The sequence below is a fragment of the Leuresthes tenuis genome, unplaced genomic scaffold, assembly GCF_036924035.1.
Source record: "Leuresthes tenuis unplaced genomic scaffold, fLeuTen1.0.hap1 SCAF_21, whole genome shotgun sequence".
In the NCBI taxonomy this organism is placed as follows: domain Eukaryota; kingdom Metazoa; phylum Chordata; class Actinopteri; order Atheriniformes; family Atherinopsidae; genus Leuresthes; species Leuresthes tenuis.
Genome location: NW_027325375.1, coordinates 25,464,216 through 25,709,529, shown reverse-complemented (window position 1 = coordinate 25,709,529; position 245,314 = coordinate 25,464,216). Strand labels below are relative to the sequence as shown.

The 245,314-nt window shown below is 38.9% G+C and overlaps 6 protein-coding genes across 10 annotated transcripts in view; 5 read left to right on the top strand and 1 right to left on the bottom strand.

The window, feature by feature from the left end:
- The first annotated feature begins 47,009 nt into the window (after window positions 1–47,009).
- Window positions 47,010–143,822, top strand: gabra3 (gamma-aminobutyric acid type A receptor subunit alpha3). Its single transcript, XM_072375433.1, has 10 exons — window positions 47,010–47,355; window positions 81,001–81,107; window positions 100,413–100,534; window positions 105,563–105,630; window positions 120,213–120,433; window positions 124,143–124,225; window positions 125,387–125,530; window positions 130,083–130,235; window positions 133,009–133,214; window positions 139,249–143,822. Exons 2-10 carry the CDS (start codon window positions 81,022–81,024, stop codon window positions 139,567–139,569), a joined length of 1,404 nt encoding a protein of 467 aa, XP_072231534.1. The 5' UTR covers window positions 47,010–47,355; window positions 81,001–81,021; the 3' UTR covers window positions 139,570–143,822.
- A 15,062-nt stretch (window positions 143,823–158,884) lies between these two features.
- LOC140279802 (transmembrane protein 164) lies at window positions 158,885–176,293 on the top strand. Its single transcript, XM_072374989.1, has 6 exons — window positions 158,885–159,724; window positions 168,862–168,911; window positions 171,048–171,114; window positions 172,205–172,283; window positions 173,874–173,974; window positions 174,804–176,293. Exons 1-6 carry the CDS (start codon window positions 159,287–159,289, stop codon window positions 175,008–175,010), a joined length of 942 nt encoding a protein of 313 aa, XP_072231090.1. The 5' UTR covers window positions 158,885–159,286; the 3' UTR covers window positions 175,011–176,293.
- Window positions 176,294–181,282: 4,989 nt separating this feature from the next.
- Window positions 181,283–195,641, bottom strand: ammecr1 (AMMECR nuclear protein 1). Of its 4 annotated transcripts, none has more exons than XR_011909397.1 (7): window positions 194,006–195,641; window positions 190,242–190,352; window positions 188,704–188,818; window positions 188,204–188,294; window positions 187,999–188,095; window positions 186,085–186,165; window positions 185,726–185,817 (listed from the first exon to the last, which is right to left on the bottom strand). XR_011909397.1 is itself a non-coding variant. In XM_072375592.1 (6 exons), the coding sequence occupies exons 1-6, from the start codon at window positions 194,482–194,484 to the stop codon at window positions 185,703–185,705; spliced, it is 1,008 nt and encodes a 335-aa protein (XP_072231693.1). In that variant the 5' UTR covers window positions 194,485–195,637; the 3' UTR covers window positions 181,283–185,702. The 4 variants fall into 4 exon arrangements, 1 of the variants encoding a protein (XP_072231693.1); XR_011909399.1 differs by having other exon boundaries at window positions 186,085–186,159; XR_011909398.1 differs by lacking the exon at window positions 185,726–185,817 and adding an exon at window positions 185,841–185,986.
- A 4,149-nt stretch (window positions 195,642–199,790) lies between these two features.
- Window positions 199,791–213,059, top strand: kif4 (kinesin family member 4). 2 transcript variants are annotated; one of them, XM_072374949.1, is made up of 31 exons: window positions 199,791–200,010; window positions 201,102–201,246; window positions 201,367–201,481; window positions 201,635–201,825; window positions 201,997–202,086; window positions 202,228–202,394; window positions 202,872–202,966; window positions 203,270–203,389; window positions 203,708–203,883; window positions 204,006–204,067; window positions 204,174–204,306; window positions 204,553–204,611; window positions 205,082–205,187; window positions 205,346–205,444; window positions 205,575–205,751; window positions 205,853–205,956; window positions 206,090–206,234; window positions 206,655–206,765; window positions 206,884–206,967; window positions 207,058–207,171; window positions 207,358–207,513; window positions 207,600–207,697; window positions 208,946–209,075; window positions 209,190–209,360; window positions 209,435–209,551; window positions 209,655–209,732; window positions 210,266–210,367; window positions 210,577–210,741; window positions 211,003–211,128; window positions 211,588–211,704; window positions 211,949–213,059. In XM_072374949.1, exons 2-31 carry the CDS (start codon window positions 201,124–201,126, stop codon window positions 212,156–212,158), a joined length of 3,741 nt encoding a protein of 1,246 aa, XP_072231050.1. In that variant the 5' UTR covers window positions 199,791–200,010; window positions 201,102–201,123; the 3' UTR covers window positions 212,159–213,059. The 2 variants fall into 2 exon arrangements, with proteins under 2 accessions (XP_072231050.1, XP_072231049.1); XM_072374948.1 differs by having other exon boundaries at window positions 199,791–200,014.
- Window positions 213,060–223,747: 10,688 nt separating this feature from the next.
- Window positions 223,748–232,073, top strand: adssl (adenylosuccinate synthase, like). The gene is made up of 13 exons (XM_072374833.1): window positions 223,748–224,018; window positions 224,595–224,697; window positions 225,151–225,219; window positions 226,143–226,193; window positions 226,274–226,340; window positions 226,437–226,544; window positions 228,077–228,158; window positions 228,378–228,504; window positions 228,596–228,750; window positions 229,304–229,428; window positions 229,543–229,640; window positions 231,004–231,153; window positions 231,260–232,073. The coding sequence occupies exons 1-13, from the start codon at window positions 223,785–223,787 to the stop codon at window positions 231,310–231,312; spliced, it is 1,422 nt and encodes a 473-aa protein (XP_072230934.1). The 5' UTR covers window positions 223,748–223,784; the 3' UTR covers window positions 231,313–232,073.
- An 8,846-nt stretch (window positions 232,074–240,919) lies between these two features.
- kcnk4b (potassium channel, subfamily K, member 4b) overlaps window positions 240,920–245,314 on the top strand; it is a 10,463-nt gene continuing 6,068 nt past the window's right edge. The window contains exons 1-2 of the mRNA XM_072374730.1: window positions 240,920–241,111; window positions 241,386–241,662. Of these exons, the coding sequence (XP_072230831.1) occupies window positions 240,954–241,111; window positions 241,386–241,662 (435 nt within the window). The 5' untranslated portion in view covers window positions 240,920–240,953. The remainder of the gene's footprint in view (window positions 241,112–241,385; window positions 241,663–245,314) is intronic.

The following is a 245,314-nucleotide window of genomic DNA, read 5'->3' as shown; positions in this document are numbered from 1 at the left end:
TTCGAAGGCTATGCGCAAAGGCTCATTTAAAGGAGTAGACCCAGCGCTGTCACCACTGTGGTGTCAGTGGGACAAAAGCAGACAGCGACTGATGTACCATAGAGCCATTGCTGTTTAGATGTGGGGGGGCATATTTACAATAAAGCATGGAAGAGAAATGTGGCGCATCATGGAAATAACGCTACTTTTGCCTCATCAACATGGTTAGGGCCACGAGCATTGTGTTACAGTTCAGTAAGTCTAAAACAGATTTATCAATGATATGTATTATAATTTTAAATGTTCTGTCGTCATGAGTAATAAGAAAAAAAATGAGAAGGTAGCAAAGATGGGAAATAAAACTTTGGTTACATCTTGTGGCGATGTTTTCTGAATTGGATCATATGTTACCCTTTCTTAAATGTCATAAACAAGCCTATAGTTTTAGCTATGGAGGACAGAGGGTGTCCTAACTTACAATCACAAGACATACATAATGTGGAGGTTTAAAAAAGGTGGCATTGCAATTACATACTGCATGTCAAAGGGTAACACCAAGACTGACGTGACCTGACAGCCAAGAGTGGACAAATAACCGAGCATGGTCTGCAGCACAGTTAGATTGGCTTTAACTGTTGTTACTTGTTGCTTCCACAATAGAAAGCAATCTTAGGAAACATCTTTGATGTCAGCAAAAATGTAAAGTAACCTATCCAATTTGGCAAACTGGGTGAGAAAGTTTTTGATGTAAAAACTGTAAAAATAAAAAAAAAAAAAAAAAAAGAATCCGTGGAAGACACCTGAAATGTGTAAAAAGAGACTTCTAAGCAACTTAAGGACACCATCCCCACTGTGAAACACGGTGGTAGCAGCATCACATTGTTGTGATGTTCTTTATCATCAGGGGCCAGTAAATTGCTCATGGAAAGATGGATGATGATACAAGAAAGTTCAATGGGGAAACCTGCTTCTTCCAGGAAATTGTGAATGTGATGGCGTGTTACTGATATAAATGACTTACAGCAGGTCATGGAATGTCCAAGTCAGGGAATTTTTGTACTCTCAAGTTTTCTGTTTGTTGTGGTTCAATTGCAAATGTTTTGCACCTTCAAAGTGGTAGGAATAATGTACTGCTTAAATGACACAAACCCCACAAAGGGACAAGTTTACTGTTAGTTATTTTACTAATAACTCAGTGATATTAGATACTCTCAGTGTGATCAAATCTATAAGGAAAGAAAAGCCTGAATCAGTATTTGTCCTCACATAAAAAAAAACAAGGATCAGTGAATGAATTTACCATTAAACATGTATTTCCAAAATCTACATCAGTTGCATAATTTTTTTGCAGAGTTACATTAAAAAGTCTTGAATATATCCAAAACATCTTTTACTTTCTAGGTGCTCGTGAGACCAATACATCGGTTTTTACAAACATTATATGATGATGATTTAGAGTCAGTGGGAAGAGTAGGGTAGTGGTTCAGACAATTATCAACATTGATATATAAAGACAACACTGTCTCACACAAAAATGGGAAATTGATTTGGTCCATTGGGCAGAAATTAGCAATTTTGCGATAAATTATAAAAAAAAATAGTCAAATTTATTACTCTTTCTAGGCTAAAAAGTCTTTCTATGACCACATGTGACTTTTTAAACCGAAGAAGGCATTTGTAAATACGTTATCATCTCATGCAAAACATACTAATGTTTACAATCAGAGTAAACTGTCATGGATGCTCAAAAATGGTAAAGTTATTCCTTTTTCTAGGCTCAATATTTGCAAATTGTAACATTTTTCATTACAAAAAACAATGCAACTTTTTACTATAGCCAGTCTCACTAATAACAGTGCTCACATTCACAGTATTTTTAGTTCTCTTATGCTCAGTTGTTTAGGGTTAGGCACAAGAGAGATGACCTTTAAGTTTAGATATAAAAAAAATATATTTATTTAAAAAAACACTCAAATAATGTCAAAGGCACTCAAAGGCAAACCAATTAGCCTTAAATATGAATCACTACCTGGTTAGAGGTTTGCACCATGTGTTCTGAATGCATCATAATCTCATTTTCGGTGCCTTTATTGTGACTCCATTAACTGAACAAATACATTTCTTAAACATTTTCTTGACTTGGTTGATTCACAATATAGGTTATGGAAAAGTGAGTGCTGCTTTTCCACATTAAGCTGAGTGAGAGATTGGGTTCAGCACACTAATTTACAAACATTTAGTACATAAAAAATCATCTTGTAGTCTGTGAGAGATATACTTCAGTTTACTTTGTGTATTTTTCTCTGTGTGTGTGTAGATGCAAGACAGTAGTAATTGTGTGTAGGATCCTTGCTGAAAAAGCAGACTTGTATTCTATGGAGGAGGTCGATCTCCCATAGGTTATGCTGTGGAGCCACGGCAGAGATGTGGCAATATGTAACGGAGTGTAATATGGAGTTGGGACATGTGTGACAGTATGCAATGAATCCTGTCAGTCTGCTCATGCTCAGTCTACTCTCTTCTATAGCCAGTCTCACTAATAACAGTGCTCACATTCACAGTATTCCCAGATTACTGAAATTAATTGTAAGTGGTATCAACAACAAGGAAATCCAAGTCCCCAAGAAATGCATCTGCAATTTTCCTTTTTTTTCCCATTAATTTAATTTTTCTTTCGCAGCATTCACATGTTGCATAACACATGTGAGTTACTGGGTCACCCTTGCTCCTCCGATATAAATAGTATCACATGGTTAATGCATTGGTGCCCTCCAGTCCCTCGTGTTTCCTCCTGCTGTTTATATCTATCAAACAGCCTAATCGACCCAGAGTAACAGATGATATTTTTAACTGACATGTTTAGTGATGTCTCAGCTTGCTTTGTCCTTTCTTCACACGGCTTCATTATCGGTCTGTGACATTAGTGACTGTGTGTGTGACTTAATGATAGTTCATTTAACATTAATGTGTGGTGGGATTTTGTGAACTCCCCTTGAAAGAACACAATCAGAGCTTTTTGTGAAAGATTTAAGCTTAATTTACTGCAGTCTAGTAACATATTTGATCAGTCTCGCTGTAAAATAAACTGGTTTAAGGAAACAGGCTTTGCAGTTGATCAGAATATCTGTGTGGTTCAAATCTGAACTGGAACCCCTGTGTCTTCACTATATTGTGTTGAACAGCTAGCCTTTATGAAGGACTGACGTGACCTCACCAGAGCTAAAAAACTACAACAAACAGGCTGAGAGTGGCCTTTAAAGCTCGACAGGTGATTTCAAGTATCTCAGATATGCACAAGTCAAATGGAGCTTAGCTGACCTCATGACTCACGACCTAATTAAGAATGACTCGAACAGCTCGAACAGCCCTCCAACAGCCCTGAAGACTCTGAGTCAAGCCACAGCATGTGGCCTATGTAAGCAGTGTTTTGTTTTGCCACTGAATGTATATGCTAAATAATTTTACTGTGATTTTCTAAGGTTCAACTGCAGTGTTTCCCACTTTGATTTTATAGACAGGTCAAAGCAGCATTTTGAGAGCACACCCCCACAGAGGGCCTTAAAGCTTTGAGAAAATGAAGGTTTAACTCCAGTGTGCATCATGGCCCTCACTCACTGCAGTGATAAGTTCGGAGGCTTTGAAAACACTCGGCACACAGCTCTGGAGCGCTACCTTGAAGTAGGCTACCAGGCAATTGTTGCTATGCTACTGCAGAAAGCCCAATGAAAGTGCAGTGTGTTGCCCATTGAGGCTGAACCGCACCACAATGTTCCAGATACTTGTGAGGAGCCCCGTTTATACCTGAACCTTAAATGGCACACAAGACTGAACATGAAAATGCATACGAATGCACAGGTTACTGCAGGAATTAAAACACTACAGACATGTAAAAAAAGAAGAAAATGGATGTCTATGGGATGTCAGATGAATATCCTGCTATTTACAACCTTAGATTGGTATGAATGACTTTTTTTTGTGGTTATTAAACCTGTTAAAAAAAATATGACAGTCATTCACCTTCCACTCATGTCCAGTTGTTAATTTCTGATGTTAGATTAGCTCAGAGCAATGTATCAATGTTCCAGGATAATTGGAAATTACTGAACATGCCCTGATTGACAATAGACAGGAAAGAAGTGGCGCTTGAAGGAAATCGGGAAAAATGCAATATGTATATTTTAAAGAGAAACAAATCTAATATAAGATGCATGTCCTCAAGGGTCTGAATAACACTAATCAAACAAAGCAAGGGGCAGAAGTGTCAAGCTGCCCTCTTTAAATAATTTTCACTGCAGGCTTTTGTGCAGTTTCATGTAATGCAGAATTTACATGAAGCCAGCAGCTTCACACACTCTCTACCTGTTCAGAGAAAACTACAGGCTCGCCACCATGCAGGCAGCACACAACTAGATGACCTGAAATGCTCATCTGTCGTCCGCATCAAAGAGTCACATGACTCGCAGGCTCCAAAATTAGAATTGGTGAGACACAACACTTGATGCCAAATAGCTATTGATGGACGACACACACTTATAAGACTTTGTAATTCTGTCCCTTGCCTCATCTGTGTCCCTTTGCAACTCTCAGCACATTTAAAGAATGGTCCACATTTAACCAGACCTTTAAGCCCTGTATTGATATTTTTAGAATTAAAAATTAATTGTTTTTGCAGGTCTGACATGGGGTTAATCCTCTCAGTGGTTTATCAATATCAAGACAGCATGTCTGTGACTCACACATCATCCAACAATGTCCTTAGTTCGTATTAAAGTTAGCCTTCTGTCTCTCTTGAGAGTGATTGTGAGTAAGCATGCTTGTTCGTCTTGTTTGAGTTTGGAGATGCTGTCTGCATGTGTATTTTGATATTGTTTTTTATATCATCTGTACTTCATGTATCTTTTATATTACACCACCTTTCAGCTAGTTGAATTTCAGAATGCAATTGATTTATGTTTTATCAAGCACAGCCTTCCTATTTCTCCCTGTGACGATGGCTTAAAGCTGTGAGGAGAAGGTATCATTCTGTTTTTTCAGGCAAAAGAGAAAGCCGTGCAATGCTCTTATTTGCATTCAAAGTGTCTTCACTTCAATTTTTTTTCAAATATAAATGTCAAAGGCTGAAACAACAGCCTTCTGTTGTCCTTATGATATGGAAACAATGGATGTCGACACCAACACAATCATGGATTCACCACTGTATTCCAAAAATATGTGCTTCAGAAATAGAAGCTTTTTTTAGCCCTGTAGTATCCCTTCCTCTTTCACTCTTCTACGTGGGATTTCTGCATGGAACTCCTACGAGAAAGGGTTAACGAATTCCTCACACAGATAGATATTGCCATGGAAACAGCTGCGTGACTGCTTGCTGCTTGTATACACACAGGAGGGGGAAAAAAAACAATGGTGCCAACGGTGTTTTAAAATTCCACGAGCAGAGGCTTTCCAGTGCACACAGACACATTTAAGTTTTTAACACGGAGCGCACAGCCACAAAGAATGTGGAGGAGCAACATTTCATCCTCAGCCCTGTCTTCCTCGCTCTCGCCGTCTTTCAAATTCCAAGAAATGTGATTGACTTTGGAGATATATATTCAGTAGCCATGGAGTTAATGCGTTAGATATGACGTCTGGATGTGGTACTGTAGAGGGGAAAAATACTCTGCTCTGTCATTTCCTCCGCAGTAACAAAGTACAAGCATTCACATGCAGATTCAAACACACACAATTTCAGCAGAGAATTATTAATTCACATTATGAAATAGACCTTAGGCAATGTTTCTAGCAGTTGAGCTGAAAACGAAGGGATGGACTAAAAAATTGACCAAAACTATGCATAGCCACACTCACTATGCAGAAAACTATTTTTCATGTTAAATCATAAACTCCTGTTTTCAAAATAGGTGGTACAGCACACTGTGTGCTGGTGGGACAACCCAATCCATGTCAGCATAAAGCATGTTCTTTTGGTGCCATTAGCTATCCTCCCGATAGTGAGTCAATAGTCTCTGCCCAAATGGACTTTTATGCTTGAGTCTGCAAATATGGCTCTATAGGTTGGTTTCTGCTGCATTCACAGCTGGCACTTAGCTGCTGAAGCAAAATACCTGTATTTAGATTCATAAATATTTTGCAATGAAAAGCTTTTAAGTCCTTAGCGAAGAGTTAGAATAGTGATGTAAGGTGCTGAAGGTGCAGCAGGCACAGTGCGTCCGTCACCAAACAAACAAACAGAGAGGATGAATAAATATGGACAAGAAGTGACATCAAAAACACAGTTTTGTGGGGCTTGTTTTGTGACTTGCTGAAATCTGCAGAATGTGCCTTTCTGCTCATTTAAGACTAAAAGGTTCTCAAGCCCTTGATATGTTTGTTGCTTTTTTTCTCCTCCAATGAGAAGGAAGAGCAGGGAATTCTCTTAGGATCTGAACCACATTCCAGCAGCATGTGTCCTGTCCACTACTCGGAATGTCGAGTGTGTAGTAAGCTTCATGTTTGAATTTTTTTGAAAAATACACTGTATTGCAGGTAGAAAATACTTGTTTTAAGACTCGATGCAAAAGAGAAAATTTGCCGTAAACTAGTAATAAAAGTTTCAATAAACCAGCAATCTCCTGCCTGAGACTGTCTAATTGCATATTAAAAACTAACACAAATGAGACATGGAGTTGAATTTTAAAAGGTAAGATGGGCACAGTCACGCCATTTGTTCTCACTTGAAACTGCAAAATAACCTATCCCCTTGTCACACAGCAGAACAAAATGTGGTCAAGTATAATTACACAGCTGTAAGCAGCTCATAACTGTAAAACTGTTTTTTAAGCAATTCCTTTTGGGATTCAAATGCCCACTGGGAGTTTTTAATTGATGACAGAGCTCACAGCTGCCAGGAGTTACGAGATTAGGTGACTATCATAGCTTATCTCATGGACACAGAAAAGTAAGTCATAAACCAAATGAGTGGGAGGTTCTGTGACTTTGTACAGCAGGTACATGAAAATATATCATCTTATTTGCTAAATGAGCCGTGAACAGACAATTTTGTCTCTTTTTTTTTTAATAGTTAAACATTGCACAGTTTATATAGTGCCAGCCAGGCATACCATTACATTGTTGGCATTTTTAGCCTAAAATCTTTTATACTTTTTATACCTTTAGCAAATAAACCTACCCAATGCAGTTTGTCAAATGTATGCATTATACATATAGAAAAAAGAAATCTAAGGGCACAACCATCAGGGAAAATTTAAGAATGGAACGGGTTTATTGCCAGTGACTGCAAAAATTACATATGGGTGCATATGTGCCCGAGTGTGTAATTTTCCCACTGTTTCCACACTTTAAAAGGCAAACCACCACCTGGAACAAGCTTCCTCTCCATTTTCTGGGTAACCAGAGTGAAGACACCACCACCGTCCTGAAAAAAATGTACTCAGTGGTCAATTTAGCCCTATTAAAAACTGACATGGGGGTGTCATGCTGCCAGGCTTTCACTGTTGTAACTGGCTCTCTAGAAAACTTAAAGCTTCAGTCAGGGGTGATATTGAATATCACTGGTAACCAATGTGGTCGGAGGGGTGCAAAGGTTGCTTTCGGGTTTGCTAGACAACCTGCACAAACATTTTTTTGCTGCAAATAATGCAAGAGAAGATGCTGTCAGAGCTGTAGCTTGTGAGCTGCCGCATTGCTACCTTTAAATATAACACTCAAAAAGTATATTTAGCCCAGACACCATCTGAAACACAAAGACAAGCACAGATCACACTCATCACTCATCGCATTTTTAGCCAAAAAAAAAAGGAACAAAAAATCATTTTTGGACAGGATTTTTCTTAGTGATAAATACCAACAGATGCAAACGTGAAAATAACTTTCTGCATTTACTGCATCACTAACTGCATGAATATGGATTCCCATGGCAACATGATGCATACAGTCCTATTTAGTCTTCCAGTGTAAAGCCGCACTTGTTGAATTGTATGCACTACCACACAGCTTCACAGGCGTGAAAATATAACATATTGCCTCAGCTGAGAACCTACATAACTTTTATCAGTTGTTCATTGAAGTTATGGTCAAAAGAGTTAAATAATTATGTCCATAGATTAAATGATGAACAAGTGTAATTGATTTAATATTGTATTCATGATAAATTGAAGGCCAAAATTTAATTTTCTCAAAAGAAACAATATGCTATACAGTTTTAAGATGAACATTGGATTAATATTGATTTACAGTCAGTTATGGCTGAAAATCTGAAGTTTTTCTGTTTTTTTCCCATGAATTATAAAAAATAGTTTTCAATCTATTTTCAGTATCAGGCCTCAGCGTGGACTCGATATGAAAAATTTAAATGTTTAAGTCTGATTTTAATGTCTATAATCATCAGGAAAATACTCCAGGAAATGGTGATGCTTCCTGTAGCAGATTTAAATCCAAAGTCAACAAATACTCCTCCAGAGCCAATTATGTTTAGCATCAGTTGTCATGGTGATCTAAACCAGGTTTACCAGGTTAGTACTACAATGAGGAATCTCAGAGTTATTTTTGACCAGGATTTTTCCTTTGACTCATATGAAACAGGTTTCTAGGGCTGGCTTTTTCACCTTTGTAATATTGTCAAAATTAGGAACATCATGTCTCAGAGTGATAAAAAAAAATAGTCCATACATTTGTTACTTCAAGATTGGACTACTGTAATTATTTATTATTGGGCTGTCTCAAAAGTTCTCTGAAAAGCCTCCAACTGATCCAAAATGCTGCAGCCAGAGCTCTGATGAGAACTAGCAGGAGAGATCATATTTCTCCAGTTTCAGCTTCTCTTCATTGGCTCCCTGTTAAATTCAGAATAGAATTTAAAGTTCTCTTCACATATAAAGCTGTTAATGACCGAGCTCCATCATATCTTAAAGATCTCCTTGTTAGATATTTTCCCAACAGAGCTCTCAAACTGCAGGTTTACTTGTGGTTTCGAGAGATTATAAAAGTAGAACTGGAGTCAGAGCCTTCAGTTATCAGGCCCCTCTCTGTGAAACCAGCTACCAGTATGCATCTGGGAAGCAGGCACCCTCTCTGCTAAGTTTGATGCCACTGTCAGATCTGTGTGACTATTGGGAAACTACACTGAAAGGCTTGTTTGCTGTGCTTAGCATGAATACTGGATGCTAAATTATTCTGGTTTTGTTCAGGGATTAAACCATACACTGTAAGACTGATTAGTTAACATGTAATATTTACAGAACAATGTTTATAACAAAAGGGAAGCTAAGAAGTCACTGCTCCTAATTTGACTTTGACTTTTGACTAGAAATCAGTAAACATGGTTCCTAAACTTGTATGTTGATCCTGCATGTTTTATTCTCTGCTCTCTGTATGAGCAGAGTAACTGTATGTCTCAGTCCAGACGGCTGAGTAGGGAGGATATTTGGCTCCTTGTTAGTGACTCTTTTTCTGTTTATTCACACTGAAAACAAAACAAAGAATATATAATTCAGCATATCCAACATAAAGTGCTTGCCCTTGAATCAGCAGCTATAACTGTTTCCTTAACTGTGTAAAGTGTTTAGTATTGAAGATGTTGGACTGACTCTGTCATTATATAAGGAAATTAAAATTTGCAAAGCTTTATAAGTTGCTGTGCCTTTCTCACTCTTTCAGTAGGCATGGTTTCTCAACAAGTCAAGTCACAAGTATCTTTTTGTCACAATTACTGAAAAATAACTACAGTTTAGATATATAACGCAACCTAATCTCAATGTAAAACATTTAATATGTAACCTTGTAGCTTCACAATCCAAGAAACTGTGAGACTACAATATTTCAAAAGGCTATCGTTTTGTGGAAAAAAGTGTCCATCCTCACAGCCGCTCCTGCTCATAGGGCATTTTTGTCCCAGTCAATAGAATTGCCTATTGACATAAGCCTCAATGCCATCATGCTGCAACAGTAGTAGAAATGCTGTCAGTAGCTTGACAGGAGCTGTGTCTTTGTAGAAAACTGAGTGAAGGAAATGTTAGTTGTACATTTTTTAGCTTTACTGTGAAATTGCAAAGTATTGTGTCATGGAGCATCATAAGTATGCTCATACTTCAAACCATTGCATGAAGTCCCATTGTCAGAATTTCTAATGATAACTCAGACATTTTGAGAAGATACAATATGACAAGAAATCACTTTCTCTGCAAGAGAGTGTAGATTTGGATATCCGAAGCGAGTATGAACTCAAAAACTTTGAAGAAACACTTGTCATTCGTACTGCCATGCAGTGGTGGAGCTAAGAAGTGGCCAAGAGTATTGATGTAATATATATGTTCACACTGCAAAAATTCATGGCATAAATTGGAGGGACAATACATTTGTCATCTATTTCTCTTTGATTTGCTAATCTTGCGTGGTCAGTGATTTTTGGCTGAACCTCGGTTAATGTTTAATATTGTGAGTAATTACAGAACAATGTTGCTTTTGTACAATGTCATTAAAGGTCCACTGTGTAGGATGTAGTTGTAATTGAAGAATCTGCCATCTGCATGTTTTTGCAACATCTCACAAAATCATACTCACTTCTCCTTAATGTACTTCTGTTTTCAGATAAGATTATTACAGTGATATTAGTAAAGTGTGTATGATTCAGTTTTAGCCACTGATGTACAGACAGGAAAGTACTTCAGGCAAATTTTGAGAGCTTTGGAAAAAAGCCTGCATGTCAATGAGCAATGCCTACTGGAGTTTCACATTTTAAATGTAGAATCTCATGACTTTCAGTGGCAGTTCAGAAAGTTTATCATTAGAATATTCTCCTAATTTCATTGGATGAGCCAATGGTTATATGAATATGTAAAGAATCTATACACCTATGTACCACAAAGTAAAAGTAGTGATAAGACATGAGGTTCTGTGCCATCGCCAACAAAATGTTCTGGCTTTGCCACCGCTGTTATGTCACAAATCCAGCTAAGCGTGGAATGATCCATCTTCCCATCTTTATATCCACCCACAACTTCAAATCATGCTGTATTTGCTCTATGTTAGAAGTGGGAAATTAAACTCGCACTCTTCCTTCTCATCGGCAGCTATCTATAGCTATGAACTATCCAGTTCATATAACTAATAAATGAACTCCTAAGGCTTCATCAATATGTCAAATAACGTTTTATTTTCCCTCTAGGAAGCCTGACTTCTTCTGGTCGTTAATTTATTTATCTATTTGTTTGTCTGCTTTTTCCAGAGAGAATTTGGAAATTCTGCATGCCATTTGTAACTGAATGCAGCACAAATTAATCTGATCACTTCCAACATGTTCTAAACGTTATCCTCTCAAAACTGAGTGATAATATAATATGTCAGTTGAAGAGGCAGCTGGTTTTCACACAAGTTCAGCATTTCTAACTGTGGTGTGGGGATTTATCAACCTGGGATAATTCAACAACATATCTTGCTACAAGATTGTGTCTGAAAGATGAATCAGTAACTCCTGTCTGTGGCAGAATTTGACCAAAAAATGGCCTGTCAAATATATTTGGCTTGTGTAGTTTGAGGTGTGCTAGTGTGAGCTCCCAGGCTAGCTACTGCATGCTCTCTCATACAGTTATAATGTGCTTCAAGATTTTCTGACAAGAGGGCGGAGAGGAGTTGCTTAGTTCTCCCCTTAAAATAGTCTGCCATGAACAGAGCTGTAAATTTGGAAAAAGGGGCTTTCTCCTTGTACTGTTTTGACTAAAGCCTGACACAGACATTTCATTAAGACCTCAGGAAATTGTGTTAACTTTTAAGCTTAAATATGTCTTAGAATTGTTAGAGTGATGAAAGTGTGATGATTGGATAATGTAGAGTGAATCATAACTAGATCACGTTGTGCTTTTTAATGAATATCTGGTCTTGCCAGTCAGTTTTTTTGTTTTCGGGTTCTACATCTAGAAAAAGGTGAAGAAAGCAGAAGAGAAGAAGTCAAGTTCCAGTAAACAGTAAGCATCAGAGAGGAAATCTCTGCATCTGGTGAGTTGTGTTGATTCACTGGAGCTGATCAATAATTCTATCAACCCAGCCCAGATATATTATGATCATCTTGTGCAATGGGGCAGTAAAATCTTACTTATTACCCCTTTACAGTAATGTGCAGCAGTTATTTATTGCACATATTATTTCCCCTGATCTTGGCTTTTGAATCAGCTCCAGTTTTACACTGAACTTGAACCCTACATATGAGGACCACTCTTATATGAAGTATTTCCAAATCCTAAAATGAATGCAAGTTGTATTTTTCAACGCAAATGTATTTTCCCGATTAAAAAGACTGAATAACACAGTAACAATTTTCTAGCAAAATGTTATGCTACTGAAACTGATGGCTCATGTATCTGGAGAGCAAAGTGCTGTCCTCTTATTATTTCAAATTGGGTCTAACAGACGTCATCAGTACATTTACTGTATGAAGGACATCTCTATTAGATTTGTGTATCAACATTGTTTTGTAAATGTAATACTGACACTATTTAATGCCACTTTACAAATGACAATTCATGAACAGAGCATTATAGCTTGTCTGGATTAATCTTGTCCACTGCATGTGAGATTGATGGTTCTCACAGAGGAGCTCATGAGGCAAATGTGCACAGAAATGGATCATCTAAAACATTTAAAGTGTACATCTGTAAGTTCATTGTTATGTCGCTGCCCATTCTGGCCATTGGGAGAAAAAACTATCTGGGCCTAAGGGGGTATTATTAGTCACCACCCAATTGCCAGTATGATGTGCCATTTTGCGTTTTTTGAAAACCGTATTTGCAATAACATGTAAACCAGTGAGACATGCACAATGTGTCCTTTAGATGCTTTTAAGATATTTGAACATGTGGAAGGCAGTTTATTTTAGGATGTTGGAGAGGTCTGAGCCCTGTAGAACAATTGTTTTAGACCCTGGGGTTGGATCTCCCAAAAGTTCCGTGAGGCCATATTCGTTTTTTAAATTCTGTCTCACTTACTGTCTGGTTGGATTTAAGCACTAAAATCCCTCATTTTAAGTTTAAATATGTTCAAGTGTGAGGTAAAATTGCAGAGCACTAGAATAAGACAAGAGAGGAATAAGAACAAGTTTCTTCACTTCAGAGGCGAGATTGTGTAAATATGTAATTAAGGAAACATGCAACAGTTTATTTAGAGACATCGTTTCAGCTTAACCACCAAGAGGAGATGATGAAGAAGAAAAAAAAACAGAAACTTTCCTCTGTCATGTCCTGAGGTGCCAGTGATTGCTTTTTTTTTTGTGAAACATTTATTTTCAACATTGAAACTAGAATTATAATGAAATGGTTAAAACTGTAAAAAAATAACACTGCTTTTTTCTTTTTTTTTGCTGCATAAATTTAATAAAGATGTTGATTCATGTCCTGGACTAGAGGACAGTAATGTACAGCACATGTCATGGTTCAGGCAATGTTTTTAGACACAACTGCATGCTGACCTTCAAACCCTTGCCTAAACCCATACAGCCAATCATAGCTAATCTGTCAACGTGTGCATTTCTGTCAACACATCCTCATTTACATTTACACTTCCTGTAAAACCGTCCATGTTTCAAAAGCTGCATTAAAACTGTACCTACACACTAAACCAGCTGAAATGTCACTGAGGTTCTGTAGCAGAGAAAGGAAATGTCCCTTTGATCCAAACAATGGAACACATGACACATATTCTTTTGACATGCTGTCCAACTCTACCAATATATAAATTACCACCTAGCTGTCCTGAAAATGTAATTTCTTGCATCGCTTCAGTTTTTTTGCAGGTTTAATTATTATTGTGATGAGTGATACTGACATTAATTTCCCACAGTATAACCTCAGCCTACATATGGTGTCATTTGGCACGTCTGGTTCACTTGAACAGATGGTTTGAACATGACAAAATGCGCCTTCTTTAGTTGCAGTTACTTCTACTCCAACTCAAGCCGTAACAGTAACTTTTTAGCTACAGCAGCTTGACGGAGTTTACAGTGGCTACACACTAAAGAATGGGTCAAAACGATCTGTTTTAGCCACTTCATACCAGACTTACTACTGTATGTTATGTTCCTATCTGACCTGTGCAAAGGGTTGGATACCGGAAAGGGACACCATGTTCTGTTTGGTCAATAAAATCCAGAGCGTGTGCATGCAAACATTTTTAACGGATTAGAGTCCTCGATACAAGCAGTGGGGCACTTTGGCGAATGGATTATTTCTACAATAATGACTGACAATGACCAACTCTCAGTCAGTATGATTACAAAGCAGTAAAAGAAAAACCACTATTGACTTAGGATCGCAAACCTCTCTAGTGTAGCTTTAAAAGGATATTTCTCAAACCTCATCAGTGTAACAGCGGTTTGAGCAAACCAAATCCAAACTGTAAATAAGACTAAAAAACAACTTTGTAATGATAAGTCAGTGATACTGATGTTATTGAACCTGCTCTAAAAAAAATTCTCACCTTTGAGGCTACCAAAGCTGTTGCGACAGAAATGGAGCACAATGAATGCTACATATGTTTTAGACCTAGTGGTACTGGGTGGCCTCTTTTGTGAATCTGTCATGCTTGGAAACCTATGAAAATTGGCATTTATTGCATTTCCTTTACAAATACAGCCAGACTCAGTACACAGAGCTATAGTGGCAAAGATTTGTGAAATAGAAGCTGTGACCGCTGGAACAATGTGCTGTTCAAGGTCATTTTAATCTAAAATGATAATGTGGTGACCTGAGCTGGCTTGTCAGGAGAGCAAGCCAAAATGTAAGGCATGCTCTGCTATCGTGAGTTATTCTATGTTGTTCATTATGTTTACAGTTCATTTCCTAATGCTGTGTTCTACTATCCTTCATGTTGAATCAACAAAGCTGAGGCATCATAAATTCAGTCGGTTGCGAATTGCTACAAAATCAGATTATGGAAAAAATGTATTGTAAGAACTATGCAGAGATTATGTTTTATTTGTTAACGCTGGTGGTGAAAACTAGAAATATAGATTAACTCAGTTTAGTGGTTAGATTTGACTCTGTATATAACTCAGGCTGATGAACCACTATCCAAAAGGTAATGACTTAATCTAATAATGTTTAATTTGATCATCACATCTGGAGAGCCAACAGATTAAGTCTTTCTGAAAAATATCTGTACACTGAAATGTTAAAATGGGTAGTCTTTGAAGTATCTGAACCTGTGTTCATCCTCTCATGCCTGTAAACTGTCTGTGTATATGAAATGCATCATTATTGCCAAGTGGTGCCATGTGAGCCAGTATCTTAGATAAGGTTGTAGGCCGCTGTGATGTATCACATTATGTTGTATTTCTCCCATATTTCAGCCATAGTTTATCCACCTACTTTAAAAAAAAAAAACTGTCAAAAAGCCTGTTGTATGGTTTCCCCTGAGGCCCACTGTCACCGTCATCTATTCTCCTGGCTGAGGTGTTTATAGAGTCCAGACATATCCATACCATACACAGTCATAGAAGTTTTAATACACAAAACCTGCCCTCTCAACAGTGAATCAATAACTGCATTAAATGTCTCAGTCTTTCACTGCTTGCCCTCATACAAAAATTCTAATGAAACAAAGTGGTTGCTGACAATACTTCTGAAAATTCAAAACTACAATGGCCTCCCTACTGTAGAAAAGGCAGAGTTATTACCATTAAGTTTAAAGACGCCATTAAGAAAAATAGAAGTCACAACCAGTGTTTATAATCTTTTCACTAGACATCATTAATTTATCATTACTCAAGCAAGCACTCCAAGCAGTGACTGGATGGCTTCCATATAACTCAGATCACTGTGTAAAACTAACCACTAAAGTGCATCACCTGGCTCATCAAATCACAACTCAAGTGTCCGGCTTCACCACTAAATCTATCAGGGCATAATTGGATGATAGAACTGCAGTGAAACAACTGAGATCAGCATTGTCTGGCCATTCAACACCATGTTAACTATGCAAAGCTTTAAAAGAACTTTCATGTTCAGCACCCAGATACACCAGTTCAGTGGTAGTGGCACTTTGGCACTTTATTATACATTTATTTTTTTAGTTACTTTCTGTGTCTCTTGATCTACATAGATAATGAATGGGAGGCTGTCAGTGGGCAGTTATTGTGCTGGCTGAGAGTATTTGGCATCCTCAGAGATATTGGGAATCTGTGACATATCGTTACTGTTAGGAAGTGCAAACTCCAGGAGAGGAATTCAAGCATCTGTTACATGATCTTGCATGTGTGACGACGTTTGGCTTTGAAATGCAGGAGAAGTTGAAATACTAGGACTCAGAACTTTGGTGCTCTCCATTATTTTTATACATCGGAAGTCACAGCCATTTTTGTCATGAGCAACTATCAGCAGCCATTATTTCAGCCTCATTGGTCACACCGATGAGATGAAATCAATACATGGACACACTGGCTTAGGGAGAGGCTGCATTTCAACCATGCCTCCTCTTCATCATTCAGTATCATCACCAGCGATAATATACTTAATGATTTTCATATTGTTTTACAAACTCATATACTGAATATTTACAGATTAATCGTGTAAACTGATTCAAAAATTATTAAAACATTGACTTTTATGTTCTAGTATGTTTTAGCAGTAAGCATTGAAAATGACTTGGATTGTTTTTTCTGTCATTCTCACTGTCGGTTCAGATGTCAGATGTCAGTGGAGACAACTCATTATAAATGATTATCTACATTGGTCCATTACACAACACAAAAGGCCTCAAAAAATTTACAAATGTTACATTTCCTCTTGTCAGACCTGCATGAAACAGGTCCTGTTGCACTACTGGTGACATTTCTACTCCTGTCAAGATGCAATGGCAATAATGTTTGTGTGGTTATGATGTCAACCTCGGACTCTGCACATAGTTTTATACCCACAGCCCTCAAGTGAGAAATTGCAAGTTCCGTCTTGCACTAAATTTGCAACAGTCCTTTCTTCCATCATGTCATGTGACACTGCCCCTCACAAAACAACAAGTTTGAGCCCTGGATTGTGAAACTATTGCATTTTGACCTATGGACAAACGTACCTACATGGAGTGTACCCCAGCCTATCCGTGACCCTCAACAGAAAGGAGCGGGTATAGAAGATGGATGTTTGAGTAGCATATAGAATAATAATTTCTTGACAAGTAATTCATTTTGACATGCAAAACAAGTTGAAAATGTTACAGCCAAAACAAACAAAGCTCGATCCAAAATTTAAAATGTATCCATGATATAAGAAAAAATAAGCAAAAGGGTTGCCAGGATATGCATGATAGCAAAAAAACAAACAAAAACAAGATACAATGAAGTTTTTGTTTGTTTCTATTTTCTGTTGTGCCAGCATAAGACCAGTTTCCCACTAAAGACAAAAACCTCAGTTTTGTTTTGGGGACACAAATTTTGCTAAACTGATCTCTACGGGTTTTCTGGAATTTGTCATAGAGACACAGCAGAATGTCATCTGCATTGTGCACAAAATGTACTGCACAAAATAACAGTACATTTGAAAGTGCAATTTGATGGTGCTTTGTGGCTTTGTCAGTGCAGGTGAAAACCTGCCCTCTACTAAATGCATGTTGTGACAATCCTTCAACCCAATGACACAGACAAACCAATGTATCAGTACCAGAAGCTTTAAAAGGGTATGCTATGATATCTTTAGAAAATATAAATTTTATTTGCTCTTTCTTTGGTTCTGTTTGCATGACTTTGGATGCAGTGCATCATTTTGAAATGTTTTATTTTCTTTTAATGAAAAAGGTACCCATGCAATACAAAGAAATAAACAAAGAAAAAGAAAACCAATGGATGATTGCTTTTCTCGCTGCTTTTACTGTCAGCACCATGGTAGGTTGGCTGAGCAGGTATTTCCAGTTTCATACTATAGATAGAGTCACAGCCAGGAGCATCCATCAACAGACAGAAGCTAATGCACTGGCCACCAGGGATCTCCTTTGATGCAGCCTGAGGTTAAAAGCATTTCTTAAGTACACTGTACTCTGTGGCTTCAATGACATTTCCAACAGCATCAGAATAGGCGCTCACAAGTATGTTCTCATAAGTGTGGAATTTGTTAAATGTTTGACATTCAGTTTCATTCATACTAACCTTCCACGTGTCACCTATTTTTCACCACATTTGTGTAAACTTTGTTGTGGCCATACTGATCCAAATCTCAGAGTCCCAACAGGGACAGCTGCGGAGCCCACGCTAGGGGAATGGAGGTGTTAGCATATACGCTTACGTGTGTGTGTCTCTGTCTGAATGGATGTGTGTGTTTATGTGTTTACAGCCATGGGACCTGAGCCAACTCAAAGCAGCTGTGCTTCTCTTCCTGAGAGGTGGCCTCACGTAGAGGGGAACAAATTTATCAGGAATAAGCAGCACTTTAGTTCTATATGTATGTTGATCATAATTCAAACAAAGAAAAAAATGTTAGACATCATCTTAACCTTAGTATTTGAATGCATTACATGATTAAACTCATGTAATGAATGCAGTGAGCCTACATCTGATTCAATTGGCTATCACAAGATTTATGTTGTAATTAAGCAAATGATGCATATACTATAATCACAGTCAATATTACAAATAAGAGCATGACTGACTGACTTGTTTCCTCCATCTCTGAGATGGTCATTGCTGAATTAAGCTCACTTGAGGCCTGATTATGCATTCTTCCGTAATGCAGCCTTTAGTGGCCACTAATTTAGGAACAGAGTCTTCCCCAGGGCTTCTTTCTGATTTGCTTGGTACTGTATATATGGACTCCCATATAGATGATTCAACTTGTAGTCCAAAGACACAGGGCTATGGACCCATGGGCAGGTGCTGCTGGGTCAGGCTTTGGACCTCCATATTTCTCCTGGCAATCCATGTTTTCACACTAAACCAACCCAGAGTGCAGCGGCCATTACTGCGGGCAAGACAAGCCCTTCTCTCACGGTGTCAAACCAAATGTAAACTAATATGTCAACCTAAATGTGCATAGCTCAGTATTCTGCATGTCAAAGGGACCTGAGGGGAGAAATTCATATACTGTACACTACCAAGCAAAGACGAAGCCAGAGCCAACATAGGCCCTGGAAAGAAAACAGATGTGCAAGAAGCACAGATTTGGAGAAAATTATTAAATACAGATAGAGAATTATTTTAGTAACCACACTGGCTGTGATTTGACAACAATACTAATGTCCACATGACAAATGTGTGTAAAAATTATTCATTCACATTTAATTAGTTGTGATATTTCCTATCAAAATATTGTATTTAAAGACTTTTGTGGCCTAGTTTTCTATTTTTTCAATTTTTTTAAGATGTGTGAAGTAGGGCCAGCATCACCTGTCCCTTGGGTATCCTACAGTTGTTTGTGTGTGAAGATCAAGTGTAGGTGTGTTAAATGTGGCACATTTGTGCTCTCTGATCTCATCTGACAGAGCAGAAAAAAAATGTTGGTGACAAAACAGTGCTGATTTGTGCAGATGTGAACCGTCCTGGGGGAGCACCTCTGTGGACGCTCCTCATTGATTTCCCAACTGAGAGCAACTGTGGAACCAGAAGTCTGACCTCAGAGCCCTTCTTGTAATATCAACCCTTTTAGGAGAATGGGATGGACACAGTGAACAAGAAACTATATGGTAAGTGCAATATCACTCACCATGTGAAGAGCAGTTATCAACTTACGCAAGACATTTCTGAGCCTGGTATAGTGCTACTCTGATAGGTAGATGTAACTGTAATATATAATGCCTGACATCCTGTGGTTAGTCCTGTAGTGCTACCAAAAAGCTACTGGTTTTCGTTCTGTTAAAGAGAAAAAGCAGCCACAACATCATCCATCCCACGCTGTCTGCCTGAAGTGTCATGCAACCATCTCCCTGTAAATTCATCATGACATCACAACAGAGGGATTGCAAGTAAAACCAGTGCATAAAAGGAGCAATACATATCATTTTAATTTGGAATTACCGTCAGTTCTCAATGCCGTGTTGTTCAATCGATCAGTGGTTTAAGATCAAGATCAAATCATTGTCCTTTCTTTGTTTAAAATCAAATAGTAGTTTATGGGTTTGCAAAAATGATATATCACAAAGTTAAGTTGCATTTTCACCATTCAGCAAAACTGATAACTTTCTTTAGAATAAGCCACATGCAGAGAAAAAAAATGTGATGCGTAACCAGTTTTTAAAAAAGTGATACATTTAATAAATGTAGCAAGTGCAGATACTTTTATCATCATTTTTGCTTAAAATGTATTTTGTTGTTTGGAAAAAAGAAAGTAAACTGCTGACATGCCCTCTTGTCCTGCCCCTGTATGGGCTTTTGTACAATCAGAACCTCAAAGGCTGGATTGATTTATAAATCTACCTCCTCCTGCCCAGAGGTATTGATAGACTACTCGTCCCACTGCATCTCACAGCCAGTATTGACCACACTGTATTTCAGGATGGGGGCCTGTGACCTCAGATACTGTTGTGGATTGCCTGACTGTCACTACCTTCACGTCAATGGTCAATTACAGCCCTTATCCATCCCTATAATACCTACATAAGATTCTTTCTTCTACTGTTCAGATGGAGCACTCTGTCTGATTAGTGGTTTTCTCTTAGGACTGATACTTTCTCTTCAACTGAATGTAAACTTACTTGTGAATGATGACGCAAGTTGTTTTACATCATGATAGAGAATATTTTTGATTGTGGCACCAGAACAGCTGTTGTACATACCGTGTACAATTCTTGCAAAATTCTGTCAGAAATTTATATTAATTGTCTCGCAGTGTGACTGTGGCTCAAGGTGGAGGGGTCATCCACCAGTGAGAAGGTTTACTGGTTCAATCTCCAGCTTTGTGATACATGCATAGAAGTAGACGTGACTGTTTCTAAAAGCTACGGCTACTGAACAACCAACAACTTTAGTGAGGGGAAACGAATGGAATGGATGGAGGAAAAAAAGCAGTGAAATGAGTGTTCTCCAGCTGTTATCTCCACACCAGAGAGGACATAGCATGGAAAATCAACATTAGTGCATCACAGATTACAGTTTGGTAGGTTCGACCAGTCCCAACTTCATTGCTGTAGGTCTATATCATGAGGTGTAGACTGCAATAAGCTATGTATGCTACAGGAAGTAAAATATAACTGACTTTAAGTGTTTTGTACTCAAAAGCACACCAACTTAACTGAATGAGACATTCTGAATTAAATTTCTCTCTGACTGATCAAGGTATATGATGACATCAAATGAAAGTAATGTATGCAAACATTTAAAGAGTGAAAATTGGTTAAAACATCTGCATTTATGCCACTGTTTCAGTCTTTTTATGTTGTCTGACATCAGAGGCTTAAAAATATGGAAATTAGAAGAAAAGTAGTGTAGGAGAGACACAAACAGATGGTAATGTTCACCAAATCAGCCACAACTGTGGCAATAATTTTCCATTATTGTTGAGACATGACTATAAAGAATGGAAGCAATCCACTGGGCCCTCAGCTCCTTACAAGCCAGCAGTGCAGGAAATTTTGCTTATGTAGCCAACAAAAGAAAGTCCATCTTGTTCTTATTAAGACATTTTAGAGTTAGCAGAAATGGATGTAGCAAGGAAATAACAATGCCAGACAGCTAGACAGCTGCTGATCTGAAATTTAGGAGCTCCACTGACTTTAACTGTCCCACCTTGAACAGGCAGCTTGAAAAAAAAGCTAAAGACTTGGATGGCTGGAAAAAGGAAAGAAATGAGGGGATGGTCCTTTCTTATAAATTGTTGTTCACTAGACACTCCAGGGACACATAATTATGTCCCTAAGCAATGAAGAAATGCATGTTCCATTATAATCAACACCTATAATCTGTGTTATATATGTGCACTCTAAACACATGTAAATATGCCTATTTATACATCCCTGTGTGTTTACATGTGTTGGTGTGTGTGTGTATGTATTTTTCATAAAGAAACCTGCGTGAAATATTGTAGGTTTGGCCATCAGTGCCTGCATGTCTGCTTGTGTTGGCATGTGTGGGACAGCTCTGGAAGCGTGACAGGTGAAGCTATCGCCTGGCCCCGCTGGGTCCACCTGCTCCATCACTGTCAGGTGACACAGAGGGGGCCGACTGTTGCCATAGGGAACAGGCCAACAAGTGAAATAATTTCTTATAGGGGCAATAAGGAGGACCATGGGTGAGCACTTAGCTCCTCAGGGCTATTGGCACCTGCCAACGCTTGTGACTGGCACGAAAGGAAACACATAATTAACATCATTACCTCACGTGGCATTGTTAGTCTCTGGGCCAGCATATTCTTTTATCCTTTACTGGTGAGCAGGCTGTATTAAATATGAGGATGTGCATCAGTCTGCTGTTCGCCTCCATGGTATATTTCTGTCTCATCCTCATGTTTCATTTGAGCGCCTCCTTTGGAGCCCCCACCCCCTTCATGTTCATACCATTATAGCTCCTATGACTGTCTCTACTTCTCTCTGTGTATTTTCTGTGCACCTCATGCCAGTGAGCACAGACGCTTACACTGACAGCATATGTTTGCGCTTGCCTGGCCACGTGACCTGAAGGAATCCCGCAAGTGGAGCTGAATGCATGTTCTGCTTTTCAAAAAGTCACTGCGTTACAATGGTTTGGAATATTTTGATGAAGAGATGACTGATAGATAGGACATTTGTGATGGAATAAAGATGGTACTGGTTTGTTTGTGCTGCCTAATTTAGTGGACCCAATGACAGGAATTCAAATGCCCTCGTGAATTTACATATTTTTCTAAAAAGTAAAATGCAGGGTAATAATTTGAGATATTCAAAAATATAATCAGCTACTGTCAAAACGGATATGGGAGCCCATATCAAATTATTTTGTCATCATCATATTTCTAGGTACATAAAGTAGATCAAAACATACAGAAGGGAACGCAAGAGCCGTAGATTTGTACTGTGTTATATCAAGAACTATGACAATAGTACAGTCTACTTTTCAGAAGTGGGTGCTGTACTGCAGTTTTTGACTGAGGAAGGGGCCAGCAAATTTGCATTTCTCAGCAAGACTCAGTAAAAGGGGGAAAAAAATGGGGAAACCCCCATGAATCGAACAAAGCCCACAGAGATTTTCAGGTTCATGAAAGTAGGCCTCACAGTGGTAGCAAGTCGAATGACATCCAAACCGTGTCTCAAGAGTGAGGTGTGGGTTAGTGCAGAATTACTCTCCAACAGCACGCCCATTGGCTCAGAGAGGAAAAGACAGCTCAATCCAGTCCTGGGGGGAGGGGGCTGGTGAGAGGTGGACAAGTGTGGAGAGATGAGGATCCAGGGGAGGAAGCATGCAAGAAATAAGACCACCATTGAGCATCTGGAGAGGAAGTGCTCTAATATACAGACCTAAACAAATCTGATAACAAGATGAGAGCACTGAAAGTATAGAACACAGAAGAAAAGGCTGTATTAGACAATGAAGGCTTGCAATATAGTTGCCATGGAGATGAGCAAGTCTCCCAAGCCTCGTCATTTCTCTGACTCCTCCCGTGAACGCTGGGATAAAAATAGACATGGGCAGAGAACAAAGAGCTATTCAAAAAGAAAAAGACAAGAGGAATTAAAAAGAAAGGTTGTGGTAAAAGTGGGACGTGTGTTTAGAAGTGCATGTGTGTTTCCGTTATCTGTGTGTCTTTGATTGGTGGGTGAAATGGTGAGAAGCCACCATGCAACCATTTTTCAAATGGTGGAGCAGAGTGTCTGATGAATATAGCCTGCTTGTCTGAGTAAGAAAATCCCATCATTACCATGTGGCATTATTAAAGTAACAGAATGACAAGGAGCCACTGGCTTTGTCTTTACTTGCCACAACAAATACATACACGCATCAGGATGATGAGGGTGATTATCATGTACTGCTTTATGATGCACGTTGTGTGTGCATTATATATTTGGAGTTTTATTATTTTACTCATTATTTTTCCTTATCTTTTTATCAATCTGAGTACCTTACACTGTATTACACCTGACATGCTTTTCAGTTTTATTCTATACCACTGCCGAGTATGCGGCATGAATGCTAGAATTGTGACAAAATAAAGTATACTTCAAGCAGACTAAAATCCATATTAAAAAGCATCGACTTTTGAATGCATGCTACCCTCTGAAAATGCAGTGCACCATGGAAATGGAGTAGCTGCTCACAGCTGGAAAACAAATTATAGGTGGAAGTTAAATCCTCAGGAAGAAAATCTGTTAAATCTTAAGGAAAACTCTCCAGTGCCTTTATGTAAGTTTAATTAGCTGTTGCAGTGTGATTTGCATCCAACACCACTTGTACTGCATCATTTCCAGTTAGTAAAAATAGTTAAAGTCATTGACATTTATGTAAACAAAGAAATAAAACTGTATTAGTATTATTTAAACTAGATAGTAACATAACCACAATTTCAAAGAAGTTGGAACACTGTACAATAGAAATAAGACTGAATGAAATTATTTGGAACTAGAAGATACTGTATCAAATACTGACAGTGAGACATTTAACTGTTCCCTGAATATTGTAGCTCATCCTGAATTTGAGGTTATCGAGATTTTTCTTAATCAACTTAAGCCTTAAGTAGTCTGCAGTGACTGTGCAGATATCAAATTAGTGTATTTCTACTGTATGTTTAGACTTCTATGGTACTTTGAGTGCTTCATGAAAGCACCTTGGACAACACAGTATCACCGTCATAGAGATGATATATCAAAGGGGGATATGAGAACTGAAACAGTCTGGAAAACTCTCAATAAGAGAGGACAGCCAGATCTCAAGGTACAAAATAAATTGGAACTCAAATATATGAAGTGTTTGTCTTGTACCTGACTGAAGAGGCGAGCCTGTGGACTCATTTATACGTTTGTATGGATCAAACATGCAGCTTTGTGCATGCAGATTTTGTGTTCACTAGTAAGCCACTAAAACAACAAACCCAAAAGGAAAGTAGGTTTACTTTACTGACTCAGGAGAGAAGATATTCCAGAGAGACAGCCAAAGAGTGGCAGCTGGCCCAGGCAAGCAGGACAACTGCTAATGGGACACTCCATCTGCTGTTTTTTTTTTCTGCCCACTTCCTATCCCAATACCAAGCTCTGGGCTTCTGGGATATTTCCTAAGCCTTCCTGCTGTTGGGCATCTCATCATATCATGACACTATTTACACCAAAATCCACAATGACGTTGAATTGTTTGACACTGCAGTTTTGTAGTGCATGAAATCAAACACGATATGAGCTCATTTGTATTTGGCAGTGTGAGATTACAAAACCACAACTCAAGCTAATATACACAGTATTAAATAGCTACACCTACGCAAAATTATCAAGCCAATAGCACCAACATTTAAATGAGTAACTTAATTTCTTCTTTTTTTAAAAAAGAAGAGAAAGAAAATGAATTACACATTGAACAAATAAATCTTTATCTCTAGAATCATTTCCCATCCTAGATGTGGTATGGCCTTCCCAACAATATCCTATTACCGTAATTTGATGCTCAAGCTGATAACTTGTGAGGATTTCACTTTTCCATTTCCATTAAGAAGTACGGACATTGTCACCCTGGCATCTCTCTAATTTACAAAGTGCAACACATCACTCTCCCCCTTAGCATATATAATAACCTCTTTTCTCTTGTGCTGGATTTACAGCCACCATCAGTCAGATGTCGGCGCACCAGAAAGCAGAGTTATGATGATTACGTCGACGTTGAGGCCCCAGCACTTCCTCATTCCTTCATGCTCCTGCCTGTATGAGCAACACATGGATCAAACCTGCCTTTGCAGCACCATCTGGTGACCACTGCTGTAATTCAGGGAGCCCTCTCAAAGATGAATGAGGTAAAAAAGAAAAAGAAAGAAATTCAAGTCCTACTCATTTTTTCCTCCTTCTCGTAATACCACTCTGATCCTCTGGATGGTGTCTCTATACTGTGTCCTTCCTCTTCAGAGCTGTTTGGGGGTGTTTGGGGGTGAGGGGTTATAACATGCACACATAGAGTCATTATGTGATTTCTGATACTTTCTAATTCATTATTGGTGCTGTTGGTCTTCAGACTGACAGAAATGTACAGCCCCTGTTATTATCGCACCAAACTGTGTGGAGTTAACTCTGCCTGAAGACATAAATGAGGACAGGTTGTGAGAAACTATTTCAAAATGGAGACTTACTACTTCAAGAAAACAACTTAGTACTTGCAAATAATGATAAACTTGTAGGCACTAGTATCTCCAAAGATGATATGTTATCTCACATTAGGGATTTAGTATTTAAGATTATGACAAATGTTTTTTTAGTATCATTTGGGTTTGGAAAGCTTTTGTTTTTCTGTGGTAAATCTCTTCTAGTTTCTTATTTTTCTGAGATAGCTAGTCATTATTTTGATGTGTTACCTCATTGTTTGAGAGTTTTTCATTGTTTGTCACAACATTGTTATTCTTTATATTGAATCATTATTCAGTTTAAGACTGTAATACACTAAATGTTTTGTTGAGAGGACCAAGTTTTTGAGTTTTGAGATGCTTACTCATTGTTCTGAGATGGTTATGGGATACCTTTCCTATAACTTTAAATTAATTGAATTTCAAGAATAAAACTCTCTAAATAACATTTATTTTTAAAAGCAACAAAAGTGTGAGACACCCTGACCTCTGCAATGTCTGTAAAAACAGCTTTATTCCTTCACTGCTGTGTGTCAGCTGACATTATCGTTAATGATCACATCCTTAAAGTAAGATTAATAGCATAAAAAAGAGTGAAGTTTGTTTAAAGAAGCAACTTAAAGTTCGTTCAAGTATTCTGTTGACTGAGGAGGCAAAGGCTATAATCAATGAGCTGAATTAAGTTGAGTTCTTCCTGTGAAAGTGGTATCAATGTCTCTGTCAGCATTTTGTTTGTACATTAATCATGTATACGAGCAAGTGTACTTCCTCTGTGTGAAGACTTTGCCCTTTTCTTCCCGTATCAGACTTTGGCAGATTTTCCACCACATTGAAAATTAGCGCTGTTTGGCTCACCACAATAACACAGGAATAACACAAAACCCTAAAATAAAAAGAATAATAGGTTTAAAGATTTTTGATCTTGCTAGAAACCAAAAACTAATCCAAGTTTCCTTTGAAAAAGATCACAAAATATAACTGACTGATTAAAAAGAACTGAACAGAAATTTTTATTTGGGTTAATTTGGACAATATCTGAATAATATAGTGAATGAATGAGATGGTTAACCTCTACAATAGTGCAAACCATCATCGGGCATAGCTGAATCCCTAAAACCACACCTAAAAAGGGCCAGTATGATCAAGGAAGAGCCGGTATCACACACTTTTGACATTCCTGCTGACATTTATATTCTCCAAAAACATGGATTTATGGAGTTTACAGTTTGGTTGTTTTTTTCATTTAGATCCATTTTATCCATAATATTGAATTGCCAAAGTGGCATGCTGGTCTAGTTGACACTCCTAAAACGTCACAGGGTTTGAACCTGCTGGTGAGTTGGGCCCTTTCTGTGTTTGCATGTTTTGCAAGTGTCTATGAGAGTTAGCCACAGATGCTCTAAATTCAGAGCAAAGACATGCTTGTTTAATTGGTGATGCTTGTTTGCTTGTGATGGACTGAGAATCTGTCAAGAGTGTGCCCCTGCCTCTCATTCAGTGTCAGCTGTGATAGACTGTATACTATGTTGAGTCTGTGCAGGATAAAGCAGATATAATTGATAGAGATTAATTCCTGCAACAGTCACCAATCAATTTAGAAATGCCACGGCAACAGGTGTGACAGTATTGAGGAGATTCAGACCTGTGAAATACCATCTGACTTGGGTCAAAAATGTAAATTTACAGAAATACTACAAAGAATACACAAATCTACATTGTCTTACATTAACAGTGTGACAGAGTGTTGTTCAGAGGATGCTGAAGAACCTGGGTATAAGCAAAATATTTAATTTATTCTAAAACTTAAAGTATAACATAGGAGAAAATTAAACTTCAGCGTAAGTAATGATAGTAACTCAGAAATTCGTGTCAAGCTGGGTTCAAAGAAAACATAAATTCACAGTTTTAAACTATTCTTTGTCTTGTGGAGATGTGGAGATCAATGATGATTATTTTAGAGCCAGGGAGCCGGGATGCTGTTGAGGACAGTCTATAACTTAAACTGTGGGACAGGTACACAAACAGAAGCAGGATTACACATTTGGTTTCAGGCTCTTGCTCTTTACAGTTTATCATAACTGCAAAAAAAATTAAATAAAAAACAGCCTAATTACCACTTGCAGAATTACATTTTATGGTAAAGTGTTAGACTAAATAAATACCACAGTTCAAGATTCACAAGCACTCTCTCATCTTGGAGAATGTCACTATTCACATAACATCTCTCCCAGCGTACAGTGCAAAAAGGCACCTCAGGGCTTCTCTCATCATTTCATTTCTTTGGGGCTTTTATGTATGAGGAAGTTTTTAGAAATGGGTACAAGCTACATACATAAAGTAAACCCATGCAAACACTTCTGCTGCCATCTTCTGCTTCTTCACATCTCTGCCTCATGTGTGATGAAAGCCTGTCCTCTCCACCTTTTGGTATTCCCAGCGGCAGTCTCAGTTTGTCATATCGGTTATGATGGCAAGTCACCAAGAGTGCACTCTGTGCTTGCTCTCTTTATGAAGGACACACACCATTAAAAATCAGCACATAAACCTGTCAGTCTCTGGAGACCTGTTCCTGGTGGAGGATTCATTATTCGTGGCACTTTTTGCACCATAAGACTTGGGCGGGATTCTGTATTTTGTCCCGTTATACTGCATATGGCACTCCAATCAGCTAAAGCGCGGAAAGTGATTTACATTCACTGTCAGTACTCCTCTCTTGTATCACTGCTCCAGACATGGCCAAGGTCACTTTGTGCTCAAATCCAATAGATTGTCTGTCCAGTCCTTCTTAAGAGACATTGGTTGTTACCAATAAAGACTACCCCCCACACCCACCTTCTTTTCCTCTTTTTCTCATTTTGTCTATGATGAACATGTTTCACCATTACAAACTCTGTATGATGAGCCAAATATGAAACAGCTCATAAAACAGTTACCAGGTTTTACTTCTATTATTTCTATCTAAATTAATATCTACTATGTTTCCTCTAATTATCTATTTTATCCCAGTCTAATGCAATGCATTGATGTTTAATTGCTCAGAAACTAGTCACAAATCAGACCACTGCATCCCAAATAGAAGCTGAATCTGCTGGAAGAAATAACATGAGTAATGCAAAGAATTATATAATCCAGAATTGAAGTCCAGTGAGAGCAGATAGACAGCAATTTTCTGGTGTTAGACCAGTCCATTTTGCCTTAGATCATTCTAATTTAGTTTATCTTATTCCAGTTGTTCAGTGTCTGATATCTTGAACCCTCAACGACTATTTACTGTGTTCTTATAAATCTTTCCATGTGTTTGTTAATGATTGTTACCAAATCATTAACAAACTGGTCAATACAAACAGATGAATCCCCAATATTGAAATATCATTCAATAAAAGAATGGTACGTTTTTTCAATAATTTAATCTTCATCTATGCACATCATTTGAAGATACTGCTGTGTTCAGCAATTCTTTCATGCTATAGGATCTTATCAGATTTCTAAAACTTTGATAACTTCCTGATTTAAGTTTTTTTTCATCCTTCAGACAGAAAAATCTCTTGTAGAATAATCATGACCGATAGTTTAGTAAACAACACTGCTGGTCTGAATGTGCAACAAAACACAAAAATAGGGATCTTTAATCTCCTGTAAACCTAACAAAAGTGAGTCCAATGTTTTATTATTGAAAGAGAGACTCAGCCAGAGTCAAAAGAGGATGAAAAAAACAAATCTTTCTGCTGTTTTTCTTTGTAATACCATTTACCTTGGCGATCAGATGTTTCACAAAATACCTTAATGATTATGGTTTGACCCTGGAAGCTGCTTTAGACTCATTGTTTGGCCTATTTACAAGTTAACTGGAAGTGACATTTAGTATCCAAGGAACATCTTTGTGACTTTTGGTTGCATTCAAAAGAAGACTTCTACGGATTTAGATGTTCATATATGTGAAGACGCCCAAACTTTTACACAAATTTTCAGTTTAGGTTATAAAAGTATTCATGAATTTTGAAATCGACTGATACAGTAAAATTTCCTTTTTAACTTCAGATCAGCTAAGTCTCTCCATGGAACTGTTGATTCTGCGGTTTCTTACATATATATAAAAAATGTGGATAAAATGTGGACTACTGGCGTAACAGAGGAAATGCACTCCAGTCTTCTGGCTCAAAAATGTTCTCTTTATTCCAACATGGCTTAATTCCTATCTGAACACTGTCAGTCTTTATTTGACGTGACTGACACAGACAAGAAAGATGATGGTAAAAGAACATTATATATGACATTGCATTGCCTCAGGCTTTGTGTTGCAGGAAAAGCACATTATTTTTTACATATATCGGTAGGTTTTCGGGTTTTAATGCTTTGTATCTTAATTATCTTCACTTCCTCTTTTATTTTAAAGATGCTTATATGCTGTCTTTTTTATTCGCTTCCTGGATGTGTTTGCTTCACACCCATGTCATACTTATTTCATCACTGCCCGCCTGCTTTCAGTCGTCATCAGCCAGTGTATATCATTTTCAGGTTGCTTTGTTGTGTGACAGCTCGGATTTCTTACTCATGTTGCCCAAATTTCCTATCCTGCATTGGTATTGGGGTTTTTTGCCTGCCTCCTGTGTTTTTTGTTTAAATAATGTATCAGCTATCAAAGTTTATAAAAATCTTGATGTCTGATGCTGAGGTCTTCGGTGCCTTGACTTGTGTGACTAGCAGTTTATACCCGAACATTATTCATATGACAAAAAGAAGAATAAAAAGCAGTGAATCCTTATGTTTTGGACACTGGAATCCGTAAATGTGGATAGTTTTGCTTGGAAATTATGAAGATTTTTTTTAAGGAAAAAAGCTCCATAACTAATACTGAAATGACCATAGTACACTAGAGCAAAAATTGCCATGTCTCATGCTCTGCAAAACAATCAGGATGCAGCAAATAACAGTACTTTTTCTGTAGTTGACTTATGGCTTTGATCTATACCAATGTTGACAATTTTTTAAATCTGTACCTGTGCATTGTACAAACTGTCGAACACTTTGTCAAAGTATTACTGAACATATCAGCACTGAGCACAGCATGTCCTTCACTGATGGTGAAAAACTGGAAGGAAGACAGATGAAAAAGATTTCCAAATATTCTTTCCGTAATTCATTTTGGATGTTAGGTGCTAAAAATAAAACAATTACTGTGGCTATAGGAAGTGATTTCCCGGTGTATTCAAATAACAAGGCAGCAAACCCAGACTGCCACCACAGACTAATGTGTAGCGATAGAAAAGTCTCCTTGTGAACAGGACAAGCCAATCAACCTGAGTGGACACAGTACAATGACAAGTGAGAGCTTTGCAGTGCGGAAGAAGAAAAACTCATTCTCCCTTTACACACTGTGTAGATCGCAAAAGGAAAAAAAGGCAGTCGGTCATGTAAAAATAAAATATCAGCATAATAAAGGAATAGAAAACAAGTACAATACTAGAAATAGAGAAAATGGAGGCAAAGGGAGGGCGCGCACACACACACACACACACACACACACAAATACCTTCCTTTTTGCAGGGCTCCCCATCACAGCTTAGTATTAAAGCTGCTTCAGCACATGATTAAATTATCGTGTGTGTTGGGTTCCTGTGAGATCATTGCGGACCGCGATACTGTAATAAAGAGCCAAAAAGAAACAGGATGAAGAAACATATGAGGAAGAGGAAGAGCTTCTGTACTGTAGGGTGAGAAGAGAAAAATAGGCCAAGGCTAATCCCCAACTATAGAGCTCAGCATATGATTAGTGGGTTCCTGGGGTAATTGCAAAACCAAGTAAAATATCAGTAAGTCAAACATTGTATTATTTTCCTGGTTTAATCTTCATAACTTCATGTTTCTAACATGAACAAACCTGCACATTTTGAACTGTGGTAAAATCTATGGCTTACACAAAATGTTTCACACTGATAAGGGATCATTTTAGTGAGTAATTACTTACTTAATTAGTAAAAGCCTGTCAAAGCCTTATTCTTCCACTAAGATATGACATTACTTGTTAGAATGTGGACAAATATATGTCAATATCAAATTATATTGTAAATTAAAACAGCAAGCTGTATACTTCTTTTAGTAGTGGCAGTGTCTGGAATCTTTGTAGCCATGGCTCAGTGGATATCAATGATTGAACAGAAATATTTCACCACACAGTGGATTGTCATGGATATCTTTAGCAGCAGCAGGAGGTGAAGGTTTTCAATTATCCAGGGTAATTGAGTAAGTAAGTAAAGTAAATGGATTCTGATTCTGATTGACTTTTGTAGCATTAGATTACAATTCCTGATGGATCACCTCTCTCTTAAATGCACAAGAAGAGAATCTGTAAAAACAGCTTTGTTTTATGTTTTTGGATTTGTTTTCCCACAAAATCAAGTTAATCTACTGCCAACTTCACAAAGGTGCTGAAACTAGATAAGTAGAAATATCTAACATGTATTCTTACAGTAGTTTCTTTAAAGCTGCTGGGAGACTCATACACGCTCAACTGTGTCTGATCCAACCTTGTGATATAAACTATGGGAGGTTTGCTGTTTTTGTATTTTTCTTTCTTTTTTTCTAATGAAAACACACTTTACAGTGATCGTGTTGCAGTTACAAGACGCGGCAATGAGTAGCCCCCAACATGCCTTATCAAGTCGTGCTCGCTGTTCCTGTGAAAACACCAGACCATGGTGGGACTTCAGATTACAGAGTCAGAGCTCAATCATTCAGCAGAGCTTACTGGGAGGCAGAAGTCATGATGTAAATATTTCACAACCTCCTTATCAACCTTGCACACCACATCAGAGTGCAGTCTTCCCCTTCACTTTCATCAAGTTTTGGGTTCTTCTTCTGACCATACCAGTGCTTGATTTCAGCTGGTGGGAGCAAACTTTCAGGAATAAATAGCTGAATGTACCGTCGGTCTAACATCAGGAAAAGCACAGAACGAGAAGTCGGAGTCAAACACCCTGGGGTCTCAATTCAGTAGATGTAAGGTTGCGATCAGGCGCATCAGGAATCAAAACAGCGGAGATGTATTTTCTGAATCTGGGAACTTGTGAAAAGAGGCTTAAATGTTTTGGTCATGAGTACAGTAGCTGCGTGTTGCACTAATTGCAGAGGGTTGGAGTGAATCTGGCTGAGTGGAGTACAGGGTAAGTTCAAGTAATCTCAAAAAGAGCAGATGAAAGCGAGGATAGCTTTCTTCAGGTCATAAAAGGATAATAAAGGAGAGAGAAAGTCTGAACCACACTCATTACTTTATCTGTGAAAGGCAAGATTGGAATTTAGTTTCCCGGTGGCTTAGTTCACTAAAGCATATGGCATGAAAGCAGCATCCCTGAGTCAGGACCAGTCTAAAAGTGCTAGCCTCCTTTCTCTCCTAGTCCAATCTACCTGCGACTTGGACAGCAAATGGATCTAAAACATTACCAGATTTTTCAAAATAATACAGCATAAGGATTCATGTAAAAATGTTTGAGGTCGGGTGGTTCAAAGTTTTGGACATTTGGCAAAAATATATGTAAAACACTGGAGAGTTGTGCTTTGTCCAGAAAACATGCTGCAAAGCTAAAGGAACACACAAACAAATACATTATATTCACCAACAGCAGGTTCAGGTAAGAGGAAGACAGAATGAAGAAATACAGCAAGCTTCTGTTTTTTTTTACCACTGTCTCCAGTTATCATCTAATATAACCGGAAGTTTCAGTTAATCAGAACCACACACATGTAATATAAATGTGCACAGGGCTGAACAGACTGCCTTCAAGGAAAATATGTTCTTTCAAATGCTCTTCAAAGAAAATGAGGCAAGGCCTTTGGTTGAAAAAAACATATTTCGTTGCATCAATTTTCTTTTTCTTAATACTGAAAGATGGAACAGAGTGACCCAACCACCATACTAGGGTTAACATGTGCTTCCAAAACTACATTACTGTAGGTCAAAGCAACACTCAGCGGCCCTGCAGGTATGAGCACTTTCCGCCAAGAGAAATACACACACTCCATCAAAATTTATTTCCTCCTGCACGAGCCGGGCTGCTGTCGGTGGTAAGATCCATGACAGGCTCACACAATTTATGCCATTTCTGCACCTGCTCTGCTCTGGAAGGTGAGAGTATCCGTGTTGTCGGATGAAATGCATTGTGACATGACAGCTCTTACTCTGAACAAAAGTAAGATGACGTTGAGAATACACTACAAAACAGTGATTCTATCTCACCCATTACGTTTATCTTTCACTTGACATATTTAATCCAGTAGTTAACAGGAATCATATCTGAGAATACTATACTACCTCTGTTAGAAACCCTCCCTTACCAAAGTCCTGTTTGAAAGAATGTGATTTGAATGCCTAACCCTAACTATTCACAGGTAAGAGTTCAGCTGAAAAAAGTGGGGAATCATACAGTGATAGTTATAAGCATTGTGCAGGATGAGTTTTACACAAGCGTGTCACAAACCAGGAAAAAGATTAGATGGAAAAAATGAAGGCAGGTGTTATTCATGTATTCTGTCTACTGTCTCTGATATTTTATTTTCATGTCACCTTTCCTCTCTCCCACATATTTAGCTGCTCATTTCCTGTCTGAGATGGCCAAGACGCTGAACTGGAGGCTTCAAAACAGAGGTCCTGAAACCAGTGAATGCTGCTACTAGCGGCTACGTTCATCTCTTGATCTTTGTTTGCGACAAATGACCCCATGGAAACTAGAAATTTGTACTTCTTGTTTTCTTGTCTTTATTTGTTGTCAGTAGCAACATAACTGATAGGGCACATTTTCATGACTGACATGAAAAGAGACTTTATAAAAGAAGGAACAGGATTATAAGATGGCAGTGGGCTCTGGTGAAACTGCAGAAGATCAGGGGATCACTTACAGTACAACAGCTTCTTCTTCTGGGGTTCCTGCGCAGCGTGTCTGTGCAATAAAAAAGTTTTTGATTTATTTTAGTCTGACAGCTTAGTGACCATTACCACCTGATTATCATTTCTGTAATTGGAGCCTGTCAACTGTCAGCCTCTAGTGTAAAAATAAAAGGGTGGTTGCTAACAAGGTAAGCAGTAAATTTGATTTAGATTGGCAGCCGAGTTGAGCTACTGCCCAAAACAGTGGCCAACTGTGGGAGGTTTTTGGCATCTAGCAAGAGCCACTGCCACTATTTCATTTTCTGATGAGGAAGAAACAGAAAAACTTTCACCTTAGATAAAAACTGTAGGACTGTAGGCCATCTGCCACTTTTTGTCTTGAGCCAGTCCACATTTCTTCATATTTTCTTTCAATGAGACAATAGTGTCTTGTAATATTTCAAGCTAGTCCTGCTAAATAGTTCTCCAGGCTTTCTCCACATTCTTTCGCTGAACATTAGTTTGGTTTTTTCTCTCATTTTGCAGTCCAGTCCTTGAACCTGATTAGTTTCAGAAGAATGTTTTTTGGGTTTTTTTTGTGGTTCTTTAAGCAATTTAAAGCAGACTTAGGAATCATTCAAGCATAAAAAGCACCTAACTCAAGAGATGAAAATAGGACTGTCTACACACGGTTGTCAAGAAACCATTCTGAAGGAAGGGAAACAGGGAGAAAAGGTTGAACAATGAGTGATGAATCCTCTCTAGAATCCAGACCTTAACATTATTGAAGCGGTGTGAGATCATCTTCACAGAGAGCTAAACAAAGGGCAGCCAATAGCCATAACAGAGCTTTGAAATGTCTGTCAAGAAGCCTGAAGAACTATTTCCGAAGACTTCTTAAAGAAATGAGAGGAAAGCAAGCTGGTCTAAGAAGGATTGAAAAAATGTTGTGTTAAAGAATAAAGGTGGTCAGACCAAAAATTGACTTTCAAGCTTAATCAGAATTGCACATGCCAGTTTTTTGCCTCATATGCTGTATTCACATATCCTCATATACGGTATTCACTTCAGTTAATCACTTCAACTATTTCCTGTTTCTTCGGCAATATGAAACAAAATGAGGGGGAAGACTTACACAGTACTGTGTATGAGCACGACATGCTGCTCTTTTTCAGTGTATGTTGGAGACCAGTCTTGACTGCGTCAGTGCAGACCACAGAGAAAATTCGCCAGTCTGATACCTCTAGGGTAGAATGTTACTCATCTCCTCCTGCCCACATATTTTCCAAGAAAATGAAATCATTAGCGGTGGTTGTCTCAGAGGTGCAAGTCTGCATTCCTCACCTTGACATTAGCTCCGTGGTCCCTGTGGTAGAGGTTTACATTAATGGAAAACTGCCTTGCTACCTTACTCATTCCCTGTGCTCAGGGTAAACTGGGCTTATTTTGTTCAATCTGAAATGTGGTATTTGTAATAGTGTCCAGAGGTGGGATGCAGCAGCCACCTCATTATCAAAATCTTCATTTATCAAATTCAGCAGACTGCAAATTCTTAAATGTCAGGCCATGCGCACAGTAACAGCTGAGCAAGAGTGAAAAACTTAGCATTGTTTCCTGGTAATTGTCCCTTGTGGGAGTATATAAAGAGAAATAATGGTTCTGTTGTTCTTTGCTGGATCTGGACGGTGTAATTAGCTACAAGCTCTCTGAAAACAGAGCTTCTCCATGCTGTGAAGCATTGTATCAGAGAAAATCAAACACTGTAATCCTCTAAAACAAAAGCACTTATATCAGACAACAATCTGTTGTCCAGCAACAACATGAGTCTTTGAATAATTTAGTAGGCTAGCTTTTTTTTTGCTTCCCCATTGCTTTTCAGACACAGAAATCTCAATAACAGAGGTAGAACCATTGTGATACAAAAATAGTGAAGCTAAATCTATAAAACAAAATCTGAAGCTTGATGTTCAGGTCATTCTGATGTGGGTTTTTAGCTGTTGTTTGTTTTTGTTAAAGAATCTTAATTGCTTGCTTGTGTTAGATAAAAAGACGGATAATCAACCTGAAGCCACCTAATTCTGCTTCACTAAAACACTGAGAAACAGCAATCCTGGCTTCATCTAAAAATAAGTAACTTACTTGTTTAATCCATTTATATACTGGAGTTGTCTGTTAGGTTAACTTTCTGCAACATAGTGATTCTATGTAAATGTTTTCCTTTGGCGTATAGTGTTGTGTTAGTCTGTCTTTAGTATTGCAGTAAATCCTCGAACTGCCAGGTTTGTCACTGACATGATTAGCTAATTAATTGAAAATTGATTTGAAAAAAAAAAAGATAACAGATTTATCATCATTCAAAAACAACATTTGATGATCATACTGAGGATTTTTAGTGTTTAAATGAACTTGGTTGGTTTCTTTGGTTTATGCTGTATCGGATATTTTTCACAGATTTCCATATATTACATAAATGGCTGTTCAAGCAATAATCAATGACGTTAATTTTTTCTTTGTACAAACAGAATTCTGTTTTCTTCTTCAAAATGTTTTTATAATTAAACAATCAAAAGAAAAAACAAGTTAAAGCATAAAAAAAATAGTTGTTGTTTTTTTTGCCTATGTTTGCCAAGACAGACAGGAAATAAGGGCTGGAGACAGGTGTGGGAAAATGCAGGAAGGGAGCCACAGCTGATGATATTTGCACTACTGTGTCAGGCCATGTAAAATAATCATTTAGCCTGACAACCACTAATCTCAAGTACAGTTCTACTTTCTGTCCAGATAAAAAAAAAACAGGATGACAAAGACCTACCATGGCGTTGCTTTTGCTGATTTATTACGCTTCACTGGAGGTCTCGTCATGGCTGCACAACGTCATACAGGCTATTATCGGACCTTTGTACACTTCTGTGACAAAACGTAAACAAAAGACATTCTAAAACCAACAGTTGTTTGTCTTATCTTATGCATCTGTGTAATGTTGACCAAATTGATTGTCATTTGCTGATGTGCTTTGAGTTGTGTATCTGAATCAGAGCTTAAAGAACACAAATTTCTCCGGGCACAGCTAACTTATGTCAGACACTTTGATAAGCGAAACACATTGAGGCCTCTGAAGACCAAAGGTGGGTGCACACATAAGGCCTATATTGGTTCATTGATCCTAGAGAGAAACCCAGCGTTGAAGAGATAATAGCTTCAGACGCTTTCATTATAGTTTCTCCTCCAGTCATTGCAAAGGTCATAACCCCTCTTGTCAGCCTCTTTCTGCCATGAAGTGGATCAATCCCAGTCAGCACATATGATGTATTGACAGGCAGATAATGGGATACTGTCAGTCATTTCATACTGTCATCCAAATAACTTTTTTCCTTAATTTCTGACAGCGTCAATTTACAATGTTACCTAAACAGAACAAGCATCAACTTCAAGCTGCTCCCTTGAACAGAGATGATAGTTCAGATACAAATGGCCTGTTTGGATTCTCTGTAATTATGCATATTATTTACCTCATTCTCCTGAACTGCATATCATACATTTCTCTAACACATATATCCTTTCAGATGATTTTTACAACTTTGGGTTCCTGATACAGTAAAGTTGTTTCTCTTCCACTGCAGCCAGTTTCTGCCCTTTTTTTTAAAATGATCATTTGCCTATGAAGGTGTCTGTAGCCGTTGACTAACGCTCTGGCCATGTTTTCTTCCAAACTTTAAATTGTTCAGTGTTGGCTTCAGGCTTCAGATGCTCAGAGAATTCCTCAAAATATTTTGCTTCCAGATGCCTGATCCAAGGCTCGAGTTCTCCAACATGAACAGAAAGCTGAATGATGGACCTGTGTGGAAGGTTATGTCTTAGAAGCTGATGCACAACAGCTAGCTGATTTCTGTATGCTTGCAGCCCCCCTTCCCCTGTGTGCAGACTATTACTTCATCTGCTCAGTAATTCCTTCTTAATTGCCTTCCTACCTAAAATTATATATGTTGTCTCTCGTAATACATCAATCATTTATTTATGTTGGTTTACTTTGAATTACTATTTATGCACTGCAGAAAATGCCCATGATGCCTGTGCCATTTATATCATCAGAAAGATGAGCTCTACATGCTCTTTGAATACATCACAAACTCTCCTGATTCTCTCCTCCTTTTAGAGCCTTTTTTCTTCTTTTTCTGAATGAATCACTGCTTTCTGCTGAACATGACAAACACTGTATACAAAATAGGATTTGCTAAAAGGTCTTGCTAAATGATTATTTTTAGATTAATCTTTGCTTACTACTGCGGTAGTAGTACAATTGATTGCAAGGAAGAAACTTTACTCTTTAAAAAGCACATTTTAAATTGATGAAATATAGTTTGGTGTGTTGAAAGCTGCTGCAGTATGTTATGATCGGTTCTGCACATTTGTTCACACCCAAAACAAGGATCTAAAGTTGTCATGCTGGTATGACTGCTACAAAGAAATACTCCTGAACAAAAGTTATTCTTTTGGATATTCTCCAACCCCAACATTTTTGAAAGAATATCCTGCTTCATAAAATCCACATCCACAACTGTAAACTCTTTGAGGCCTTTAGAGCTGACGGCTGGCAGGTTCTTTTTTCAGTGATGCTACATATAGCTCAAATCTCCGGAGTGTGTCTGAAAACATGCATTCGAGAGTCTGTGTGAAGATTTCCCGGGTTCTGATGAAGAATCAAACCTTTTTTAAACGAAATTTTAAAAACACTCAAGCTCACAAGACAAAATGCAAGGAAATCCTCTCCCTATAGCCTGATATTACCTGCACAGTCAAAGAGGATGTGTAGACAAAACATACAAAATACATTTAGACATACCAGACATCTTATGTAACCGGCCTTACAGCCAACACGCAGGCTGGTACGACGCTTTTCTTGACAGATTTCTTCACAGGACTTTGAATGCTGCATCTCATCCCTTTAACGTGCAACTTCCCACTTTAATCTGTGTTACAAAGACAAAAAGGCCTCTTAGAAAAAATGAACATGAATGAATTTAAAATCTTTTAAACATCCAACTATAATCACGTTAGTAGAATAAGAGGAATATGTTTCGCAATTCTCACTTGGTTTAAAAAGGGGCATTTATAATATAGCTCCTATTCCAAGATTATTACAATTTTATGAGCACTGTCAATTGTATTCATCATTGTTTCATTATTACCATTGCATTCTTACAGAACCGAGATTGTGCTGGATTCCTTTCCTTAAATATTAACATTAAATGTGCATTATTCATAATGTCATTATTCTATTTAGCTTCAGCTGCTAAAATCTAGAGGAAGCAGCTGAGATGGAAATAGTGTCTTCAAAAACCACAGCGTTCTACATTCATGAAGTTACCCCCGTGGTACATTGTCAAGTTTTCCAGTAGGACATGTGAGAAAGTTTGTTATGAAAGTGTTTTATGATGCTTTCCAGGAATTATAATATGATGTTTTCAATGAAACAACTGGTTTTAGAAAATATTAACAGATTATAATTAATGCATTATCTCAGTCTGTGTCAGTTTTTATTCAGTCAGAAATTGATTTAAAAGATTTTTGATGTGCAGTTAATCTAGTATTTTTTCAATCCTGTTGTTCACACTCAGCTATTGTTTGTGCAATGTGTCATAGCAATGTGACCATTTGAAATATTGATCAGTGGTGACCAGCCGTGTGACATCTAAAATAGTGAAGACATTTATCCTTTTTTGCAATTTTTGTGATACCTTTATTGAATCACCTGAAACCTGCTTGGGAAAAGGTGTCCTTTCAATAAACATGCAAGCTCGCAATGTATGCACTTGCACTTGTTAGTTTTCAGGTATTTTGTTAATATAAAGGGGTCCTGGGCTGCACCGGGGTCCAATTCCTGGGTTAGCACCACCTCACCACACAGCAGGAGGGTTCCTTATTCAAATCCCAACTGGGACCTTTCTTTGTGGAGTTTGCATGTTTCTCTCTGGGTCCTCCAGCTTCTTCCTACTACCCAAAACATTCATGTCAGTTTAATTGGTGACACTAAATTGCCCCTAGGAGTGAGTGTGAATTGGACAGTTGTTTGTCTCATCCGTCTCTGTGACGAACTGGTGACCTCTCCAGGGTGTGCCCTGCCTCTTGCCCAATGACAGCTGGGATCGGCTTTAGTCCCGCCCCCGGAGTTGGATTAAGTGGGTATAGAAAATGGATAGATGGATGGATGGATGGATGGATGGATAAAGGGTTCCTGATTGGCAGCCAAAACAAAATGAATATGTGGGAATTACTCTACTGCCAGGATAGAAGTTGCTTTAGATGTAGAAGTGCCAAGACTCAGCCATTTGATTTCTTTCCTTTTAGCCTTTTTCCAACAGTGAACATTCAAACCCCTCTGAAAGTGTTGTTGCATTCCTCAGCAGCTGGTGGAATTTAAGAAGCTTCAAATGAAAGTGAATTTCTACTTGACAGGGAAATCAATAAACTGTTTAGTATTCTGATGAATACGAAGATGGAACAGTAATCATTATTTATATATTTCATGCAGTTTTTGATTTAATTGTTTCTCTTACTGATAGCTTAGAAAAATATATATATGGTTGTTTATTGTTACTATAAAGTTATCTAAAAGTATCTGATAACATAATGTGACAACTGAAGGATGATTCTGTCTGCCAAATGATTGTAACCCTGCATTTAAAGTCTGATTCCATCAATACATGGAAACATGTTGGACAATAGTTGCTTGCTAACATTTTAACTGAGAGATAATGAGAACTATATTGACAATTTTTAGAGTTGGACTCTTAAACATTTATCTATCAATTCTCTGTTCAGGATTTTTAGGACTGGCCACTTTGTCCTTTTTTGGTTTTTATCTCTTTTGGGGGTGGGGTTGAATTACAACTATAATAAAAGGCTGAGAGCTTTAACAATATATAAAAACATATCAACAATTAGTAATGTTTTGGTTTTATCAGCTAAGACCAAATCACAATACTATCTTAAGTAAAATGTCAACACAAAATCAATATTTCATTCTATTAACATCATTATTGTCAGTAGTGATGCCATTATACTGCAACACCACTACTTCAAAACACAGAGCAGTTTTCCTCTTTTACTCAGTCCTTCCAGTCAGCTGTTAACGTTGTTTGATTAAAACAAAGTCATTCTCTTTACAAGTTTATCTGTTTCTGTCATCAGAAAACATAATGAGTCTAAAAGACTGACAGAAATATTAAGAGTACACGTTACCTGATTTTACATGTGAATGTCATTAAAAGGAAAGTAATGATCTCAGAAACAGAATTATGTCACATAATATGCTGCTTGAACAGATACTGACATGAATTTCAAAGGTTTATGTACTGCCCAGTATAGATTTTTCTATTTCTACACATTTTTTTAGACTTCTCCTGTCTTGTGTTGACTTTGTCCAAAAGGGGATTGAAAGTCAATTTAAATGAGCACAAATTTAAAAAGAATAAAAAAGATCAGTTTCAACAATTGAAATGTTGTTTTTATACTATTTTGAAGTACTTTTTTTGCAGTCTGCTCATGATAATGCAGAAGTACCAAATCAAGTGAAATTCATTCTTTAATTATTGTAGTCTTAGGTATATTTATGTATCTTATGAATGGCTACGAGTCAAAAACCTTACTATATAAGACTGCGTATTTCTTTGTGAAATAAACAGCAAAGAAACCCCATTGGGGAAACAAAGTCAGTCTGATCAAATAGCTCAGCTGTGCAATCTCCAGAGGCCTATTTCTGAGAGCAAATGTAAACTTCTGTTCTGTGCTCCACAGTCAAAGAGGCTACAACACACACCACTGAGACAAACAGCACTCACATGATCTCATGAGGCTAGTTGTGTGTGTACACACACACACATATATATATATATATATATATATATATATATATATATATATATGGGGATGATGATGCGCAGTGGTTTTATTTAATTTGTTAGCCTTAAATCCAGCTACCGAATGAATAAGGACCTGAATTCTGAGAAAATGCAATGAGCTTCAATTACAAGGTGATGGAATGTAAAATCGGTCATGCACAAAGTGCCAAGAACCAGGATTGAGAAGCACTACTGTGGAGCGGTGTGTTTTAGCTAAGAGCGCCTCTTGTCCTTGGAGCAGCCACACATCTTGTGTGGAAAATGCCAGAGTCCCATCTGGGATTATTTTGAGTTAAATGGTCTGAATTCAGATTGCTGCTGAATCTTTAAGGGGATTCCATTTGTGCCGCATGAAATCACATTGTAACCATAGACTCATTATACTTTCAAACATCACCCCTGCTCAGATTTTTAACTAAATTAAACAAAATAAAACTGCATACTTTATGTTTAAAAAATGTCCTTACACGGTAACTGAACTTCATCGGCAGTCCAGGAGGTACTGACACATTTGCATAGGTTGTAGCTGTTGATAGGTGTAAAGTAAAGTATGTCACTGGATTATCTTACCTGCTATCTGACTGCTATCTGTATATAACATTAACAATCTTGGGTTGTTTAGGCAAACATTGGCAAGGAATCCAATAGACAGGAAAACAGAAAGTGTACAGATGGTGTAAGAGCTTGTTAACAATCTACAATGTTTTTCAATTAATTGTAGCCTTGACAGTGATTTGTGTTGCTGGATTTTAATGTGATGATCTCATCACTTCGTCTGTAAACTGTTACCACTTCTAAAGCATCATGAAGCCATTAAATGTTATGTTTGTCCCCCTGGCAAACATTCACATTTCAGTCAGAAACATTACAGTTGTGGAGTGGAAATGTTTGTGCAGTTGTTTTAGGCAACGTACTTTAGATTCTGCTCTTAATGGCGCACCCTGTCAGTCTTCATGCAGCTCAAGATCAAATCAGCCTTGTAGTCTAAACAGCAGCACCCTGCACAAGCACATGTATGACTGGGAATGTGGAATAGGCACCATTTTGAGGGATGAGTCGAATGGATCAAGCAAAACAGGAAGCAGCTGTGAAGAGGACAAACAATTAGCGGTGGGCAGAGCTACTTGATGACAAAGGAAGAGCTGACAGATTCAATAAAGGGCATAGTAGTAAATTTATCTCATCACATAGAATTATGGACGGTTGTTAGACCTCCTAAGCAGCTATGTAGAGCTTTAAGAACATAAGATGCTGCTCTATCATAAAAGTAATTGCATAAAAAAAGTTGACAGATCCTTTTGTATTTGTTTATAAAATCCTGACAACTCTTACACCTTTGGTACCTGTTGGTCAGACCTGGACTCATGTAAACCAATCACAGGGTAAACCACCTTCTGTTGATTTTCAATATACAGTAATGATTGTTGGAGAAAACACAGCGTAGAGGAATACAAAAAGCTGAAAAGGTCACGCTAATCAGGAGCAGAGAAAAGACAGCCAGATAAAAACAAAGCTGGCTGGATGCAACAATGAGATTGTTCAACAACGTGACATTCAGATGTGTGTGTTCACACTCTGGAGGCGCGGAGTGCAACCTTTCGGTCAGAGGCGCCTCTTGAGGCTAAAGTGTCTCACTGAGAGCGACCCCAGAAGTAGCAGTTATCAAGCGTTAAGAATTTCCCATTCACAGGCAAACTGAACAGGATTGTCCACTGTCACCTTTTGAGGGTCAAGTCTTTTTCTTGAATGGTGTGACTACAGGGATTACACACAGTGTGTGGACCAGAAACGTGCACTTTAGAACATTGCATATTTTCCTCTCATGACACAAAAATGGTCAAATCAATTTCTAAATGAATGGCAGTACTTTTTCTGCATACATTTATTTTCAAACCCATTTCCCACATGCTGGAACTAATTGAGAAAAGAACCTGTGACATACACGTACTTGAGTTTATAATTATTAGCTTGAGGTCATGATTATTCCAGTTTGGGGAATAATTGAAAGGAAGCTAAGTGTATGGCATTGGGTAACTGCAGAAAGCCGGGAAATGGCACATTGTGTCTGATTTATTTCATCACTCGTGAGGAAATTAAATAAATGAAGCAGATGTAAAATGTCATGCTTTTAGCTGGTCATCTTTTTGAATAGTTGATTCTTTTATGCTGTTAGTTGACTCATAAAACAAATGAAGAAGAACAGAGAATCCTACACAGCAGGTGGCATTGATGACATAGACACCCTTGCAGGGAACCTTCAGCTTCTGGATGATTGATTTCCACCATAAACTTAAGCTCCTTAGATCTCAATCCGAGACTCAAACTGTCTCTTCTCCTCTCACACAGCTTCTTTTGCACAAATGGGCAGCACCTCTCCCTCTCTTCGCCCACAGGAGCTCACAGAAAATCAAGTTTATTAGCTTCTAATTACAATTAAGGTCTCACAAGGCCTCACAATGGAACAATAAATGAAAATGATAAATGAAAATGGCACCAACCCCTCAAACGTTACACCCTCAGTGAGAACAAGAAGACACTCTTTCGAGGGAACTTAATTAGAGACAAGATGCATGAAGCTTTACAGTGAACCTCACTGAGTGCAATCTCCGGACCTGGAAACACAATGTTGAATGGAGTGAAAGTTTCTGCATTAGATTCTATCATTATCATTATTATCATTATCATAATTATTATCATGGTTGTTTAAATTTATTGACCATCTATTTCAGCTGCACTTACTTTAACGTCACTTAAAGTGCAGACCTCTGAGATTATATGATCACTGAAGTCTCTTATTGCTCTGGCTGTAAAAGTATGTTACTTTTAAGTTACTTGACCACTAAAGTTAGAAATTAGAGCAAGTGAATCACATTGGAGATAAAAAAAATGATTTCATAAAGAAGTTCAGTTATTCAATCCTAACTTTTCTGTTTTTTTGTGTCACAGCTTGGATTTACACTGAAAGATAAGACACGTCTCCTTTGGCCAGTTTTTGTCAGAATGACAGATTGGCAACATCTGCAGTTAAAAGAGGATAACAGGGATCCACACAGAAAACAGAGTGGGAGTGGAAGAAATAGATTTAGATAAAGTTTTAGGTCTAGCAAAAAGATAGATGTACCTGTATATATGTACGACAGAAAAGTGAATCCATAAAGAATGAAACTGGATTAAACTTATTAACATGAAAGTTGCATTTGGTTTGCCTCATTTGTTTCTTTGACTGAGCTTTAACAAAATACTCAAAAGTCTATTTTTCTTAAAACAAATTTCAGAGACCAAGACATGATTTATGGCATTGCTACAAAACATCATCTTATTCACTTTCATTTTTCTTTAAACTAATTTGTTTTTGATTTGCAATCTTGCCTAAACCACATAAATGAAAAGGAACAACAATAAAAAAAGTTTGAAAGCAAACTTTGCTCTATGTATTTGTGCACAGTCATCAAGATTAACTTATTCTAAAAATTCTCCAAAATATTCACAAGCTGGTTGCTGCAGTTCACAAACTCGCGCACCTGTAACCTGGCAGCTCATTCACATCAGTTTTGTCTTGACAGTTGTGACGTCTTTAATCGTGTACATTGCTGAGAACTAAATCAGGTCAGAGGCTGCTGCTCACACAAACACACCTGGGAGCTGGAACAGTGCAAACAGTCTTGTACTATTTGCTGCTGTGTGAGCATGGGTTAGAGGTGATGCACAAGGGCACTTTGGGCACATTTTAACTATATAGGTATAGATATCTCATATTTTCCTTCCTCTTTCCTGATTTTTGGCCAGCCCCTCCGATGGGACAACACAACCCCCAAGGTCACAGATTGGGGAGATAAGCTCCCATTTCCTACTGCAATGACTCGAATCAGATTACTTTATCACTGTCAGCGAAAGCTCTTAGGCTTGGCATCTCTGTAAGTCGTGGTTGAAGCTTGGGCACCTGCGTCAGAGCTCAGACAGCTGGATCCTGCTGAATAAGTGGACCCACGTACCCCTGTTTCTCGTATGAGAGGTTGTTCTGCACAAACGCACAAGGAGGAGGCAGCGTCCTCTCCAGTTGTGGGGAGCATCACTGACAAGCTGGTCGGTTAACAGTGAACCCTACTAAACGTCAACTACGTGTCCATGTGGGCATTTATCGCTGTGACAGATCAACGACTCTAAACCAGCCCTCGGGTTCAGGGTTTGCCCCTCCTGTCCAGCACCAATCTGGGATGGATAGAAGGAGGGGGCGGGAAGGTTAGTTTGAAGAGGGCAGAGCTTTGCGAGAGGACGCCGAATTATCCATTATTTCACAGCTGGAGGAAAAAGATCCATACCAAGTGGATAATAACAGTTAAGAGAGAAATCAGTCGGACTAAACGTCAGAACCTCATTAAGTCCAAGGAAACCAAGGCAAGAGCGAGAAGAAACAGCAAGAACGCAACCCTTAGTGCTACTGGTGAGATTCTTTATATGTTTTTAATGCTTGTCATTACTTGAGCTGTGTCTCACGTCGTGTGATTTGTTTGGTTTCGTTCATGTTGGTGTGTAGATAATGGCTGGAGATGTTTTCACTTGTGCTTAATGGCAATGTTTCATTCACATGCAACAACTGCTGGTTGTGTTGCTGCCGCAGCATAACTGACGGCTTAACAGGTCTCCCTTGCCGAAGTGATAATGATGCTGGTCTGAGGATGCGGCGCCGCATGCGTATCCCCGCTAGGATGAAGATTTCGCTTGGGAATTAAGTATTGTTTGGGCAGTGTTTGCAACGAACGCGCGGATTAGTTTTATAGGGATGCAGTTCTGACAGTGGTGCTGTTAAATGATTTATGTGGAGCTTGAGTCGACTTCTAGGACAGTCGTATGGCAACATAATGCGACACTAGGGCTCGGGCGATAATTGTTAGGCTACTTTCTGTAAATGGTCAATTAAGCGACGGGGCGCGTGACGTTCTTGTGAAAATAAAGCCTGATATAAAACCCGCAACTGCACTCTTACTCAAGTCTCTTGCTTTGACCCCGAGTGCTGGAGATCTAACCTGTAACGAGCAACCGCTACCTGTGATAAGACTGTTGAACAGAGGCTCACTTAACCTTGGAATAAACGAGAGGGTCTGGAGCTTTCTGCCTTTCCCCCTCCCCGACATTGCCATTAAAACGAACATAGCTGACGTTTATCTGTAGCCTCTAAGTTTAACTGACGAAAAAAGCAAATGAATCTATGATGACTCTTTTAAATTAAGACTTCTACTTGGGCGCGCGTTTTTCATGTGCGAAATTAGTCTCTTAATAATTTAAACTGTATTTCACTGAAACACATTATGAGGAGACAGGAGTCTGGCTCATTCTTTCTTGTAAAGCTGCTTTCCTCGACTTAAACCCCTCACGCCTCCTCTCTGTCTCTATCTCTGTGGCCATGCATGCTGGAGGCTGTAAAGTGTCACTGGACACATGCTGAAAAATGTCAAGCTGGAATAATGTTTCTGTAACATCAGACTCTGTAGTTTCAATAATTCATATCCTGAAGCATCTCCTAGACTGTAGAAGTGTTTGCAACCCCCCCTTAAAAAAAATAATGGAAAATTGGGTCAACACATTCGAGCAAAGAAGACCTTCGGCAACAGTTTTGTTTGTTTGTTGCCTAACTCAAGAGTCACACATATGGGCAACAAATAGTTTAAGTTAAAGACAAGTGCCGAATGGCATCTCCAACTGGGCTCCCATGCTTTTAATAACGATTATTTGTCTGTGTGCAGAGTGTGGCAAATTTCCCCTGGCTATTTTACGATATATCTGGTTCTGCATATCTTTAAAGCCATATATTCAAGATATGTTCAACCTCGAGGACTGAAAACTTTGCAAATCTGCAGATCCCTGAATGGCAACTTGAGGCTAATAAATCCACAAGTGTAAAAATCCCCCACTCTACAACAAACATGTTTTAAAGGCTCGTACAAAAATAGTTTTCCCGTCCACAACTACTTTACCCCTTCATGACGACAGTATGGTGGTGAATTTCTACATATCCTACCTGCTTAAATGATAATAAAATCTAAAGTTATATATTATAAAAGACTGGGATGCTTTGAGCAACAGGTGGGTGCCATTGCCTTTGCTCAGTGGATGTGAATAGCGTCGCAGGATTTTCAGTCAGATGGCTAAATGCCAATCCTTAGTCCATAAACTAATGGTTAATGCCAGGGTGGCTACATTCATCTTTTCATTTCAGTTTATGGTATGCACGGGTGAAGATGGAGATTCAGACACTTCAGAGGAAGAACTATGGCATTGCTCGAATTGTGGCTTTGTGTTTTCATGCTTTTCAACAGCCAGTGTCAGAGGCCATGCTCTCATCCTAATTACTGGAAATTATGCAGGTTAAGGGTTGTGAGATGACATCCATATTTTAGATTATTCCACTCCAAGCTATGCTGTCCTTTCCATGTCTGAGGTGCTATTCTTTTCTTTTTGAAGTTGATGTCCTCTTCAGGACATCGCACAGTTTTGTTTTTACCACACTTCTGAATGTGATGTAACGCGCAGCCGTATGTGGCTCCTCACAGCCAGCTCTCAGTCTGCATTATAAAAGGCTCATAATACGATGACTCTCTGGACTCGCCAGTGTGACCACAAATAAATGACTTTTCACAGCCAGTTTCTTCATCTGTTGAGACATAAGGAGCAAAGAAACACCCTCTCCACACACACACATACACACACACACAACACCCCTTTCTTCACATTAAATGGCTGTGTGGTGAAAGGGAAGAAAATTCTGATTTATTGTCCAGCAGGGGATGTGTCAGGCAGAGCAGATTTTGTTGAAGGAGGGAGTGTTATCTTATCCGAGAGCCACAGATGGATATGCTATGCTTTCATGATTTGGAGAACCTGCTACATCTGAAATGACGTGATTAGAGAATCTGTTTGTAATTGCAGTTCTTTGGACCCTGCATGCACATGCAGTCAAATAAGACGAGAGGCAAAGACAGAGGGAGATTGTTGCAGGAGTCTGCATTTGCATTATTGGTCCTCGACACAATGTGAGGCATGATGCAGTAAAATGCAAAAGAATCCCAAGTGCTAAATAAATGAGCATAATGTTACCCATTTTACACTAAACTGTTGGTGTTTCGTTGCTTTTTTTTGTTTTTTGAGAAGGCAAATATCCTGCCAATAAATGAACGTTTTCAACGTGTTTTTGGAATGACTCCATATGCTAGATAATAGGCTTACTCGTCACTCTGCTTCTGGTTCATGTTTACAATTAAAAAAAAGAAAAAAAAACATGAGGAAAAAAAAAGGCAGTCAGAACACGCATTGCCCTATAGAAAGGCTTGTTTTGGAGACCTCAGTATGAACCACCGCGCTGGTCAAGAAGACACTGGACGGAGGCATACAGCAACTGATGATGATAATGATAACAGCTGACAAGACTTAATTACGACAACCCTTACATATATTGAAGCCTCAACCACGATCACATCAGTCATAAACAACAATCTCTGAGGGGAAATTTACAGCTTAGCTCTGCAGTGTGACAGATGATGAGAAGTGAAACAAAGCAGGGCAATGAGAAGGCCATGCTGGGTTAGTGCAGACGGAGAAATGCAGATACACTTGCTTTGCTCATCTGGCAAAACCAAGCATGATTTGTAGGAATATGTGAAGAAACTGAATGTTTTAAGGCTGTGCAGTGCTTTAGTATTGCTTTTCAAAATAATAATTGCTTCAGAGAATGTTACTTCGCTCTCGTTCTCTATTATGGTGATGTCCCCTTGTTTCACCCCCCACCCCCCCCCCCCCCCAGATTAATCACATAAGCTCCATTCATGAAGGAATAATCTTACCTTCAGATGCTGATTTGTGAGCATTTCTGTGATTGTCACTGATCTAAATCTTGCACTTTTTTTCTGCCAGATCAGTAGTATGTTACTGTAAAATTCCGCTAACAAATTACTTGTATTTCTGTAGTCTGACTTGAAGAGAAGAATCCTGACAAGAACAATCACTTGTGAACGCACATCTCAGTTATTTGGAGGGAATATTACCTTTTTCAACAAGCATGAGCATCAAAAACGTTGTCTGTGGTATGATGAAAGACTTTCGGAGCTTTTGCTCAAGCTGCACAGTCTCTTTCAAATGGTTCTTTTTTCCATCATCAGTGTTCACGTTGGTCTTTTTTTTTCTATTCAGTTTTAGACTTTATGATGATGGTAAGATAGCTTTCTTCAGAGCAAACGATGAAAGAAATGGTCATATGTGCAACATTTTACTAGATTTAGCACATGCACCGCTTTTAAATGAAATCATGTACACTCATTATCCAGCGTTATCCAGCGTTTTTAGAAGCCATTGTCACAACATATAGCCCCTCAGGCTGTGTGGTTCTTTGAAAAGAAGGGAGTGAGGAATAGCAATCACGTAATCATGTTCTCAAAATAACAAATCAACTGCTTGACTTTTTTCAGCTTTAGATCCACTATAAAAATCTGCATGCTTCTACTGTATTTCCTGTTGGAATAAAACCATCCATATATTGATTTTATGGGTTGCTTTTTTTTCTATGAAACAAATCCAGAGTAAATCATATACCGCATGCCTTTCATACTGTCTGTGACCTTTTAAGATGAACAGTCAAAACCTCTCAAATGTCAGAACCTTCCAGGAGCCTAAAATTGTCATTTTAGGACCAGCTGTACAACAGAGACAGAATGTCTGCAGGTCATGAGACACTCCTAAAATGTCAGACATTCATGAACTGAAATGGTGTTGAAGATAAATGCTGTATTTGAAGCTGTAAAAGCTTTTAAAATGCTGCTTGTCTAGTGTAGAATTACCGCAGTCCTGTTCTGTTCTAGCAGGGAAAAGGAATTAAGAAGATATTAGATATGTCTTATGATTTAAGCTGGCAGATGACTAAAAGCTATCTGAGTCTGTCAGGCAAATACATTGAGTGGTCAGATTTTGTCCCTGATCCAAATAAACTGAGGAACATTGCTTGAAGATTATTTGCTAAGACAGCGGCTGCGCTTTAACCAAGTCAGGTGTATGGTACAAATTATTGTCACATCTGATGTTTGTAAAAAGAATGGTGGCAAAGTAATGATGTGTTTAGGGTGCAGGAGCATGGAAATAGACAATTAAAGCTTTACATGGCTGCATAACTTCCTGAATACAAATTCATGTTTCCATTTATGTCTCTTTGAAATGAACACCAATCAACAAATAGACATTACTCAGCTTGAACTGCCTTTAGCTATCTCAGTCACAGGTCTTCCTTGATTATACTCGTAGGTTTGGTGCTTTTGTTTTTCTCTGAGACACAGTGAGTAAAACACCAAACACGCTGCTGTTGTCTTAGTAACGTGATGTTTTTTGGCTAAAGAAAGTGTAGGTTATTTGAAAGTCCCGAAAGGCCTCTGCGAGAGAAGAGAAAGCTTCATCAGTCTTTTGTTTACCTTGTTAATGCACCTGAGAAACCTGGACCCCAAGGGTGTCACTATCTTAAAGTATTTCAACTTCACTGTTCTAGACACTGTGTCCGTCAAATAGACTACTGTGAGGGGCACAGCAGTTTTATTTTGTTGTTCGGTGACACCCTGGTGTTCCTGCACAGTACAATAAATAATATGACCCTGCTGTGTGTGGTTATGCCTTATCAGTGTGAAGCGAATAGCTGTAGACATCAGGAATATCCCCACAATTTCCAAGTCCTGGAAGGACATCTCCAACCACAGTAGAAAAATAGTAACGGCAAAATATTCAAACATGGGAGATCGAGGATAACTCTGAGAGTACAGTCTCATCTTCATAGACCACCCTGGAATTTGTGCTTTGAAGTAATTTTGGACAGCTCGCTATTATCTTCTGCAAAATATATAAGTGAAAATGACCTAAAGACATGTTATTTAACCTTTCTTTGCTTCAAGGGTTTGTATTGGCCTTAAGTCAACTCTTTGGCTTCATGAATTGTTGAATAGTGTTGGAAGCTGGGAAAGGTTCCTCTGCCCCTGCGACCCTGAATTGAATAAAACGGTTATAGAAAAGGGATGACTGGATAGATGTAGAAAGCAGTAGTAGTTTCTTAACCATTAGGGTCTGTATTAGCTTATAAGATTAATTTTGGCATTGGCTATATAGATGTATATTTGAACGCAACAGCAACAGAAGTTGTGAACTACTTGAGATGTATACCAAAATGAATAAGACCAAAGAGATGGGAAGGCTTTCAATGCCAACCAACAAGGAAAATGTTTGTTGTAGAGCTTTGATGTCAGCATATTTCGCCTCTACCGTAGTTTTAAGTTGTATGTTTTGTGAGACTATACAGCAATACATGCTGGTAACATGACTACATTTACAGATACCCCATATATCATGGCAAACAAAAGGCTTTCTGTCTAAGAGAGTGCTCTTCTGTTTCTCAGGCTTTTTTATTAGATGTCACCTCTCATCTCCTGTGTGTGAAAAAATACTAGGCACTCCATGAGGTCTTCTTTCTAACTAGCAGCATACCTGAGCTCTTTAAGTCCACTAAATGTATCGATACAAATCCCAATAAAAGTGTTGAGAATACAGCTGCAGGTCTTCAGAAAGCCACCTTCATTAGTAAAGCCTTTCTTGTTTTCTTATCTTTAGGAAAGCTGGGATGAGTTGCGTTACCTCTCTTGTTGCTTGTTGATTGGAAACTACAACCAAAAACTTATTTCTATCCAGCAAATGTAACCTTATAGAAACTGTACAGCTTTCTTCACTTACCGTGTAATTTAATGGTAGATCAAAAATAAAACACTTTGTGAATTCTGTAAAATAATTTTAAAAAGTATTTGATTTTAACAGTGAATTTTAGTCAGAAACGCTAATTATAGAGTGTTAAGACCTATACGTCCAGTTGGGATTGCTTTTAAGAAATTCTTAAAAATAATTAAGTATAATTTATGTTTTTGATAGTTATTTATTAAATCTCCATAACAATTGTTTATAATGACTCATGTAGATAGTAATGTGCAGGAGGAAGTTCAGTTTTGATAATATACATGTCATTATCACATTTTCATACAATCAGACTGCATACTGTTTTAGTACATAGCCTATACAGTAGACCATAATGAATTTTAAATCATTTTCAACGACCTCATGCAAAGAAACAACAGCTATTCTATTAATAACTTCTCCATAATTTTTTCATTTATCTATGTGTCATTATAAGCAGCCAAATGATTGGGGGGATTTAAATGTATGTAGCTTCTGGACGCTTTCATGCTGTCTCAACTCACACCTTATTATTCCAGGTAGAGGCATAGAGAAATTAATTTCACAGAAATTATTTTGTGTTTCTCCTGCATTATCATGCACAAACATAGTGTGAGTGTCATCCCAGCCTTTGAAATAAATCTTTTAAAAGTACAAGGAGATTTTGCAGTTTAAATAATGCCAATAATCGCCCTTTTCATCAACATTGATGGGATTTTTCAGCATTTGCTGGAAAAAAATTATTAGTCAAGGTTGGAGTCAATAAACGATGTGTAATAAAAGGCCTTAGATATTTGGTATCAATATGTTGTTTGGTTCATATGCTTTGAAGCTCTAATACCAAAAGCATGGTCATCTTTTGTTTTTCACCCTCACTTAAAAACTGCGTGGAGCCTTCTGTGTAAAAATTTCTGATTGCCATTAGGGAATCCTATATTCAGACATAGGTTGGTGCTTGGTAATTTGAAACGTAGAAAACACAAGTTACTCTTAAGGTTAATGCAGGCATCCAGCGATAAGATGCTAAAAAAAGAGATAGGAGTAAGATCGGTGTACTCCACGTAGCTTAATTGGATTATTGCTTACACCGAATATGACCTCATTGCGGTTAAAGAGATTTTAAAAAATGCTGTTTACATGACAGTGTGTTATTCAGAGTACGGTCTTAATCGGGTTGATATCACAATATTGCTGTGCAGGTAAACATAGCCACTGTATTTAAAAGCAAGTTGGATAAAGCCGATATTGCAGAATTAGAGTGGTCACAGTGAGCATTAAACAATTTACAAAGGGCACAAGTATATTTCCCATTACAACTGGTATTTGAACAAGAAAATGTATAAACACAATACACTGCCCCCATAGAATATCTTTTATATCTAAGGTATGGTACTAGCCTGCCAGAAGAGCTTTTATTGATAATAATACTGCATCCTGTATAAAACTATCTGCTAAAAAGGAGATACTAGTACATTGGAAATTCCAATAAAATATTCTTACAGAAGGGGGCTGAGGGGCATAGGAATACTGATTTAATTATGATTTAAAACTAAAACTAGGACCATGCAAATACTAATATTGAGCAGACAATGGTCACTGCTGTCACTAAAGTTTCATGATGCCATATCTATCCCTTTGTCTTTAATGAACTGATGTGCGATATGTACAAAACCAGCTCGCCCCATTAAATGCAGATCACTTTTTTCAGTAGCAGAATTGGTGCCATCCTCATGTGACTTCGGTGGACAGTCAGACCTTGGCCTTGTGCTGATACACATACATGCACAACATGAGGAGGTGGAGTGACAACTTTGTTTGACTCTGACACCCACCTTGAGCGAGCTTGACTTTATGCCAAGAATGTGAACACAGATCTGTTGGAGGACAGGGTGACTTGCTGCAGTGAAGCTGTCCTCCTGTAAAACTTGTCACAGGTTACCCTGAGAATAAATGTCACATGCATTTAACTGAAGGTCTGGCTTGTACTGCAAAGCTATGATACATTTTCTGTACAGTAACTAGATAATGTTGTTGTGTTTAAATAACCTTTACACGCATAGCCAAAAAATCTAATGAATTAATTCTGCATATCAGTCTAATCTTTATTACATACACTCAGGAGTCAAAACAATTTCTGCCTGAGATGATGCTGCTCTTCCCTGTACTTCTAAAACTGCTTGAAAAGACCTTGTTCTGTAGTACAAATCTCTGAAGGTTGGTATGTAGAATCTGACATTAAGAAGTTAAGCATCACTCTCTTTAAATCCTGTAAATTACAAGTTTGTGATAGAGTGGCTGCCCTTCAATCAGAAGGTCATTGGTTTGATCTCCAACTTCCCAAGTTTATATGTTGTATCCTTTGACAAGACGCTGACTGCCACAGTTACCACCCACGTGTTCTTTATTTGTAAGCTGCTTTGGGTAAAAGCATCAATTAACTTGATGTGATGTAATCATCTTTATCCCTGACTGTTGCCTCCATCAGGGTCGAGGTTTCTAGAAATGACTTCAGACATCTTTATCCTGAATCATTTGTTCCAGGTAAGTTCCATTCATTTGAAATCTGCTTCCAGATGGCAACAACAGACGTTTTTTGGCCAGTTTTATTTCCTGTTAACCTGTGGGTTCAAAGTGAGCATATGCCTTGCTGTATTGCGCATAGTTGTGCCAGCACCTCCCCCAAATGTCTCTGAGGAATCACTACCTTTACAAGTTAATGCTGCATTTCATGGCAAATGTTTTCTTTGCAGGTACTGTCTGGTTTGTAAGTTCTACAACAAAGCTGATGATGCTTTTCATATTCATGCTTTTACCACTCCCTGCTTGTTTATTACACCCTGCTTATTTATTACACCCTGCTTATTTATTACACCCTGCTCGTTGAGAATGCCACCAAGGTAAGTGAAGCTCTAGCACTTTCCAACATGATGGACGCTGCACTGCTTTCTTTGACCTTTAAGAGCTTGCTATGTGGATGTTAAAGATAGGAAGGCTTAGTCGATTGCAGTCATGCTGGTCTATTCCTTCATTTGAGACTGGGTGTGGGTGAACAGGGCCGTGTGCTCTGCAAAGTCAATGCTACCCATGGCCAGGGGTTTACCGGATGCTTTTCGATTTTGAGCTGCAGATGTTTTTTTTAACCCAGTGGATGGTCAGCAGAAACGGGAAAGGTTTCAATAGGCATCTTCACCATGTCTTTTCTTGGAAGGGCTGATTGACAGGTTATATTTCTTCCCCTCATGACAGAGCTCCAGACAGACAAAAAAGTTGCATGTGCAAGCATTTTTTGAGCGTACAAGTTAGAATTAAGGAAGCTGCTGTGTTAGCTAATATGAACTTTTTCTTTCTTCACTAGTAGTGCTGCTTTTTCTTGAACTGATTTATTTCAGCCATGTAGTGATGATTAAACATGGGCATACACAGGTGTTAAACAAGCCACCAAGCTTTATAAAACAGTTTATACAGATAGCTGATTATTCTAATATTCCTAAACAAAGGGTAGGCTGGTGGAGAGGGACAGCTAAGAGATCTCAACTCAGAAACAACTGGTGATGAGCATGGGCTTGGGGATGATTGCAGGTACAGGTAAAGAGAGACCAAAACTGTAAACTTGTTACAGAGTAAATGCAGCTTGAACTTGAAACTTTGAAGTCTTACAAAGACAGTAAGAAACAAAAGCTGCAGGAATTGTTGCATCACCTGAAATAATGAGCCTCTCTCCACTTCTTTGTTTTGGTTAAATTAAAGTAATCACTCAGCAGAAAAGGTTAGGGGCATGGCCAAATTAGTTTTAATGATAAATAATAGTAATTAAAATGTTCTAAAGTCAATCATAAATGCCCAACATTCAGATTTGAATGCACAAGACGAAGTATTTTATTAGTCAATGACAAAAGTTCATGTAGAGTATGCAGCAAAAGAGGCAAAAAGAGATAATGAGTTATGTGAGAATTGTCAAAAAAAAGCCCCCCCTCCTTCCATATCTAATTAAAAAGAGGACAGAGCATCTCTACACTGGACTCGATGTCAGCTTTTTGCACCCCTACTGACATGTTATGGCTTGCAGACTTCCTTAGCTCCTTTATTGTCCAGTTTGGTACGTTTGTGTAAATTGATGCTGGAAGAAAGGAAGAAAAAAAATCAATATTTTGTTGTCATGACAACCGTTGTAATGGTTTTGCTGGTATTTCAAGCATATACATTTGTCTTCATCCATTTTAAGGATGACTGTGGTTCAGGAGATTGAGCAGGTGATAAACTAATCAGAAGGTGATTGGCTCAATCCTTGACCCCACCAGCCCACCTGTCAAAGTGTCTTTAGTCAAAAAACTGAGCCGAACACAGTTATACTGTTGCCATGGCTACTCTGGTCAGTTAATATCCAGCTGGTAACTAAATCTATGTAATCTTGATTGATCTGCAGTAACTAGTCATTCAGCATGGTTACATTCACAGCTGAATCGAGCTTAGGTTACAGCTCGCCTATTTCATATAACTGGACTATTGGCCTTATAACGGTATACATTCACACAAAGGGAATCGAGTTATTAATGTCCAACGCCACAAACAAAAACTGATCAATGACAGTTAATCACTTCTTTAATTATTTTCCGCTAGTCGAGTAATTGAGTTTTCTTCTGGGATTGAGTTAACTAACAGAGATACAGTTGACATAAAGATAACTTGTTATTTTACTTTAAATACAATAAGAGCTCCACAGCAAATGTTAATGATTGTAAAACCAAAGATGGATAGCTTTGTCCTTTCTACTCCTCTTGCTAATAATGTCACAGCTATATTCTGACTTCAGCTAACTTTTCAGAATGGACGAACATGAAAGACCCATCAATAAACAGCAGCTTCACAATATCTTCATTGTTCTAGCTTCAATAGTTCCTTTAGGTATTAGATATTAAAGCAAAATTTTGGGATTGCATTGTCCTTACAATGTGTAAAACCGTGATCATATTCTGTGATATCTGAATATTGGTGTTTCTACAATGTGTATCTCAGCAGCACTTTGTTTATTATTTCTCTTTGGATTTTAGCGCTGTATGTTATATAATTTAAGCCCCAATATTCCCATGTGTGCATATATTCACATCAGAGGATGTGCAGTGTTAAGGAAGGTAAATTGATTAAAAAAATCTAACTTTTTGTTGTGCGATACAAACAGCACAACAAGTAAACAGTTTTCCCATATGTAGACAAATAGAATATTGCAGTATTAGTTTTTTTCAGTATTGAGCCCTAATTCATGAGTTTTAACTGATAATTGAGAAGAAGAATAAAGAATGAAAACATTATATTCTCTATAAGCAGTACAAATTGTGTGGGAGCATTAGCTTCTCTGGGTGAGAACAGACTATGATTTTTCCTTTCTATGATTGATACGAGAATAAATTAAAGCGTTGTTGACTTGGACTTGGAAACGATTATGGCACTCAGACTTCTAAACAAGTCAGATATCTTCACTCAAAATTGAGGATTTGATTAAAGTTGGATTTCCTGAAAGTTTCTATATGAAAAAAAATCTTACTTAAGTGAAAAGAAAAGTGTGTCTGGTTTTAAATTACATTCAATGTCAAACGAATTGAATAGAGAAAATCTAATTCATTCAGGCAACAATTGCTTTGACTGGCTGCCAAAAACCATCCTGAAATAACAGTAATCGTAACAGTTTATCATAAAGCAATGTTCTATATAGTTATAGGGATACTGAACTTCTTTTGAAGTGGGTTTAGTGATGTTCTTAGTCTATAGTTAGTGTTTTATCAGCCAGGGCTGTCACAGTTTGGTGAATCAGATGGTTTCCTGACAGGTGAGCTAAAGCTAAAAGCTACTTAGCAGTGGATAATGAGAAGAGGTCATTTTTCACCATCTAAAACAACTCAGACTTCAAAGGTTTTATAGCAATGAGAGCACTATATTGTGGAATATATATAAGGATGTATATCATTCTAAAACATAATATGACTCTAAAGCCATCAGGTCTGCCATCTGTTAAGCCTTTTGTGAATGTTGATATCAAGTCAATCAGCAAGTTCTCTCAAAGTTACAGCAATCAATTCACAGTTCAATTTTCCACCAAGCCAATTACTTTGTGCAAATCTATGGTGAAAACTGTTGTCAAAGCTTAAGATAGCGTAGTGACAAGGTGCAAGACAGTAATGATTTATCCTTCTGCAGATGTTATATTGTTTTTTTTAGTTACGATTTTCATTTAACTCACACATGCTCTTTTCTCTACAATTCCAGCCAGCCTTCTACATTTCACTGCCCCGACTTTAACTGAATTGCTTCCTGCATCATGTACACATAGGTATGTGTTGTATTTGAATAAAAGAAACAAAAAAAAGATATTTACTTCTGATTGCATCACAAAAAGAAAAAAAAACATATGAATATGTGAAGCAGGTCACATTTGCAAGCAGATACCCACTCAACAGCATGTGTCCAGACTGCTGGATTACTGGAGCTTATGAGCTCAACGCTTCATTCATGCTTGAAACAAAGTAGCGTGAACAATGCTCAGTTTAGACTTGCTCACCCCAGCTGCAGTCAGTCACACTTGTTGTAGTTGTGTTCATCACAGTCCCTGCTCTACCAGCAATCTCTACCAGAGTGATAACTTGCTACACCAGCAGTCAAAGCTGCCTTGATCACCAGAGTCACTCTCACCAGCAGCAGCCCACACAGACCCTCCAGAATTATGACTGTCACCGACATTCAGTCATGCTTTCCTCAGTTGGCCTACAGTAAGGACGTTCCAAGAAGCCAGATGCAAAGGCTGATGTTTTCAATGACGTGCCATGAACATAGTCAGAGTTGTATTCACCCTTTCTACATTCAGCATCACTCTTACCAGACACATGCTTACCTCAGCTATAGTCAGTCATGCTCACTGGAGTGCTGCACAGCCTGAGCAGCTGGCACTGTACAGTGCATGAGACCAAGCAACTACAGTTGAAGTCGCATTTGCCAGAGGCGTCCTTACAGCTGCCATCATTCACACTAAGTGGGGTCCAACTGGCCACACAAAAAGCCCAATAAACACCACATCCAGAGAGACCCAAAGCAGATTGTAGCTCTGTTCAGAGGCACATACCTCATTCCACTGGAGGAAAAGCTGATTATTATCTAGGAAAAAGAAACTTAGAGGTTATTGGGAAAGCTGCAGATTTATTCATGCACATGTGTTTGTGTGATTTGTTAACATTTGTGGATGAAATTTGAATGTCTACTGTCAATCTCTGTAGTGTCATGTGAAGTTAATGAAGCTTGTGGTTGTCCTGATTTGTGAGATCCACATTTGCAGAGCAAGGTCTTTTTTGATTCAGCACATCTGCTCCTGCCATAAATATAACTATGTCTTGAAAGCCTGATATACTCCAGGGAGAATCACTGATATTTTTGTGCGTTATAAAGGAACATGTGTGTCCCATTCCTGCCTAAAGCAGAGCCAGAGTCCACAGTTTATATATGAACCGTTAATTTAGTGTAACGTCAAATGACAGTGTTTGGTCAGTGCATAGAAATTTAAGATAACGCATACCAATTCCTCAGATGACTAAGTTAGGGTTAGGTGTATCCAATTGTGCTGATTCATCAGGCATCAGTGCAAATCTTATTACTGCTGGTTTACTTTATTTTCATTTAATGCATAATTAAAGGAAGACTGGTATGGTAGGAATGATTTTTTTTTTTTTTTAAAGTAAAATATTGGAAATCCTGAGAATTACTTGAAAGATTTCTACATCTCTTGAAAGACCTAATTTTAGCTTTACTGTAGCAACAGATCCTATTCAGTTCATTTCCAGAAATGGAACAAACTTGTTGCCTTTAAGATTACTCTCATTCATCACAAAGCTGCACCATGCATAGTTTATTATTTTATGATGCACTCTTGAGCCCTTACAATATATCCTTGTTTAGATGGGATGCTACAGCAAGAAGCCATATTTAATACAATTTTTTACTAAGTGGTAAAGACAAGCCTATGGAGCATCAAGGTGAGCCACTGCATGGATGTTTGATTTATGGCTCAAATTATTCTGTTGGGCCGGAATAGCATGTGTGTTGAACTCTACTGCTCTTTGTATGGCTATAACCACAGAGTGAAACCTTGCATTCCAATTACAGTCTGGTTATGTAGCTGTCATTCATGTTAATAATGACTATAGATTCTGTTTACAGTGAGTCTTAAACCTGTCTATACATACTTTGCTTGTTAGTGTGATCAATGGATGCTGATAAAGCAACTTCAAAGATGAACATTAACTGCGGTTTGCATGACTGAAGTTGTTTTTCTTTTGATAGTCAACATTTACCTTGAGGGCTACGCCAATATGTGATCGACCTGCGGATCTGAGGCAATATCCATCACATCTAACTTCAACTTTGTCACTATAAACTGTCGCCTAAGAGTTAGTTTCAACAAGATTAGAGTTGCTGATTGAAAAGAATATTAAAACTATGTAGAAAGATGTCACTACTTGATTGATCGCAGAATATAAGTTCACAGTCTTTGTGAGCCTATTATAACTTTAAAACATATTCACCCTTTAACTTTACAATATCAGTAAACTCATTTTGAATTGATAAGCAATATTCAGGTGATAAATAATTAAATCATAGAGACTGAGCTAATGAAAATCCATGTGATTTACAGCATATTTGATTATAGTTGTCATAGTACAATAAAAAACAGCCATGTGTTTTAATTTAGTCATGGTCGGAGAAAAAAAGAGGGACCAGACCCAAACACAGGACTTACAGGAGGAGGAGACTGAAGACGGGCAGCTGAAGAAAATTATGGCTTTACTCTAAATACACAAAGTAACATCAAGGGGGCTTGAAAGAAAAATCCCGTGAAGGGTTGAATGAGTATATATCAAAATTTCTAGCAGCTCATGTAATGTTACAGGATTTATTTGGAGATCATAAGGTTTTTAGAGATTTAAAAGAATGGTTGTAATCTTTTGGCTTGCTGGGGCCATAGAGGAAGTTGTAGAGGATGTCCAAAGTCACAGCCATAACACTTGGGCAAGGTTTCATGCCAGAAAACCCAATAGTTGTTGAGATATTCCAGACTAATAATAGAGAACACCCTACACGTTCAAGCACAAACCACTTTTGTTACGGTACTGATTAAAGTGGTATCTAGTCAGCATTTGTTCAGTCATTATTACATGGAAGTCCCACTGGAGAATAAACTGTCCATCTCATGCTAGTGCACTTAAATTATACTGAAAACCCAAGACTAGGAGGACAAAAAGTTGAGCAGATGTTTGCCCTGTGCCCTCCATTTATTTGTTACCCTGTCACACTGATGACTTTGAAGAACTGTCTCTCAGTCTTTTGAATGGGCTGCTACATCGAAATATTAATGCTGCTACATTTTTCATACCAAGTTAATGACCCAGAAAGCTGTGACTTAAATCACAGTTGACTAAGTTAATTGGCCAGTAATTAAATGGTGCTGGAGATGCACTTAGATTTTATTTTGTGGTGCAATTTAAGTAGCACTTTCGTAGCTTTTTGGAATAGATAGGTACTGGGTGCTGCTCAGTCCTTTACCAATTAGTAAAGCTCATCAATTGGCTGTGCGAAAGAAGGCTCAACGAGACCTCTGACAAAATGAAATATCTCCTATACAGTACATTAAAAAATGGTTCATTAGTAAGATATACATTTCACAGCAGCTTGGAAGAGCAGTTGGATGAAATATTTTACATACTGCCTGAAAACTCCAAGTGGCATGGATGGTTCACCTCATTAAAAAAACCAAACAGTGTGAAGGTTTAAATAGCTGCTGTTGCTCCTGGGCTCATCTGAAAATGTCTTGTTAGCAGTACACTTTATAGGAAAGGATCCATAAAAATGAGCAAGAATGCAAGGTACTGTACAAAGTGAGTCTGTGTTCATAGTTTATCACTTTCTGGCTTGAGGCCATTGGTCCTTTGAGGTACAAACTGGATGGAGCGGTGACTCTGTGTCAAACTGAGGACAACGGGTTTTTTTCTTGGTTGATTGATAGACAAACTCTCGATAAAGGACAGTTTGACCGAGTCATCACCATGAGTTTTAAAAGTTCAATATGACCGTTCTAGTGACAGCTGTTTGTAGCACCTCTGGTGTTGTGTGTGTGTGTGCGTCTGTGTGTGTGTGTGTGTGTGAATCTAGACATTGACTTTAATTTAACAAGTCAAGGACAGATCATCCCATCTATTTTAAGTTGCTATTCAGGAGAAATTTGCTTCTAAATTTGAGCGCAACAAAACTAAATAATCCTGTCACCAATGGGATGCTTAAGAAAATCAATCAAATGAGCAGTTTTATCATAAAACAATTACTGCCTGGTAAACAAGTGGAACATGCTGTTACATGAATAATGCAGGCACCCCAGGGCCAATAGAGGGGTGCATCATTGCCTCAAATGTCGCTCTTCAGGTGATAATTTAGACACCTGGCTTGGTTTTACCTCCTGTGAGTTCAGATCTTAACCCTCACTGTTCATTTGTACAGGCCTGCCCAAGCTCCCTGAGAGCTATGACTTATCTAATGCTGTATAGCAGGTCTACCCAATGTCATTTTATCTCAATTCATTTGTCCTTTCTCCAATGACAAAGACCTTGCAAGCTGTATCTATCACACACTTTGCTAAGCCACATTCATTTGTATTCCCATAGCATCATGACAGCAGTAGGTAGCTGTGCTGACCAACACAAGATGTGAGCTGTGTCAGCGTCACTATGAAGTGGTTGGCTAAACATGTCTCACTACGTTCAGCCTTTGTTTATGCTAAAACATCAATACAACTTAAGAAACTGTGTGTCATCTAATCTCTTACGTTTACCTAAAAAATGTGATTCCTTTTCTCAGATCAAGTGTCAAAGGGTTAAAGTCAAAGATGAAACAAGCAAACCCCAATGTAAATGTTGTAAATTTTGTAGAAAGGAAGAAAATGCAGCACGATGAAAAGGTTACATGAAAACATGGCTTGTGCTGTGTAAAACATCACAGGCCCTGATAAGAGTCTCTCCAGGCTAACAGAAATCTGCCATTAGTGCCGGGCCATTATACGCAGCCAGACTGCACTGTGGACTCTTCATCTCCCTTCACAATCCCCTCACTCTGGTGCCCACTTCTGATTGTCAGCCAGTTTGGATACCCCTCCTTATGGGCGCAGACTTTGTTCCAGCTGTAATCATAATCCATTTCGGAGATGCAGAACTTGTCTCGGTCTGAGCTGAAATATTAATTTCCCCTCTGTGTGGGTCCCTTCTAGTGACCATGCAATGCCATCGGCTTTGAGGAAATCTTGTCTTCTAAAGCCTTACACAAATGTTCTGTTTGACATCTATTTTCTTGGTTAACAGTTTATTTGCACTAGTGGTGCAAGACGAGCCATTGTTTTTTTTTAATAGCTTGTATCCATTCTTGCTTCTGCCAGTGTGCAAATGATAAGGATTTTTTATTTTGACTGAGAAAATAGTTTAAAGCATCTTTGTTCTTGTTCAGACATAGATCGGTATGGATGTGTTCAATGTATTTCTCACAGACGCCACTCGAAGGAAGTATTTCATGTTTAAAGTTAAGTTTAAATGATTAAGCCATCACACTATTTATCACATCTCATTGCCTCGTCTTTGGTAGGTAGTGACCTCTTTTGTGCTCATTGATGTTTTTGCACTTTTCTCTGAATAGATAATAATTTTGCTGAAACTGTATAAGCAGAGAATTCCTTCACATATTTTTTCTCTATCTAGATTTCTCCCACAGTTCCATGTATGGCATTTGCATTCTCAACAGTAGCATAAAATAAGACTTTTGTATTGCTCACTTGTGGTCTATTTATTTTCCTTGTATTATGTGATATGCTGCTCTCTGAAATGCTAATATAAAGTTTTATAAACTAAGCCATTAAGGAGCTTAATAAAGTTCAAAGTATAAAGAGCGAAAGCCTGCAGTCTCCATTGTTCAGGCGTTGAGCTGCAAACAGTTCAACAAGGCCTGAGGTAATACATGTGCACAGGTGGTGAGTGCTAGAAAAGGTATTGCTCCTCAACAGGAATCCTTGATGAACACTGACACATTTCACCCACGAGGTAGGTACCTTATCCCAGCTGCTTTCCAGTGTTTTTTAAATCATGGCTGCAGTGACTTTTACTCACATCTGCCATGGCATGTTTGTTATTGTAAAAGCCACAGGGATTTAAATTATTACTCTACTTATCTGATACAATCTCTTCCAGTAGTAGAATGAATTATAATACAGGTACAATTCTCATTACGGTCTCTTTTTACACGTGTGATTTCACCATGGACATTGGCACGTACATAGCTGAGGTTTTTTCGCAGCTGGAATCATTTCAAATTAACTCTGAACCACACATGGATGGAAAATGTTTTTTGAATATCAGTATGCTCTGTATGAAATATTGGCTTTCTAAGATGACCTGCGTCATTTCTTCAGCATGGTTTATGAAGCTCTGTTGGAACCACACTCCGGTCATTTCACTTTTGTCTACTTTGCAGCTTTGATAAATGGATATCAAATATTGAAGGTTCAGCAGTATCTGTAGAGAATTAGCCAGCTGTGCTCTGTGTGTACAAATATGTTCAACTGGGTTAGCATTATAGATCTTACCACACTTGCAAGTTGACAAGTAAGAAGTGTTGATGGCTTATTGAAATATTGGATCAAAGTGCTGAAAGCTTTTCCTCAATAATTCTTAAGTTATATTCTATGTCATATGCTCATATATGCACCAAATCTAGACACCATTCTAGTTTCTGTTGTTTACATTAATAAACACAGGAAGCAATGATTAGAAAATCTCACAAATCTCTTAAGCAAATATTTAATTGACAGTAAAACGTATCAAATGTTTAAAGTGAGACATTTGACTGTTTCATGAAAAACATTAGCTCGTCTTGAATTTTTAACAACAGTCTGCACACATCTGGGAACTGGGGAGACCAGTTGCAGCCCTTTTAGGAGAGGAATGTTGTCCCATTTTTGTCTGATATAGAATTCTGGCTGCTCAACAGTCCTGGGTCTTATTTGTCGTATTTTTCCTTTCATGATGTGGCAAATATTTTCCTTTGGTGAAACTGAAGGCCCTCCCTGAAAAAGACATCATCTGGATGGAAGCATATTTACTCTAAATCCTATTTACAACTTTCCCCATTGACGATACCTCTGCAGTTGAATTTGCCAGTTTTACAGGCACTAAGCAACACCATACCATCTGAGATGCAGGCTTTTGACCTGAGGTCCCTCTCCTTTTCAGTCTGGAGCATTAAAGGTTACCAAATGTATTTGTCTGACCAAAGAACAGTTTTGCACTTTGCCTCAGTCCATTTTTAATGAGCTTTGGTCCAGAGAAGATGATGACGTTTCTGGATCATGTTCAGATGTGGCTTCTTCTTTACATGATAGAGCTTTAAACTGCATTTATGGATGGGAAGCTGAACTGTGTTCACAGACAATGATTTCTGGAAATCATACTTCATGACATAATCATGCCTATAATGCAGTGCTGCCTGAAGGCCTGAAGATCAAGGCTATCCAATATTGAATTTCTGTCATGTCCCTTGCAATATGCCTACAGATTCTATTAATCTTTTGATGATATTATCTATTCTAGATGATGGAATATTCAAAGTCTTCTCAATTTCACAGAATATCATTCTGAAATATAGATGCAACGCAGATGTAGAAACATATAGCTGAAACTCTGCTCATCTATACTTCTGAGAGGCTCTGCCTCTCTAAGGTGCTCTTTTCATACCCAATCATGTTCCTGACCTAATTCCAATTAACCTAATTAGTTACTTCCAGCTGCTTCTTTTTAGTTCCACTTTTCCAGCTTTTTCTTGGCCATATCTCAGCTTTTTTTAGACATGTTGTTGCCATTATATTCAGATGAGCTAATAGTTCTAATGAAACAGTGAAATGTCTCACTCTAAACATTTAATTTGTTCTCTTTTCTATTGTGACTACATTATTCATCATTCATCTAGCATCTCAAAGTGTTTTTGATTAAAATTTGATTTAAATTTAGTTTTTACACAGCATCCCAACTATTTGGCTTGTACAAAAAAAAGAAACTCTTTCTTAACATCAAATGACAAATAAGCTGTGACACTTTTACTTTTAACCACTGTGGCCTCATTTTGGAAATATTTCTGTCTTCTCCTCTCTTTTGTTGCATAATATCTGTCTCTGTAAAAATAACTCTGTCAGGTTTTTTATGAAATAATTTATTTATGCTAATTATTGACTCCAGTGCATTTTAGGAGGTCACACAGTCTTCTGCTGCTTTTTATGTGCAGCCAGGTGGAGATCTTGGCAAAACTCACAGTAAGTCTGTAAAATGTAAAACAGTTTAATACGTTTTTTTATATAAATATATAAATGTTAAATCAAAGTGAATAAATTAATCAGGGAAAACAATAATTGTTATATATTTTGTCAGAAAAAAAATGCATTACCTCACTGTAAAGCAGACAGAAAATTTCCATAATCTTTATAACAGTCAAACGCTATTTTTTACATTTATGTCTTACGGTTGTTAACTGCTGAATTTAAGTATGCTTGTGCTTGTAACAAAAATATGCCGTAAACAGTCTCCGCCTTGATTTTACAAAACTCAAATGCACATACATTTGTGCTGAAAACGAAGACAACATCCAACATCTAATAGCCAACACTGCATTTTTGCATGTATTTCATGTGAAGAATGCAGTTATTGTAAAATGAATGTAGCCTACTTTTGTGTTGATAGGGGAAATATGCTGTAATAGTTAATAGCTTTTACCAAACTGTATTATTCACTTTGGTGTATAAGAGGCATTCGCAGACAGCTGGAAGATGATCACTCTACCAGCTGAGCCACAACTGCTGTAATTAGACCTGTAATTACATTGTTTAAGGCCCTAAACTTGTACTTTGGATAAGTGTCAATTAATGTCAGTTTTATCTAATGATTATCCTTTGGAATATTTAAGTTTATTCTATTTATGTTTTGTTTTTAAACCATATTTTCAAATAAAATAAAAAATTGACAGAATTAGCTTTTTTTCTAAGTTAAATACTGTTCTTAAGACTTCTTAAGATTATACTTTCTTTTATTCAATATTCATATTTCTATTTTAATTAGACAGTTCTTTGTTTCTAAATGGAAATGGTAATGCTGTCCATTAACGCAGAACTTGTGTGGGCTCCAGGCCAAATAATTTTTGCTATCTCAGAAAGCAAGTTTTGCATTTATTTTGTGTAAAGAATAGTTTGTAACTATGAATGAACATGATGCTGTGCTGATAAATATATATATATATGTAAATATTTATAGCTGACAACAACAAAGGTAATATTATGATAGGTCTACTATTTACATCATCAAGTAAAATTATTGAAGTTGTGAACACAAAAATATAAATAAAAATATGAATCTGTTGTCTGTTTGTCTATCTTTAATTACCATAAACAGAAAAGAACAGAAGGATTTTAAAAGCATCTTAAACCTGAGTGTTTTTCCCCTGCAGTCTCGATCATTGCATTGTTTGACAGCATTGCATCTGACTCCGATACTCTTGCGTCTGAAGAGCTCAGGACCAGTTTTGCTTTGAACAACAGCAGCACGTATACAATTTTTTCGATTTCAAGTGGGTATATTCTGAATTTGGAGGATTTTGCCTCAACCACAGCCCATCTTCAGTTACTGCGGTAAGAAATTTATTCAATTGTAACTGGATTTATTCAGTTTATCAAGAGTGTTGTGTTACAGACAGTGAAGATCACAAACAATGATGTTGCAATAGCTTTAGCTAATGTCTAGCATTAATGTTAGCCACATTATACTTTGAAAAAGGCTTGGTAATTAAGTAATTAAGTGGATATAACATAAGTGTGTTTAATTATTGAAGATGTATTTCTGTAACATGGATTATCAGTTCAGTCTGTGAAAGCATATGTTTTACATTGCAAACTGCATCGTAATGAACCCTGATGTATTTTTAAATGTGTAGAAACAAGTTGTAAGTGTGTTGTGTATTCTGGATATCCAGTTTTAAAGCCTCACTTCTATCGTCACCACAGTGGTACCACAACAGTTTCTCAGGATATGACCTTAATGGCATTAAAATGCACCATTTCGCTTTGTGAATGCCAGTGTGTGGGCACTAAAGCTTCGGTTGCACACTTAAAGGAACACATAGAAAAGGGACGACCTGTGGCTTGCCCAGTAAGAGGAGGCAAAAATGTATGTTCTCTGTAAAAGCTTAATTTTGTTTGGAAAATGTGATTTGTGGATCAACCAGATAGTCAGTCAGAGAATCCCACTACAAGTGCCACCATTAAGTTGGCTGCCAGTGTTTCAGATGCTGAAAACCATGTTGTGGATGGGCTCAATTTCAGTGACCTGTATCTCAGAAATGTCTGTTTTACATTAAACTACAGGGACAGCATCTTCATCCAGCATCTACCAGTCAAACCATTGTTGAAGAAACGCAGAATATACACGAATTGGGACAGACGTATACTTTGAATAAACTAAGCTCACTTTCTAAAGTGTCACGGTTCAGAGTGGATGCGAGGAAGGAGGAGCCAGGTGCAGACACTGAGCAGGAGCCAGGAGGTAACTTAAACTCGCACATTAACACATTACGCAGGAGTAGGAATAAGACTGACAGGGAAAACCCATGGGAACAATGACGAGGATCTGACCAAGAATGAAGACAACAGGGAGTTTAAATACTGTGGGGAGAGTGATTAGTGAACGATAGCAGCTGAGGACAACTGAACACAGGTGAAGGGAGTGGAGCTGGTGACCAGGCAGGAGGGAACTGAGGAAAAGGTGAGGAAATGACAAGACTGAAACTAGACAGAAAAAAAAAACACAAAATACAGAGATCGTGACAAAAAGATATATCCATTTCAGATGAAGATGTTGTAAAAATCTGTGACTCTAAAACAATCTGACTTGTTCTTAGCTTGTGACACAAGGCTAATGATAACTGCTTACTTCAGAAGCCAGTGCTTTAAAGATGTGTGCAAATATGTTGAGCCCAAAAGGTGGTTTTTGGGTAACGACAAGAACAGAACAGAGAGATTTGTCTATTACGGTCTTGTGCTAAATACTTCGAAGGGTATGCTGGAATCTGTTTTTTTGGCAAGGTCTCATGTCAATAAATCCTAACCATATTTCCAAAAACAAATGTTCTTAGTGACTGTGACAATCCAAGTTGTCTCAAGCTGGTTCTATATCAGGATGCATTTGAAGTAGTGAACCCACTTGGTTCTGCTAAAAAGAAGCACAAGTGTACTTCTCTCTACTCAACACCCCCAAATATCAACTTAAGACCTAAACAACATACTTACGCCATTTTCCAGGGCTTATCTTGAAATGTGGCCCTGTGGCTGTGGACTATGCGCTTTCAGAGCAAACATAGTTACTTCAAAAGATGTTCAAGGCATCTGCAAAATTTCAAAAAATCTGTGTTTGACTCTTTCAGAGAGACATCAGATGTTTCAGGCATTCCTTTCTGCTGGGTTAGTGAGTCTTCCAGCCTTCCAAAAAGAAGATGGCTCGCCGTTTTACTCAGTGCATTACAGTGAGCAAGTTAAAGAAACAGTCCTACATTTTGGCTTTACTGAAATTAATACAAAATTTCCTTTTGATGTGCGGTACAATGGGCTAACTTAGAGGAAGGGTCGGTTTGTTGTGAGTCATTTTAATTAAAGATGATTCTATGATGAGTTGATGATGTAGAATTTCTTTCACCACTTGTAAAAAAAGGACACTGGAAGATTAGAGTGCAGACTCATTAGTGAAATGACTGACATGTGACCATTATCATCTTACATGAAAAATGGATACCAGATTGTTCCACTGCAGTAGAACATCTTATCAGATGCTCTGACTTTAAGGAACAAACCATTTGCTTGTGTGTCTTTACAGATATGGCTGAATCACAGGTGCTAAAGAAGATAAGTGATGCAAAGGCTGGAGTCCTTTCGGACCTTCCTGATCAAGTTCTCAAGTTGGCTGAAGATACTTTAAAGGCACTTGGTGCTGCAACCACAGATGATTTAAAGTACATTATAGATTGAGACTGCCTGGCCCCAAAATGGTAAGTGTGAAACATCCCCACCACACCATGCCATGGCACTCTTATCTAATAAGGCTGCACAATAATCTTAGTTTTGCTGAGTCCAAGTGCCACATCATCATCATTTAAGCATGCTCTCTTTGTAAATGTTATGCTAAAAGAAAGCAATTTAAAAGATTTTAATCTTGAAACACAAAATGTCACAATAATTGAGATAATAATTTTTTACCATAGTGTGTAGACTTAATATCCCAAAAAGTATTATTAACCCAGTAGCAAAACATCATTTAAGGTTTTATGCTTTCACATCTCCTCTGTTGTACTTTTGCAGACTTCAACACCAAACTTGGTGTGTTCCTCTCCACAGGTTGCCCTTTCCTCTCCCTCTCCAGCCTCAATTTCTTCCTCGCCAGCATCATCCACCACTACCTCATCACCTTCAGGAGGCTGTACACCATTTGTGCCTAACTGGGTAGATAGTTTTGAGATACCATGGCAGAAGCTTACTAAAGAGTTAGTACAGAACTTGGAAAGACACAAAAGGCCAAGTGCACAACAGCATTGGTAAGGATCGCAGTGTGAATTTATGAAGATTTGTAAGAATCCAACCAAACACAACCCTACAGAGATAGCAAAAACAATGGTGACTGGGAACCCAAAGTGTCTTCAAGATGTGATTGATTGTGATGTTATTGGACTTGGATATCATTCCCTGGTGAAGCAACTTCAGTCAGGAATTGAAATTGTCAAACGACATGGCACACCAAAGATAAGAAATCGCAAGGCAGCATCAGATGACAACGATACAGGCGAAATACCTGCTGAACAAAAAGTGTTCAAGACGCATATGGCTGTATTAGCTGGGAGCCAAAACATTTGCCACTCTCAGACTGCGGAGAGTCAGCTCGAAAAAAAGAAGAAATGAGGAAGTTGTTTCAAGAGATTAACTCCAATACAGATTTTGTGAAAGAACTAGTCAAGCGCACCTATTACACACAGTGGAAAGGAAGGAAGGATGACAGCCCACCCCCAGGAACTGACTGCTGTGAATCTGATGTAGACCTTCCTTACCAATGCGGTCTGTTAAACTTCTTCAAACGTGTTGAGGAACACATACAAGTCCTGAATGCTCTTCTAAAGCTTCAATCTTTGCAGTTATAGAGATAGTGTTTATTTTGCTCCCCTAGGGGTGATTGCATTTGGATAATGGGAAAAAGCAACACTGAATGTGCACTGACATAATTTTGTTGCTAGAATTGTCAGAAGTGATTGTAAAGTGGATTTGTCTGGTACTTACTGCACTGGTTCTGTACAAATTCGAAGAGAACTTGTTACGATTTCTTTGATTATTTTCTCATTGAGGTAATTATTTGTGATATATTAAGTAAAAATTCAAACAATCGACCTCATGGATGCTGAATATATGTTGATAGTATATAGAATATATATGATAGTATGTTTGAGAATCTAAGGTGAATATTTTTGTGGTACATTTAGGAATTTGAAATTTTTTTTTACCGTAAAAGAAAAAAATGTTTAACAGTGAAATTCTGTCAACCACAGCTGCCAGTTTTTTTTACCATGAAAACATTTTTTAAACAGTGTAGTAAGTGAGAAACAGTTTTCTGTCAAGTGCAGCAGTAAAGATTTTATCAGGTCACTCCACCTTTAAAATCAATGGAGATTTAATTATTTTTTAGCTTTAACTAAACTGCATCATCAGGCTGTTTTTTCCATGGTTTTATTGCTCTTTTCAGCACCTGTGAACGACTTTCTCTAAAGCTTAGTCAGCCAAGAATTGGCAAGGCAGGTGACAGAATGCAGCGTTCCCTCTGGTCTGCATCACCAACAGAGGATTGTTGTCATGTGGTGACGTGTTCATAATGACTTCATTTTGCTCTCATTACATGTCTGTGAGGAACAAACCTAAATACTGACAAATTATCACCAGCAGTGGCTTTTTTGCCTGGCACCCCATTGAATTGATTATTTGGTAGATCTGATGATCATAAAATTGCACCTGACATAAGTCCCAGAGCAGAGAGGAAAACTGCCCCCTTCGCTTGCTAAATGATCCACTCGTGAGACACAGACCTGCTGCCAGATGAACTCACTCGGGCTGTTTTTAACTGCTTTGATTTATTTTTTTAATCTGTGGTGGGAAATGAAGCCTTTGTGTATTATTTGCTCTATCCTTTCCTAATTGTTGCAAAACACAAAAATAGGTGGGGATAAATAAAAAGGACTATACTACCTCTAGTCTTCAGAGTTTCTGCTTTATTCTTGCTGAATTTTCCAAAAGAAATGTGTGTTACCCCAACAGGTTTCAGTATATCTGAGTTGGAAACATTCTGACCCTTTTTAAATGCGTCTGACCATAGTTAACTAGTCGATGCTTAATCGTTGACTGTCTCCCCAAACCAAATGAGACAAGATTTGGGGCTATTTTTAGTGAATAGGCACTTGGATTACACAACTATAGAGCTGTGTCCTAAATTCAACAATTACTGCAGTTAACAGAGTTTCCTGGATGATGTGGAGGTCTCATCTGGAGAATTTAGGTTGTTATTTGAAATCCTGGACTGTGCAGTAGCTGCACCAATGGATTCTATTTGCATAACATGAGCTGGAGGATTTGAAAGCTTGAATTTCAGTTTGCTGATGCTGTTGCAACAAAATAGACAAGAAATCAAACACAGTGTTCCTCAGTTGACTTGGACCAGATACTTTATTCTACCACTTATCATCTGGGTTGTTTAGTAAATCTCTTGCCTGATGCCTTGGCATCAAATCAGCTTATTCACCTAATTTGCACTCCAGACACTTAATTTTGTTAATTCTGTTCTTTTTTTATTTTTACATATTCCTCTTTACAGGGGGAAGGAAAAAGACTGACAGCAGGATTGAAAACAAATGTTTGAAGAGAAAATGGAGCATGCTTTAGGTCTACTGTCACCTAAGGCAAGCTATTTTTAATTTGCCAACAAAAGCGGCATGTCTTTTTCTTCCCTCCCTTTGCATTCTCTGTTTCAAGCACAATCAGAGCGCGAGGGACCGCTGAGCCCCTCATTTGCATGACAGGTATTGGTTAATCAGGTGCAGTATACAGCAGCCTGTCATTTAATGTATGTTTGCCTTCTTTTTATCAGACGAATTTGCCGACACTTGGTGCAGTTTAATGTGCCGACTTGATGATTTTTCACAGCTGGAATTGAATAATTGAAGCTGGAATCCATCCTGCAGTTAATCAACTGAACAGAACAGAAATCTTATAGGGTGTGTGGAATTATTGTTTATGGATTATTGAATGAAAGAAAACAATCAGATCTTCTCTTTGCAGAAATACCTAGACTACAATAATCAAATTGTGGTGGCCCTCATCGGAAATGATCAGATGAAAGCCACTAGTCCAAAAGGTTTGCATGTTTGTTGACGTGGCTGTAATTAACAGGTGAAATGGAGATTATCTGGAAGCTTTATGTTTGTGCTACTTATGCACTTTTGGATATTCAACTCCATAATCACCTTATAAGTATGTTATGTCTGTTCTGAACCTTTTTGAATCCTAATTTTAACCACCTTAAAGCAGAGAAACGACACAGTTTTATGACTAAACTTCACGGATTTAGAAGCTCAAGTGTTTTCAGTATTTATTTGCCATTTAAATTTAGAGCCTTTAAAATTACACTTGTGCAATGGCAAGAAAGAAGGTGAATGACTTAAATAGATGTCAATATTTGTCAGGAAATTAGCAATACAATTTATAGACAGATATTATAGGATGTAGAAGAAAATCATCTCTTAGACACCACAGGAGATCTTGCAGTTTTTATAGGGGAACATAAAATCTTTAGTGGATAACCAAGTGGGATTACTTGAACAAAAACACACTTATTTAAATATACAAAGAGAAGAAAAGAGGAAACGAGGCCGGAAAAAAGATCAAGGCTCCCTGTTTACCAGCATTTGTTATGTAACACAAGATTGGCGGAATTTGACACACTGTGGGCCATGACTAGCCTTTGACCATGAAATCTGTTGAAAGTGACATGAGGGTTGAAACGCTGACAAGTAACATTTCTGCAGGAAGTACACTAAATTCTTCTGGATACATTTGCAGTTTTTCTGTTTATGCCACACCTCATGTAACCCAGTTTTGGGTGAATTCATGTGAAATAACACTTTTAATTCCAATTTAGATAGCATATCATGTGATAACCGGAAAATGTTAAAAGCAATTAACATATTCACAGCTGACTGACTGCAGATGTTTATCATAAAGCTCAGTCAGTGCAAGTGATGCAACATATTTTGTTTGCATATCATTTTTATGTGTATAACTCAAAACCGTCTGCCTACTGTCATCTTGAATTTTTTTCTACCTTGATTTATTCCTTCTTAACAACCCTTTGTTTATTGCAGTGTTACTGAACAAGAGTCAGAACTGTTTAAACTGAGAAGAGAAGGTTGGGCTAGTGCAAATACCCAATGGTCAGTACTGGATTGGAAGCAGGAGAGACCCAGTAGGAGGGATGACCTGATGTGATTGGTTGTTACAAGGCTGTGCAGTTGCCATGAGATATGAGACAAGTGCTGATGCAGGCTGCAGAAATCACAGCTGAAATAACAGTATAGCACCAACACTTATAATAAACCCCACTGATTCCCAATAGCTCCCACTCGTCTCCCACTCACTGGGTTAAATGTCTGGTCCTAGTCGTGGCCTCTTTGTAGGAAGCAGGCTATATTTTTCTGATCGAGCTGGCTAGTAAGTCAGCTCACTAAGAATTAGTTAAGGATTAGAGTTCGATAAACCGTGATTTGCTTGTTTTAATCGTGAAGCAGCTTGCTGTTGGTTGTTGATAACAATCACAGCTACTGTCAAATAAAAGCATCCAGGTTTGATTTCTGCACAATTTGAAGTAAACTTGATTTATGATCTGTCACTCCTGGAGTTTTGACAGCTGCTTAACGAGGTAACAACCAATCACTGCAGTGCGTCCTTTGCCCTCTTACAGAGTAGCTAAGTGCCACAAATTGTAGTGGTATAGAATCCCTCTAATTGATTAAAAAGGATATGTTATGTCAGAAGGGTTTTTCCATTTCTTTCAGTTTTTTTAGAACATGTGATGCACATTTCTCTTGTTCAAGTGTGTTGACGTGCGTCTGGACTTTATTTGTACTCACACAAACTTTGTGTACTCCCTCTGTACAGCATTCAATCAGTAGAAACACAAGAAAACAGCCACCTTCGTGTTTTTTGTTGTCCATCTCCGTCAGACATCATATACAGCTGACTGTTAGGGAGGGAGAGTGTTTGACTGCACCAATTCAGAGTAATTTCTGTAGTTTTTTCATACCACACGACAGTATGACAGACAACTTTGGTGGGTTTGAAACTGTGACATTTAGAAACCATGATATACCTTGACAACAGAAATAGGCTCATGACTCATATTTTTAGTAGGCCTGCAGCAAGAAATTATGATCTGACATGGGATCTTGAATTTTTTATTAAGAAATCTAGGGAATGTCACATGCAAATTGAGGTTACGACTTTGCCTCAAATCTTGGCTCAGATGCCAGTTGTTGCCTTATTGTGTGCATTTTGGATGTTCTCTCGATTTTTTGGGGGGTACTCTGGCTGCTTCCCATGATTCAAAAACACGCCTGCTAGGTTAATTGGCAATGAGGGTCGGTTTGAGTGTGAGCAAGCGTAGTTTTTCCCTTTTGTCACAGCATTGAGCCTGTTGTAGACTAGTTACATGTCCAAGATAAACCCTGCCTTTCGCCCTCTGCCAGCTGGGATAAGCTCCAGCGCCACAGAGTCCCGAATCAGATAAAACAGGTATAGAAAACGGGTTGCAAACTGACAAGAGACCTGCAGCATGTGAGAATATATGAAATAATTGGCTGTTGATTCTTTCTCACATTTGTTACTGCCAGTAATACAATAGATTAGTTACTACAGTTACTGATCTTTAAAAATGGTTTCATGACAGCTCAAACAGAAATGCAATGTAAAAGAATGGTCACCAGTTGCTGCAAAACTTTTTACTCCTCCTCTAATGACCAGTGTTCTACGAAAACAGAGAGATCACTGATTTCCCTCAGGAAGGCGTTTGATCATCTCTCTGTGTAGTGGCAATAAAGAGCAGCTGAATCTCAAACACACAATGAAAGCCTTTTAAGTATGACACAGCTGCAACACGTGTTGTGTGTACTCTCTTGGTTTCCTTTCTCTCATAGTTTTTAGGCTGCATTCAATATCGGGTACTCTGCCATGTCAGAGCTCATTTATTTTTAATGAGAGGTCATTTAATCCCAGTGAACTGCTGGACTGCTACCTCCTTCTAATAATTGCTTATAATTATTATGTGAGGAAAGCAGTTGCTATTCAACGACAAAAGAATACAAGTGGAAGGAAGCAAGATGTGTCTGTTCCTTAATTTTATGTCCTGTATGTATGATTAGTGTGCTTTTTAAAAAGAAAGTTCAGCATGCTATCCCTTATAGTTTACATAAGGTCAGCAGATAAACACATACACTGAATGTATGAATACGTAATGTGCAGCAATAATAGTATGTATGTGTATTTAGAGTCATTTGTTTTGGGGGCTTTTTCTCTGGTTATTTAATATTTAATGAATGCAGTCCGAGTCAGACAAATAATTAGGCCTATGTGTGAATAGTTCCATATACTTGTAGATATATGCATATGAATATAGTTATATCTAATCCAATGACTTCATGGAGCAGTTGAACAACATTGAATTGTACAACTCCTTTAACAACACAGCCAAAAATGAAAAGATTACCAAATCTACATGTGCCTCAATTCAAACATCTTCATGATGACTTTTTACAGTGTATGTCCACAAAATTCACAATTGAAACTAAAATAATAATTGCAAGATTAAAGACTTAGAAATGCAAAGCCATTAGTTTCATGTAGACAGGCTCTAAACCAGTAAAATTATTGCCTCATCCAAGGCTGAAATAATAAAATAAATTAGATCTTGGGCAGGGATGCAGAAGATATTGGTGGCTAATATATTACTGACTGATAGGCAAATAAATTAGATTATCTTTATTACTCTGATAGTGGAGTTTCTGCCACTAATAAAGTGCGATAATGTGCAACTTGGCTGTGGAAGAGGAACTCCACTTGAAACCTGAATATGAGGTTGATTTTTGCCCGTCCTCTGCTGTCTGTGTTACTGACTGTTGGCTTTAGCTCCTCACAAGTATTCACAGTGAACACACCAATTTAAGCAGAGGACAAGCTAGTGTGACAAATTCTTCAAATAAGGAAGGTATTACAAGCAATTTCTCAAACAGCTGCTGAAAACGTAGAACATTAATTTACAAAAAATACTGTAACTATACGTAATGTGGCATGATGCATGCTCTGATACTGCAAGAAGACAAACTGGCATTAAAATTACACATTACATTCATTCAGGGTTTTTTATTTCGTAAAAAAAAAAAACAGAACAACAAACAGAAAAAAACAAACACAAACCATCACTAACACCTAAAGAGAATAAAACAAGGTTGGATGAAAGTGATATTCAGTGATATTCAGTAATGAATCACCAGTCTGCAGAAGACTAGCGGATAGTGCTGGAACTTTAGTTTAGTTCAGTGAAAAATATAAAGGTTACAGCCTGAAGAAAACAAGCACATTTCCACAGTCATTGACAGTTTAATTTTTGGAAGAGATTTGGCGATGCTGGGGTCATTTTTTCAGGATTACTTTTCTTTAGGAAAGACATATCAACTCAATTCATGAAGAATATTATTTGGTGTCAGTGAAGTCCTGAAAGAATTCAAGCTGTCATAAAAGCCAGAAGAGCTGCAACAAAGTACTAACTGTAATGTATTTTTTTGGTTTGTGATCCCCACTTCTTTTGAAAATGCAAAAAATTACAAAAAACAATGTAGGCATGTGTCACAAAGCCAGAATGTTCAGCTTAACATCCTCTAAGTGAGGTGATTCCATTGTATATTAGACTAATGAAGTACTGTTAATAAAATAAACTTTGCCTGAAGGTGTCCTTAAGAAATCCATTTTGGTTTTTTTGTTTTCAGCAGGGTGCTTTTCAAATTCTGTGTTTTTCTCTTATACTTTGATGTGTTGATGTGGTCCAGGTAGAAAATTATTACAAACTGGCCTAAAATTAAATATATGTTCACCAAAAATGTTGTTAGAAATGTGAACATTAATATTATATTTGGAAAACAAGAAGAGCTTGAGAAGAGAATTTGCACCAAGGCTGAATTCTGGATTTTATTCTTTACCCATATTCCACCCGTCTACCCTGTTTCACTAGATTCACCGTGGTTTTCAACTAAATCTGACTGACAGACAGAAAGACATACAAAATGCAATTATCACATACGATCACCTCAGTTCTTATCTCACCAAGAAAATTACAATAAGACTAAAGTTGCTCCAAAATACCTCAGCAAATACTGTAATAAACCACCATGATTACTGACGAAAACTGTCGGTCCACTCCTCATTGATGTGTAGGGGAATGAAAACTGTTGTTTTTTCTCCTCTGTTGCTCTATCAGTAGGTTGCTGTTTCATAAACAATTTGCAAGTAGTTTGGCTTAACACACAAAGTGATGTATGAAAACAAATTAAAGGATTAGATCATCTGAGGATGGAGGAAGATATGGAAAAAGGGTCATTATAGGCAGACATTATGAAAACATTTATCTTTTCTGTATGACTTGTGGAGAACCAGTCTTACGGAGCTATTCGTTTGAGTGGGATGAAGAAAGTAAAGGCACAGCATTGTTGCTCCCCTGGTCAGACCACCTCCTTTAAGCTCAGACAAAATTTATGATTTTCCTAGAGTCACTTCAACTTGACAAACACCACATTGGACGCTAAGCATCTTTTGATTTGTGCAATTTAATAAAAAAAAAACTCACAATATTATGGGTATCTTCTGGTGTGAAATACACGATGAATGTCTTATGACCAAACTAACACCATCAATCATATATATGTGAAAATATAAACCACTGAGGGAAGACAGAGTGAATGAATTGAAAAATCAAGAGTGAATATTTGATTTGTTGATCACTTGATGTACTTCTTTATTTACCTGTTAAATGATAAGAATTTGTATTTTAATGTCAAGCCAGTTAAAGCTGTTTTCCAGTCAGAGTGACACTGCCTCCGTTTGCTTCTTATGTCTTCTTTGCAGGAGCCTCTTGTTTTAACCGAAATGGCTGCTCTACTTTGGAAAGCTAAATCACAGGATTTGGGTGTTTGGCTTCTCCTCCTGCTCCTCAACCTCCTTCATGAAGCCAGGTACAGCACAACGTCATCCTTTTCTCTCCACTCACACTACTTCTCACTGACTCTGTCTGTCCTGTTGATTTGTTTTGTATGATAACTACAATAATCAGGCTCCTGCTACAGTTCGCATGAAAATCTAACAAACACCATTAGAGACGAATGTTCTCAGCTGCAGGTTTAAGTTTATAATGGTGCAGGAAAAACCTTTAGCAATGAATAATCAAGAAGGGCTTTGTTTATCTTTGGCAAAAGATTCTGGACAGCTCTGTGACTTGCACATTTTTGGATGGGAATTGGAAATGGCAGTTAAGGCACCTTGTACTCTATGAGGGGAAAAACAGAAAACATGAAGATTAATCTCCCATCAATATGAAGCTAGTGTGCTCCTCTGTATGGGTCCAATTTTTACTGACTGGTGAAATAATTTGCATGTGCAGCTCACCAAAGCGATTATTGTTCATTCACAGCATTTTCCCTCCTGCATCCTGTGCACACATTTTTGATATGTGTTAAAGTCAGCAAAAAAAAATGAAAGAAAGAAATAAATAAAACTCTCCAGCATGTCTAGGAGTCATTTTAGTCACACTCCTTTGAATTTCAAATGAATAGATTGCAGAGAGTGCCATGTTAGCGTTGTTGATAAGGTAAGACGTTATGGCAGACATGACAGGGCGTAATTCACTTTTAAGATTTTTCACGCTAGAAAAGTCTCACTGAATCTGGAATAACGCAGGCCGTGGCAGGAAATCATGACACTGTGACGGGGATTAGCCCACTTCGCTTTGTCATTGTGCCACTTCGCTCTCCTTGCTTATTAGGAGCACACAGCTCTTGTAATTACAAATATTAAATAGATATATGAGGCCAGGAGCCGGTGCTGGCCAAACCTGGCAAGGGGTCCTTCTTTCACGGGAACATGTCTCCCAGCTTTACCGTTACATTAAAGCGTGTAGACACAGTGTAACAGGGTACAGTGAATGACTGACAGAGCTCGAACTGATATGTTTTGTCAGCCCAGATAGAGACTTTTAGTTCATCATCACTGCAGACAGAAAAGCTTTCAGTTATTCACATTTCTTTTTGTTAAACACAAAAAGAAACCTCAGGCAGAACTAGACTCATGCTTTGTACAAACAGTTATTTTGACAAACTGTTTTCCCTCTGTTGTTCAAGAAAAAAAAAATCACTAAACACCATCAACAAAAAATCTCTGCCGATAGAGAAATAAAAAAACACAGCCACAACAGGACAAGTTCCACACGTGACAGATAATTGTACTAGTGGTACATACTTGCCTCATTATTGTTCAAACCACTTGTCTTGACAATCGAAAGGCATTTGCTGTCATATGTAAGCTCCCTTCACCTGACCAACAGATGCTGCAACTTTCCTGACAGCAAAGATCTCGGAGTACAGGCAAAGCAGCTCACTCAAAAAGCAGAGACAACTGGCATCATTTTTGCAGGAGACAAAAAGATAATAATAATAATAAAATGCTCAGCCAGCCAGGGGCCATTGGAGGCAGGTTCAATTAGCTAGTTGTGGCAGATGCTCTGCCGTCCAGGGCGCACCAGACTTCCCATCCCCGATGCAGCTCTCCAACCCCCAAATACCAAACCACCACCCGCCACTATCTACAGGCCACGCTTAAGCTATGTTTGAATTTGTCATTGTTATTACCTTTTTTTGTCTGTCCTAAAATAGTGTGATGCATTAAAAGTGGCCCCAGTGTGCAGCCTGTGCACCGTACCGAGCAGGCATCCAGGTGGGAGCTCCAGCACAGAAACCCACCCAGCCAGAGGACACCCTGCCCGCTGTAACCCTCCCTGTTCTTTTTTTTTTTTTTTTTCTGTATGTGTTCATGCTACTGCGATGCATTAAAAAAGGCGTGGCATTGCTGCACGGGCCCAACTCCTGCAGTCCATCCTGTGGCTGTGTCTGGCTGTAGCCTATGGGTCTATAATAATATTAATTATGATTATATTACTAATAGTGATGATAATAATTAGGTGTGTTTTTCTCTTTTTCAAAACAGATTTATTAAAAATATATTTTTTAACATATATAATAGTATATTGCATTACATTTTTTGTAAATTATGCATTATAATAAAGAAACATTATTAATCTCAATAATACTAACATTAATTTTACTACTACAGTCATAACTACAATAATAATAATTAACAGTAAAACATTTCTAATAGCTTTGGGTAGTAAAACTTAACATTTAAGAGGTATTAGATCTAAGGAATAAATAAATAGAAGGATTCAGGTCTGTAGAAAATCTATGGAGACCAGGTGGCTCTTTAATTGCAAAAAGGACAGAGGTGCAGACATTTTCTATTGATATGCAGTATAAATGTTACTTTTTCCATTGTGTGATGTTAGCGTTGGTTATTGAGTCAATTTGATGAGCACTGTTTTCTTTGCAATAGTAAGAGCTAGGAGAGCAGTTTTATTTGATTCATTCAAATAGGCTGTTGACATGTCACCTCATCAACAAAGTGAGGGGGACAAAGGGAAAAAAAAGAGACTCTGGGACTTATTTTCAAAATTGCTGAACAGGTGAGCAGTGCCGTGTGGCATGAATATAATTATCAGGGGTGTTTCGTGCGCAGTTAGTGCAGATATCTAAATTGAATACCATTTGGAAAATCTTGCAAGCATATCCTGTTGCCATGGTAACAGAACACAGATCAACAAATACTGTGACATCAAACTAAGGACATTAATATGTATTGAAATGCTAAAAACCTCTGGTACCCTGTCCACACGACAAAACTATAAAGACAGTTTTTAGATAGATGAAGAGTCACTGTCAGGGTCAACAACAACATTCACATATGGAGGATGTGCAGAAAACATACAGAAAAAAATCTGCATCTGTCTAAATATTCACATTCCCATAGGGTCTGTACAGTCGGAGGTTGTATGGCCCTGAATGGATCCTTCAGGAACAGGAGTACTACACAAGCAAGTGTTTGAACAATAATGCCAACAGAGCTGGCTGCCTTAATGTACTTGGCCTTAATGTCACGGTTAGGTCAAATTGGATCCAGTTTGACCCAGTTTTTCAGTGCAAGTTACGCTTTCTGGTGTTCTGACGAATCTTGCCTAACTCTGCTAAGAATTAATTGAACTAACGTTGCTCCCCATTACTGAGAATTATTATAGGTACTGAGTTTTTATTGTTCAATTCTTTAAGAGCTGCAGGGCACATATCCACAGTCATGGCATGACAACCTTCAATTAACAAATTTAGTTCAAATGAAAATCTACTTTGTTCATTAGAGGAAACTTTCATGTTTTGTTTTTTTTATTTAACCTCTCCAGAAAAGTCAAACTCGCACTAAAAATGGAATTTGTAAGTCTTTATTAACTGTCCATCAAAAATCAGGAATTATCCTCCGACTGTGCACCTAGTAGCAGAATATCTGCATATCAGCAAAGCCGTTTCCCTCCGAGAGTTACCGTCTCCCTGATGCCCACTGATGCTATCTGCAGACTTGAAATCCGCTTTACCACAGTTGAGGCAGGAGAGTATTTTAACAGATTAAGGTATAACAGACAAATCCTCTATTTATGGGGTTCGTCATTCTTCACCAGATTTCCACATTCCTCCTACCTGCAAATATGTGGCTTAATTAAGCTTTCATCCCCTGGAATCCGTTTGTTTGAAATGAATGAGAGGCCTCTGTTGAGGTGAGGGACCATTAATCCTTCAGTTTTCCTCACTTGCAACCCCCTCCCTTCCTCTCACACAATCAACACTTAACAGCCATGGATAGTCAGCCCATCTTGTTGTCTGTTTTATTTGTTATCTATTGCCAAGCTTCTGCCTAACGTGGCAGATAATCAATAGTTATAAGCATGAGAGAGCCATATGTACGTTTTGCCAAATGATTGGCTCTGAAGTTACCCAGGCTCTCCTCGCTTTCTCAGCCCATCTTACATGAATTATTCACGGCAATGCAAGGAAGGGCATCACTTTGAGATGTGACCCAGTCGACAGACAACATTCTGTTTCAATAGTGTTGTTGAGGTTAATGTCTCACAGGTCTAGACAAGGGTAATGTATTCATGGCTGAGCCACTTGGCCGACTGAATGACCAGGAAAATAGTTTGTGGAGTCAAAGAAAACAAAGTGAAGGTCTGAGGGGATGAAATCAGAGCTTATCTGCCAGTTCTCTTATGTTTGATTACATTTATTCCACCAAGCTTTTTTGTACTTGCATTTCAGTGTTTTAATTTATAGCCTGAGGTCACAGGAGAAGGTTACAGTGTGCCTCAGTAAAACTGGATATGCATTAGTGCAGGGCAGGAAATCATACAACAGCTTCCTATGATCTAATACATTTGTCAGATAAATTTATCCCACAGTCACGGTTTACGGATTACTCATTTATCCTTGTGAAGTACAATCCATGACAGCTATTAACTTTGTAGAGTAAATATATACTAACTGCTGGGAATGATGCCCAGAACCTTAGTATAAAGAATAAAGGAAATAACCTTATTAATACAGAAATAACCATTTTTGCCGCTGGAATTCAAGCACTCTAAACACCCTAATCCTTGAGCCACAGATTGATTCAATTGTCACTTTACAACTTCACTGATCTACAGTACTTATCGCAAATCTTTAGCCAACGCTTGTTTCTCCATATATTGCCAGAAAATAGAAAACAGGTGAAATGATTTTTTTAAACAAGTACAAACATGAATTGAAATGGAGTATTTATTTAAGGGAAAAAACAGTTTCTTAGAATTCTAACAAACATGAGTTGCAATATTTGTTCTCCAATAGATGATCCCACACTGCTTCAGTAATGTTGAGGTCCAGGCTCTGGGGAGGATTCATCCCTCCATAAGACCTGTTGCCGCTGATTTTCAGTTCAGTTTTCAGTTTCAGATGCTGCTCGTTTTTTTTAGGCCAGCCACTTTAAAAACACACTGCACACCATGCTGAAATATTCAATTCACTTCAGTGACACAATAATGACTAATCTAATGAGTTAGGTTCCTTTCTTATGCTTGAATCATTCATAGTTCAAAGACAAACGATCCTCTGTAAACGGTCAGGTACAAGTACAGGACTGAAAGTTTCTGAAAAAGCAACCAAAGAAAAACCTTTAAAGGTCACAAGGAAGTCTGGCTCTTTTGAAGCAAAGTAGAAAGAAATGAGGGCTGGCTCAAGACTTTTGCACAGCACTGTATGTTCTAATTACTTTAGAGCTTCAGTCAATTTTATATTGCTATAGTGAGGATCTGATCGATGACTTTCTAAGTTCCAATTAGCAGAAATCCCCAGCAGGCATGAATTAAAGGGAGGCAGGAATGGATTACTCGGAAGCTGTCTGCACAGCTGCACACTGATTGCAGAAAACATGCAAATATTCATTTTATTTCATTTCTTTATTTTTTTTCTGCATGTGTGTGTCATGCTTTACAATGGTTCCTCAAGATATTACCAGTCCATGAAATGCTTGATTTAATTGATGTTTTTTGTTGTTTTCTTTGTTCGAACATAAGGTAGTGAGCAGTATCTGTGTATCCGGAAGGGACTCGTTTTCCATAAAAGCACTGCATGAAACACCATAATTTCAGTAAAACTCATGTTCTTCACCACCGGCAACATCCACCCCCGACTCCCTCTGAAGTGGAATCTGAGTTGTTTTAGCTATGGGCAAACAAGCCACGCAGATTAAGGTCCTTAAACCTAAGGCTTTGAAAATGTCATGCAGGCTAACACAAAAACTTGTGAACAAAAGGTCAACGGTGGCATTTATTTGAGTTCTTAGTTGTACAATTAAACAAGAAAGGACCTTTCTCTCTGATTTATAATAGCTGTAAATACTTATTTAATCAAGTTATATACTGTACATTTGACTTTTGTGTTGCTGTTGGCAAAACAAATTATGTATGAATCTAACTTCCCTGTAAACCTATTATTTTAGCTGTCTTTTCAAGCATATAAACCACCATGAAGATTCCTTCTGTTCCCAAATATTGAATCATAAAAAGAGGGATCAGACTTATTTTGCTGTCATCAAACAGAATTAATCAGGCTGCACTAAGTCTTTTTAATCACAGCTTGACCGCTCCTCTCACAGCTCCTCACAATGTTTGGTTATGAATTACTTATCTGAAGCACAGTAAAGGAAGATGAATGGGTGGCCGAGTTGGTTAAAGAGCATGTGGTAGAAAAATAGGTTGAAATGTTATTCCAAGCCTTCTAGAATAAGGCTTGGAATAATAAGCAGACACAAGAATAAAAAAAATCTTAAGAAAGCTTTTTTCTGGTTTTGGTTGGACTTTTTGTTTTTATGGTTAGGGTACAAAGTGGGCTGAGTGCTCACATACAACACACCACCTGTTTAACAGATCTAACAGAAGAAAATGCATGTTTAATTGTATATTTGAAGTAACATTTGGTAATGTTCAATTTTCCAAATATACGCTCTGAATAATTTAACTGCCCTGCCTGGTTAGTCAGGGGTACTTACATTTATTGACATCATAAGAACATGATGGCAGAGCTCAAGCGGTAAAATATTTATTCCCTTGCTTTCTAACAACATGCAAAACCTAATACAGCAGACTTATCTGGGAGCTTGTGCCATTTTTGTTCCACTGATGGGTGCAGTTCATTAATTAGCTACAGGCGACTCCTATCTTCTATCGATCACTTTTTAAATGACTTACAGCTTTGGGAGTTGGCAACAGTTTTGAGTCTACGTGAGAGGCTCAACATTTACATTGGAAAAGGAATTTAAGTTCTGGTTATTTCACTGAAAAATAGAGCAAATACTAATGGGTGATTGGAGTGTAGCAGTTAAATCACACCTCCTTCACAATTTCTGTTCTACCTTCACTTTTACGACATGAGATGTGTCCCAGGTGTCGATGTGTGCACTACTAGGTTGTTATATCAGTGTTGCCTGGAAGCTTTTAACAGCATCCCAGGTGTGGAATATGACACTTTTTTGTATCTAACAATCCATTCTGTCCCTGTCTTGGATTTTCTTGGCTCGCTCATTAATCGACTTTTGGTACCTGATACTTTCAGATGTGCACTTTTTCCCTACACGTATAGACATATAAAAAAAAAAACTTTAGTGGAAAAGCTGACAATTAGGAGGCATCAAAATGTTTCCAATGAGTCTTTAAGCTTGGCTGAGATGGTAAAGTTGTGGCAGTCAGCAACTACATCAGATCTGTAATCTCCATAAAGAAGACAGTAAAAGTCCTAAAATGATAATAAACCATGCAGATGTAAATTTATAATCCTTTTTCGAGTATAAGTTAATACCTGATTGCAAGAATTAGAGCCAACACCAGTACAGTGTATCTACATTTAAGGATTAATGGTAATTGCTAGAACTGGAGATAAACTTGATGGAAACCTCATCATCTCTGGTTCATTTAATGGACCAAACAAGCTTAAAGTTGAAGTGTTAGAAAAAAGTCGAGAGCAACACTATCATCAGATTTGTCTCTTGTGAAAATCAGCATCAAGAGCTTATCTTTTTCATTTCAACACTCATTTGGTTATTTTCATTTTAGATTTCATTGTAAAACATCCTGCAGATATATAACTGTGAATGAAAGGTTGCCTTAGTTTCATGATATGGCAGTGTGGTGGGCTGATTTGTCTGGCAGGTTGACATGGGCATGCTTTTACTACAGAGGCTATTTTAACAAGACCTGTATAAAAAATGTGAGCTACTAAATGTTTACAATGTACACATACCCCTTATTTATACATTTCAATGGCTTTAGTACAATAACCCCCCCCCCCTTCAAAAAAAAAGGAAAACAATGAAAGAACTCATCATGAAATGAGAGAGGGGATAAATAACATAACATAACAGAAATGGAAACGAATAAAAGGATAATGCTGTTGTTTAGGATGTGAGAAGGAAGAACTCCAATAATTTTCTGAGGGTTCACTGCTTAGCCAGACAGAGGCACAGTGCTTGGTTGTAAAATCTGCAAGAAAGTGTTGTATGTACTCCTTATGTGTGACTTGACCTAATCATGACAACCCATTCCTTGGTTAGAAATTACATGGGGTGTGTATGTCACATGCATCCAGGATTTATGTGTATTTCTGTTACAGTAAACTCAGCATGAACCTATCAGATGTGTTGGATTCTGTTTGTTCCCAATCCTCCAGCTGTGAAAACACCACCCTCATTGGAACATTGTAATTAGGTTTTGAATTTAAAAAAGGGGGTGAGTTGCCAAAATGATCAGCACTCGAGTTGCTTTTAATCTTGCTTCCCGGGGCTTTGTAGGAAATGATTTACCATTTGAAATAGTCTGGTGATCTTGTCTTCTGTGAAAAATGGCCGCATCTCTTAAGGAGTCACATTGTAAAGCACTCATGCTGCTGCATGGAGCATGCTTACACTTATAAATTATATCTCCAGCATTGCTGATGGCAGGTTTGTAATCCCTGTACATATCAGTGCTGCATGTGACACTGGGGGCCAGGGCTTTCTTCTGAATGTACCCGAGAAACTAGGCTGGTGTCACAAACATCGATGTGACACATTTCAGATGATGTCTTAACATCCAAGATCATTTGCTCCTGTTGCAGGGAGGGTCTCGTTCTACTCAGCACGGTGTTGTTCTTTCCTGTTTTATTTTATCATTATGACACTACTGTTTGAAATATATTTGTTATTCAAAATTAAATGTATCATTAATTCATTGCAATAACACATGCTGCTAATCATCACACTGACTTATCAAACCTGACTCTTCTGCTATGAATATCACGGCAGTGATACTGAGCAAAGCCAGCATAACTCTAATTCTATTCCAAAGCTCATTTCTATCAGATTTTTGTTTGTTTGAGTCTCAGCCTGTAGGACTGATCGGCTCTCATTTTGCAGTCCGAACAGGCACATGGAAGACATTTCTCAGCCCCATCTCCCCCCTCTCTTCTAACCTTGGTTGTCATGGCAGTGAATTAAAGCTGGTTAAGGATCGAGGACAACAAGAGAGGCCAACACTGTTTAATTCACAGATCAAGAAAAGCAAAGACTTTTATCGTGATGGACTGGGGATTGACGTTGTGTGGGGGATGAACACACAGGATCTGTGAGTGCACAGAATGAAAAAGAGGAGCACAGAGGCTGCATCAGTGTTTTCTTAACGAATGACTGAAACACGCAACAAATATTGCTGTGCATTTAAAAATGTGACATTTAAGTTGATTTATATTCTGTCATATTATAATATTTGTGTGATTTCTCAGTGGATGACAGAAATGTTATGCATGCACAATTTTTGTAACTTCAAACCAAAACTCCTGCAATAAGCTGAGACGGCAAAGTGCTACAAGCAATCATTAAGCCAGTCTCTGCAAACACTCATAGATGGGATATGGTTTCCTTAACATCATCGGGTTGTGTACAGGCTGCAAAACAGCAGTGCCTGAACAGATTGTGCCACAGCTTCTAATGGTAATCAATGGGAAAAGGAGGCCTCACGGAGGCCTTCACCTCTTGTTCTATCTGGAAACGTTAAACACATGTCGGGGAAGCACTGCTGGCTGACATTATTGCCGAACGACTATTGAAAATCTTCCCCCAAGTTAAAGTCGTCTTAGCAGTCCTCTGCTCAGAGCAAGAACTTCAATGTAAATTTCTTGGCTTTGTCTGAAACTAAAACGGTTTCATCTGTCTAATCCATGTAATAGTATAGAGCTCAGAGGAAATGTTCCCTGTAGACACATCATAACCTTACTTGGCATTTTCTACAAACACACACTGCGGCGTGTGCCCAGTGGAGGTGGTTTAAGCATTTGCTAAAATATCCCTCCGGTGCCTGCCTTCATAAGAGTGCCAGATATGTCAAACTGGAAAGACTGGAGCACAGCTGACAAGGGATGGATGAATGGATGGATTGACAAGTGTGTTTAACAGACTTAGACAGGTGAATTTTTAGTAATGCAGATATGATAATACTGAATGAAAAATGTAATAAATTGTAATAAACCATGATGAAGGGCTGCTCAATTATTCATTTATTTTAGATCATCATATGTTAACCATAAGCAAAAGGAGGATTTCCTTATTCTTATTCTTATTTCCTTATGTCTTTTTTTGTCAGTGAACTTCAAATCGGTAAAAAAAAAACAGTTATGTGGCCTTGTGGTGCAGCCATGTTACAACCTTATAACAAATATTGCACACTATTTATGGTTGATACACATCAGATTATTTGAAACCAACATTCTAACAGATTAATTTGTTTTCCCTTTTCATCAACTGAAAGTCACTTTTCTTTCACCTTCTGAGTTAATAACCTTACCTAACAACTCCAGAGGCGTGCCCTCGCTCCTTTCTGCCAACACAAGTAGTGAACATACTGTACTGACCATGAGAAGATGAGCGCGCTGCTGAAAAGCTTTTATAATACCAGACAAGCAACAGCAACATGGCACACCACACAATAATTGCTTTTGGACAGTTATATCATTTTCATAGTCATGGCAAGTCCAATTAATCATCTATATTGCATTCACATGTTATTACAGTAGACGTCTTGACAAATACTAAACCTAGGTGTCAAACACATAAATCAAAGTGGATGGCGGACATGAGATATTCTGTCCTAGAATTCTGTCCTATTGTTGATGGGAACATTCCTCTTGAATCAGCCACAGCAACTATGTGCTAACAGCTACCCAACCATTTACCCAACACCTTCCACTCCAGCTTCACTCCTGTGCATATTATCTGTTCAAAACAGGCAAATGGAGGACAGAATAATGAAGTACACAAAGAAAAATCAGTCACATTGTAAGGGCTGTGATTGATACAAGGCATCCTTTGGGAAGAGACAATATCCAACATAATGCACTGATGCATAGTATTATCGATATATTGTTGAAGTACTCTGTGAATGTGAGTGTGAGGAACTGGTGAGAGAGATTAGTTATGATGTAAAGGTTACCTAATGCATAAATTCAAGCTTCAAATTTACTACCTAATCAACAATGTGCTAATTAGATATTCCCTGTGCTGTGCCTTCTGCTCATTTGTGGGATTTAGATGATAGGAATATGAGACTGAGTATGTGTTACCTCATGTATAAGTAAACTATTCCCCCTATAACTGCAGCAAAGAACGATAAATCATTCCCAATATATTGTTTTCCTTAAAGCTCCAAGAAGAATCACTAATCTTATCTGTTTGATTCTAGAAGTGCTTCACCAGGCACTTTAGTGGAGGATGGATATCAGGATTCTACATCATTAAAGGCCTATAATGTCCCCCCAGATACTTGATGCTGATGCACTCTTAAAGGAGACATACGAAATAATTATTTTTACTTTTTCTGTTCTTGAGAGCAAAAATGTAAGTGTTTGAAGTCACAACCAAAAATCTTTGTTTTGAGCCCCCAGCTTGTGTCAGGTGTCAAGCTAAACCTGATTCCTCTGCCTCTGAGTCCCACCCTCTGGCATTCAGCCTGCAAGAACAATGAACCCAGCTTCAGATTAAAATGTTTAAAATTTATTTTTGCCATGTAGCACTAGCTACCGATAACAGCTTAGGTAATGAAATCCATGTACAAACAACCATAATGAGAGTTTATTACTTTTACTTTGTGAAAGACTAACGTTATAGTTACGGCATTACTTTTTTTAATGAAAGTTTTGCAGTTGAACACTTACAGTCTATAATTCGAACAACTCGCAGTTGTATGGATAATGTGTATGATTTCCAGCATTGCAACAACAAAGCACAACATTTCCTGTACTTGGTCCTCTGGTCACTCTGCTCTCAGGGCATTAACATTGCATGTCTAGTTTATTTGCATTTTTCTAATAAAGATGTAGGTGTCCAAGTACAAGTATTCAATGACGTGCATACATCTAAGTTGTTTAAAGGCAGTAATATATGATACGAATGCTCATTATGAGTTGTGCTGTGTACATCTCCTGCCTGGTCCATTACTAGTGATGAGAAAGCATTGTTTAATTAACTTACACTGAAAGAGTGCGAGACAATTTCTCTCACAGGATCAATAAAACAGCACAAAATATAGAGAGAGGGAGCTTGAGTGTTATTGGTGTGACAAGAGGTATAGGTTCATTATATTTGTGTTTATTGCAATAAATTGCACATCAGTGGCCCAGACTTTGAAAACAAGTAACACAGGTAAACACACCATATGATGTAAATTCAAGTCACTTGCTGTGGGTTTATTGTAACAGCAAACATACAAAAACTAACCGTTCACCAACGCCCTCTTGAAGCTGTGGTCAAATTTCTTTGGGAGCTCCTTCTAGTTCAGAGTTTGACTCTGGTTGTTTGGTTCTGTCAGAAACATTTACGCTCTGTTTAGCATGATAGGGAGAAGCTGGCAGTCTAAAGAAAGGCACTCCCCCAAAAAGAGGGGAATGAGTAGCTGCACGCTTCACTTCCAACCCTAACACAGGCTGGTGTAAGAAGTTTCGTTTCAATAAGGGTGAGAAGGCAGCTGTGGTGCTGAAGTGAAAAGATTATTCGACCAAAACATATCTCGGACATTTTAAAAAGACCTCAGGAAATTGTGTCAACTTGTTAAAAAAGAGACATGATATGTGTCCTTCCAGAAAGCGAGAAGGTAGTAAGGATGCTGAAATGTTTCCTGAAAAGTCCAGCTCAGGGTGCATGAACAGCAGCGCCCAAATGTTTGAGGTTAAAGTTTGTTTGGAGGATAAGTTGTTTTTCCTGGCATCATCCTTTGAAAGAGCGTTCCAACATTGTAGGCCTGCTGTTGTACACAGCCTCCTGTTGATTCACCAGAATGACCACATCTGTGCTGTGTGTTTAGACAGAAGCTAATCAGTTCCGGAAAACATCACATTTTCAGTGGTGACTCATACCGAGTGAGTGCAACTTAAATATCCTTCAAATTAAACCTCCACAAGTTCAACAACCATCTCACCTTTCTGACTTCCCTGTATAATAACACTACCTGAGGCCATTAGCTTACACGAGATTCATCCCACACTGTCTGAAGTATTTCCTGTACGTCCTGTTTTAAGTTGAAAAACATCCCATTAAGGATGTGATACCACACACCAGAGGTGTAGGTTGATTAGAGCTATGTTCACCATCTTAATTTATTTTTTTCTTCAGTTTTTGCTTTTTTTTCCAAATTAAGTTACTTGGTCATTTGGCACCTTCTGATACTATTTCAAAGCTCCTCTCTATAACTGAGAATGAAATGTTGATGCTGCTGAGATTTAATCAAACTGTTTGCTTGAAATATTCAACGCACAGGCAACAGGATAAAATAACTCGATAAAATCAAGATAGATTAGTACCTACATGAAACACATTTGCACACTGGACTTTAGTTTGTAATTACCCATCCTCACTCAGGTCCATTTCCCATCATTCTGACAGCTCATGACGCACCAAACAGCTCTCATGACTGCTCGCCTCTCTCCAGCTCACTCTGCACCTCCAGGTTGGCAGCTGTGTGCCGTGAGAGACCACCGCTACATCTCCCCTCTGTCCAAGCTTGCAATCCTTCACCTGTCAGACCAGTTCAGTTTTCTAACCTTTGATCAGCACCAGTCCACTCACTCAGTACGTGTCTGCTCTGCTAACCAAGCCCACCGGGCCCACTCACATTGTTTCCCTCCAGCCTACAAAGTCTGCTGAAAGCCTCCTGTGCTGCATGTCAGCCACACACATCGCTACTTCTACAGTAGGAAATGACCACTTAATCTTCTATATTATCCATGAATTCACCGGTGGAGCATGGACAGTGGATTTTTGCTGGTGTCGGCATCAAAACCTTTTGGTGGAAGCTCTGAAATATGAAGAGGTAAACTATAAAGAAATGGGATAACGTAGTTGAAATTCCTAATTTATGCTACAATGGGCTTTTCCGAAATGAAACTAAGAAATAATAAATTAAAGCCATAACTTTAATAGATCACAGCTAATTAAAGAACATTATTTTCAGAGGGTGATCTTCCATCTCAAAGTGTGTTTTCTTCAGAGGATATTAACTTTTCAAAAAGTTTGTTCACACAGTATTAGGTTGCATAATTGTGCTCCAGGACATAAATCCTTGACTTAGTTCTTCTCAACTCTAATAATGCCATTAGAGAATCTAGCTTAGAAGGTGTTTAATGTGTTCTGCCTTATACTATCTTCAAAGTTGTACTTTTAAATCTAGAATTAAAGCTTTTTATTTAATAGTTGGGCTTAAAGCATTTGAATATATACTGTAAGTATCACTGGAAATGTAAAACATTATTTCATGTGCACAAATGAGACTGATTTTTTCCTTCACTCGTCCTGTGAATCATTGGCTCTTTATGCCAGTTGATCCAAAATAGCAAACAGCGGCCTGATTAATCAGCTAACAGATTATTATTAGGTCCGATATGATATATGGTTGGTCAGTTTTTGTGCTGTTAAATGTCTGACTTTGGTCACTTTTTCTGAAACTGTGAGCCACAATTAGATAAAAAGTATGGAAAAGTCCCTGAAAGTTAGCTTGTTTCCTTTGGTGTTTGCCAGCACTGTGCCAAATATAATTTGTGTCATTTTGGCAGAATGTGTGGTATTGTGCAGCCAAGAAAACTATTTTTAATGATTAAACTATCATGGCACACCCCAGATTATTGTATTACTGACTAAAATTCAGTTTATTTCACAAATTAGTGTTCATATTTGTATACATACATAAATCTTTAAAACTCTGACTATTGGTAACATATGTGACCATGACTGAATTACTTCAAACAGCTTTAATTAACCATTTTTCTAGCGTACAATACACTGAGTCACTCTTAGAAGACCAAGGGTCAGATGTGTTAACCATGCATATGCCTCTCTCTACACAGATACAGATATTTATAAAGAATGAATGTGCGGTTAGAATATGCACACCGCATGCGTTCTTAAGACCTTGCATACATGTATTTCTATACGTCCATAACCTCCATATGAAGTGACTATGGGAAAAGAGGCTATATTATTCACCATATTATTCACCAAATCATAAAAAAGCGATTTTTATGATTTTGTTTCTCCTAATAATTTTTCACAATATAACCTTATTTACGGTAATCGTGGGTGCAGCTGTGCGTTGACTATTTTGGCAGTGGAAGACCTCTCTAATGAGACTTTAAAAAGAAAAATAATATTCTGACGTTATTCTGATTCTCGGGCATAAAGATTGTCTCATAGGTTTCCAAAGGGCTGTTTAAGAACCACTATCCATCTGTACATCTGTATTTCCCCCCCGTTCATCTCCACACAGGCTGTGCGTTCATCCGCTGCAGATAAAACAGGAGCTGCAAGTCTGCCGTGTCCCTGCTCTGATGTGTGAGCTGATGTACGTTTTGGCTGCTGGTTTATAATCCGAGCCATTTCTTTTTTTACCTCTGCAGGGTCCTTTGTTCTGTATTTACAGGGTTGAATGTATACTTTTTAATGCAGTAGTTTTCTTTTGGTTGTGGTGTTCTTTATGTTCTTTATATGCAAATGACAAATAAGGGGAGTGTCCTCATCTATTCATGACTTAAAATGTAAGTGGAAATCAGCTTTCTGCACATGCGTGTAGGTTCATAATCATTTTGACTTATAATGACACAGAACCATGACACGGAGTACACATGACTTTATAAATCTGGTAAAATATAGGTAAAGTATATGTACATTTCAGTCTTTGTGCCTTCACACCGTTGAAATCCTTAATTTACACACAGTCTAATGTATCTGGCTCCTAGACATCCACAGAGAAGTTTTGACTTATGTTCATTAAACCTCAGATTGAAGATGACAAGAACCAAACGACATATATGAAACGTATATACATGTGATGTGCTATATACAAATATTTCTAATAATTTTCCTCCACTTTACCAGCTTTACAAAAGTTAATGTCAGGGACCATGTAGCAGGAACCTGGAACTATATTAGTTTTAGCTAAATGTGTTAAAATAATCAAATTACACTTTCTAATCTTCAAACTGTTTTTCCTCAGTCAATCTGATGTGAACTGGAGCCTTTTAACCATTTTCTAGGGTAGCCTGACATAGAACCGTCAAACATCACTTATCTCATGATCAAATACTCACCATTCACTTTTAACATCATACTTCAGCTTCATAAAAGCTGCACAGAATAATGGAATCAGAAAGCCTGGCAGCTATTAATAATGGACATAATTTATATGCTAAGCCCATAACCAATAGCAATGTTTAATAATATATCATATTGGCATTACATTTAAATGAAAAAAGGGCCTTAGTGAAAGTTTGTGGATGTCTGTTCACCCATAGTATCAGTACCTGTCATGCATTTATCTTTCTTCCTGCTTTTGAATCTGCTTTAGGTAGTAATCAGACAGTTAATATGTAAACTTTTGGCAGAACTATAGATCAGTTTTTCTTTCTTCATGTGTGAATAGTTTAAAAATATAATGACTACTTTGTCCCTTCCTCATTTCATATGTATTTATGTGCTGGTTTTTAGGCCGTCTGAATAATGAAAAGGGCCTTGGAAGTGGAACTTGCAGCTGGCATGAGCATAAACTGAGTGCTTAAACAGAAATTATGACAAATTGTGAGGGAATGTCTCATTTCTTTGTCCACATAAGTGAATTTAAACAGCTTGCTCCTACTGGAAGAGTTTAGCATATGTGTGCAGTGTGTGTGCTCCATTAAAATCTGCAGATGTTACTCACCCCATAGGTGTTTTTTTAAGTGGATATTTTTGAGGGGGAACAGACGTTACTAGACTGGTTTCTCAGGGATAAAAGGTTTTTGCATTCATTTTTGAATACTATTGGGACGGTCTGAGATGCTTTTTGGATTCTTGTTTTTCTATATAGTTAATCTTAAGTGAGATATTACCTATTGTAGTTTGACTTGTACCATCCATTTCTAAATGTCTTTGTGTTTGGTGTTTTCAGCTTGTCTTAGCTGCTAACTCACTTGCTTGGCAATTTTTGATAAAAATCCAGAAATATCTTGTATATTTCTTTCAAATATTCATAAGTGCTCTGTTACAAATTAATTTTTAAGCATATCTTTGACAGAGTTTAATCATGTATCTAGGTATTCATTTGACAACCAGAAAATATCAAGCTGTGCCCTACTCAATGAGGTGCAAGTAGTCAGCTTAGTGTTAAAAGGCTCAATTTCAGAGGAGTGCACTTTAGAGCCACTGAACTGAATATTTCTGACAACATTTGGCTAATTAGTGGTACTGTATGCATGAGGTTGTCATCTTTGTACCATGAAGTTGCAGTCTTTGCTGATTTAGCCACATCCAAACATCCAAGTTACCATCTACAACACTCTTTTAGCCACTCCTTTAGTCAAAAATCCAACCTGATAAACTGATGCCTCTGCTGGCACTGCAGCCAAATAAAAAAAATTATCTTTAGAAGTCAATCAAAAATAATTGCCGACACAATCTGTACACTGTACAGGTGCGCAGTCTGTCGCCTGCAGCTTTTCTTCCAGCAGCTCACTCCAATGCGGTTAAAATGCTTCCCTCAATATCTCCAACGGATCTGAAATATGTCAGCAATGCCTGTTTTTTTAACATATCTTTAACAGTAGCAAACTGGTGTTTCCTTTTGCTCCTCTACAGTTAAAGACCTTCAGATGTTCCGTTTACAACAGCAATAGTTTAACGCAGCTCTGAAACAGTGTAAGGAATATAAATACTGAGCAGTCTGCGAGTCACTCATTGAGACACAGACTGGGTAACATGTGTGCCTAATTTCCCATGAATGGTGGACTGGAAAAAAAAAGACTAAATAAAGAAGATAAATTACTGAACTGAGTGACATATGGCTATGAACACACATGGATATGATTGGTTGTCATGTTGTTGGACCTTAAAATATTCAGATAGACTTTGATTTCAAAACAGTCTAAAATAATTTCCTCATAAATAACTTACTTGATTCATGGATGAATATTTAATCCTTCTGAATTCCCGGCTATCACAGTTAAGCAACTAGATATACAACAAAAGGTTTCTCAGTAGTACTTGGACAGCATAAAGTCTCAATAGTTACTTAGTGCACACCTTTAGCTTATGTTTTAGGACCTCACAAGTATTTATAGTCAGTTTATTGTGCACCATGAGAACCGTAATTATACAGTGGAGGTAATCAATGAAACTAGAAACCTGATGTTTAATTGTAACAATTTTTTCAATACCAACCTTTGTCCTGACATTTTCCACTTACAAGACAAATCCATGAGCCCAGATGCTTCAAACCTAAGTATTTTCTGGTCAGAGCAGACATTTCTATCACTTTAAAGATCACAAATTCATAATAATTCATTACAACTGCACAGGAGTCATAGAAGTTGTAACTTTCAACCAGTGAGTGTTTCATTGGATGTGGTTGTAGCTCACATGTATACTTACATTGTATTGATCTTGGACAGAAGCGATAGAGAGCTCTCGTAACAGAAAAGACAGATGTAGGATTTCCCTCAAGTATCATTTAAGGAAAAATCAGAGTACAATTCAAGCACAAACTTCCTTTTAGCTCCTTCCTTAGAGTGATGTGAGGCTGGGTCTGCCATAGCACAAAAGCGCTTGGAATAGTGGTTGACGAGGATATTACAGGTCACCTCCTATGGGCATTTTAGTTTAATTAAAGATGGTGCCCATTAACTCAGGGGTGCTTGCCTATATTATAGTGGCCTTTTCATCTCACCTCAGTATTGTTCGGCAGGAGATTTGGGTCCATGTAAATTAATAAGAGTGGCTGATAGCATATAATGAACTCTCAAACAAAACTCTGAGGATTTGCAATTTGAAAATTACTTAATTAGCAAAATTCTGTAAATATGGAGACACCAGACTGTAAAAACAGTAAAACAAAACAAACACAACTGGGTGAAATTATTCAAATATTGATTGAAGCCTGAGGCAGATCCTTGATGTTCTTAGTGAGGGATTTATCAAACAGGCTGTGGAAACTTGACCTAATACCCCCAACAGACACTGATCAAAATGGTCAAAATTCTACTCACAATTATTCAACATACCTAAATAATTAGATCTCAGTAGTTTGCACGAAGTTGTTAAATCATTAACATATTGATTTCTGTTGCCTCAAAATACAAACTTGTACTGACAGAACATAGATTAGTTGCTCTCAGGCTGAAAAAAAAACAGGCTTTCCCACCATTGTATACTGAAGTCAGTCTTACTGTGTCTCATATGAAACAACATGTCAGCCTTTTTCTTGCAGATAGTATTGTTTCTGTTTCTTGACTCCTCCTCTGTCTTTCCATCTCTACCTGCAGGGCAGTAGTTGGACATAGAGAGCCTCTGCCCGATGATAGCAAAGACAATATCACCATTTTCACCCGAATCTTGGACAGGCTGTTGGATGGATATGACAACAGGCTACGCCCTGGACTGGGAGGTAAAGCAACAGTATATGTTAGATAAATAACAGGCACCTACACAGAAAAAGATTACACCAAGGTGTTCACTGCATCATACTGCTCATACTGCGCCATCAGTCTTATGAAAACAAGCATACATGCGTATGAGGCATCATAAGGTGTCATATATATTTATGTCCCTTTATCCATGATGCCAGAAAACATTAATGTTTATTTAATACTCCTGTAAACAATATGAACACATAAAAGTGAAGTAAATGCAAATATACAGTGCAAGTTTAGCATTCAAATAGATGTAGTATTTTTAAATAGCTAAATACAGACATCTTTCAAACTTAGCTTTATTCAGTTTTACAGTAAAATTAAAAGTAAAAGTAGCAAAAATGTATTTGATTTTCAAAGTTAGGGACAAGTGAATGCATGTGCTATGAGAAGAACAGGAAGTAACAATGTGTCGGCAAGTGAATTTGACCTTCCTGTCAACAGAGTCGGCAGCTTGACACTTGACAAAGCTTATGAAGGTTATCAGGTTACAGAGGTACTTTAAAGTCTCCTACTTTAAATTGCTTCTGATCCAACATTAAATGTATAAACACATGTTTGGTTCAAACAGGACTCTTAATGGCCAATATGTTGTGCTCTTATCAATGCAATGGCAAATCAGTGGAGGTTAATATGTTTTAACCCTAACCCTAAAACATAGATCAGGTAGTAAACTGTGAAATATGTTCTTAGGAAATGTAGATGCATTGTAAGTGTTGTTGAATAGCCAACATTATATCAGTTTGGTTCTAAGACTTGGAGTGGACATTTTTATCTAAAGAGTTTCGATGTTCACAGCATTTTACATGTTGAACTGTATATGTATATCCAACATATGGTACAGTTTATAGATTTTAGAAGAGGAATTAATCTTAGGCTTAATCTTAGGCTTAATCTTAATTTTGTTTATTTATTTATTCGTTATTTTAGTTGTAGTTTTTGGCACTGATAAATATAAAAGGTCATTAACTGCTGCTAGTAGCTACTAGGCTTGGTTGTACTGATGGTGGACCAGCATGGATCATAATGGAGTCAGGTGTCTTTGTGCACCCCTGGTATAGAAATGTACCTTCCCCTGAGTGAAAGTCTTTGTTCAGTCCTGTCCAAATGGCAAATAAGCATAGATGTCAGTGAGAATCCCACTGATTGAGACCATTTTTCCCAAATATTTGTCCCTCCAAGGACAACATACTGCATAACAGCAGGCTCAACCACATGCTCAAGCAGGCTTTACTATTTCTCAGCCAGCCAACTGGAATGTCCATTTCTGCTCTGTTGCTTGTTGCTGGAACCGCGAGCATGCCCACCAGACTGTGTGGCAGATAACCTGGAGTCCGGGGCAGCAACCAGAAGGACAAACTGAACACACTCCTTTAATGTCATATTCGACATCTGTTCATATCTCTAAGGATATGGAAATGATGACCAATGACGCTCATTGACTGGATATGAAGAAACCAAACTGGTGTTTCCATCTTTCGCGCCTTGATTTTTCCATTTTTTTCCCCCTTCTTTTAAATTATTACCACTGAACAGCTAGAAATATAGCTAACACTGTTCTACTTCTTTGCTGTCTTACGGTTTACTTAAAGGTCAGCAGTGTCATTGTCTGAGAGGCTGACCATATGGTTTCATGCCCCATGCAGTGTCATTATCTGCTTGAATTTATGTAATAACATGTGTTTTAAGGCAGATTTTTAAAGGCTTAAACTGCATGACATTTCCATCTTTTAAGCATTATTTATGCTAATTTGGCAGAAAGGTGGTCACGTTGAATATCCTTTGTTGAAATTCAATTCATTTATTTCTTTATTCGTCAAAAATGTAAGGACGCGTTTTTAAGAGAACAGCTCACACACACTCTGTGTTGTAACTATAATGCCTGAGGCACCCAAAATATTGCACTGTTGCTCAGATGCAAGATGTGGTCTTTTTTCAAGTTAACAACCAACATTTCATTATCATTATGAGCTGTAGAATAGTCTAATATCAATCTTCAGCCGTTTGTCAAAATGAGCTAGACAAATTATTATTATTACTCTGTAAGAGTTGTTTCTCTAAGAGGATCATAGTCTGCTAATGCTTTAGATTAGCTTTAGCACAGAGCTCGCGTCTGTTGTCCAGTTCCATCCTTGGGCTGTCCCACTGAGAAACAGTCCTGTGGAACAGCTGCAGAGAGGGGACTGGACAGAAACTGGAAAATGCTATTTCATTTTATTTTTAGTAACATGTATTAGTTCTGGTCCATTCTCTAGGGTTTCGTTGTAAACAGAAACAGGGTAGTTCATTCTATTTCCCTGCCTCTATCCGCTATGCAAACTGCTGACTTTGTGTTGTGATAATCGCATATTTGCGAGAGCCATTTGTGTCACAGGAGTGATTAATGTGGAAGTGGATGTCTTCCCTCAGTGGAGCCCTTTGCCAAAGGATTAGAGACTTCACCTGTGGGTGGTCGCTTAGATCTAGGACACAGTTAGAGCTGAGGATCCATTCGCTTTTGGAGAAAAGCCTCATCTATCTCTCGTTGTTGCTCCACTGGGAGCAGCAGTTTGTCTCACCAGTGGTCCAAGAGCCGCTTTACACAATTGCCCTCGAGGAGTCAATCCAGCCCACGCTGAAGAGAGGATATTTTTTCACTACTTTCTTTTTGTGCCCTTTTTATGCAACATCAGAATCATTTATGCAGTGTTCAGAAGCAGTCTCTATCATGTAATGAATATCATATTTAAAAGTCCTGATTAGCTCGATTAATGAGCAATTTGATCATTGTTATATTAAGAAGAATCATCTATGAATCATTATGACAGGTTAAGCAATTATGGGGCTTGTATTGCAGGATGTGCAATGGTACATATAATTAAAACTAAACCAAGTACATTGGCTCTTGGAATATACAGAGCAGAAAAGCCTGGTAAACAGTTATGCTAGATTCACACGACAATAGACCTCATTTTGATTAATGTGATCATCATGTGTGCATGTGTGTATGGTAATAATCACATGTTGTGTAATGGCTGCAGCATTTATTTGAAAAAGAGCTAGTCCCTTTGCAATTGCTCAATGATTTTGGAGCAAACTCACAAAAATGAATTTGTGTCATAAGGGACATCCTCTAAAGGTTCAGACTTGGTTCTCGTCCAAAGCAGATTTTATGCATTGGTGGACAAAAGTAGCCTAAGCCAAACAAATGGTTGTTTTACTCAACAAACATCTTTCAAAAGAATCTTTTGTTGCTCACGGCAACATTTTGCCTGAATTTGAGGTCAGAGTAAAAACACTCCTGGACCAAGTTCTTGGGGATCTTGTTATTAATGCTTAGTAGCTCTGCTATACATTTTGGAAAATGTCTAATATTATCGTTCTAGCATTAAAGAAAGTGGAATGGACACTATTTAGAGCAAAAACAGACTGAATACATGTATAGCCAGTCAAGTATAGCCTGAAACAGGCATTTCAAAATATATCTGATATATTGATACGGTATGAACCTTTACGCTGAGCTGATCATTTAAAAGGTAAAAATAGAATAGACTCTGGCTTTTTTTGTTGTTAATTCAGTTGATTATTGTTTTATGCACATATATATGTATATAAAGAAATGGATTTATTGTTAAATCTGTTAAATCATTTCATTCTGTCCTTGACCTGAATCTTAAAATCAAGTTTTATAATTTTAAACTAGATACAATGAGTTGATGATACATGTACTTCATAACCACTTCCTAAAAAAAATTCAATACGGTAAATAACTTTATTTATGTCTTCAAACATTTATTCATGGCTTCAGATATGTCTGTATACCTGATTCATTACTATTATTCAGCTTTTGGGTCTAAAGCTGGGCTGCAACTCATTCTTTTACAATAAAGCCTAATAATTATTATTATCTCCCATATAGAAGTTACTCGACCAATAACAAGATATTAAGAGTGGCAATGAACCATATAAAAGCATTAAACTGCTTTTTTTTATATATATAAATCTGGTTCAATGTAATCACTTGATGTCATATTTGAATAAAAGGTCCATCTAATATCATGCTGTCACTCACAACCTTCCACCGAAGGTTCAGTGGGCACTTACCCTGAGAAACGAGGCACAACTTAACCATGCATACACATTGGCGTTACAATTTTCTGAAATATCAATACACGCGTTTGATAACTGACAAACAAAGATCACTCCATGAGACAAAGGGAGTAATTGTCAAGGTAACTTCCAACCACCTGAAGGCATCTCTTTAGGTTAGGTCAGAGTCCACCAACAGGAGAGCGCTAAACGTCAAAAGTATGCATCAGTAGTCAAAGGGGCTGTAGTAGCACAGAAGGAAGGGTGGTTGGCTGTAGGACCGTATAAACTTAGAAGTACTGTTTAAGTGTGTGTGCATGTGTGTCTATGTGAAGCACTTTGAGTGGTCAACAAGACTAGAAAAGCAAAATAGAAATGCTGTCCATTTACCACTCCCATGCCACAGCTAAAAGAAGAAGGCTACTGCCTTTGGAAAAGGAATGCAGCTGTCCTCATGCACTTTGCTAAAAATCATGTGGACAAACCAGAAGGCTGTGGAAGATGAGACTAAAATATAACCTGGTTTAAATTAAAGCATTTATATTTGGAAACAAAAAAGCTTTGCGGAGAGAAAAGCATTCCTTTTACCTCTGCTTACTATCAATGTTTAGTTTTAGTATTGTTTTTCTAAAATGGTTCAATTTGGTGGAGAAGTGGAGAGGGACTGGGAGTAACACTGCTGAATGAAAGATCTGATCTATCAACAAGCCAGTTTTGCACCATAATTTGAACCCCGTCAACATGAGCAAAAAACAACAGAAAACCAATTATGATACTTTGAAAGACATTGAAAAAAAGTGTTTATTTAATGGAGTCACCTGCAGAGGGGCTTTGATGAATCACTGTACTGACAACAAAGTTATGTTCTGATCTTGAAACTTCATAAAAACCTGTTTTTTTGTTGTTGTTTTTTTGTCCTTGTTGTCTGTTTTCAGAGAGTGTGACAGAAGTGAGGACAAACATCTACGTGACAAGTTTTGGGCCTGTGTCTGACACCGACATGGTGGGTATCCTTCTCTTTTCCATGCTTCTTTCACTGATCAGAACTGTGAAACATGAAATCAGCAATCTAATCCACGTCACTTGTACGAGCTTTATAATTATCATTGTGATGGCAGCTGCTGGCCATGAAAGTTTGTCCTGCGGCAGTTGATTAACTTCAGGAGGGGGAAAAACAACCATGATATTGTCTTTACTCGCAGGAAAATTTCCCACTTATAACTCTGTATTACATCAGCCAAAGCGTTTTGAATCAAGTTATTCAGAGTCAAAGTGCTTTCCTGTCAAGGAAGACTATTACAGAGCATTCCATCACAAGCCTTGGATGACATGCTTCATGCTTTGTCTCAGGACCTCATGCAGCAATTGACATATTTGATCATGCATCTCTAATACACCATCTTGAGCTCTCGGTGGTTTATGTGGCTCTGCGCTGAACTGGCCCGACAGCCTGTATGGGGTCTCATGAGACAGCTGTTTCTACAATGGCTTTACACCCGGCTTGTCTGGAGCAGCTCATCTTCATGCTGTCAGACTCAGACTTCACATAAGTCAACAAGGATTTCCTGAGGAAAATTGATAGTCAAAGCAATGTTATTTTGTCTTAATAATGGTATTTACCACATATGTTTTACTTTCCTTTAAATGCATGTGCTTCAGTAGAAAATATCCCCACATCCTTGTGCTGCAGAACCCAATGACTTCTCCTAATCTGCTGATTTACTGTGCAGATCTCATCTGTAAATAAGGAATTGTTGATCCTGAGAAATGGGGCATCAAGGTAAAGATTCTCTGGAGCATGGTGTTTCATATTTACACATTACCATGGCAACAAGGACATATTTTATTACAAATTGAAAATTTTGAAGGGACATGTGACCATTTCAAGATAACACTCAAAGTTTTTTTTAAATATAATTTAACAACATATATTATGCAAAAATATATGCACCCAGCTCCACACAAACCTCTGAGTTGCATGAAGCATTGCTACAACAGCTGTAGCTGTTACAAATTTTCAATACTACCATGTAAGGATGTGGAAACTTTGGCAACATAAGGGTAACAAAGAGTTTAAACAACAACTGTTTCCACTTTAGAGCAATATTTCTCAGCTTTTGACTTTCTTTGACATGATCATCCATCTCAAATGCACAATAGCTTAACATAACTGTGTGTACTTCTGCAGTACTTTTCCAAAACCTTTGAAATTTATTACCGTCCCTTCTTCCTTTTACTAAGAAATATGTTTGTTTGTTTTTTTTTGCCAGAATTCTCCCATGGCATATTTTTCAACCACATCACATTTAGTGGAAAAACTTTAAAACACATTTTTTACTACCTGCTCCACATCAATTGTAAGAGAACCTGCACACATTTGGTACTAGTGTGTATCCTGGAGCGGATAGTTTCAAATATTAGTTCTCCCACCTGGCATTCAGATGCCTCCTCAGGGACCATTTGTGATTAGGTCTCAATAACCCACTCTGTATGCAAATAAATTCAGCTGACCAATACTAACAATCCATGAACAAATACAATCAGTGACCTGAGCTGTATCCTTCAGACATTAAAACAGTTCAGATTCTGCTAAGCCACATTTATTGGAGAACTATTTACAAGCATTTTAATAAAAGCAGTTGTGTAACAGACTCGATATGAGAGAATGAGCATAAAATACATATTTGTTGTAAGACACACACTCAAACTTGTAATATCTTGAATTCCAACAGCATAAAGACTGTCAACTTCCTTCTGCCCACCTTGCTCTCAGCACAAGTGCTGTACATCAGTTAGCTCGCATGTAACTGCAAGCTGCAATCCATGTGAGGTGACTTGTGCTAAGCGTTTTAAAATTTGTTTACTACAACTGGTACAATGAACACTAACAATGCAAAAATTACACTATTGAGACAACTCGCCTATAAAGCCTTTTGTAGACCAGTGATCAATATTTTCTCATTAAAATGGTCCCGACAATCTGATTCAGTAAAGCTTTTAGCCCCAGAAAAAGTATAATTTTTATGTGATTTTTTTATTACACAGATTGCTGTTGCATTATTTCAGATTAGCTGACAGTTGTGCCTTTTCTTTATATTGCTTTTTACTGAATCTGTTATTTCTGGAAACCAGCAAAGTTGGTGATAACTCCTCTGCTTGCATTAAGTCAAGTCAGTTAATCAAGTCAGTCTTCAGTGTGACCCTGGACACATTTACGTTCAGAGCACTAAACAGATGTAGATAAATGACTTCTAGACAACATCTGATTGTAGCATGAGCAATTGGATCTGGTTTTGACATCAATCTGTTGTGTATTTAGTGTATGTAGTGCTGTCCACTTGTGATCAGTTCATCAGGACACATAATAATACTAATTGTTAACTGGGCCAGAGACTAGCTAGTGAAAACAGTGGTGGGTTTAGCAGCTCAAGAGCCAAACATTTCCATGAGGAGTTAGAGAAGAAAAAAAACAGAGCTAAAAGAAATTAATCCCTCATATAATTTCACTATGTAGACACAAACACTAATGGATTTCATCCAACAAAAAAAAAAAAAAGAAAACACTCAAAATAAGTCTTCATATAGAAAGAGAAATCATCCGTGCCCTCAGAACAGAAACCTGTATGAGCCCATCCCTGTCACTGTGAAGATAAAGTATGTGAAGCACAGTATTCTGGGTTAGCTCTGAGACAATGTGTTGGCTCCCTCACTTTATTATAATACTTCATCTTTTTGTAGACATTTCACCTTTGGGGTCCCTCAGAGCTCAGTTCTGGGTCTAGTCTTATTCTTTTTACATGCTCCACTTGGCAGGAGTATGAATAAACGGAAAATGGCACGGGACACAGAAACCTACTTGTAATGTTTGGAAAAGCTCTACAGATATTGAGGTCAGTGCATTTGTATTCTGTCTGTAAACAGAGGTGAAAACAGAAATCTGCTGCATACACACATACCTCTTTGTCTTGTAATCAGTGTCAGTACAGGCCAAGTTCTTGTCTGCTCCTGTATGTGGTCAAATAAGATTAACATATGAAATGTTTTGCATCTTTATATTGCCTATATTTCTGATCATCACCAGGGCAAAACTTAACTGCAAACACATTACAAAGATCAAGATGCTCATTCATGTAGTCATTGGAAATTTGAGCTGTTTGATTTAGTGACAACAGTGCATCAAACATTTGATGCCGTCTTCCTTCTCTACTCCAAGAATTCACTCCCACAAAGGTCATAAAAGTATCCTCACAAAAGGTAGAATTTAGTTCTCTTGTAAAGGATTACATGAATGAAAAGCCGGTCACAGATCAGCTCTTTGGGCAGCTGCGTCCTTTAAAGAGAGGAGAGGATGACAAGACAAGTCTGGTAATTATACAGTACATTGAGCAAATGTGAATGGCAGGCTGCACTAAAAAAGTAGGTCTTGACTGTGACTTAAATAATAAGAGGTTTGAAATTCAGTTAACAATGGTCTACAAAACAGTGGGCACTTTCTAAGGGTGAGTGTGTGGGAAGGAGTCTCGGTTTTCTTTCAGAGTTCACAGAATAAAGAGGACTGTCGCACATAGTGAGCAGGGAGCTGGACCCAATTTATTGATACATGTAGGGAAAATGCAAGGTGCTGAAGGGGCAAGTTATTTTGTAGTTGTGCATTTGGGCTTTGAAGACTCAAGTTCTGGTTCTCAGAGTCGATAAAAGCATATCTACAGTAGGTCGGGGTCCTGTGTTTATTTTCTGGATCATGAGTTTCCAGGCTACCAGACTGAATGTGTGTGGAATGGGACAGAGTATAAAGCACTGCATTGGACTGTTCTGGGAAACAAAACTGTGGGCCAGTTTTGTAGGTCTATTGAAAGACAGGAAATGGCAAATCCTTAAGGTATTTGAGAAGGTAAAGATATATGACTTCCTTCCTGCATAATACTGATTCGACATACATTCCTGTAGCCGCAGATTGTGCTGAGTGAAAATCGATTTCCAAGGTAGTCCCAAGCCCATGTGGCTATATTGATCATAGTAACATGATTGTCTATCATGCAGTGCCATTTGAAGGCTCAAAGGTAATGTACATCCAATAGGGAACATATTTCAGGCCAATTATTCTTTCTCTACTGCATACATATGAATATATATATTTATATATGTATGTATATATGATTCATAATCTGGTAACAATAAATCCCAGTGAAAATATATATTGACAGTTTTACTGGCCGGTTATACAAGATAAAAGTCATTAGATTCCATCTTCTGGGGCACAGAACTGTCTGTGCCAAATTTTAATGGTATTCCATCCGATAGTCTTTAAGATATTTCTTTCTGGCCCGAAGTACTCAACTGACTGACATTGTTATTCCAAGAGTCGTGCTGCTAGCATGGCTAAAAACGAAGCATCTAAATGCTCTGAGAGATTATTAAACCTGCGATGTTCCTAGACAGAGCACATTCACTACACTTGGCATGTCATACTTCTATGCTGTGTACATCCAGTGGTCCAATTACCCATCTCTGTAACATCAAGTGTCCCAGAAATGTCTGCTTCTCGTTCACCCCCAGGGGCCACTCGTTCAGCCTTCAACCATACTCCAATATGCTAGATCTGCCTTAGTGTTTCTTATCACAATAAGAGGGAAGCTAACTGCTTATGTTATACTCAAATACTGGGCTATACAAGTATGTATACAAATACAAGGGTTGCTGTTCAGCGCTGTGTCTGACCACAGAAAATGTCTATAGATTTTCACATCAAGACCCAGAATGTAGGTTACGAATTTGATGTTGATCTCTGGTAAGTGGGTGGACGTGTTTATCTACCTTAAGTCTTTCATTTCCGTCTTTCCTCTTCCCTCTCAGTGAGTCTGCGGACTCGCATCTCATTCGCATGCATGCAGTGTTGCGGCACATGTACCTGTTTTATGGTGGGATTTGACAGGCCGGTGCTGATGGGAAGCAATTCAGGTTGTCACATGTTCTAGGGCTGAAACTTGTTTTGACAAGACATCAGTGATGGTCTGATCTTCCTAGGACTTCATATTTTCTATGAGTAAACACCTCTGAGATATGAAATTTTCAGCCAACAGCTGCATGCTTAAAATTCAGAAAATTGATTGGTTCAAGGTCTTTACAAAGAAAATGGATGTTTGTGCTTCTAAAATTTGAAGGTGAACTCCTGGATTCAATATCAATCATGTTGCCCTTGTTCAAAGACCTGCAAGCCCAATTAAGTCCCTTTTTCATACAGCACACATAGAATTTAAAGCACCTTTCAGGAAAAACTATGTTCTTGAAATAGGGCTTCATTTTTTTTTTCCCCACTCATGATACAGGTCAACGTTTTCCCCCAGCGTCACAATATGATTCATGTGCAGGGCAGAAACAACTTGAAAGCCGCAGGTACAGAGCTTTTTGTGTTCCAAACCCCCTGTGTTTTTGAAAAATTGCATGCCAGTTGTAAGAGGATTTGAAAACTTCAGTAAACTAAGTCAGTGCGCTCAGTAGTATCTTTGAAGTCTAAGCTGAATGATAAGTCTCACCTTTGTTTTGGATAGATTCTGCTGCTCTCATAGGATGCCCAGCGGCCTTTTATTGCACCTTTTAAAGAAGCTGTTTGTAAGCTTTAGAGACATCAAGTGTCAAAGTTTCCAATTGCAATCAACCAAATACCACCGCCTCACCCTCATATTGCCACGAATGTAAGGAAAACTGCAAGGGTTGGTTTCTATTCACATTTGAACCAGTGCAGTTTCCTGAAATGCTGTACTTTATCTCTTTACTCTCCTCTGTAATCTTTTTCCTTACCCAAAATCCAAACGTCTCAAATTCAGCTTCACTTCAAAAGTCTGAAAACTCACAATAGTTTTTTTGTCTTGAAAAAGAATGAAAGTAATGACCCATGAAAATGACTGAAGAAATACGAGATTACAAATGAAGAAATTGTACATAGAAATACAATAGAAACTTTTTTAACTTCCTTCATGGTTATTTTGTGTAGAGTCTCACTCTTTATCTCAGTTTCTAATCTAATGGCTTTACTTTAGTCACCCAGATATACTGTCAGCTACGGAGATTTGGCATCCATAGATTCCATGTGGATGAGCAGTCAGACATATGTCGACTGCCTAAAGTTAGTTGCCCGTTAATAGTATAGAATTTGGTAGCATAACAAAGGAAAAATGTGGAAAATTGAGAAAAACCCACAGAAGAGTGTTTATACACTCACAACACAGCATGGTGAACCTAACAATGATATAACAATGCTTATATTCACACACTGGTTATAAAATCATAAATATAACTTTTCTGTGGGGTACCTTTAAGGATTTTGTTTATTTTAAACCAAACTTTCACTCTCAGATTACACAATATTTTTGCTGCAAGCCACAAGAAATGTATGCACTGCTAATTTAAAGACAAGTTCACGCCTAACTTTAGCTGAAGCACGGCTCATGAAACAAACAGCACAATGAACATGAAGCCATATCGCGTAGACTAACTGTGTTCAGCCCACTGATGATGGCGGAGATAGAAGGGTTAGTTTTTAAATATGGTTTTGTTGTTCATCCAATTGAGACTAGCATTTACAGATCGATTTATACTCAAACAGGTGTGTAACAGCTCATTGGGCTTCTCAAAGAGACACACCCAGTTGCACATACTGATAACTTTGAACGCTTCTATCTGACAAAAAGACAAATTTTTCTTTGTCAAAAGACGGATTCAAATCCCTTTGAAAGCCGACAGTTATTACCACAGCTGAGTCTGGCTCCTGCTGAAGAAACAGAGCCGCTACAGCCGAGTGGCGATCGCACTGAAAGAGGACAAAAGCATGACATTATCTTTATTCCGGATAAGCATCTCATCTGAATATCCTGGCCCAACTTAGATGAGCATTTATCTACTTGTGTCCTTCATAACCACACAAGCATGAAGTGGGATTTTCTCTCCTCACAAAAACAAAGAAATCGCAGGAATCAACGGAATGGTATGCCAAATACATGTTTTGAGTTTTTTTTTCTTTTTACCCCCCTTATTTAACACAATACACTAAAAAGAAAAACAAGGTTCGCCATCAAATTAGCCAGGTAAATGGCACCCACTGCTTAATGAGATTTAATAGGTGGTAAATCTGTTGCATTTAATCAGTTAATGGGAGACTTGTTGACTTGATTGATTCATATTTGATAACTGGCGCATTTAAAATAAGCCCTCTTGTTCTGATTATGGGCATTTTAAAAATACACCAAACTCAAGAAGAAGCATGTTTTTGATTGCACTGAATGCTCACACTGCTCCAATAATCGTACGTTTTAATTTTCAAACCCAGTTTGAAATGCTATCATGGAATCTTCCAAAGGAAAAAAAGAAGGCTGGATCTCACTGATTATTTTTGTAGCTTTTAATGGTGGAAACAAACTAGCATTTCAACACTACTGCACAAAGGGAGGCAAGCAGTAACAGTCATCCTGTAACAGGTGTGAATTAGCCAACTCTGTTACAAGCCTATTAGACAGCCATTACAAGGGTGGAACTTGGAACAATAAGCATCTAGATACGGCACTCAATTATCCTTCAGAGTTGCAATGATAGATGCAAATGCAACTACTTTGAAAAGTCATATCATTAGGACACGACCGACCATTAAGATCAATGGTATCTAGAAAAAAAATATACAGCAAAGAGCAAGATTCAACCTTTCTCAGACAAACACAATACAATCATCTTACTTAAGGCTTTAAAGATGATAAATTAACTTTTTTTTTGCTCAATAATTAAATCACAGGTCTTATTCCCAAGAAGATGTCATGTGTTTTGATCATGTATTTGTTCAATTAAATGTTTCTGTGAGCAGTGCGGCACAATGTAATTCTAAACATACTTGGATTGTATAGCTGCAGGAGCCTGTGAACTCTGGAGATAATTGAGGTTGGTATGGGATTCACAGCTCATTGCAAGTCTCACACAGGTTAGACTCCCAGCAGGGAAACGTGACTGGCACACGAGAAGCAAAGCAAGAGAGGATAATTCAGTGTCGGGGAGTGAGGAGGAGTTGTAATTAAAACATTGATCAAGTCTCTGACTGATGATTGCAATACCCAGGGAGTGAAATCCAGCAGAGTCATGCCCAACAGATATGCTCCCCTCAGGAGGGAATCTGTATCATTACCACACAATCAAATCCCCGTGTTACATCTGGCGTGCTGTCTACAGTCAAAAACAAGTCATCATATATCATACATACGTATCATTTCTGTGCAATACATTTGGTAAACAGATTCTTTGCTCAACAAAATGCCATTTGTAAAGGACATAAATCAAACCTGTCAAGTCAGTCAGCTGACCCAAATAGATAAAATTGAAGTCCCGCTCCAGCAGTTCCTAATAAGCACAGTTCCTAGCTCCTAATAGCTTATCTTTTTTCCTAAAAAAAAAGTTTCATTTTAAGTTTTAGCCATGAAAAAGCCACCTATGGGGGTTGCATTGCATTGGGTGTGACTCTCCAACTCCTCGTTCAGTGAATTTTTGAATATGCATATTTGCCCCTCGGCCACCTCTCATAGACTTTTTTGAGTGATGTTCCACAGACCCTGTGTGTTTACTCAAAGAAACTGTGGACACAGCCTAGAAATACAGCCAGTTTATGACCAGGCTCCAGGGAGCGATAGTGGGACCAAGAGAAAACATATTAGATGTAAAATTAACTTACCAAAGTGCTTTCTCACACTTATGGTGTCGTCCAGATGAGACTGTCAGTTTTCATTATAAGGTTAGTAGTCTAGTGGCGTCAAATTTGAGGGAAGAGTCACTTCCTGCTTCTCTTAAGGGAAAGTACAGGCCTGCCTTGCTTGAACACGATCAGCCAGAACTGGCGGTAGCAGCAGTCCACCTCAGCCAGCGAAGGGGAGTCTGCACTGGCATTTTGTGATAAAAAAAAAATAAATTTTAAAATAAAAAAGATGAAAAGACATTTACTTATGGGACATGCCAGCTCGTACTCGCAATGACTCCCAGATAAACAGTTGAAATGTGCCAAATTTGGGCCAAATATTTGTGTTTTTCTATTTTATGGGACATTACAATCTCCTCAAATAACTTAATCCACTGCTGCTGTAGTTCAGCATCTTTGGATAAGACATGAAGGCTTACAGAATCTGATTTCACAGTATCACAGTCACGAATAGAACATGCCACAGTTGCCATTTTAGCAACCAGAAAAAAAAAACACTGACTTGCTTCTCCATCTTGCATGTGCTAGCTTCTCCTAGAGCCTCTCCTAGCAAGTAGTCCGGAGTGGTTGCCACTGGCTCCTCCCCATCATCTACATAGAGTGTTAGGGCTGTCTGACCTCACCTTTCTAAATCTAAGGGTAGTGTTCTGCAGATTAAAATCCTATATCTTCAGCCATAGTGTTGATGGCTAATTTTAATTGTGATATGTCCTGTAACATATGGGAACAAAACAGCTTGTGAACACGTTAACCAGGTAAAAACATTTTTTCTTAGCAGAGGGGACTTAAAGTTGTAGCCAGTATCATTTAACAATAAGTTAGCATATGGAATTAATCCAAAACACTTGTTCTCAAATCTGCTTTTATAAAGTAAAGATTTGAAGTGTGTTTCTGGTTAAACTGACTCTCAGGTCAGATGACTGAGATAAGCTGCAGATTTAACATCCACATGTGCTGAGAATGAAGATATTAAAACTAAAATGTGAGGACATTTAAATGTTTCAAAATGAATTAACTCTTTAGAGATAAAAGGCAACATTAATATTACATCAGATAATAGATACAACCTTCCTGCCTTTACTGGGGAAAATCAGTCAAGGTTGTGTCCCCCCCCCTCCCTCAAGCAAGACTAATTTTACCAAAGTCTACTCTACATCCTACCTTAACTGCCACCTTATCAGTTTCCTTATTTCCTTCATTTTCATCATTCACGGCCCTGCCAGAACATCACTGCTTCTCTCCGCAGCAACACTCATTCGCATGTGTCACGGAACAGTGGTGAGAGGTAGGACCCAGATGCAGTTCTTTTGAAATTCAAAAAGGTTTATTCCAAAAAACACAAAAACAAGGAGCAAGGCAAAAAACAGAGGGCACAGCAGAGCCGGATTCAAAAGTACCAAATGTTAAAAACAAGACTATGGATAAATAATATGACTGCAGAACCGAGCCCATGAGCCAAGAACAAGCCTTAACTGTGGCATGAAGGGTAGTGAGGATTCCACAATGAACATGAGTGAATCAGGAAACTAAATACTGAGGAGGGTGATTAGTGAGTGAGTGCAGCTGAGGACAATGAAACAGGTGACATGAGTGAGACTAAGGGGGAAAAACATGACCAGAAACCTGAAAACATGAGAGACCTGAAACAAGATCATCAAAACATAAAACTGTGACAGCATGTGAGGAAAGGAAATATTTCTCTGTGTGTGATTTATGTGCGTGTGTTTTCATGTTATAATCTCTGCGTTCATCTGTTTGCAAAACACTGCAGTAAGAATCCCAACAGCTTTTACTGAAAGTGTTGAGTAATTGGGCTTGACGTGAAAACATTTGAGACATAATAAATTATGGCACTGTGATTTCTTCGTTATTATGAAATATGCACTAAAACAGATGTCTTGTCTCATTCTTTTAAGCTTATTAAGGTGTGTGCTGCACATGGCAAAAAAAAAACACCAGAAATATGCACGGCCTTCTAAATATACAAGAATGATTTCATGTGTTGTTTATATGCAATGATAAAGATGATGCTATTAACTAATCCGACCTGACTTTTTGATTTGGTGTGCTCTGAAACAGACAAAAACCCAACCTTGTACTTTATGTTAGTACATCATGACACTGCATATGGATGGTATGCCACTTCAGGCACATTCTGCTTGTCATTTCCACACATTTCACTGCATTAAACAACACACAAAAAAGGCTTAGAGTGGAATTTCAGGTCACAGGGTATTTTTTATTGGGACTATGCTGTAAGATGACACAAAAATTAACGTGTTGTAATTTGCAGCATGAGCTGCCGTGTTATTTATGTGCTATGTCATGAGAGCTGTCTCTGAAGCTTATGGCAGCACACTGGTCATATTTGTAGTGTATTTCTGTGGAAATGTAAGACATGTGCTGTACAGCTTATTTGCTATGTCGACTTCTAATCCATCCTGGGACTGTTTTGACAGTCACTCACTCTCTTCACATATTCAGCTTTCTAATGAAAAGGATGATGCCAAAAAGTAACCTATAGACATGAAACAGGGAAATGTACAGTATAACAGGCGTGAAAAGTCATTCTGGATTTGTGAACGTATTTTCAAAACGGAAAATAATGAGTGATTCAAACATGGATATTCTTAAAAGAGTGAATCCATTTATTAATCTCTGTGCTAGAAAGTAAATAAAAAAAGACATTTGAAAACTACTGTTGGACAGGAGCCTGATCTGTCTCCTCCGTCAAGGAGAAATCAATCACTTAGACCCTGGAGGAACACCAGCTGGCATCTGAACCAACTGTGCCATTTGGCCTTGTGAAGATTAACTATACTTTTCTTCATTCTTGCCCTTTCAATCATCAAATTAATGCCTTGTGCTTACAAGAGATTTCTGTCCAAAGGAAGAAAACAAATAATGGCTTCATTGTCTGTTTGTTCATTACTAGCATCTCATTAAAGAAACTAAAAAGTGCAGTGTAATTATGGTGATGAGGATTTAAATGGTGTTTCCATGCCAAGATAGAATGTTCTTTGTTGGAGTCTAGCTGTAAAGTTTTGGTCAAATATGCGCAGGCCTCAGAGTAATAAATCACCGTATAGTGTTTGTCCTGGTTTTCCATGTGTGAGGTCATCCTTCTTTCTTCCTCCCTGAAGAGTCTTTTGTTGTCTGTACTGGTGTCTAATTCATGACCAGACTGAAGGAGATGCAATGCATGTAAAAGATCGGTCTCCCCACAAATAGTATATCACACCTATAAATGCTTCAAAACTCATCAGCACAAATGCAACTAAGACCAGAACGAGAGTTTATATTACAGCAATTTCAAAGACTCTGCAATGGCTACCAGTCAGCAGAACTGATTGTGAGGTTCTTTTATCGATTTATAAAACTCTTTATGTTCCTGGTCCTGTCGTTTGTAATTATGGCCCATGTCTGGAAAGAGTGTTGATGTTTTTAAAAGCCCTTTTATTGTCTGGCTTTTACTTGAATTTCCATTATTTATTATTTTTCCACTTATTCATACATTTTGGTTGGTTTTACTTGTCGGTAAATGCATTGATTTCATTCTACTTTTAGTATGGTTTACGATTGACTTTATCTTTTATGTACTTATTTATTGAAAACAAATAAGTCCATAAAAAATTTTCTTACTTAAGTCTGATTGATTGATGTGGACGTGTAGCCTGGTCTCACAGTAAAAGGTGAAATAATCTTGAAACAAAACTTTGTGTTTGTACTGTCACACATAAAATAACAAATTAAATTAAATAAAGTTATTCAAAAGGTGATTTTGTCAGATGGTGATGCGGTTTTAAAATCAGGATTTTATTAGAGCAGAATTGCTTCAGCTGACACGTAGTCTTAATGGACCGTACAATTTTGATCAGACTAATATGTTTACATGTATTTTTATACTGCAGCTTTGGTCGGTAATTAATTGGGTTTTTCTTATTTATTTATATATTTTTTTCTAACAGTGTCATTTAATCTGTGTTCCTCAGTGTAGACATTTTCGTGTTTGAAGACATGAGTCAATAGTTTCCATTTATGGAGTTAAAATGGGTTGATGTTTGGCCATCTCAGAGATTACTGAGCTGAGACTACAATTAAATAACAAATAGACATCAACAGAAGTGGGAAAGGAAGATATGTGCCACATTCTTGCCTTTAATTGTCAGTGAAGCTTTCTGTGGGCTTTATTAAGTACAGATGCAGTGTATTTTATAGTCCTGTCAGTTTTCAGGCCATCATGAGGTCAATAACATCAATTAACAGACGTCCACGCAGCGTTGTTTGTAGGAGCCCTGTGGAGTGGAAGCTGTACACCTCTCCAGCTGAGCATGATTACTTCCTGTTCTTAAAGCCATTTAGAAATTGATTTATTAGATTTTCACCATGGGGATTTGCCACTTACAGATTACATGTGAGCAGTAGTGTAAAGAGGAAAAAGACAAAAGAGTAAATTAGAGAGAAACATGTATGTCGTGCTTTTATTGATTACTAACTGTGTGTACTGTTGCAAGAGGTAGAAACCACTTCCCTCTATCTTGTTCACTTAAAACAACTGCTCCGAGTTTACACCATGTCTGCACACAGCTGGTGAGGAAAAGCTGTTGCTAGGACACCCAAGTCCTATTTAATGAATAATGTGAAATAAATTTCTTTTGACCGGTTACTTCCTGCATTTGTTTTATTCTATTTAGTTTTTCCGTGATGGTGACAACAGCAGGAGACTTAGCTGCATGTTAATAAAACATGAATTTTCTAGCTGAAGCCCATTTATCCGTCCAGTGTTAGGTGTGAACACTGAATGTTGCATTATTAACAAAGAAGCAATTTCACAATATAAATAGCTTTTTAAAAAAGCTTAAGGTTCCACAACAGCTGAACTTGCTGCATATATTTGTGTGCACGTGTATCATGTTGGACGGAGGTTATGCTGGCCAATTTACATTCATGTCAAGCTATTTTTCTATTAAAGTAGTTTGTGATAATCAGATCTTAAAGGCAGGGAACAACTTTGTGTCAAGTTTTATATACAACTGCCACAAGTGATGACCCCACAACGTATAAATAGCTTTTATGTTTTTGTCAGTAATTTCACTGTAGTTTAATATTGTAAGAAAAAATCATTTGGGGAATAGTTTAATAGGAAATTCATGTTGTTGATGTCAGCATGAGCAAACCATTTGAGCGTCTGCAGATGCCCGTGTGGTTCCGTACATACTAATTTTTGGTTCAGCTGTGCCAACGTTTCCCATACACGGACACGTCATCGGTCTACAGCACACTGCAGAGTACTAGATAATGCAGACTGTCCTGCAAACTCTGTCATCAAAACAAGTGTCCTTGTTCTGTTCCTGGTCCTCTTTTACTAGCATGTTGTTTTTCTGAAGGAAGATTTATCCAGATGCATGTGTTGTCTGCACGCCTAGAGCTAGCAGTTACAGTTGTTTGGGCTGCACAGTCAGGCATGGTGGGCCCTCGCAGACTGGTGAGGATGTCTGAATTTACACCAAAAAGGCATCACAGCAGAGCAGATGCACATAGCATGAATTTCAGTTAAAGTTTTAATTCTGGGACACAGTCAGGACATGCATCGATCTGACTGATGCATCTAGCTGATAATGAGTCTCTTCCATTAAGCGACCCACATGTCCTTGTACACACATGCACGCACGCACAGACACAGACAAATTACCAGAGCCCTAAACCTGGCTCACCGAAATTGAATGCAGCCATCAATGTTATCAATATACCCGTGTTTTTCCTCCTTTGACACATCAGAATATCTGCCGTATGCACCACCATGGTCCAGCTTTGTAAACTGTTATCTGGTTAACCAGTTCTTCACACTGTCCTCCCTGTAGGAGTACACTATTGATGTCTTCTTCCGCCAGAGTTGGAGGGACGAGAGGCTTAAGTTTGACGGACCTATGCAGGTTCTACCACTCAACAACCTTCTGGCCAGTAAGATCTGGACTCCTGATACTTTCTTCCACAATGGAAAGAAATCTGTGGCCCACAATATGACGACTCCTAACAAACTGCTACGACTCGTCGACAACGGCACACTTCTCTACACAATGAGGTGAGACACTTGTGTAATTACTCTTCAGTCAAAACCACCGCTTAAGACTGGAAATATACTCCCTTGTGGATCTGCACATGGTCAGATGCAGACTCCAGGGACACATTGGTTTTTCCTAGGTAAACTATTTTATAGTCCACTTAGAGAATTCACTCCATTAATGCAAAGCAGATCAAAGGCTGCAGAGGTTTTACGTTGCCGTTGCATAATTTGAGCGCTTTTAGTATAGTGGTCTGCAAGCACAACAAATTAGTTGGGAGGGGAATGTCTGCATAGAGCCTCACATACACCCTCTGATGATGAATTTTTTCACATCCCAGTGGACCCTAAAGCATCAATGGATTCATAAAAAGTCTGCAGATTCTTGCAGCACATGTGAGTATGTACAGTTCAATGATGCTGTGGGATATAAGACCAGTGCTACTATGTAGATATTTAGCAGGTATAAAGTGTACTACATCATGCTCACCAACTTTGTTTAACACGTTATATCATGTACAACTTAAAGAGATTTAAGTTCTTACTTTTTAAAGTCTTTGAATGTTAATGTAAGTACGGGACAAATTAAAATAGATAGCAGTTTGATCGAATAATCATTTAAAAAAATGTTTTAAGCAAAATTACACAAATTCTAACTTCTGGCCATTCAAATCTGTTTAATTGGGGTTTTTCTGCCAATGAACAGGATGTTTGAAGGTTTTAGTCAAACTACTGGTCAAATTAGACATCTGAAGATTTCATGCTGGGCTCTGATAAATTGTATCGGCTGAATTTGACTATTTTGGGCCATTTTATACGATGAATTATAAGTGGAGAAAATAACCCAAAAGTGCACCGGATGGTTCCAGAGGTCAGAAGATTGACTTTAAGGTGGAAATGTGTTGTATGTCTATGTTACATTTCATAGCAGTCAATTCCAGAGTTGTTCCAACATTTTACTTACAAGTACAAATGTCATCTTCATGATGACTCTGGATGAAAAATGGATTAATAACAAAAAATGGTGCAGTGCTGATACAGATGGATTATGACTTGCAGCCAATCAGGCTTTCATATGCTTCACACAGAGACAACACAGTGAATAATATACTCACTTGATCAAAGAATTGCCACTGTGTGTATTTCATGCCTGAAGTACACTAAATTGCATCAGCTTCCCTCACAGTCATATAATACCATAATGTACATGGGCCAAAGCAGAAATCATTTATATAATCTCTTCTAAACATTGAATCTGTCAGTCAGCCTTCCCTGTCAGCCTTCCCTCTAGCTCGGCATCAGACCTATGAAATGGTCGGAAAAGGCATATCTTTATTATACTCATACAAAAAGTCAATATTGACTTTCAACTCTGAAAATGAAATGGTGAAAGAATTTCATTTTGTTGTCCCACATGAGCAGATCTGATGTGGAGGCAATTCTGTGTAGCAAAGACGGACATATTCTGATGCAGTATCATAAGTTGACAGAACCCAGTACACGAAGTATAATAAATCTTTGTCAGACAAAACCAAAAAGCCTTTTTTGGTGGTGTTTTTAGCTATCAGACTAAAAAATTCAACTAAAGGCACCATATTTTTTGCATTGCATTGAACTGAGGTTTATTTGCATTCAAACCTACAAATTTCTCTTTTGATAAGCTAATAAAATTATCCCAAGTATCAGTGTGTATCAGTCTAAAGAAGAAAGTGATAATTTCTATTGCTCACTGCACTGGTATAAATCTTTAGAATTTAAATCCATGTTACAGGAAGTTAAAGTGTGGAGTGCATCAACATGGCACATTGTTGATTGGCACTCCTCTCCAGACAGCTTTTTAAATCCACTTAATCAGCGCGTCCACAGCAGCTGAACTGACAAATGCTGTTAAGGCCTCCACTCTGCAGGACGGCATCATTACTTTGAACGGATGGAGCTGCTATTGTCTGCCAGGGCTGCTGCAGTCTTATTTCTGTGGGAGCATTTATCACTCACTGTCAGTTCACCTCAGTATAATTCAAACTCTGAATTCTACAGGAGCTCTGTTTTGATAGAGAATATCGAGAAATTAAATGTTCTTCACAAACACAGTAGCGTATGTTCTTCAAAACCTTTTGCAAGAATGAATAGATTTATTTATAGATAAATTAACTGGACTTGTCAGCGTAAGGATTTTAGATAATATTCAACAACATCGCAGTCCACCAGTCCAGTGATGCACAACTTTACACTCACTTCACCATCGCTATACAAACAAAATGATACAAGTGAAACATTATAACACAGTCTCACTCCAGCTATTATTAATCCACCTCTCATAGCCTTAAAATGACTTGGTTATGACTGTATAACTTTTTCTTCATTTGATGAATGGTAACTTATGAATATGCTAATTTGATATTACCCATACCCCATCAGCAGATGACATTGCTCGCCCTTTGTTTACTACACTGTGCCAGGTTTGATATTCAGTCGTACATGTTTGAACAAGGAAAGCAAGCTAAATTATGTCAAGCAAGTGGAACTATTAGTGACATATTCACTTTATCTCTCTCCTTTCTAGAATATTAGAAATGCACCACTCTCCCTCCTAGCTTGTTTGGCCAGCCCTGTGTACAGAGAGACTGCAGGAATCCTATGTTATTTTTTTCCTGCCTGTGTTTCTGTAATTATGTCAGTACAGCTTTGACGTAAGATGTACAGTATGTCATCAATTGCTGATTTTAAGTGCTGTGTGATATGCAGCAGTGCGATGCTCACATTTGATTTATATTGTATTGTGTTAATTTGTGCGGTTATTGAGCTACTTATCAATAATGAGACAGCACCAGAAAGCAGCCAAGAGGGAAGAAAGAAGAAAAAAGGGCAGCGGGATGTTGTAAAGGCAATACAAGGAGCTAATTAGAAACAATATGTTTGCCTGTAAAAGCCTGCTATGATGTTACTGATTTTTTTAGTGAGGCTACAATAAACTTCACTTGTTGAATGTTTAAGCAGCATTAAAAGCACTAAATGACCTTGCTCATTACATTAACAGTTTTATCATACTCTTTGTAGAATTTAGTTCACGTTACATAAGGCGCACAATAAATATAAGATCAAACAAGCAAGAAACTACTCGTGTATTGAGCAACAGTACATTCAGTTCTGTATACATGTTTTAAAGTTGAGAATTCCATGTAAACTACCTATATTTTCTTTGCTCATTTATTATTTACGATCCTAGTTGTTCAAATACATCAATGCTGAATTGATGCATGGACTATATTTGTAATTTATTTTAGATAATCCAATTTGTGTTCCAATAATGAGCAACAGAATTCACTGAAGGATGGTTTTATGGAACTCTGTAATGTTTGAACTCGAATATTGATGCATACTGAGCAGTCTCAGCCATGATGTGATCAACTGAATTAAACTCTGATGCTCTGTGTCAGTCAGATGATTTATCATAGTTCCAAAGGGTTAGGGTTAGCTCCTTTGCCCCTACAGAGATTAACCCACATAAACAGACCACATTTGGATTTATATAGAAACCGTCATGATCTAGTGATGCATGATGATGAAATTTGCCAAGGACCTTCACAGCATGTGTGACGATAAATTTTTGTCGATAAAAAAGCTCTCCATGATGTTTATGGAGACATTTGTCATGATGTGGTTGTAATGGCCGCCAGATCCATTTTGCAGCCTGACTGGTGAACTACTTTCTCTCTCCCTACCCCCTCAGGTTGACCATTCATGCAGAGTGCCCCATGCACCTGGAGGATTTCCCGATGGATGCACATGCCTGTCCTCTCAAGTTTGGAAGTTGTAAGTCATCCCAGATGGTCATTGCATAATAGAGTTTAATAGAAATTGTTCCTCATAGCTGTCAGGGACCTTTTCTTACTCCTTCCATTGAGAATTGTATTGTTCTCCATAATAGAGCTAAACAAAAGGTGTCTGGGCCATCATTAGCTACTATATTATCTGATATCAGATATCTATCATGTAGAACATATGTTGGTGTGTCCTTGGGCCAGATGCATAAAACTGTGTATAGATTTATGACTAGAACTGTGTATGCTGTGTAGTTATCGTGCTGATTTCCACTCTCATTTTTAGCCATGAAAGGTCCACATAATAGTATAATCTGCACGATAACTAAATAGATGTGATAATGAAAGCAATTGTAAAAAAACAGCAAAAGCAACTATTTTTACGTAATGCAAAGCTGAGACACTGATCAGTGTGGTAAAGAAAATTAATTCAGTTTTATTTGGCCTCAGTTCAGTAATCGAAAAACAGAAATAAAATGCTGAATGGAACACAATTAATTGAAGAGATTAAATCTAAGGTTGGCGCATAGGACCCTTTGGTCGTTCAAAAAAAAAAATAGACAAAAAGGTCAGATTACAAATGTGAAAATGTGTATTAGACACCGTCAGAGCTGCAGGGGGAGGACTTCTGCTTTATCTGCAACGGATAAACGCACAACCTGTACAGGACACAGTCTGGTGTTGAGATGATCAGAGGGAAGAGGGTTAGGGTTAGGGTTAGGGTTAGGGTTGTACAGATGGAGCAAGTTTGCTTTTTTCTTAAACATAGCAGGAAATACGGCAATCTTGAGCCACAACTACAGAACAATTGCTATATCTCTTTTTCAAGCATCATTAGCAAGGTCTTCCACAGCCGTTACACACCACCATGAGTCACAGTTGCATTTGTTTGTAGTAACCGCGATTGAATTAGAGTATTCTTTCACATTCAAGCTAAAGCTTGTTTTCAGTTTACAACATATCAACATCAGTCAGTTCTCTAAAGTAAAAATCATGTATTTTTTTATATAAAAGTGAGCCTGTAGCCAAAGCAGTAGGTTTTTAATGCTGTTTTTTGTTTTCTTTTTGTTTTATCCACTCAGTATTTATGTGTTGGAAAATTGAAAAAACACTAAATACTATTGCCTCATATTTTGATGTCCATGTTTCCCAGATGCTTACACAAATAATGAGGTGATCTACTTGTGGACCCAGGGAGATGAAAGATCTGTCGCTGTGGCAGAGGATGGCTCCAGACTGAACCAGTATGACTTACTGGGTCACGTTACTGGCAAAGAAACCATCAGCTCCAGCACAGGTACACCATACCCAAATTTCACCAAGACAGTAGCATAGAACACAGAATGCCAGGAATTAAATCAGATTGAGTTCAAGGTAAATGTTAGTCAGTGAGGCAAAGAGCACACCGCATTGAGCTTGCCTGCCTACAGCTTGTGCAGGCTGGTCAGTGAAGCAAAATTTCACACCAATTTCTATTTTAATGGACTGTACTGAAAGCAGTGAACAAAAATCAGTGTATCGTGGGGTTAAACTTCTACCTTTGCATTATACGTTTCAATAAAACTGTCCTCTTCATTTTCTATCAGCTTACCCTGCACTATTGTGTGCTTTCATATAATAGCTGTCTGCACTTTTCTGTTTTCTGGCAGTTCAGTTTTCTGGTTTTAAATTCAGCTTAGATTGTTTGGGTCCATCGAGAAAATTGTTATCAGTTTTCAGAGAAAATACTCAGCATATTTTCAAAAATAATATGAAGAGATGTGCAAGAGGTGAAAGAAGGTATTTTTCTTTCTTTTTGAGACTACAGCCCAAAGCCAAGTTTTTATCATTGAAAAATGATTGGAAATATCTTCCAGCCCAATCCTTTTAAGTACATGATCTTTTTATCTCCTCATTATTACTGGTGCAGTCTTTTTGTTTGTTACACACAGTTGCCTCTTGTGTTATTGGAACTTAAAGCTCATGGTAAAAATTCAACAAATACATGAAAAAACAAGGTGAAAGTTCAGCAGTTACATTCTGTCACGATTTGCATTTTTGTCATGTTTTATGTTCCTGTTTGGTCTTTAGTTTTTGCCATGTTGTGCCATTTTTTTTCCTCAGTCATTCTTGCCCTGCCATCAGCTTCACTCATGTCACCTGTGTTTCTTCCCTCAGCCGCATTCACTCACTAATCACCCTCTTCTGTATTTAGTCTCCAGGTTTGTTCATGTTCTTTGTCAGATCCTCACCGTCATTCATCTTCACCCAAGTCTCCATTGTTACCATCTTTGTTCATGTTAGGTTTTGTCAGGTTTTGCTTTGTCAGTTTTTTCATAGTCATAGTTAGGTTTTTGGTATTCCGGTCCTTCATCATCACCACTACGCCACACGTTCTTGACACATTCAACAACTTCACCAACATTATGACAACTGATGAGAAATGAAAAACATTAATTATGTCTTTACAATGACAAGGCAGAAAGTGAACATTCTGTCCTTGAAGTTGATGTGTTGAAAACGGGAAAAAAAAATTGTGTTTAAGGATTTGAGTGATGTTGACAAGGGCCAAATTGTGACAACTAGACAGCTGGATCAGAAGAATTGCCACAACTGCATCTCTTGTGGATATTCACTCTAAACTGGTCATTACCTACAAAAAGAAAGGCAAGTTTATTTGTAGAGCACAATTTGTACACAAGGCAATTCAAAGTGCTTTACAGCTACATAAAGTTACAAGAAGGCAAATAAAATAATTCCATAATTTATAAAACATAAAAAATAATCAATTAAATTAAAAGTGAAGAATGTAGATAAAATACTTTCAGTTGTAATATGCCCAGCTAAATAGAACTGTTTTCAGCCTGGATTTAAACATTATCAGAGTTGAGGCCAATCTTACATCTTGTGGAAGACTGTTCCAGATTTTAGGAGCATGAAACTGAAACACAGCCTCACCTTGTTTAGTCCTGACTCTGAGCACCAGCAGGAGACCCCTCCCTGAGGTTTTCAGAGTCCGAGCTGGTTCATATGGCTCTAACATGTCAGAGATGTACTTTGGTGATAGACCATGAAGAGACTTGTACACAAGCAGAGCTGTTTTAATGTCTATTCTCTCAGAGACAGGAAGCCGGTGCAGAGACCTGAACACTGGACTAATATGGTCGTATTTCCTGGTTCTAGACAGGATTCGAGCAGCAGCATTCTGGATGTCCTGCAGCTGTCTTACAGCCCGTTTAGAGCCCAGTGAGCAGGCCGTTGCAGTAGTCTAACTTGCTGCAGACAAACACACGGATTAGTCTTTCTAAGTCTAGTTTGGACACTATTCCTTTGATTCTGGCAATGTTTTTTAGATGGTAAAAAGCTGCCGATGTTATTGATTTAATGTGGCTGTTAAAGTTCAGATATGTGTCCAATATTACCCTGAGATTTCTAACCTGATTATTGGGATTTAGAGAGAGAGTCTCGAGGTGACTAATAACACTTTTTTTGTTTCTGTGGGCCACAGACAATGATTTCAGTTTTGTCTGAGTTTAGCTGGAGAAAATTGTTTTGCATCCACACACTGATCTGTTTGATGCAGTGACACAAAGTATCCACAGGCCCGTGTTCTCCTGCCATCAGTGACACGTAGATCTGAGTGTCATCTGCATAGTTGTGGTAGGACACATTATGGCTACGTATTAGCTGGCCTATTGGAAGCATGTACAGATTGAACAATAGGAGTCCCAGGAACCCCACAGGTCATAGCCATTTGGTCTGAGACACAGTTACCAATTTTAACAAAATATATCCTGTCCTCGAGATAGGACTTGAACCAGTTTAAAGCACTACCAGAGAAAGTGTTCCAAGGAATGAAAACTGTTGAATAAGCGACAGGATCATGCGCATTCAAGGCTGTCCCATGTTGTCTGAGACAGTAGAACTACTGTTGCTCAAAAGCTGAAATAAATGCTGGTCCTGGTAGAAAGGTGTCACAACACAGCACAGTGCACACAATTAATCACGTTTTTTTTTGTGCTATGCACCACCTACCTATACAGTGCTGCTAACCAAGCACATCCCTTCAGGAAAACTGTATTACATGGTGTCATTGGCCTCTTTCAGCAGGACAATTTGCCCTGCCACACTGCAATTATGGTTAAAGAATAGTTTGGGGAAGACTGTTGACTTTGCCTCAGTCCATTCAAGTATTTGTGTGGGTGTGCTGGACAAATAACTCTGATCCATGAAGGCTGCAGCACACAACTTACAGGACAAAAACGATCAGCTACTGATGGCTTGGTGCCACATACCACAGAATATCTTCAGAGGTGTCGTGGGAAAGGGGGTTCTACTCAATATTAAGCAGGTGGTCATATGGTTGTAGTTGATCAGTGTCTTCTAGCAATGACGATATTTACACCAACAACGTCTACATGAGCAGATATGTCAAGACTTTCCACTTGTATTGTATATTTAAGTTCAGCAACTATAGAGAATGTCCTGTATCTCTTATTAAATTCATAACTGACTATCATGATACTTTAGAAAGGTGTTTCTCCATGAAACATAACACTCCTAACATCAATCAACAGCTTTAGATAATGGTGCGAAAATATTGAATAAGGTGCTATGGAACTCCTAACTGCAAAGCTAAAGATAAAAGGCTCCTTCTGTTAACTGAAAGACAACACAGCTTATGACTGAGCCACCCTAAATTCCTATTTTGAGAGATTTAATCTCTGAACTGAAGCTGTTTGCCCATGTAGCTCTCAGGAGGTGAGTTACAGCATCAGAGATCTGTCAGACATCAGTTGTCTTTGGAGACAAAAAAAAAGAACATGATCGTGCTTTGTTGCTGTAGTGGAAGTACTCTTGTTTAAATAAGTCCACTTGTTTAACTCTACAGAGTATGCTCTCCTTGAGTCCATCTTTATTATAATGCTGTTTGGCAGATTTAACTTAAGTCAGGAGAATTTCAAATATACTTTGAAAGAACAAGTGAAGTTTTGCAAGTCACAAAGTGGACTCAGTGTGGCCCTTTTCTTAGATTGCTTTGGCTTATGGATGCCAGAAAATCTAATTTCTTTTGATTCTAAATTTAATGGACTACAGTGAGCTAAGGACATAGAATGCCTCTTCAGCCCTTGCTAGAATCTCTTCAGAGCGAAACCCTCAGGGAATGGGAGGATGTTTTTGTCATATCTCTGCAACACAGATTGCAAACATGGCAATGAGAGCCAGCGCTTAGGGAAACTGAGAATTTGTTTTTGCTTCCACTAGTGACAAACACAAATGGGTGAGAATGATGCAGACATCAATTCTTCCCATCTACAGTAAAAGATAACTCCAGAAAATTGTACAGCAATATGCCAGTGAATTCTTTATTTTTACAACGTAAAGGTCTGAAAGTCTGAAACTGCTCCTTTGGACAAGGCAACATTTAAACTTTATGATCTATCCAAATACAGGATGTGATCATCTACATAAAGAAAAATAAGCTGTCTGGTAGTGACCAGCTTTAATTAAATCAAAGAGGAAACGTCTGCCGTCTTATCTCAACTCAATGTTTCTATCTTATTAGCTTTTTTGCTGCAGCCTTGAAATTCTTTAACCAAACTGTATCAACAAATCTGCAACAGAGATGTACTAGTCAGAGATATCTTCTGTCAGTTGTCAAATGTATTTGCTTTTCTAAACTGAGGTTAGTTTAAACTGAAGAGAAGCTGTGGTTAGTCATCAGTGCACAACCTCGGGACTTTTTTTAAACAACAGTTTCTGTTTCCACATGGTTCATTTGTTGCTCCCAACTGGACTTAGTTGTGTTAATAATCTTGGCCCTTTTTGTCTCTCTCCTTTTCTCTCTGTGCTTCTCTCTTTTCCCACAGGAGAATATGTAGTGATGACAACATATTTCCATTTGAAACGGAAAATTGGCTATTTTGTGATTCAAACCTACCTCCCGTGCATCATGACTGTGATACTGTCTCAGGTGTCCTTCTGGCTTAACAGAGAGTCTGTTCCTGCTCGCACTGTATTTGGTGAGTGGTGTGTTTTTAATTAATGTGTTTCTAATTTGAATAAATGTTCCATTGATCAAGTCGGATCATTTTAAAAGAGGGCTTTTGAGAGTTTACATACAGTACATTAAAAAGTACAGTACATTTAAAAAAAAATCTAAATCTTGTCTGGTCTGAAACGACGTGCTACTACTATGTTAGCACTGTCTGGTATATTTAAAACAAGTCAGGTTTAAAAACCACTATAATCCCACTGACGTTACCACACACTCTTAATGAGAGTCAGACTCCACATTTGTTGTGGTCTATAAAAAATTAACAAATCAGAGAAGCCGTAATGAAATCGTAAATCAACTCTTCTTTGTAGAAAGCGGTCTCAGCATTTCTAATGAAGACATTCAACATATCAAAATCCAGGCATTTACAAGAATATCTAATATGTTACAAATAATATGTGAACAGAGATCAGTTCAAATTGGAGGCCCAGTAGTAATTTTTATTTAATATGAAGTCGGCATTTTATCCATTGCACTTAACCATGTTTGCTCCATTTGTACCCTGAATAATAATTGATCCAATTTTTTCATTCGGTGCAATTAATGTCAAGAGCATTTTGTGTAAATCATCATTTACTCAAAGCTGAAAAGATGAAATGTGACAATTAGCATTTTCATTCAGAACTATGGCCCACATTATACAATAGATGTTGAAGAGTATGCACATTTAAGAGTTGCTCAGAATATGAATTGCGTTGTCCATCTCAACCTCTCAGTTGTAAATCAGTTAAAAACTGAACAATTTTTAAATCCCACAAGCAGATATGTTATTCATTTAAAACAAAGAAAACATATTGAATGTTTAAAGTATAACATTTTACTATTTCACGAAAAATGTTGGCTCATCTTGAATTTTGAAGGCAGCAGCACATCTCAGAAAAGTTGGGACAGGTTCATGTTTATCGTGTGTAGCATCCCCTTATCTTTTAACAACACTCTGGAAACATCTGGAAACTGAGGAGGCCAGTTGCTGGACTTTTAAGAGAGGAATATAGATTCATTCTTGTCTGATAGAGGATTCTAGCTGCTCAACAGTCCTGGTTGTCTTTGTCCTATTTTGCATTTCATGATGCTTGAAATGTTTTCAGCTTGTAAAAGGTCACAAACGCACCATCATACTATCAGAGATGTAAGCTACTGAACTGAGCGCTGACAACGAGCCAAATCCCACTCAGTCTAACGCTGATTGGGACTTCAGTCTAACAGTTTACCATTTCCTAAAAGAATAGCAAAGAGTTTTCCACCTTGCCTCAGCACATTTTAAATGAGTTTTGGATCAGAGAAGATAGCTGCATTCCTGAAAAACCTTCACATATGGCTTCTTCTTAGCAAGATACAGCTTTAACCTGCACTTTTTGATGGCACGGTGAGCTGTGTTCACAGAAAATGATTTCTGGAAGTGTTCCTGAGCAGACTGTTGAATCTCTGCCTTACTTGCAATAGACTCTGTCTCTTTAAGGTGCTCTTTTTACACCTAATAATGTCACTGACCTGTTGCCAATTCACCTAATCATTTGTAGCATGTATCTCCAATTCTTTCTTTTCTGTAGCAGTTAATTTACACGTCCTTTTGCTGCCATCAAACATGAGATGAGCAAATACTTTCCATGAAACAGCAAAATGTCTCACTTTAAACATTTGAGATGTTTCCTACATTCTGTTAAACATACAAATTTGTTTTACGAATCATTGCATTCTGTTTTCATTCACATTTTACACCCAACCTTTCCACATTTTCTCACCAAATTCATCATACACACTGAATCAAACTGAACTATTGTACACAGTGTAAATATTCGAATCAAGTCGTGTCATTGAAAATTAATTATATTTAAAAGGGGGGAAAAAATCATCATCCAAAAATGTTATAGTTATCAATCTTATTCCGTTTGTAATTTTTCACCCATGACAGACTGAAATGAGTTGACCTCCTTGCTCTTCTCAGTATTCCTATTTAGCGTCTACTGTGTATCCATTTTTAATCAGAAGAGATGGAACTGAACAGAAAAGTGATTGTTTTTGTGTGGCTCGGTGGGCGACAATTGTTCGAGCCACATCTCGTTCCGAGCCTGAAGACTGAAAAGGCTGGGATGTGAAATGATCTGTGAAATAGTTCAAAGTTTACACCCCAGTGGATTCATTTCCAGATTAATTTATTTTAGTCGACATAGATCAGCTGTTGACTTTTTACAGTCTAAAGTTTCCACTGAGGTAACCTTTGCACACAATCCTTCAAATGAGGCTGCTTGAACTAAACATATGCAGTGCCGCGTCTGGCTTTGTGTCTGAGATAAAGGAAAGTTCAATTGTTTGGGGTTTTTTTACAACTTGAAACATAAAAATGTTTGCACTGAGAACTAGTTCATTGTAGTTTGAGCTTGATAGACTGACCCAGTGCACTGGTAATGTTTATGCATCAGTGAATTGTGTCAGCAGTATGAAGCTCAACTTTCTGATTTCTTACAGTAGATTACGTAAAGCTCTGCAGTGCAGTGGACCGGACCATCATATAGTTCCAAACTTTTTACTTGAATCTAACTTTTAACCCAAAACCTAATTACATAATTGATTTTAATGGACACATCTTTGTTTTCAACACTGTTTTTAAGCTGCATGGTTCTCAAGAGAGCCGTTAAGTAAACTTTAATGAGAAGGGAGAGCTGTGATGGGAAAATTTGACTCAAAAAAAATTCTACTTTAAAAGAACCTGTTTACTTATCCTTTCCTTCTATCCTCAGGGGTCACCACTGTCCTAACCATGACCACTCTGAGCATCAGTGCTAGAAACTCCCTGCCTAAGGTGGCTTACGCCACCGCCATGGACTGGTTCATGGCTGTGTGCTATGCCTTTGTCTTCTCTGCCCTGATTGAGTTTGCTACGGTCAACTACTTCACCAAGCGCAGCTGGGCATGGGATGGCAAAAAAGAGGGCATGGAAATAAGGGTGAGTGACAAATGAAATAACATATTTCACGCCTGCACCTCTGATACGTCACAGCACACCAAAATTAAAGATTGCACACACATCATGATAAACACAAATTGTCGGCCTTCTATAAGGAAAAAAGTCTCCTGCCCTTTTTTGTTGCTGTTGCTTATTACATTCCAACTTTGAATTTAATGTTAAAAATACTCAAAGTTGTTCCTAAACTCTTTATTTTACACTGTAGGGGCCATTAGGGGAATTTACACTTTGGAAACAAATGGAAAGTTCCCTTTTAATGCAGCCTTGAGTACTTGAGTATAAAGAGACCTTTTATTTATTCATTACCATCCAAATGGAACAAGAACAGTGGGGCGGAACAGTGAGCAGAAACAGAGGTAAACTCCCAGAGACATTGGCCTTGATTTACAATAACAGCATATGCTCAGCTCTTCTTCTAAGATGCTGGTGTCCTGACATCCACATTTCCACATTATAGGCACACTGATTAAAAAGTGTGCATTGCTTGCCTACATGAAACCAGATGAGTCACAACTCATGGATTTTCATTTGTCGATAATGTGGGATGTTTGTGTGTTGTTTGTAAGAATACAAAAAAAAAGAAGTGAATTTTCATTAAAGCAGTGAAGTAGAAATACAAGTTGGTTCTGAGTGTTTTAGCATATTTTCCTGTCTGTATTTGGCCTATTTAAAGTACTGGTTGTACTTTAAATGGAAACCAGCCAAATGTGCAAGCAGGAGTCCAAACTAGTTATTATATGTCCATATAATAAAGCATGACAGGTTTCTAATAACCCCAGCACTTAAGGATACTTTGAATTTTATGACGTTTTAAAACCGATCTCACAAAACGGTAAAGATCAGTACCATGGGATGGTATCAGAGAAGGTTTAAGCTCTTTGATCTGTGCTGAATGTATTGAGCAGTCGTGCTTCTTTTCAAGATAATTAAGCTGTAGCTTTGCATCAAAAGGCAGAATTGTTCCAGCAATAAGCCTCGTTGGTTATTTTATTGATTGTTTTCAATGGATCAAATAAGGAACAATAAGAGTTGATAGTCTGCAGTGATTTGATTCGACGCTATTGAATCGACCAGAGAGTATAACCAAAAATGTTTGTCCTCCTGCCAAAAGCATAATTTGAATTTACATAATTTAGTTGATTGAAAAATTGTTTGCTCAAGTTTTTCCACTTGAGCCGATCCTTCATTAAATGAGAAGATGTCAGAGGACAGCATCAAGCTTGATTTTTTATTTTTTTTATTTATTTTTTTTTCAAAAACCACATGTGGGATTTAAGTTGCCGACAGCAAGAAAACTGGCAACACTGGTATGTATTTGAAGCTCAGATTTTAGACACTCAAATGCAGCTATTTTTGCCCTCCTTTGTTGTGCAACTATTTATTCATTTCCAAATGTTCATCATTTCAGCTCACATTGAGCTTAAAACATAACGGTTAAACAGTGCTTTATTTTTCTGTCATGAAAAGTGTCAAAACTTAAATTTAATATATGTCTAAAAAAGCTCAAAAGCTCAGGCTTCATGTTGCTCTGAATACTTCATTTGTTACTTCTATTTCCACTAATCTTTCAAGTTTGCCCACAAAAATATGTCCTGAGGTGGCCCAGTGCTGGGATTATATCATATTTCAGGACAGGTTTGAACTTAAACTTGTGATTTATCAAATAAGTTGACATTTTTTCCCTATCTGTGGCCTGCAGAAGCCTGCTAAAGGGCATCTCTTAGCAGCCAGTCAGAACGGACTGGTCTAATCAGGACATGGCAGCAGCCCAAACAGCCTGCTTCAGGCAGCCTTAGCCAGTATAAGTTTTCAGAGTTTCCAGAGTTCTCAGTCAGACCCATCCCTGGCTTCTAGCATCCAATTAAAAAAATTGAAATGGCTTTCACAAAAATGTAAAAATTTCCAGCTTTAAATTGTAGCGTACAAACCAGTCGGTGAAATCTCAACAGCTATGTACATATTTTTGATAAGGCAGACTTTGATTAAAACAAGAAAATACACAACAGTCCAGACTAAATTACAAAGCAGCTCAAATAAACAGAACAATATAAACCTGTAATTATGTTGTAATACACAGAAGCTCAACCTGAATTAAAAGGATGACCTTCTTGGATGCTTGTGAAAAAAAAAAAAACATGAGGGTCTCATAATGAATATTATCAAACTGTGTCAGTGGTAAATTCTGTTGCTTGGTTGCTGCTGCAGCACATGAAAACGCTTATCTGTGGCAGACAGTGTCACAAATCTGTTTTTTGCTTCCTATGTACAAACTGTTTGACACAATCAGTGCAGCATTCCCAGTCTTTCTTTTTTTCACAGCTTGACATTTGGTCTTCAGACTGACAGACAGAAATGCATACTGCTGTTGTGGAACTTTTCAGCCGGCAAGGATATTTTTTCCACCCTTTTGAAGGTTCTTCTAAATGGCAACAGCCTGGACTGTGTTCTCATGGGCTGTGCTGAGCATGCAGTTGTCGCGATAGATAAAAAAAGAATGGGGTCATAGAAAGTGACAAGACACCCCCATCATACTCCCTGCAAGACTGAACAACTGAAAGCAAAGCCTTCAAGACTTGAAATACTTCTTCCTTTAACGTATGGAGCAAAAATGGATCGAGTAGCAGAAGAAACTATATGAGGAAAAGTGCTTTTCAGGAGAGAGGTTTTAGCTCAGTATGTATTCAGGGTTTCAGCTACCACTTTGGTGGTCAAATGGTGAGTTTAAGACAAATCTATGCAAACTAATTCACTTTGCTGGTTATGGATCGTCCATACCGTTCTATTCCATTCTTTCCACCGAACATTGTTTGACGAGCCTTTACCTAATTAGCTTTCCTCTCGCCAGCTGAGGGTGTGCTTATTACAGGAATGAATCGATGGGGAGCTTCTGGTTGGAAAGCTTGAATTCTTGCCACTCCGTGACACATGATTGGACACTACTGTGTGAGACATTAAGTGGTGTTTGCATCAGCGGTGGCAGGAGCATTGGCTGATTGTGTAGTAGCTTTCTCTGCTGGAGCAAAGGTGTTATCACAGTTTCACGTGGATCCACACCTGCAACACAAACCACTACATCTACAGATGCTTTAACACAATGACTTCTTTGAAAGCACAGCCTGTCACCTTCACTTCGAGCAGGTGCATGTCATTGGGGCAATGCTGCTCTATCTATAAAGGAAACAACTTTTGCTGTGGATGTTCGAGAGCTCAGGTGCAAAAGACAAAGCGGAGCTACCTTTTCTGGAGGCACATTGTTATTACCTTCTTAGATCAGAATTTTTCCACACCTTTGTTTTATGTGGAGGTTTTATGGTTGATTATTTGCCTCATGGGAAGCTTGTTGCAACTGCTCTAATTATAACCTTTTTGTAATGCAGCAAAATGGAGTGGTTATATGAGACTAATTGCCCAGAACAATGCAGAGGTTCATCAGGAGAGGAGAGACGTGTCTTTTATAAATTCTGTGTGCAATAAAAAGAAACACAAAAGAAGGTGACAAAGGGGAAACAAATTATTAAAACACAAGTGAAAGTGTGTTTGGAGAAAGGAGCATTTTCAGTGATTTGAAATTCAAAAGCGTGTTTTAATCAACTCTGTGACAGATTACATGAAACAAAATGTGTTAATGAGATCCGGCTAAGAGCACTTCTCCAACATCAAGACAACTACAGAAATACAAACCCACAAGGACACGAACAGGGACGTTGTGGCTCCCTAAATCTACATTTTCATATGGCCACATGCTCACTTTCTAGAGGCTATTAAATGTGCCAACACCTCCTCTCTTATCATGGAGGAGGACAGACTGTCTAAGGATTCAGTTACACGCACACATGCACCCATTCAGCTCCAAACAGTGGGACACGGCAAGGCACACTATCACTATCACCCCAAGGATACATCATCACACTCAGAAAATTTGAGTTATAAAGACTAGGTCAATTGATGCATTGGGGTTTTTTTCTCTTTTTTTTTGCCTGCAGCTAGCCATATTGCTCTGAATATGCACAAGAATCTTTGGGCAGAAGTAAATCATGTGCTGTGTTACATTAGGTTCATAAACATGTGCATATAGCCCAATACCACAGATGGTTTCCCTTATAATTAGACCATATAAATTACTGCTGATGACAGCCCAGCTAAAAAGCAACAGAAAATGACTCCGTACAGCTCATTTGTCAGGTTAATTTACAGAAAACATTCATAATACTAAAGACTGAAGAGTCCAGTGAGCTATGATTAAGGTCATGTGACACGTTACTGTGGTGATTAGTTTTCCTGCTGATGTAAGCGGTCTTTGTGATAGAGAAGGCTTGCGGTATGTTAGATGGAAAAGACTTTGGTTATCTGGGAGCACCAGTGTGACCCTCATCTGTCTGTGAGCGCTGTTAGCCTTCAACAAGACTTGCTGTGAATGCAAAGGAAGGATCATTCTCACACTGTTTGTCTTGCTTTAGGAGAAAACACACATATCGCATTAAATACTTCTCCTTCTTAATCCTTTAGCTTTCATCACCTTCCCCTAAAAGTCTGAAACTTAAAGAATTGATACATTTGTGAAAAGTTCTGTCAGGATTATTTCACTGCTTCTCACATCTGATATAAAAAATATTATATTGATATTAGTGAAACTGAAGGAACCTATCCCACGTGTCTTGTTGAATGTTAAAAAACAGAACTTTTCCTGCACTAAAATTGTGAGCCGGAGAGTGGAGGTGACAGATTTATTTACCAAAATGAGCCAAAATGAATTTATTCCTTCAGAGGGTCATTTTAAACCAATGTCAGTTATGCACGATATATGACCAAGCTGCATCTGCTCTTTGTTTTTGATGAGCATCAAATCTATTTTTACAAAGTAGATTTACTTTTAATTCAATATAGTAAGATTAAAGTATAAAACCCCTTTCAAACATCACTTTCAAACATCACTCCTCTCTTCTCAATCCACCTGGGGCATTTTAAGAGTCGAGAGCTATCAAAATATTTGGCTGTGAATGATTTCTGGGTGACACGCAGGCGGCCACAGGAGAGATGAGGAAATGCGATGAACCTGCTGTTACTCGACGCACACAGTTTTAGGTCCGCTGCAGGTTTTAGAGCGGCATCAGTGAGGATAAATGGTGTCAAGGAAATTACCACAGCACAAACTTACATGCTGAGTGCCACCAGGAAACTAAAAGTCAGCTCAGTAATCAATCTTTGTGCCCTACTCGTTCCCCGACATGCACCACGGGCACAGCACCGTGCTCCAATAAGCTGACATATGTGAAAGTGCCAATTTAGTAAATAAAATTGTGTCTTCCTGTGTGATTTAAAAATGAAAGACAGACTAATCATGACTCTCGAGTCAGATGAAGACAACAGACTCTCCAGCTTGCATTATCTCACGCAGCCTTTGTCGTGTTTGTTTTATCACAAGCTGTTTGCCTGAAGAGGCCTGGCTGCTCTCATTGATACAGTTTGTCAGACATGTTTTCAGGCACTGTTTTTTTATGTTTGTTTTTATTTTTTTGTTTTGCTTTGTGTCTAATCCTGCTCTGAGCTGCTACTGCTACCGTTAGCAGTATCAGACGCCAGTCCAGCCTGGTTCTGCAATGATGCCAAGTAGAACTGTTCTTAATTTCCCCAACCTGATCATTTTGTCATGATATTTTTTATTCATGACATTCTTTTTCTGCAATCCAAATTTGTATGCTGTAGCTTTGATTTGACAGTTTAACAGTGTAAAATGTTCAAAGTCACAGTTTCAGCTAGATACTGATGAATAGAGTATGTAAGTTGGGTAATTTTAATATAATTGGTAAACTTTTTTTCTTTTCTACTTTTCTTTTCAGGAACCGTTTCAGGCTAACATGGCCAGGATTAAAGATATGGTTAGGCTTTTGTTTTGTTCTTGTGTGTGTCGTGTCTCGTGGTGTTGCTTCTATTTCCTCTTCATGAGTTCAAATGGAAGTATTGTTTAGTCTAGTACTTCGCTGCTGACACCATTTACTGGCTTCTTTCTTTTCAGAGAAGAGAATCTGCCACTTTGTCCAAAAAGGCAAACAACACCTTCAACATCGTCGGGACCACCTATGCCATGAACGTCGCCAAAGACCAAGGCTTGACAACCATTTCCAAGAGCGCCCCTGGACCATCAGCCAAACACTCCTATCTGCATAAAATGGATGACCCTTACACAGAGGCCAAGAAATCCTACAACCGTGTCAGCAAAGTCGACAAGATATCGCGCATCATTTTCCCAGTTTTGTTCTTCATCTTCAACTTAGGGTACTGGGCTACGTATGTCAACAGAAAGCCCGCCATCATTAAGGCACAGAACCTAAACTGAATCTTACCAATTAATCCAATTTGCTTGGGAGGGTAGAAAGGTTCATAGAAGGCCAAGTCCATTACATCTTAATGTGTGCGTATGTATGTGTACGCATGTTTTGTGCGTCAGTTTTTTTCTTAAACATTTGATATTTTGCACGTCTGTATAGATGGAAGGCAAAGTTGAAAGTGCATAAACTTCACATGCAGTAGTGGACCCAGAGGAAGCACATTCTCACATCAGTCAGTGTTTGTGTAGCATTTATTTTCTCCCCTCCGCACTTAGCTCTGGCCCTGTCCCCCCTTTGTGAGTTGCCAAGTGTTCCTTTGTCGTAGCTTGATTGCTTGCCGTTTCGTAGGGTAGCCAGATTGTGCTTTCACCACGTTTGGACATGTTTGTGTTTTAGAGCAAGCATGCATTTTAGGTTTCCTCTGTAGCTCATTACCAGCGATAAGGAGCTGATATATCCATTGCGTGACAACATGTATGCACACATATACACAAATACACACTGATGCTACAGAAAAGAAAGCAGCCATTCACTGGTCACTTTACTGTGCTAGGTTAGTTGGGCACAGCCTGTATAGACTTATAAGAACATCATTAATAATTGTCAGTGTCTGGCCTTCAGCTCATGCTGAATCCCAGTCCCACTGCAGCCTGTACATTTTCTAGTCCACTGGTTCTTATTGTTTTAACTGGCTGATTATGGTTCAGTGACAGATAAGCTATGTGCCTTGGTAAATACACTCATCATAAAAATAAAGGCTCGGACATGCTTAAACAAAGGTCTGTGTCTGTATAACATGTAAACATTCACTGGTACCAACAGGCTCCACAACACTGCAGTATATGGCTATGCCCACCTCGACCAACTCGTGGATAGGGGCACAAAGTGTGAAACTGCCTATCAGTATGTAATGCTAACAGACCTCTGCCTGTGAAAAGACAAAGCAAAGAGATTAAAGGATCTGATGTAGTCCAGAGCAATTGTTTTGACTCATGGCATCTACATGCACTAAGCAGTCATAACAAAATACCACCATTACCTCAGATAAAAGTCGAATTCTGAATTGATGTTTAGAGTATGTGTTTCATGGATATGTAAATTACATTACAAGTTTTACTTATTAAGTCGTATCAGACATTTCTGTTTTCTTTGAATCGGGTGCTGCTGCTGGGCCATAAGTTTTCTGCATTTCTGCCTCGCCATAAGCAAAACATTTTTATTTATGCTATACTTTTGTGTGGAGTGTATTGGTATTGATTTGATTTTCTATACTGCATTGGTTTTGTGTTTGGTAGTAGCTAACAAATGCCAATATTCCACAATCAAACAATAACTCCACTCAATTCCCAGTCATTTTTGGAGATAATTATGCTGTAAAATTATGCCCAATTTCTTCAGCAGTACATTTATTTCCTTAATTGTTATGAGCGCACAGATGAGCAAATAAGGGTCCGATGGCTTATTTTGGAACAGGTAATCACAGTCACATCAGATTTGTCTCCATGGTGACAAGTGTCTCCAATGTTTGTCTCCATTTGTTTAGTGCTATCTGTATGTGTGGGTGACAATCTGTATCTATCTGTTGAATTTGGTACGTGTTTAAAAGGATGTTAAGCTTTTTTTTTTGGTATAGACCCTAGGATGTGCTATACGTGAGACCCCAACATGCAGTCAATCTTGTTGAGCCCAGGAGAAAGAGTGAATTGTGTTGTGGCCTCTGTAAAGATTTGTTAATAACACGAATCGTGTACAGTGTATCAGTCACAGGTTTATGCATGACAATCTGTACACATTTACGTCTGCACTCTGCAGTAATGATGTTTGTCATAATGAAATAGGGCATAGTGTCAGTGTTCCTGTGGTTCATTCCAGTCACTCTATTACCTACACATAACTACCTGCATAAACATTCCCAAACTCCATTTATGCATACTAATATGATGCTTGTAAAATACAGCTGGAACACATTTCTGAAAGTGTTTTCCCTCATTTGGAAGCAAATTCCTTCTAAGTTTAATTCAGTAAAACCTTAAATGAATAATCCATGGATCAAAAAAATCATTTCTTATTAGTTTTTTGGTGATTAACTGTTGTGAACAGAAGGAAGGTGATTTTAATTATACTTTAGAGAGGCCTAATCAAAACATGTCAGGAGGTTTCATCCCACATGTCTGATGATCCTTGTAGGCACATTACTTCCATTGCAAAAGAGCCTCTCCCGAAAAATCCCACAACACTGTGAACTCGCATTACAAATGTGAGGCACTCAAATTATAAAATTTGAAAAACTTTTCATAACAAATTATTGTCATCATTTTGATTTCAAACCAGTTAAACCAGGTCCCCGTTTGATCGGCTATCTTGAATACCTCCACAGACTTCTGATAGTAATCTAATATATTCAATGAATCTCTTTCTCCAAACTTTATCATGTTGTCTCAGATGGAATGGTTTCTTATGCATCTGCTGATGGAGTAAAAAGCTTGCTGGCTGCAGCTAATTCAGGATGTGAAGACATACATCTCTAATGTTTATGTATGATTCCTCTGAGTAATAGGATAAAGGTTCAGTAGGTAGGCAGCTCTAAGTAACAGCTGCTGAGTCTGAGAACTGCATTTGATTTGTCAAAATAGTGTAAATCAAAGATCGTAGTAGTCCTAGAAAGTAGTCATCCTCTGAGTAACACAACCATTTTAATAAGACACATCACCAACAGGCTGCATACGTGTCAGTATCTGGTAATACCATTCCGTGATAATTTCTTACATGTTGGAACTGTTCAGCTTAGAATGTGGATCCTGTTTATAATCCGATTTCTGAGGAAAGACAAAAAAAAGACTGAAAATTAAACTGTAGTCATGTTTAGAAAATCCTTTTTTGGATACCCAACATTCCTAACAGGGGTTATATGAACTAAATATTTATATTAAGACAAAAAATATATAAGACTCTTTAAAGAGTTGTGGATTTAGCCTATATCTAACGTCTTGGGGCTCTGTGAAGGGTTTCATATGGATTTTGTGTTGTCCACTGGTCATATCACCCTTAAAAAATTTTCAGTCATTTAATACATTATTGTGTCTGTGCAACACGTTTCCTGATTGGACCAAAATGTTGCAATTTTATTTGTAGTTACTATTTTCATAGAGTTCAGTTTGTGAGGTTACATTTATGTCCACATCTGTGGATGGCCAAAAAACGGAAAACACTTCCAGAGCTGCACAGCCATCATCATCATCATCATCATCACCATCATCCAAACTTTTACATTAGTAACCTAACGGCCACTAAAAACAAACGTGTAATGGAGCAAAAATAGTAGATAGCTGGTTAATTTTTACATAAATTATTGAAATAACAGTGTTGAGTATGCATGTACACCTGGCATATTAGGATAAACATCTGTGGTAATCCTGAATTTAATTTTTCCACGTAGCAGAGAGTTTATGATTAACAAGACTCCATCCTCTTGCCATCCAGGTTTGATTAAGATTGTTTTATTCATGTGGTATTTTCCTCACCGGGCCAGAGTTAACTTCAGTAAAAACATGTCATCCTATACACTAAAATACAGTATATTAAGAGTATAATACTATGAATATATTTATGCTATTTAGCACAGCATTAAATATTATGTTTTATACAAAATAACCTCTACAGCATCGATGCAAACCACTTGATGCGTAGAAAGCCGTAGATTATTAGATCAACTAAACAAATTATTAATGGCAACTGCTCTGAAAATGTTACTAAGTTGTGAATTTGTAGATATTGTGAAATTAATTCAAATAGTTTTTGTGAATATTGATATGTCATGTCATTTATTTTTACATCTGATAAATACTGCTGTCTTACACTGAGCTCTGTAACACTACGTGTTATGGTATTATGAAGATAATAGAGATACAGTAATATTCATCAAGCTACTTACAGGATCCGTACTTTGTGTGCACTTTTCAAACCTAACTGTGAATTAGCAGCTGTCTGCAAACAGAGTTGTACACACTGTGTTCTCCTTCCAGCAATTTCACTGCATGTCCCTACGTATTGAGAGATCAAAGACTTCCTCCACAAAGTCAAAGCTCCGGGAACTTTGTGGACTTTTGTGTTTTTGTTGGGAAGTTGCTCTCTATATGCTCAGTGACTGGACTCTGTATCTTGCACTCTCTCGTTCATGTGCTTACTGTATGAGATGTAGCAAATGGAACTTTGGGATTAAAAGGACAATGTATTTTGTCTTGGAGTCATACAGTCATTCTTGATCGCATTGAAGATATGACGGAGCATTAAGGTCAATGAGAAAAAAAAAATTAGAGTAGCAAGATTTCATGTCATTTAAAGTCAAAATGTTGTAAGAAAGTTTAAATATTATTTCAAGTTGAAATATTTCAATTCAAATTACTTTATTTACCCCCAAGGGGCAATTTAAAATGGGGGCATGACAGTAGCTTAAAAAGAGACACAATCAACAACACACACACCGCACAGCCACATTCAGCACATGAATGATAAATTATAAGTGCTCTGATTATAAAGAGCATTCAGATATGTGTTCCAAAGTCTTAAAGTGTATGTCAAAGACCTAAAAAAGTTTATTTCAGCATGTTCAATTGACTCCTCTGGTCTATCAATTCAAGTTTAGGAGGTGAGTGCATGCCAAATGCCAGCGTGTAAATCCTCAGGAAGAAGAATGAGGTTTACAGTGATACAACTGCGGGCTACCATCCACAAAACATAGTGACTGAAACCATCAATAGGCTACAATTGAGAGTCAGGAGAGAGCCCTTCTGAGCTGCACACATTCCAGATCAAACAACCTGATGATCTGTCTTCTTTTATCTTGTGATACAACAAATCCACTCTGTATTGCACCCAGGTTTAACAATCGATACTATTGCGTCTATCTGTTGGCAACTGTTTCAGCTTTCAGGCCGTACAGTTTCTCTTCCTGCACAGAAGCAATTTTCAGCAGAAAATCTTTAAAGTGCTAATACTTATTACCACCCTGTGTTTTTTTGCTGAGAATGAAAGAAATTCGCTGTTTCTATAGTATAGTAGGTCTATGTGCTAACGCTGGTTTAATCTAATCTTAGGTATTCAACTTTATTCGACATTATGACTTTATTCTATTAATGCAAAATGTTAGTAATTTCAGTGACCTCCTTACATTTTCATTACAGCGGACTCATCGGATGCTCCATTAGGGGTTCATTTAATAAAGTAATTTTGTCTGACTCTGTGTCATTGGTGGTGCTGTGCATGTGAGTCCATTTGTTTGTTCTCTGAAAGATTTATTAGAATGAAGGAAAAAGGGGGAAAAAACAAGCAATGCAGTGGGAGGGAAAAACTACTGGAGAAAAGCTTACTGCACATTGAAATCAATGCACCGCCACCTGGAATCCATGGCAGTATTTCTAAGTTTGGCCTTGAAACATTCAACTGACAATATCCATGACTGTCATATAGTACACACAAAACCAATAAAATAGGCAAGGCACAACATATAAGTTAAGGTCTGCCCTCTATGTTTTCATACAATCACTATTCATACTGCACATCCTATGTTGTGCTTCTTTAGTGCAGTCAGTTCACATTTTGACTCTTGTCTGTGGGTAATTAATCAAACTGTCTGGCATACTGGCAAAAAGGTCTTGAAACTGTCAGCATTTGAGGAAACAAAATGTACTAAAAACACTGTAGGTAGATAAAATACAAAGCTGGAATACAGCAGAGTGTGATATTTTTCTGTTGAAGAGGGTGCAGCAAAAACTGTCCAATGTGATGTAAGCACAGCATGTGACGTGAGCAGCTCATGGATGTAAAACTGAGGATCAGAAAGGAGGATCAGAAAGACAAAAACTATTAAAAAAAATTAAAAAACTCAACACAGTACCTAAACTTGAGCTTCCCAAAATTCAGTGAAATAAACATGAAGATAAAGAAACAAAAGATTAAATCTGAATTGGACAATTAACAAAGCAGAGTGGTAATAAAAAGTGTTTTTAACAAACACAGCCACTGTGTTGTCTTCCGATTTTGAAGGTTACTGTTGCTGTCTGGCTGCAGTCCAGTCGTGACTTCCCTGTAGGTGCTTTCAGCTGCACAGGAGCATTACAGTTTAAAAACTAAAGCACCTCATTTCTTAGCACACTGAGGAAAATTAGCTTGTTAAACTTATCCCCTCCATTTAGCTAAGCCCAGGGGCAAATGGTTGTTTTGTTGCTTGGGCTCTCTGTGATAAATGCATCTATCAATTAGGCACTTTATCTTCATGCTATCTCCATGACAATATACAGTTTTTCTATGTTTATATGAGTTTTATCACTTTTGTACTTATCTCTGATCTTAAATACTGAAAAAGATGCTGAGAATCTGAATAAAATTAAGAATATTGTATAAAGTCCTGTACACATTACATTGAGATAACAGCTCTTTTTTCTTTAATCAGAGTACAGACATACATTTAAAAGTAAGTGAATTATTGTGTGAAGGATAGTAGTCAAGACATACATCACTCAAAAGTATTACCTTAGTCAGGCTGAAAAACAACATTAGAGTCATAAAAATAATCAAATGAATGTCTGTATATATAAATATATTTATCTGCATAAAACACGCTGGATGAAAACAGGGGGCAGAAAGTCCACAAATAAACTGTTTGAGGAGCAACAAGACATTACAGGATGTGCAATTTGATTTAAAAAAAAAAAAGCCAAATAAATCCTTCATACACAGGAAAACATTAAATCTGATGACCTGTGTTATTATCCTAAGCTAATAGATAGTATTTGTATGGAAACTGGGCTTATGTGCATCCCTTTCTGACAAGAAGTCGATATTATAAAAGATATTTAGAGTTTAACTGATCTGACAAGATGATTTGTTGAAGGAGGGCGTTTCTAACTGGTCTCCACTGACTTAGATGTGGGACAACCCGCTGGGCAGGTTCTTCTTCATTTTAAGATTTTTAAATAGTCTATTTAAAAAACATGCCCACCATTCTGGTATGAGGTTTTTGTGGTGGTCGTTAACAAACTGTCCCATCCTTTTTTTACCAGGAACTTCTTTTCTTTGCTGTGAATAAAGTCAAAGTGCTGTGATATCTCCGTTAGTGAGATTGGATACACATCAGAATCAGTTGATGGAAAACGTTACAAAGAATGTTAAAGCTCATAGTCCCACAAAAAGCCACAGTTCTGCACCTTGAAAAGATTTATATTTGAATTCAGAATGCATATTGTTGACATTCCCCATGTAAGCCCTGACCTCCTCACTGCCTACAACCAAACACACCAAGCTTAACACTGAAAGAAAGTGACAATAATGAATTCCATCAAAGCTGCAGACAGCCAAATACCAGAGTACGAGGAATCCACTAAGACAGCAATGACGCCAGCTGACTTGTGATCACTGCCAGGCAAAGCTCCTCAACACAGTACCCCAGCAATTCATTTGATATGCAACAACAGACGAAGACATGCCAACTACTGCATGCGACAGATAATCTGTAACTATATCATAAAGACACGCTACTGCAGTTATGCCCTGTTATCCAGAAAATGACCAGAGACACAAGTGCACATGAGTTTAAGTTGACAATAAGTGCAGCTGTTGTGTGGAGTGCAAGAGGGACATAAATTATACAACACCCATTCAATTCTGATAAAAAAGAAAGAGAAGATGTGGTGTTAACTTAATAATTCAGAATTAGGTATTTTCTGTCATTCTGGACTAACTACTTGTGAACAACTTTTGAGCAACGTGAAGTTTGCGGGGAAAATGTGAAGGTGATGACCCAGTTTGTGTGTCACAATAACAAAGCCTTTGGTTTCCGGGGAAACCAGCATTAATTTCAGAAAAACAAAAGGTGCAGATTGACTATGTAAAAGGGTTGCATTTACATCCGCAAAACCAAAATAGTACAAACGTACCTATACAAGTGCAGGAAAGTCTAAGAAATTGAATTGTAATTCATTCCGTTCCACTTTATCTATTTGTTACAGAAAACAATCATAATTTTGCCCCAAGCTGAGAAGCACTTGTTTCTTAAAAGGGTGAAAAACCCTCAAAGAAAAAGGTGTATTGCATGTTCAGTAAGGGGACGGCAAAATTAAATCCATCTCACCTATTTTCACAGTGGCACAGGCGACTGAACCACTGGTTTGCTTGAGGCTGGTCTAAGCAAAAGCAAAAGGAACACAGCTATACAAAAGCAGCAACCCTAAAACAGTGCTGCGATTGTTGCAGATCAAACCACAGCTTGGCCTCATGTGACTGCCGCTCATCAGGATCTGGGAGTTGTGATTTCAGACAGAACTTCCTCTGCCTACATGACAGTCTCGCACAGATTGAGGGTTCCTCCTAATTTACAGTTTCAACCAAGATGGGGATGACCAGAATTTAAGACTTAAGAATTAGAAATGCGTCTATTTACCAGTTTGTAAGGTTGCACTGACATCGATTTATTCTGTTGTCTATGGATTTAATCACCCCAGCAGTTCTACTGTGAGCTACTTCTGATTTCCTAAACTTCTCACCCAGAGTAAACCCATCTACCCTATGATGAAAACTATTGTATCTTGTATTTATACTCTTATTCTTGTGGTTAATCCCTAAGCTTACAACTATAGGTGAGCATTAAAGAGGTAGACTGGTAACTGGTAAAAACAACCAGATGACTGTAAAAACTGTACCCAACCTTTGGCCAATCTCCCAGTCCCTTTACCCACTGCTCATTACCAAGACTCAGGATATTTAAATTTCCTTCTACCGGAGACAGACACTCTCCCCCTCCCCATGAAGGGAGCTAGTCATCCTTTACTAGAAGAGAACTATGTTCTGGGATATGGATTAAATGGTCTGCATTCAAGTTGCATCACATAAACGTACTATGATTTAAATATGTTTTGTAATGATCCGTCAAAAATGAGTGAAGGTCAAAGGTGAGGGAAGTATTCAAATCCTATACAGAGGAAAATGTACTTATACCACACTGTAAAAGTAATCTGTGACAAGTTAAAGTCTTTCATTGACAAAGCATGAAAGTATACTCACAAAAATGTACTTAAAGTAGCAAAAAATGCTCTATATTACTGGTATGCTAATAGGTTTGGATTGTTATTCCTTCGGAATTTTGTTAAATCCAGATTTCACTGTTGTGGTTGATTCAGATAAAGCTCATTTGAAACTCCACAGAAAGGCCCAAACTGGGATTCACCAGAAACGCTTTCGCTCTGAAGCGACAGTGCTAACCACCACACCGCCGCACCAAAACTATCTGAAATCTGAAACTATCAATCTCTACAAAAGGTTTAAGAACCACAGTCATCGCAGGCCAAACAGGGATGGAAGTGTCAATCAGCCAGACATATTTGCCAAAGCCTTTTTCTCCAGTTCACTGTGGACGTTGGAGATCGATAAAAGGAATAATTATGTTGAATAAAGACAATAACTTTCTGGATTTTCATGAAGGATCTAGGTCTTTAGATAAGTTAAACATTTTTAGAAATGAGACTCTACTAATATTTCAGTCTACAGGTGGACCAAGCATACCATCCAATAAGAGCATACAGTGTGCAGCGATAAGTAAGGGTTTGAAGGGTGTGATTAACCTAAGTGCTCCATGGTGGGTGATGTCCAATCCATGTAAGCACTGCAAAGATGCATTAGTGCAAATAACTTTTTTTTTAATCCAGCACAAACATAAGAGTGGCAGCATCAAATTTCTATTTATCCTGAGTGGAGAGAAAAGACTTGATTCTACAAGCAAAAACTAACTTTAACTTCTTTTAAAACCAATTGCTGTATATGGGTAATTGGTTCTAATCATTTTTATCATTACTGATAGGTGGAAGATCAATAAGCTTCAGTTTTGCATTTGAGAATATCATGAGTTTTATTTTGTTGGCATTCACAAGTTTTCTTGTGATTACAGCATATTTGTCTATTTATCTTGGGGAAAACTACAATATTGGCGATATTTTTTGTATTTTTACTCCAGCTGAATTTAGTTCAAATTCATTTAAACTTAAACCTTTGGATAAAAGCTGTAATGGCTATTTCTAAATCATGAAATTGCTGTTAGAGCAGGACTAATCAACAATCTCACAATGAAAGGAATAGGACCATTTTCAGCTTGGTCAGCCCTGACCAGCGACAGCCTGATCAGTCTCAGATACAGTATGTCCAATTCAAGCACGGCAGTCACAGCCACACATACACGCAAATTATAGCACGCAAGTTGGTGCTGTGCAAGCTGACACAAAATGTTGCTGTGAGACTTTAATCCAAGCACACAAGATACATTAAGTGTATGGGAAGCCAGTACAACAGAGCAACCTGTTTTCTCAAAGCATGAAGAGTACTGGGTCTGCTCCACAAGTTCAGAACTCCAGGATCTTTGACTCATGAACAAAACATTGTTAAACACAAGCAACGTGTGTCGCCCGCTCTGTGTTGACCCTTATGTTTTATCCTTATGTGTGTTTGAGTTAGAAGCAATAAATAAAGGCTGAATGGATTAAACTTAACTACTTCTGACTAAAATGTATAACTGGTCCGTATGAAGACTGATGATGAAAGTACAAATCATAATAAGAAAGAAGCTGTCACAATAGCTTGCAGGCTTTGATGTGCTTTAGAAATGTATGTGGGGGTGTGAATAAGACCACCACAGGTATTGCTTCAGTGTGTACTGACATTTAATGTTTCAGTCATTTTTCATTTGCTTTCAGCCTCTAAAAGCCTGACCTTTATTGACACATGTGCCTGAAAATCACGAGTGAGGCGTCATTATTATCTTTAATAGTAGCCATGTTGAGACCAAGTGCACTGCCTTGCCAAATTGAAGCCTTTGAAGCAGTTTGTCCGCAATATCATCCATAGTCACCACCGGTAGCATTGGGGTCAGATCAGCGTCAGCCATGATTTATTTCACTGGTTGTTCCAGTTCCATTTGTACATCATCCTTTTGAAGAATTCCTCTTTTAGACGCAGTCTGTCATGACTTGATGGTATTCTTTCTGACAGTTTTTATTTGGATAAGTGAAGTATTCTTCCACTTATCTAGAAAAAGAAAAATGTGCATGTGGGTGTCACTCCAGCCTCCAAAATAAAACGATGCTTTATACAATTTTTGTGCTGAAATGAGGAAATACTTGATACTAAAACCCTTATGAAAGTGCTGCCAACATTCCCACCGATATGAGAGGTGAACCTGAACCTTCCAGTCTTTGTTTGCTGTGATTTCCTCTCCCCTGCTTTAATGAGTCTTTGCAATATTTCCCCTCTTTACAGAGCTTCACTTCAGCTCTGCAGTTTCATCTGAAGAGGATACCGGTGGTCCCCTTTGAGCTTGCTGCTTTACAGCGATTCATTCGGGTGCTGTTACCCTGCAGGCGAAGTACGTGCCTACGGGGTTTATCAGGTCAGGTTTTGTTGCTAATTAGACTGCTTGTTTTGTGTACAAGAGAAAATGATACTTGCATTGCCTCCTTTCATGTCTAGTTTCTGCTGCTCCACTGTTCTCACAGCAGTGTTACAGTACATGAGTTGTATTTGCAGAAAAGGCAGCAACTGCTGCTCTGACAAAGTGGAATAAACTAAGTTAAATACTTAATAAGACAATGTTGTTCATTAGCACATGTTAAACTAAATATGATGGGATTTGTTGTGTATAAACAAAGAAGATTGAGCTACTGTATTAAATGCTTCATCTTACACTGGTGTTACTATCACTTATAGGAGAGATTAAGATTTATCAGTCAGATGTGAAAATATTTACTTTGCTAAAACAACTCCAAAAAGACTTCTAAACAGTGGTGGGCATGCTGATGTTGCTCTCGTTTCCTACTTCTGCCCTTTAAGCTTCAAATTGAACCTATTGATATACCTCATTTCCATATTCAAACATAGGATTTGATTGTCGTGGTGTCAGTATTCATACATTTAATACTGATATAAACTGTTAAAGGGCTTCAGCTCTTCAGCCCTGCATTCAGCAACTGGATATTTTTTCCATTCATGTTTTACAGCAGTTTTCCTTTGTTAAATGTTCATATTTAAGTGACCTTTTGTACGGGTTTGTTTTTAATTCAGTTTCTAGTAAGCTGGTTGTTTTAGGAACAAATCAAATACTATTAAAGAAATTTCATCAGCTTCTTTTAAACTATCATAAGTTGATATTTTCATTATTTATATAAGCTTGTAGTGTGTCTCATTTCTTTGTTTATTTACATCACTGTAATTTTGAATATGGGCTGCACAGTGGTGTGGGGGGTTCCTGGTTTGGGGCCTTTCTGTGTGGAGTTTGCATGTTCTCCCTGTGAATGCATGGGTTCTCGCCGGGTACTCCGCCTTGCGCCTAAAATTATAAATAAACTTTCCATTTTCTGCCAGGAGCTGTCTCTACTCCAGATTAAATTACCTACAACATAGAAACTCCAAAGATCTTCTTAAAAAATTCTCACAAAAAGTTAGGGAACAAATCTTAAATAGTTTGTATATGTGTATGTGGGTGTGTTTATTCATTTGTTCTTGCATAACATCTATAATATATATCTGTTCCCATAAGCAGAATGATAGTTACTGTGTACAGTATTTCTAAGTGGCCTTTTGGACATTCTGACATGCTCTATATTTATAATTCAAATCTAATCTATAATTCAATTCTGACACAAAGTGGCTGTAACTTGATGAATAATTCCCCAATGGCTGTAATATTTAGGATTTCCCCATTAGTCTTAAACTATTACACTCAGAGTTATATGGGATGTCCCCTTTCATTAAATATGATGTCCACAAATTAAATGAGCTGGGCTGCTCTGTTGCATGTCTGTTCCATGTCTCATTTCACACTTTGCAGAAAAAGAGGAAGGAAAAAAAACTTTATGTGAACAAGCAATTACTGTTATTGTTTTTTAATTATATTTTTTTCAGTAGATCCTCTTTTAGATGAGTACATTTGATAGTTTATCATTTCATCTGCCCAGGAAGAAACTGCATCATAATTTCTGAAGATCTCTCATGCATACAAGAGCTGACTCAGTGGTCTAAACATTACAATGAGGCTGTTCATCTGACATTATGTTTTGACTCTGCACTCTGCTCCTGCCGGGAAAAGCAAAGTACCCATGGCTTCAGAACAAGGATGACTGATAAATGGGTTTAGAAATAAATATGTGATGATATGAAGAAAACTGACTTTGGACTGACTGAAAGAAAGTTTGCTCGCATAGGGGTGGAGACGGGATAAGCGGAGAGATGTTAGCTTTAAGATAAAGCATCACAGCTACAGAAAGCTGTACCGATAAGTTTCCTGAAATACAAGATAAACATAATACGACCTGGTGTTGGGGTTTTAACCAGGTGAAAGCTCTGCAGTTATTCAACATGTTCTAAACTAGTTTCTTTGGTTTTATATAGGCCTGCTAAACAGCTGCCCCGCTCAGCTTTGCCCTGTCTCCAGGTGTTTCATTTGAAATCCCCCCTGTAATTCTGTAATTTTCGGCTTGGGTTTTGCCTTCAATTAGTGAGTTAAAATTGACTGTTGACATGTTTATGTTCTGTTAGCACACTTGACAGTTGTGGTACATTAGATTAGCTGTGCAGTGGAAAGCTCAGACCCAGCAGTCAGTATGGGGTATCTTCATGAAGAAAACAACTGAGTGCATCATTTCTGACTGGGAGGATAACCCAGAATGAGCAACTAAAACAGGGAAGCGAAGGAGACATTTTCCAAATGCCATTCAGAGACAATGAAATGCAGAATATGGTAAGTAATAAGAAAATGGGCTGCTCCACATTACAAGTACTAGTGCCTGCTCTAAGAAGGGCTTGAGGACTGGATTGTAATAAGATGAATTACATTAAAGTATCACTCAGAAGTAGAGCATTCCTCTGTCCCCAAACTGAAGACACATTTTGTTCTTTTCGGGTCACTGTCTGGACTGTGGTGCTGTTAGCTCTGTCTGACGTTCTCGTAGCACAGATAATAATGTGGTCAAGTAAACCACGATGGTGCCAACTTCTTCAGGTTGGGTTTATTGTCTGTGGGTCGAAAGTCAGATAGCATCACATCTCCTGAGATGATATCCTGACACACTTATCCATTCAGCTCCTCCTTTCTTAAAGCTTCATACCTCCCCCAGGAGATGCATGGATGAGCAAGCTTATTCTCCTCATGGGGTGTTCCTTATGCATGACTGATGTTTAGATTAATATCCTTGACTGATTCCTGCTCTGCAGTGAAGAGAAGAGCAGGCCTATGAGAGCACAGCCGCCCCCTCAGTAGTTGATTGATTTTCACACTATTCTGACAAATATAAACTCCAACCCACAAAATACTTTATTTGTTGTCCATGTAGATGCCATCACCTCAGGCTCAGCTGTGCTCATCTGCAGTTAGAAAAAAGCTTTTTTTTTTGTCTGTGTGTGTGCCAGCAGAACTGAGCCTGCTGCCAAAACACACACACGTTTCACATTCATTATTCTGTCCTTATTGCCCAAATATAGCGTCTTCTGCAGTGCACACAGTCAATCAGTACACTGTATATTAACTCAACACAAGAAGATATCTGGTCACAGCAAAAGAAAACTAATCAATGCTAATCTCTCTAATTTATGTGAGAAAGTAACGACTTGAATTATCTTTTAAATAATCTGACTTCCAAATTAATTTTGGCATCTGCACAGTGTGAAAATTGTATGAGCTATGCAAAAACTATGCAAAGACCAAATACTGTTTGCAGACTTTAAAATTAATATATACTGGAGAGTTAAAGGGTCATAATTATAAGAACAACTGGTCTGTGAAGAAGAAGGCTGGGATTTGCACTGAAATGTATATTTTTCGTATGTGGTCCAGACAGCCTCCTGTGGAATGAATTCTGAAATCCACTCAAGGAGGAGAAATGGTAACATCGCCCTCTGGTGACACAGGCAACATTGGGACATGGTTTGAATTTTTAAACGAGGAAAATAGATTGCTGTGTGATTCATATTCAAAATAAAAAAAAAACAATGACATCTCCAGTCCTAACATATGCCATGAAGTAAAGGCGTTACAAACAGCACAGACAGTAGGATACAGGGCTTTGTGCATCTCTTTGTGTGGGTTTGTGTCCGACATAATCCATTTTTCATTTGAACACGGGGTTGATTCAGTTGTGACGACACATGGCTCATCCTTTTTACCAAATGAACAACTGGAGAGTAAAACCAGATTAAAATTCTGGGTTGACATGGAGCTTAAAACTGACATGCAGCCCCATGTGAGCTTTAAAATGGCCTTTTGTCACAGACAGTTTAGCTTTCTTGTTTATGTGAGATTTATCAATAATCCGTGACCAAATCCAAATATTTGACACTGACAGTTGATGTTATAACTGAGCCTGTCTCAATCAACAATGAAATGCTGTTGTTGCGATTAGTTGAGACAAAAGTGATCCTGGTCCTATAATTGTCACAATCGCCTTCATTCACCTGTATGAAAACAGCTGATTGAAACTGATCAAAAATGTCACTTCTCCACATTGTTTTCTAACAGACATATTATAAGGCAAAGGGAATCAACAAGATTTCATTAGAACTGTGAATCAAAGACCTATGTGGTTCTTTTGTTTGGAGGAGTTTTTTAAAAGAGGCTGAGGGAATATCCTGAGGGACTTGTGCTCACCAGCAAAAGAAAAATAAATCTGAGGTATGTGTTGAGATTGGGAGCTTTTTCTCAGAAAGAGGTCTTGACCAAAAAGTACTGCATTCACATTTTTTAATAGGCAGTGATATTCTGCTTTCTCTGGTTCCTGACAAACAATGCTGCCTTGAACCAATAAAAACAGAAAATAAAGGCTTTCAAACTGTAGGAGAGTATTTTCTCTGTGTTACCAAAGCTGTGCTGCTGTTTCTCATCGCTGTCCAGCTATTCTTTCTCATTCCTCTGTTTTCAGCTTGGCCCTTTTCAAGCAGGCCGAAAGGGTCTTAATTTCCCAAAGTTTTTCCTGTCAGGCAGCTTTTTTATTTTCAATTTTTTGCCTTGGAGTGCAGCTCACTCTTTATCCCCGAGGAGCGCATTCGAGGAGGCTAGTTGATCTTTAACCCTCTTTCTGCTCGTTTCCAGGTCCTGAAGAAAGGCCTTAGACTTTAAAACTCGTAAACTGACAATGAGTAATTTCCCTTATGGGACTCAGAGAATATACTGTATAACCTTTTTTTATGTTGAAAATAGGGCCAAGTTTATTTTTCTGGGCAATGGAATGAGCAAGTGATGGGAAAGGGTCTACTGAATGGCCTCATCAAATGTCAGAAGGTTCTCGACTTCCTGAATGAATTGCATATTCACCTCAGCAAAATATTTACAGTCCTCCACACTCTTTACATTCATTTCTTACAACTCTGATGTCTCTGTTATGAAGTAACAATGTAAATTATAGCGCTCACGGTTGACTTACGACATCCTAATACTCAGGTCCATAATGAGAAACTTCATCATTGTCATACATAAATAGAAACCAATAAAACTAAAATTCATTTGAACCTTGAAAACTTTGGATTCAAGAGAAAAAAAAAACATCAAATCGATATTGCACATGAAACTAAAAGGATATTTCCTCTTATAGTAAGAAAATAAACTTTTTCTCAAACCTGTACAGTGATCCAGGTACTTTGATTCCATTTCATCTCCTGCAGCCATAATTCTGCTTTGTTTCAACTTTCCTCTCTGAGGACACCCACTGAATGATGTAGTTTTAAACATTACTTCCTGTTGTTAACTCCTTCTTATTCATGCAGTAACCTTGTAAGGCTAGAACTTATCATGCACTCAGTCTCTGTTTCTTGCAATACAAATCAAACCTTAATCCTGGACTACTCTGTTACTGTGCAGCCTACAACAGTTTTGTGCACAGTTACAAAATATCTGCTCACCCATTCAGTCAGAACCCAGGCTCTACGCTGATTTCCACATTCACCCCAACACTGATGGCATCATGACAGCTTGTTGCTGCATCCAAAAGCTTTGTCACTTCTCTTTTCTCTCACCCCCTGAGCTCATGTCAGTCCAGTCCTCTCAAACTCCCCTTGCGAGCCTCTGAAAGATATTTGTGGGACGCATTCCAAACCAACAAGCATTTTGTGTTTCACTTCAATCAGAAGATATCTACTTTTTCAAAATGTATTCATTACTTAAAGTTAAAATGCAGCTCCTAATATATAATCCAAATGATACAATCTTCCTGTGCTGCGGCCTTCAACCATTATTTTCAGAAGCTGCATACAGCATGAAATAATAGTCATCAGTTTCTTGTATATCAAGTTCAAAAGACTAAACGCTAGAATGAGTGTGAAGTTTAGTTGTTGCCATGGAAATGGAAGCTTTCACATAAAAGGACTAAGGTATCCCACTGACATTACATATTCCCTATTATGGGGGATTCTTCTTTAGGAGACTGATATAATTCTTGTTTATTCGACTAAACAAAATCAATAATAACTCTGAACTTTGGAATAACTACAAGTATTCATAAATAGCAAAACCTTGTTTGTTCCAGTTTGTTTAAAGGAGCATTACAAGAAATTATTCGAGAGTCTTATCAATGTCTTAACTAATGTCACAGCCAGAAATGGCTGAGCATGTTTATCATTTAGGAGGAAACTATTCCTGTTCCTACCAAGTCACAACAAATTCTTCATTCAAAGGATACCTGCTGAGAAAGACAAACACAAGTTAATTACAGCAATAATGCCAAATGTACATATGAGGAAATAAAAGGGAGGAAAAGAGAGCAAAGTGATGAAAGGTGTGACATAACAGCCCCACCCCCCACCTCCACAGCAGTCTAGGCCTATAGCAGCTTATATGTGGGATGTTTCAGGGTCACCTCAGCCATCCCTAACTATAAACTTTATCAAAAAAGAAAGATTTAATCCTTATCTTAAAGTTAGAGAGGGTGCCAGCTTCCCAAACATAAACCCGGCAGCTGGTTTCACAGAGAGGGGCCTGATAACTGAAGGCTTTGCCTCCCATTCTACTTTTAGAAACTATCAAGTACTTTACTCACAAGTAAACCTGCAGTTTGAGAGTGAAGTGCTCTGTTGGGAAAATATCTAACAATGAGATCTTTAAGATATGATGAGCTTGATCATTAAGAGCTTTATATGTGAGGAAAAGAATTTTAAATTCTATTCTGAATTTAACAGGGAGCCAATGAAGAGAAGCTGAAACTGGAGAAATATGATCTCTCCTGTTCGATCTCATCAGAACTCTGGCTGCAGCATTTTGGATCAACTGGAGGTTTTTCAGAGAATATGTGGGACAGCTCAATATTAGAGAATCACAGTAGTCCAATCTTGAAGTAACAAATGCATGGAGCAGTTTTTCTACATCACTCTGAGACAAGAGCTTCCTGATTTTAACAATATTACGAAGATGAAAGAAGGCAGTCCGAGAAACTCTAATGTATGCGTCAAATGATCAATTCTGGTAAACAAAATAACTCCAAGGTGCCTCCCTGTAGTGGTAGAAGCCAAGGAAATGTCCAAAGACAAAAACTTTCTTTACCTTCGATTTTAGTTGCCACTCTGAAACCTTTTGTTGTCATTTATGCCCTATCTGAGAATGCATCATGTTTAGCAGGGTCTAAATTTTGCACTTATTGTATGGCAACAATACCAACAAATATTACATCCAAGCACGGTGACTGGCAGCCCTCAGAGATTTAATGATAAAGTTATCTATGACTTGTAATAATAAAATATAAAAATCATCAGAAATATTGCTAATAAAAGGTCCGAAAAATCCCTGTATTTGCCCTGCCTGGCAGTGAATTACTGTCAAATATAAAAAAAATGTAAAAAAACTTTCCTTGTGAAAAAGTAACCTAATCCAGTAATTTTCCACTCAGTTAGGTCAATCCTAAATTCGCTGATGATGAAGTTCAACATTTTTATAATAAAATAATCATATTTGTGTTCCCTGGCACTTGCGAACTTCTCAGAACGAATATAAATGGTAAGGGAAGTTTCCGGACTTTTCATGAACGCACCATCATCAACCGCCATCCGGGGTAGAGACATGTGGTATTTCGCCCTCAAATTTCACTTTCAGGCAGAAATATTCAGACCTGACTGAACAAAAGTCAATAGGTATAACAGCACATGAATACCTCCACTTTACTGAGACATACATACATATCTGAATTTATACATCAGACTGTACAAGTTTGAATAGATTTAATCGAGTTTAAGTTCAATTAACTTATTTCAGAATTTCCCTAGAGTTGCACTAAGCCTGCGAGACTAAAGCTGGGGTGAAAATATATCTATACCATCTCTGTCTCAAGGCTAGAAAGCTAAGCTAGCTACCTATCCGGTGTCGGTGCTATTGCTCACACATGCTAACTCAACCTCCAGCAAACTGCTTTCACGTCTGATATGATTAAGAGCTTGTAACCAGCATGCTGTCTTGCTTAAAATGACCCCGACTCCTCTTTGACTGCACCCATTAGTCGTGGTTTGCAAGCGTTTGAGGGACGTGGAAGAAGAGGGAGGCTTGTTGCTGCCCTCAAACACCAGCTCCGGGTAGTCTTGACAACAGCTGCCTCCTGTCGAGAGCTGAAGTTCCTCCTCCGTCTGCGGATGAGGTAGTTCGGCAGTTTAGCTAGCTGAAAGGCGTTGGATACATGTCTGTTTCTGAACCACGAGGCGAACTACGACAGGAAAATTTCGCAGTTCATGTTTCGTCAAGAAGTCAGTGTGACGTCTTTTATTCCATCTTGTTCGTATCTTTTCCAACACGAGAAGAGGAATATGTCCAGGTATAACATTTACAGCCTGCTGGACTGGATCTACGGCGGGGTGGACCCGAAGTTTGAGGGCAACGGGGGCCCTGAGTGTGCTGCCTTCATCGCGCCTCAGCAGCGCATCAGTGAGAGTCTGGTCATCGTCCTCATCTCCCTGGTGGAGATTGGCGTTGCACTGAGGAAAATTAACCTCTCCAAAGAGCTCAGAGTGGTCGGGAAAGACAACACAAAGGCAAAAGAGGACAGTCTGGGCAAGAACCTGTTGCTGGTTGCCCTTTGCATGACTTTTGGAGTGGAGGTCGGTTTCAAGTTCGCGACCAAGACTGTGATATATCTTCTGAATCCCTGCCATGTCGTGACCATGATCCAGGTAAGGGAGACCCTGCAGGGCAATACCTGATGTGTGATGGGTTGTTAAAGTGAAATAAACAGCCAACGGATGTTATCTGAAGGTCTTCTTTTACTTTTCACTTTTCCATTCAAACAGACCAAGTGACAAAGTCTATAGATTGTGTGTTGTAACTTGCATTATGTGGTCAAGTACTTCCCTGAACTCACCGCTCTTCAGTACCAAAAAAAAACACAGTGGTTGGTATTTTACAACTCGAGTTACATAATTACTTTGCTTCCTTGAGATAGGCCTAATCACAGCCTGAAACAATACTGAACATTAGAAAACATTTTTGTTGTGTTTGTCGTCAATTCTACACTTTCCAGGTCTTGGCTTAGATTCAGTATTATTTAATTTGCTAACTCAGACAATGGTTGAGTCCAAGCCCAAGGTTTGTACCTATAAAAGGGGAAAACATTTGCATTTAACTATATAGCACATGAACATGTGCTTAAGAGCCTGAGGGAGAAACAAATGAACAACAACAAGAAGCAAAGAGGGGAAAAATGCAAGCTTTGAAGTTAGTTTCAGAGTCTTGATTCAACATCTTGTTTGTTTGCATTTTAAAGATGGAACAAGACTGAAATGAAGATCGATGCAGCTTCTCAATCCCTGAAAATGTGCAACAGGAGCTGGTTGTCGTCTGATTTCAACCCATGAGATTATTTATGGGTTATTTATGGTAGACGCAAACAGTTACAAACAGCTCTAAAGCCCCTGGGAATAAAGTCAAAGTTTATTCCAGAAGAGATCACATGGACAGTTAAGAGTTTGAATCACAATATTTGACTCGGTGAGGACTTGAATCTCAAGTTAAAGTTATACAATGACTGCATGTTTTTCCTTTACACATCCTGGTTTTCTGACCTTCGTGGCACATTATCACATGCAACAGGACACAGCAGACTGCTTGCTAATGTTTCTGTCATGCAGATGAAATACAGAGGATGAGTAACAAATAATGGTGAGTTGGTCGGGCTGCGAGATAGCCAGTGGTCACCGATGGTTTTACAGGATGCTAGCGTATTCCATTAATGTGTGATGAAGAGGTTAAGAGCTGTTCTTCACCCTCGCAGAGACACGAGTGTGATCAGATGAGGAAAATGAACTAAATGGTCTTAAAAGGAAGTTGCACAACTTTTAAAATGAGCTAACAGGATGTTGTTGTTTTCATCGGGTGGGCTCAGCGGGGATTTGCTCCATGAGATAATTTATTGCAGGTTAAGAACAGGGGCGTGCTGGAGCTTGACTGCATGTTATCAGGAAAATAAGTGGAGCAAGATGTGTGCACTTCCTGCTTTGCTCAGGGTGATGTTTGTAGGCTCGGCAGCACATCGCTTGGATCTCGCTTGGCAGTGATAATTGTGTTGAGGATTTTTGTGTGTGCCTGACACTGACTCATATTATGATCTGAAGCTCCCTGATACTGGATCCACATAATGGATGGGTGTGGCTGGTGCATTTTAATCTCTTTCAGACACGATAGAAATCGCAGATGAAAACAGCTATGAAGGATTGCAAAGAACTCCCCAGTAAGAGTTCATCTTGTCCTCTCTGGCAACAATGGAGTCCAGAGAAATAAGATATGAGATGTTTGATAGGCTGAAAAATGTAGTTTCCTGTAAACTTTCCCATGATGCCTGGGGAGAAGTGCAGAGTCTGGTGCTGCTGCAGCTCACACAGCTTAGTACACTCCTTAAAACCTGTCTGCAAGACAGCAGTGGCTTATACGGATGAATCCCACATAGTCCACCCAGGACTGAGAATCGGTGGTGTTATTTCTAAATAAACAGTATGCTGATGTGTAATATTGGTCAGACTGTACTGTTCGATGGTCTGTATCAGTTCTAACATTCTCACACGTATGAGAAACCGCAGGAAAGCATCGCTCAATACAAGGTGAGACAGTCCCAGGGGTGAGCTAAGCATTCAGTGAGTGATGAGCGGATCCTTCAAACCTGACCTGAGTCGCACTGAGACGTGTCCCACAGACACGCCTGGGTGATCAGTTTACCGTCACGCATTTCCACGCAAGTCCAGCTGATATGGGTTTGTAAACAAACGGATCACAGGCAGATAACATGCATGTGTGGATGTCATGCATGCAAGCCAGCATACAGACGGCTTAGTTTAACTCTTTATGGGTATGATGAGAAAGAAAAACGGGCGGGCACGGGAACTTTCTTGGTTGTCTTTTCAGTCATTTTCTTCCTAAATCCATGCTCAGTGATGATGTGCAACACAGTGATCATTTGGACTTGGTTTTGTTGTTGGTCAATGTTCTTTCTCTGTGCCTTATCTAATCTCCATTTGCAAAGACTCATAACTAAAACTGTTGTGACACTGAGCTACGATTCATTCTGTGACTGGTTCAGTTTGTCATTAGTGTATAGATGCTGTCCATTATTGCTCTTAAGGTATAAAGGTTAAAGGACTGTAATGTCTGCAGAGTAGCGTTTATGTGCCGTCGAAAAGACAAAAATGACCTTTGTGTGCGTCCTGCCGGGTGCGACGCGCTCACCCTTCATATCTCCAGATCAAGTAATCTTCGATGTCTGTGTTGATCTCATCGGGGTTTCCTGCATGGCTGAACATACAGATCATTTAAAACGAACTGATTGCAGATATGCTGATGATACATTTTTCCACACACTACAGCTAATTTGAACTCCTCCCTCCGCAGAACAGGCCTCAGGAATTTCTGCAGCAGCTTTGAACAGATGAGGCCTTGTCAAAAAATTTGTCACCCAAGTCACAAATCTTTCATCATCAACTAAACAGACGATATGAGCATGTTTGTTGATTAAAGCCTCATTCGTTGTATCAGCTGTAGCAACCAGCTGAAGAGATTGTCGACTCAGTGGTTCAGATAAGGCTGATAGCGCCACACTTCATGACTCCACTTGTGGAAAGGAAGTGTGACTTATCAGCTATTAGCTCTGGCAATCTATAAATGATTTGTCCTTTTGTATATATAAAAAATAAATAAATAAAAAGTTCCAGCTCCACTCTTATTTTTAGGGAAACTGATACAATTATACTACATTTGTGGCTCCTGTGACGATGCTAATCTCTCTGAAAGGGTTGATGCCAGTTTGGTGAGCGTGTCCTCGAATGTCTGCTGGCTCTGTGGCCGTCCTCACCTGGGACATAAAAAAAATACCCAGCTGCTTCCATGCAATTCTTATATGTTCAGCGTACTAAAAGGCGACAAAGGATAGCAACAGGAAACAATAAAGATGGTGGGATTAAACTTTCAGCCTGCTGCATCTCCAGATAAGATTGTTTTTTTCGCTGTGGAGTAGAGAGAAGCATCCATTAAAGTTAATTGTGTTTTTGTAATGATGCAACAACAGCATGCAGCCCACTGTGATCAGCCTAAATGCAATCATGCTTTTTACTGTTCTTGTGTGTCTGTGGCTGCAGAAGCTTCTGTGGAGCGATGACAAAGCTGGTCGACCGCGGAAAAGGTGACAGAGAATGACTGAAACCTTTGCCTACTGACGACAGTAGTGGGTCTTAATTTCATATCCCTATAGCCAAATTCACAGCACACATGTTCTCTTTAAGTTACTTAAGTGGTGATTTTTGTCCTATGAGGTTGCAGTTCTAAAACCAGGATTTTATTAGAGCAGAGCAGCTGTCTGGAACGGCTTTAAGCAATCGCTAGTTTATATGTAGGCTTAAAGAGCTGCCTTCCAGGCACAAGCTCTTACATGTTTAGCTGTCTAAGAAACATTAAAAATGTGAATGAGAGCAGCTTTACTGTGAATTTGGATGAAAAGATACACGTTCATGTTGCTGTTTTTACTGAAAGATTAGAAAAGGATGGAACTCTGTTGTTCAGTCCCTTGGAGAAATCAAACTAAAACCAGGTAGAGCACAGATGTTAATGATCATTTGAAATGGTAGAGGGTGTAGGGAGTTTATATGTCTGTACTATAAAAACTGTTTAGCATGTTACTGGAACTGTTCTTCATCACAGGCTTCAGGCGAGGGCTGAGACAGCGCTCCTCCAAGGCTTCTGCTGCGTTCTTATTTCTTCCTCCTGTTGTAAACAAGCTTTTTTGTCTTGGCAGAAGGATCAGCAAAGTCCTTTCTGAGTATTTCAGACTCTTATCAAGTCTGAGATCACGTCCTTAGGAATGCAGGTGCTGCTTGCATCTTTTATAGCAACATCACCCACAGTCAGAGTCTGAGGCCCAGTCTGTAGCTTTCCCTGCTGCCTTTTACTCTCATTTCTTCTCACACCTCTCTCACCCTGTTCCCCGGGTCATCAGGCGAGAGTTCAGAGTCCTGCATAAGAGGGTTAATGTGTTCTCTCACGGCATAGTTGTTCGTTAATAGTCAGATGTTTTGCAGTTATCCACTGCTGGGCTTTTCTGAGGTTGAGGAAGTGTTTTATCTGGCTGGTAGTGCAGATCAGTGGCATCACACATCTCAGAGTGCTGAGCTCTGTGTTGAGATGATTTTCTCTTGAGTTTCGGTGGAGAGAGTTCCCGAGGAAAACTACCACTTGAAGATTGCTTTTTCCGTACCACATTTGTCTCATGTTTCATGGTAATCCGGCTGGTGCTTGTTCTTGTCTGTAATTCTTAGATAAAAGTAAAGTGGTCTCACTTCCACACAGTAAATGTACCTCAGCCTCTGCCCCTAAACCTTTGAAATTTAGTTTGCAGCTCCACAATCTTCTGCTGAAGTGTGTTGTGTTGTGGAGAAGTGTTCAGTTCCCAGTCAAATGAAGCTTCTGCTGTGTGAAGGCCACACTCATGTAGCACCGAGGTAAGAAAAGCAAATGAAGAATGTTGCTTTATCTACAAAAAGCAGATAAGTCCCAGTGATTTGTACGGATCCAGAGGTTACTACTAATAGATTAATTTCAAAGACAAAGGAGAAAAATCAACAGAAAATGGTAAGCTAGGTGCAAAAGCATCTGTATCAGGAAGCAGCAGGAACTGTGTCTTTTTTTTTAATTTCCTTTTTGACAACTAAACTTCCTGTGTGGTCAGAAAAAGTCGGCCAACACAGATTACAATTTTTATAATATGAGTCTGAACGTCATGCAAAAACACAGTAAAGTCAAGTGTATGTCTGCCCTTATTAGCAGACAAATATCTAACCTCTAAGAAAGCAAGAATCCCTCTGAAATTACAGTCCTTCTTCTGTTTAATAAATGATGCCTTTCAGTTCAAATGTCACGACTGCACAGTAAGACTTTATTCACTCGCCGTTTTCCCTCCCAGTGCAGCGAGCGTGAAAGTTTCACCGTTTGGGTGCTAATGGGTGAGCCGAGCCGGCTGTTGCAGCAATCTGTCATCATCCAAAATGAATGCAATTAGCCGTTTTTTGTTTTTTTTTAAATAGGTTTGGCCAAAAAAAAAGTCTGCTAAGCCTGCCTTTCTAACATTATTTGTTAGTACGGCAACAGATATATTATTTGTTAGTACAGCAACAGATATATTATTTGTTAGTACAGCAACAGATATATTATTTGTTAGTACAGCAACAGATATTTAGCCTCGGCGTCGGATGGGCTGTTTGACGGGGAAGCAGAGACACTCGTGCGAGGACTGTCAGATACATAGCATATCTGGAAATTAAGCCCATGCTGCAGAGACAGATGTTTCAGCATATTACTGGCGTATCCCTCCCATACTTAAAATCATTAGAATTCCACAGTCGTTACAGTTTTCGTCTTGCTTTGTGGAATGAAAGTGCTCCAAGGCAGTTTTTCCCCTCTACGATGACTCCATGTTTGCGGTTTCCAGCTGCACAGACACATGAATCTAACATCATTGGCATTGAGACAACTTGGCGCCGATTTTCTTCAAGTGAAAGCATGTACAATCCCTTTCTAATCTGCTTTTTTAAATGTGAAATTTACCAGCATTTTCATAAATGATAAGTGATGATTTTCCAAAACTACATTCTCTTAATCTCACTCAAACAGACCTGCTGGACTGAGCTTTTTTGTACACCCAAAATACTAAACGCCCCCACCTCAGCCGTCATAAATCCTCTGCACAAGTTTTTACCAGGAAAAAAACCTCTCATGCCTTTAAAATTGCCTGGGATATGACTCTTACCTCTTGTAGGGATCTGTTAACATGCTAATCTGACACCAGCAGCTGACACCAGCCGCCGCTGTCCCTGCTAAGCAGTGAAAAGTCAGAACTCCAGCAACACTGGAAGTATATACAGAGAACAACTTGTGACAGGCTTGTGACCTTCATCAGAGTCATAAAACATCTTCCAACTAGTATTTAAATAAGTGTGAACCAGACGTTTTTAGAGCCGAGGAGACTGAAGGTGCATCAGTCTGACATTTGTGTTAAGCGTTTCACTGCATGTCTCGTTCAAGTAATCAGGGCTAACTCTGCATATCTATACATTCAGAGCTGTGCTTTTGGTCTATAGACGGCAGTGGATTACGCTTTGGTCCTACTCTCTAAATAACATTGTGACCTCACGGGGCAGAGCTTCCCACACAGGAACTGATCCTAATTCGAGACTGAAGAGGCCGTTACATTAGATTAGCTCACCCTGGCTTTCCTTGAGATTTAAAAAAAATCTGTCATCTTCTTCTACTTCTAACATGCTTACTTTAACCGCAGCGTGTTTAACCGAGCCCAACCACATAAAAGATTACGCAACAGTTCAATTTCCTCAGTTTTGCTGTGTAAAAGCAAGCAGCACCCATCAGAATCATCTTTATTGGCTAAAACAACCCGTCACTGTTGGAACCAGCTTTGTAAAGCTGCCATAACCATGAAAGTAAATAGAAAGACTTTCACCTTGGCACTTTTCTGGTAACTTCCTTTTAATAATGGATTTTTTTTTCATTAAGTCATTTGCATGACGTCAGTGCTTTGCCACTCACGTCCTTCCTGCCCCTCTAAAGGTAACAAGCTGTTGCCAAATTTAGACACTTGGCCTCTGTTGACGATAACAGCAGCAATGCCATTCTGAATAAAGCTGCGATAGGCTGCTGTTGTAAATACACACTGACAAAGTAACTAACCTCTTTATCTTTTAAGCCTTAACATTAGCTGAGCCGCTTGGATTGAGTGTTGTGAGTCTTTCTCTGAGGAACAACTTTTGAATTCATAATGCCGCCATGAAAACCCAGAATTTAATGACTCTCTGGTCAACTTTAGGAGCTGCCGGTGTCATTTGTCACAAGCTTTCAATCCCACCCAGCCAGTTAGATAATGTAGGTAGTCCATTAAGCCTTTTTAATTTGTCCCTATTTTTATTTGGAGCAGCAGCTACATTGTTGATTCTCAATTACTTAAAAATAGTTGTTACGCTGAAGAAATCTGAATGGTGAGAAGTTGTCTTGACAACATCTTTGTCAAGAAAAGTTCTTGTAGGGATGTAAAATGTCTTATACAGTGTGTTTATGTACTTTCCAACTGAGTGAGAGGACTTGTGTCATGATTGCTTGCTTGATTATTTCTTACTTAATGATTCACTCATAATGGATTTTTAATAATTTAAACAGATTATTGCTATTGTTACATTGTTATTGGATACGAAGTTAAGCGCCCCCTAGTGCATTATGAGTCGTAACATCTTGGTTTACATGATGACATGAACTCTAAGGGCCCTTGCGGACCAAACCAACGACGGCAGTACACTCTTCTGCGTTTCCTCAGGACACGCAGCATCCGGGAAAAGAAGCGGATGTGAACACACTGCAAAGGTGGCCCTCAGCTGCCAGCTAAAACTTAGTCTGCGCCCGCATTAGAGCGCATTACATAACGTTACAGAATGGAATATTCAGGCTTCGCCTTCACAAGCTGCAATATGCTGGAGACCAGTGGGACCAGTGCTGGGACAGTGCTGATGGCGGGCTCTTTCCCTTTCTCCTTACTTATGGGATGACTTTCAAAATGTCTTGAGCCAACAAACACTGCCGTCTTTACATACTTTTAAAGGTGAACTGAGAATTGTCCTCAAGGACAGCTGTCCCGGAGCTGTCTGGACTGTGTCATTTAATTGTACAAACATTTACAAAGGTCCTTTACTCTCTTTTTATGCTGCCATCTTGACCAGGACTTCCTGGAACAGCCTTCCTTGTTAAATGAAGGAAATTAAATGAAATAAAAGTCTTTACAAGCATCCATTGTGAGCAGTCTGGCGGCTGCCATATGGCCAGAATCCAATCTTTGTCAGAATTTGCCATCGTCAGCAGGTTGCCTGCTCAGATGCCGTTTCCTTTATTGCGGGGAATTTTTAAATCAGAAACACAGAGAAAGCGGAGGAGAAGGGTGGAGCAGCTTGAAACAAGTGACCAGTTTGCAGGCTTATCCCAGGAGTGCAAATCTGTTGAGTCAGACATCTGATAGCCGTAATCCATCTAAGGAAACTGCAGAGGCTGACCCTACCCATCAGCTGTGGCAGGCAAATTGTGTGTTAAGACAAAAATTCCATATTTCTTGTGTTACTCTGATAACTTCCGTGTGTTGGTTTGGGGAACAAAGTCTGGATAAGATTTAAGACGTTTAGAGTGAAAAAATGTGACATTACAATCGGCTCTGTAGGTGTGCAGCAGATCAGCTCTGAGGTTTCTTCCGGAAAACTAATGAAAAAATCGTGGCCGAACCCTGTTTTGGTCATTCTTTCTCCAACTTTGAAGCAATTTTTTGTGTGTCTGTCAGATGTTGTTTTGAAGCAATCCATGTGTTCACTATGCGCCCTCAGTCACGGTGCAAATAACAGATTTCATTGAAGAAATGAGCCACCGTGTTGATGCAAAGCATTTTCTACAACAGGTATGAGTAGAAAATCATTCCACGCTTCTGGCGAAACAGTATCAGCTGTGAAAATACAAGCCTTATTGTCTTCATTTTGAATTGAACCGGGTTCATTAACATGATGGATTCTTTCCTCTTCATCACTTCATTTAAGTTCGGATGGAAATCAGAAGGTCAGATGTATTACTCTTCTGTTCATAGCCTCTGCTCATATTTTACTGTTAAAGTGGTTATTTTATTTATTTACTGGCATCACCTACGACTGGACGCTCTAAAAGCCTTCAGGCTGATCCATAATGACTGTATGAGTTGTGTATAATGATGTGGTTTGCCATCTCTCTGCGGTTCCTTTAACAGATCTTCCTGCTGGCCTGCCCGCCATGTAAAACAGCGATGGTTGTGTTTAGGTGAGTGCATTTACCTCTGGTTTGTGTCTGTATTAATGCTCTCTTGACCTGAACAATGTTTGTTTGGCAGCATATGTCTCTAGCGATGCCAAAGTTTCTAGTGTTAACCATAAAACAACTACATCTCAGTGTCATGCATTATTAAGTCGTCCCCCCTCACTATAAACCTGCCGTAGGAGCTTGTCATGAAAGCAGATCTTGAATGTAAGATGAAGTGAAGGACAAATTCAAATGGGTTTTTTTCCACTTAGAAGAGATTGTTGTTGTCATTGATAGTAATAATTTGTGGGCTTCTGCAGAGTAAACTGAGCTTTTGTAGAGATTTATTGTAATGACTTTGTTTGGGTTTAGAGTCTCCTCTCCTCCGGTAAATAAATTATTCATGGGACATTTTCACTTGTAGGGTCATGATATGAGACGAGACTTACTCAGAAATTATTAATACAAACAGTCACTCTGTTGGCTTTGGGAGTTGCACAGAGAACGACTGCAGCGACTGGTGAGGTGTTTGCTCACAACAAGGCACACCTGCACAGTATGGCTCAGGAGCTGGAGATGTGTCCTCTGCATCAGCAGTAACGTGATGCATGTAAAGCTCTGATAAATCTGCGGTCCAGTGAGCAGTCGAATGAATAGAAATGCTCCAGATTGTATACTGCGTTGTTTCCTTAAGCACTGGAAGCTCATCTTTTTGTGCTTTTTGGACCCGAACAGTTTCAGTCAGACTGAATGAGTCACAACAACAGCCATCTACAAGACTGTTTACCAAAAAAAAGACTAAAAAAGTCATTGTGTGGATAACCAGACTGGAATTTGAGTTGAAGCAATAATACGACATGCACAAAACATTTATTTTTGTTTATTTAAACACACGAGGTTTACAAAGGTTAGATGTTGAATTTTAGAGGGAAAACAATTCATCTTTCTGCATGAGTTGTGCATATAATGTCACATATTTAACGGTGGAGAAGCTGTGAATACAGTCATGATTTAAGTTGGATGTCACTGCAGAGTCTTTGTTCGACCAGTTTACGTAAAAGAAAGAATATCTGGGGTCCGAAGCTGCTGCTCAAACATATCTGACATTCACTTTTCGCCTTTGTTTCAGTCATATGTTGGCTTTGTCATTAACACCAAGATGTAATTGATTGTAAACAGAAGATTTATATAAAGTTAATTTATATTGATGACAATCACAGGCTGCTCATACAGATGTGGAAAAGTAGAGACTTTGGTGTAATTATTCCCAGATTAATACATGAAAAGAAAAGTATGCTCAGGTCATGGTGAGAGTATTCTTTATGTCAGAGACCAGCACTTTTAGTGTCCGATAATGTTTCATATGAAGGGAGTTACTGTGCACCGTGCAAAGGTGGCTGATGATCCACAAATGTGGTGAATTTGAGTTTGAATGAAGTGGTCTCTAAAGAAGTCCAGAGGCCTCCTGGAGTGACAGCTGAGCTTATTTGAAGCGACATTATGACAGTGCTGCTGTTTTCCCAGTGACCTTAGCTGTCACAACAGTTATTTTGGCTCATTTGACAAAAAGAGCAGCACGTGTGCGAAAGTGTGTAGGTCAACCTGTAAGAACGTGCGCCGGTGCTATTAAACTGGGTTCTCATCAAGAGAAAGACCTTGTGTTGAGTGCGTAAAAGTCAACTCAGCAAGTCTGACCCTGCAGGAGTAGACAGAATGTGTGGGCACTGCATGATGTAGCTCTAGGACAATGTGTGCTTATCGAAGGCTGAAATGTATTCGAATATTTTCTAATGAAGACGCATTTCTCAGAATCATCACAGCAACTCTGTTTGTTTTTACACGGCTCACAGAATAATGTGAAAAACGTTTGATCACCTGCCTTTAACAACCAATGCTTCCATAAGGAGCTGATCCTGCCAGAGAATAAGAGACGGCTGCTGCTAACGGCGCCAGGGAGCGCTCTGATTGGTTCTCACTGCCCTCCACCTGTTCCACTGAATGATTCGACCTAATACGTCGGCAGTATTATGATGCATGAAATGTGGAAATGATTGGTAAAATTCCCTGGGAGTCACAGACAGATGTGACAGATCTTGATTTGGACCCCATTTTTCATTGTCCTAGTCACTGGCTTGATTTTGTCCTGCTTGTTTTCAGGCTGCAGGTCCATATGTTGAATGGAGCACTACTGGCCTTGATGTTCCCTGTAGTCAACACCAGACTGGTAAGTAACCCCTCATCGTCAGATCTCATTCACAGGTGCAAGCCTTTGTTCTGTTTCAGAGCTTTACAAGGATAGATGTCCTCCTTCATTCACTCATTCATTCATGTGTTTTACTCCCGACAACAAGAGAGCGCGTGTTATCCCTTAGCACTGATTTTAGCTCTTTCTTGTTGAGAATGTCTTCTTGATCAATGAAAATAGAACCAGTCCTTACAGTAGACGAACATCCAGCCAGTGCCTGTTGGAAAAAGACCAATTTGTGATAAAAATGTCATGCTTGGGGAGAATTAGCCGGTTTCGTGCTGTTATTAGTAAAGGCTGGATTGGAGCGCTGCAGACAGAAAGAGGGGTTGGTGCACCTCTAAAGGAAAATGTCTAACAAAGAGGGTTAAGCAGCAAGATAACAGCTGAGCTCACAAGTTGTACAACCTCAGAAGAATTTCTTTCTATTTTGGACAGGCCAGATACAAGTCTTGACTTTAATCTTATTGAAATGTTGTAGAAATAAAGTGTTACGAAGTACTTTATGAGCATGACTTATTTAAAAGTAAAGGAAATGTGAGTGAATCGGATCAGGCAGCATGAAATGTCTGTTGTGATGACCTGACCCATTACGTAGTGCATTGACTTCAAAGTAAAGTCTCATTTAGGCAGTTTTAGCTCCTGAATGGATGGAAAGTTGTAACATGATCTCCATGCAGGTCTAATGCCGTTAACTTCGAACAGTTCTCACCTTTGTAAAGCAAATGTGTGCAGATGTCTGATCTGTACTTCCCTCTCCTCAAATAAGGAAGTATGCCTTCACGGAACTGTTTTGCATTTTTTAGCATCAGTTCCTCAGGAGCTTATTTTAAAGTATTGTTACACATTTACAGAGAGGCTTCCGAACATTTTCACCGATTAAAAAAACACAACTTATTGTGAACAAACACTTTCCACCATTTATCTTTTTATTTACGTTACTGTAACTAACTACAACCAGTCACATACTTTAATTTGATCAGACTGTCTGTAGAGGTTTCCGCCATGTCGTCTCACCTGTCGCATGTGTTATAGTGATCAGAAATGGTTTGTTGTGTTTATTTTGCAGCTTCCATTTGAGAAGGAGATCTACTACATCCAGCACTCCATGCTGTACTTGGTACCTCTTTACCTTTTCAGGAAAGGAGGTAGGTTGTCGGTCACGTTGTCCACATTCACACAATCAGCACGGTTCCGTGCGCAGTTCGGTCAAGCTGTGGTTAGATACGGTTGGAGTTCAACCTGGTCATTTATTTAGCCCACTGTCTTTGTCCCAGTATAAATGCATTATAAACAGACTGCCTTACAGCTCCGTACATTTTGTACATTTACAGTTCTTTACAAACGTCACACGTTATCCCTTTTGGTTATTTTTTGCTCTTCTCCCGAGAACCTGCTGTTGTTTCAAGGTTAAAGCTGAGGACGGGAATGATGGAGTGTTGGAGCACCCAAGCCAATCATTCAATTTGAGCATATGCATGCAGGAATAATTCAGCCTCCATCCGCAGTATGTTGGTGTGTTAGTGCGGCTTTGAGAGATTCGGTTTCATATGATTTTCATTTTTACATCTAATTATAGTAAGTCTATAGTATAGTATTTATTATAAGTCTGACCGACCTAATGATTTTTTTTCCAGTGTCACATAAACACGCTGAATTGTTTTTGTTTGCCTGTGACATTAGCAACACTGCAGGTACCTGCTGTTTTTCTGTTGTACAATTATGTGGGTTCATGTTTTGCTTTTTCTAACTTTTTCAACATGCAAACAAGCATCTGAGAAACAAATGGAAAAACACTCGAACTGAGACAAGAGCTTTTATGATTTTCTTTTACATTGTGTCAAGGGAATGGATTCTGCTTCCCCTGTTGTCATAGCTACAGGATGCAGGGCTCACTCTGCTCATATAATACAGCTGTTAAGCTGCAGTGCAAAGAGCATAAGCTTCTGTGGTGGAAAGAAAATGCACAGCTCACTTTCCTCGCAGGTATGAAACAACAGCAACAGGTCTCTCTTGTAAATGAGACCCTGGGTCTCAATGAGATTTACTTGTATAAATAAAGGTTGATTAAAAAAAATAAAAACGGCACCTCCAGCTCTGCTGTCCTGTTTGTTGGGAGTCATCTGGATTACATGTGAATCAGATTCTGGATTTTTCTTTTTAGTATTTCCAAGGAAACACTTTCACCACATCCCTTTGACAATAATACAAGAAAATACTGGAGGAAAAGAGTGTGAATAACGTTAAGATGCAAAGCTTAAAAAGACCAAAAATGTAGACTGATCTGAGTCTTAATATTATAACAATTAGTCAAATCGACTGCTTGAGGTTGTAGAAGCAGTTATCTAAACTCTTGAGGCCTTAAATGCCTCATTGTTCATGTGTGCTGTGACACTGGCACTCAAAAGCAATATTAATTTCACCATCAAGGCTGATCCGATGTGAGCGTGTTGTTTGATGCCCTCCCCTCAGGTATTACTCTAACAAATACCTCCGGTGGAGAAACAGGAAAAGCTGGTTTGACACACACACATCTGGCTAATCATTTTTCTGTGGGTGCAATGCCTTTGCTTAAATAACTTGTTGCACACACATACCAACAGGGAAGTGTACAGAAATGTAACTTGGTCCTTCAGTATGCGTATTAAACAGGCCAGGGTTCACACATGACGCATTTCATACATATGCTTTCTCTCTCTGTGCCTGCAAACATATAAACTTTGTGGATCTTTTTGTAGGTGTGTACAAGCCTGAGCCTTTGGGGGACATGTGGTGGGCACTGCTCGCCACGGGCATCCTGTTCCTCTACCATTTCCTCTTCTTGCAGGTCCTTGGAATGGTAAGATAGTGCCCTCTGCTGGGCAATATGCGATATTTCAGTATGCGATGCACATCATCACTTTTATCACTGTTATCATTCCCAGAGATGAATGAAGTCAGACTTAGAGTTAATGTCAAGTAAGAAAGCAACTGCAGTAAAGGCATGCAAAAGCTTGAGAAAGAAGGAAACTTGCATTGGGTGACCCAGACTTCAGGGAGTCACTGCAAAATGTGCAACGAACTATTCGAGAATTATATTTATAATTGTCAGATTGTCCGATGAGTTTTAAGCCCATAAAAATGAGGACAGTTTAAAGTACATACAACAAAACATTGAGAGTTCACTGTAAACCAAAATAAGGCTCGAGCAACATAAGTGAATCATTTTGGGCTGAATTCCAGTTAATTAGCGTTTTTTTTTTTTTTTTTTTTTACATTAATAGCTATGCACAAAGGCCAAATTACAGCTGCTTGATTGCACAGTTAGTCATCGTGGTGCAGATTAATCTGTAAATATGGCACATGATAAACGAACGTCACCACGTTTAGCTTTAAGATATTCCAAAGGGTTTTTTTTAACCCACCCTCCTCAGCTATGAAGCCAATTAAGCAATGATAAAAAGATCAGTGCAAATCTGCAGTGATAACGAGATGGGAATCACTCAGCAGTCGCATAATAAGCTGAAGAGGACTACTCCTTCATTCCGTTTACAGGAAGTCAAGAAATCCAGGGAAATGAATGATGCATAAGGACAAGCACAGTGAAGTCAGCCATGACATTTACTAAAACCTCGATCAACTGAAACATCGAATTAGGTCTCACTCAACCTGTCTCCGTTCCCCTCCAGGCGACAGAGGTCAACCTGAACAACATGCTGTGTCCGGCCGTGTCTGATCCTTTTTATGGGCCTTGGTACCGGGTGTGGGCAACGGGCCACCAGACCCTGCTGACCCTCGTCCACGGAAAGGTCCTCACACTCCTCTCGCAACACTCTGGCTCCGCCTGCAGATACCTGCTGGACACACTCCGCCTGCGCAGCAAGAAAGTCGACTGAATGTCCACGAAGACGCACGCCTAGCCTCTCACTCTGAATGCCTGCTCTTACCATTGAGATTTTTTTTTTTTTTAAATCGACATTTTAATGCATCTTTTAAGACTTAACCTCCGTTCCACTGAAACAAGGGAGTATTTCAGGGCCAGTGAATCAACGTGTCATTCTCGTCGTGTTCTCGTCGGCTCGCATACATGATTGCATGCACATATGTAACATGCGTTTTAAGGCCTGAAGTTGGCGTCGTAGAACTGGCCAGGTTTCGTTGGAACACAATTCAGAGGCGTGTGTGAGTTAGCGCGAGACTTCTCATGCTGCCTTTTTGTAGCTGTACATTTTTTTGAGGACGGGAAATAGGAGTCACCCAAATGTCACTGCTGATCTGCAGCTGGTGCACCTTCAGTTCTTCTGTGATAGTGATGCTTGATCGTATGTTAGTGGATAAGGCTGCCTTTTTTTTTTCTTTTTTTTTTGTCTCAAGTGCGCTTCGAAGCATATTGCAAATGTGAGCTGTTGTAAAATGTTACTGCCTGTTTATAGTGTGAGGATGTGTATGATCTCCTCTCAATGTTGTCCCGACTGAAACTTTATGGCGTTCCTCTGTTCCCTCTTTACTACACTCGTGTGCAGGTTAGGATGCTTTTTTGTGAGTGGCTTCTTCTGCCTTTCTGTCTCCGTGTTGTTCAGAGCATTCTGGTTGTGATAATCCGGAGAAATGAGGGTGTTTTACATGTTGTGAGTCAAAGTGATGAATGACGATTCGTGGATCTACACTGGGATTATATTATTACCTCTGCCAGGCAGGTTGCATTTTTGTCTGTTATTTTGTCGTTCTGTTGGACCTTAGGCGGATGCAACCTTTAGTACATGTAGGGTAAATGCGTTGCTTGGCAACATGGAACGGTTCTTGGCAAAATGTGTATCTGGGCTGGAATCGTGCACCATGACACTTGAAAATAACTTGTTGCTCTGTCGTCAAGTTCATCTCTCAAAGCAATTTGAATTCACTCCAGTTCAACTGTAACAGGTCTCACTCTTAAAAATGCATTCAGTGATCGGAGTGAAATCACTTCTGGTCATCTGTGGATTTCTCATCGTAAGGAAAGTATTAACAAAGACTGATACTTGGAAGATTTCAGTCATGGTATATATCATTTCAAGTATGAGGTGTATGTAGCATATTCTATATTTCACGGTAAAAAAGGGGAGAAGATAAACTTTTGTATTTCTATCAGTTTCAGTATATGTGCTGTATTGACAATAAAAGGGATTTCAGTTGACCGAAATTCTCAGTGTGTTTTGAGTATTTCTTCCCAATGAAAATGTATTTTTCAACTAGCATTTTGGAAATCCTCAAATCTGAATTTTCTAAAGGTAACGTTATATTCCAGTCATGTGAAAAAGAGGCTTGTTAAAAATGCCCAGGTCTTTACAAAGGCTGAGAAACTTTAAAGATGACCTCAGATGAGCAACAACACGTTCCACTGTGTCACTTAACTGTCAGTCTGTGACAACTAATCACACCCTTACTGCCTTCATAGGAATAAAAAGTTAAGAGAAGACAGATGCTGCTAATTTCATGCACTTGATTAACTGAAAATCAGCAAGTGTGAGCACCTCTATGACAGCAGATGTTTTGTCAGTTTGCTGGTCTGGAGCATTCAGGTGTGTGTTAACACAAGGAAAGACATCAGGAATTATTGCAATAAGCAGCTGTTGGTGACATCAGTCTGGGAATGCTTATAAGGCAACTTGGAGTCCACCGTTCTACGGTGAGAAAGATCATTCACAAGCAGAAAACATTCAAGGTGGTCTTCAATCTTCCGAGAAACGGACGTCCCAGCAAGTTCACCCTGAGGTCAGACTCAGAGAAAATTAAAGGCCTCAGTTAGCATGTAAATGTTATGTTCACAACAGAACAACTGGAGAAAGACTGAACAAATATGGCTTGTTTGGTACCAAAGGAAAGCCTCTCCTCCTTAAAAAGAGCATGACAGCATGGCTTAAAAACAACTGAACAAACAATAAGATGTCTGGAACAATGTCCTTTGGACAGATGAGACCAATGTATAGATAAAACATTTCAGCAAAACACCTCATACCAACTGTCATGCACGGTGGTGGAAGTCTGATGATCTGGGCTTGTTCTGCAGCCACAGGACCTGGACACCTTACAGTCATTGAGTCCACCATGAACTAAAGCTTGGCTGAAACTGGCTTATCAACAGGACAATGATCCCAAACACAGCAGCAGACCTACAATCTGAAAAAGAAAAGAACCAAGGTGTTGTTTGGTCCAGTCAAAGTCCAGACCTCAACCTGACTGAAATGCTGTGGTGGGACCTTAAGAGAGCTGTGCAGAAACCAATGCTGCAAACCTCAATGAGCTGAAGCAATGCTGTGAAGAAGAGCCAAAAATCCTCCACAATGATGTGAGAAACCGATAACAATGTAACAGAAAATGATTGTTTCACGTTATTACTACAGATGGGTGTATTTCATATTCAGCCAACACACCACCGCATGCTGGCAAGTTGACGTCCATTCACAGGATCTTGCACAGGTTGCATGAGAAATAACCCACTCTACAAGCTTTTACTGCTTCTCGTTTGGATTAGTTTCAGCTAAATTAATATTTACTTATCAGATCCAGTATAGACCAAATCTTTATCATATCCTGATATCTAAAACTTTAGAATTGAAAGACGGTGTAGTTTGTTTTTAACATGACTGTTTGTACCTCTATAAGCCCAGGAAACAGGCTCAGTTTGTTTAATAACTCCCAGGTCCTGTTTCCCTTAATGTTGCTGCTTCTTACGTAAAGTTAAAAGTATTTGACTAATCAGGACATGAGCCAGCAACAGAGTAAAACACCTCATTTTGCTTTTGGCAGCTTATGGTTTTCTACATAACTAGCCTCAGTTATCTTGTGCACTGCTAACACTCCACTACCACAAATCAGAGTACATAATGTGTTTATTAGTGAAATTCGCTAATTAAACACGACTTAATCTTCATTAAAACTGGCATTCAAGTCTTCCCATTAAAAAAAAACATAATTACAGCCTAAATTAAGCAAATGTCTTTAGAAATGTAAGTTTAAGATGATTTTTCTATTGATTCAGTGGTAAAACTGCATTTAACAATAGTAATGTATGAGTGCATTCATTGAAAAAATACAAAAATGAAATAAACCTGTATGGCTTCCCTGGATGCCCTTTAGCGCTGAGTCAGAGAGGGATCCTAATCCTAATAGCTACACCTCCAAAAGGGACAAATGATCAGATATTTTGCTTTATCTAAGTGCAACAGTAATATGCTGAATGTATTACTTTTATATTTGGAAATACTTCTCAAAGTGATTATAAAACCCGTATAAACTGTTCTAAATATCGTTAGAAGTGCAGATAAATGGACATTTATATTTATCTGGAGCTTGGACATCCATTTTTAATTACTCCAACACAAACTTTTCAAAAGATGTCTAACTATTCCTTAGCCAGTTGGGCCTCAAAGCAGATTACAGAACTCTCCTGTTGCCAAGTTGCTGCCTGACTCGTAATGCCTCTCCGTGTTGTGTTTCACTGTTCGCTAAGAGGTCAAACAGGCTAAAAAGCTTCAAGTGCAGCATATCGACGGAAGAGAGCTGCAGAGTTTTCACTGCCCTGTGGCACTTCATAATTGCAGTCATGGGAAGAGGTTTATCGACTTTCGAATGGCCCCTGTAGCTGCAAAGAGACCTCGTGTGAGTATATATTAAGAGGAAATATGTTAAAATATGCTGCTCATCCCTCTAAATCCTTATTCATGCACTCAAATAGACCATGGTGACTGAAGGAGATCTGTGCCATTTTATCACGGGGGGTGATGGAACAGATGCAGCTGGCAAACTGTAGCTCTGGTTGGTTTTGGGATTTACTGTTTTTAGGAACATTAACTCTCCAGTAGGATTTATGCAGACAGTTGGTAGCCAGGGGCGGACTGAGGATAGAGTAAAGAGCTGGCTGGACTGGATCACAGCCCAATGCTAGTTGCGTGTTTGGTTACACCTCAGGCAGCGGACTGAACTTCTCAACTATCTCTGAGCAGTTAGCCCTTAATATCAAGTGACAAACAGCAAAGTATATGCAGACACACCTGCTCCTGAATTGGTGCTGAGTCGTTTCAGTCAACAAGCTGGCAGAAATCCAGGCAGAGTATGTGAAGATCGGCCTCAGTCTCTCAACTCTACACAAGCCATGTATGCAGCAGACATGGCCACAAGTAAAGCACAGAAAGGAAGGGGTGGTGACTGTCAAAAACGAAGTTTAAATGTAAAACTATATGCAACTGTATTTTTTAAAAAGTAAAAAAACTAAGCTGAATGCAAACATGACATCGCTAACATACTTACTATGACCAGCATGGCAGGTACAGAGTTCACCATCCTGTTAGCTGTTGTGAATATCAGAGGTTTTGTGTGGGTATTTCATCCTAGACCAATGTGAAGGGACATTATTAATAAGAATCGCTGAGGAGAGAGTTTACCAAAGTTATTGCAGTGCATCCCTGTGGTGGGCAGAGCACTCGTGTTAACATGGCGACAACAAACAGAGTGGACACAATGACATAATTCAGTGGTAGAGAAAACAGTTTCATAAGACAGTTTTGGCAAAAATAAATGACGAAACAGAAATTCACATTGTTTAAACGAGGCATTGCTTTGTAGATGTCTTTCCCACTTTTTACTGGCATGTGAATCTCAGAATGTGGGGAAATATAGCACTTTATTAGGAGCACAGCCACAATATTTCTATCAAAACAGACTTAGCCTCTTGGTGTCATAGCTTCCACGAGGTCTTGTAAAATCTCCAGTAAAACCACATCTCAAAGCTGTTCTCACATATGGTGACTTCAGAAGATTCCATCCAACTCTGTCATATTCACGGAACCAGAGACGGTTTTAGCTTTATGACGTGTAACTTTGATCAGCTTTGACCACTGCTATTGTTCACAGAGCAAGCAGTCATATGGCTTCAGAAAACGGTACAGTGGAACATCACATTTAAGAGAGCATTTTCAACCACTGTGGTTTAAAAAAAAAAAGGGGGAACAAAAAGAAGAAGAATGAGCTGCCATATAAGCTTTTTATCATTTCAACTTTACCCATTTTTACAGTTAAATATGAGCCAGATTTTGAGTTAATCTGGAACATCTTTATCAGACACTGGAGCAAGAAAGTCTGGTTTCAGAAACTATGCTCGTCATTGTTGAATCTAATTCAACCGGCCAGTTCACGTCCAACTGTGAATTTACCACCATTACAATCCAGTTGGTGCACAGTACATCCAACGTGTTTATTCCCAAAAAAAGAAAAAAAATCACTTTTCAGCAGGAAAAAGTCACAGGAGAAAGAAAACACCTCAAATGACTCAGTTACACCAGATCTTGACCTCATAAAAAAGCTAAGATTAGCTGCATCATAACCTCTCAGCAAATTATACACATCTTCACATTAAAAAAATCTGGCTGGAAAACATGTATTAGTCTGAACTACTGACAATCAGCTCAACTTTGTTTAGGGCATAAAAATGTGATGGATGTCACAGTTTAACCTCCCTGAAAAATACTACAGCTGTAGATGTAAGTGCTGCAAGACAAGAGAACGACACGTTTTCTCTTCAGTGGATTTTGCTTTTTTTATTGAATAAATGATCTTAAAAGGTAATAACAATGTTTAAAACTACATTATCTTCACAGCCATTGCTTACATACTCGGATAACCCATCTATATATATGTATATATATATATATAGATATATTCTTTCCACCCTCCCCACATTCTGTTTAGCAATTTTTTCCTTTTATTTGTTTTTTATATATATTTACTCCCCCCCCTCCCCTCCCTCCCTCCATCCTTCAGGAGTCATACTATTATTTTAAATGCCCATTTCAAGTCCCATCACACTAACAGCAATTCAATAGGAAAAGAGGAAGGGTCTAGCTCTACAGGGGATGGATTGAAGTTCCCAGTTCATATTATTCCATCAAAATGTTTTTGTACTAAAGCAGAGGGGAAAAAAAAATCAAAACCAAAAATAAAGAGAAAAAAGATCCAAAAATCGACAAAGAAATAAAAGTTGGTATGAGGAGTTACACCAGGCAACCCTCCCAGCCCGTCAGGCCTCTGCAACAGAAGAAGTCATTTTGTACAGCGACACGTCTTAGAAGTCAGTGTCTCAAAAATTCAGAACATAGAAAACCACTAAAATAATTCTGAAACTAGATCCAAAATATTCATTTGAAAAGAATTTATTTTGATGTACAAAAACAGTCATTTTCTTTTTTTATTGTCTTTTTTTTTGGATATTTTTATAATAAAAAGCTTCAAACACAAGTTTATTGTAGTTCTTATTTGTCATTATCATTATTATTATTGATTTACTTATTCCTCTTTTTTTTCCTGTTTTTTTATTTTTTTATTTTTTTTTACTTAATCTATCAGTGCGATTGTATACCAGTGCAGCTACTGGGTCCAGAGTAAAGAAAACAGGCTTTTTCATCTTTAATGGCATAAAAAATAAGGAAAAATCCATCTTTTATACAAAGTATAACTGCTGGTCTTTAGGGAAAAAAAGAAAAAGAAGAGAGAAAAAAAAAGAAAAAAACATTTATAAACCCACAAAGCTAGGAGGCACACCATGGGATTTTCATTTTTGAAAATTATAGCAATAATAATAATAATAATAATAAAACAAGTAACAACAATTTGCAACCACTTCGACCATCTTGACGCCATGTAAGGCTTCAGAGACGGAATCAATGAAAAATCATTGAAAAACTGGGTTGCTTAATAAGTCAAGACAAGTTGAGAAATCGCACAAAAAAGGAAGAAAAAAAAAACCCAAAACAAACAAAAACGTAGAACATTTTGTCAATAGCAGGGGTGGTTTTTGGAAGGACAGGAAGCCAGGCCAGAAGAGCAGCATTTGGGCATGGCCGCTGGCATCTTTGGTTCAGTCAAACATACGAAGGTAACTTGAGTTTGAGCATCCCGTGAACAACAAGAATGACCACAGAAGGAATGCCGAGGCTGAACTCTAACCCTGGTATGGAACCAAAACACACAATCTGCTACAACAACCTACAAGTGTCGTTCCATAACATCCCATGAGGTATCAATGCTTTAAACGGTTGATGAGTACAGAGGCAGGACTATATTCTGCATGTTCTACTTAAAATGTTAACTCTCGTCCCCTTATGTTGGATGTTTACTGTCAACGTGGTTAAAAAAAAAAAAAAAAAAAAAGAGAGGCTGCAGCAGCCTCCACAACAGGACCTTTCACTGACCAACGACTCAAAACTTTGCTCTTTCAAAGGAGGTCAAAATGATTCAGCAGCGAGTAGGAAAACTAAGGATGTGACCTGGAAAACCCAAAAAAAGAAGAAAAAACAGCATCCGATCTTCCTGGTGAGGCAATGACCACTACTACTGCTACCTTCCTGTGAACGACACTCATCGCACCGTGACAAACTAGGCCATGAGGTTTGGGCCACAGTGTAGGGGACTAATTAAGGGGCAAGAGGTTAACATGTGACTTCTTGTCCTTTCAAACCTGCTGGGTGTTGACTTGCACTGGTAGGAGAGAAAAAAGAAAAAACAAAAAACAAAACATCTGTTGAACAGATCTGCATATATCAAGGATAGTAAAAGGTAACACATGTAGGATTTTCTCTTAATATATCACTGTAAAATTGCAACAACGACCATTAACAGTACATTCCGTAGCCCCTATGGTGTCCTTCTTCATTATGAGTAAGAATGTCTGTTTTTCCCATAGGGAATTGATCCCAATATCACCCACACTGGATTTAATGGAAGCAGAGCTTCTTGGGGCTACTGTTTGTAACGATGAGAGTCCTCTTTCGGTATTAAAATGTGCCGTCATGCCTCATTTCACAGCACTTTATACAAGAGGAAATCTTACACGTAGCATCTTTAAGTATGATATGATCAATGAGTCCGCATGACCAGTCACGAGCTGTGACCACCCCAATATGAGGTCCGATAGCACCATATTTGTCTTTTAAATCTCTTAATGGTTAATAAGAGTGTCTAAGCCATAGATCAAGCATATAATGAATAAAACCATAGGTCTCATACTCATACACACATGCAACAGAATACATTGCACGTGTATACAAAGACATATGTAAAAGCATGGTCAATTTGGTTTTGCAGCAGAAAAATTCAGGTTGTGCTGTATTAAATGGACCAGAAAATCACTGCCTGACTGTTCCTCTTCATGTAGTGTAAGGTTACATTTTTCAAGAGGCATAAAGCTTTCTTCCCATGGTTTAAACGTGACCTGTAACATCGCCACAGTGCCGGGCTTCCTCTGATGAGAAAGACGATGTGAAATCAACGTGTGGGACATGAACAGGCAGGAGACTGCTGCCATACAGGATCCCCTGTATGCTTATGGAGGCTTTAGCAAAAGCATTCAACATGAGGACGTTGTGGATCTGAGGCCCTTTCCTGCAGATGGCGTTCAGATGGAGCGGAGAAAGAGCAAACCATGGGACGGAGGAACACTCAGAGCATCATCTGCTGGTCCATCGTTTCATAAATCATTCGTTTAAGGCAACACAACTGAAATCTGGATCGTTTCGGGTAACTGTGGATGGAGCGCCAAAAGCCCTTTGACATTTTTGCATAAAGAAAAAAATAACCTGTCAGTTAGTAAAGGCTGTTACGACAGAAGATGTTGGTCAAGTAACAAGAACCTCTCAAAAATTCCAGTTAGCAAACAAAAAACCCAAAACGAGCAGATCGCATGGTGATCTCCCAACAGATCGGACGTTCTTTAAAGTCCAACTAGTCTAGTGCGTGTGGATGTGACTCACAACTAGTATTATTTGGATTGGAAATGGCTTTTGAAGTCCTTACTTTTGAAGCCCTGGCTTTTCAAAACGTAGAACTCAATTGAGAGCTTGCAAGGCCCCATGCTGAGATCCTGCTCCGACAAAATTCAGCTGTGTTTCCTACAACCTGCTGCCAGACAGCTGGCAAAACAGACCACAAACCACAACATTCGCTGTGCTGTAGACACGCGGGTCAACGGGATCTCACTGAGGAACGAGGAGAGCGGCGATCGGTGCGGTTTCAACAACTAAAATCGACTTGCTGCACTACTGTGACCCTTTGGGCTTCTGCACAACACTACGACATGCACGTCTAAATGACACAAACGTGGTAATAAGATCACTTTCTTTGTGCGTCAAGAGGTGTTTTTCATTCAAAATGACTTTTTTTTCTTTTCTTTTTTTTAAATACATCATACTTTGTGGACAAGTGACAATGGTTAGCTATAATCTGAAAAGGCAAGACAATGTTTCCACGACGACACAGGCAACAAACACGACATCAGCCAAACAAGAGAAACCTCCGGGTCTGAGGCTGGCTGTTGTCTGAAGACCTAATCTTTCAACCAGAGGTTGACCAAATGTAAACACTTTAAGCCAAATAATTGATGACTTGTACAAAGTGTGGAGCAAAGAGAATATGGCTTTTAAGTTGTTTTAGCATGTCCCTGTCAAGTGATTCCCTGCCAGTAAACTCAGAAACCAACAGAATTAAGTTTTAAATGAAAGAATTGTTCATGTTCATTTTCATTTTCTTGGGGACCTGTAGTTAACAACACCTCCCCCCTCCTTTCCAACACTGGGAACTCGGTTTGAAAAAGATTAACAGAATCTTCTGCACTGACACAATTATCCTTGGAAAAATTTAAAAAGAAAAACAATAGGCAGCCAGTGCAACTGCTGTAAATTTAACGGAAAAGGGAAAAAAGTACGTAGCTGTAAACTTAAGGTTTACAGGTTCCACTTCAACTACTCAGAGGGGGAGGCTTCCAAAACTCTCTGTGGGGTATCTTTACATAAAATCTATGTATTCTTCTGGTTCGCAACTTGTGGAAGATCAATGTCTATATCCACACACAGTAAAACACACAGCTGTGAGCACAATCAATAAAGGGAACCAGCAAAGGCCGGTCAAAGGGCATCACAATCCTAACTACACTTTGGAGTATACATGTCCCGATACATAGTTCCAACCACAACAGTACAAGTGTTTGCGAGGCTAAAACAACCTCGACAGTCAAGTTTTTGAGAGGAATCCGAGTAGAGACGACACAGCCTTTGAGAACTGCAGTTGCCTTGCTACGTGATATTTCATTTCTGGATAGAAAGATAAAGAAAATAAGGGAAAAAAAGAGTTCTCTTAGTAAATGTAAAACTGTAGCAAAGCCTAAATGATACAAGCGCGATTAATCCACCGTAAGAGACTTCCTTCCATCCACAGAATCAAACACCTGATTAGGTTTGCTGAAAAGACGCAATATCGACAAAATCTAATATTGGTTTCATTTTCAAAAAAATTAATGACGGGGGGGGTTATAGATAACAGGTTGACAAATGCTGCAAAAACTTAACCACAGGCAAACACAAAGAAACACATGGACTTCTTGCCATAATCAAATGATGCTTCGTTGCCACCCGTTGCCATGTCAACGTCTGGGAGACGGCCAGCATGGCAACGGAAACTATCATCATAAAATGGTACAGTAGTAGAAATAGCTAGACCAGGAGGGGGCAGGCTCTCCTGGGAAAAGGTCCGCGGAGAGGTCCAATGATTGGTCATGCGGCTCGCTGTCAGGAATAATGGTTGTAGGGTGGTAGAGGGTGCCCAATGCCATTCTGGTAGTGATGGTGCTGGCGGTGGGCGATGTACTCTGCATAACCCATCGTCATCTTCTCGCTACGGTACCTAGGATCGAGAAAAAATGTGTCGGTAAAGGGGAAACTGAGACTAGTCATGTGTCAGGAAGGACATATTGTTGAAAAGGAAAAAAAAGAAGGTTTTACTTTTTATTTTTTTATTTTTCTGTGTTCGACATCAAATATTTGGGTGTCTGAGGTCACTACCAACTCAAAAACTGAAAAAAAAAACACAACCCTGACATTTTGTTTTTGGTCCTTCACATCTGAAAATGTGTCATTAAGTGAGCCGTTTGATTTGCAGGAGAAAACATACGTCACTCTTCACGGTTATCCAGCCTCCTCCCTCTGTATCTCTGCCCAACTTCAACTACAGATGAAGCTGCATTCGCTGTACCTCGGAAGCAGGAAGTTGAAACGGTTTTACTCTTGTTTTTTGCTTTGCAATAATGATCAAATTTCATCATGAACTGTATATTTTTACTTAAGTGAAGAAATGAATGTGCCAATAACGCTCTACCGGTACTGTGTTGAATGTTTTATACCCCCCCAACAAAAACATCTGACTTCTAATTGATTTTATTTTATTTTTTTTAACTATTTGGAGTACAGCGGGTCACTCCACGCCCCCGATTTTATTTTCATGGTGTTCTGTGAGTAACTTAAGAGCATTTAGACAAATTTTATGCCAGAAATACACTCAAAAAGTTGGGGAAAACTAAGACATACAAAAAAAGTTAACAGAATATAATTAGTAACAGTGATCTGAAAGATTCTAGTCAGCAGATTAACTGGTGAAAGGTGAGGGTGTCAGGACTGGGCATAAAGGGAACAGAATGTAAGGATGGACCGTGGCTCACCACTTTGTGCCAAACTCATTCAGACACTCACAAATAAGTTAAAAAGAAAACAAAAATGTGCAAATAATTCATAATAATGATAATAACTCCTATCTTACAACATCTATAATGCATAAAACTGAGAAAAGACTGAGCGGTTCTGTGGAAATCTCAGTAAAGACCAAAAATGGAAACTTCTGATGGATGTGGCACTGCCTCGCAGCCATAATCGATACAGTCACATGGTCAGTAAACAGCAGATTTCAGCTTAAAACTCCCACATTTTGTGTGTCCGCACCTTTACGTGCGCAGGTGAGTCGAGCTGCCGTTAAAGCTCAGCTGAGCGATTCAACTGTCTTTTGCCCAGTATGTCACACACCGTGACGCTGTGGGTTGTGTGCAAAATTCAAGATATTCTGTCCAACTTTCCCTGTGGAACATCATCGTAGGCGCAAGTATATCCGACTTCACAGCCCGCGTGTCTTCTCTAGAATGGTGATTTTGTTAGATGACGCCGCGGTTATGAAATCAGGACTTTATTAAGGCAGAGCAACAGTTTGGAAACGCTTTAAGCAACCACCAGTTGACACGTAGTCTTAAAGGTAGACTCAATCATAAGAAAACTATGTGAATGAGAGCAGCTTTATTGGGAACTTGGCTGACTTACAAGTTACTGGATCATGTGTGGAGCCCCTATTCCCATTTGAGTTTAATTTAACATACACCTGCAGGAGTAATTTGATCCTCAGTGGCATTGTGTGGGTGTGTTAGCCTGGTTTGAGGAGCATGATTTCCAACCATTTTGGTAGAGTAACATGATTACATCTTAAAAGTACAATTTTGGTCAGACTTATACATCTCGTTTTTTTCTAGTCTCATAAAAACATGCTTAGTGAAACTCTGCTTAATTGCTGTTAAATTAGGAATCTAATTTTGTCTGATTAGTTGCACCTCAAGTGGCCTCCAGCATTGGTGCAGAGCAGCTACCGATGCCCGGTAGAGACACATCTTTCACTCTCGACACCCTCAGATTGTTTTCTCCCTTCCTACGGTGGTTTTCCCGCCGCTACAACTCAAGCAGCGTCGTTTGAAGCTTTTTAGGATTCAACACAACCACCTCTGGCGCCTGTTATCAGACAATCGAGTGTAAAATCTTTGGATATTCCTTTAATCAACTTTTGCAACAGAGGTTCTGAAACTCAGACACGTGACAGTATCTGATCGCAGACGTCCACATTTTAGCATCACGTGGTTAAGCTCTGTGTGCTCCGTGTCACTTTCTTCCACTTGGTAAAAGGGATCTAAATGAAAACGTGTGGCCTAAGAAGGGTACAGCAGTGACACAGGAATGCATCTATTTAGATCATTTAATGGAATAAATGTCATTTTACCTGGTTAACTTAATGGTCTTCCTGAAGTCATTTGTGATGGGAGCTTTGTAACCTCCCTTTCGTAGTAAGGAATCTATGGTTTGAATGTGGTCCCAACCTAAAACACAAGAGTGAAAAGCTTTAAAGCAGCTGTGAATATTGTTCAGGCCTCGTGGTCTTTATGAAAAGCAAAGAAGGCTGGATAATGAGGGGCACGAACTCTCACCTTGCTCCTTTGCAACCTCTGGCAGGTAGGTGGCGGTGCGTTTTGATCCTTTTTCATTGAAAAACTCTATCCTTATACCGTGAACACCCACCTGCCGCACAAAAGAATACGATGAACCAACTAATCACTTCAACCGAGAGGTCAAAGTCCTAAAAAGAACAAGTTGGACTGTTGAAACTGGCAATGAGGGTCCCAATTTTTTACCATTAGCTTCAATGTAATTAAGAGAGTTCATTTTGACATACAGCAGAAAGCACTCTTACGGCAGAGCGTCATACAGACAAGCCAATTTGATTTTTCACACCTACATCCCCAACTTGTATTGCGTAATTTGATGTAAAACAAAAGCTTAGGTTATGCCTTCAAGTGGCACTAACACAAAAACCTCCCAACCGTGCAGTGATCGCAGGAGGCGTGAATGACCATGAAAATTCAGACCTTGAACAGCTTTTACCCCCATTGCTGCTCACAGCCATGTTTGAGCGGAGCAGATCTCTCACCTCCCAGTCAAGGTAATCACCGACGTCTTCAAAGTTGGTGAGAAGAGACACTGAGCAGAAGAGGCGAGGCAGCTCATCCCTTGTCATTGGGGGGAAGCGGCTGTCTTTAAGGGCACTGCAGACATAAAAGCACAAAGAAAGAGAGCATAATCGAGTCTTTAAAAGTCTGAGAGTTTCATTATCATGCGTGGGTCTTAAATGCCGAACACCAGCTGATGAAAAAGAAACACTGACACACACCACTAACATCCATACCCGCAGCCATTTTAGTTCCCCCTTTGTTGGAAATGTTCCACTTGAATGGCAACACAAGATGAGCTATCTGCAAGGCTGTCACTCCTGCTAGGTTAGAAGACTTACGGACATTAAGAGGCGTTGATGCATTGCATTTAAAAGTGAGTTCACATTTTACCAAAAACAACACACGTTGTGCGTTAGTATGTGTGTATTTGGCAAGTCAGCCAAATTATCCAGCCCTCAAGCAAGACTTTTAGGCACTTCTAAAACCACAAAATAGTGATAAATAATGCACTTTTTACCTTAGTAAATTAACATCATGCAAATACAGTAAAGAAAAACACTTGACGTATGGCCCAGCAGCAGTTGTCTGCTGTTTTTCAAGGTGTTTTGGCAGGTAGGTTGTGGACTTAGGCATCTGTTTTTAAGTAATCCCAGACTGACTCCATCAAGCTGAGATCAGGGCTCTGTGGTGGCCCACACCATCTGCTGCCGGATCCCTTAATGCTGAAGGTGGCTCTTTATGGCTGACTGTGTGTCTGACGTTGCCGTGCTGCGGAGGGAATTGGGGGGGAGGGCAGGCACCTCCCAGACAGTGTTGTGCCATGGTTAAGAAGTTGCCCATGCTTTAAAGCACTAAGGGAACCATCTATTCCTGCCAAGTCAGCATGAAGGGTCTTTCATTTACTTTATTTTCTTTCATTAACTTCACTGTTATCAATGTCACAGTCTTTGACCCAGACAGCAGTTTATTTTACAGTTTAATTCAAGCTACATACCCATGTGGTCATAATCCTATGTTTTGACTGCATTATGCCTATAACGTAAGGTATTTAACCTCCACAGCTGTGTTACCCTTGTTATTGACCTATTACCACACAAACCAGAAGATTTATTTTTGCACAAATTGGATGTCTGCTACAAAATTGAGTTTACTGTCTGACAGACTCCACTATACTGACATCCAGAACATGGATATTAAATTCAGATTGCCGCAGCTAAAACCCCCACTTTCCTCTCAGAAAACCCACTTTCAAAGCATAGGAGCTGTCAAATAAAACTAACAATCAGGAAACTGGTGCGTATTTACATATTCTTTAACATCAGCAGCATGGAATCAAAGCGACGCATATTCCTCACAGCATTAAAAGGAAAACTACTTGAAAAACACTTGCATCTTTGATTAAAAACGATGGTAATGTTCTTGGATCAACATTTCTTCTTCTTCACTTCCATCTATATGTTAAAACAAAGTGCTGCTCAGCCATAACACTAAATGTACAGCTTTAATGGTTGCTTACCTGGTAAGGGTGTACTCCCTGAGTCCTGAGTGCAGATTCATGGCAGAAAATGTACCTATACAACCCCGCAACCGCTTGTCTCTGCCTATTTTCCATGTGACAAACAGCGGACTGTAAAACAGGAAATAAGAGAGAGAGAGAAATCTTTTAAAGTTGCTCATCTTATACAACATGCACACCACGGGTATATTTCTGTAGTTTACGACAGGCGGTTGGCAGCATGCAATGCTCATTTATTTCAGCCAGTATGCCAGAGGTTTTTACTCACTTTAGATTGGAACTGGCACAAACTCTTTCATCATGAAAGATGACTTTGTTCTTAGTTGTGCCATAAAAATAACCACGTTGTTTTATTTTGTACCCTTTTACGTAGATACAGGGATTTGCACGCTTTTACTATGAGACAACCTCTGCTAAATAACATCATCCCAGGGGAAAACAAGTCTCTCAAATGAAGAACCCCTTCATATATAGCAGTTCATTACTGTCAGTGACAGTGAAGAGCCCAGTAAACATCCTGCATCACTGGAGCAGACAGTAAAAGATGTCTTATATCACTGATAATCACAAGGCAGCAGAATTATGCAAAAACAGGCATAAGAGCAAAGTAGTAATATGTTCATAACCTAACTTTTTCTAAACACCTTTCATTCTCCTTTATATCTGTCCAGTGTACATACAACTGAAACAATTCATATCCAAATGGATAAGTCCAGGAGTCTGCACTGGCTCTATCACTGCACATGTTTCATTTTCAAACCATTTGAAGGTAAATTACATCAAATTATTTATTTCTCTTGGTCATCTGGAATCTGGCTCTCAACTGGCTTCTCTAATAGGGCACCAGAGGATTTTTTGATGATGGTAAAAGTCAACCAACCACAACATCAATTATTGTCGACTTAAGGAAGAAAGAGGAATCATTTGTTCAAACGGGATGCACACATCAACACCCGTCACGCAACTCTTCATACTCATTTATGCATATTTTTGGTATTTTTTAATGCAAAAAAAAAAAATGCATGACACATTGCCAATTTGAGCAAATTCTAAAAATGTTATTCAAAGATTCTTTATATAAGTAAGTTGTTTTTATTTAAAAAACAACAACACAAAACATTCCGGAAAACCACAGGGGGGTAACTGAACAGTGGCTTCTCTTTATCTTTGATGGCTCATGTTTCTTTTCAACTGTCTGGAACATCCTGTGATGTTCTTAACCAAGACAGAATTTGTTATTTTGGCTAAATTTAGTTACTTATTAAATTCCCCATCACAATTTCACTTTTACATTTCTGCTTTGGTTTTTTACAGCTGCTGTGTTCCATTAGGCAGCTTACAATAACAATATTCATGCTGTCTCACACAACATTAGATAGACGACAGTATCACCCCAACAACTGACTGCCTCATCAAATCAAACGCCCCTTCAAGACAAATGAGGGTCAGCTAACTACATTTGCTCATGCTACAGTACCTGCAGCAACGTTTAATGACTAACGCAGCCTGTTAGACTTATCACATTTCGAATTAAGCTCATTTGTATTTAAAACGATACATCACACAATAACATTTCACTAAATTTTAAAACTTTAACACCATTATTAACACCCAGAACATGCAAGCTAAATACACCTATTAGCAAAATGAGAGTGTATTCTTTCAAGAAGCACGGGTCTGGGTCCCTAAATCACTAAAAATGTATTAAAACATCCAAGGCCCTGTGCTGTTTACTTGACAACGCTGCACAGCGCTATTGTAGACGACCAATATTGGGGTTGTTTTGAGCATTTCAATAATTCAATGTGACAATGCCCTCAAGTAAAGGACATGTTGAGGACACCACAGACCATAACTAAGAGTTTGTCAAATATACTCCAGTTTTCACTGTCAGTGGGCATTAGCTCGCTACATCTCAAGCCACAAATCCTTAGAGAGATAGGTAAGTGAGTGTAAAAGCACAAAAGCAGTGTTAAGCTTTAACACAGACTGCCTCTCACCTACATTTACTTTGCAGGGCAACATGGGAAACCCAACACTATCGATCGCAAACATGCCCAATAACTCAGGATTTTACAAAACTCCCTTTAAAAGTTTGCACACCCTCGACGGAGCATTTAATTCCAATTATGAGGCCGTTACTAAATGCTCCAAACAACTTATGTTGGGTGTTTCAGTAAGAGTTTTAGAAGGAAAAGTTCTAAATTAATACAACATATGAAACATCCACGTCTTACACTTTTCTAAAGCAGAGCTTCTTCTTCAGGGGGTTCGAGGTTTGAGCAACAAGCAAAAAGCTTTACGAAAGAAAAACTATTTAAAAAGCAGAGGAACGGAACCAGAACCTTTTTTTTAACAGGCCATTTCCTTCTCTGTCTCTATAAATATACACACATATACATATATATATTTATATCAAGATATTTTGAGTCTGCATTTTGAAGCGTTAAGTCTGCCATTGCGTGGCATGTCGGTATCAAAGAAACAATAAGTTAGCTCCTGTGAGCATTTTCTTCTTTTAAAAACCGCTTGACACAAATGAACACGTTTTTCACACAGTTGGGGTCAAACACACTGGAAATGTCAGCTGTGGTTTCAAAAGAAAAAAAAAACTAGTTTAACCGCTTCAAAACGCGAACAAGACGCCCCATAACCCCCCATGCTATCACTTGACTGGTCATATAAGGTGGGGACAAAATGTTTCCGTGGAGGGAGCAAGAGCCGTTACACAAAAAAAATGTACATATACATGTATAGATCGTATGATTACTTTGGAGATATGACAAATATTTCATCTTTAGTGGATGCCTCAAATTGTTTAACAGTTTACTGGCTTTATGTGTTGACATTACTCGTCTTTTAACACTAAATTAAACAAAGCTTAAGTGAGCAAATACCACATTTTCTTTGTTGGTTGATGCTGAACTCACTAAGTATTTTTTCCATTATTCGACGGTAAACTCACAAATGCCGAACAAAACCTGATGTAAAACTATTGACAAACCCCATCGCTTATCATGTCAAAATAAGAAGGAGACTTTGAATATATCTAAACAACACATTAACCACTACACTCTCACTGGTGCTTCGTTACTAAGCTATTGTAGCTTAAATGGCTAATAAAGCTAAACCCTGTCTGTGGCAAGCCAGAGATTATTCAGGGTAACTTCAGAGATTACAGATTCTAACGCGAACATTTAGTATTTGGGGCTCTTGTACTTTACACTACCATGTCCAACAAGCAAAAATAAAGTTTAAACAAAAACATAAACGATGTTGTTTGCGTTCCACCCTCTTTTCTTTTTGGTATCAGTATTTAGCCGATATTAGCTAATGCTAGTAGCAAACACCCTTAGCCACTGCTATGCCAGTTGGACCGACAGTGCCGTATTTTTTCCCCCAGACAAGTGTCAAAGGGAAATCTTAAAGTGACATGGCTCATCTGCCACTAATAGGAAACATTACATAATTAACATAATATAAAATTTACTGGAGAGTTGATGAGTAGCTTGTTCAGCAGTAGGCCAGTGCAGATAGGTCTCTCCGACTAGGCCCGATTTCCAACTTGGTCCATTTAAGCTATGATCTTTTTTAGTTAAATTCGTGAGAAGTTAAATGTTGTTACGATGTGACAGTTCATGCTCTTAACACTGAAGCAGAACCCGCAGCTAAAGCCAGCAAGCGTGGTGCAACAGACATCTGTTGATAAAATACAACTGAGAGCTTTGATATGCAGCAAAACAACAAAAGGCAAAAATACTCACTAGGGATCATTTGTAAACCTGGGTGTTCTCGGAGGTTGGTATCCGTACAGATGGCAATAAAGCACGTCAAAACAGAAGCAGCACATCTCCGCTGAGACAACCATTTTTCTGCCACCACTTCCCGAACCTGGTCCCGGGCTAAGATTCGGGGAGAGGCCGGATGTAGTGTAACCGGCCGGGGCTGGGGATAGAGCGTTTGTGCCACCGCTGCTACCACTACTACTACTGCTGCCGCTAACGTTAACCCCGGGTCCCCCCAGGCCGTTGGCTCTGCTCACGTTCGCCGTTGCTGCAACAGTGGCGGAGGAGCCAATCCCCAACTCCGAGCCACAATGTCCGGTTCCTGCCACCCCGCTTCCCGCCCCCACCCCGCCGGGACCCCCCGATCCGGGCGATCCCGACAGTTTCTGCTTCTTCACCCCGCAGCACCCGGCCGCCATCTTGGAACAATCTGCACCGACACACCGCTTCCGACCCATAACCGTCACTGCGGGAAGGGTGGGGGGGAACGCCGACCAGACGTAGAAATCCCACTGCGTTGATACGTACGACGGACAATACTCCACTTTCACTCTTTTATTTTTTTATTTTTTTTATTTATTTTTTGTCGGACGACTAAATAACCGATCTGATGAGAAGACTGCAATGTCACCGTAGCGTTGCCTTTAAAATGCGTGACTTCACTACGCAAAATCCATAGCTGGATAAGCGTTTTTTTCCTTGAGTAGTCAGCCAGCCAAGCTTAGGACCACGGTGTTCCAGTGGATCACCTATAACACCTCGACCAAGCCAAATATATACTCCTTTTTCCCTAACACGACACCATCCGATACGATCTCGATCAGTTCCCCTTAAACATACAAGTTCAGGGAGTACACAGTCCGAACAGGCCGCAGATGACAGTAGCCAGGCGGTCCAGATGTGAAGCCGACAGCCAGTGCGCTGTAGCCCCGCAGCACACCTCTCCAAGTGGAAGCCGGGAGCTTGAGTACGCAGGACCCATAAGCTTCAGAACAAATTGCGCACAGTGTCTTGGACAGCGTAGCCTCTCATTGCACCAGCCTGTTTGCTACTGCCTCACGAACTTCTAATTATACAACAGGCCCAGAATATTGGAATTCCAGACGCTGGGGTAACGCAGAGTAAAATGGTATCTGACAATGCAGGGTTGGCATGGCACAATGAAACGCGTCAGCGCCGAGCAAGTCATTTCAGTACCGTTAGCCCACAGTTTGCACCTGCATCATTACTGTTCTTGGACCTGGTTGAGAATCTCAATAACACCCCCGCGTCAAATGGAGAGCTGAAAGTTTTCAGTATACGTTTGTTTGGAGGTTGTCATCCGTTCATGGGGACACATATAAACGAGCATTCTAGTCCGTGAACCGTGAGAAATCCGCTGGGTTTGGCAACCCTCCCTCCGCATCCGTCTGTCAGCTGCTACAGTTCTGTGCTGTTCGGGTAAAAGCCCTACGATCAGTCTGTGGGCACGGGCATTGGTGTCGTCGGCACGTCAGAACCGGATTCAGAAAATGGTCTGCGCCCACTCACTACACATAATGCGCTGCTTCTGAGGGTATCAAATGTGCAATTCTGAAGAAATGTACGGTGCTGTGGAAGCATGCGCGCTCATGACGTCCACGCGTATGGTGCGTGCATGAAAATGTAGCAGAGTTGTAAAAGGCGTAGGACCAGAGAGGGGCTACACCATGACTCCTGATTTTCCACTTTCAGTATTTTTCTCAGCATTATTAGTCAAAGATGTCCCAATTCAAGGCTCTTTGGAAAGGTTTATCTGCAAGGCTGCCATGAAACGTGTGCTCTGCGAATGAATAACCGTATTGTAATCTTACCACAAATGTCTCCTTTCTATTTCCACCCTCACTCATCTCCTCATACACTCTAAATGTCAGTGATTGTTATACTGTAGGATCAGCTGACAATGACCTTGCCCTGTCTCAGAGGCTCGGATTAAGCTTGTCATGAAAACACAAAAACACAGTATGCCTGAAAGAGAGAAACAATGTTTGGTGAGTTAAATAATTAGATTTTTTTCCCATTCTTCCATGCATCCAAAATACTCATAAATAGGAGCATACATCCACCTGCCCTTGGGATTTGGATTATGTAAAAGTGACCACTGCAGTTATCTCCTGTAAATATGTTTTATATATACACACATATATATTCTTTAGAATTATGTGAGTGAAACATTTGATTAAAGCCTTAGATAGTCTTCTTCAAGGTGTAGTTTTTCACCCACAATCCTTCGAGTTGTGCAGTTGCAGTTTGAGCAATTCCCTCCAGGATCAATATAGTTTCCTGTTTCTGATAATAGATCAACTGAACAAGCACAGCTTAATACTTTAGAAAGACAGGTGACGTCCAAACAGTCCTTAAACTTCTCTTACTTATACCAGAGAGACTCTGTGACAGTTCAGGATAAGGTTTGCACCTTCTTGAAAAGAATTAAGTTACAAACAATATTCATAATGAGTTGCGCTGATATTAAATTGCTGGTAATTGCATCATCTTATCATTGTGTGTAATTCCGTCTCAAATTTCTCTGATAGGTGATTTAAAAATTTTTTTGACTTGTAGTAATTCAATAAAATTGACTTGGAAGCTGTTTTTATTTGTATTTTTTCCACCTTAAGTTCAGGAAGTGACCATCTCTAACCACTTCAGGTGCTGGACAATTTCCAACAATTAATTTAGAGAGTCCGTAAGATGTAGAAATAATGTGCAAAGTTCATTTGGGGGAGAGTATAAATCAATTCAAGCAAAGCATGTTTGTTGACTGTGGAACAACCAACAGGAGGGTGGTTACATTAGCTAACACAGATGCTGGATTATGGTGCTGTCGGCTAACTGTAATCATATTTAGCTGTGAGATTTGGCCGTGTTACTTTTTAGTTTGCATATTAGTTGATAGTGTCACCAAACTCCTGCCAAAATTCCTGCTGATGGGCATGAAATAAACCAGTTTGCACACTCAAAGAAAAGTTTTGTATGTGTTCCTGTTTAAATGTGTATAGGACTATTACTTCATAATGATGGCATAATTGTTTTGTTGTAATGGCCAAATATGTTTCTTATTTACATGCATCAGCCACTGATCGGTGGATTGAAAAACACTAAAAAAACAACAACACTGTTTTGCAAAAACACTGTCAGAGACCAGACCACAGCCACCATGGCAGTACTCCCTCCAGAAATGCTCAGAAATGGGTAGAGGAACATGTAAAGGTCCAAATATGACACAGGACTTACAACTCAGTTTTGCACCACTGTGCATAATTTTTTACCCGTTTTCATTCATTTACGGTTGTGGAAAACTTTTGATTTCAACCACCATTTGGTTATGTGTAGGAACCAAACCTGGTTGATTGTTTGAAATACAGTATATTGCTTCATAATGTTAATGCAGTGTGTCAGATAATGTGATGGAAACACACTGAAATAAACCGATTCACTCCGTTCTGAATCTGTGTTGTTGATTCACACCGAGTTGGAGACTCCAGCGGTCCTGACATGAAGTCAAAATATGTTACTTGGCATATTGATTGTAATGTTGTGGCTGATGAGTCACATTTTCAAAGCCTTCACCAATTTGTTTGCTTATAACTTGCGGGTCAGTTTAAATTTTCATCTCCCTATCTCCTACTGATACAGACTTATAGTTCAAAATGGGTATTCGATTAAGTTGAAAGCAGGAAACAGGTACTCTCTTAGAAATTCAGATGTTAGCCACTTGACTAATTACATATTCAGTGCAAATGACAGCAAAACTGCACAGCATTAATTTCTCGTTTGACTGGCTATGTTATTTATGAAACCTGTCCTTACCTATGCTGGCTATTGAAATGATTTCAAAAGGTAAAAGGCCGCTGTTTTAGCATATTAGAAAGTGAGTGATGGATCCCACTAATATGTCAGTGGTAAAGTTCTGCATTAGAATATTCAAAGTCATTAAAATCAACTGATGCTCAGCAGGCTATGTCATCATTTTTGTTTCTTACATTTATTTTGAGCATATGTTCAACTCCCCACAGCTAATGGCAAACTCAATTTAGCCCAGTGGAAGAAAAAGCTGCTATGTATACATGGCTTAGTGCTGCTGAGCTGAGTGAATTCTCTTCAAAACCCCATTCATGCAACCGTTGGATTTCAGGCAAGGATGATGTCATTGTAATGCAATCCACCACATCCAGATTAGCTTTTGAAGCTACAACAGGAAAGGGTGAAGCAGGCTGAATTTCCTCCCCTTCCAGCTGCAGTTCAAGAGTGTGCACTGGTAACAAGGTCAGGAAAGCATGCACACAGTACTGTCAGAGCAGCAGGCTAAGCTGAGAGTAAATATCAACGTGATTACTTTCCTATCAATATAAATGACGTCCATGATAATTACTGAGTGAATGTATTTGGGGAGAGTAACAGGTTGGTTCCATTTGTTGTTCTGTTATTGGGAGCAGGGACAATCTGGCATGTTGTCATAAGGCCTTGTGGTAGTATTTCCCACAGCAGCAAGACCTCTTTCACCTCTGAGACAATTGCTGAATGAGGAGTCATCCATGATGATGTTTCAGATATACAGAAAATGTATTAAAGTACCGGTGATTAAAGTGCATCAGCAGGAGCTTAAAAAATACTTATGACTCAATGATTTCATCTTGAATCTCCTTGGAGATACCAAAACAGTCACATGATACACTTTCAAGACATACATTATCCCTACTTATAACTATTGTCAGTGTGTTATACATGTCAAGGGTTAGATGCTCTGGAGTGAATCATAAATAATCAAGACATGATGGTAAGAATAATCAACTTGATGAAATATTTGTCAAAAGTTTGCTTATGTTATTATAGCTCATTCAGTCACATGGTGAGATGTGACTTCATTGTTAATGTGCTGGGTCAACAGCATCTGTCACAGAATGGGTGGAGGCTGAGTCAGACATCTGTGTTGGTTAGAGAGGATAAGCTCTATCTGTGTTATTGCAGTTCCCAGAGCGGCATGTGCTGCACGCTAAGTAATTCTTTTGAGGCATTGGCAGGGGAAGATTGGTTTCAGGAGAATAATTTTGCATAATTGCTGAAAATGATGATTTTATGGAAGCATTAGTGCATGTTGTTGGTAGCACTTAAATACAGTGCCAGTCTATACTTTGACTTCTGCCACTGAGCAGCCAGCTTAGCTCTCTCTTCCCTGCAGAAACCTTGTCATCACATTATCTGGACTCAGCTGTTTTCCTCTCTGGCTCCCAACATAAACTACCTTTCTTTTCCATCCAGTACAGTCACTCCTCATTTTCCATCTCATCAAAAGGAATGTTATGCCACCCACCCAGCTTCCCCTACCTCATCTATTTATAAAGATGAATATTAAAAAAAAAACAAAACACACAAATTAATTGATTTGCTTTAAAAAAGATTCATTAGCATGTCTGTCTTACAGAGTTACTTAGTCGCATGTTGTCTTGTCTGGCAGTGCCCTCTTCAGTCTAGCTGACACCATTATTCTAATTATATCGTCGTTTTTGTGATAAAGAAATTGAGGAATAAGACTATATGAGCCTCTTAGTTCTGATTAATTTGTTTACGAGATGCTCCTTTCAGTTCATTTATTTATTTAATTATTTAGTTATTTTTCACAGCATCTGGACTTGTGGAAATACGCAATATTGCGTATTGTCTGTAGAGGGCAGTGACAGGTTTTGCTCGCAGCAACTCTGTCATAAAATTATAAGTAGAAGAAGAATAAGGAGGCGGAGCTGGGTGTTTGAAAGTAGCGGGCGGTAACAACACTACTTCGCATAGATTTAGGCTTAAGTACATGAGCAAAAGACCAAATTTTATTAAGTGAGACGAAATTTCAGGGGGTTTTCGAAAGTAAAAGTCGAACTCACAGCGTCGGATGGTAGCGTATTCCGCTATCAAACTCAACTACTGAATGTAGATTTCGTGATATTTGAACATTATTTCTGGTGAAACTTGAAAAGGTACGTAAAAGCTAACGTCTCGCTAACAGCTACAGCTAGCCAGTTAACGTTATTCCAACTGTGACTTAACTATCCGTCAACTGGGTTCAACACTGTTTTTTTGTTTGTTTGTTTTTTTTAATTTTCAGAAAAACGCACCGTTAAACCACAAGGATGGTAACTCGTTTCGTTGAGCATCTTAACTGTTACTGGCTGTTTAGCTGCTTCCAGTTGTGTACCATAACCCAACAGTTAATGGGTTAACCAGACATCAAATACTACGTTTATCATGGCACAATGTCGTTGAGCGGTTTTGTTTTGTCATACAAAGTGAGACCATTGAGCGTATCGTTAACATTAACAACACCCATGATTTTGAGACAATAGATTAAACATATATATACTATTAGTTCCCATCCAAACAGAAATGTTCAGAGACTGTGCATAAACTATAAAGAGTGTCACTTGTTCACATTTCTAGATGCAAACGTCATACTAGCACTGACACATTTGTTTTAGGCCAACTTTTTGGCACTGTCATCATGTATTTGTCATATCTTGTATGTGTTTTCGTTCTCTTGATGAAGCCCTAAAATGAATCAACCTAAGTGTTTTGAAATAGTTGAGCTAGTATTTACCTTTCTTGATGCCCAAAAGGCTCTTGGTTCGAGCTGAACTAACCATGCTACAGCCTGACAAAGCGCAAGGTTAAGCTTTTAGGGAGGATTAAGGCAACAGTTGCACTGAATTTGCAACACAAGACAAATTGGGGGCAACATCGCAAAATGTTGTAGAATAATTGCTTCGTCTTTAATATCCTGCAGTGTGATTAAGTGTGTAGCCCTAATAAATCCTCTTCCTGTATATTCATTGAACTTTTATCAAGTCTTTATGTGTAGTGATGAAAAGGCTTATCTGTGAAAATAAAGGGTGAGTCACTGGTGGACAGTTGGTCTTTGTGTTCCTTGTAACAATCTTTAATATTAGTTTCAACTGATTGTTTAATAAAGTTCTCTGCTTTTCCCCATTCTAACTTTCAATATTTAGAACATCATAGGCCTCATTTTTATCTGGATTAAATTGGTCGACATCTTTTTTTTCTTTTAGGGAAGTTGTTGATTGGAATCTTGCATCATGACAAATGAGGACGAGAAGGTGATCCCAGTGCGAGTTGCCTTGCGATGTCGCCCGTTGGTACCAAAAGAAATCAACGAGGGATGTCAGTGCTGCCTCACCTTTGTGCCCAGAGAGCCACAGGTAATGTTCTTAGTAACCCTCTATGACTAAAAACGTGTCTTTTTGTTACATTTTTAAGTGGACATACCCATTCTGCACAGTTATATGGAGAAAATGTATGTTTTTTGCTTTGTTTTTCAGGTCATTGTTGGCACAGAGAAGGCATTCACCTATGATTATGTGTTTGATCCTACTGCTGAACAAGAAGAAGTCTTCAGTACAGCTGTGGCCCCGTTACTCTGTGGGCTTTTCAAAGGTACCATCAATATTTCAAGGACAGTATTTGTGGGTTTTAGCCACTTTAAGTGAATATTGGTTCTACAACACAAGCCTATAGAGCCATGTTCTTTCATTTGTCAATGAAACATTGTAAAGTTAGCAGCACAATGAAACACTTTGCTTTTGACAGGCTACCACGCCACAGTTTTTGCATACGGACAGACTGGATCAGGAAAGACCTTCTCAATGGGAGGAACATACACATCAGCTCAGGAGAATGATCCTTCAGTTGGAGTTATTCCCAGAGTTATCAAAAGAATCTTTGAAGAGAGGGAGAAGCGAACAGACTGTGAATTCTACCTTGCGGTATCTTATCTGGAGGTTGGTGGACATGTTGTTTTCACTGTGTAAATAACTTTTTGTGATTGTGCCATGTGTACTGCGTTTCATGTGAATGTTTTTGGGTTCCATTATCCTGTAGTCCACACGTTGTTTCACCAGAGGCCCTTAGTTGTTGTTGTTTTTTCCCCTTCTTCTTTTTTTTGATTGTAGATCTATAATGAAGAAATCTTGGATTTGCTATGTTCATCTAGAGACAAACAAGCCATCAGCATTCGGGAAGACCCTAAAGATGGTATCAAGGTGGGAAATAATGTATTCGGTGTGAAACCCCGTCGTCGGTTTGTTTATTATTGATATTATTTTATTTTCAGATAATTACATCCATGTCTGACTGTCTTTGGTGTCAGAATTGTTCTGTATTGAACGTACCCTACTTTTCAGATTGTTGGGTTAACTGAGAGGCGGGTGGTGTCCGACCAAGAGATGGTGAGCTGTCTGGAAGTTGGAAACTCTGCTCGCACTGTGGGCTCCACAGCGATGAACGCTGCTTCCTCGCGTTCCCATGCGATCTTCACTATCACGCTGGAGCAGCGCAGAGGGCCAGACAAGTCAGTTTGGTTGACTTTATTTTTAATCTCTCACCTTACCCAAACTCAGTGACATACAAAGCTCCCCAGAGGGCAGTTAAGACTGTTATAAACATGTTCTTATTAAAGCTTTTATTCATTCTTTCAGAACAGTAGTCATTGGTTTGCTTTTAAGACATCATATTTCAAGTTGAGTGTTTATTGTGTAAAGACACATTTTTACAGTTAAATCATCACATTTGGATTGTCTTGAGCTGCTTTTAAAATAAAATGTATCCTCTTCCGCACTGGACTCTCAGAGGAAGGTTTGTAGATTTTCTAAAGTAAATGAGATAAAAAGAAAAGTGGAATATAATGCAAAAAAATCAAGTAAAATGTTCAATTTTAACAGTAGCGTATGACATTGCCTCTAAAGTTTGTGTAATTTGTAGTATAAATGCTGGACTAGAATCTTTTTTTAACTACAGATTGAATATCTGTTCATTTTTTTTCTTGCAGGGTGGATTCGGTTATTTCAAAGCTGCACCTTGTGGATCTTGCTGGTTCTGAGAGACAAAAGAAGACCAAAGCGGAGGGGGATCGTTTAAAAGAAGGTACCTAAAGTGTCTCTTAACAAAGATAGAAAGAATAGAAAAGCTTTTCCAAACTGACACTTGTCTAAAGGGATTTTAAACAAGTGCTTTCATGCATGATGCCCAGTATGCTGTCATTTTTAAACCTCAATCATAACAATGAAAAGCTAGTCTTGCTTAATCTGTTTGGGGAATTTGTCATCTTCAGCTGTTATTTTTGGTGGCAATCGGGTCATTTTTTCTCCAAACCTTTGCCTTCCACTGCATGTCTCTCTGTATTAAAATTGTGCCTCATCATGTGATGCTGTTCCTTTTTATCTGCAGGCATCAGCATCAATCGAGGCCTTTTATGTCTGGGTAATGTGATCAGCGCCTTGGGAGATGAAAGCAAGAAAAACACCTTTGTTCCGTACAGAGACTCCAAGCTCACCCGTCTGCTACAAGGTAGACTTAGATTTAAGTGTTCAAAGGACATGGCGGTCATTAGGTCATGCTTAGAAGCTGATCTCACTTTGAGGGCTCTCAGTACGGGTTGTAAAAGGTTGTTTACGCAGATTGTTGCTTTATGTTCAGTGTTGGTGGGTAATGTGAGGACCTGCCTGTTGCCTTAAGTTTTTTGTTTATTTTGTTCTTCGTTTGCAGAAAAAGAAGCAGAATTATTGCCAAATGCCCATCAAAACTCACATATGTTGTGAACATGATTTTGTGGTCGCCGCACTTTTGAGAACTGCTTTTGTAAGACTGTTGTTTGTTTGTCCTCAGATTCTTTGGGAGGCAATAGCCACACTTTGATGATCGCGTGCATCAGTCCTGCTGACTCGAACATGGAGGAAACGATCAACACGCTGCGATACGCCGACAGAGCGCGAAAGATTAAAAACAAACCTATCGTTAACGTTGACCCCAGAGCTGCCGAAATGAACCGACTGAAACAGCAGGTACAAGAAATGATTAATTTCATGGTAGAACATCAGAGGTTTGAATATAGCTGACTGTGTTTTGTATGAACCACTAACATGAATGCACATTATTGTCCCAAATGCTTTGATTCCATTCATAGGTTCAAGAGTTGCAGGTGATGCTACTGCATGCACGAGGAGGAGTTGGTCCCGTGCTTTCTGGGTGAGGCTAAAGCCGTCTCTGTTAAAGTAGAGTCCCACCAGGACGTCAAATAAAAGGAAGGCTCCAAGGAAAAGGTCGTAGCAGTTACTCATTCCTTCTGTTGCAGGTCAGAGTCGGCAGAGAAGGTGACTAAACTGTTGGAAAAGAATCGCGCTCTGCAGGATGAGAACAGGAAGCTGAGCAGGGAGCTGGGTGAGGCAGCTGGAGAGACGGCTCTCATGTTTGAGAAGATCATTATGGTGAGCACGACCAAAGCAGCGTTTACTGATCCTCTTTCTAAGCTAATGGCTGATGGGAAAGCTACTCCATAACTAATCCATTTATTAGCCCGGACGCTGAATGAAGCCAAACAACTGAAACTGGCATTATGTGCCAATTTTAAATGTTAAAAATATCAGATTTACAGTCTGTTATTATGCTTTGTTGTGTTGTGTTTTTCAGTTATTGTCATCCATCAGTTTTACTGTTTTTGCTTTGTTTTGCAGACTGAACAAGCAAATGAGAGACTGCAAAGCAAACTGGAACAGCTGCGGCATCATGCGGCGTAAGTACTGAGTGCAGTCCTCCTTAGATCTAACCGAGTGTAACGCTACATGGAGGTCGAATGCTGACTGGCTAAAAGTCGGCTCAAGCCAAGAGGATCTGATGGCAACAGACTTCATCATAAGAAGCCTTGACAGTCGTCTGCACCATCTTTATCATTTGAACAGTTTCACTCACTCCACCAAGTGGCAGCAAAGCTCTATAACGTGCAGGCGTGTTTTCTAAAGCTCCAACACTGTGTGGAGCTGCATGAAGCTGTAGAAAAAGCTGTTAACGATTATCAAAGTTAGACTTTGATAAGCATTATTTTCATGGAAAATGAGGTGTTCCCAGCCCAGGCGACCTGCGAGCATTCCTTTAAAGAATGTCTTTACATTTCATCAGTTATTTTTCTTATTGACCCCCCCCACACACACACACACACACATCTCAGTCATACTAATGATTTTGTTTTATTTATTTTATTCACAGATGCACAGTTGATCTTGAGAAAGTCTTGGAGACACTGGAGGACCAGGAGCTAAAGGAGAACGTTGAGGTTTTAAAGAACTTGCAACACATCATCTTGGAGCTCAAGGTACACAAGTTGGTCGGCTGAAATTTGTATCGGACATCTTTTTTAAGAAAAATATGTCGTGTGTGTGTATATGTTCAGTTTTAGACAAGAAGTACCTGTAGGACGCAGTACAAATACTTATTTGGGCTTGTTGGGATTTACTTTCTTTGATTTGAAAGAACGAGAGTGCAGACATTGCTGCCTCCATCGATGCCATGGCTGCCGGAGAGGAAGCACCTGAGAGTGGAAGTAAAAATAGAGCAGATGAGTCCCCATCGGTACGTGCAAATGTGCTGAAGCGTCATATTTCTCTTCCCTCGCCCACAGTAAATAATCTGAAAACAAACGCTGCATTTATTAGCTTCTCAACCAAAACTTTTTCCCCCATTCTTAACATATTTCTAACAGGAAGGCAATGCCTTAAAGGACTCCCCTGAGGCCTTTACAGCCCATCATGCACTACGGCAAGCTCAGTTCTCCAAAGAACTGATTGAGCTCAACAAAGTGTTGCATTTGAAGGAAGCTTTCATGAAGAAAATGTGTGCGAATGACAGTCAGCTGGAGACGGTGCAATCCGAACACCAGGTGTGATGACACTATCTTTGACTCAGATGTTGCACCATGCGGTCTATATGTAACGCTAACATTTGTGAGCCTTACTTGATTGAAATGTTGTTGTCCAACAGAAAAATGTCCAAACTCTGCATTCTGCAGTGGATTCTTTGCAGAAGGAGAAAGAGGAACTCGTTCTGGCTCTTCAGTCTGCAAAGAAAGACACCAACCAGGCAAAGTATGAAGACTTTTTAAACGATCGTGGCTGTGCCCATAGCAACGTTTACGCCAAGATGCAAACTACAACATTTTGGTGCAACTAAATGGTTCTTATCAGTACCAGTAATCTCATACACACCAACTTTATCTAGGCTCAGCGAGCAGCGGAGAAAGAGACTACAGGAGCTTGAGGCCCAGCTTGGGGACATGAAGAAGAAGCTTCTTGACCAGTCAAAACTGCTGAAAGTCAAAGAATCTTCTGTGCAGAGAGCCAGCAAGCTCATGCAGGAGATACAGGTAACCAATTACAGCGTTTAGTTAGATTGTGATGTTGGTTTAAACCTGAGCCATCTGGTGGGCTGTGGTGGTCTTCAATACACTGCTTGGGTCTTCTATGGAAATTGAATATGAAATTGCCGAATATGTTTACGCACTTGATCATGTTAATCCTAATTCTTCTTCTTTTCCATCAAAATAAAAGGCGTCGATCCGACTAGAAAGTTTAGTGTTTACGTATCACATATGAACCAAATAACACTGACTACGTCTGTGTCGGAGCTGCTGCATTTAACAGTCTTAATGCAGAGCGTGAAACGTCCTGGAGAGATCAATTCTCCCTTTTTTTTTGTGTATAGAGTTTGTTCGGAGCATGGAAAATACTCAGTCCCATATATTTAAACCCCAGAGTCACATGTCCAAGTAACGCTGTTCTCATAGGCTATGAAGACCCAGCGGACACAGCTCATGAGACAGATGAGGGAGGACTCTGATAAGTTCAGACAGTGGAAGAACAAGAAAGACAGGGAGGTCCTGCAGCTAAAGGAAAAGGTATGAGGACCCGAAGCTCTTTGAGATGCTGCAAAGCAAAACATATAGTACAACATGCATAATTTTGTTCAGTTTTTACATTCTCGTGCTCCACAAACGTAGTTTTTATGGTTCACAGGATCGCAAAAGACAGTATGAGTTGCTGAAACTTGAGAGGGATTTCCAGAAACAGGCCACCGTCCTACGCCGTAAAACCGAAGAGGTGAGAAATCTTTTCTTGTTTGTTTGATGAATCTAAGATCTGGAATGTCTCTTGAGATGGTTCAAAGCATCTTTTTTTATGTCATTACAGGCAGCCGCTGCAAACAAGCGACTGAAAGATGCCCTGCAGAGGAGAAATGAGGTAGCAGAGAAGCGCAAAGACACCCAGAACAAAGGCATTGAGGGAGCTGCAGCTCGAATTAAGGTGATTAAATCTTGTTGTTGACTCGTATACGTTTAATTTTGTTGGCTACTTGACTTAAAAAGTGAAAAGAAATGAATACATTGTTACAAATATTTTTAAATGTTTCTGTCAGTTTGAAAAATAATTGATCGTGTTGTGATTATATTCCTGCTTGTCTTGTTGTTAACTTTGCATTCATGTCATCAGATGTGGCTTCTCAATGAAGTGGAAGTGATGGTCAGCACTGAAGAGGCTCGACGCCACCTCAACGATCTGCTGGAGGACAGAAAGGTCTTGGCTCAGGAGATCAACCACCTCAAACAGCAGATAGAGGCTGGGGACAGGCCCGCTTCCAAGATTAGGGTGAGCTGAGTCATTTGAAAATAGAAGCAACCTCCCAGATAAGTAAAAAAGTGTTAATCCTTTTCTTTGTGGCGTCTTCCATGCAGCGCCGGACACTGATCATCTCTGAGCTTGAGACCCAGGGGGCGTTGGAAACCCCTCTGATCAAACAGGTGGAAAACTTGGAGACAGAAATAGGCCTCAGGTGAGTCAGCAAAACCAGCTTCAGCCTTTATTTTATTTAAACTTCATACTTCACCAGTATTCAGTTATCGTGCTTCCATAGTGAGGAAACTTCCAAGCAGTGCTATGGAATGAAGACTAGCATATGATGGCTAAAGCTAACTCAGAGTAGTGTTGTCTTGATGCGGTACACGACCAGGTGTTTTGATACATTACGGATGTCATACCACGGGAAAACATCAGGAGAAGTTGTAGATATCAGGAAATTATTTAGATATAATTTGACTAGAATAGATAACAAACCCTGTGCTATAAAGTTCCAGTAATTATTATGTTCAGTGAACTATTGTTCAGGCCAGTTATTGTGAGGTGGTTTATGTATGCTTGTTTTAACAGTGACTCCGTACAGACTCTGTTTAGTCCACTTTTTATTGTTTATAAAAAGTCTTTTACCTTGTATGCAGAAATCTGACACACCAAATATTTCAGTTTGTTAATTCTGTAGTAAGAGACATCTGCAAAGTACATGAACAATTACTACAAGCAGGAGCTGCTTACAGCTTATGATAAAGTAAATTTAACAAGTGTGAACAATGTTTGACACATTTACTAGTAAACTAAGAACACCTGGCTCATCCAGGAGCTTCAACAGTTCGACCCAAATCATCGGCATCACAGAGCACAACCTGCGTCCTCAGTGAACTTGTTTTAACTTAAGTGCAGCTCCCATGAACGGCCTTGTGCTGTACTCGGCTCGGTGTTCTCATGTTGTGCAACACATAAGCATCGATAAGTTTGGAGCCGCAGCACATTGTCCACTTCACCCACTGTAAAAGCATCTTAAACAGAGAATAGCAGCGTTTTTACTGGTGAATAAGTGATGCTACATTGTGCCACACAAGCCAACTGTAGAGGATTTTAGATATTCCTGCTTGAAGTTCTTAACTTGTGTGATTGTTGTTACTGAAGTTACTGACTCATTTAAAGTCATTAAAACTCCGGCTCTGCCCCTGCTGCACCTTCCCCTCTCCTCTCCATAAGCCTTTACTCGGATGTAAAGAACACTTTGACATGTAGACCCGGGAAGGTGGGGATCAAACACACAACTTTCTAGATTGTAGGACAGGAGCTCTGCAGCTACAGATGTCTCCTTATAGACATTATCAGAGATGTATAAGTAGTGCAGCTGTGTCTTCTTCTTTTTTTTATCCCTTATTGCTGCACAGAAGAGATTTTGTTAAGATCTGCAATGTGATCCGTGTCCTACCAGGAATGCCCAAATAGCTGACCTGCAGCAGAAAGTGCTTGTCGCAGACGGCGAGGGACGTTTGAAACAACGCATAGATGGCTTCACAAGCATAGTGGAAGCCAAGTGTGCGCTCAGGGTCCTGATGTCTGAGGTAAACGAACGCCAATGCACTCGCTTTCTTTACATTAGCCTCATGGCTTGATTAAGAGTGTCATCGTTTGCTCATTCTTGTTCCCCTTTTGAAAACCCGTCGTTTGATTTTTAGCTGGTGTCGGCCAAAACCGCATGTTCCAAGCTGGAAAGTGAGGTGAAACAGGAAAAAGGCAACTTACAAGATTTAAGGAAGATGCTGGCTGATGAGAGAAATGTTATGTCGACCATGGACATGGAGCACCAGCAGCAGCTGGTGGAACTGGAAGAGAGACACCAAGAGAAGGTGTTGCATTCGTGTATCCCTTAGCATCTCTTTCTTTAGGCCTGCGTTTAACTTTTTCTTTATGCCTTCTGCAGGTCCATTACCTCCTTAACCAGCTACAGAACAAAGCCATATGTGAGGCAGATGACACGAAGCGGAAAGACGAGGCGAGTTCAAAGGAGGAGGAGCTTCTCCAGCGTCTCAAAGTTCAGGTTTGTCCACACGAGTTCAGGAGAAATGTTTAATCAGCCCTTTCAGGGCTTTTCATTCCTTACTTACAAGAAATCATGCAGAAACACTCTTATCTCATTACAGGAGGAGGAGCTTGAAAAGCTGCGAGCATTAAGTGAGCAGAATCAGAAACTAGCAGAGCAGAACGAGCAATACAGACAGGTAACATCAATTTGTTGTTATTCAGCACTGTGTTGAAATTTATTCCTAACATACCAATGCATAATAACACATTAGTTTGGTGACAACGGTTGCAAAACGTTGAGTTTTAAGTTAACTTGATTCTTTAAAGCTGGACATTACAGACGAGTGTCTGTGCATCTCGTTAAGCTCCGCCTCTAAGTGTTCCTTGCTTTGTCATCTGTACTCTGAATGGGGCCATGATGTGAATATCTCGCTTTATTTAAGAAGACTATAAACTTATGAGGAGAAGTTTTTGTAGCCTGAAGAGTTTCCTCCAGCTGTCCATCAGGGTAAAAGATATTTTTAGCTCTGACAAAGCGTGCCATTTCTCTTTACTCTTGTCCTGCCAACACAGTCCCATCTCCGCAGCACTGTGTCATTCTTCATCCATTATCATTTCTGGGTTATGGTAGAACCAGTTGGTAAAGAATATTCCTGTTCAGCTGCCTTTGTGCATGATGGTTTCCCATAAATAGGACCTGGCTAACCAGGCAATGTTTTTTACACCTTAGAAACTTCCATTGCTCCACTTTACAAGCGGGAAGAAAATCCTTCTGCCAACCGTCAGCAACGACGGGAGCCCGGACGACTCTTTTGAGTATGTTCCTCCAAAAGTAAGTTCTTCTTGTTTTCTTTTCGCTTCTTATTTGTTGGTTGTTACGAGGCTGCTTGACTGTATAATGTTCAAGCTGGTTAATTGCTGTGGTTGTTTTATTCTGAGCGTGGGAAAGTAACACATAAGTGTCTCATTATGTGTCACATCAAGGGAGATCTTGTTGATTTATTCCTTTTTTTTTTTTCTTCTTTTTTTTTTTATCCAAAGCCTAAACCGAAGCGCCTCACCACTGCTAAAGCACCGGTGAACGCAGCCATCGACGTCGCAGAGCTGATGTCGCCCAGCGAGGACGATGAGGAGGAAGCAGACGAGTGGCGACCGGAGAAAACTCAGAAGGCGCGCCGACCCTCGAAGAAAACCAGATCAACTGGGGTAAGACTGGGCTGGTCGTCAGCCTCATACACACTGACCTTCCCCTGGAGTGAGGGAAGAGATCACATAAATAATATATAAGATTGGCTCAAAGGTGGACAGAAGACCCTCCAAACTCATCTCACTTACATGTGAAAATGGGAGATCTCTGCCCAAGTTGATCTCATCTCATGTGACATCTGCCACAGAAGGGCAGTAAATGCCCTTTAGGATCAGAACTCCTGGGTTACCTGTGACACTAAGCAGTTTCTCTTCCCTTAGTGTGCGTGTAAAGGTCGCTGCAGCAACAAGCAGTGTAGGTGCCGCAAAGGGAAGATGACATGTGGGGAGAACTGCCAGTGTGATCATGAGAAATGTCGAAACATGGATAACCAGGTGCCTGATGAGGTAAGTCGGTGTGATTTTCAACACTCCAATAACTTTTTTCTGCTTTGGACACATTTAACCCGCCGACTCAGAAACAAAACAAAGGTTTTACCCTGCTGGATCCTGAACATTGTATAAGGGTAACTTACAGGATGCCTGGATAACTTTCAGAGGAAAGCATGAATTCATAATTAAGGCACCAATGAATTATTATACGATTATACCAACATAGACTAACCTAAATGGGTAAGTAACGTTTTATTGGTCATATTCAAATGATGCAGCATGCAGGGTCAGTATGAATGTGACGTATTTATGCACATTTCTACGCATAAAATGGCGATGTGTAACGTAAGCTGCAAAAAAATGTGTTTCTTTTGACTTGTCAGCTGGAATGTTCTGATTTGCCTCTTTGCGGTCACAGAAAACCACAGAACACCAAACGCAGATCTCAGTTTTTGGGCTGTTTATTCGTTTCAGGACGTGAGTCGCACAGATAGTACCTCCAGAGACTCCGCATCCCTCCAGGAGGCCACATCCGACAGCCCTGACAACACGACCTTCTTCAAGCCGCCATCCTGCACTCCCACAAAGAAGGTAAGCCCTCTGAGAACTGGTACCCAAAAATGCTGCATATCAGGCAGTGTTGGCAGGCTGCTATTTTCTTGTTTATTAATTAATCTTTATTAATCTTTTTCTTATTATTTGTGTCAATGCAAAGGGACTGATGTTTTATAGTATGTATAAACATGAAGTGTCTTGCTTCAAACTCCTACAGTCACCGTGAAATTCTAGGATTAATGCAAATATAACAGTCATCTTTTCACACGTGCTGTTTAAGGTGCTGAAGGAAATCGGAGACATTGGCCACACCTCTGCGGACCCGAAGCTGCTCAGGAAAGCGATCTTTGCAGAAAAGGTGGAGGATGACGGTGAAAGGGAGGATGACCGAACCACAGTCAGCTTCCTGAACAAGAAGAAACGGATCCTGACCAGCTTTCAGAACAGTTTCTTCTCTGGCTGCACTCCAATTAGGGAGGAATCCTTATGAGGACGGCGTGTCGTAGGGCTTCATACATCAGATGTGTTTGGTCTGTGATTTTCATGTCTGTATTATTTTTTTTTTGTTTTTATGTGACTAAACTGTTTTGTACTGTAACATAAAAGTAGTCGTTGATTCTAAAACACTTCTGTAGAAGGACTGTGAATAGATTTAAACTTTGTACTGGAATGCACAATGATGATCAAGAGGCCTGTCCATAACTAATTGTGTCATTACAGACTAGATTTCCTTCACTAATGTGGAACATCAGCTGACACGCACTCATTTACTGTCTTTGTGGGGGGGCGCAGTCTTTAGAATTTCACTGCTTTTAGTATCGGAGCTGAATAAAGTCTTAAAGTCCAATCTTGATTTGAAAGAAAACAAATAGTTTTTCTTTTTTGTCCGAATGCGGTAACTGTTAGCGTCTTCATTTGAAGACGAAGAATAATTTATTTCAGTTTGTTTGTTGCGGCTCGTATCTTTACTTTGTACTCTTTGCTGTTTCTCAGAAATGGTTATTATGTGGTGGGAAACATTTAGTCTCATTTCAGAGTGCTCTTGGTAAGTATGATAAAGAACACACTTTTCTGCCTTTTCAAACGCCTCCAAGAGTAAATGACACTGTTTGAATAAAACCAGCCATGTCCCACAGCGTCTGAGGCCAACTCCACACATCTTTCCTTCTTTAAAGGCTGCTAAAATGCCTTTTATGCAGATGTTGTTCAGGAGCTTGTGAGCTCTTTTCATATTTTACAGTCATGTGTTGTGAGGTTTTGTGTTTACTTTGGTTAATCAACGCCTGAACTTCACAGCATGAATTTCTCTCCTCTGAGATTTCCTGCTGGCAGAATTTCAAGTTCCACATTGTTTCACTATCAGGAGAATAAAATCGTGAAATTAACTTCCACATCCTGTCTGTGAGTATCTAATTGTTGAATGATTTAGATGAAAGGTTTTTGGACTCTACAGTCCAGTAAAGTTTAGGGTACATGATCAGATGCCTTTGATCGTTTGATCTATTTCAGGAATGTTATTTGAGTTTACTGAAGGTCAAAAACTGATATTTGAAGGTTTGATTCCTAATAAACATTTGATGAAAGAAGGTTTTTGGTTGTAAGTTACTGCAGCAAAGTGATTTCTCTGTTGCTGCCGTAGTCTCAGAGCTCTGAGGAAAACCTGACACATGAAGCATTTATTCTGTCAGGTTATCGTGCAAATGTAGGTCAGGAGATTCAGCCGGTGATGCTCCTGCCTCTGGATCTAACTGGAGTGTGATGGTTTCTGCTGGTACAAAGTTCCACATGAGGGCACTGCTGGAGGACGGTGGCAGCTTTATGTGGAGTAAATGGTCAATAATTTCCTCTTGACGGGAAACTGATGCTTTTCTTTTTGTTTGTTCCGCTTCCACAAACATTTTTATATGAAATGTGCTGTACGTCCTCCAGTGTCAGATTTCTGACAGTGGAGTAAAAAGGAGATGAGAGACCTGCTTCTGTTTGATTAGGAGAGCTCATTCAGACAGAAGGAATGAGGATAAGTAGCCAAACTTTTTCTAAATTGATATGACCTACTTCAAGAGGTTTGTAGAAATGTGTACATATTTTTTGTATATTTACCTATAGATATATATAGACATATATGGGTATTTATACACACACCTCTGTCTGTAATACATGTGGATTGGCAGTAGAGGGCGAAAGTCTCATGAAGCTTGCTGGAAAATCAGTGTTTCAGTACCAGAATTTGATTTGTGTCTCTAAATCTTTGTATCAGACACTATCTTCTCCACGTCGATGCCCTGAAGCCCAAAGGCCAGACTAATATTTTCAGCATTTTCTGATTACTTTCATGTGTCCGGATCACAAAATCAAAAGCAAAACAGAGAGAAATTGAGCCTCGCACTCTCATTTGCATGTTTCAAAAGGGGAACGCGTTATAATCTAATTTTGTCTTGGAATGCAAATGAAGGAGAAAATGCTTTGGAGACTGGGGGAAGAACTGATATTTGCTTTTGGATATTTTGTATATGCAGATTGATAATGATGGCACGATGCCTCCAAAAGAGAACAAGAAAGGATTATGACAGCTCGCTAGATTTATAGTTGTTTGCAGGACTTTGCAGCGCTGTATACTCTCAGGCTCTGTACTAAATCATCAGGGCACAGACTTCTTGTCAGATCCTTTGTCACAGCTTGATCTTGAGCCACTATTTTCCAGGCTGCCTTGTCCACAGCAAATCAAGTCTTTTACCTTACCTGGTAATGAGTTAAGCTTCTGCAGTTGCAGAGGAATCTGATAATGAGGAGCTTGATGAGTTAACCCTCTGTCCACTCTGTCGGGGTGTACATTTCCTCACCAATTTTGCAAAAAAAGGGAGGTAGAGCATATATGGTGGTCTCAAGTGGAAAGACTCAGTTCATTGACTGCATTCATCTCCATATTCACAGATGGACTACAGTATAACTTCAAACTGGTCCAAACCAGTGTGTTTATTGGTTTATGAGGCTAATTCATACTCTACAGTACACTAAGCAAAGCGAAACGTCTGCTATGTTGTTTCAGCCAGGTTAAAGGGCTTAATGATTTTTTCTAAAATTGACTTAAAGTATCCCTGTGATGGACTGGCAACCTGTCCAGGGTGTACCCCTCCTCTCACCCAATAACAGCAGGGATAGGCTGTATAATTGCTCTGTATAACCCCTGAACACATACGTTGTTCTACCAAACAACTGCCACAGAGGATGTTTAGAAATGACCACGGTAAATCCTGGAGAATGTTGAGGAAGAAACTTAGAGAACAGCATTTACCACAATTTACTACCAGGTTTTATACCACATAAGGAAAGTAGATTTCAGTCATTTACTATTGTGTAATATTGGATACGTTGCTTCAATAAGTAAAAGACTGAATCTAATTCTGTTCACCATTTCATTTGGGATCTCTTCCACTCTTAGGACTTAAGATACGATGATGTTTCAGGTAATATTTTTAGAAAAAGGTTCTCAACATTTATAATGAACAAAGCAGCTCAAAGCTATAGAGACATAAAACTGTCAAATTGTTGTAAAAAGAAGTCTAAACACGCTAATCACCAGACTTTTCAGCTAGCTACAATGTCGCGTGGCATACATTTTGACACAAAGCTGCATCAGCTGCTGCACATAATGATAATCATCAATATAAAGTGCTCATTTAACCACAGTAGCTAACATTTACAGACTGAGCAACATAAGTTATGATAACCAGGACTCTCAAGTCTCACAAGTTAAATGTGAACATTTTTTACATTCTCATGCCACACATCCATATTCTCCTGCAGTGAAAAACAAATTCACAACTGATGATGTTGCAGTGTAAAAAAACCATCAGATTAAGCTACTTTTAAGACCCCGAATCAGCAGCAAATCTAGAAACTTTTAAGACAAATATATCCAATTCTGCCCCACAGCAGCTATTTATTTGCATGTACAAAACAATTCAAAGTGCTTTACATGAAATAAAAGCATTGCAGCATTCACATATGGTTAAGGTTTATTCCTGACTCGTCTTTTTAAGGTTAAGATCAGATTTATTGTCATGTAGATACAGGAAATAAACAAAATTACTCCTCCATTCAACCCATCCAGGTTGGGATCTGTTGAACTCATCCATGCACATGCAAAGGGTCACACGCTCATGGAGACAGATGCCATATACACTGGAGTGGTGGGCAGCCTTTCACAGCGCCTGTGGAGCATTATTTTAACAGAATAACATCAACCAAACTTCTAAATTTCTTATTTTAGTTAGAGTGCCGACATCCTGCCAAACATAGCATGTAATAGCTGCCACATAGAGAAGTTGGTACCTGCTGGAGCTGCTTTTTTTTTATTGGTACAGAGCCACTCACATGCACACACACAGGAAAATGAACAAAATTTCATATCAGCACACTGTGTTGACTTTGCGGTGCGTTAAGAGGCTGTGGACCATGAGAGAAAAGACATTTTGCTGCAATTCACTAACTTCAGCTCAACCTTTTTCCTCTGCGAGATCACATTTCGTGAATATATCGCTGAAAGCCCAGCGGAAATGTTGTCCTTCACTTCAGCCGAAGGTGGGTTATTTTCAAATGTGGTCCTGAAAACACAATTTTAACAGAGCAGAGCAGCAGTTTCCTGCAATGCTTTGGTATTGACTGTGGGTTAACATGTAATTTTTATGGGCTTCTTTCCAGTTCTGATTCCAGACTAATATAAAAACTCAAGAAACCCCGATGATGCGATAATCTTAACCTGTTACGTAGCCTACGTGTAGGTTTTTTGACTTCATTGTTGAAAGGGAACAAAAATGAAAGTGAAATGAGTTAGTAAAACATAAAGAAGACTTCAGGAAATAGGGTCAACTTTAGATTTATAACTATTGGAAAAAATTGGTCCACATATTGGATCAGAAGTCACAACTTTTTTCTCCCCTTTAAACACGATACAACAGTTGCACCTTCTCAAATTCTTTTTCCTTTCTCAACAGATCACAAAGTAAATATCTTGTACATCCACATTTTAACACAGCTGATGCAGTAAATGTGGTGCAAAAGAGTCCCACCCAACTACGCTGCAAAAAACAATCAGAATATGAATCCTCAAGAACGATAGTTGCACACTAAAATGACTTATCATAGAAATATATATGTGTTTTTTTAATAAACACTAGTCAGGAACAGCGAGTGCTTGATTCTGCAGCTTTGAGTCACAAAATCTGCTCATTCACACTCAAATGACAAACTCCACGCGCTCGCCTTTCGCATCACATTCCTCTGTGAAGTGTGGAGCAATAATGAATTTTGCACCAGCAGAACCATGGGGTGGGAAATGGTCAGAGCGTTCGGGAACTTTTGACCAATCGAATGAGGCCATTTGGGAACTTGTTCTAATAACACCTTTAAAATCAAAGCATCTTGTTTTAAACCCCGGTTGCTGCACAGAAGTACACAACATCCCCATTTTTAGCTCCACCTACTCCAAACAAGCAGGAAGTGCACACAAAAGTGAAATAAGTGAATCAGTTTAAACTCTTGTGAGATAAACTTTGATAACTGGTGTGAATAAAGACGATCTGTTCACCATAAAGTAAAACTTACTCATCGTTATACCGTAGCTTCCTGCAGTATAAAAGCTTTGTTTTCTAATATGACTACAACCCGACGGTGGCATATGGACTATGTGGACTACCCTGTTACACTGCTAGATTAATCTTGATTTAATGGTAAAAAGATATATATATATATGACCAATAAAGCCAAAAAGCTTTAATTGATCTAAGAGACATCGGCTATCCGAGGCATGGCTGTGAGGAAATGCTTGTTAAAGTTTGAGGTATTGTCACATGATTGACTCGACTGTGTCTTTTCATTACTGCTTTTTCCTTTGACCTCAGGTTCTCAGTCAAGTTTGACACAAATGAACCAAAGTAAAGCAAAAATAAGAGGGAAATCTTAAGTAAGAGATCTGTAAAGCTGTGGTGGCTAACTCTGTAAAAACAAATCAAACCTAGTAGAAGAAAGGGTGCAGATACGATTGTTTTAAACTCAAATGAGTAATTCGAGATCTGAAAATGCAGCAACAGCATGAACAACCCTAAAAGAGTCAATCATTTCTGAAATTAGATCATCATGCAGCTACAATCTGAGCTACAATTTTAGGGCTGCGTGTGACATGTGATGTGGCTATCTGGTCTAAATTACATCTGAAATTATTATGACCTTAGTCACTGTCAATTCAAAAAGCAGCTTTATCTGCATGGCAGATTAATGTTGTGTGCATATTCTGTCTCTTAAAGACACTGGACTCTGCACTCAGGTGGACCAATCCCCCTGAGATAAGATAGCAAAAGTGTATGAATAAACGAAGGGTGTAATGCCAAGAACACTTGACTTTATATTTGTGTTTTTGCAAGTTTAAAGCAATACGTGCTTTGTGTTGGATAAAAAGAAAGACGATTAAAGCAGTGTAACAATGAATAAAGGACAGGAAAACGTTGATATTCATTCGGTTTCATTATGTATCAAATTAGAGCATACAACGAGACCTTTGCCCTTGTTAGATATCAGTTCAATTCAAACAGAATAAGATACAGATATGCTGGGTGCAAGGAAGTGAACTAGAACCTGTTGTATTTAAGAGACATAAAAAGTGTCTCTGCAAGATTTTACTACCAGTGATTTGTGTCACACGAGGCTGTTTTTATTGTCACCTGAAAGTTAAAGAATTACACAAGTGATAGAATTTATCAGTCAGGAACATTTTACACTCTGTCTTTTTGTCCAAGTGTACTTAAAGGGGTTATAAGTCATTAGATTATTAATAATTTGCATGCATGAAAGTGCCCTCTACCAATCTTTAACACAGCATTCATTCGGCCTTTCCGTGCTCGCCATTCAGTCTCGCATCGTGACACGGTCTTTCTGTGCTTTTTTTCCTGTGTCTTTTTCTGCTTTTGCTTCACACCCCTGAGTTCTGCTTGTGAATGTGTGTAGGTGTACATCAAACTCCATCTTACCAACTTACTTACAGCTCAAACACCAAAAGTATCTTTGAACAAGTCGTCATGTTCTTTATGGTGGAGGCTCAGTTGAGTCTCTTTTTCTAGGTAAATAAAAGAAGAATTGTCCATAAGTCTTATTCATCGTCAGAAATTTCTATACTATAAAGCACATTTCACCAAAGGTGTAGTGGCTTATTTCCATGAGGTGTTGAATACATATTTTCTGCAGGGGACAAAAGAGATGTGCTTGACGCCGGCCCAACCCTCGGTGTCAGCCAGTGTGGAATCAGGATGTTGGACTGAAGGGGCAGGGCGCTGGGCCTGTTAAATATTGACTGCGGATGTAATAATTAACCTTAACCACCAACTCCTGATCTCTTAAACTGGCTGCTCTGCCTCGCTGCCATTGCCTCGCTGTCATTGCTGACATGTACCCTGAAAACTGCACCTCCTGTGGTTGCTGCTCACGGTCTGCATCTTGACGGGTCTTGGACCCGTCTGATGTGGTTCTGCTCATCTGAGCTTCTTCTGCCCGGTGCTCTCTGCCCGGAACCTCCTGTGCCGCGACGCCCTGCTGCCCTCCGAACCTTTGGCCTCGTCCACCAGGCCACGGCCAATGTGAAGGTGAGTCAAAGAAAAACTTATAAACAGGTAAAACTCTGCCTCAGCTTTTCTGCTTTAATATTCTAGTGAACACATTTAATAATTCACGTTTAACCACTTTAGTAAGAGCTTTTTTGGACAACTAAATAAAACAAACTAGGTGTAATGTTCAGAGTAAAGTAAATGCTTGTGACTGAAAGCAGTGGAGACAGTCTGCTTTTTTGAATCACTTCAATAAAAGCCAACCAAGAAACAACTGCGGATCGCTTTAGAAAACTTCAAATAATTCACCTGCCTTGTGCTGTGCAGTTTTACTGCACGCCTGATTCTATGTTCACCTGTAAGCTGAGCATGACAGGAGGAAAAATAACAAATTCACAGGAGGACTCAGAAATAATTAGATTAGATTTAGCTGGTAGTGTTCACGGTGAAGCCAATCTTTTAGTAATCATGGAGCAAATGTCAGTAAAAGCAGGAAACGCAGGGCCTGCAGATACACAGGTCAGACACACCCTTATACTCACCCTCATGTTGACAACTACCATAAAATCTGTGTTATCTCTACAGGCCTTGGCCCTTTGGCCGTGCTGTTGGAGGAGTGTTGGCAATGATGCCATTTATACTTCGGGCAATAAAACTGGGAGGAGGAAATTGTCGGGTCAAAGTCACTCGAAAGCAGAGACTCCAGACCTACTAAAGCAGCTGCCTTCAAGTCCAGATCCTGAGTCAACCTCGACGCTTTCTTTGTTCCTTCTCTGCTCTTTCTCTCTGCCTGAAGGAACCTGGACGCGTGAGCCAATCATTTGTGCATCTGAGACGCCAACGATGAGCCTTCTGGTGCTTGCTGGATGTAACAGCAACTCCATGTGGAAGCTGTGCCTGTTCCAGTGGAGATGCTGTTACCTGCAGAGAGCCGCCAAACACGACATGCAGCCTGCGCTCATCACCTTATTGTCTTTCTTGCTGATAGATCACGAAGATTGCTGTTACAGTGAAGTTTTACGTTGAAGTAGTTGACGAGTGATGGGGCACAAGGTGATGACCTATGAATTGACAGCCAGTGATGTTCAACATCTGCCTGTCAGTTCTGTAGGCCACTGCTGTGTTTGTCCTCCTGAGCGTGTGCACATACACACAAAAAGGTCATATTTTCACAGAGCCGTTGCATTGGTGAGTCAAATGTGACTTTTATGGGTTTAACGTCAACATTAATTGTTTTTAAGTGTTTTTTTTTATAGTAAATAAAGCCTGAATACGTTGGTCTTTGAGTCTGTCTTCTGCACGTTTCACTTTTCCCTAAAAAACTTTCAATGACAAATATGCCTCAAATGAATTGAGAAGTAATAAAGAACTTATCTATGGTGTACTTAAATATAAGTAATGACGCTGATGCTCCACCAACTATATACTAGAATTTTACCTTAGATAGATTCATTGACCTCACGTTATGCTGAAGCAGAGCAGGTTCTGAAACATTCTTAGTGTCTGTAAATGAAAGTAAGAAGAAGAAGCCTCCCAGAGTCAAGTTCACACCCACATCTACTACACTCAGGGTTATTTTATCATGAATGCAACCACATATATTAAAAGTTAATATTTAAAAGCAAGATAAACGTGATTAGCTCCAAATTTTAACATGGACATAATTAATGTTCTTGTAAGCTATGATGTGGTAATAAATCAAATAATGTTCTTTTCAACCCAACCTGCAAACAAATCTGATGTTGACAAAATCACCATCAAACAACTTTGATTGATAATCACCATAAAACTGTCACTTTTTCATTTCACACGTTCATCAGACTGTTCGGTGTTATTTGGGATAAGCAGTAAACAAAATATTAACTGACATCAGTTGGTGTATTCATTTGTATTAACATTCAGCTCAGTCTCATCTTTGCTAATGGCCCGAACGTTCTTGTAATATGTGAGTGGCTTTTGTGCAGGTTACCACAAGAAAAATACTAATAATGCAATAAACTTTTATAGTTAAACTACACACTTCTACTGAAAACACAAACACAGAAATGTTATTTTATCAGACAGCTTTTAAGGTCCCGGGCAGCAACATGTGAGGCCCAGAAGATAAACCAGTGAACAGCTGCTGGCACACACTGTGTTTGTTTTCCTGTGTTTTGATTTCTATACATATTTGCACTGATGTATGTAGTAGGATTAAAAAAAAACTTGGAACGGGAAAGGTCTTGTGAGTATACACACATGTTGAGAATGAAGCGTGTGCTGCCACCTGACAGCTAACAAAATCTCTGTGATGCACAGGCTGCAGTTACGTTGGCTTTTGAAGTGAAACAAAGCTAAAACTTTAAAGCAACACATGGGATGTTTGCTTCTGACTCGTTTTTAAGTACTTTGACCTTTGTTGTGCACAATCCCGGGCTTCAAAGCGTTCAAAGGTGAGGTGATGGGGCCACAGTTCATGACTTTGGCTTCCAGACCTTTAACACATTGTTTTGTTTTACAGTCTCTTGACATCTTTGTGGGATTTTGATGGTGTCTTTGTGGCCTCTTCAACACGCTAACAAATTAATCTGCAGTTACAGATCAATGAGGTTACATCCTGTGGTTGAACTCATTACATTTTGACCCCATTTACAGGACAGAGCCACCATTATTGATAACGATGCCTTCTTATGGCCCAAATCATTTAGCTTGACGCTGTTAAATTGTGCACATCACAAACTGTGAATATATGTTCATTTGTAAACTGCCAGTTCATATTGATAAGTAAAAACCCTCACATAATGTAATGGGCTATTTGATAATGAAGTATTGGCTTTTTCTGTAATGAGGTAGGGCTGGCTCCACAGTGCATACTGCAGTTGCATCTTTTATTCACCAACAAAGAAAAAGGAGCCTTGATCTCAGTGGTTATTGATTCATTTTTCTGCTTAACTGTTATATGAAGCTCTTATAATTAGTTAACTTGAAGTATATTGTGTACAAATCTTTCCATCCTTTGATGCTAACAAAGCCTTTAATTGTAATAAATGAGATTTCAAACACTTATGATCTCAGGGAAAGGTTTATCACATGGATTAAAACCTGGCATAATGCTTACATTTTAACATATGATTGTGAATCTGACTTCTTGAACTCAAACCAATTGTGTATGTGCCTTAGAGCTCAGAGCCCTGAGGATTATGAACAATACATGTATTGTGAAATTAAAATGGGCAGTGGTGCTTAATTACAAGCTCTCAGCCATTTGACGACAAAAGAAGATCATGTTGTCTCTCACACCAATTAATTTTGGTATTAGGCAGAAAGATTCCCTTCATTCCCTTCTGCACCTGTATGGAATAAGAAATACATCAAGACTAAACAGTGAATACGACAATGTGGCATAAAGTTATGATAACTGGTTGTTTTGCATCTCTTTATTACCTACACAAAGCATTCCCACGGTTCAGCCACATGTTCAACCACATGTTCAACCAAACTGCAGACCAAAAAAATGACCATATGTTCAATTGTGGAAGTTCATTCAAATGCAAAGAACCTTGATTAGATGCTTGGAAGCCACCTTTTGTTTCCTCTTTGACAGCCTGATTGAAGAACTAAGGATTATGCAATAAATGGGTATTTCTGACAGGTTCTATAACTTAGTACTAACTGTAGAATTATGTCCATGTACATAGAAATGGACATTTGGTTTATGCAACAAAAATATATACATACTGTATATGGCCTTGGACACCACAACAACTTAGAACATGAAAGAAAAATGCTTCTCTTCTCCACATCTTTTGGTGATTTTCAGCATTTTAGGACTGAGGGGAATATTATTATTATTACTATTATTGCTTCTCCATTGGAAAGAGGGGATTACTTATGCCCGTCATACAGATGTAGGGATGCATATGTGGGACACTTTCACTAGGCGGCTCCCTGTAACTAATTCAGTTCCCCCTCCCCATCTCTCTTTCTTTTTTTTTAAATGTCCCTATTTTGTGAGAGGCCCAAAATTTGTGCAAGGACACAAAATTGTCTATGATTTCTAAAATAAACATATATGAGTGCACATTCCAGTAGAGGAGGAATATATACAACCAGACCCACAGATGCGTACAGTAATGTATCATGATAGTTAATGCAAATAACTAACAAACTCCATTTCCATTAACTGAAACGAAACGTTTTTTAGTTTTCTTGTTCGCATTTAAAACCAAAAACGGAAGTTGTAAGGAGTGAATCATGTTACGTGCGTGTGCTCTTTGTAAACGTTGTACTTATTAAAATGTCATTTTAACCAGAAAAATAAGCAAGTTTGATCTATTTTGTCAACTCTGTGATTCTATTAGAGCGCATGCAGCAGCTTTATCGGTAGATTCAACTTGTGACTGTGACCAGTCATAAATATTTTGACAGAAGAAGGAAAGCTACGAGAGGAGACATCGCCATCTTGTGGCGGAGCGGAAGAAACGACTTCCCGTGGATGTGGAGAACGCGGTAAAAAGATATTCCGGTTTGCAGAAGGAGGGCAGCATGGCATCCGAGAGCAACATGGCTAACGTGAACGGACGCGAGGCTGGTTCTCTGAACGGGGAACCGGTCGTTAAACGACCGAGGGAGAGCGTCCAGCAGGACTCTTCGCTCCGCACCCCGAAGGAGCCTCAGAACAAAGTGACTGTTGTGCTCGGAGCGCAGTGGGGCGACGAGGGCAAAGGAAAAGTGGTGGACTTGCTTGCTATGGATGCGGATATCGTATGCAGGTGTCAGGTACCTTACCACAGCGTCGAGTTGACCCCGCAGTTTTCATTCACAGTGACCCCCTTTTGTTTCACGGCTGCATTAAAAGAAAAGTCACATTTTGGCGTAGTTTTTAATATAGAAGTCGGAACCGCAGCTGTAAAATATTCATGACCTTCTGACGTCAAGAACCTTCCTTGACCTCCCGGATGGTGAAACGCTAAGTTCGTGCTAGCATTGTATTTTTTTTTATCTGTTTCTGATTTCCAGTCTTACTGACGCGGTGAAAACATTAGTTAACCCCAGCAAGTGACCTCCACATACTGATAAGCCTTTCCATTGAATGCAGCGTTTGGTTATGTAAGGCATCGACCGTCCGTCACCCCCCCAGCTGTCCCCGTTTCTCTTCACGCGCAGCTCAACATGTTTTAAAAAATGTGGGTTTGGTGTTTTCGTTGTTGCCAGCTGGAAACGGTTCCTACAGGGAGTTGAGTCATTTGACCCTCTGTACAGTGTGATGGTTGCTGTTGTCTGCATGGCCTCCGGCCTTGTGTTTAATGTGAAAACTGCCGTGCAACAAAGCTGAATGTTTTGTGCTTTCTGCAGGGAGGCAACAATGCAGGCCACACAGTGGTCGTGGACTCAGTGGAGTATGACTTCCACCTGCTGCCCAGTGGGGTGCTCAACAAGAAGGCTGTCTCCTTCATCGGTAGGAAACAATGCCTCCTTTGGAGACTTGAAACTGGCGGGATGATTAAATGTCCCACTAAAGCAATAAAGCCAATATATGGGCGAACATCTGAGCAACCGCTGGCAGCCTTATCACATCGCTGTTATGCTCTTTAAAGAGTGACTCTGATTCAGTAGTAGAGTTGTTTAGAGATGACCTAAAGATAGGAGAGTCTCTCAGACAATAAAGCTCAGCAGCATCACAGACAGCCGTCACAATAACCTTGTTTAAGTGAGTTTGACCTCATGAGTAGAGTCCACATAGGAGCAGTAAAGAACAGAAGAATCGCACCAATTATTGTTCATTGTACATTCAGAATATACGACTGCTGTGATGTGTTTTCAAGTCCACTGAAAAGAGGAAATATGAAAAGAGGAAACACTTAAGTTGTACATTTGCCAATATAGTTAAATATGCCTTTCCACATTGCAGGTAACGGAGTGGTGATCCACCTGCCGGGTCTGTTTGATGAGGCTGAAAAGAACCTGCGTAAAGGCAAAGGTAAAGTCTCACTTGCTGCAGCAGTGAGATCAGATTATGTGCTTGAATACAAAAGAAAAAGTATGTGAGGCTTGCTTTTGTTTGCATTTCTTTTAAATGTACAGTACGGTGCAAAAGTCTTAAACCACTCAGATTCCCAAAGAGCTATTAGCTGAAAACCTGACAGCGCAGCGTGGTGTGCAGTGAGTTCTTGAAACATTTTGAGGAAACTGAACATGTGGAGGACAAAAGAAGAAGTGGTGGGCCTAACAAAAAACAAACAAACAAAAAAGCTATCTGCAGCAGATTTTTTAGTATATGAAAGTGATGTTCCTAACAAATGGTGGAAACCTGAGAGCTGCATCTGGACCTTCAGCTGATCCATCTACTGTTGGCCCAAGCCTCATCAGAAATGGTCTCCATGGAAGGGTGGCTGTCAAGAAGCCATTCTTAAGGAAGGGAAACAGGGAGAAAAGGCTGAGCTATGCCAAATGACACAAGAAGTGGACTGAAAATCAGTGGCAGCAGGTCTTATGGAGGGATGAATCCTCCCCAGAGCCCGGACCTCAACATTATTGAAGCAGTGTGGGATCATCTGACAGAGAACGGAACAAAAGGCAGCCAACATCCAAAAAAGAGCTTTGGGATGTCCTTCAAGAAGCCTGGAGAACTATTCCTGAAGACTGCTTAAAGAAATGGTAGAAAGCTTCTCTAACAGGGTTCAGACTGTTGAAGAGTAAAGGAGCTCAGACCAGATATTGACTTTCAAGCTTTTTAGAGCTGTGCAAACTCTTGTTTTTGTCTTATATATTGTATTTCTGCAGCTATTAAAAAGGTTCCTGTAATGAAGTTAAGAGTTTTCCTTGAAGCTTTTGCACGGTGCTGTACATCAGCTGCGAACAGCACATGTGAGACACTGAATATGTTCACTGGATTTGATGCAGGATTACAAGGATGGGAGGAGAGATTGAAGATTTCCGACCGTGCCCACATTGGTGAGTTGGACTTTTTGTCCCTGCAGTTTTTGAACATGAAATGTGTTTTTATTGACCCGTCTCTTCTGGTCCACCTCCAGTGTTCAACTTCCACCAAGCTGCTGATGGAATCCAGGAGCAGCAGCGGCAGCAGCAAGAAGGGAAAAAGTATGTGGACGTGCGCAAGTCCGCTCAAACGAGAGCATTTCTTTTTATTCAACAGTTTTATTGTGTGTATTAATGTGTTTTTAACTTGTTCTCTAGTTTGGGAACCACCAAAAAGGGAATTGGTCCTGCCTACTCCTCCAAAGCGGCTCGGAACGGTCTGCGAGTCTGCGACCTCGTCTCAGATTTCAAGGTTTTCGAGGACAAGTAAGCATCTTGTTCGGTGTTTCCTTTGGGAATTAGATTACTGGTAAACTTGTGGTGTTTGTTTGGGCACATTTTTAAATAGTCGTGAATTAAGCTAAGTGTTCCTTACATGTAGAGGTTTAGGAAAAATGCTGCTGCTTCTGGGATTTATGTCACTTGAGTTCATACTAATGGTTCACTAATTATGACAAAGCTGCGTTGGTGGCAGATTCATCAAACCTTTGAGTTACACACATTTACATTCAGTCCTCTGAAGTTGTGGATAAACTGTCTTAACTGAGCGTTAAATACATCCACAGATGCGACATTCTGTGAATCAGAAGACTGTGTTAGCATGCAGCTGCTGCTGGGATTTTCCAGAGACTGTCCCAACCTCATTAAGTCAGGGTAACGCTTGTAATCGCTTTAAAAACGGGTCTGTAGATGTGAGTAGCGTTTGTTTTTCCTCTGTAAGTCAGTTAGCAGCCGCAGCTTCGTCACAGAATATCCAAAGATGTCACACTTATTCCTCGTGACCTTCTGGGGCGACAAAAAGAGCAGAATGTTACTAAGATGTTGCCAAGTTGATTCTGAAATCTGTTGGTTAGAAATATCTTCTGTGGCACTGAGATCATTTCAGAGGCACCTCAGCCCCGACACCCCATTCTGTCTCTGTGTTTCTGCAACAGAAATCTGTCCCAGCCTGAAACGGGCTGCGTGAAAAGGGCTCATGTTGTGTTATTGCTCATTGTATGGGCCGATTGAACCCAGCTCTTTTTGGCTGAGTGACACCCCCCCCCCCCTGCAGCTGTGTTTTTGGCACAATATTGCCCAAAGCTACAGCATGAGATGACGAGCTGTAAAGTTTTCTAACTCACATGATGGTATCAGTTCTTCTAAATGGACTGAGTTATCTGTATGTTGAGCAACATGTTCTGATCAGAGGTCAAAACAAAACGGTGCTCTGAAGGGGAGCAGTGAGCATGTTCGAGCTTACAAATAAATGTTTAAATGTGTAGAAACAATATTTTGTGCTTGAGTAATACTCAATAATGACAATTGGTTTATATTTTTCCCCATACTATAACTGTTATTATTGTTAAAGTGATACCTGTAAGTTAGTATCTGTATTAGTAAGTAGTGCTGCTATTCAGACTCTGCTGGAATATTTACGGTCACTACATCTGTTAATTTGAACATGCTGCGATGAGCAGCTTCTTTTGAAAGTGTACTTGTTTCCACATATTTTTCACGAAGCTGCTTTCTACATTCGTGGGAGGACCATGAAGAAAATGAATAAACGGGTTTGATAAGTTGTTTAAATCTGTATCTTGGGCTGCCAGCAGGTGGCAACACCCACATGTGGTACACATCAGGAAACGGCTGGCATAATCTCACAGAGCAGTTGTACAGGACAGTCTTTGTGTCTGTTGTGTATCTTGTGCTTTAAAGCCGGTCTGTGGCGGTTCACTGGACCAGAGAGGGCCTGTGCCTAAACCTGCATGAAGACATGTGAACGAGCCTGTAATCGCTGTCCTGGTTGTGCTCCGCAGGTTCCGTAAGTTGGCGGAACATTTCCTGACGATGTATCCGAACCTCAACGTCGACATAGACGGTGAACTCGAGCAGCTGAAGGTGAGGACGGCTCACCACGTCGAGCCCTTTCACTCTTTAATTAATTATTTAACCCAGTTCTTTACACAGAGACATTGTCCACGTCAGTTCTGATTCCTAATAAAATGAAAACCAAAGTGGGGAGTGCTCACATGGCTGCGGTTCTAAAGCAGCCCAGGAAGCATCTCCTCATCTAAACTCACTGGGCTGAGTGAATTTTTTCCTTTTTGTTATTTTCAGAGCTATGCAGAGAGACTTCGCCCTCTGGTGACAGATGGTGTGTACTTCATGCACAAAGCTCTTACTGGACCCAGTAAGAAAATCCTGGTGGAGGGCGCCAACGCGGCTCTCCTGGATATTGACTTTGGTGAGCGACATGACCCGTGTACAACCGATCTCGCAGATAGATGGCTGCCTTTACCCCCCCCCATGTTAACTGATACGTGGCTCTTGTACAGGGACGTATCCTTTTGTGACTTCCTCTAACTGCACTGTGGGAGGTGTGTGCACCGGGCTCGGCGTGCCTCCATCTTACGTTGGTCGAGTCTACGGCGTCGTCAAAGCCTACACCACCCGAGTGGGTGTGGGTGCTTTCCCAACAGAACAGCTCAATGTAAGTGAAAAGAGGCGTAAGTCAGTTTTATTGACAGTTCCTTCTAGCTGGGGGTGAGTGTTTGCAGGCTGAAGAGATGTGAATGTTATGGTTAAAGTATCAAATTCATGGCACGGCTCTCGGGTTAATGTTCACGCTCCGCAGGTAAACACGTTTGGGAAGCCGATACATCATCTCCCGTTCAGCAGCGCAGCTTCGACTGTGCGCCAAATATTGACTCATCCTCCAATAAATTGTCTTACTGTAACTTTTTCTGGTTGCTATGAGACCGCAGTTCATCTTTCTGTAGTGAGACACAGTTCAGATCCTTTTTTTATGCCCATTGGACAGTTAAGAAGCTTATCAGTGACAGAGCATTGATCAGCTCCCTCGTGTGTGTGTGTGTGTGAGATGTACACGGTGTTACTGAAAAGTTAATGCGTGCTCAGCTGACTTCTCCCACTGATACGAAGGTATCAAACCGGTCTGAGTCAGCATTATTTCAAGTAGAAAATAACAAAACGTGCTTCCCCAAAGTTCCGAGATTATTAATTTTTCTTTTTCTGTTGTGCAGGAGATCGGTGAGCTGTTACAGTCCAGAGGGAGAGAGTTCGGAGTGACGACGGGCCGAAAGCGGCGTTGTGGTTGGCTGGATCTGATTTTGGTCAGATACGCCCACATGGTCAACGGGTTCTCTGCGTAAGGATCCAGATCATTGCAGAATATCACCCTCCCTTGTTGACGTTGTTTCTGATGCTGTTGGAACAGTTTTGTGTGTCATCAAAGCTCATTGGTGACTGTTTCTTGTTGCAGAATTGCCCTCACGAAGCTTGACATTTTGGACACACTCCCTGAGATTAAAGTGGGCGTGGCCTACAAGGTTGATGGGCAACCTCTGCCAAGTTTCCCAGGTGGGATGTTTATCACTAAAGTCTTCTGCAAAGAAAACTGTGTAAATGTAACAGTCCAGAAAACAAACCAAAGTTTTCTTAAAGAAATTTCCAGCCACAGTAGAAATTTTAGAGCATCCACTAACTCACCTAAAGCCAATGCACACACAACTTGCAAACCAAGCTCACACTTACCATAGCGATGTATATAAAGCATTAACCTACTGTTTGAGCAGTATTAGCTCATCGCCATCTTAAGTTAAGTGAGTTGTTGGCTGCTGATGAGAATTTGTTGTTGAGTTGTTTGGACTACCCAATTTCAGGCTACAAGAAATGCAGCATCATTTGAGCTTGAAGTTGGGAAAAGATAAAGACGAGCAGGCCGGACAGCGATCGTCTGAGCCTGGAGTTTGTTTTTTTTTTGAACGGCTGCAGAATGATACATGTTTAAACAAAGTTTTTTTTGACTTGGTAAAGACTTCAGACAGCCATGTTTTTTTGTTTTTTTTTTTAATATATCCCCTTTGAATAGGCAGATGGGCTGGAGTTTGACGCCTGAAAGGCTGCAACTACTGATTAATTTTCAGTCCCCCCCCCCCCCCATTAGTTAATTATTTCTCCAGATAAGTAAAGAAAATGAACGCCCATACTTGCAAACCCAAACATGTGCCTGCTTTTCAGTGATATCAGACGCACACAGTGCTCCAAACAGCTGTTCCTCCACCCCTCCTCCCTGCATTTCCCCCCACTGTGATGTTACTGATGGAAACGGCAACTACAGGAAAAGCTCAAATGTTCCCACTTAATTTCGAACATCTCTGGTGTTCGTGTGTAAAAACGGTAAATTCTCAGCCATCAGAGTGAAGTGAGAACAGACGACTGCAGTCAGACGTGCAGAGTTTATTTTTTATTTTTTTTGGTCAAGCTTGACTTTTAAATCTTTAAAAACTCTATCCGTGATCAGCAGAAACAAATACCGTAAAGAACGTGGCTGCAGGTAGATAAACGTGTCCCTCAGTCTATATTCTACACGGTTCAGCTCTTCACAGCAGAAACTGTAACATCTTGAATATTTCCAAATCTGTTTTCAGCACTTTAAAAGGCTCGTATATCTTATTTAGCTCTATTTGTATTTCCAAAGTAGGCAGCTTGGATTATTAAGTTAATGAGTGTGAGGGTGATAAACAACCCCTGTCTTTGCTTCCTAATTTGGCAATTGAGCCACATTCAGCCAGTTTGTTCAGATTTTCACTCACACATTTTTGTGGCCAGTATGTTTTTCTTCAGTGGTGATTCTGCTAACAGACGGCAAATACTTTTCCAGCTTTGAATAGAGTCATTAGATGAATCCATTAACCAGAAACCTTCAACATTTCTGCTGCAGCAAACATGGACGTTTTGACGCGGGTGTCGGTGGATTACGAGACGTTGCCCGGCTGGTGCTGCAGCACCGAGACGGTCCGTAGCTTCGAGGAGCTGCCTTCACAGGCTCAAAATTACATTCGGTTCATCGAGGACTTCCTGCAAGTGCCAGGTTCGTAAAGCGATCCTTTACGTTAATGGAGGAACGGGAACCCAGCCGGCCTCCCGTTTGCCAAACCTGCCAGTCACACTCTCGTCTGTGTTGTTTCTCATTTCAGTGAAGTGGGTCGGAGTCGGCAAGTCCAGAGAGAGCATGATCAAACTGTTCTGATCCCCGTTCGCTTTCAGCGTCTGCAGCCGTCACTCAATAACACAAGACTACCAGAAGAGGTTAACATGCAAACTGCCCTAAAGGAAAAAAAACCTCACCAGCAAGACCACATGTTAAACTGCAGTTGAAGCTTTGTGTCACATGAACAGCGATACTTCAGATCTAATTCATGCATTCCACACGTTGATCTCTATATTTATTAGGGTGTTAAATTTTGAAGCCTGGTGAAAATGGGTCAATCGTTTATTATTCTAGTCCTCCGAAAGGCACCATTTCTGTTTTTAGCCTTTGAAATGAACTTGCATCCGTTTACTATGCGGTTATTATTTTTCTAAATTTAAAGAGCCACTGATGAACAGATGTGGAACAGATTTTTATTTTTTTTTTTTTTCAGGATTTATTGAAGTGATGATGAAAAAGACCTCGTGCGGTCGGTATTGTTGTGACCTTTTTTCTATTGAACAGTTTTTTAAAATGGAGTTGCCACCTCGCCTGTTAAGTTTGTGAAAATATCTACGAGGATTGTAAATGAAGAATTTGTTTTAAAATTATTCCTCAAGAAAGACCGGCCGACACTCGGCGGCGTGGGTTTTAAAAACAGGTTTTCACATCCTCACAGAAACATTGATTATTTGAGATTTGTGTAAATGTAAAGACAACAGTTGTTAATGTACAGAGAACGTCTCAATGTGTCCAACTTCATGCCAGTAATGTAGGAGTCTTCCTCAGCTTGCTATTACAATTAAAACAAAATAATCATGTTCAATGTTTCTTTGGTAATTGTTTTCAGTGGATTGCTTACCTCTGATGAACCTCAGAAATATGTACAGCCATGGAAAAAGTAAATGCACCCTCCTTCAGTTGTAAGGTTTCACATATCAGGATGTAATTTGGTCCATTCACCCCCATGATTCAGTAGCTTGTAGAAGCACCTTTAGCAGCAATAACTTAATAAAGTGATTGTTTTCTGTATGACATCATCAGTCTGACATCGTTGTGGAGGAATTTTGTTTTATTGTCTTTACAACATTGGTTCATGCACAGCATTTAAGTCCGGTTTAGGTCTGGACTTTGGACCATTGCAACCTTGATTCTTTTCTTTTTCAGAGATTCTGTTGTAGATCTGCTGCTGTGTTTGGGATCATTGTCCTGTTGATGAGCCAGTTTCAACCAAGCTTTAGCTGTGGGACAGATGGCCTCACATTAGACTCCAGAATACTTTGGTATCCAGAGGAGTTCATGGTGGACTCAATGACTGCAAGGTGCCCAGGTCCTGTGGATGCAGAACCAGCCCAGATCATTAGTCCTCCACCACCGTGCCTGACAGCTGGTATGAGGTGTTTGTGCTGATATGCTCCAAACATGCTGCTGTGTATTATGACCAAACATCTTCACTTTGGTCTGGTCTGTCCAAAGGACATTGTTCCAGAAGTCTTGTGCTTTGTTCAGATGCAGCTTTTGCTAAGCTGTGCTGCTCCTGCAACCCTTCCAAACAAGCCATACTTGTTCAGTCTGTTAACTTTAATCCACATTACTAGATCCATCCATATTACTAGTGTTATTACTCTTGGTGATTTATTTTTTTAATTTTTTTGCTGTTTCTCTGACTTTTGGGGCAAACTCACTAAGATTAACGACTTGAATGATGGCCTCCAAATAGTTGTTTGTTTAGTAAATACACTGTGTGATATGTCATGTTTTGTTGTTCATCTGAAGTTGTAGTTACACCATTTTAAGATCTGATAAACACCAGATTCTTCTTTTATATTATGTCCTGACACTAGAGCCCTAAAATTGCAGGAGGGTGTCCATTTTTTTTTACTCAACTGTGTTTGAGAAGACGATGTGTCATCTGACTTTTTTCACAGTAAAACTAAAAGGAATGGTCTCTGTTACTTATCCTGACAGTCCTGGGGATTTTATTGGTTTTTTTTTTATACTCTGGAGAAAAGGATTCTTCTTGCCTGAAAATCTGCTTCCTCTCTTGAACACCTTCCCGTTATTGCAGTCTTTTTGCTTTGCACCGTCCTTTGTAATGTTGACTTCCTTCCCTTCGTTAAAAGCTTTCTTGGATCTGGACAGATTAGATTAAAGTATAAAGTAGATTCTCTGGCAAATCAATAAGAAGTTTAACTGTTCTATGGTTTCCCAGATATTCTGTCCAACACCTCAGAGCCCCTTACAGCTACAAAGTCGTTTTGATTTATCTCTGCAGCATTTTATATCGAGTAGGGGTGTGATGGAGAATCCCTTTATGTAATTTAAGTATACATATATACAAATAAAGGAAATCCTATATTTACATCTGGTGACTTGGCCGACAGTTTTATTCAAAGGAACTTTGGAGCATTCAAGCTTCATCACAGTAAGAAACCCTGACCTAAACATTAAATAATGAATCTTAATCCAGAAAAAAAGTGTTCAGTTGGTAGAATTTCAATGTTTTTGTGCTTTTGTTGTGAAGGAATAGAACATTTCATGTCAAGCCACAAGATTTTCAGATGAGTGAGATTTACTCAATTGGTATTTATTCAACTGTTTCACCACCTTTTTGGAAAATATTTAACAAGAACAAGTTAAACTGTCACCAGAACAATTCAAGCAGCCTGGAAGAATTTCAGTGCATAAGAGACAAGGATGGAAGCTCAAGTTGGACACCTGGGATTTTTTAACCCCACAGACTGCAGTGCATGAAGAACCGCCGTTCAGCAATAACTGATATAACCACACGGACAAAGGGAAACTTTTCTCAAATGCTACTTCAAGCTTTACTGTACCTTTTTCAGCAGTGACACGAGCTTCTCGGGGCTTGGAGGCATGTGGGATTCACCACACATTTGAAATGTATATTGTAGTCGAACCAATCAGTATTCCAGATATTTTTTTATTCTTTATATTTTATTCTGGGCCAAAGACGAAAAGAACCGTCCAAATTGTTATCAGCATCGAGTCCAAAAGCCAGGCTCTGTGATGTTATGGGGTGGTATCAGCTCATTAGCAACATATGCTGCCTTCAAGACACCTTTTCCAGGGACATTAATGCATCTTTGAACAAGACGATGCAAAACCATGTTCTGCACACATTACAAGGGCGTGGCTGAGGAAGAAGAGGGTACGGTTACTGGACTATCCTGACCTGTTGCCAGAGGAGAATACTGGACAATTTAAAGAAAGAAATGCAACAGTGACGACATTTTTTTATAGAAAGAACTGGACAAAATAACACCTGCAATGCTTTGTCTTTCCTAAACACCGTAACATCTTTAAAGTGTGCTGAAAAAAAACAGCAATGTCACAAAGTGGTTAAACTTTACCATCTGAGCTTCTTCTGCAATGTGCTGCATGCTTGAAATGCAAAAAAGGGGGTTTCATTCATGACCAAAACAAACGAAGCTGATGAGACGAATCACAACATTTTGTGGGTTCATGCTGACTTAAATGAAACAAAAGTCAAAGTAGATGTTAGAATAATTTAAAATTTTTCAATCAACATCATCTTAATGAGCAAGAGTTGTACCAGAATATTGCACTTACAAGCATTTGTGTCTATTGTTTGAAAACTACTCAGTTAAAACTGTTAGCAGCAGCCTTATTATTGTTAGTGAAATCTTGACAGATAAATTCAATCAACTAAGTCACTGAGATGTTTGTTTCAAACAGCTCTTCTATGTCTTCTATTCTGCTTAAACTGGTATGTGCTTGTTTATCATGAAGAGCAGGTAACACCATAACTTAGCTACGAAAATAGTAGCCAAAAGTGAAATTTTGATGAATAAATCTATTGTACATTCCATAAACCAAATCCATGAAACCAAGCTGTTGTTTGTTCATTCTACTTCTTCATATTAAAAGAGCTTCTTCCCTTAAATGACCAAAGTTGCAGACGTTTGCTGACCACACAATTTCCAGTCCAAGAAGTCCTTGCATCATCAAAAATTCCAGAAAGTGAGCTTACAGTGGACGCAAGATGGCTTAATTGAAAATAAAGTGCTCATTACAGCAGCGGGGCCCTCCTCTTCCTCACGTTGTGCCTGATCATCTACCTCCCTCCTTTCTTTTATTTACCACCATCCTTGTAATTGTGAGCTGATGCATTATCAGGTCAATCATTCTCACTTGATTTCTTCCAGGACATTTTTCAGATGATTGTCCTTGATTAGGTCCACCTCCAATTCTCCTGTTGGATGGAATTTCATTCATTTATTTTCATCTTGCAAACAAAACCAAGCACATAATTAAAGGACCTTTGGAATCAGCAAGAAGTAAGGATTTCTTCATTTTCTTCGAATGAGACCGTGGGTGCTATTGTTTTGTGGTGAGAAAGCACACAAATGCCTCTGTTTAGCCAAAGAATTGTGACTCGATACAGAAGGATGTTGAACTTCTATGGCAGAGTAAATTTAGCGCTTTTGTTTGTATAATCTCAAACAACCTTATGTTTAACAGTCAACTTGTCCTCACTCTTAAGTTTTTCATCGCTCTGCAGTGATTTATGAAGCCAGAGTAATAAGACACCTGTTTCACTGCAGTTGGACAGGGTTCAGTTTTTTTAGTAAGAGACAGAAGCTCTCACACAGATTGAATTGAAGGAGCTAAATGTATTTATTTGGTGAGTGCATGAGATAAATCCAATTCTGCTTCTCAGCAAGTACAGATCCAGTAGAAGATACTGTATTCGCAGGAAAAGATGGAGAAGCTGTCGATGCGTCGAGATCATCTCATTTGACAAATGCATCTGAATACATTGCATCATGATTTACTTTTCTAAGGCTTCTGTAATTTCATGATATTTGTCTGTTCCTGTAAGTCTTTTGTGATTTAAACTCCTATTACAGCAACAGTAATGTATTAGGTACTGTATTGCATGATGCAGCATTTTGCAGCTGAGCTGTTTTTACATCAAACATCGCTAACTGGCATCACAAGTCTCATGAAACTAGCAAAGAACGTATGATTTATGGATTAAAATGAGTCACATAATAGATATTTTTACTGTAAACTGAACTATACAGTAGAAAAACTAAGCATGAGTGATTCTACTTGCTATCAGTTGACTATGGAAGGCAAGAAAGGCTCTATTAGGCTCTATTATTAAAAAATAATAAATAAAAAGTTGATTATCTAAATATTTTGAGATAACAAAGAGATTTTGAAATGAATCTATGTTTGGTTTGTTTCATCAGCTGCACAGATATTGTTGAGCTACTTGGTGGTTCTGAACTCCTGAAAACCAAAAGAAAAACCTTCTGTTTTCTGGTGATTACAAATCTATTGTCACAACAAAATGAACTTATGTCGACATGAATAACCTGTGCTCTCAAGAATTATTTTAAGCATTGCTCAGGTTCTGTAGTTACTAACAGGCTGGATTTTGATTATATACATTACGTACCTTCATAATTAACAAATCCAACCTCAACTCCAAAAATGTTGAGATGCTGTGTAAAATTTAAATAAAAACATGATGTAATGATTTTGTAAGTTTCATTAATCAATATTTTATTCACAGTAAAATAGAAGACAAAGAGTAACAAAAGAGAAAATACTAAAAATACTAAAAAGAAACAGCAGGAGGAGCATGTTGTAATTAATAAGGTTATTTGGCAACAGCTCAGTAACATGACTGGGTATAAAAAGAGCAGCTGGGAGAGGCAGACTCTCGGAAGTAAAGATAGACTGAGATTCAACAATCAGAAATTTTTTGGAGACTTGGAATATTACATAAATTAAATTATTCAAGTACAGAGTATCATCGAAAGATTCAGAGAATCTGGAGACATCTCTGTGGAAAGAATCAGTGTTTAATTCCCATGATCTTCAGGGCCTCAGGCAGCACCGCATTAAAAACAGACATGATTCTGTCATGGAAATCATTGGATGGGCTCAGGAGCACCTCCAGAACTGTGAACACAGTTCACTGTGCCATCTACTTACGCAGGTTAAAGCTCTGTCACATGAACAAGAAGAAGAAGCCATATGTGAACATTATTCACGAATGCTGCTATCTTCTCTGGGACAAATTTGACATAAAGTGGACTGAAGCAAAGTGAAAAACTGTTCTGTGGTCAGATGAATTGAAATTTGACATTCTTTTGGGAAATTATGGACACAGAGTCCTCTGGATCATTCAGCTTTTTATCAGTTCAAAAACCTGCATCTTGGGCTGTTAGGCCAATCAACTGGTTTACAGGCGTCCCCGTGTACAGAGGCTAAAGGTCCCTCGATGTAGCCGAACCAGATTATCTATCTAAATCTAAAGTCCTGTTTTGCTAAATGATTGTTTTCTTCTGCATTTACATCTCTCATCAACAGGCAAATGGCATTTTTGGTCAGAAAAAATTAGACTAAAAAACTCAGTTCTCAGTGTATCTTTAAGTAAATTAGGTGTTGTGCTCCTCAGCCTAATTCTCGCATGCTCAGTGTTGCTTTGTGTAATGAGCATGTGCAGGAAACCATACAGCACTGGCGCATATCCACCATTTTTGTCTGATGTTTTCATAGGCCTCCATTGCCTTGTTCTGTAACATCACATTTAGTGACTCTAATTCATTTTCTGTCCTCTCAAACAAATTGTTCAGTTTTACCTAAACACAAATGACTGTTGTGGTTCTGAAACCTTCATTGAAGAAGAATCAGTTCACTATGCATGTTCAGAATGTTATTCTCTTGTATTTTTTATGTGTCGATTATGGAGACATTATTTCTTCCTATTGATCTTCGAGGATTATTTCAACATATCCAGGAAATTTCTATATTCTTGCTTGGACAAGTAATTTTTTTCAGTATCAGTTCAGAAACTAGAAACTAGATCCAGAATAGTGTACTTCAGGTCTAAATTACATTTTGTTTGTTTAAACACACATACATATACTTGTCTTTATAGCATTGTGGGGACAATGCATTGCTCACAATGCATGGTACAATTATGTCCTTTCAAGCTTTCAGTCAGGACGATATTTGCTCACTATATGTTTGTTTTCCTTCTATCCTGGTACTATTTCACAAATGTACAGTTTCAGCAACTTAAAGCGCCTCAGTACTAGTAGCTGCATATATCTACATAACATATATGTCATAGTTTATCAGTTCCTTGTCAGGTTTTGTGAAGCTAATGTTTGTTTTGTAATTCCTCGCTTTTGCTTTTATGTTCTCGTTGTATACCAGAGTCTATTGCTTGTTTTTCTGAATCAATTTTGCTTTATGCTGTCCCCACACACCTACCCTGAGTTTCCTGTTACAACACTTACATTGCTTTAGTCATTATTCCACTCTGTATATATATACTAGGTTTCCCTTTGTTCCTCGCCAGATCCTTGTCTTTATTTCATGTTATTGTTGTCTTATGTTGTGCTGCGTTTTCTCCTGCCGAGTTAGTTTTTTTTCAGTCATGTTCAACTCATAAATTCATAAATTTATGGCATTTTTTTTTTATCTAATAAAAGTTTGTCTTAACATGGCCCACTCCTGTATCTGAGTCTGCATTTGGGTCCCGTCCACTACCAGTGTTAAGCACAACTGTATGATATGTAAGTTAAACTTGCACACTTACATTTAATACTCTGTCTGTACTATTTATTTTATTTTATTTGTGGGGACCAGCTATTAACATAAGACGATCACTCGCTCTCTAAGACCAAATCTTTGTCTAATTCTAACCCTAAAAGCTCAAGACCCCTTTAAACTTGAGTGGATAAACACTTTTGTTCCTACAAAGCTGTCTGGCCCCGAAAGTGTCAAGTTCTCTTGGTTTTCAAAGCCCACAAATAAAGTTAATCAAGTAGACACACAAAGAGTGTAGCTGCATCTCTTACTTGTAAGGAAGATGGGATAATGAGAGCTGGGTGAAGTGTGACTGAGCTGACTTCTCCCTGCAGAGTCAGCAAATTAACACCAATCAAACCCCAATGAATGGCAATCGATCTCTGGGCAAACTAATCGCTATGCAAATGTATGACTCCAACCACTACCGTTGTACTTTGCACATACATTTTAACACTACCTCACATGAAATAAATAAATAAATGAATTAATAAATAAAATGACAGAACAAAGCACCTGATACCTGAGGCTGCAGTATGCATTCTGGTGAAAGTCCATCTTTGATCTTTATTTGCTGTAAAGTGAAAAAAAGGACAAAACTTGAGTCCACTTTCATCACATTCTCCACCTTTATCTGCGCTCTCTCTTTAATTCACGCTCCCTCACTCTCTGCATAAAGTCTGTTTGATTGAGTACCTTTTCCTCTCTTGTCCGCTCAGCACAAACCTCCCTCCTCACACCCGCTCATGCTCACACACACTCGCTGCATACGGTTGCCTGAACTCATGGGAAACTCTACATGAGGTGACTGCTGCTCTGGATTCTTATGATCCTTTTGACTGAGGTAAGCGCCTGTGGTGTTGAACTGTCTGGACCATTGGTCAGTACCATGAATCTTATGTATCCGGAGGGACTCTAAGTGGTGATAAAGGAGGCTTATTATAGATGGTTGTGTTTCTACTGCTGCCGCAGCACTGCTGGCACTTAATGCAATGCATATAACAGTTTCCTTGTGTCAAGTGTCTTGCAGTCTGAGACATATATGCATACAGGCAAACAGGACATTGGTTGGCCGCTAATGTATCTTGTTTATTCCATGATAAACAAAGTGCCAGTTTTGAATTAAAATATGTAGCATTGATTTATTTAAATCATTTTTTAAGAATTCTTTGGACCAGTCTTTTCATTCTGTATTTTATTTACGACAAGTACATGGTGTATTTGTTCCATTTTTATTGTTGGTAGGCAAATTGATTAAATGTATCCAAGAAGAGAGTATCTGATGCAATTTAAAGTTAATATAAGTACTAGTTTTCATATCTTGCCAACTTTTGGTTGAGATGTGTTCAATTCTGTAAGTGGACTGTCCCTTTGTGCGTCCCCAGCAGCTGTAAAACTGTTTGAAGTGCAAGTCTATATTTTGCTGTCACAGAGTGACAGTTTATTGCTCTAATTTTGGATCGAGACCAGCAGATCTGCTGACTAAAGATCTGCAATCTTCAAACTTTAGAGGATTGGTGCTTGTTTTTTCTTTTTCCTGGCTTGCAGTGCGGTTTTGCTAAATTAATTGCAAATGGCAGGCCTACCAGTCCAAATAATAAAATCCTTACCTGTTAAATAATTTCTGTACTTCCCAGACAATGACACATCTATCTGTTTCTTAACTCTATTGCTTTAACAAGGTAAAGGTGTATCAGTGCAAAGCCATAGGCTCCAGTTTCACATTCCATAAATGAGAAAGTCTTGATAATGATGAACATCATCTCCCTAAACATGTATTTTAGAATATTTCTCCTCCAGCTACTGATCAGCATCACCTAAAGAGGTGTCATCCTCATCTATCCAGAGCTGAGATTCCCTTTTTTTTCAACCAATGTTTGGATTTTCACAAACTAAAGCCTTCAATAGAGCATATTTTTGTATGAAGACACAAAATGTATGATGTCCAAGAAGAAAAACAACAACATGATGTGAGAGCCACTGCCTGAGAGCTCCACCTTGTTGTAGATTGTCCTTAATTATTCTGATCATTTACAGCTCTATGTTTTTAAAAGAGTAAAGATTTTGCCATTGTTTATTTAAATTTTGTGAGGTTGAACTGTATGAAAAACTGTCTGTGGTCCTTTCTAGTGTCCCCTTCTGTAGAGTGTGAGGGGGACGGGTTTCCCAGTGAATACGGATCCAGTGACTCCATCATCAAAGCTGGTGCAAAGAGAGACTGGAAAAGACGAAGGCGTGGGCAGCTGAGGCAGATTGACAGGTGAGCTCAGCTATTGTGGTTGCATCTTTCTGTGTATTCATGGATAATTGATGTTTTATAGACAATGATGCAGTGACATCTGTTTGAATAGTTGGGCAGATCTGATAATAGGCGTTTTATCTTGGATGTTGAATTTTCTGTGTCAGCAGTGCGGTGAGGCTGGAGTCGATTTAATGTCTGGTGCAGCTAACATAATAGTCCATCTGCTGTAGTACAGCTTGTGTCGCTGTCAGGCTCTGTGGTCAGTCTGCTTTTGTGATTGCTGATGTTTCAGCTGCAGCAGCTGGGATCACGGCCACTCTAATACTGAGGCCGGCCCACAGAAGGAGCAGCCTGCATTCGAACTGAGCGGAGGTGCAGCCATGCGCTGCTCCACCCTGCTTGCCATCTTCACTGGAGTGATTCTCTACTTGGTGCTGGGAGCTGTAGTGTTCCGCGCCCTGGAGGCTCCACGAGAAGAGAGTAAGCACATGATTCTCCAAGACAGGCGCCAGGACTTCCTTTTGAACTTCTCCTGCGTAGACTCTGAGGACCTGCAGGCTCTTATAGAGGTATAGCTGTTCCCTTCATAACAGGAGCCACTCATCATCTGCCTTTTATTTCTTAAATTCAAATGTTTGAAAAGTTTCCCATTCCTCACAAACAATTGTCGAGTGGATTGAGTATCAGTCTTTTAAACTATCCCACTCATTATTGATTTGTGTTATTCAAAGCAGTGGTTCTCTGCCTTTTGGGCCTCTAAACCCTAAAAGTTAAGTTCATATAGTTTAATTGGTTATCATATATGTATGTATATATATAATATTGATGATCTTGTGGCACTTTTCTAAGCCATGTTTAATGACTCCTTCTTGCTTTTGTTAATTTGAATGAGGTCACTTTTCCAGATAAAAATAAGTAACTTATGTTATGAAACTGATTTGTTTCTGTTTTGGTCTACATGTACAACAATGTCTTCTGGCCTTTCAGGTATTGAGTGAAGCAGCTGCCAGTGTGCAGCCACAGGTTGTCGTTACTTTTACACGAACAAACTCCAAACAAGAGCTGAATCTTTGTAAAAGACAACTTCTTGTTGCTAAAAATACTGATAAAAGAACAGATTCTGACAGATAATTAGCTTTCATTTAAAATTCAGTGTTCACTAGGAACTCACTTGACTGTTTGAATGTAACTCGCTATGCTTTGAATATGTTCTGTAGTTCCTCAGGATGACCTCTCAGGTTTGTGTAGCGTGGTCAGCGCAGCTTGTTGGAGACCCGATAACAGGTGTGATCTGAGCAGCTATGCAAGGATGGCTCTGCTCAAGCGTTTAAGCGCATGAAAGTTGACCCATGCATAGGTTGAGCGTTACGATGGGGGTTTGGCAACTGTTGTGATCCTAAGATGCCTGTCCTCGCTCCAGAGTGAACACCCCAAATTACTGTTTTAGCTTCAAAGGGATCTATAGATGCAGCAGCTGACATTTTCAAAAAGGTTCAAGCAGGACAAGGACAACAGAGAAGGACAAAAGAGAAGTAAACAGAGCTTACCTTTGGTCATGAAAGGCAGATTTATTTGTTTGTGGATTATTTTTAAAGGCTTGACATACTTGACATACATCATTGTTATGCTCTAAAAGTGCAAACAGCAAATCAGAATCATTTGATGAGAACCAGTGCAGTTAAGAGTTAATGCTGAACAAGAAAGAAAGGTTTTCCTTGTTTTAGACAGAAAGTTTGTCCTGTTGATTTTGACAACTAACAAGAGGTTGCAGCTGTAACTAAGCAGCATTCATGTGACTCTGTAAATACAAATATGTCCTGGGCCAGATAAAAGGACAGCTCAATCACGTCACATGCGCAGGTGGATAACTCCTCTCTGATTCTCTTTTTCTTGTCTAAGGTCTGAAAAATAAATCAATCAGAGTCTAAATCAATCTGCACAATGTGTAGATTTCTGCTGCAACAGTGAACACAACAGTTCTGAGCACAGCAGCAAAGCTTCAGGTCCATCCGGTTGGTCCTAAGAGCCTCCTTTTACAACCTCGCCAGCATATTAAAAGTTGCAGCATGTCACAATAATCAATATATATGAGAAATAATTAATTGTATCATCAGTAAATATGTTTCTACTTGTTTCTAATTGCTTTGCTAACTCAATTGTTGTGCTTTTTTTAGCTCAAGTGAATATCCATTTGTGCAGCAGCTCCTTCAGCTCAGGAGAATGGCCATATTGGAGCCATAAAAGACACATTCAAAGGACGATAAAAAGGAAGAAAGTGGAGAAACCAGTGCTTGTCGATGTTGTTCTGAGAGAATTTTGAGGGTACAAATTTGAGAAATGGAGGATCATACTAATAGGCTAATAGAGGGAGAATTAGCCTCATCAAAGAGACAAAAGCATGACATAATCACTGATGAAAACTAAAGGTCTTCAGAGTGATGCTAAAATTTTTTTTTTCATCTCGATAGATGATTTAGTCCAACAATATAGATGTGATTTGTTGCTTTATTGAGGGTGGACGGCGTGGTTCCTATCTGTTACTTTGCCACTAATCAGCAGTATTTGTTAAAATACTAAAATAAAATAATCAGGGTTTGTACCAAGGGTTGAGTTTCATTCTGAGTCAGATACAGTCTGAACGACATCAGTAAGGCTTAGGTGACTGAATATGATTGAGTATTTTTTTAGAAACATTGACATACTAATTTATGACGTCCCCTTTTTTTGGTCATCATAGATGATTATGTGTGACATAGGTTACATTTTTATTTGTATTTAGAAGGTGCTTTAACTAACAGGTGCTAATGGGCTAACTTCTACCTTTTTTGTTTTTTACCAGCAGTGATAGTGAAGCCAGTATTTATAACAAAAATGTGCCACCGGTTATTTTGTCCACAGACACATCAAACAGCATATTCACAGCTGTTAAAATATATAATCATGTAGCTGAGGTCAAGGGTGTGGTTTAACCCATACCGAGCATAGCCTGTTCATGATAGATGGGTCTGAAATAGAAAGCCATTGTAGAAGAGTCTAAATACAGTCCGATTACGGTTGCTGAAGACAAGAAAAAAATATGACATTTTCTCTATGTTTATAGAATTTTTTTCCACGTGATTTTATTGTAATTGGATAGATTTTCATCTTCCTTCATCAGTATGCTAGTGTTCCCTTCCGGAAATAATGCCATATTTAAGTAAATATTAGTCCTCAAATGGACTTACTTCTCTCCGATCTGACGGACAATGTCTTCAGCTCCCCCTTCAAAATAAGGTCACTCCAAAAGTAGAATGGTAGTTTTTACATTCATGAATGTCACAGCAGAAATGTCCCCGCTTACACTGACCAGTTTTCATTCCCAGGACATCAAAAACTGCCGTTTTGTGTGTCTCTGAAGCCCTTTTCACACTGGTTTAAACACCTGCTAACATCTGGCTTTTGAATACAGTGTGAAAGTGTTTGATAGATACTCAGTGCTGGATCAAATGACTCAGAAGTAGTAGGTTTTTATAGGCTCCAGCTCAGCATGACATTGATGGGAACGCAACACCTGAGAGTGGCGCGGCTCACATTCTCTTTACAGAATCACACATTTAGCGACTGTAACGTCTGACATTTAAGCTCTGAAAGTGACAGCAACAACTCCGAGACAAAGAGAGGCAAGACTGATAAATTTTTTCATCAACACAGCTGGCAGCTTATTCTGCTGTGTGGAGCTGGGGTCTGCAGTCCATCAAAATTAGTGAATTAGTCTGATTATCTCAGAGTTGTGATTGCAGCCTGTAGGATACAGATAAAGAATACCTGGGAGGTAGAAATATAATGGAATAGTAAGCTGTAGCCCTCAGATAGTGAGGCTGAACAAGCTAATGGTAATGGGAAAGGATTTAACTGGCTTGTTTCAACGGGTGCTCATGTGTTATGTGATGCATGAAGCATCCGAGGCCCCTTGTACAATCCATGGCAGCTGCAAACCAAACTAGCATAAGTATGGAATCTTTTTTCATAAACAAGTGACGGGTGGGTTGAAGTCACAGGTATAAGGAGTATGAGACACAAGTTTGAGATGTTGCATCACCTCCCAGTTTTCATTTATTCACTCTTGAAATGAGTTTTACTTGCTGTTTGTTTGGTTCAAGGCCTCACAATTGCTTGGGTGGATTAGGTTTAGGCATTAAAAGTACCAAAATGATAGTATTAGGTTAATGTGAGATAATGGTT

Bases quoted from the DNA above. Each gene is read 5' to 3' on its own strand.
- ammecr1 (XM_072375592.1), bottom strand. From the start codon at position 194,484: ATGGGTCGGAAGCGGTGTGTCGGTGCAGATTGTTCCAAGATGGCGGCC. The intron at 188,819-190,241 runs GTAAGCAACCAT...TTATGTCTGCAG, and splicing joins AGGGAGTACACCCTTACCAG to TGCCCTTAAAGACAGCCGCT. The intron at 188,096-188,203 runs GTGAGAGTTCGT...CTTGTGTTTTAG, and splicing joins AGAGGTTGCAAAGGAGCAAG to GTTGGGACCACATTCAAACC.
- gabra3 (XM_072375433.1), top strand. From the start codon at position 81,022: ATGGCTGCTCTACTTTGGAAAGCTAAATCACAGGATTTGGGTGTTTGG. The intron at 81,108-100,412 runs GTACAGCACAAC...CTCTACCTGCAG, and splicing joins AACCTCCTTCATGAAGCCAG to GGCAGTAGTTGGACATAGAG. The intron at 120,434-124,142 runs GTGAGACACTTG...CTACCCCCTCAG, and splicing joins ACACTTCTCTACACAATGAG to GTTGACCATTCATGCAGAGT.
- adssl (XM_072374833.1), top strand. From the start codon at position 223,785: ATGGCATCCGAGAGCAACATGGCTAACGTGAACGGACGCGAGGCTGGT. The intron at 224,019-224,594 runs GTACCTTACCAC...TGCTTTCTGCAG, and splicing joins ATATCGTATGCAGGTGTCAG to GGAGGCAACAATGCAGGCCA. The intron at 228,505-228,595 runs GTGAGCGACATG...GCTCTTGTACAG, and splicing joins TCTCCTGGATATTGACTTTG to GGACGTATCCTTTTGTGACT.
- LOC140279802 (XM_072374989.1), top strand. From the start codon at position 159,287: ATGTTTCGTCAAGAAGTCAGTGTGACGTCTTTTATTCCATCTTGTTCG. The intron at 168,912-171,047 runs GTGAGTGCATTT...GCTTGTTTTCAG, and splicing joins ACAGCGATGGTTGTGTTTAG to GCTGCAGGTCCATATGTTGA. The intron at 172,284-173,873 runs GTAGGTTGTCGG...ATCTTTTTGTAG, and splicing joins TTACCTTTTCAGGAAAGGAG to GTGTGTACAAGCCTGAGCCT.
- kif4 (XM_072374949.1), top strand. From the start codon at position 201,124: ATGACAAATGAGGACGAGAAGGTGATCCCAGTGCGAGTTGCCTTGCGA. The intron at 202,395-202,871 runs GTCAGTTTGGTT...TTTTTCTTGCAG, and splicing joins CAGCGCAGAGGGCCAGACAA to GGTGGATTCGGTTATTTCAA. The intron at 206,235-206,654 runs GTAACCAATTAC...CTGTTCTCATAG, and splicing joins AGCTCATGCAGGAGATACAG to GCTATGAAGACCCAGCGGAC.